This window comes from Pongo pygmaeus, chromosome 4, assembly GCF_028885625.2.
Source record: "Pongo pygmaeus isolate AG05252 chromosome 4, NHGRI_mPonPyg2-v2.0_pri, whole genome shotgun sequence".
Taxonomy (NCBI): Eukaryota; Metazoa; Chordata; class Mammalia; order Primates; family Hominidae; genus Pongo; species Pongo pygmaeus.
In genome coordinates this window covers 36,200,785-36,489,142 of record NC_072377.2, presented here as the reverse complement: position 1 = coordinate 36,489,142, position 288,358 = coordinate 36,200,785, and the positions used below count along the sequence as shown (strand labels likewise).

Genomic DNA, 288,358 nt, shown 5'->3' with positions numbered 1-288,358 from the left:
TCACTTAAACACTGTCTCCACGGCTTAGCATAACCACCCTTTGAGGAAAGCTAATTTAGATTCAGAAAGTCCCTGAACGCTTCCCACTTGTGCTCTCCATATACTGGCTGACCTTAAGGAAAGGAAAATCAAGTGGCCTGCCTGAGGTAGGTCATCTGTGATGGGAAAGCACATAAACCAGATGGTATCCAGCTGCATTTACCAATTAGTTGGGGCAGAAGTTCTGAAATCAGAAGCCAAAAATCAATGAAGAAGAAAAAAGCCCTGTGGAGTAACAATGTTTCAGAGTAAATCTGTTGGGTACTAGCACATACTAGGAATTTCCTACGGGAAGAAATGCAGGCAAAACAACTAGACACAGGGCCAATGAGTCAGAAGCACAGGATTATCTACCCAGATGCACTGAGCAATGCCCTTGCACACTGGAAGGTCATGGGGCCACCCCTGCTGACCAACTTCTTCCAGGAATTCAGGTATGAAGTTGCCTGAGCCACTTTAAGAGAAGTCTCCTAGCAGTGACGATGCCATGAAAGATTGTGCATCTGCAAATAACAGAAGAAGCTATTATCATTTACTGGGTCCCACCTGTGTGCTGGCATTATGTATAACAAACATTCTCTCACCTGAAAACAACAGGTACCTGACCTTTTGTTTTGGTCAAATTGTCCTTCTAAGAAGTAGCAGCCAGCAGTCTGAAGACAGATTTACTAATGACCACCCTAGCCCCCTCTCCCCTTTTCCAAACTCTTTCCAATCGTCTCAGCCCTTCTTTCCACTGGGAAGGTTACCAAAATCAGCAAAGCAAGGCTGAATTCAGCCAGATTAAATCAGTCCGTATAAAACCACTTGGCATAAACAAGTGTGGCAAACACTTGCCATGATTAAATATCTTCTTTGAAAGATAATGCTGGGTTTAAAAGAATCATTCTAGAACTTTCCATGCAGCGTATATGCATTGGAAAGTCACCAAGCAGTGATGTGCAAATATAAATCTCATATCTGCCTAGAGAGAGGAAAACTGAATTCAGGACAATTTAGACAGCTAAGGCCAACCCTGTCATTTTTTTTTAGCCCCTTTGAACTGAACTGTAACAGGATCTCTCTCCAGTATGCATTCAGTCAAGTACAGGCATTATTATTATTATTATTACTACCAGTTTTCATCTAGTTTAACACTCCCTCTGAGTTTCTGCTTGCCCCTTCCTCCTGTCTGACTCTTAAGCTCCCACAGGCCCTCACTCTGACCATTTCCTGGCAGCCTCAGCCTCAGAAAGAGAAGGAAGAGGCCTCAGGAACCTGGCTGAATATTGGTGATGGGGAGGTTCTGCATCTGGCTTTTGGTCCGCTTTTTGGCTGCCTCCAGCCGATCTGTCCTTGTCTGTTGCAAGCTGTAATGTGTGGTGCACTTAATGTGCCCCTCTGCATAGCTTTTAGATATGAACAGACCCACAGGAATGCACTTCCTTCCCTTGCCCCCAGGAACCCATCTCTAGTCATCCCGCAGCTATAGGCCTGGGTAGCAGCCAGATTCTAGGGCTCACCAACTTCTATAGCTCATGCTGAGCCCATGGAAAGCTCACATGCCTTTGCCACACCCCACAGTGGGGACGTGGGCTATCTCAGACATGTTTTCCCTGTCTGTCAGCTGTACTGGCTGACACCAGCCTTTCAGAGGATTCAAGATGAGAAATGCACTCCAGCTCTATCTTCCAGAATTTTTCCTTCAAAAGTCTCTGGGTGGATTCTCCTGGTGCCTCTTCCTTGAGATTGGGCAGGTCCAGTGCCTGCATCCCTCCATAAGGCTAGAAGGCTCCACAAACCCTCATCTGTCCAAAAACAGCCAGTCTCATCCCTCCCAGTCCCTTTGTGTAGATCCTAGTGGCAATGCTCACAAACCAGGTCTTCTTGTTTATGCAAATAAATTTTGTTTTACACTTGGCAGGGTCGCCACTGAACCTGGCCATTGATAACCTAGATTATTTGTTCTTGGCAGTCACGATGGAATGGTAGAGTGTGGGGAGTGATGACAAGGAAGGAAAAAGAACAGAACTGTGCTTTGGTGACTTGAGTCATTGCCATATGTAAAAACAAAATACCTAGCAGGCCCCTACCTTACACACACCTACATTCTACTCTTCCATGGGACAAGTGGCTACTCACGCTACTCATTATGATTATGAACTCAAAAACACTGCATCTGAAAAGGACTTTAGAGACAATGTAGTCCAACTTCCTGAATTTGCAGATAAGAAAATTAAAATCTATATGCATGAAAATATGAAAAATTTGTTTTCTCCTATAGCTTATTCCTTTTGCCAGAAATTCTGGAGCATTTTAAGTGGAAGAAAATAGGTGCTAGCTATTTTAGTACGATCTGCAAACTCAAGATAATTAAAATTACAGACAGAAATATTTTAGGCTGCACTTATAAACTGATTATTTCCAAGTTCCTGAACAAAACCTCTTAAATTCAAAGAATTTATCTGAGTGCTGCATTTTCCTTTGAAGAAAATCTGAATTCAGCTGACAGAGGTAGAAAAAAGTACTTGGAAAGCTAGACAGCTCCTTAGGGACACCTCTGCCCTCCTGTTTGGAGAGGCTCAGTAAAGGGGAAGTGTGATTTATTAATTAGAGGATGTGATGGTTACCATTACGTGTCAACTTGTCTTGGCTATAATACACAGATATTTGGTTGGACACTGGCCTAGATGTTGCTGTGAAGGTATTTTTAAGATATGTTAACATTCAATTCAGTAGGCTTTTTTCTTTTTTTTTCAGAGATTGGATCTTGCTATGCTGCCCAGGCTGGTCTCAAACTCCTGGCCTCAGTGATCCTCCCACCTTGGCCTCCCAATGTGCTGTGATTATAGGTGTGCATCACCGCACCTGGCATTGATTCAGTAGACTTTGAATAAAGCAGATTATTCTCCAAAATGTGAGTGGGCCTCATTCAATCGGTTGACAACATTGAGAAAAAAAAAAGGTCCCTCAAGGAAGAAGTTCTGCCTCCAGACAATCTTCAGGCTCAAGTTGCAACAGCAATTCTTCCCTGAGTCTCTAGGCTGCTGGACTTCCCTGCAGAATTCAGATTTCCCAGGCCCAATACTTTCATGATCCAATTCCTTAAAATAAGTCTATCTATTGATTGATCGATTGATTCATATCTATCTATCTATCTATCTATCATTATCTATCTATCATCTATATTATAGATCTATCAATATTATACATATATATAAAGACAAATATCTATCTATTATCTACATATCTTTCTATCTACACATCCTATTAGTTTTGTTTCTCTGGGGAAGTCTGACTAATACAGGGGGTGTCATAGTAACTTGATCAATTTGCAGTGAGTGACTCACACTAAGCCCAAAGAATGGTTCAGTCCTGTCTGTTCTTATCACCTGGAGAGACTCTAACCTTCCCCCAAGGTCAGCAACAGGAAGTGCAAATTAATAAGACTGAGACTCACCACCTGGCCAGAATTCCCAGGGAAACCTGAACATCATAACTCATTTGCCACCCTTTGTGCCAATGATGGTTTTTCTGAAAAGCTACTAATTGTGAGAAGGAAAAGCCAGGGAAGCTGTAAAGCTCAGGGCTAGGGTCTTTTATGCTTACGGTCAATTTATCCTCTCAAGGCTCAAAATAAACTAGCCCACTGTAGTGAAGATCCTCCATTTTTATAGAAACTAATATGAAATTTTATAGAGACTAATATGAAACAAGCTCCATTTGTTGCTTTCTCTGTTTTTTGCGGTGCAATGGTGAAGCCCTGCTCTTCTCTGTTTCACACAAGGCTCATCCATACCTGGCTGGGACCTCCAAATTTAATGAAGAGAAGGCAAATGTGTGAACTGAAGGACCAGACATAGAATTGTTCTGTGCTTTGGACACAAAGACCATTTTCTCCTGAAGTTTAGTGATGTAGAAAATGTCACAAAGTGAAGTTGGCCTCATTTCAGAGGTTCAACATTGTCAGGACCAATACCCCTGGGATTCTTTTGACTTTTCATCCATGGTCACAATGTGGCTGCTTCTACTTCAGGCATGACTTTCACTTTTAAGGCAGGAAGGAAAGGCACAGAACAGCAACAGCAGGAAAACAAATGCTTTCCAATAATCCCAGCAGATAGTTGCTTAGGTCTCATTGGTCAGAACTTGGACACCTGGCCCCCCAGCTGAATAGCTGTAAGGGAGTCTGGCGAAATATTTAGGTCTTCTAACCTTGTTAGTAGAAGGAAGAAGATTATAGTGTATTGGCATTTGATATGATCAGAATTATATATATTTTAAGAGCTATGATAAAATATTTTTGCATATAGTGGAGAAATATTTATGTAATACAACTCTCCCAAAATAAATGTTGCTTTTAAGGCCACCCTGTAGGTCAGAGTTTTCCAAATTGTGGGTTATGAAATGTATTTAGTGGGACTCCACTAGAAGGAAGAGCAGGAGGAGGAGTAGGAAGAGGAGGAGTAAAGAAGAGGAAGGGAGAGATGGAGGACGAGGAAGAGGAAGATGATGAACAAATGGAAAATAACAATAGAAAATATCAGAGTGAAAGTTTTGTTTCAGATAATGTTTTTCTTACTCTTGGTTATTGTCAACAGAGTTTGAAAGCTACTGTTATAGAGCATGTGATTAGCAGGTTTTAAGAGATTTTTGCATACACAGCTTTGCTCTTACCACAGAGAGTTTATGCATATTGAACACGCCCTGCACTTGTTTAGAAGCTTTATTCTTAGCGTCTTTCCTGGTCCCTTCTTCAAATATGTATTTCCTGCTTAAACATCTGCTTGATCCCGCTACTTTCTCTCCACTTCATTCTTTCCTGGAGTAGTCGATCACCTATAACTGAGTAGTCTATGTTCACAACATCTGTTTCTTCTGCACTTCCTCCTTGGAAATTGGATTCTGTTCCCCACAACTCCCACCTCCATTCTCCTATACATATTCTCCAAAGATCCTTAATGCTAAGTTCAGCCTTTCCTGGCCAGCCAAAGTTTTTCATCACTTTGTTGAAGGGTGTGTTTTTTGGCCATGTCCTCCTTCAAACTCTCTCCTCTCTCTACCTTCTCCTGATTGCCTTTCTCCCTCCCTTTCCATCATTGACTCTGTTTCCTCCTGTCCTCTGAACCTGGGAAAATATCCACAGAACACAGCCTTCTGCCCTCTGCTCTCTTTTCTTGCAATCTCTCTCTGTCTCTTCCTCTCTCTCATGTAAGTGTCTCTCAAAGATACAATTATCATCACCTTTAGCTAATGATTCTACTCCTGCATTTGCAGTTTTGATCTCTCACTCTTACAACCTGTACTCCACTCTTGCAAGACTTGAACTCAGAATATCTGAAAGGAGATGAATCACTTCCCAACGCAAAGCTGCTTTTTTCTACAAATTTTTCTGTCTCTGTAAACAGGACAACAATTCTTCAGTGATCTAGGTGGACATTATGAAAACCGTCTTCACCTCTTTGCTCTCTTATCCTTTATTTTTTATTTTTATTTTTATTTTTATTTTTGAGACTGAGTCTTACTCTGTCATCCAGGCTGGAGTGCAGTGGCACGATCTTGGCTCACCGCAACCTCCACCTCCTGGGTTCAAGCAATTATCCTGCCTCAGCCTCCCAAGTAGCTCGGATTACAGGCATGATTTTTGTATTTTTAGTAGAGATGGGGTTCCGCCATGTTGGCCAGGCTGGTCTCAAACTCCTGACCTCAAGTGATCTGCCCGTCTTGGTCTCCCAAACTGTTGGGATTACAGGCGTGAGCCACCGTGCTCAGCTTCTTTTATCCTTTACATCCTTCCCCAAAAGCAGTCGATGCTGTGGGGAACAGAATGCCTTCCACTTGCCCCCTGTCCTGGGCTCTGGTAAGAGTGAAATATCTGAGGGAGCAGGAGCTACCACCCTGCCTTTTTCTCAGCTAGGCTAACACTTAATTCCTGGAATTTCTTCTTTGAACAGAATCATTTTTTAAAATTTCTGTATGTTGAATCCATTATTTTTAAATGAGAACATTATTTTTTATTCCATTAAGCATTTATTTTCAAAATTTAAATCAGTGCTGAGAGGCATTAAACATGTAAATTATTTCTCTCCATTTAAGAAATGATTTGGCAATGCATCTAAAGAACCATGAAAACACTTATACCACTTGATGTAATAATCAAAATTCTAAGGAAAGAAAAGGCTAGAATGCAAAGGTGTTCATTATATATCTATGGAAAAATCAAAAGCAGCCTAACAGTTAAACAACTAAAGAATGGCTTGGCAAATTATTCTTAAGAAATTATCACTTTCATTAGCTATGATGCAGCCACTAAAAATGATCATTTACAGAAATTATGTAGCAATTTGGAAACATAGGAAAAAGCAGAATATAAATTGCATTTCTGCTATGATTATAGCTGTGTTAAAATTAGGCATGTCTTTTGGCAAGAACTAGAAAGAAATGTGAGTAACTAGGAAGAGCCATTAAAACCTAAGCTTAATCCTCAGCTTGCAGGTACAAAGCTGATTTTTTTCCAGAGTTTTCTGAAGTAGTTAGGATTAGATGGACTTAGTCAGCTGATCAAGCGCAGAAGAGACTCATGCCAGAAAGCTAAGTTAATTACTTGCAAAAGGACACAGGAATAGCATTATTGCTTTTTCTCCCTATGAATAAAGTTATATGAAAAGCCAAATTGTAGTCAAAACGCTGTTTTCTGAGAATGGAATCAGAGGAGCAAGTGAATGATCTCAATGGCTATTGTCAATAAAGGCCTGGCTTGTCATCTCCACCTGGGTGCATGCCTACAAACCAAACCAAATACCCATGGTCATCAGTCAGCTTCTTCTCCACCTGGTGCTAAAGAGCGATGACGCTTTGTTAATTTGGGGGTTTTTCCTTTTTTTTTTTTTTTTTTGATTCTGTACCAACCTCTCTCATCTCTCTATTCATACTTGTTTGCTCATGTTTTCTTCAGATGCTAAAACCAGTCGTGTTATGCAAAGTACATCCCATAGAATAACATGTAAGCTTGGAAAATTTGGGGTTAAGCAATGTTAAGTGCTTATTCCTGCAAGACTTCTGCAGAGTCTTTATATATTGATGTGAATTATGAACCTACTTCATGGCATGTTTCAAGCTAATCTGAGCACCTTTTATTTCTCAAGTAATTCCCTCAGCATGAACAGCCGTAGAAATGCTGGGGTCCAGTTTTCTGGCCTTCACATTTGTTTAAGTCTTGATTACATTATAGGTCCTATTCCTACATTCAGCCTGAGGAAATCCTACTTTGTTGGAATCACTTCTGTATAAAGGTAATCTTACCTGTTTTATATTGATTCCATTGTTTAAATTGCTTAATTGTGGTGGGGTCACCTAGCTAACGTATTCACATACAAGCTATTTATTATATAATTTATATATGTATTTTTTTTTTACTAAAAAGGGATTAGTGACATTTGAAAAAAATTAGCAGAAAAAAAAAAAGCATTATCCATATCCCCACTATCCCAATGTGCCTATGTGCAAAAAATGCAAGGACTTATTTTGTATATTCTTATAGTTTCTCCACAATTAATAAGTTTTTAAAAAAAATACCTTCCCTCAGCCGGGTGCAGTGGCTTACGTCCATAATCCCAACACTTTGGGAGGCCAAGGCAGGCGGATCACCTGAGGTCAGGAGTTCAAGACCAGCCTGACCAACATGGAGAAACTCCGTCTCTACTAAAAATACAAAATTAGCTGGACGTGGTGATGCATGCCTGTAATCCCAGTTACTCAGGAGGCTGAGGCAGGAGAATCGCTTGAACCTGGGAGGCGGAGCTTGCAGTGAGCCGAGATCGCGCCATTGCACTCTAGCCTGGGCAACAAGAGCAAAACTCTGTCTCAAAAAAAAAAACAACAACAACAAAAAAACACCCTTATCTCAATCATTCATTTAAAAATATAATTAAAATGAAAAGTACTGAGTGTTCATTGTTTCAGCATTCATGTCTTCCTTTAAAATTACCAATTTAAAAATAAGTTCCAGGAGGTTGTCTAATCCTTTCCCATACATACAGAAAATAGGGTGCCTAATCCATTTGAAATATGATAACCTGCTATTATATTTAAAAACTTTTCCAGGAAAGAGAAAGATACAATAAGAGAATGTATCTCCTCTCCCACAGTGGTTACCTTCCTGCAGTATTTGGGGAAAAGACTGCATGTCTCACGTCCTCATCTAAGTAAGTCAGTGTGGCTTCTCCATTGTTCTCTGGCTCCTACCCACAATTTCCAGGGTCATCTTGCTTATTTCACTCTTGGTCGCTAGAATTCTGGTCACTGCAGTGCTAACTGGCTTCACCCGCGGGGTCAAGTTGAGGAGGCTACATTTCCCTTATTGCTATGCAATAGAATTTTACTGGATGTTTGCAGGTTAAAAAAAAAAAAAAAAAAAAAAGAGGGAGAGAGAGAGAGAAGAGAAATTTCAGTTGAGCACAAAACAGAAAACAATTTTAAATTTACAATTTTATTAGACATTACTCTTCTTATAAAACCAACAACTTCCCTATCACTGGGATTTTCTCAAACTAGGCTTGGTATGTTGCTGGAAGCTACCTCTTCCTTACGTTTCTCCCCAGATGCCAGGTTAACCTCCCCAAATTGCTGTTACTTTCTAGTACTTTCTAACTACAGTTAGGTAGTTAACCCATGTAACCCAGTGGTTCTTGTCTGGGGGTAATTTTGCTCCCTTGCTCCCAGGGCACATTGGCAATATCTGGAGACCTTTTTGATTGTCATTACTGGGCAGGGAGGTTCTATTGGCATCTAGTGGGTAGAGGACAGGGATGCTGCAAAACTCCTACAATGCATAGGACAGCCTCTCATAGCCAAGAATTATCCAGCCCCAAATGTCAATAATGTGCAGTCGAGAAGCTGACCTAACTACAATCCATTGGAACCAAACTAGGATCAGGTCACATGTCTCCAAATCCGGAGATTGATTAAGGTGTTTTGCTAAACAATTTACTCCAAGACCATCTCTAGCAATCTAAAGAATCAGTGAACATTTTGAAATTACTTCTCTTTCTTTAGAAACTCCTGATTCCATTCTTGAGCAGGATTATTATACCTACCTATTTCTGGAAAGTAAGAGGGGCAATAGAAATATTTATACTTCCCTATTCAGAAAAAGTCCCTCAGAATTGGGGATATTTTATTCCAGTTACAATTACATCTAAACTACTTTTTACATTCCTTTTTCTAAAGCCTTACTGATATAGAGCATTTTGCTGGTGGCAGAAAAACGAAGACAAGTCTCATTGTTGGGTGGCTCTGCAGCTGTAGAAGTCAGAGGATTGGCGTTGTGGTTAGAAAATGAGTCATTTGGCCAGGCACGGTGGCTCACACCTGTAATCCCAGCACTTTGAGAGGCCGAGGTGGGCAGATCACGAGGTCAGGAGTTCAAGACCAGCCTGGCCAACATAGTAAAATCCCGTCTCTACTAAAAATATAAAAATTAGCTGGGCATGGTGGCATGTGCCTGTAATCCCAGCTACTCAGGAGGCTGAGGCAGGAGAATTGCTTGAACTGGGACCCGGGAGGCAGATGTTGCAGTGAGCCGAGATAGCCCCAACTGCACTCCAGCCTGGTGACAGAGTGAGAATCCATCTCAAAAAAAAAAAAGGAATAATAATAAGAAGAAAATGGCTCATCTTTGTGTTAATAGTTTATTTCGCATGAGTATTGTGCACCTCTCACCATGATGCTTGTCCTGTTGTATTATAATTTCCTACTTACCTAGATGACTTCAATACCCCCTTGAGCACATCTCCCCTTAATTTTTAAGGTCCTTAAAAGTATCCCCAATCCTAGCATAGAGCCTGGACCATAGTGACCCTAAACAGTTGTTTGGTAAATAAATACATAAACAATTACTCAATGGAATCAGGTAGAATAAAATAACATAATTCAAGTTGAGGTTGAAATATAAAGAAGGACTTGAATTAATATGCAAATATGGGGAAAAAATCCTAAAAGTTCCAATCATATGATCATGAAGTTTCATAATACTAATTTCTTTAAAGAGTCATTTTTAAAAAGTAATTTCTAAAGGTAATTTTTTAAAAAGTATTTTTTAAGTGTAATTTCTCCGGTCCTATATACTCAGATAAACAAAATGACTTATGTGTAGATACAAATACATTTTCCCTGTGTTTGGGACTATGTTTGGGAGACTTAAGGATCTCAAAACTTGAGTGTGTATCAGAAATGCATAGGATGCTATTAAAATACAGATTTCCAGGTCTCAACCCCAGCAATTTTGAACCATATGATGTGAGGCCCAGACATAGGCATTTTAAAGGAACTCAGCAAATGATCCTAAGTTTGGTTAGAGTCTTATTTTAAGAAACTTTCTTTATTATAGCATACTTCTAAAAATAACAACAACAATAATAATATACACCCCAGACCTTAGCCTAATGATATTTATTTTCATTCATCAGTAAAATATGACTTCATGCTGAGTCCCGGGTGGAGAGAGGTGGCTAGAATTTCTTAAATCCTTAAATACTGTCTGAATTGGTCATGTTCTGGAATGAAAACTGGGTAAGTCTGCAGGTTGATTTAAGTGGTCAACTTGGGGAAGAGGGGAGCCAATGAAAGTATGATGAGGAGTCAGATGGAGACTTCCTTAAGGAGAATTCTACATGCCTGTCAGGGCTTTTTGGTGAGGTTGCTGTCACTGTTTATTAATTTTAGCTAATTTTATTTCAAAATACAGATTTTATTTGAGCTTTAAAATGTTTTATTCATACTACTCTAATGTTTAAAAGCCATCAATAGGTGAAATGAAATGAAATCAAGAGGGGAGTGAAGAATAAAAGAGAAAGGAAAGAAGTTTTTCTCCAGTAAACAGGTAAGGGCTGGTTTAAAGAAAGAAAGGTAAAACATGCTTAAAGAGAATCTGCCTGGAATCAGTTTATGAGTGCTGCAGCCCAGCTTGTCTCTGTTGTGGTCCCTACCCTGTGAGATGAAAACAATGTTACAACAGTGAGACACCAGCTGAAGTCCCAACAAGAGCTTGTCTGCCAGAGTCCTAAGGAACCTGGATCCTTCCACTCCACAAGGCTCCCTGCTACGGACTGAATGCTGTGTCACCCCCACCCTAACTTCATATGTTGAGGCCCAATCCTCAGGGCGGATGGCGTTTGGAGGTGGGGCTTTGGGGAGATATTACTTTAAAAAAAAAAAAAAAAATTGCTAAAACCGCAATTACTTTTGCACCAACCTAATAATTACATCATGGCAGTGAGAAGACTGCCATCTGCAAGCCAGGAAGCAGGCCCTCGTCAGACATTAAATCTGCCAGCACCTTGATCTTGGATTTCCCAGTCTGCAGAACTGTGATAAATAAGTGTTTGTTGTTTAAGCCACCCAGTTTATGGTGTGTGTGTTACAGCAGCTCAAATGGACTAATACAGTCCCTAGGACAGAACTGAGTACATATGAACCCCTTCCTAACGTATGGTTGATTATTTACACTATCACTTCACATTCATCATCTAAAGAAAGCTCCAAAGAGCAGGGACTTTGTCTGCTTACTGCTGTATCCTTAATTTTTAAAAATTGCCCAAAGATGTAGTTCTTGATGTTTTGAATAAAAGATTATATAAACAGCAAATCCAACATCTCAGGAGCTCACAGCCAGGAAGAAAGATGTTGTTCCAAGCAACGGGCAGTGAGTTCTGACAGAGACAGCTGGAAAAATATTAAAAAGACCATGCTTTTCTGGTAAGCTTTATTTTTCTTATCTCTAGTATAAACATACTTAATTTGGTAAAGAAAAACTGAATTCTAGCAACTTATAAATTATATGCTGGCATGTACAAGTCTAAAGAGCCAAAGTCATTGTAATATATGCTAAGGGCAAAGGGAAATAGTCAACAGCTTTACTAGAATGCCTTCAGGTCTTTGAATTTGGACAAGGTAAATCTCAATATAATAATATTTTCTGAAAAGTGAACTTCACAAAACAAATGACAAAATGATGATGCATTCAAATACTTCACATTCAGAGTTTATTTACAATTGAGTATGTTGACATTACCTCTGCTAGAATGGCTTTTAAGACTTCTTTGAGAGGTGTGTGAGAAACCTGTTTAGATGAAATGAGAATTTATGTGGTCAAAAATATTTTTAAGGCCTGAAGACACCCTTGATGCAGCCCCTTTCCTTCATCACTAAAATGTGTCTCTGTACTTCCTGCTTCTGGTCAACAGCCAGAGAAAGATGGGGCAAAAGGTGTGGCCCCAGCACAAGCAGAAGGCAGTCAGTAATTGAAGCTGTGTAAAATGCATGTTCTGCCTTACAGTCTTTCTTAGTTTAATATTTAGAATCCAGGGCATTGCATTTTCCTGATAACAACAGCAAAATGGGCATTTTATACAGGCTTGCAGCTAATCTTATTAAAATGAAACAAAGGTAAAATTTCTACCTACTTTTCCTGGAAAAGAAAATACCTGGAGAAACTGTACTTAAAGATGTAATGCAAAAGCATTAAATAAAACCATTTGGTCAATAAAATTTAGCAGCTAAAATTAAGGTGTGAAGACACATTTGGTGTTTTTTTTTTAAGTGCAGAAAAGATTTAAATATTTTGCAAAGTGTTCTTTCCAGTAGAATTGACAATATAGACTCCCTACAAATCATAGGGCTGTTACTGTTTTGTCATACAAACTAGACATCTAAACATTGTCCTAGACTTTGTTTCTGGAATTTCTAAATTTTCATCCCTTCTATCGGGAGAATTTAGCCCTGGTTCAGCCAATAATGCTTTAAACCCGAGTCCAATAGCTAGCCAGACTGGTGTCGTCCCTGCTAAGATCCACAACCATGGTGTGTACAAAGCCCCAGAAGCTCTGCCAATGATACATGGACAGACGACCTAAAAGTCTCTTGTGTCATTGAAGAACATAGGAAGAACAGGACTTCCAGACCACTTAGTCCATTAATTGAAGATTACAACTCTTGTAGAATCCCTAAGCAATGGGAGAATTTGATCTAGGCTTCTTGGTTCACAGTAATTTTTTTCTGCATTGCCTTATGGTTTTCCTTCCTAATATCTGTGATTGTCATAAAGTAATATAGCACTATAATACAAGGTATGGGTAATGAGGCCAAATGTATCCTCAGTATAGATCAACCATTCAACCCATTGATTTTTGACTTTTCAGTTATACTTTACTATCTTGAGGATTTCTTACTTTATTTTATTTTAGATTCAGAGGGTACCCATGCAGGTTTGTTTCTTAGCTGTGGTGAACACATCCTCTCCTTACCTACAGAGAGAGAGACAGCACAACGGTGAGGGTAAAGTAGCAAATACTAGTTCAATAGGGATTTTTACCTTATTTTTGAGCTCAGGAGGCCATTTGGAAGACATAATTTACATGTTAAGAAAGTGCAATTTTAAGAATATTCTCAGCTGCTCTGCCTATGGAGTAGCCATTCTTTCATTCCTTTACTTTCTTAAAAAAAGAGAATATTCTCATTGGCTTAAGAGGATTGGGTCAAAGTATTTTTAATTTTAATTTACTTGCATTTTCTGGATGTATTTTATATGGCATGTTATGCATATGATGACTCCAGGCTTCTCTACATCTTCCACATTCCTGTAGATGAATGATGCCCTCCCCATTCCCAACTCTCAGGGATGTCCTTGATGTCTTCATGAGTGGTACACAGAAGTGCTGAGCACGTGTTGTTTATCGGTATTTCTCTACTCTTCAAAAAAGTTTTTTTTTTTTGCATCAGGTTATTAAGTAGCCAGTAGAATATAAGATATCAAATACATGTTAAGATCCAACTTATTCTATAAACATTCTGCATATCCCTTTGCAGTTGACTTGGCTAAAACTATTATTTTAGTGAGTAACTATATATTTGTTTATTCAGTTTTAACCCCAATTCTAATTGTTATTCTTCTATTTTCTTGTAGCCACAATAGTTTGAAAATTGAGGTAGAGTTTATTTGCCAAAAATTCTAGGTCTAGATTATGTCTTTTCCTAGTGATTTGTTTTTTTTAAAGACTTGTTTTGCAAAATTAAAATTAATCCTAAAACAAAAACTGGTTGTTTTCTTGTTATTAAATTTTGAGAGTTTCTTATTACATTCTTATACATTTTTTATCAAATACATGATTTGTAAATATTTTCTTCCAGTATGTAGTTTGTCTTTTTATTCTCTTAACAAAATCTTTTGAGGAGCAAAAGTTTTTAATTTCGAAGTTCAATGTTTCAAATTTTTCTTTTATGGTTCATGCTACCTATCATATCTGTGAAATCTTTGCCTAACACCAGGTCACAAAGGTATTTTTCTATGTTTTCGTCTAGAAGTTTTATAGTTTGGAGTTTAGCTTGCCAGTCTATGACCATTGATGTTAATTTTTTTATGTAGTGGAAGATATTGATCTAAGTTCATTTATTTTTGCCTGTGGATATTCAAATGTCTCAGTACCATTGTTGAAAAGCCTGTCTGCAATGGATTGAATGTTTGTGTCCCTCCAAAATTCATATGTTGAACTCTTCATCCACAGTGTGATGGTATTAAAAGGTGGTGCCTTTGGGAGGTAATTTGATCTTGAGGATGGAGCCCTTATAAATGGGATTAGCACTCTTGTAAATGGAACCTCAGAGAGCTCTCCTGTCCTCTTCTACCATGTAAGGATACATCAAGAAGACAGCAATCGGAAGCCTGGAAGAGGGCACTCAGCAGAATCCAACCATGCTGGTATCCTGATCTCAGACCTCCAGCCTCTGTAACTATAAGAAATAACTTTTCATTCTTTATAAACCACCCAGCTTGTGGTAATTTGTTAGAGCAGACTTAACTATTCTTTCCCCCACTGAATTGCCTTTGTACCTCTATCAGCAATTAGTTGTGTATATATGTGTTGGTCTATTTCTGGGCACTTTATTCTATTCCATTGATCTGTTTGTCTGTATTAATGACAATATCTCACTGTCCTGTTTTTTGTAACTTTATAATAAGTCTTGACACCAAGTAGTGTTAGTCCTCTATATTGTTTTTTTCTCAAAATTATTTTGGCTATTCTAAGTCCTTTGCATTTCCATATGATTATTTATTTATTTATTTGCTTTCCACCTTGGTTGAATGCCATCCATATGACTTTAGAATCAATTTGCCAATTTTTATTAAAATGTCTGCTGAAATTTTGATTGGGATTGTGTTGAATCTACAGATCAATTTAGAAAGAATTGCAATTGTAAAAATATTGAGTCTTTCAACTCATGAACAGATAATGTCTCTATTAATGTAGGTCTTTAATTGTTTTTAGGCAATGTTTTGCAGTTTTCAATGTATAGGTCTTTCACATATTTTGTCAGATTTATATAAGAAACGTATTTCCTATTTCTTGATACTATTGTAAGTGGTATTGTCTTATTTCAATTTCTAATTGTTTGTTGATATGATATAGAAATACAATTTAATTTGTGCATCAATCTTATATCATGCCACCTTGCTAAACTCATTTATTCATTCAAGTAGTTTTTTTTTGTAGATGCCATTATGTTTTCTACATAAAGGGCCATATCATTTGAAAAAAAAAATCTACTTCAATCTTTTCAATCTGGATAACTTTTATTCCTTTTTCTTGCCTTATTGCATTGACTAGAACATCCAGTACAATGTTGACTTGAACTGGTGAGAACAGACATCCTTTTCTTTTTTCTTATCTTGGGGAGAAATTATTTGGTCTTTCATCATCATGTGTGAGGTTAGATGTAGGTTGTTCATTGATGCTCTTTATAAGATTGAGGAATTTCCTTCTATTTCTAATTTGTTGAGTGTTCTAAAATCACCATAAATAAAAATTGCCTTCTCTCTTGCATTGTTCCTGATATGGAAGCTATTGTTATCTTTATTTTTGCTCTTCTATGTATAGCATGTGTTTTCTATCAGAGTGCTTTTAAGACTTTCCCTTTATCACAAGTTTTGAATAATTTGATTGTGCTGTGTGGGTTTGAAACTTTCATCAAACTTGAAATAATTTTAGTCATCATTTTTTCAAATATTTTCTCTGCCCCTTCCCACTCTCATCCTTCTGAGTGATTCTGATTAAACATATATAAATCCACTTGAAGCTGTCCAATAGTACACTGATGTTTTGTTAATTTTTATAAACATCTTTTTCTCTATATATTACATTTTGGATACTGCCTATTACTCTGTCTGAAAATTCACTACTTTTTTTCTTTTCTTATGTTCAATCTTCTGTGAATCTCATCCAGTGAATTTTTCATCTCAGAAACTGTAGTTCTCATCTCTTGATGTTCTATTTGTTTTTTAAAAATATCTTTTGTGTCTCTGTTTAACTTTTTTGCCTGTAAGCAATACAGTTGTAATCACTGTTTTGTCTGTTATTTCTTCCATGTATCTAGATCTGTGTTTATTTTGGTTGATTGCTTTTTTCCTATTATAGGTTAAGTTTTTCTTTATCCCTAGTGATAATTGGCATGCCTGGTAATTTTTAATTGGATGTAAGCAATTGGGAATTTTTATTTGTTTGTTTTTGTTTTTTTCTTTTAATTTTTCTTTTTAGTTCTGGAGTACATGTGCAGGATATGCAGGTTTGTTACGTAAGTAAACGTGTGCCATGGTGGTTTGCTGCACCTATAAATCCATCACCTAAGTATCAAGACCAGCATGCATTAACTGTTTTTCATAATGTTCTCTCCTCTCACTCCAACCCCCAACAGGCGCCAGTGTGTATTGTTCCCCTCCCTGTGTCCATGTGTTCTCATTGGTCAGCTCCCACTTATAAGTGAGAATACGCAGTGTTTGGTTTTCTGTTCCTGCATTAGTTTGCTGGGGATAATGGCTTCCATCTGCATCCATGTCCCTGCAAAGGACATGATCTCATTCCTTTTTATGGCTGCATAGCATTCCATGGTGTATATGTACCACATTTTCCTTATCTAGTCTATTGTTGATGGGCAAAGACATAAACAGACACTTCTCAAAAGAAGACATTCATGTAGCCAATAAACATATGAAAAAAGCTCAACATCACTGATTATTAGAGAAATGCAAATAAAAACCACAATGAGTTACCATCTCATCCCAGTCAGAATGGTGACTGGCAGATGCTGGCAAGGTTGCAGAGAAATAGGAATGCTTTTACATTGTTGGTGGGAATGGAAATTAGTTCAACCATTGTGAAAGATGGTGTGGTAATTCCTCAAAGATCTAGCACCAGAAATACCATTTGACCCAGCAATCCCATTACTCAGTATAAACCCAAAGCGATTGGGAATTTTACCTTGTTGCAAGCTTTATATCTCTGTAAATATTCTTGTGTTTTTGTATTAGTTCATTTTCACGCTGCTAATAAAGACATATCCAAGACTGAGTAATTTACAAAGGAAAGAGGTTTAATTGAGTCACAGTTCTGCAGTGATGGGGATGCCTCAGGAAACTTACATTCATGGTGGAAGGAGAAGCAAACATATCCTTTTTCACATGGCAGCAGCAAGGAAAAGTGCCAAGCAAAAGGGGGAAAAGCCCCTCATAAACCATCAGATCTCATAGAACTCACTCACAATCATGAGAAAAGCATGGGAGTAACGGCCCCCATGATTAAATTACTTCCCACTGGGTCCCTCCCATGACATGTGGGGATTATGGGAACTACAGTTCAAGATGAGATTTGGGTGGAGATACAGCCAAACCAAATCAGCTTTGTTCTGGGACACAGTTTATGTATGTGAAAATAGTTCAATCCTTTCAGGTTTTGGTTTCATGATTTATTAAATGGGACGAAAGCAGTCCTCGTGTTACAGGGCTAATTATCCCCACTACCAAGACAAGACCTTTCTGAGTATTCTACCAAATGCCTTATGAATCATGAGGTTTTCCAGTGTGATTTCTGGGTACAAGCACGATGCTGACTCTGTGTGAATGCCAGACACTGTTACCTCTGTCCTTCCAGGTGATTCTGTTCCTGGCCTCAGGTAGTTTCCTTCCATGCGTGGGCTAATTATTGCTCAGCTGAAAACTCAAAGCAAGTTACAGATCTTCAGGTATCTTGCCTGGTAGACATTCCAGTGACTCTTGTCACTTTATTCACTCCCAACTTTTAGCTCTATTTCTAGTCAGGGAGTCTTCCAGGCTCCACTTGGGTTCTTTCTCCCTGCACTACAGACTGGACTCTCTCTCAAAACATAAACTGGGGTAATCACAGGACTCACCTCATTCATCTCCTGTCTTTCAGGAATCACTGTTTTTGTCTGATATCCAGTGTCTTGAAAACCATTGTTTCATATACTTTTAAAATTTATTGGTTAAGGTGAGAGGGTAAATCTGGTCTTTTTTTCTATCTTGGCTGGAAGTGTAATTTGATCACAGAATATTTATTTGGAGAATGAGAACAGGTATTGTTCATTAGAAAGAAAAAGAAAGGGAAAAAAGAGAAAAAAGAAAAAAGGAAGAAAGAAAAGAAAGAAAGAAACAAAGAAAGAAACAAACAAACAAAGAAAGAAAGCTTTAAACAAGAAAGGAAAAAGGAAGTAAGGAAGGTTTTAAACAACTGCTTGTTAGGAAGCAGTAAAAGGAGAAAAAAATTGTATAGTTTTTCATGAAGCTAAATTTATTTAATTTAAATTGTAATTCTTTATACTGAGATGATCTATTTGCTACTTTTTGTGTATCAAAAAGTCTTTCATTTTGTTTTTTACCTTGCACAATTAAAACTGGTAACTCTTCTAACTAAAAAGATTACTGACCTTTCAAATTCCAAAGTCTAGAAAAGAGTGGTTGAAATTCAGGGGCTTTTAAAGTCTTAAAAGCAGTCTGAGAGAAAACACATGCTATATACAGAAGAGTAAAGATAAAGATAACAAGATCCCATATCAGAAACAATGCAAGAGAGAAGGCAATTTTTTAAAAAACAGGTAGGTGAGAAATTGATTTCCGAGGTGATAAAAAACTGAGAGCTCTTTGAAAGTTGTTGTTGTTGTATCTCTATTTATCATTTTATTTCCAGTGTCCAGCACATAGCTGGCACTAAATATATGGTTGCTGAGTGAATGAATGAATTTGGTGCCTAACAACATAACACCCTAGGTCTGGCAGGCCCGGGAATTTTCCAGTGCAGCTCTCCTCTTAATTGATCTCCTTTATTAAAGTGGAAACAGTGTGACTAATTGGCTTTGACACAGGCTAATTTCCCCAGATCACTGATGTGCCCGTCACATACCCCTCAGTAAACAAGCTCTTGTGCAAGGCGCCAGAGGCAGGGTCTTGGACCATGACAACACAGCTAGGGAAAGAGGAAAGAGTACAGCATTAACTGGTGAATCTGTGAATATCTGACAGCACAGACACAAAAGTGGCAAACAATTGACCAAGCAGGTATCTCCTGTGGGTTACAACACCATTTGCTCATTAGAATCACTTGGGTTGCTTTTAAGACATATAGAATCTGTATACAGAGAGATTCACACTCAATTATTCTGGGATGGGGCCAAATTGGAAATCGAAACATTTTTAAAGCTCTCAGTTATTCTATCGTGCAGCTAGAATTACAAATCACTGCATCAAGCCAACAAATGAATAATCCCAATCCTTCTATCTTTGATGATTTCGCCAATTAAAAAAGTGTCCTATTTTCTGGCATGGTGCTACCAGTAGAAGGTAGGCATTAGAAGAACTCAAATATCAGCAAATATGAAACACTTCATTTTGGTGCCCATTTTTCTTTTATAAGTTCCCATTCATGTTCTATAGCAGGAAAATACTGCAATCTGTTAAGCACTGGTCTAATGTAATATATCTGTAGTCAAATTCAAGTATTATCATTTCAATTACTATCCAGTTCAAAATTCTCTCTTCACACTGCCTTCACTCCCTGCATTCAACTGCAATTCAAACTGCATTCAACTCTTGGTGAATTTCCAGGGAGGGAATCTTATGTTTGACTTCTTGTGAAGGCAGCAGGGAGAGGGGAAGATGAGGAAGAATGAGCGGACTGGTGCAGGCAGTGGGGCAGGTGGAAGTGGAATAGCTGATTCCACCTGCCAGTGTCATCACCCATTCTGGTCGATGAGGACAACTTGCTGGCTCAGTGATCCTTGGATGCCTATGGCATTCCGACATTCACTTCAGCTTCATCCAGTCTCAGGATAGTGGTCTACCGTGAGCCTCTACAGATGGGATTCCTTCGTGTCCACCCAAACTTTACAAGGCATGGGCAAATGGAGGCCCCATACCATACGTATATATTTTTAAGAATTATAAATCAAACTAACAAATTGCTAAATGAAGTATGTCCTGTCATCCTCACTTGACAAACATACCTTTATGAGGACAAATTAGAAAAATATATATAAAACCCAGAATTAGCAAAATATCAAGACTATTGAATTTAATTTGTATTGCATGTACCTGGGCGTTCTCTTCACGGGCTGGCAATGTTTGGATGAGTAATAATTCAGAAATTAGTATGTACTCACTTGCTAGAATCAAAATTTTTTGGTCATCATTTCTAGCAAAGTCACTAATTACGTTGATAAAATTAATATTTTCATATATAACTTGTGTTCTTGTGTCAGCAGTGATCAAATGGATTAAAAATCAAATGTAATTATATTAAAATATATGCAATTTGAATGCATTAAGAAAATTTAAATTGGAGTAAACATAAACAAATATAAATAAATTTACTTTTCCTACATTTCTGAATAATTAAGATTTCATCTAAAATATTCAAGATTTATTAAAATTAAAAAGCCTATTTTATAAAAAAAGCTATTTGCAATTCTAGGATTTAATGTCCATCAAATTGCCATAGTAAAGAATAGGAATTATGCTTCATGCATATAACTAGACCTACATATATACATATTTAAGCATAATATGAACAATACTGCTATCCTCTTCACACTCCAAAGCAGCCTCTGTAGCAGCACAGCCCACAAACCTTCAGAGTTTTGCATATACCATCTTTTATTTACAGGATCTAATGCAAGTGGAGATTTCCCTGGGGTCTGCATAATGTCAGCTGGGAGAGCAAATATTTAGAGTTTTAGGTTGGTCTGTGCCAGCTCTGAGCTCTGATCTCAGACCCAGAATGGCAGCAATATGTGTTCTTTAGTAAATATATTTGTTGGCAAATGCAGGACCCTGTAAAGCATGGGGTCCAGGACAGGGGACCCTTTAGCCTGAGACTAATATTGCTACTGAGTCCCTTTGCTTCCTGTGTGTCCAGGGAACGGAAGTTTGCTTAGCAATTCAACCAGGCAGTCAGCCATCTTATGGGGCCTCTGGGATCCCAAGAATCTTAGACTCCCTATTACAACCACCTTGGGTCCTTGAAGAACTGGGAGGTGATTTGTGCCCTCTCCTGACTTGTTCTGCCCCCCTTTCTGAGGCCCTCTGCCTATGTCCAAAGCTCTCTGGTGGCCTTTCCCTGGGGCTTGGCATGTGCCAATAGGTTCTGCCACTTGGCACACTCCAAACGAGAAACTGGGGCCAGTCCCTATGTTCAGATGTACCCTTGAGCTTTGCGGGATTTTCTCTGGGGATCCTCTCTATGAGGAATCATGGCAAATGATCCCCTTTCTCAAGGAGCGAGGGTGTGAATAGAATGACTCTAATATCCCAAGATGTCTTCAAGAAGTCTCCCCAGTCTTACTCCTAAATCACTTCTAAATCACCACCTTTGGCAGGTAGGAGGAGGGCAAATCACTTCTCCTGATACACTCCAGTGTTTTTGTATCCTGCCTGGCATGGTCCTCATGGAGCCTACACATTCATATCTGTGTCTATTCTGGTGACCCAGGAATGAGTTTGTAGCAAGGAGAAAAATGTAAATTGAGGTCTCAGTTATTGTCATAGTTAATAGCTTATGAACTTCTCCAGAACTTATCTTTGGTGGGAAGATGACAAGAAGCAAAAATGTCTTCCTAAAATAGCTTTGACAAGTTGCTATAACTGGCTAGATGACTGGCCTGAATCAACAAGTAATATCTGTGATATTAGAAAATAAAATCCCACCTTTCCACAAAACCTCTGGAAGGATACTTAAATGTTTTTTTAATTTTTGTGGGTACACAGTAGGTGTATATATTTATGGAGTACATTAGAAGGATACTTTAAAATGTGATTCTTCTTTACTGCTATTTGTTTAGCTGACAGGGTCCCTAAAAATCCCTGGGAAAAATGTTGCAATCTTGCCACTCAGAGTAATCTTCCCCAGATTTACCACTTTCATTAGTGGTGATATCTTCATTGATATCTAGAAACTAAAAGAATTGGAAGAGAAGTCTTCATAATGTAACATTCTTCATTCAAGTACGAATTCTGTTCAGGCAAGCCAGATGTTAAAAATCTTTGTATTTACCAAGCATCTCTTTGACAGGATTGAAGAAAAAATAACTGAATATAATTTTTATCACTGTGCCATTAAGATAGTGTCTGCTTTTAAAATAGGAGTTTGGGAAAATGTGCTTTTCAAATTCAACTTGGGCTTCAATATCCCGAGCTGGGGGGCCAAGAGGATGGTAGGAATTGCTGTGTGTCAAATCCTCTCTACTTTGTATTCTGTTTTGATGTAAGGAATCATTAGGTATGGTCCTGCATGTTGAGGGGAAAATTAACCTACTGTGTCCGATCGCGGCAAGGCTCCAAGCATCAGCTCACTGCTCTCCCAACTCCCAAACTCTCATCAATTACCCTGCTTACTCATTTCAGCAGCACCCAGAAGCCGGAAGGTGTTAGGACAAATGGCAGAAAGAACAAAAGCACTTTAAGTGGAAAGTGTGACAGATATTTTACTTCTGATAAACATTTTACGTTAGACATTAAAATTAAAAAAATATATATCCCTGAGGACTTGTCTGGATTGTGACGCACCTAGATTTATCAATCCATCCCTGCAGACTTCCTTCTTGTATCAATATAAAAAAATCTCTGCATCTCACAAGCTTCTGACTAAAAATCAAGGTCACGTGTGCATTGAATGCCTAAATTACTATGGCTTAAGTTCCCAGCAGGTTGATTTTGAAACATTATACCCCCTCAATTGAAGTTCGGTCCAGAGTTTTGTGCCATGTCCTAGAAAGTAGCTCCAATCAAGTCTATGGGGATTAGATTTAAGAATGAGGAGCTCACACTTTGGCCCAAGGGTGAGTCAGTGAGTGCACATCTCAGGTTGGGTGTACTTCATCTTTTTTGTGTGTATGAAGCACTCAGATCATCCTCCTGTCATCTTTGGATGCACCAATTTCTGAGTCCTGTCCCAAAGCCTCCCCTTTCAGGTAGGTAAGCACTTTTCTAATCCTTGTGATTTCTCCTTTCACCTCCATTCTCTTCCACTAGATTTCCAGCCCATGGCTGTCCTCTTCGGTTTGGCTGAATTAAAATGTCTAGCCAATTTTAAGGAAGCTTCCATGTCTATGTTCATAGTTCATGAAATTTTAACAACTCACAGTGCTGTCCAAAAGAAATAGAATGTAAACCACAAATATATATCACCTATGTAATTTTACATTTTCATAGAGTCACATTAAAAAACTAAGATGAAGGCTGGGCAGGGTGGTGCATGCCTGTAATCCCAGCACTTTGGGAGGCCGAGACAGGTGGATCATCTGAGGCAGGAGTTCGAGACCAGCCTGGCCAACATGGTGAAACCCCGTCTCTACTAAAAATACAAAACTTAGCTGGGCGTGATGGTGCGTGCTTGTAATCCCAGCTACTTAGGAGGCCGAGGCAGGAGAATTGCTTGAACCCGGGAGGTGGAGGTTGCAGTGAGCCAAGATTGCACCATTGCACACTCCAGCCTGGGCAACAGTGCAAGACTCCATCTTAAAAAAAAAAAAGTAAGATGAAACAGGTACAATTAATTCTGATAATATATTTTTGTTTAATCCAAATACATCCAAAATCTTATTTCAGCACTTAGCCCAATATAAACATTATTAACAAGGATAAGTTTCCCAGGAAGATTAACCAGATAGCTGGTAGTCTGAGTTTCAGAAGGTCATGATTTTCTCTCTCAGTGCTTTAAAATATTTTTAAACATTTATTAGGTTTGCTTTGAGAAGACAGAGAGAGAAAAAGAGTGGCAAAGAGCTCTTTCAATCTCTATTCTTTTTTTTTTAGTCTTTTTAAGGCATTTGGAAATTTTCTCATGATGCATTTACAGAAATTCTGGCATAAATGCCTGTCTAAATAAAAAATGTCCCTCTAGAAAATGTGGTCAACTGCTTTTACTGACTTGTCTCCATAAATCCTCTTGGATTCTTTCCCAAGAAACAAGGTTTACTACTGTGGTAATCTTTTCAGTGTAAGACAGCCCACAGTTTCATCTCTGAGAAACTTAAGAATGAATATTCTAGAGGCAGAGCTACTCTAAGGGTATGCAAGGCCCAGGCAAATATTTGTTGTGTGGACCCTGTTTATCTAAATAATTTGAGTCACTCAAAATGAGCACGTCAGCACCATTCCGTAGGCGTACTCTCCCATGATCTCAGGAGAGAAACACTTTTGCCAGGGGTGGGTGCAGTCTACTGGCCAGGCTTCTGGAACCAGTCTACCCTCCTGGAACCAAGGCCCGCAGATGACCCTGTACATTTGAGTCCTTGAGCTCCTGGAGGCATCTGGTTGTGCCCCATGCAGGGTAAAGTGTTGAGGAAGGAAGAAATAGAGGTTCTACCCTGGGCTCCAGTGCCACACCCAGAAGGTCCTGCCATCCCCAGTTGGTCACAGGCACTGGAAAAGATGGGAAATTTTGAGAAAGGCACTCCCAAGTACAGGGTCCTACTTGTCTAGGTCTAAGTGACTAGTATGCTAAGTGCCATGGGACCTAGTTAAATAAGTGCACATGCATGTGGACAAAATTTAAAAAGAAAAAAAGGTACTTAGAGAAACAAAAGGAGGACTTGCAGGAGCAACATTGCAGATCCCACTTTAAAGGGAAATCTTTGGTTTTTACTATGCTTTGTTCAACCCAATACCATTTCTCACATGCCATGAGCTGGGTATTATATAGTACATGCTTGATGAGCAGTGGTGAATAAGCGTGCCGCCAAGATACTCTAGTGCTGTGTTTCTCAAGTCCAGGTGTCCATTAGAATCACTTTGGAGAGCTTTTAAAACACTGTTGTTCTCAAGCTCCACCCCAAACCAATTTATTCAAATTTCCTGGGGTTGGGGCCCAGGCATCAGAATGTTTTAAAATTCTCCAGGTTATTTTAATGTTCAGCCAGGCTTGAGAAGTCCTGGTCTAGTGGATGACTAGTCCTGGTCTCTCTCCTGCCTCTGTTTTCCGTGGCCTCTGATCTAACCCAGCAGATGCTGAATCCCTTTGAGAATTTAGACTCGCTTGGGCTACCCTCTTTGGGTCCCCCCACTTTGTATGGGAGCTCTGTTTTCACTCTATTAAACCTTGAAACTGCAAACTCTTCTGGTCTGTGTTTGTTACGGCTTGAGCTGAGATTTCACTCACCGTCCACCACTGCTGTTGGCTGCCGTCGCAGACCCGCTGCTGACTTCCATCCCTTTGGATCTGGCAGGGTGTCCGCTGTGCTCCTGATCCAGTGAAGCACCCATTGCCACTCCCAATCAGGCTAAAGGCTTGTCATTGTTCCTGCATGGCTAAGTGCCCGGGTTCATCTTAATCGAGCTGAACACTAGTCACTGGGTTCCATGGTTCTCTTCCGTGACCCACGGTTTCTAATAGAGCTATAACACTCACCACATGGCCCAAGATTCCATTCCATGGAATCCGTGAGGCCAAGAACCCCAGGTCAGAGAACACGAGGCTTTCCACCATCTTGGCAGTGGCCCACCGCCATCTTGGAAGAGGCCCGCCATCATCTTGGGAGCTCTGGGAGCAAGGACCACCCGGTAACATTTGGTGACCCAGATGGGACTTCCAAAGCGATGGGAAATGTTCCCCTCAAGGCAAAAACGCCCCTAAGATGTATTCTGGAGAATGGGGACCAATTTGAACCTCAGATGCTAAGAAAGAAATGACTTATATTCTTCTGCAGTACCACCAGGCCATGATATCCTCTTCAAGGGGGAGAAACCTGGCCTCCTGAGGGAAGAATAAATTATAACACCATCTTACAGCTAGACCTCTTTTGTAGAAAAGAAGGCAAATGGAGTGAAGTGCCATATGTACAAACTTTCTTTTCATTAAGAGACAACTCACAATTATGTAAAAAGTATGATTTATGCCCTACAGGAAGCCCTCACAGTGTACCTCCCTACCGCGGTATCCCCCTGACTCCTTCCCCAACTAATAAGGACCCCCCTTCAACCCAAACAATCCAAAAGGAGTTAGAGATAGACAAAGGGGTAAAAAATGAACCAAAGAGTGCCAATATTCCCTGATTATGCCCCTTGCAAGCAGTGGGAGGAGGAGAATTCAGCCCAGCCAGAGTGCATGTACCTTTTTCTCTCTCAGACTTGAAGCAAATTAAAATAGACCTAGGTAAATTCTCAGATAACCCTGATGGCTATATTGATGTTTTACAAGGGTTAGAACAATCCTTTGATCTGACATGGAGAGATATAATGTTACTGCTAGATCAGACACTAACCCCAAATGAGAGAAGTGCTGCCATAACTGTAGCCTGAGAGTTTGGCGATCTCTGGTATCTCAGTCAGGTCAATGATAGGATAACAACAGAGGAAAGAAAATGATTCTTCACAGGCCAGCAGGCAGTTCCCAGTGTAGACCTTCATTGGGACACAGAATCAGAACATGGAGGTTGGTGCCGCAGACATTTGCTAAATTGCATGCTAGAAGGACTAAGGAAAACTAGGAAGAAGCCTGTGAATTATTCAGTGATGGCCACTATAACACAGGGAAAGGAAGAAAATCCTACTGCCTTTCTGGAGAGACTAAGGGAGGCATTGAGAAAGCATACCTCTCTGTCAACTGACTCTATTGAAGGCCAACTAATCTTAAAGGATAAGTTTATCACTCAGTCAGCTGCAGACATTAGAAAAAAACTTCAAAAGTCTGACTTAGGCCCAGAGAAAAACTTAGAAACCCTACTGAACTTGGCAACCTCGGTTTTTTATAATAGAGATCAGGAGGAGCAGGTGGAACAGGACAAACGGGATTGAAAAAAGGCCACTGCTTTAGTCATGGCCCTCAGACAAGCGGACTTTGGAGGCTCTGGAAAATGGAAAAGCTGAGCAAATCAAATGCCTAATAGGGCTTGCTTCCAGTGCAGTCTACAAGGACACTTTTACAAAGATTGTCCAAATAGAAATAAGCCGCCCCCTCATCCATGCCCCTTATGTCAAGGGAATCACTGGAAGGCCCACTGCCCCAGGGGATGTGGGTCCTCTGAGTCAGAAGCCACTAATCAGATGATCCAGCAGCAGGACCGAGGGTGCCCGGGGCAAGTGCCAGCCCATGCCATCACCCTCACAGAGCCCCGGGTATGCTTGAACATTGAGGGCCAGGAGGTTAACCATTTCCTGGACACTGGCACGGCCTTCTCAGTCTTACTTTTCTGTCCCAGACAACTGTCCTCCAGATTTGTCACTATCCGAGGGGTCCTAGGAGAGCCAGCCACTAGATACTTCTCCCAGCCACTAAGTTGTGACTGGGGAACTTTACTCTTCTCACATGCTTTTCTAATTATGAAAGCCCCACTCCTTTGTTAGGGAGAGACATTCTAGCAAAAGCAGGGGCCATTATACACCTGAACATAGGAGAAGGAACACCCGTTTATTGTCCCCTGCTTGAGGAAGGAGTTAATCCTGAAGTCAGGGCAACAGAAGGACAATATGGATGAGCAAAGAATGCCCGTCCTGTTCAAGTTAAACTAAAGGATTCCGCCTCCTTTCCCTACCAAAGGCAGTACCCCCTTAGACCTGAGGCCCAACAAGGACTCCAAAAGATTGTTAAGGACCTAAAAGCCCAAGGCCTAGTCTTTATATGTCACAGAAAAAACAGGAAGAGCTCTAGAAGTGCTTACACAGGTCCAAGGGATGAGCTTGCAACCCGTGGCATACCTGAGTAAGGAAATTGATGTAGTGGCAAAGGGTTAGCCTCATTGTTTACGGGTAGTGGCAGCAGTAGCAGTCTTAGTATCTGAAGCAGTTAAAATAATGCAGGGAAGAGATCTTACTGTGTGGACATCTCATGATGTGAATGGCATACTCACTGTTAAAGGAGACTTGTGGCTGTCAGACAACCGTTTACTTAAATATCAGGCTCTATTACTTGAAGGGCCAGTGCTGCGACTGTGCATTTGTGCAACTCTTAACCCAGCCACATTTCTTCCAGACAATGAAGAAAAGATAGAACATAACTGTCAACAAGTAATCGCTCAAACCTACGCTTCTTGAGGAGACCTTCCAACCTCAACTTGTATGCTGATGGAAGTTCCTTTGTAGAAAAAAGACTTTGAATAGTGGGGTATGCAGTGGTCAGTGATAATGAAATACTTGAAAGTAATCCCCTCACTCTAGGAACTAGTGCTCAGCTGGCAGAACTAATAGCCCTCACTCGGGCACTAGAATTAGGAGAAGGAAAAAGGGTAAATATATATACAGACTCTAAGTATGCTTACCTAGTCCTCCATGCCCACGCAGCAATATGGAGAGAAAGCGAATTCCTAACTTCCGAAGGAACACCTACCAGACATGAGGAAGCCATTAGGAGATTATTATTGGCTGTACAGAAACCTAAAGAGGTGGCAGTCTTACACTACCAGGGTCATCAGAAAGGAAAGGAAAGGGAAATAGAAGGGAACTGCCAAGCAGATATTGAAGCCAAAAGAGCCTCAAGACAAGACCCTCCATTAGAAATGCTTATAGAAGGACCCCTAGTATGGGGTAACCCCCTCCAGGAAACCAAGCCCCAGTACTCAGCAGGAGAAATAGAATGGAGAACCTCACGAGGACATAGTTTCCTCCCCTCAGGATGGCTAGCCACCGAAGGAGGAAAAATACTTTTGCCTGCAACTAAGCAATGGAAATTACTTAAAACCCTTCACCAAACATTTCACTTAGACATTGATAGCACCCATCAGATGGCCAAATTATTATTTACTGGACCGGGCCTTTTCAAAACTATCAAGCAGATAGTCAGGGCCTGTGAAGTGTGCCAAAGAAATAATCCCCTGCACTGCAGGCCATACATTTCAATCCCTGTATCTCTAACCTCCTTGTTAAGTTTGTCTCTTCCAGAATCAAAGCTGTAAAACTACAAATTGTTCTTCAAATGGAGCCCCAGATACAGCCCATGACTAAGATCTACCATGGACCCCTGGACCGGCCTGCTAGCTCATGCTCTGATGTTAATGACATTGAAGGCACCCCTCCTGAGGAAATCTCAACTGCACGACCCCTACTATGCCCCAATTCAGCAGGAAGCAGAGCAGTCGTCGGCCAACCTCCCCAACAGCACTTGGGTTTTCCTGTTGAGAGAGGGGACTGAGAGACAGGACTAGCTGGATTTCCTAGGCTGACTAAGAATCCCTAAGCCTAGCTGGGAAGGTGACCGCACCCACCTTTAAACACAGGGCTTGCAACTTAGCTCACACCCAACCAATCAGATAGTAAAGAGAGCTCGCTAAATGCTAATTAGGCAAAAACAGGAGGTAAAGAAATAGCCAATCATCTATCACCTGAGAGCACAGTGGGAGAGACAATGAGCGGGATATAAACCCAGGCATTCGAGCTGGCAATGGCTACCCTCTTTGGGTGCCCTCCCTTTGTGTGGGAGCTCTGTTTTCACTCTATTAAATCTTGCAACTACCAAAAAAAAAAAAAAAAAAAAGAATTTAGGCTGGCTTTGTTACTGGGCTGTTTGCTTGGTCACTTCTTTCTGCTGTGCTACCGGAGGTGGACAAGGTCTCTCCTGCGCCATTAATGAAACTGTCCAAGGACTGTTCACCAGCTGACTGTGGCAGACTAAGCCTGACATCACATCAGGTCACTGAGGAAATCACTTCTTTCATGATTCTTTTTGGCGCAGAGGCTAGAACCAGGTTGACTCCAGTCTCCATGAATCAGCTTCCTAAACCACACACAGAATTTTTGGAATGTGATAGCTCACCTGAAACAAATATGAAACCAAATTTTTGCCATGTTCTACTAAACAATATGGGTGCCTTAATTTTCTGTCAGCCTTGGGAATTTAAGTGAATAGGACTCTTTAAAATATAAAATACCTGCCTAATTCCAAACTCAAAATGACGTTTACAAAGTTTGTTTCAAGTGGGTTTCAAAAGAGGAAAAATATATTTTTACTTAATAGTTTTTAGACAGTTCCCACTTATGTACACAACTCTATTTCATAATTTTAATTCCTTTTCCTAAAAAGGTTTTTTTCTCATATCAAGCATGACTGATGCTCTGCAATGCAATGCACATAAGATTGTTTGTTATCTTCCAGGTTTGTAATTTTCTGGGGCTGCCAAATGCTGACTAAATTATTTGTAGTAGTCAGTTCCCAGTGGGGTTTCTCCTTTTGAGTTCAGATGGGACAGCTATCTCTATATTTTCATTGTATTTGTGTACCATCTTTTATGCTTTGTGTGATTTTAAACAGTATTTTATCTAGAACTTCATAAATCATAAAAATGATAAAATTTTAAACATGCAGTTAGTAACCCACAAAATGTCAGCATAAGAGAAAGCAAAAATACCTGTTTTTTTGGAGGAGAAGCAATTCTTTTTATATTCTTCTCTTTTTTCTATTTTTTTGGATGGGAAGAGTGTAGATGCTTTCTTATGAAGCTCTTTCTCATGCAACTGGAAAGCTCACCCAGCTAAAAGGCTGGCTGTCTCTCAGTCACAAAGCTGAAAAAGTTTCCTAAGATTGAGAGAAAATGGGAATGCGACGAAAGTCAAGAAAAATAAAGTCCACTTGTTTCTTGCTTGATGTTTATGCAGGTTTTAAAAGATGACATTAGAGCAAAATTCTACAAGGAGTTCTGGGCTTTGCTGTTGATGTAAATTTCAGCAGTTTGGCTCAGACAGGGTCTTCAGTGTGTTTTCATGAATTTGTTCTTCCAATGAAACTCACTGACCACCTCTGTGCCAGTCTCTGCTACACACTTAGGACTTAATGTTAAATTGGACAAGGTCCTTGCCCTCAGCGAGTCTTCCTGTCATCTTGCAGAGGTGCCTATAATGTACAGGCCTCAAATTATATGGATGAGAAACTGTATTTTACCAGTTTTCCCTGGAATCTTCACTGTTTGGAGAGTTGACTTATCGCAAACAAAATCCCAACAGACTAATTATAAATCAGAATATGTGAGAGCTGGTACAAACCCCTTCACAACTCATTTCCTACTTACCTCCCAGGCCAATTCCACTTACCCTGATCTAGTGTCCCACTTCCATCATGGTTCCTCCCCAGATCCCTGGGGAGAATATATATATATATATATATATATATATATACACATATACACACACACACACACACACACACATATGTTCTAAAATATAGACAGATAGATAGATAGATATTTAAGTCAGTACTTGCTATGCATGGAAAAAGAAGCTAATATCTAAACATCCAAATGACCTGTGCCTAGCATTGAGCTAGGTGTGGTTATCTCATCGAATGTAGACTATATAACAACTATAAGGTAAGTATTTTTATGCTCATTTCATGTAATGCGGAAACAGAAGCTGTAGATGGTAAGTTGCCCAAAGTCATACAGCTAGCAAAGGGTGAAGCTCAGATTCCAGTAGGCTTGTCTGATTTCAGAGGCCTTCCAATTTCATGATCATAATCTCATTATTAAGATCATCTTTCCCTCTTAGGTCAGTAGCCATTAATTCTTTCTACTTATTCCAGGTTCAACTACTTACTTAAGGTCATCTAATTTACCTGTCTCAAACAATTTTTCAAAAAAAAGTCAAATGCATTTCTTCCATTTTGTTTCTTAACCATGGAAACAGCAGACCTTTTCCCAACTTGGGGCATAATTTCCAGGATCCAAACATACCACAAGTTGGTTATTTTGTCATGGTCCCATTGAGCAAAAAAAGGAAAAAGAAACCATAAGATTTTTTCTTTTTTCCCTTCCTCCTTCCTTGCTTCCTTTCTTCTATTCTTTCTTGTTTCATTTCCTTTCTCCCTTCTATTCCTGGTTTACTAAGCACCATGTACTAGGCAAAGTGTACTCATATCTTAGTGTAAAAAAACAAATGCATACATATATTTATCAGGAAATAGGATATGTATAATAATAGAAATACCCTCAAAATATAGTTCCAGCCTAGATGACGATGTGATTAACTCCATTCTGGAGAACATGGAGCCAGAAAAATTTTCACAGAGAAGATGCTTGATCTAAACATTGAAGGATGAGTAAGCAAGAGAAAGGGTGGTTTAGGAAAAGAGGACAGAGTATAAAAAGCTCGGGGACATCTCTGGTGGCTACAGATTCCTATATTAGTGACCACTATTACAATATCAGAAGAAGAAAGAGGATATAGAAAGGTTAGAGCTGAGCAAATACTGTATTGCTGTTGTCAAACACTGTATTGCTAATGGCAAAGTATCCAAAACCAAGTATTCTGCTGCTCTCAGCACTGTCATAGTGAAAGGTGAGGCAGCTGCAGGAATGGCAGCAAGCCAGTCCATGTTGCTGGAATGGCTTTTCTTTCCTGGAAATTATGATATGAAGTGCTTAATTTTTATCAGAATAATTTCTGTTTGTTATGAAAAAGTCAGTTGACATGGTGCAAATTAGAGCAAGGCTGTATTTCAGAGCACTTCTTTTCTGGCAAATATTAGTTTATATAGCTGACATTTCAAAATAAAATCTAAAAGTTACTTTTATGTCAGCATTATCACTCTTGTCATAACTTTATATTTTATGGCCAAAAAAAGTAGGTCTCTATTTGCTGTGAATCAACTTAAGTAGGCAAGCTATGAAAATTATAGTAAATGACTATACATCCAGAACATAATATATTGTATTTTCTTTAAGCCATAGTAATTTAAATTTTCTGGTAATGGTAGACTAACTTGTTCCAGACCAGTTTTTTCACTGAGAGTAATTACGAAGTTCAACAAAATATAAGACATCTCTTGGAAGGGAATAGAGAGCTACCAAAGTAACAAGGACTTGGGAGGACAAAAATCTCAGAGAGAAGGCAAGGCCAAAGGAATGACCCCAATATTCAGTGTAGCTAAGAGGCTGAGAGCTGAGCAAATGCTAGGGACAGGGTCTGTAGGGATCACCTAAGAGGATCCCTTGATTTTGGCTGATACCACCAAAAGTCTTAACTCTAAAAGTAGAGTTGAACTGGAAATAGACTAACACTCACAAAGATAGTTCTCAGATCATTTCAATTCTTAGTATAAATAAATAATCTGCATACCAAGAAACAAGATGATCTGGCCAAAAAATAAAAAATAAAAAAATCCCAGGAAGAAATGGACAACGGAAACAGCCCCACATGAATCAATATATTGCTGCTGGGAGGCAGAGCTAGATGGTGGAAGAGAAGACTCCACCAATTGTGCCTCCCTGCAACACCAATTTAACAACTATCTACACACGAAAAAGCACCTTTATAAGAACCAAAAATCAGGTGAGCACTCACAATACCTGGTCTGGTTTTGGCTTCGTATCACTGAAGGAGGCACTGAAGAAGTAGGACAGTCTTGAATCACCAATGCAACCCCTCCTCCATCCCCTGGCAGTGATGGCATGGTGTAAAGAGCATTTTTGTGCTTTGGGGAGAGGGAGAGCCAGCAATTGTGAGGCATTGAACTCAGTGTGCTTTCCTGTTATAGCAGAAAGGAAAACTGGACCACACTCAGCTGACACCTGCCTACAGAGAGAATATTTAAACCAGCCCTAGGCAGAGGGGAACCACTGATCCCAATGGTCAGAACTTGAGTTCCCGAGAGGCTTGCCACTGCAGGTTGAAGTGCTATGGGGCTCTAAATAATCTCAAAAGGCAGTCTAGGACACAAGCACTGTAACTCCTAGGCAAGTCCCAGTGCTGAACTGGGCCCAAAGCCAGAGGACTTGGTTGGGTGCGGAGGACGTGATCTATTGAGACACCAGCTGGGGTAGCTAAGGGAGTGCTGGCATCACCCCTTCCCTAACCTAACCCCAGGCTTCACAATTCATGGTCCAAAAGAGATCTCTCCCTCCCCTTTAGGAGTGGAGAGAGCGCATAGTCTTGCCTCCTGGATCCCACCTCAGCCACAGCAGTACAGGGACAGGACAGCCCTCAGAGTTGTGAGGCCCCCATTCCAAGCCCTAGTTCCTGGATGACATTCCTAGACACACCGCTGGGCCAGAAGGGAAACTGCTGCCTTTAAGGGAAGGACCCAGTCCTGGTAACATTCATCACCTGCTAACTAAAGAGCCTTTGGGCCCTGAATAACCAGCAGCGATACCCAGATACTACATCAAGGGACTTGGGTGAGACTCAGACTTATTGGCTTCAGGTGAGACTCAGCACATTCCCGCCTGTGGTGGTCACAGGGCAAGACTCCTGCTTGAGAAAAGCAGAGGGAAAAGTAAAGAGGACTCTGTCATGCACCTTAGAGACCAGCTTGGTACCTAACATGACAGACAAGTGGGCTTTTGGGGACCCTGATTTCAGGATTTGGCCCTTGGACAGCATTTATGGACCAAGCCCCAGGGCCTTGAGGGGACACAGGCAGTAGCCAGGAAGTGGTTAAAACAGGCCTTGGGTGAGACCCAGTACTGTGCTGGCTTCAGGTCTCGCCCTGTGATGGTGGCCATAGGGGTGCTTGTGTCACTCTGCCCCCAGCTCCAGGTGGCTCAGAACAGAGAAAGACTCTGTTTGTTTGGGAGAAAGTACGGGAAGAGAATGAGAGTCTCTGCCTGGTAATCCAGACAATTCTCCCAGATCTTGTCCAAAATCATCAAGACAATAGCTGTATGAGTCTGCAGGACCACAGCATTACTAGGTTTGGAGTGCCCTCTAAAACAGATACAGTTTAGATCACAACACTCAAGTACTTTCAAATATCTAGAAAGCCCTTCCAAGAAGGATGGGTACACACAAGCCCAGACTGAGAAGACTACAATAAATACCTAACCCTTCAATGCCCAGACACAGATTAACATCTACAAGTATCAAGACAATCCCAGAAATCATGACTTCATCAAGTAAACTAAATAAAGCACCAAGAACCAATCCTGGAGAAAAAGAGATATCTGAACTTTCAGACAGAGAATTCAAAATAGCTGTCTTGAAGAAACTCAAAGAAATTCAAGATAACACAGGGAAGGAATTCCAAATTATATCAAAGAAATTTAACAAAGAGATTGAAATAATTAAAAAAGAATGAAGCAGAAGTCCTGGAGCTGAAAAATGAAACTGGCGTACTGAAGAATGTATCAGAGCCTTTTAATGGCAGAATTGATCAAGAAGAAAGAATTAGTGAACTTGAAGACAGGCAATTTGAAAATACACAGTCAGAGAAAACAAAAGAAAAAAGAATTTTAAAAAAATGAAGCACACCTATAGGATCTAGAAAATAGCCTCGAAAGGGCAAATCTAAGACTTATTGCCCTTAAAGCAGAGGTAGAGAAAGAGATGGGGGTAGGAAGTTTATTCAAAGGTATAATATCAGAGAACTTCCCAAACCTAGAGAAAGATATCAATATCTGAGTACAAGAAGGCTATAGAACACCAACTCCGTCATGCACCTTAGAGACCAAGCAATTTAACCCAAAGAAGATTACCTCAAGGCTTTTAATAATCAAACTTCCAAAGATCAAGAATAAAGAAAGGATCCTAAAAGTAGCAAGAAGAAAGAAACAAATAACATACAATAGAGCTCCAATACGTCTGGCTTTTCAGCAGAAACCCTTTAGGCCAGGAAAGAGCGGGAAGAAATATTTAAAGTGCTGAAGGAAAAAAACTTTTACCCTAGAATAGTATATCTGGTGAAAATATCCTTCAAACATGAAGGAGAAATAAAATCTTTCCCAGACAAACAAAAGCTGAGGGTTTTTATCATTACCAGACCTATCCTATAAGAAATGCTAAAAGGAGTATTTCAGTCAGAAAGAAAAGGACATTAATGAGCAACAAGTAATCACCTGAAAGTACAAAACTCACTTGGTGATAGTAAGTACACCGACAAACACAGAATACTATAACACTGTAACTGTGGCATGTAAACTACTCTTATCCTAAGTAGAAACACTAAATGATGAACTGGCAAATCAATAACTACAACAACTTTTAAGACACAGTACAATAAGATAGCAATAGAAACAACAAAAAGTTAAAAAACAGGGAGATAGAGTTAAAGCATAGAGTTTGGTTTTCTTTTTGCTTATTTATTTGTTACACAAACAGTGTTAAGTTGTTATGAGCTTAAAATAATGGGTTATAATATATTATTTGCAAGCCTCAAGATAACCTCAAACCAAAAAACATACAATACATACACAAAAAATAAAAAGTAAGAAACTAAATCATTTCACCAGAGAAAAATCACCTTCACTAAAAGGAAGACACTAAGCAAAGAAAAAAGGCAGGTAAGACCAAAAAAGAACCAGAAAACAAATAACAAAATGGCAAGAGTAAGTTCTTATGTCTGAATAATAACATTGAAAGTAAATGGACTAACCTCTCCAATCAAAAGACATAGGGTGGCTGAATGGATGCAAAAACAAGACCCAATGATCTGTTGCTACAAGAAACACATTTCCTCTATAAAGCCACACACAGAATGAAAATAAAAGGGATGGAAAAAGATATTCATGTCCATGGAAACTAAAAAAGGGCAGGAGTCACTATACTTACCTCAGACAAAATAGATTTCAGAGAAAAACTTTAAGAAAAGACAAAGACAGTCACTATATAACGATAAAGGGGTCAATTCAGCAAGAGGATATAACAATTTTAAATATATATGTACCCAACACTGGAGCACCCAGGTATATCAAGCAAATATTATTAGAGCTAAAGAGAGAGAGAGAGACTATAATACAATAATAGCTGGAGACTTCAACACCCCACTTTCAGCATTAGACAGATCTTCAGCCAGAAAATCAACAAAGAAACATTGGATTTACTCTGCACTATAGACCAAATGGATCTAACAAGTATTTAGAGAGCATTTCATCCAAGAACTACAAAATACAAATTCTTTTCCTCAGCACATGGATCATTCTCAAGGACAGACCATATGTTAGGTCACAGAACAAGTCTTAAAACATTCCAGAAAATTGAAATTATATCAAACATCTTCTCTGACTACAATGAAATAAAACTAGAAATCAATAACAAGAGGAATTTTGGAAACTATACAGATGAATGGAAATTGAACAGTATGCTCCTGAATAACCAGTGGGTTCACGAAGAAATTAAAAAGAAATTGAAAATTTTCATGAAACAAATGATAATGGAAACACAACATACCAAAACATACGGGATACAGCAAAAGCAGTACTAAGAGGGAAGTTTATAGCTGTAAGTGCCAACATCAAAAGAGAAGAAAAATTTCAAATAAACAATCTAATGGTGCATTTTGAAGAACTAGAAAAGCAGGAGCAATCAAACTCAAAATTAGTAAAAGAAAAGAAATAAAGTTCAGAGCAGAAACAAATGAAATATTGAAAACAATATAAAAGATCAATGAAACAAAAAGTCATTCTTTTGAAAAGTCAAAGAAAATTGACAAACATTTAGCCAGACTAAGAGAAAAAGTGAGAAGATTCAAATAAATAAAATCAGGGATGAGAAAGGAGACATTACAGCTGATACTGCAGAAATTCAAAGGCTCATTAGTGGCTTCTAAGAGCAACTATATGCCAATAAATTGGAAAATTGACAAATTCCTAGATACATACAACATACCAAGAATGAACCAAGAATCAACCCAAAACGTGAACAGACCAATAATAAGTAATAAGATAGAAGCTGTAATAAAGTCTCCTAGTAAAGAAAAGCCTGGGACCTGATGGTGTTACTGCTGAATTCTACCAAACATTTAACCCCTTTAACGTTTAGAAAAAAAAAAAAAAAAACACAGCTCGCTGCAAACACTAATTTAATTTTACATAAATACACTCTTTGAGGCTGAAGCAAATCTGACTGATTTTCAATATGAAAGCTTTTGTTTGTCTGGGAAAGACTTTACTTCTCCATGTTTGAAGGATATTTTCACCAGACATACTATTCTAGGGTAAAAGTTTTTTTCCTTCAGCACTTTAAATATTTCTTCCCGCTCTTTCCTGGCCTAAAGGGTTTCTGCTGAAAAGCCAGACGTATTGGAGCTCTATTGTATGTTATTTGTTTCTTTCTTCTTGCTACTTTTAGGATCCTTTCTTTATTCTTGATCTTTGGAAGTTTGATTATTAAATGACCTGAGGTAGTCTTCTTTGGGTTAAATTGCTTGGTTCCTAAGGTGCATGACAGAGTTGGTGTTCTATAGCCTTCTTGTACTCAGATATTGATATCTTTCTCTAGGTTTGGGAAGTTCTCTGATATTATACCTTTGAATAAACTTTCTACCCCCATCTCTTTCTCTACCTCTGCTTTAAGGGCAATAAGTCTTAGATTTGCCCTTTCGAGGCTATTTTCTAGATCCTATAGGTGTGCTTCATTTTTATTTTCAATATGAAAATAAAATATGAAAACTGTTCTTGGAGTTATTTCTAAAGAGAAATAACATCAGAATCATCAGAATAATCTATTTAGGAAAAATTGGATTCATCAAATCAATCTTTAGCCAAGTATTTGAAAACAATGTTAATGTCACACAGAGGAATGCTACATTTTCTAGGATATGACATTTCAGTGATTGAGAATTACTATATTTTGTGAATAAAAAATATCATTACTAAAAACAGAATGGTATAAATAGGGTGATGTCTTTTGTTTCCAAAGTAGATATACTAAAGCAATACAAAAATCATAGTAAAAGTGAGATATTTCATGGCAAAGTTATCTCGGGGTAAATGCTGCAGCCACAAGTGCTGCTGGCAAGTATTCTCAGGGAAAATGGGGAAAGGGTTAAAGAAGAACTAATAACAATCCTACTCAAACTATTCCGAAAAATAGAGAAGGAGGGAATATTTTCAAACTCATTCTGGGAGGCGAGTATTACACTGATACCAAAACAAGACAAAGACACAACAACAACAAAAGGAGATCTATAGGCCAATATTTCCGATGCACACAAAAATCCTCAACAAAATGCTAGCAAACTGTATTTGACAATACATTAAAAAGGTCATTCATCATGACCAAGTTGGATTTATCCCTGGAACACAAGGATGGTTCAACATACATAAATCAATCAATGGGATTCATCTTATCAATAGAATGAAGGACAAGAACCATATGATCATTTCAGTTGGTGCTGAAAAAGCATTTGATAAAATTTAACATCCCTTCATGATAAAACCTTCAAAAAACTGGATACGGGAGAAACATACCTTAACATAATAAAAGCCATATACGACAGACCTACAGCTAGTATCATACTTAATGGGGAAAAACTGAAAGCCTTTCCTCTAACATCTGGAACATGACAAGGATGCCCACTTTCACCACTGTTATTCAACACAGTACTGGAAGTCCTAGCTAGCACAATCAGATGAGAGAAAGAAATAAAGGGCATCCAAACTGGAAAAAAAGAAGTCAAAATATCTTTGTTTGCAGGTGATATGATCTTACATTTAGAAAAACATAATGATGCCACCAAAAAACTATTAGAACTGATAGACAAATTTAGTAAAGTTGCAGGATACAAAAGCAACTATAAAAGTCAGTAGCATTTTTATATGCCAACAGTTAACAAACAGAAAAAGAAATCAAGCAAGTAGTCCCATGTACAATAGCTACAATAAAATACCTAGGAATATACTTAACCAAAGAAGTGAAAGATTTCTATAATCTAAACTATAAAACATTGCTGAAGAAATTGAAGAGGACACCAAAAAATGGAAAGATATTCCATGTTCATGAACTGGAAGAATCAATACTGTTAAAATGCCTGCACTACCCAAAGCAATTTACAGATTCAATGCAATCTCTATCAAAATACCAATAACATTCATCACAGAAATAGAACAAATAATCTTAAAATTTATATGGAACCCAAAAGACCCAAAGTTGCCAAAGCTATCCTAAGCAAAAAGAACAAAACTGGAGAGGAATCATATTACCTGACTTCAAATTATACTATACAGTTATAGTAACCAGAAGAGCACGGTACTAGCATAAAAACAGACACATAGATGAATGGAACAGAACAGAGAACCCAAAAAACAAAACCATCTACAGTGAACTCATTTTCAACAAAGGTGCCAAAAACATACACTGTGAAAAAGAACAGTCTCTTCAATAAACACTGTTGGGAAAACTGGATATCCATATGCAGAAGAATGAAACTAGACCCCTATCCCTCACCATATACAAGAATCAAATCAAAGTAGATGAAAAACTTAAGTCTAAGCCTTCAAACTATGAAACTACTACAAGAAAATTTTGAGATAAATCAACAGGGCACTGGCCTGGGCAAAAATTTCTTGAGTAATACCCCAAAAACACAGGCAGCCACAGCAAAAAAATAGACTAATGGGATCACATTGAGTTAAAAGCCTTCTGCACAGCAAAGGATACAGTCAACAAAGGGAAGAGACAACCCATAGAATGGGAGAAAATATTGGCAAACTACCCATCTGACAAGGGATTAATAACCAGAATATATAAGGAACTCAAACAACTCTATAGCAAATAAATAAATAAATAAATAAATAAATAATCCAATAAAAAAATGGGCAAAAGATTTGAATAGACATTTCTGAAGACATGCAAATGGAAAACAGGCACATGAAAAGGAGCTAAACATCATTGATTATCAGAGAAATGCAAATCAAAACTACAATAGGATATCTTCCCACCCTAGTTAAAATGGCTTATATCCAAAAGACAGGCAATAACAAATGCTGGTGAGGATGTGGAGAAAAGGGAACCCTCGTACACTGTCAGTGAGAATGTAAATTAGTATAACAACTATGGAGAGCAGTTTGGAGTTCTTCAAAAAGCTAAAAAATAGAGCTACTATATGATCTAGCAATCCCACTGCTGGATATACACCCAAAAGAAAGGAAATCAGTATATTGAAGAGATATCTGCACTCCCATGTTTGTTGCAGCACTGTTCACAGTAGCAAGATTTGGAAGCAACCTAAGTGTCCATCAACAGATGAATGGCTAAAGAAAATGTGGTACAGATACACAATAGAGTACTATTCAGCCACAGAAAAGAGTGAGGTCCTGTCATTTGAAACAACATGGACAGAACTGGAGATCATCATATCAAATGCAATAAGCCAGGCACAGAAAGAAAACATTGAATGCTCTCACTTATTTGTGGGGTCTAAAAATCAAAGCAATTGAACTCATGGACATAGAGTTCATAGAGAAGAATGGTTACCAGAGGCTGGGAAGGGTAGTGGGAGAAGGTGTGGGAAGGAGAGTAAATGGTTAATGGCTACAAAAAAATTAGAAAAAATAAATAAGACCTACTATTTGATAGCACGACAGGGTGTCTATAGTCAATAATTTAATTGTACATTTTTAAACAACTAAAAGAGACCAATTGGATCATTTGTAACACAAAGGATAAATGCTTCAGAGGATGAATACCCCATTCTCCATGGTGTAATTGTTATGCACTGCATGCCTGTATCAAGACATCTCATGTACCCCATAAATATATACACCTACTATGTACCTATAAAAATTAAGAGTTAAAAGACATTGCTTGCTGGTACAAGAAACAGAAGTTAAAATAACCATGATTCATATATTCAATAATTAGAAAATATGATGGAAAACTCCAGCAGATAAATTGTTTTATGGGAAACTGTAATAATAAAAAATCTGAAAATCTTCAAACTAAAATACAATAACTGAAACTCTGAGCTTAAAGTGAGGTTTAACAACAGGTTGCACAGAGTTGAATAGAGGTTTAGGGAATTGGAAGATGAGTCAGAAGAAAATATCTAGGCTGAAGGACAGAGAGAAGACAGAATGGAAATACAGAAACAAGTATAAGAGACATATAAGACATGATGTTAAAAAATCCCACAAATGTAAAATAATTATTTGTTAGAAAAGAGAGAGAATAAGTTTAAGAAAATATTTGAAGTAAAAATTTTCCAGAATTAATAGAAGACATCATACCATTGGTTCAAGAAGTGCTATGAACCTCACACAGGAGAAATATGAAAAATAAACCGCACACACTTATTTACATTTTGGTAAAACTGCTGTAAACTAAAGAAAATGAGAACATCTGAAAAAGCAGCCAGAGAAAAATCACAGATTACTTTCAAAGGTGCAACAATATGACAGATGACTTCTTAGAAATAGCAGAAACCAAAAGCAATATAATGACATCTTCAAAGCTGTAAGAGAAAATAAGTACAATCAAGAATTCCATACCCAGCAAAAATTCTTCAAAAGTAAAAGTAAATAATTACATTTTCATGAGAAAAAAAAATGTAGAATCTGTCATGGTCTGACCCCTTCTACAGGAAGTATTAAGGAAAGTTCTTCAGGGAGAGAGAAAATTTTTCCAGTTGGAAGCATGAAGATAACAGGAGGAAATAAAGAGCAGCAGAAAGGGTAAATATGTAGACAAATCTAAATATACTGATACATAAAATCAATGTATTATAAAATAACAAATCACACATTGTAGGATTTAAACTATATCTGGTATTAAAACACATGGAAACACTAGCACAAAAGGCAGAAGGTGCCTACATGAAGTTAAAGTATTCCACGGTTCTCATATTGTACAGGAAGTGATAAAGGATTAATTTATATCAGGCTTTAATAAGTCAAGGGTGTATGTTATAATCTTTAGAGTAATGACTGAAAGAATCATTTCTGAAAGCTAACTAACAAGGTAATAGGAAAAAGTGAATAATAAGCAATCATTAATCCAAAAGGGCAAGAAAGAAAAGAAAAAGGAACACAGAACATGTTGGAGAAATAGAAAACAAATATTAAAATCGTAGTTTTAAAAAATATATATACATGAATGACATGAAAATCTAGGACTAAATGCTCAAATGAAAAAGATTCTCAAACTAGGTTTTAAAAATAATTTGTACATTGCTTATAAGGAATATACCTGAAATATAATGATATTGATAAATTGAAAACAAAAGTTTGTGGATAAAAGATATACCATGCACACCCTAACACATACAAAATGGAGCTACATTGAAAGCAAATGAAGTAGAATCTTCTAAAACATTTCTAGGGGTTAAAAAAAGGACATTTCATTGTTAAAAGGGTTACTCCATGAGAAAACAATTGTAAGTGCAAAAGCAATTAACAGAGCCTCAAAATATAGAAAGTAAAAATTAGGAGAAATGAAAAGAGAAAGAATAAAAAGGGTAATCATAAAGGAAATTTTAATATTTAATTTAAAGGGAACTCAAGAGGATATTTTAATATACTTATCTCAACAAATCATCTATGATTTGGTCTAGCTGACCAAAAATGTCAGTAAAGATATAGAAGATTTAAAAAATATGATTAACTGACTTGACCTAATTGACACATATAGAATGTATATAGAGCTAAACAACTCTAGGATACATTCTTTTCAAGTATACAGAGAACATTTGTCAAAACTGACCGTATGTTGAACTTAAAATACATAAAAATTTCAAACGATTAAAATAATACAAAGGATATTCTCTGACCACAGAATCAATAGCACAAAGATAACTTGAAATTCTTTGCATATTTGAAAATTAAGCAATACATTTCTCATAAGCTATAAATCAAAGAAGATATCAGAATACTTTAAATCCTATAACGATGTGAAAGAAAACGAAGCTCTCAAATATTTTTATCATTAACAGTTTACCAAAATCCTGGGTATTCTTTCTTTAAGATGACTTTTGTGCCATCCTTCTCTTTCTATTCCTATTTCTACTACAAGCACATCTCACATTTATTAGTTATTGAGATACTGCTGTGTGCTAAACACTGTGTTATTTCATTTCATATTCACTACAGATCTATGAGGGAATAGATCTGAATATTCAGGGAATATTCATCCCTGTTTTGAAAATGATGAAACAGGCTCAGAGAGATTAAATAACTTCCCAAAGGTCTTAAGTCCAAAAGCATCAAAGCTTGAATTTGAACCTACTGTCAGACCCAAAGACTACAGCTACATGCAGGTAGGATCTATGTCTGTATTGCTTACTACTGAATCTCCAGTACTTAGTTCAATGTCTTAAATACAGCAAATGCTTGCCTCAGAATGATTTTGACTGCAAGTAACAGGATATCTTACAATAAGTGTTTATGATCTCACATTACATTTCCAGAGGTAAGTGACTTCAAGATGGTTTTAGTGGTTTAACATTCTCACGAAGAACTAGAAAGAAACTACCCATCGTTCTGCCTCAGTGTCCTCAGCACATATCTCTCATAAGGTTCAGATGGCTACACCATCTGAAGCATCACATTCTCACACAACCTCATTTGAAGACTAGACAAATTTTGGGTGAAATCCTTTCCATATGTTTTCCTTCTTCTTTTTCTTTTTCTTTATATCATGGAAAAAATATTTCTCCCAATCTCCCCAGCAGTCTTCCCTTGTATTTCATTGACAAATTCAATCTTATGGCCTCCCCTAAACCAAACACTGGCAAAAGCAAATGGAATTATAATTATTGGCTTTGGCTAAGGTACCTTCCTTGGCGGCTATTTCCACTCAACATCGGAACAAAACAGGGGTTCTCTTAGCAAGGAGGAAGAGGACATGGCTGTTGGATAGCCATCTATAGTGTTTAACATGGTGCTCATTAAATTCTTACTGAACAAGCATAGAAGTCTTCACCACTGAGCTACACTGCATTCTGGAATAACAGAAAGGATATCTGGCCTGATCTCCCTGACACACCAGAGCTTATACAGCAATAGGCCAGCTCAGGCCAGAAAGAATTCCAATAGAAAGTTCAGCTTAGCAGAACTGCACCTGGCAGATGTCTTAATTCAGTGGTCAAATCCAGACAAGGGTAGGAGGGTGCATGCTGTGCTCCATTCTCAGAAAACTGCTTGTCATCTGTAGACTGCCTCATTCTCTTTCACGGCTTTGCCCAGAATGTCTCTATCCCTTCCCCTCATATTGTCCATTTGACAAATTCTTGTTTTTTTTTTGTTTTTGTTTTTTGTTTTTAAAGATACAGTTCAAAAGTCACCTTCCCTGAGAAGCTTTTCTTGATAGTGGAAATCCTCTCTGTTCTCTATGGCACTCTGTAGTTCAGCACTTATCACATTATAGTGTACACATTCCTTTTGCCTTGAGTTCACAGTAAAAAAAATATTGAGCCCTATAATTAGAGTAGGAAAGAGTATGAAAATATGAACCTATTATCTTTGACTCAATTTTTAAATTACAATAGAAATAGTGAGTTTACTGTAAATAAAATTAAATAACGGTAAGTATAATAGGAAATTCATCCTCTCCAGTTTCATTCCCCAGCGGTAATTGCTAATAATAATTTGGAGCATATTCTACTGAAGAAAAAGATACAAATAAGCATGTCATTTTTGGAAAAAAAAAAGATTCCACCCTAGGTTTTTATCCCAAATGGGGAAAAATACTCATTAAGAAATAAATACCTTGCAAACACACACACACACACACACACACACACACACAAACACACATACTTGTTTATGTTGGTGTTCCTCTTGGAATTAGTCCTACATATTTTTCTCCCCCTCGATATAAAGAGATTTATAATTCCCTCACATTTGGCTACCATGCATAGGAAAGCCTATGGTTAAGCTAGGAAGTATTGTTGGTAACTGACTTCCTACTGAGTCCTCTCCAGTGCTACTTTTATATATTAGTTTCCTGTGGCTGCTGTAAAAAATTACCACAAGCCTGGTGGCTTAAAACAACAGAAATTTATTGTCTCACAATTCTCAGGAGCCCAGAAGATCAAAATTGGGGTGTTGGCAGGGCTGTGCTCCCTCCATAGGCTCTAGGGGAGATTCTGTTTGTGCCTCTTTCAGCTTCGGGGAGTGGTTGGTATGACTTGGTGTTTCTTGGCTTGTGGCTGCATCCTTCCAGTCTCTGTCTCTCTAGTCACAATGCCTCCTCCTCTTCTGTCTGTTAGATCTCTGGGGTGTGTCTCTTACAAGGATACTTATCATTGAATTTAGCACCCTTGCCCTGCCATAATCCAGGATGATTTTATCTCAAGATTATTAACTTAATTACATCTGCAAAGACCCTTTTCCAAATACGATAACAGTCACAAGTTCCAGGAATTAGGACTTGTGGACATGTGGACATGTCTTTTTGGGGAACACCATTAAACACACTACATTTTAGTAATCAGGTAAGGAAAATGCAACAGAATTTTTAATAAACTGACAAAGAAATATGCATTGGTTAGGATGCTTTTAGTGACAAGCAAACTTAAAGTTGAAGCTTCCACTTAAGTACATAAGCAATAAACCAATTTACCATCTCACATTAAAAGAATTCCAGAGGTGGGGCGGCGCTTAGGTTGGTTAATTTGGTGGCTCAACGATGTCATGAGAAGACCCAGGAATGTCCCACCTTTTCTTCAGACTAGGTCCCTCTAAGCCATTTTAGAATTTCATATCCTAATGACAATATCCAGAAGCAGAAAAATGAACCCATTTCTTCTCATTGCCTCCTTTTTAACAGTGAGAAAACCTTTCCCAGAGCTCCACCACTTAGTCCAGTAGATTCCCTTCTCATATCATTGGCCTGAGAGCATCCTATGTCCTGCCTAAACCAGTGACTGGCAAGGAGGATGGGGTCTTCATCATGAGTCAGACCAATCCGTATTGAGGGGGTGAGGACCATCTCTCCTGAAGCAGATGGCTGCACAAGATCAGAGTTCTATCCGAAAAAAGGAAGGAGGAAATGGCTGTTGGGCAGGCACTCAACAATGCCTGCTTCAGGATGAATAAGATTGTGAAAGGAATATTGAATAGACATTTGCTATTAGTACAAACAAGGCATCTATGTACATATGAATAGGTGCACCTTATATTTCTCTCTCTTCTTTAGCACCATCCATGTCATTATAGGTTATATATAATGTTTTGGTGAAAACTTTTTGTTTGTGTCTGTTTTGTCTTACCATATCTCTATCTATAATTTTTAAAACAGTGCATGATAAATTTTAAGATTCCCTGTAATCCTAGCATTTTGTGGGGTCGAGGCGGGTGGATTGCTTGAGCCCCAGAGTTCGAGTCCAGCAACTGGTGAAACCTGGTCTCTACAAAATATACAAAAATTCAGCTGGGCATGGTGGTGTGCCTGTATTCTACTCAGGAGGCTGCAGTGGGAGAATTGCATGAGCCTGGGAGGGAGGCTGCAGTGAGCCCAGATTGCGCCCCTGTACTCCAGCCTGTCTCGAAAAAAAAAAGTCATATTTTGTTGATTTAAAGGAGTACAGATTTAGTGGTTTTATATTTCTATTTATCATCTACTAGATGAAGGAGATTTAAATTTGCTCTTATTTATTTAATATATCAGTGCCCACAAAAGGAAAGGAATTTGTTTTCTGGCAAAGACAGTAATTTTTTAAAATCCAAAATATTAGCAATAAGTAAATTTTTTTGGAGCAAGAAAATGGAAGCAACCAAGCTTCCTGGATAACCTTAGATACAGCCACCTATCCACTCTGGACCGCTTGAACATCTCTGGACTATTTTGTAAGGAAGAAAGAAAAGTTTATCTTGTTTGAGCTACTGTGTTTTAGAGCCTATTACAATGGCTTTTTGGGAAGGAGGTACAAGTAGGGGGTCTGATTTTGTGATGACAACCTGAAATTTAGAATTTTATATAAAATCCATAGGTTTTTAAAAATATTCATTGTTAATTGAATATTATTTGAAGCTCTGTTTAGGCTAAAACAATATGTCAGTGGATTAGCACTGTCCCTGTGGCATTGTCTCTTGTCTCTAACATTTCTTGGCTGTGTGATTAGATGATTCTATGTTTGTGCCTTTTGTTTCCCTCTACTACAGGTGCAGCAATATTTTTAGGGAGGGAGAGAAAGAATCCCTGGCTAACAATTGAAAGGAGGGATGGAGGGTAAGATGCACACTCTATGTCACTTATTTAGTACCTTGTAGAGAAACTAATTTATCGGATGAAACCACTGCAAAGCACTTAGCTCCTGAAGCCAGGGTTATGGTAGATCATGGCATCTAGAAATATATCCATCAGAGGTCTTACGGCACTTCTGGCTCTGTTTCTCTTTATGGTTCCTGTTTAAATCCTTTCCCAGGCAGGTAACTCACATTCTTAATAAATAATTGTCAGTTATCCTACAGATAAACATGACTGTTTCACAGGCATTTCTTTCATTAATATGCAATGATATGCATACCTATTGGCTCTGAGCCTTTTCTTTTACTAGTTTATTCCACTCTTATTGTTCAGGTCCTATCTCTTTTTTACTTTGGTAAGTCCTTTTAATGATCCAATGATGGCAGATACTTAAAGATAATTTTCTAATGTATGTTTATCTATGTTTTTTATCTCTCTGTATAACTTTTTATATCATTTAAATGTATTTAGAAGTGTATGCTCAGCCTGCTATTTTGATTAGTTTTTCCAGTGAGTAATTTTAAAACACCTTTTCTCTATTGCCTTATTAAAATTTCTATTTAAGATTCAATTTCTCTTTTTAGTTTTATTTTAAGTGACACAGGATATTGTATACATTGTGTAATGATCTCCAGGGTCATCTGTTTTGTTTGCTTATCCTGATCCTAAAAACATTTTTTACTTTGAAAAGCTGACAATGAAGAAGTATATGTTTGCTGATGTAGCTGATATCTGTAATACACAGAAAAGGGGAGCAGAAAAACATTCAGTAGTTTTGTCTTATTGTGCCAATAACACTTAATTCTAGGTTTCAGAGGTCCTGGGAGAGCTTCAAGCTCTATTTGAGGAGCAATTTAAAGGATTATGAGTGGAAGGTTGATTCTTCCTTGATTTATTCACCACCACTTTCATTTGGTTACCCAAACTGGACCACTAAGGCCATGAAAATGATCCTATATTCTGACCCTTCCAGTTTCTCCAAGCCCAGTCTCTCTGGGTCCTCATTGAGCAATGAGGGAGGAATTTGATGGCCATGCTACTGATACTTGTGTTCCTCGGATTTCCCACCTGCAGCTCATTAGGTACTGTTGTTGTTTGAAGCCAAAGATCAATATCTAAGCTACAACACCTGATCCTCACATGCCAGTTGCAAATGCCAGGAAGAGAAAAGGTGTGTGTGTGTGTGTGTGTGTGTGTGTGTGTGTGTGTGTGTGTGTGCGCACTCATGTACAGTATCTATGGGCTAGGATGCAAGTAGTTTTAGTTCAACAGTAAGAAGCTAGGGAATGTAAAGAGCTCATAGACATTTTTTTCTTCAATGGCCCATTATGGAGCTGAATTTGGAGTAAAAACTCTCCACCACCCTTGAAAAGGCAACTTGTTAAATACTAACTCTTTTGTGCCCTCTCTCTCAAATTATTACATTGAAATCCTAATCTCCAATGTGATAGTATTAGGAGGTAAGCCTTTGAGAGGTAATTAGGCCATGTGGGTGGATCCCTCATAAATGGGGTTTGCGCCTTTATAAAAGGGACTTCAGAGAGTTCTCTGACCCTCTCCCCATGTAAGAATATTAGAAGACAGCAGTCTGCAGTCTGGAAGAAGGTCTTCACCAGAACCTGACCATGTCTGTGCCTTGATTTTGCACTTTCCAGCCTCCATAGCTGTGAGAAATAAATTTCTGTTGTTTATAAGCCACCTTGTCTATTATAATCTTCTATAGCAGCCTAAACTTGGTAAGACACAACCCAATTTTATTTTAGAAGTAGAACTGATAAAGTACTAATAAAATTAGAAGAAATATGTAGAAAAGAATAGCCATACAGTTGAGAAGGAAGAAGTAAAATGACTGGTTTTCTTTAAATGAGTGCATCATCTTCCCATAAGGCCCAGCCTTCTTCCTCTCTCATGGAGGTCTCTGAACTTGATGGTCATGCACCCCTGTCAACAACAAATGCTTGAGAATATACCCCGATGTGGGTTTGTTTGTATGTTTATAAATCATATTCATGTAGTACTGCCACACTAATACATTATGAATGTTAACATTTCAAAATATTTTTGTGTGTGCATTGTATAATGTAAAAAGTAAAAAATTAGGAAAAAAATAGAGTTTCTGTACACACTCTGATAAATCTAGCACATTGCCTGTTCCTTGTACCCTTTCAATCAGATTCACTAAGAGTGATTATATTTTAAAGTGCTTTATCACAAAAATTGTAAAAATATGCAAAAGTAGACATGAAAGCATTATAAATCCCCATGCACTCATGACTCAGTTTTAATAATTATCTGTTTATGGCCAAACTTATTTCATCTCTACCTCCCCAAATCTCACTCTCCTAGGCTATTTTGAAGCAAATCTCAGATATAGAATAATTTTATTTTTAATACATCAAAATTACATTATAGTCCACCTAATTAACATAAAAGAAAATCAGTGAAAGAAGAAATGCAAAGAAAAAAGGAAAGAAGGAAGGAAGAAAAGAAAGAAGCAAATAACCAATAAACCAACTAAAAAGGAAAGAAGAAATTATGAGGAAGGCAGTGAGAAACATGGTTTGCTATTATTTTATTCCTGTAAATGCCAATTCAAATGAAGTAGCAAAATTTTTATTTGGTGCAAGTTGCTTTATTTTCAAACTGATCCCAGTTAGTGCATATTTACCTCCAAAGAGTTAAGTTGTGCTGTAAACCCATTGATTCCAATTCCCAGGTGCTTCAAACACTTCTAGATGGAATTCAGACTCTGTGGGATCATCTGGTCCTACCCAGAGGGTGGTCATTATAGAACCAGAACCACCTTACTCTAGGTTTCCTTGTCACTAAAACAAACAAATAAAATAAAATCTGGCATTTTTCTGACCTATGGTTTTATTTTGTTTTGTTTTCACTGTAGCTAAAAGACTTCAATAAAGATAGAAAAATGTACAACTTCAGAAGGTTAAATACCAGCACATAGCAGTAATCACATTTCACTTATAGGAGGATAATCAGGTAACTTTCCTCCAACCTCAGATACAGACAATCATCTTCTAAGCTCACAAATACAGGACCCCATTCTTGTGGGCGCTGGATGAAAAGACATGGGTTTATCTTGTGCCAAGGCCAAGGCTATTTTAATATTAACTGACCTTGGACTCTGCCGACCTCCAGAGGGAGCCCTGAGGCAGCCAAATCTAAGGCTCAGCAGCAAAAGGGCCCAAATTAGTTTGAACTGCCAACGCAATGTTTATGTAGTGAGGCAATATTTATGATAAACACGACCCAAATGTTGGTGTTCAATGGGTTAAAGATCAATTGTAGCAATTTCAGGATAGAGAGCACCTTTGATAAGTAAGCAGTTTGGTGCTATACCAGTGTAGTCTCTTGAATCCAAGGACAGGAGCAAGTATTCAAGTGAAACGATCTCTACCATTATTTGTGTTTCGTATGTTTTTACAGATGGCAGTTACGGGAATCCAGCCAACAGTGCCACCTGGGAAACTCTATGAGCTAAACACTATAGTACATTGGGGTAATAACATGGCTCTGAATAGCCACAAAAGCCTACCTTTGTGGAGGCTTTACAATATACACCATACGTAAGCCACTGTGAGATCCTGAAACTCAACATTCTCATCTATAATATCTCTGATTGTGTATTAAGGAAGAGTAATCTGGAAACAAATCAACCACTGCTTGATATAAAGGATCAGGGGATCTGTTTTTTAAAATCAACAGAAAATCTAAAATCTTAACACTAATTCATCAGCCTTCAACTATAATGATCATTTAATAATTCCTGTAGTACTTTGGGGATCATAATGAGGCTAATCCCAGCCACAGTTTTCATGTTTGCATTCTGTTAGGGGTCTTTAAACTTATTCTCTAAGAATGACAGTGATAAATTCAATAATATTGCTTTTTATTTATATAACCCCTATCATTCCAAGCAGTCCAAAGACCTTCAAAGAATAGATATACTTGCAGGCTAGACATCACAAATGCTTTTGAAACATGGCAGGTTATTAACTGAACAAGTAACTCACTTGCGGACTAATTTTAAATGCATATGTCCTTGCTTTTTGAATATGGTAACTGAGAAAAGAAAACCCTCCTGTAAACTTAATACCATTTAGCTTGTTCAGCCACACACTATGTTTTTGAGGTATAAATTCTAGCAATAAAATATCAATTTTTTGAAGTATCCACCCCCATAGTGCCAGCTGGTATAATTGATTATCTGTGATGCGCCATTTCACTCTACTCTTCCGGAAGTGCAAAGACATAGGTTAAGCAGAGAAGATATGGCAGATAAGGAAAAACCCAGGAAAAGGAAACCAGTGGTATCCTTTTGTGGGGATCACAGAGACTTGATGAGGGAAGAAGTTTGGCCTTTATAGGATTCAAACTCATTTTTAATCAATTATAAGTAAAAATGCCAAAGATGACTCACCTGTTTCTTGACCCAGGCAGACTTCTGCAATCTGATTTCTTGTTTTCATTTATGCAAAAAAAAAAAAGGAACAATATGCCCACTGTGAACTAATTTGGTGATGTTTCTGGAAAGTAAGTGGGGAAAGGGGGAAGCAAAGTAGTCCCCCATCCCACTGTAGCTGATATATCTGAGGTTATCTTATGTACTCCTGTAACATGCTGCTTTCTGCCATGCTGGATGATTTCCAGTGGAAACGGGTAAATCAAACCAGAGACTCCTTCGAGAACAGCAGTGGAACTTAACAGGCAGTGTAAGAACCCAGGATTCCCTTGACTCAGCTAATCCCTCACAAGGCCACTGCCCGGGACTGCCTCACTGATGCACAAAAGAGGAACCAGTAGCATTCCTTTGTATCCTCCCTGTCCCCTTATGTTGTGGCACTTGAAATTACTGTTTAAGGAGTGTTTGTTTGATTTCTTCGGCCCTCAAGAAAGATGTAATGAATGAAATAGTGGAACAAACCAGCTCTGTTTAAGCAGATAATGCTTGTTTATTTAGACTAGAGGACTTATAGAAATATATAGATTCCAGATTGCACCTTAGGCATCAGACTGTGCAGTTGGGGCTCAGGAATCTACATCTTTACAACATTGCCCAGGTAATTATGATATTTAGCTAAGTTTGAAAACTGAGGGACTGGATTTTCAAATATATCCCTAAATCCTACCCAGATTTTAGTTTTAAATCTATTTCTTTCTCCTTAGGCTCTAGTCAGAGACAAAGTAGGATACTCCTCCCTTTCCCAGGCCTTTATATCCACAGAATGAGTGTTGAATAATTTATCCCATTGCTTACCAAACATTTGTTTCATATGCCAAATGAAGACACAAACCCAGAGATGTTAAGTGGCTCGGTCAAGGTTGCACCGTATATGAATGAGAACACCGTGGCAAGAAAGCTGGATGTCTTAGCCTCCATGGCCAGATGACCACTCCTTTTTTTCTCTTTTTTTCCCTAGTAAGAAAAATGGAGGCATCTAGAGGGCTTCCTTGAAAAAATCAGACATAAATTACGGTAAGTGTAGATGTTCATCTCCAAGCAACATTTCTCTCTGAGATGAACCTATAGATTAAAAAAGAATTAAGAAACATATCAACCAAATACAATGTGTGGACCTTTGGGTCCCAATTTGCAAAAAATGTAAAGATAAAAAAGTTTATGAGACAATCAGGAAAATAAGAACACTGCGTGGATACTTAATTACATCAAATAATCATATTTAATTGTTATGTGCGTGACTATCTTATAATGGTTATCTATTTTTAAATCCTCACATTTTAGAAATATATACTGAAATATTTATTAATGCAATGATGTCTGGATGCTTCAACTCAGTGGTGTAATAAGGGGGAGAACAGCTATGATGAAACACATAGTTTTAAGACACGATTGTCTGTGAGTTGATAATATCGAAGCCAAGTGATGAGTATGCAGTGCTTATTGTGCTATTCTCTCCTATTCATGTATTTTTAAATTTTTTCATCATAAAACATTTTAAATGTATTTCTCAAAAGGGCTGGCTTACAGTTTTGTAGGTTATTTAACTTGTCTGTATAATAATATGCTTATTAGTGAGGTACATAACTTGATAAAATAATAATAACTTTACATATTCAGGAAAAATCACCTTGTCTTTCCACCATGGCTTTTGTGGAAGATGAGATGAATAGCAGACATTTAAAGTAGAAACTATGACTCTCCAATAACAAGACTCTCTTTCAAAGTAGCACAACACTTCTGTCATCTGTTACACTGTGATGAGCCTAAAACTGCAGTAGATAGACTACTGAAACAAAGCATTCAAGAATTATAAAAGATCAATCACCTATTTCATAAAAATTTTCATAAACCAGACTATACTTGGGGAATTGTTAATCGCCTCAAAGCAAAATGAGGGCAGCCACCCAGATCTGGTTAGGAGGTAAATTCATTACAGTGTCAAGTTTAACACCAATTTCCAAATGCACATAAGAAACTGCAGAGTCCAGACTTTGAGGCTAAACAGCTCTGCCTTTCTCCTTAGTCCTGCCCACTACCTTCTTTCTGAATCTGCGAAGAGCTGTGACTCTTGAAGGGCAGGTTCTACCAGCATTCATTATGACTTCAGTCATGGCAAGCTCTCAAGTCAAATTAATGGTGTTTGGGGTTTATGGTTTTAAACGGTAAGGAAATAGCCAATGAGTAAAACTGGAAATTACTTTCTCCTATGACCTAGAAGTAGCAATAGGAACTCTAAGTGGGAAACAGAAATAGGACTCTGGAAAGATAATGTTTTTTGTGTTTATTTTTCTTCCAGAACTCCAAATAGTTGCCTTGGCAGGAAGGCTGCCCTCTAACTGCTCCCTTTGGAAGACTAGGAGGTGTTTACAGAAATTGAAAGTTCCAGCAGTACATTTCCATGAGCTCATTACCAGTTCCATTTATACCTTTTAGATTTCACATGTACAAATGAATGTCCTTGCAGTATAAACTCCTGCTTTCAGCTTGCATTTTAATTACAAACAAAGTAGCAGAAATCAGGTACTCAGTTACTGTAACATAATGGCAGGGCATCTTTAGAATCTGTGCTTTGGTCACTATTATTCAAAGCAGCTCCAATGCCCGTCTTGCCTGCCTCTTTATGCTAATCATCCTAGCCCACTTTGCTCCTCCTCCTTCCAGCGTCCCTTAAGAACTGTACACTTTCAGCTGTCACAGAGGGTAACTCAGATCAGGCTTAGAAATCACTTGACTTAACTCAGCAGCACTTTTTCTTTTCTTTGTGTCTGTATTACTTTAGCAGTCTTCTCTAAATACTGGAGGCATCGGATTTCATGTCGGCAAAAGGAATTTAAAAATGACAAAACTGTAATCTGTTAGAAATAGTTGATTTGTAGAATTTTACTCTATAAGGGGGTTTAGTTTCAATTTGTTTTGAAATGAAGGAATTAAGTTGTGTTTTCAGCCAAATGAATTGGCATCTTTATATTTAGGAGAAGTAACATTGGTGATTATTTATTTCAAGAATCATGACTGGAAAAAGCTTGGAAGTTTAGTAGAGGAGTATATGTTGTACATGCAAAGAGAAGATCTGCACGAATCTGTGTATTTCTGGGTGTCTGGTGAAGGCCATTTTAGGTGACTGTCCAAGAGAAGGAGGTGCCCTAGTGATCCTTGAGTCACAGCCATACTGCTAAGACCATGACTACCATACCAAGAAAAGGCAGCAGCCACCTGCTTGGCAGTTTGCACACCTGTAAACTGAAGCTGCAGGAGGACCAGCGACAGCAAGGTGAGTCAGTCTAGCTCATGAGTTGCATGTTCTGTGACCTTCTGTGCATTTGCATTCCCAGAAGAATGGTGGGCTGGTGAAGGACCCAGGGAAGCTCTGACATAATAGTAATGCATAAGGGTGGGTTAACTTGGATTCACTATTGATTTTTAAAGGACTATGGAAGACTGTCAAGAATGCATATTCCTTGGAGCTGTCATTATGAAACTTAAATGCTTAAACTTCTAGCCACTGTCAGTTTTTTAGAGTATGCTAGATTTGGTCTAATTCAAAACACCCATCTGAGCAAGGCTGAGTCAGCTACAAGGGGGATTTCAGCTGAGAGTAGCTTTAAGTTAGCCTGGAGCTTTCTCTACCATCCTACCACTGGTGGGACACTTTTTTCACTTTGTTTAAGCCTAATTTTGTCTGGATCTCTGGCTCATTCATTGTGGGAAAAATAAATATATTCTTGACTCTTTCCTTTTTATGGTCCAGGGACAGCTGGAGACAGTCAGGGAAAAGTGTCACATTTCACTTGCTGGGCACTCATTCAAACTAAACTATCTACCTCCCAGCCATTTTCACCATCAGTCTTTTTAAATTTTCAAATCCACTCTCAAGCCAGCTGAGTTAGTGTCAGATGGTTGACATGAATAGACAAGATGATCCCTCCAATCCACCCTGTCAGGGACAGCAAATGACACTTGTGGGAAAGGCTGGGTCTCTCATGGATGACGTCATCACTCCACAGAGGTCAAGGATTCACCAGACACTTCTAACTTCTCCTCAATAACCTAGGATAGATCTTTTTATGTGTAGGTCTAGGCAGTGAGCTCTTTATTTTTCTGTAGACGCAGTTTTAGATTTCAGTGGTGTGGAGAGTGTTGGCTAAAGGGCCAAAACCTCCCATTTCCAAGATGGAATCTGTGTGCTAACAGTCACATGAATGTGTCCGGCCACCTCTCTGCATCAGTTCCTGAAGCTGTATAACGTGACTTCATGCTCTACAAGGCTTAGCATAGTGTTGGCAGAAAATACTTCATGGTAAATGAAAACAATGTGAACGTTTTAGACCATGCTTTACTACTAGGGCTCAAATAAATTTTGAACCAAGTACCCTAGAATGTAAAGTCCTGGAATGTGTCAGGGTTAAGGCATAGCACTGTAAAATGCTCTTGCTTCTCTGTTAGTAAACAATTCTAGTTTATCAGAGGTTTTTGTTTTCTGTTGACTTTGTTTGAAATGTTAAAGTGACTTCCCCCCACTTCAATTGCTAATATGATATTTTTAACAGAAAATTTGGTGGGGGTGAGCCTAAAGAAGATGATAGAAGTCACCTGTAACCCCACCACCCAAAGATAATTGCTATTAACATTTTAATGTATAAACTTCTAGACTTTTCTTCTATGCACATGTATGGATTATTCCTTTGCTTGATTTTTAAACAACATAGACTTGTTCTGGATACTTTTGTAAATGGTGTTTTGTAAACTGCTTTTTAATTTAACGACAGAGGATGAACAAATTTCCAGGTCATTAAATATTCTTCTACAACCTTATTTTTAACAGTTGCACACTGTTCCTTTATATGAATGTAGCAAAATTCCCTTAGGCAATTCTCTACTGTTAGACATATTATTTATTTCTAATATTTTAACTATTATAATTAACACTGGGCTGCACCTAAACTAATGAATAGATCTTTGCACTGATATGGGATTATTTTCTTCGCATAAATTCTTAGAGGTGAAATTGTGGAGTCAAAGGATTATACATTCTTAAAAATTGTTTTTGGCCAAGTGACCCTCCTATCAGCAGTGTTGGGGTATGTTCTCAGTAATACTATTATTTTTTAAATTCCTTCTCAATTTTATAGGTGAAAAATAATACCCCACTATTGTTTTAAGGCAGGCTATCCTGAAGATCTCTCCTTTACTGGCTGTATTAATCAAAGTTCTCTAGAGGGACAGAACTAATAGGATATATATATATCCTATTATATGTATGTGTATATATATACAGATACACGTATGTGTATATATGTGTGTGTATATAGATGTATGTGTGTGTATATATATATATAAAGATGAGTTTATTAAGTATTAACTTACACAATCACCAGGTCCCACAATAGGCTGTCTGCAAACTGAGGAGCAAGGAGAGCCAGTCTGACTCCCAAAACGGAAGAACTTGGAATCCAATGTTCAAGGACAAATAGCATGGGAGAAAGATGTAGGCTGGGAGGCTAGGCCAGTCACCCTTTCACGTTTTTTTGCCTGCTTTGTATTTGCTGGCAGCTGATTAGATTGTGCCCACTAGATTAAGGGTGGATCTGCCTTCCCTAGCCTACTGACTTAAATGTTAATCTCTTTTGGCAACACCCTCACAGACACACCCAGGATCAATACTTTGTATCCTTCAATCCAATCAAGTTGACACTCAGCATTAACCATCACACTGGCAATATCCAGAGAAGCCTGGAAATAATCACTATGATGACACACTTCCCAAAATACCCACAAGACTGGTCTTCTTTCTCAGACTTAGCTTTTTGCCTAGAATGTTTTGAAAGCAAGCATATTCTTCCACACCCAAGTCTCAAAATATCTGCCCACATAAGCCACAATCCAGAAAGTTGTGAAGCATGCTAATGCAGTTCAGACTGGCCATTGATTGCTACAAGAAATGTCATCTAGTGATTTGAGCTGGGTAGTATTTGCTGTGTTGCTAAATTGCATTCCAGTTACTGTCCTGGAGTTTTAAAGTATTCATTCAGAGCAGTGGCCCTGATTTTTCCTCCAAGCTATTTTTGCACCTTGCTATTATGTGAAGTTCAGCAAATGTCCCAGGAAGCAAAGCCATTTGTTTTAGAGAGTGAGGTCTGGCTTTATTCATGGAATTATCCTGGGTTCACGGCTTTGGCCTTTCCCCAGCCAGCCTAAAGTTCTGCCTCTATTATTTAGCATACAGACTATGATTAATTGACATTCGACATTTCTGTAGGCATGACTAGCTTCAACACATACATGTTTTCTTTTCCTTTTTTTTTTTTTAAGATGGAGTCTCACTCTGTCACCCAGGCTGGAGTGCAGTGGCATGATCTCGGCTCACTGCAACCTCTGCCTGCCAGGTTCAAGTGATTCTTCTGCCTCCGTCTCCTGAGTAGCTGGGACTACAGGTGCAGTCCACTATGCCCGGCTAATTTTTGTATTTTTAGTAGAGATGGGGGTTTCACCATATTGGCGAGGCCGGTCTCGAACTCCTGACCTCATGATCTTCCCACCTCGGCCTCCCAAAGTGCTGGGATTACAAGCATAAGCCACCACGCTGACCTCAACACATATATATTTTCTAACCCCCCATGCCATATGCTAAAATGCTTTGTGTCCTTCCACCTAGTCACTCACAAAAGTGTAATTTTGAAGTGATTACATAGATAAAAGTCACTTACTCTTCCGCAGTTATCTGGGCAACAACAATGTGCAAAGTGTTGTGCTAGATGCTGAATATGCAAATTGAACTAAGACAACTAAGCCATGGTTTTCTGTCCACATGGAGTTTACTATGACAACAAATGCTCTATCAGTCCAGAACACAAGTCCAGGAGGCTCATCTCCCAACTTGTTACTATCTTCTAGCTTCTTCTGTGATATTTTGAATCCATTTATCTCTAACATTGACTCTATGAACACATTTGTAAATGTTAATTTACATGTCTATACAGCCTCAGCAAAGCTCATTACACATTACATGTACTAGGCAGACAACCATCGTTATGTATCATGGTGCTTTAAAATTTACAAATGGTCTCATATACATTATTTCATTAATTTTCACAACAACCAGATGAAATAGTGTAGTCAAGCTTCTTCAGGGAAACAGAACCAATAGTATGTGTGTGTGTGTGTGTGTGTGTGTATACAGGTGACTCTTGAACAACACAAGTCTGAACTGTTCAGATCCACTTATATGTGGATTTTCTTCCTTTGCCACCCTTGAGACAGCAAGATCAACCCTTCCTCTTCCTCCCCCTCCTCAGCCTACTCAAAATGAAGACAATGATGAAGACCTTAATGACAATCCACTTCCACTTAATAAACAGTAAATATATTTTCTCTTCCTTATGGTTTTCTTAATAACATTTTTCTCTAGCTTATTTTATTGTAAGAATACAGTATATAACATATATAATATATAAAATATGTATTAATCGACTGTCTTATGTTATTGATAAGGATTCTGGTCACCACTAGGCTATTAATAATTAAGTTTTGGGAGCATCAAAAATTATATGCAAAATTTTAACGAGAGAGAATAGAGAGAGAGAAGAGAGAGAGAGAGGGGGATTTATTTTAAGAAATTCACTCCCACAATTACGGAGGCTGGCAAGTCCAAACTGAAGTGTAGACTGACAGGCTGCAGACCCAAGTGAAGAGCTAATTCTGCAGTTGAGTCCATTCTTGGTTGCTCTGGGGAAGTCAGTCTTTTGTTCTATTCAGGCCTTTGACTGATTAGATGAGACTCACCCACTAATGAAGGGCAATCTGCTTGAGTCAAAGTCTACTAGTTTAAGTATAAACCTCATCCAAAAACATCCTCACAGAAACATCCAGAATGTTGACAGAATATCTGGGTATCATGGAACAGCCAAGCTGACACATAAAACTAATAATCACAAGCAGGTATTGTTATCCTCATTTATAAAGATGTGGAAACTGTGAATCTTCAAGGTCAAGATGACTTTTCCAAGATTACACGGTTAATAAGAGCTGCTTTCAATGTACTTTCTGCCACATACAGCTGTCTCATAAAATCTATGATTTCTAGTATTACCATGTTTAATTTTTTTAAATTGATCTATACTAGAGAAACTTCTCCATGGATAACCAAGACATGTTGGAATTCCTCATGATTTTCTTTGTGTCTTCTGACACTGATTCTCTGAGTGTCGTACAATTCAATTCAATTCTGACACTACCCAGAATTAGTGAAGACCCACAAATGAAGGACTTAATCCCAGAAGACTGCCCCGTTTCAGATTCCAACAACGAATTTCAGGTGTCCCCAAGCAACCTGCACTTCTGCCAGGACAATTACAAATTAAAGACTTCCCACAACCCCTCAGATTTGATAATTCACTAGAACAACTCACAGAATTGAGGAAAGCTCTGTACTTTCAATTTCCATTTCATTATAAGGGATACAAATGGTCAGCCAGATGAAGAGGTACATGGGAGGAGGACTGGAAGGGTCATGAGCACAGGAGCTTCTGCTTCCACAGAGTCAGGGTGTGCTGCCCTCTTAGTAACAGGAAGCTCCCCTGAGCATGGTGTCCAGGGTTTTTAATGAGGTTTCATTATGTAGGCAAGATTGATTAAGTAATTGGCCATATGACTGAACTTAATCTCCAGTTCTTCTCTCCTCCTAGGAGGTTAGGGGAATGGGGTGGGTTTGAAATTTCCAATCTCTAATCACATGTTTGGGCTTTTTGATGTGACAGCCCCTTCCTTGGAACTATGTAAGGACCCCTTAGAGAGTTCCATAATAAGCCTTCCTAATAGAGTCTACTAGGAAACAATAAATAAATAAGTTTAATGGCTGAAACTTCATTTTCCCACTTCACACCTATTATGATGGCTACTATTTGGAAAAAAAAAAGGATATAACAAATGTTGGTGAGAATGTGGAGAAATTGGAACCTCGTGCACTGTTGGAGGAGATAAAATGGTGGAGCTGCTGTGAAAAGTACTATGGCAATGTATTAGTCCGTTCTCATGCTGCTATAAAGAACTCCCTGAGGCTGGGTAATTTATAAAGGAAAGAGGTTTAATTGACACACAGTTCCACAGGGCTGGGGAGGCCTTAGGAAACTTACGATCATGGCAGAAGTGGGGAAGCAAACGTATCTTTCTTCACATGGTGGCAGGAAGGAGAAGTGACGAGCAAAGAGGGAAAAGCCCCTTATAAAACCATCAGATCTCATGAGAACTCACTCACTATCACGAGAACAGCATGGGGGTAATGGCCCCCATGATTCAGTTACCTCCCACTGGGTCCCTCCCATGACATGTGGGGATTATGGGAACTATAATTCAAGATGAGATATGGGTGGGAACTCAGCCAAACCATATCAGGCAGTTCCTCAAAAAATTAACAAATAGAATTACTATGTTACCCTGCAATTTTACTTCTGGATAAAATCGTAAGAGAAGTAAAAGCAGGGATTCAAACAGATACTTGTGCACCTATGCTCATGGTAGTATTATTCACAATAGCCAAAAGATGGAAACAAACAAATCTCCACTGACAAATGAATGGATCAACAAAATATGGCGTGTATATATATAAGTGTGTATATATACGTATACATACAAATATAATATGTAGTGTATATATGTATATATGCATATATTATATATGTATATATGTGTATATTATATATGTATATATACACTATATATGTATATATAGACTATATATGTATATATACACTATATATGTATATATAGTGTATATATACACTATATATGTATGTGTATGTATATGTTTATATGTCATATATGTGTATATATAAACATATATACATAGATACACTATATATATACACTATACATATATATACATTTTATATATATATACACACTATACATATATATATATAACACCAAATAATTTTCAGCCTTAAAAACGAAGGAAATTCTGACACATGCTAAAACATGGATGAACCTGAGGACATTAAATTAAATGAAATAAGCCAGTCACAAAAAGATAAACACTGTCTGATTCCACTTACATGAGGAATTTAGAGAGATAGAAAGTAGAACGGCGCTTCTAGGGTTTTGGGGTAGAAAGGATTGAGGATATGTTGTTTAATGGTACAGAGTTTCAGTTTTGCAAGATGAAAAGAGTTCTGGAGATTGGTTATACAAACATGTGAATACAGTTCACACTACTGAACTGTACATTTACAAATGGTTAAAATGATACATTTTATGGTAAGTATATTTTACCACTAAAAAAAAGCCAGGCCAGGCACGGTGGCTCACGCCTGTAATCCCAGCACTTTGGGAGGCCGAGGCAGGTGGATCATGAGGTCAGGAGATCGAGGCCAACATGGTGAAACCCTGTCTCTACTAAAAATACAAAAAAAAAAAAAAAAAATTAGCCAGGCGTGGTGGCATGTGCCTGTAGTCCCAGCTACTCAGGAGGCTGAGGCAGGAGAATCGCTTGAATCTGGGAGGCAGAGGTTGCAGTGAGCCGAGATCGCGCCACTGCACTCCAGTCTGGGCAACAGAGTGAGACTCCATCTCAAAAAAAAAAAAAAAAAAGCCATGGTTGTCCAAGGCCATCCCTAATTACACTTTTGAAGTTGGACTTAACACACACAAAATAAAAAAAAAAAAATCCTTTATTTTTCCATTCCTAAAAACAAAGTCATGAGAAAGTAGTCTGCTCCTCCATGATTCCCCAAAGCTACTTCTTTCAAAATATTAATAAAATTAATAAATCCCTACCTAGATTAATCAATAAAAAGAGATATGGCCGGGTGCGGTGGCTCACACCTGTAATCTCAACATTTTGGGAGACCAAGGTGGGCGGATCACTTGAGGCCAGGAGTTCAAGACCAGCCTGGCCAAGGTGGTGAAACCCCATCTCTACTAAAAATACAAAAATTAGCCAGGTGTAGTGGCATGTGCCTGTGATCCCAGCTATTCAGGAGGCTGAGGCACGAGAATTGTTTGAACCGGGAGGTAAATGTTGTAGTGAGTCAAGATTGTGTCACTGCACTCTAGCCTGTGCAATGGAGTGAGGCTCTGTCTAAGAAAAAAAAAAAAGGGGAGACAGAGAGAGAGAAACCGCCAGTATCAGGAATGATGTAAATGGTGTCATTACAGATATTAAAAGGATTATAAGGGAGTGTTATGAATACCTTTGTGCCAGAAAGATGCAGAGGAACATAAAATTCAACACCAACTGATATAAAAACTCAAGGATTTGGAATAGAGCAACTTCCTCAACCCGATGAAAAACATTTACAAGAACCCAGCAGCTAACACTACTCAATGTAGAAGATTGCACATTTTCCTCCTAAGATTAGGAAAAATAAACGGAGATGTCCATTATCATCACTTCTATTCAACAGTGTACTGGAGATCCTAGCCAGTGCATTACATTAAGAAAAAGAAATAAAAGGCTTACATATTGGAAATAAAGAAGTAAAACTATCTTTTTTTTTTGCAGATGATTGATGGTGTTTGTAGAAAAATCCTGAGAAATCTATCAAAAAATGCTAGAACTAATAAATGCATTTACTAAGGTATCAGGCTACAAAGTCAACATACAAAAAAATCCTATTTCTATATATTAGCTGAGAACAAGTGGAAATTAAAAATATTAGAGTACTCATTTAATAGCATAAAAAGGAAATACTTATGGATTAATTTAACAAAATATGTGCAAGACTTGTACACTTAAACATTGCAGTGTGAAGCTGAAGAAGACTGAATTATAAGAAGAGATACATCCCAAATTCATGAATTGGAATGCTCAATATTGTTAAGATGTCAATTTTCCTCAACTTGACCTATAGAGTCAAGGCCATCTCAATAAAAATTACAGCAGATTTTTTGTTTTGAAATTGACAAACTGATTTTAAAAGTATAAGGAAATGTTAAGGACCTAGAATAACTAAATCAATCTTGAAAAAGAGAACAAAGTTGACAACCTACACTTTTGGCTTTCAGGCTATAATAAATCAAGAGGATATAATATCAGTGTAAGGATAGAAAAATCTATTATTGGAACAGAATATAAAGTCCAGAAATTGATCTGTTAGTACATTGTCAGTTGGTTTTTGACAAAGGTATCAAGATAACTCAAAGGGAGAAGGGATAGTCTTTTCTGTAAGAATCCTGGAACAAATGGGGAAAAATATTTCTGAAAATGAACCACAATACCTACCTCACACAAAAATTAGTTTGAGATAGAATATGACTGAAACACAAAAGCTAAATATATAAAGCTTCTAGAAGAAATGTAGGAAAATATCTTCACCATCAAAAAGGCAGCTTTTTAGACAGACAAAAAAGCACTGACCATAAAAAATAGATAAGTTAGACTATCAATATTAAACATATCTGTTCTTCAAAAGATACCACTAAGAAAAGACTGGGAGAAAAATGTCAAATATATATTTGAAAAAGAACTTTCAATCAGAATATGTTAAAAACTCTTACAGCTCATGATAAACAATTTGATTTAAAAATGGGCAAAAGATCTGGCAAACACTTCAAAAAGAAAGTATATAAATGGCCAAAAGCACATCAAAAGATGTTCAACGTTATCAGTTATCAGGGAAATCCAAAATAAAACCACCATGAAATGTCACTTTACATCCACTAGAATGGCTAAAATTTTAAATGCTGATAACATGATGCTTGGAGAAGATGTGAAACAACCAGAACTCACTCACTGCTGGAAAGTGGTAAAAACCACTTTGGAAAACATTTTGGCAGTTTCTTATATAATTAAACCCAAAAGTACCCTGTGATCCAACAGTTCCATATTTAGGTATTTTTCCAAGAGAAATAAAAATATATCCACAAAAGCTTTGCACAAGAATGTTCGTAGCAGATTTTATTCATATGAGCCCCAACATGTGAACAACCCAAAACTGTTCATAAGCAAGTAAATTGGTAAGCAAATTGTGGTATATTAACACACTGGAATACTACTCAGTAGTAAAAAGAAATGAATTACTGATACATGTAACCATGTAGGTGAATCTCAGAAATGTTTTATTGAGTGAAAATAAGCCAGACACAAAAGAGTACATATTCCTACAGGCAAAACTAGGCCATGGTGATAGACATCAGAACAGCTGTTGCCCAGGGAGGAGAACTGGAACAGGACACAAGGAACACACTGGGGCAATAAAAATGTTTTATATCTTGATAGGGTTTTGGTTATCTGTGCACATCCATTTGTCAAAAATTCATCTGTGCATTTTATTCTATGTAATTTAGGCCTCATTTTCTAAAATGTGAGACTGCCTAGGAGGCCTCAGACTCCAAAGTTTCCTCTAGGCCTCTACTAGTAATTTCACAGAATAGTGAAGAGACTGAAATATCTCAATGAATTAGAATAACTTGCCCAAGAACATAACGTATCCTACTGGAAGAGTACCCACAGCTCAGGAAATATCACACCTTCAAGAGAAAATGTTAGTATAACCTTAGTCAGCTTTAATAATAGTGGTATTTTATTGTTGCTTTTATTCCTAAAGCTTAGAACTTCTCTATTAATAACATAGTCACCAAAAATTAGCTAATCAATCAGATTAGCACAGGATAAATTGAGGTATAATAAAAAGAACTATCTAACACCTAGGGCGAGACACTAACTCTTTTTGTCAAGCATCTGTCTTTTCATTATTGAATATCCTTTAGAATCAATGATTTATCTTAATTTTCTTTAGAATTCAGTGTTGTATTGTTTTAAAGCCATAACTGACTCATGAGTTATCCTTTAATAAACACCTAAAATAGACTACTTCATGAATATTTTTTCACCCCATCTCTACTTCATCTTGTTTGCATTTACATAGCACTTCATTTATTTTATTTAACACATACTTTAACACATACTGCCATTTATCAGGCACTGTTCTCAACTCTAGTGAACAAAGCAAACAAAAAATCCTGCCCACAAGGAGCTTATTTTCTCAGAGGCAGAAAGGCAAACAATAAAGAAGATAAATGAGCAAAATATATAGTGCAAACAGGGGTCCATGGCCTGTTAGGAACTGGGTCACACAGCAGGGGGTGAGCAGGGCGTGAGCGAGCATTACCACCTGAGCTCCGCCTCCTGTCAGATCAATGCACATTAGAGTCTCACTGGAGCACGAACCCTATTGTGAACTGTGCATGTGAAGGATCTAGGTTGCGTGCTCTTTATGAGAATCTAATGTCTGGTGATCTGAGGCAGGGCAGTTTCATCCCCAAAACATCCCCGCCCACCTTCCCACCATCTGTGGAAAAATTGTCTTCCAGTCCCTTGGGCCAAAAAGGTTGGGGATCAATGATGTAAATGATGATAATGAAGATAGGGATTATGGAAAAAAAATTAAGCAGGCAGAATAGAGTGTGATAATGGAGATCTGATTTAAGCAGGGTGCTCAGGGAAGACCTCATTAAGAAGGTGAATTTGAGTAAAGACCTGTAAGAGGTGAGGGAGTGGGTCATGCAACATCTAGGGGAAGAGCAGTCCAGGTAGAATAAAGAGTAAGTACAAAGACTGAGTTTTAGAAATCACACTTGGTCTACATTTGTTCTGACGTGGTTATTGATTCATTTCAGTTAGAGCAATATTTCTATCACAGTTAGCTAGGTTAGTGATTCTCAAACTTTAGCATCACCTGCAGAATCACCTGGATAGCTTATTAAAACACAATTGCTGGGTCCCATTCTGACTTTCTGATTCAGAAGTTCTGAGGGGAGTGGAGGGAAGGAGTCAAGAGTTTTCATTTCTAACAAGTTCTCCGAGAAATGCCATCATTGCTGCAGTTGCAGAGATCACACTTTAAGAATGACTGTGTTGGAGGGACAAAAGGAGGCCAGTATAATCAAGTTAGCTTAAGTGAGTGTTAGGAAGTGATTGAGAGATAAGGGAGAGGGGAGAGGAAAGAGAAGTTACATAGTCATGTCTGCCCTGGTAAGTCCTTTGGCTTTGACTGTGAGAGATGGGAAATACTACATGCCAACTTGAGTTAATTTGAACATTTACATCTTTCAGGTTCCTTTGGGGAGCTAGAAATAACCAACAAAAAGTTAGGGATGCAGTAAAAGTAAGCTACTCCTCCCAACCTCAATACCATGTTAAAATAAAGCAAATCTTAGGGTAAATTCTTTCAAATGGACAGATATTTACTAAACAAACATTAATTAGCAAACAAGCATAAAAGACTGCATATGATGTCCCAAACTCTTTGTTCCTTAATGTTTGCTCAGACAAAACGACATTCCCCATGCAGTATTCTGTGTAGTCAGCCAGTAACCAAGAATTATCCTGCTCATTAATGGACACTGGGACCTTTCAGTATAAAGCTTTGGGCACTGTACTTAAAAGTACAGGGTACAGGTCTTGCCAGATTCTTCTGTCCAGGTTGTGTAAGACTAGCAAGTGTCCTTAAAATATTTCAGGCAATCCAAAGTCTTGAATGCTATTAATTTCACCAATGAAAATTCATTTCTGATGTGGATAATGCTAAATCTCAAAGGCTTGGATATTGATTGAGATGGAAAGATGACAACCTTGTAATAAGAAGCCTCTGAATGTGGGTTTCCTGGTGCTGGTAACCACACCTGAGGTACAAATTCCCCACTAGGTCAATAGATACAACTTTAGATGGTATAATTTAATCTAACATTCACATTCAAATTACGCTGTCTTTGCTGGTGTCTTCTAAAGTCAATTACAACTGTGATAACAAAAAGCAGCACTTCTCTACAATTTTTAACAATAAGGCATCTGTTAAAAATGATACAGCACTTTGAGGTAAATTCAGGAGGCTGACCCTGTGGGATGAAGGGCCAAGATCATGGCACACATGTAGCCTGTACACTAGTGTGCTCCACACATGAAGTAAGATCTGACAAGAGCAAACATTTGAACCCTTATTGATATTCTTTGTTATGGAAGGCCATCTATTGAGGATGCTCTAGACACCTTAGATGATAAGTTCCACTAGGGAACCTATAAAATCACTTCCAAAACTGAGATTCTGAGATTTGCCAAGAATTATTCTTTTGTGGTAATGCTGCCTCAGTTGTGTTGTACAAGTTATTTGAGACAGAAAAATGGATTCATACCCTAGACCATACCACAATGCTAACATATCACTTACAAACAAATCACATTTATGAAGTGTTTGTTACATGCCAGACACAGTTTTTCAGTACTTTTGATGTATTAGCTCATTTCTTTGTGAAAGCCCCAGGAGGTCTCACAGCTGGGGTCTTCAGCCAAGCTTGTAATCCAAGATCCGGACTCCAGAGACTGCTTTCACTCATGTTCACTGCCTCTTAAGCTGGTACAAAATAGATGTTCAGCTAAGTACCTGAGAAGGGCTTGGATGATGGCTGGCCCTTAAACTCAATTTGTGGTTCAGTTGTTTAGAATAGGTTGCTATTAAATCACTGGTTAATTTCTATATGAATTACCAACTACATCCAACTGTCTCCCAGAAGGGTATATTTGACTGGAAAAGAAACAGTTGCAAAAATGCAGATGTATCAGTGCACACCTAGCAGTTGAGAGAAAGTGGCTTACTGATTAGGCTAGCAGTTTTTGCTTAACTTTAAATAACTGCCTAGCCCCTATGTCCCACACTGCATGAAATGAGAAAGATAGCAATGTACCATTTTTGGAACAGGATTGATACAGCCTCGGAGAGCAGTTTGGGTTTTTGACAAAATAAAGAGGCAGTATGCAAAACCTCAAATTAAAAAGGGGCTAAATAATAGTCATTATTATAATTCACTTTTTATTTAAACTAGGACTTTATTTCAAGTGGTGGCTCAACTATTACACTAAATCATTAAGTTGACTTAAAATTTTAATCAACATTTAGGGAAGGTAAGTTTCACACCTGAGTTGCTTTTTAATGAAGTCTGTTGGCAAATCTAGCAAAATATTCAAAAGTCAGGATTTAAAATGCAGTAAATACCTGTATTCATTAAAAAGCTACATTCCTTCTACCCAATGATCACATACCTCACACCCTGTGGATGGCAATAAACAAACAAAAGGTCATAGGAATAAGATCTAGACTTTTAACAAGGGATGCTGATGTGAAGGTATCTTTTAATACTAACTAAAGCCACAACAAAAGAACATAAAATATATGTCTGTGAGTTGATTCAGAAGGAGAACAGGGGTTAAAATGGGAAGTGAGCTACTTGGGAGGCTGATGCAGGAGAATCACTTGAATCCGGGAGGCAGAGGTTGTGATGAGCCGAGATCATGCCATTGCACTCCAGCCTGGGCAACGAGTGAAACTCCATCTCAAAAAAAAAAAAAAAAAAAAAAAAGGAAGTGAGGAGAGGGAATCCAACCTATATACTCAAACAGGAGAGATAAAGAAGAGATTTTTTAAGTATGACCTGTATCATGGCAGGATGGGCTTCAGGTCCTGAAATAACTCAATGCTAATGAGATTCAAATTTCTTTCCCTCATCAGATTCAGAGAAACTTTCAGACCTGCAGCAACTACAGCTCAATAACATGGTCATCTCTCTGGAGTGGGGCTCCATCTAGATGTAAAAACCATATTTCAGATTTTTATAATGACCTGTTTAAGGAATTGTTCTAATAAAAGGAAGGATATTGCTATTGAAAGAGTAAGAGTAAAGTAAGAAGAAAGTCTGTGAATGCTGAAAATGGATTATTTTGGTCTATGATTGGCTGTATTCAACTTTACTTGTCTGCAGAGACATAAAGTGGCAGATAAAGATGTGTGTGTGCGTGTGTATTTTTATATACAGAGCATAGGCAAGACACATACCAGTACTACAGATTATGAGGTTCTGTTTATTTAACAAGACAAACTTTTGTTATAAGAAGCTTCATTCTCAAATATGGATTAAAGTTTTTTTTTTTTTTTTTTAACATTTTTCATTTTGAAAACTGAGTAAGGTTAAATTAACGTGCTGGGTGTGGTGGCTCATGCCTGTAATCCCAGCACTTTGGGAGGCTGAGGTGGGTGGATCGCCTGAGGTCAAGAGTTCAAGACCAGCCTAGACAACATGTTAAAACCCTATCTCTACCAAAAATACAAAAATTAGCTGGGCATGGTGGCACATGCCTGTAATCCCAGCTACTCAGGAGGCTGAGGCACGAGAATTACTCGAACTCAGGAGGCATAGGTTGTAGTGAGCCAACTGAGCTAGCCAGGCATCCTCAGGAATAGATAAATTTAAAGGACTGTTTTCAGTTTTCCTGGGAATTTTTCAAGTCATATAAATTTTAAAAGTAAAAATTTTCTCTACTGATTTTTATTAGCTTGGTGAACAAAATGTTTCTGGTAAGTGTACAAATTACTACCTGGCCTTTACTTCCTCCAAACTAGTTCTGATATGGTGTAATAATATATATCCCTGCAGAACCATCTGCCACAGGCATCATGTTATTCCTGCTACATTTCTATGCCTGAGGGCCAGGGGGCAGTTCAGCCCTCAAACGCAAGGAGAAGAGGAATGACGGGTCTCCTAGGGGTTCTCTAGAGGAGAATGGGGACCAGGCCCCTCCAGGGCTAGTCGGGCTTTGGATGGCAGCTCATCTCCTTCTTTCTGAACAGACTGCCAAAGACTTGTTCTCCGTAGAATAACATCCACTTACTCCTGTGGAAATGGAGAAACAAGGAGCTTTTTCTTCTATGTGCTCAAAGGCTCAAGACAAAGAGGAATTAGTTTAAAGAAAAGAGTTTTAGAATTAGAAGAAGTTGGAATCAAGCTTCTCCATCCGGCCTGTGTCCTTGGAATCCATGAAGAAATTTAAAAATAGTATGTTTCTTCACCAAAGGGGAAGGGTTTAAATTTATCTGGACTCAATATATGAAGCTATATTTCAGCTGTATTAACTTATTAGCAGTCTTTCTGAAGAGTGTTTTAGTTCTTACTGATATATTTTGTGTCAAAAGTACCTCTTTAATGTTAGCAGTAATGAAAAATCTACTAATTATTATTTAAAATTAACTTAAAGAAGATACCATTTTAGACTTGCGTATGTGCCTGCTCAATGCATATTTCCAACATCCCATGAAACCTAGACTTTGTTCCCCACTCCCTTAGCGAAGCAGAGACCCATTTTTAACATATGGGAGCATTTTCACACTGCGAGTTATTCTGAGTGAAAAATATGTGATTTACAAATGCTGTCAAATTAAATATGTATTTCCAAATGGTATCAGGTTGACCAAGCACATCCTAGGACACATTCTGCAACTTTCTGAGCCCTTGGGCCTAAATAAGGGAGTAGTGTAGAGAAAGAGCAAACAGTTCTTTCTGTCATTATCAATCCAGAAGTCCCACATTTACTCCTAATAAGCATATTCAAGTAAACATTGCAAGTAACTTTGTCACAAAAGAACACAATAGTCTTATTTATAGACAAAGTAACACCTTCAAATTATGCAGAAATGGGTGTGCCCTGTCAAAAGTAACACATTCTTCTTAGTTATTGCTGCCAGTGTCTGAAAAGAAATATTTACATGGAGATTTTACATTGCTAGGATCACTATGCCATTTGCCTGCAGACATTCTTGATCAAACCTCTTTAGAGTCAGAATATGTACAAATAATGGCAAGAATAACAGAAGCATCTTGCAGCGTTTTATAGACAGCAAAACTGAAGTGCAGGAAGACTCACACAGTATAGGATCATGTCCTAACCAGGTTTATACAGAACCATGGAAGGCAGGAAAGAGCCATCATAGCCCAGGCATGTCACCTTTCAGAAAATAAGAAGCAGTAAAATAGTCATTTAACTCACAATGGAAGCCAGGAAGAAAGCTAACTTAGAGAAAAAAGATTTGGAGTCAGCTCTCATGGGTTATAGTCTCAGATATCTAAGAATTATCTGTGTGACCTGAGACAGGTCCTATAATTTTAGAGCCTTAGTTCTCTCATGAGCAAAAGGGTTCAATAACTAACTTCTTGAGGATCATATCATGTAATAAGAGCTGCAGCTTACCGAGCATTTCTTATGAGGCAGGCACTGTGCTGAGTGTTTTACATACATGACCTTGCTGAATCGTTACAACTCTATAAGGTAGGTCTAATGATCCCCATTTCACAGGTGAGAAAACCTGGACTCTAGGGTTCAAATGACATGCCCCAGCTCACACAGTAAATTGAGGAGATAAAATTTTAATCCAGTCTGTTTTTCTCCAAAGCTCAGGTTTTTAAAACCATACCTCTAGTTCCTAGCAGTCATTCTTTTATTTACCAAATATTAATATATGTAAACATGTCTTATAAAGTATGGCACAAATGTAAATTTTTATATTATGCCAGGGCATAAAAGAAGCAGCCTTGGTGATCAGCCAGATCTAACTTTTCATAGTACTTCTTTAAGTCATATTAAGTTAAACATTTCAAAAGGCAAAAGAGTAAAGACTAGTCATGACGGGTATATGCATTTCATATGGTAGCTATTATCTTTAAGAAGAAAGAAAAAATAATAATTCAAAGAGTAATGTCCTGACACTAAAACAATAGTAAAATATAATGGAGCATGCTGTGATAGCCACTGAAAAAGATCTATTAAAAAACAAAGTCCTTATAAAACCATTCTAGTCCCTGATCACCCCCAAATAAGAAGCTAGCACTGCACGTGATGATCATATCTTTGGGGATCAACTACAAAACATTTTCAAAATATATATATAAATTCAGTTTCTTCAGTCATCACTGTATTTGATTGATAGGGTGATCTGCCTGATGTTCTATATGAAACGATTTAACAAAAATTCTGTTTTTAGGACTCTGTGAAGTTCTCCATAAAGATGTTAGTGAAGTAAACAACTTTAAAAAATGAGAAGAATTTTTCTTCAATTGAATTATTGCTGCTGCAGATCCCCAGTTTCTTAAATGCAAATGAAATTAAGTCACTGGCTATGGCCCACTATCACATGTGGCTGGATTATAAATGAAGCAGCACAGTTTGGAGTTATGTTTGGGGTGAGAAGTGCCTTCAACCCTAGAGTTTTCAAGGGTTTGGTCCTACTTTCAGAAGGGTAGCAGGTCTGTGTTTGATACAACCTATGAGTCTTCTTGCCTCTTGTTCACATTAGATATTTTCTTATTTCTATGTCTTGGTTGTTCAAAATTTTTCAGTGTCTAGATCTAGACCAGTGTACAAATCAGTGGAGGAGAGAGTTGAGAGTCTTTAAAACTTAAAATGAATGGTTCCCTTGAAGATTATCAGCATGAGAATCAGATGCGTTCAGAAAATGAGAAGGATTAGACAAAGCTCTGGATGATAATGGTTGTAATCAGTCATACTGACAGAGAGTTTTCTCATCTTGTCCAATTTCTTCTTGTGAAATGATTTCCATTCTGAAAATAACTGCTTTCTTTATCAGCTTGGTATTGATGAGAAAAGAGGAATAACTTTCCTTATTTTTTTTTACATGTTGATTCTTTTTTCTCTAGTGTGTGTTTGTCATAAATGAATATAAGCTAAGAAATGCTAGATTTCCTAGAGTTGGCAGTTTATAACTTCATTCTGATAAAAACTTTAAAGCGGTTAAGAACAAGTACAGTTAAAACTGCAGTTAGATCAAAAGGGATAAGGGTTCCTACCCTTTCACTTCATATACATCTGGTATAAAGATCTGAACACAAAATTGGTTACATCTTCAACATGTATGATCAGGGCTGCAATCATTTCAGCAGGATCCATTCATCTTGCATCTCCAGTTGAGCTAGTGCTTTGTGAGTCAGCCTGGAAACTTTCTGTATAAATTGCCTCTCTTTTCCCCAGAAGCCTGGTTATCTCACCTTCAAATTGGTACAAAGTATCTCAGGAAATAGAACCAGAGCGTCCCATCACAGTTAGTAATGTCACGCTGTGGCACTACCACCTCCTTCTGTAAAACACACTTTTTAATCTTTTAGTAGATAGTTTGTTGTTTATTTCATTAAAAAAAATTTTTTAGAGTTCCCCCACATATGGCTAGAAATAAGTAGAAACAAGTACAGAATGTCTCATGCTTGTGGTTCCTTTGTGAATTGGCACAGATTCCTTCTTCCTCTGGGGATACAATTTGCCCCTTCTCTAAACTATCTTAAAATACTTCAATATAGGTTTGGTTTTTTGTTTGTTCTTTTTTAAAAAATCAAGATCGTGATTCTGACTTTCTGTATCTCCTCTTCCTTGGGCTCCATGCAGAGATTGAGATCACCTGCTATGATTTGTCTATTTTTTTTCTGCAGATAATTTCAGTTTTTACATTTGAAACTTCAGATGTTTCAAATTTTTGTTGAGGAATTTTAGAGCTATGGCCAATGTTTTTGATGTAGTTTATGCTTCCAGCTTAAATTTTTGCTTTGCAGCAATGAACATTTTAATCAACATTCAATAATCTCAACCGGTAACCTTTTCCAAAAAAATCTGTTCATGTAAATAAGTTAGATTTTAGATATATCATTAAAACATAAAGCGAACTTTTGCATGTGAGAAGAAATCATTAATTGCTTCAAGCAGAATATCCAAATGACTAATTTTAATATCAATATCAATATTGATATTTCAATATCCTTACCACAGAGATTTCTTTGCAAGTATTTAGGGTAGCCCTTGACTTCACCTTACATTGAATGTAGTAATTATAGTATATGGTTTGAATAGTAATTATTTTCACATTAATTGTGAGCTTACTCAGAACATCCCACAGGTTTAGTCTCTACTAGTTTAGTCTCTACTAGTCACTACTCTAACTAGTAACTACGAGAGTAGTCCAGGAAGCTTTACGCCATTTTCCTAAATTTGATCTCAGTTGACAGAAATCTGAATGTGCTCTAGAGGACTGCTTATCAAGTATTAGCATGTCTACAAATCACCCGGGAATCTTATAAAATGTAGCTTCTGACTTAGTAGGTCGGGGGTGGAGACTGAGATTCTGCATTTCTAATGAGTTCCCTGTCAATGCTGCTGGTCCATCTGGACCACACTTTGAGGAGCAAGGATCTCTAAGACTATTTATGGGCCACATCTGAATTTGGAAACTTCCTGATATCGAAAAATAAAAAGAATAAAAAAGATGGGAGAGAAATGAGAAGCAAGCTAGGGGTAAGCATAAGGTAATGAGTGAAAAGAAAAAGAAAGACTTTTGGAGAAGAATGAGGCACTTCCCCCAGAGCTAACATAGAGTAGGTAAGTGATATTGTTTGGCTGTGTCCCCACCCAAATCTCCCCTTGAATTGTAGCTTCCATAAATCCCATGTGTTGTGGGAGGGACCCAGTGGGAAATTATTGAATCATGAGGACGGTTTCCTTCATGAGCTGTTCTCGTGGTAGCGAATAAGTCTCACGAGATCTGGTGGTTTTATAAAAGGAAACCCCTTTTGCTTGGCTCTCAATTCTCTCTTGTCTGCCTGCATGTAAGATGTGCTTCTCACCTTCCACCATGATTGTGAGGCCTCCTCAGCCACGTGGAACTGTGAGTCCATTAAACCTCTTTTTCTTTACAAATTTTCCAGTCTTGGGTGTGTCTTTATCAGCAGCGTGAGAACAGACTAATATAATGAGTGCGTATCACACAGGACAGCAGAGCAGGAGGGAAGTGAATCTAACTTCTATTCAGTGTCTCCTATGCCGACTGCAGCCTGACATATTGCTACATGTTTATGTTTATGTATGTGTGGATAGATGTCTACATCTGGATATATGGAGAGATGTGTGCATATATGGAGGACAGATGAATAGACAGATACAGATAGCGATTCTGCTTTGTTTCAAAAGGTTAGAAGAAGAAGCTGTAGGTGTTCTCGCATGCATATACTGCTTAAATCCTCATAATAGTTCATATATATATATATATATATATATATATAGAGAGAGAGAGAGAGAGAGAGAGAGATGAAAAAGCTGAGGCTCGAGTCCATTATTTAAAATACAGCTCTAGGATCATCTAACTTCCAAGCTCTAAAATCCATGCTTTGACAAGCCAAAGAACCAGACACGGTGAAGAAGGATGAGAAGACAGGGACATAAAGGAAAGTACTGGAGACTGGGGTGAGACAGTGCACAAGGAGCAGAAATTAGAGAAGAGGATGTGGAAGAGACATGTGGAAAGGGCCAGGAAGAAAGGGAGAAGAAAATGCAGGGACTGCCAGGGCTACAGTTCAAGTGGATAATTCCAGTCCTGGTAGCAATTAGAGCTGACCCATTTGGCAGTGCCTACCCCTCTGCAGGGGTTTGTTGCCACCCTCTTTCCTGCCAAGACTGTTTACACAACCTTTTTTAGCCCTGGCTAGAGTAGCCTGGTTCTACCCAGCATGGAGAATTTGGTTTCCACCTCTACTACACTACCAAGTGGAAAGAAGAGGTGTACTGAAATCTAGGTGGGGGAAGCTGTGTAGCAGAATCTTGGGGAACCTCTAGAAGCTGCCTGTCCCCCATGCCCCCTGGAGTACAATGGAGCCAAAGGTACTCCATTCTCAGCATCTTACTCTATCTTAGACATCTTCTTTTGACTCAGTAGATCCTTTCAAATCCCCATCTCTGAGAGGATCCAGCAAAAAAATCCTCCAGTTACTTTCCCAGTTGAAATAGGTTCATTTGTCAGAGACCAGGTGTCAATTAAAGATATGGAAATAAAAGGTAGCGACACCTTATAACCCACCCAAAATTGGGGGGGGGGAGTATATAGTACATAAAATAGAAAAAAAAAGTTTATTATAAACATTGACTGTGATAGTATAATACTTTAAAATCCTGGAGGACAAAGCAATTAAATATATGCATAGTATTCAGCTGAATTCTTTTTTCCCCTATACATACCTATGATAAAATTTAATTTTCAAATTAAGCACAGCAAGAGATTAAGAATAATAGTCTAGGACAATTTTAACAATATACTGTAATTTTATGTGAATGTTCTCTCAAAATATCTGAACCGCAGTTGACCATGTGTAGCTGAAGTCACAGATAACGGACAACTGTACTGGGTTTTCTTCCTAGTGAATTCCTGTCTACAGACTCAGATGAGTGTTTTGAGTAAAGGTGAAGGCCAAGAACTAAAGCAAATGTCTTTCAAAGGTTTAGATGGCATCATAAAAAGCAGATCTTCAGTTATTCTGGGGAAGTTTTGATTGCTTTCTGAACTCAGTGACTCCATCTTACTTATACCTTTGTTTCCACTTATTTTAATGTGAAGAACAGTTAAGCCCAAGAAGCAAGGTACTGTATGCTTGCTGGGCAGGATAATTCAATAAGAAATCTATTTTTGGCAAGCAGCATGGGGTTTGTCCTCTAATTCTGGGAGTCTGACTATGGTAGAAAGGAGATTATTTTTTAATTTAGTTTTTATATTTTCAAAGTTATACATATTCATGGGATTTAAAGAATCAAATGGTTTTATCAGGCTTTTCTGGAAAAACAGGAGACTCATCCTTGTCCCCTCCTTTGCTCTCCCTTTTCTTGATCCCCAGAGACAACGGTATCCAACTCTCACCACTGTTTCTTTCGGCATTAACCTCCGTATCTCCACACACCACAGTATTTCTTTATTTTTATGTTTAGGCTCTATTAGGCTGCAAAGTCAGTTACCACTTATCTTTCTGCCTCCCAGCTTCCAAAATTTTGTTGCTATTATTTCTCTTCATTTTTCCTTGTATTTGTGGTGGCTTCCTTTTCCTCCCCCACACCAAGAAAACCTTATTATTTTGTGATTTCTGATTTAAGGAGGGAGTCGAAGTTCATGTGTATGGTCAATCAACTTTGACAAAGCTGAAAGTCCTGCTATTTTATACTGATTTTTCCTTAGCATAGTGCTGGATTATGTCACATGTCATACATTTGGGACTAATTTGTGCCAGTAGAGCCATATAGGATAATACGTCAGTATGATGCATTGAAGTTAAATCAATGGTTTTGGAGGCAGGAGGCCTAGATTTAATTAAAGGCGTTGCCACTTACTAATGGTATGCATTTAGTGAGGCACTAAACCAAGCCTTAGTTTCCTCATCTGTAAGTGGCAGAAACCATATTTAATCCACAGAATGATTAAAATAATTAATTTAGACAGATGATGGATAAAAGCACTTGACCCACAGTGTACCTCCCTTGTGGAGCAGAATTACAAGTAAACTGAGATGGAATTAAATAGATAGTACTTCGTGTTCTTTCTTGTAATAGGTACTCAATACAATATTTGTGAGGTGAATGTCTTCTCTTAATGAAGTATTTCAGAAAAAAACATTGAATATTGAGATTCATGAAATGCTACATGAATCTCAAAACAAGCAAAATAGCAAAATTAACCTTTAAGTTTTAAAGTGTTTCTTTCTAATCCCCTCATTTTCTTTCACTGCCACAGAAGACTGTATTTTAAACTTTTAATTATTCAATTTTTCTAAAAAAAAGTCATGGATGCATGATTTTAAGCAAAGAAAAAAAGAGCAGCCTCATCAGCTCTTTTCGAGAACTTAGACTAACCTCTTAATTAGATTCTTATTTCCTCTCCCTTAGCCCCTTCCCCCCTAATACCCTTTCATCACCGTGGGAGGGGTGATCTTTAAAAGAAAAAATGCATATCAGAGCAAATCACTCCCCTGCTTAAAAATCCCTCTTTGACATCTCATTTTTCTTGGAATAAAAACAGAACTCCCTGGTAGAACCTACAAGGCCTTGTAAAGCTCCAGCCTCATCTCCAGCCCTGTTTTGTAACCCTTGTCCACTGTTTTCTTAGGGTATCAGCTACACTGGTTCCTTTCATTATTAAATGTGCCAAGCTCCAGCCTTCCTCAGACTTTACTTTTGCTTTTCCCTCTGCTTGGAATGTCCTTCTTCTATGTTTGCCTGGCTAACTTCTACTCATCTTACAAGTCTGCCTAAATATCACCTCTCCTGGAAACCTTACCCTGACCCCAAAAACTAAGATTCTCTTGTTGGTTACCTGTTGAGAGCCTGGTACTTCCCTTTGATAATGCTTACCCCAGTTGAACTTCAATAATTGTGTAATTAATTACTTAGTTCTGTTTCTCCTCCTCAGTGTAAGCTCTATAAAAGGCAGGGACTACATGTGTTTTCTTTTCTGCTTTATCCATGTTAAAGGAAAAAGTTTAGAAAAATTAAATTTATTAGAGCTTAATTGAGCAAAGAACAATTTGCGAATCGGGCAGCCCCCAAACCGTAACGGGTTGAGAGAGACTCCGGTGCTGCCATGTGGTCAGAAAAAGGAAAGAGAAAAAGGAAAGTGACCTGCAGAAAATGGAAGTGAGGTACAGAAACACCTGGATTGGTTACAGCTGGCTTTTGCTTTATTTGAAGAGTTGGCCTCCTGTGATTGGCCAAAACTCAGCGATTGGTAGAGGAGTAGTTTCCAGTCTGTTTACACATCCAGTTTACTATGAACAGGGAAATCTTTAGGCAGAATTTATAAGGAGGTAGCTATAGGCCAAACTTAATTTTAACATCCACAATACCATGCAAAATGTCTTGTACATAGTCATTTCTCAATACATATTTGTTGAATAAATGGATTAATGACTACAGTAGAAAGGAAAAAAGGTTACATTTTAAAAATATAATTTTAAGGACTGTTTTTATTTTCAGATTCTCCTACTGGGCCAGGTAAAAAAATCTGCTGTAGACCCAATGGCTTGAAAAATGCTTACTTTTGACTCAGTCTTTGGAGCTAAGAGAATTGTTTGGGAGAAGGGGAGAGAATCTAGGTGGAAGAAGTATGAAGGTTATCTCTTTGCTAACCAAGTTCTGGGCAGTGTCAAGGAGGGAAGGTGGCTGCGCTGCCACTAATGCACCTTCAGTTAGACCGTGTGTCCCTAGTTCCCAGCATAGTGCTTGCATAAAAAAGATGCTCAATAAATATGTGTTGAATTAATGGATAAAGGTGGCCTTTTTACTTTGCTATATGCCCTCCAAGCTGCAAGTACTCTTTGTGACTTCCTCTTTAATGCTGCCATTGAAGATCACTTTTGCACATTTTTAGCTATATGTTTGGATAGAGGGAAGGTCAACATATTATTTGTGTAGGCTTAAGTCAAGCCATGCTGTTTAGGGATGACTGTCCTAAGCCCAGTTTAGAAGAGTCACATTTATTATTCTAATTCATAAATATTCCACTGCACATTCACGAAAACTATTTCTTTTCAAAGTCTCTGCAAATCTCACTGCTTAAATCTAACATAATTTCCGGAAAAGGAGCTTGTTTTGAGAAACAACAAAGAATTGAGCTATAGTTTCATATGAATGGTAATGCCAATATATTAGTGAAGATTTTCTGCTGGGGATCACTTGGCTCCAAGGGGAGACAGCATGGTAAGTGCTTGCATAAAAAAATTAAACAAGGCCGGGCATGGTGGCTCACACCTGTAATCCCAGCACTTTGGGAGGCCAAGGCAGGTGGATCACCTGAGGTCAGGAGGTCAAGACCAGCGTGGCCAACATGGTGAAACCCCATCTCTACTAAAAATACAAATAAGCTGGGTGTAGTGACACATGCCTGTAATCTCAGCTACTTGGGAGGCTGAGGCAGGAGAATCGCTTCAATCCGGGAGGTGGAGGTTGTAGTGAGCCAAGATTGAGCCATTGGCCATTACACTCCAGCCTCGGCAACAAGAGCAAGACTCTGTCTCACAAAAAAACAAAAAACAAAAACAAACAAACAAACAAAAAACCACTAAACACTAAACAGTGTATTTCTCTGGACTGGAAAAAGGTATCCAAGTTCACATGGCTCTAGGAAATTCACAAAGGGTGTTTGCAGACATTATGAAACTCTTATGAGATAAGATTATGGAGAAATGGGGAATCCCTTTCTGGCATTTAAAAGTTGTATATGTCTGGTAGTTTCTTGAAATTTGTCAGCTAGAGCTTTATTTATTCAGCTCAGGGATGGCAAATTACCTCAGTGCATGCCAAGACAATATGTTGGTAATGGTTGCTATACTGAGAAAAGCTCTGAGGTCTTACTTGGTCTCATCCAGAATGTGTTGTCATCATTTAGCAATAATAGCTATGAGTTTTAGAATGGGGATTGGTGGAATGACAGGTATCCTTTCTTTAAGGCTTTTTTGTTTTTGTTAAAATTTAAGAAATTATATCTAAAAGTCTCATTTAATCTTCACATAAACTCTATGAGGTAAGTACTGCTTTAATCTCGATTTTTTTTTTCAGATGAGGAAACTAAGGTAGAGATACATTGTTTCCCAAAGTAGTTAGTCAATTAGTGACATAACTTATATTTGAACACATGCCTATCTAAACTAACTCCAGAGCCCAAGCTCTTAACTACCACATAGTATTTCTTAAGAATTCTGGAGCGTTGATATTTAAAGCTGTTATCACTTATGTATACCCTAGAATGAATGAGTTTCTCTCTATTGCCTTATCTAAGATAAGAAAATACAAAATATTAATAAGGCTGGCAAGGTTGAAGACAAACTTTGCCTACTTTATAACACTGTGTAAGACTAATTTTTTATCTAAATATTAAAAATAAAGTTTGGTGTATGACTAGTGAAGGAAATATGAATTATTTCTGGATATTTTAAGGTTGTAATGCAATGCATACATATCATTTATACCTCCACATCTAACCTAAGTGGAAGTACTACTCCTAGATTAGATTTTTCACTCATTGAAACTTTTTATTCTTAAAGCAATGGTGTTAATCACTATGCTCTGATGAGATTCTAAAGGTACATGATTATATTTTGTTTTCCTTAAACACTTAAAGCATGTTCTTTTAATGGGATTATCTATTTATGGAAACATACTGCTATCATTTCCCCCAAGTATTTATTTCTGTAATTAACTGTTAAATTATTTATAAACATGCAATTTATAGTATCCACGTAAAATAGCTTAGCTTTTACCCAAATGCAGAGAAAACAAAAAACAAAAAAAAAGTCTTCAAATATTTTTAGATGATGTAAGAAATGTCAGAGTATGCTTTGATTTCTTGCCTGTTTTCTTTTTTTTTTTAACAGAAAAATCTGTCATTGCTCAACCAATATTTGTTTTTGAAAAGGGAGAACAAACTTTTAAGGTAAGATTGACTACTTCTTTGTTTAATTTTACTTTGACAAAGATAATTATATTTCAGGAAGCTAGTTATCCTGAAAGATATCACTGCTGCATAGGTTTATCCTGTTCTTTACTAGCAGAGTAGTGCCTCCAGATTATTTACATAGTCAGGATTTACAAACTTCAGTTTGGCTGGAATGGGAAGCCAGAGGCCTTGTCTTGCAGCTATGGATAACATACTGTTTCACTATAGTAATATCTTTATTTGGAGTAACTTGAAAAGGGGAGGAGCTGAAAGAGATTAGGAGGACTATAGCTCCTCATATGAGTCCTCACCACTGACCTAGCCAAAAACTGGATAAAAAAACAAATTCTAAATTACAATATTTGATTTAAAAGGGATCTTCTGAACTCTGTCTGCTTTTTTTGGCATCGTAATAAAATCATTCGTTCTGAAAGACCAACAGTAAGATTAGTTGCTGGGCGTGATGTCTTGTGCCTGTAATCCCCGCACGTTTTGAGGCCACGGTAGGAGGACTTTTGAAGCCTGGGGTTTGAGGCCAGCCTGATCAATAAAGCAAGACCCCATCTCTACAAAAAAATACAAAGAAATTAGTCAGGCATGGTGGCATGTGCCTGTAGTCAGTCCCAGCTACTTGGGAGCCTGAGACAAGAGGATTGCTTGAGCCTAGGTGTTAGAGGTTGCAGTGAGCTATGATTGCACTGCTGGTACTGCAGCCTGGGTGACAGAAAAAGACCTCATCTCTAAACAAACAAAAAACCCCACTAGATTCTCATTTTACCTTATTTCTTGGTATTCATTCTTACCCATGCAGGTAATTTAACCTACTACCCACAAAAACACTAAACTAAAGAAACAGTCAACCTCCAAGCCCTTGTTAAAAAAGCAGATTCCTGGACCTCATCCCAGAACAACCACTTCAGAATCTTGAGAATAGGTGCCTCAAAATCCACATTTTAAACTAAGTTCCACAAGCGAATCTGCAGTCATATAAAACCACTGGACTAGACTGTTGTTTTTTTCTTGACTATGTGCCTAACGAAGGAAGGTGAACTGCTTTGTCCTGGCCGGGCTTATTAGCCCTGGCTTCTGAGAATTCTGTAAAGTGGCAGGGTGGAAATCTGATGTACTAGGTTGGTGCAAAAGTAATTGCAATTTTTGCCATTACTTTTAATTGCCAAAACTGCAATAACTTTTGCACCAACATAATACAAAGGCAAATACTCAGCTCTCCTCAGTGGTTTTGTTTCCTTTCAGAGACCTGCAGAAGACACCCTGTATGAAGCAGCAGAACCAGGTAATGATTTTCATCATGTATTCCAAAATTAATCTGTATACAAACAAAATTAGCAGATGCAAGTATTTTGGCATGTGGCACAGACTATGTGAAAGTTAATGTTTTTTCTTTTTTTAAATATGCCAGTAGATTCACTTTTGTTTTGAAAGATGATATATAGGTCCCTGAGAACACTGATATTAGTGACTAAAATTCATTGTGGTCCACTCCCTGCCCCTTAGCCTATCAAAAGCATTCTCTGTAGACCTCAGAATGCATATACAAATTATTGCTGACACCACTCATTTCTAATTGTTTCATACTAGTATGATATGCCTATAGGTTTATAATCAATCAGCAAACTATTAACCCCAATATTTAAAATGTGCTATCAAATGATGATCTGTGTAGACAAAAGAAAATTCTGTTTATCCTACCCTATCATGAGTTGAGGATAATTTGTTATCACAAGTAATTTTAGCCTTTCCATTGCTTTTCTTGCAGAATGTAACGGTTTTCCAAGAAAGCGTGTACGGTCTTCATCTTTTACTTTTCATATTACAGATTCTCAGTCCCAGGGAGGTATGTATAGCCTTGACTGTTGACTATTCACTGTTATGTTTATTCTGAATGCAAAATTACTGAGAAACTTTTCAAAAGGGTAATGTTAAAAGCTTGCCAGCTGAATAGTGTTTATAATATATTGTTATATGAAAACAACAAACTATACAATGGTACAGTGAATCAGTATTTAAACATCCCATTTATCAGCATTGGAAAAAATACCAAAAGGACATAAGCCACAATGATAGCAGTGGTTATCTTAAGTAGAGGAGTTGCAAGTGGTTTGGTCTCCTCCCTGTCCCCCATGCCTTTGTATTTTGCTATGTTTTCAAAGTTCCTGCATTGCGCATGTATTAGCTTTGTAAGTAGGGGGAAAGGCCATTTTTAAAGTAACCACCGGCTGGGCGCGGTGGCTCACACCTGCAATTCCAGCACTTTTGGAGGCCAAGGTGGGCAGACCGTAAGGTCAGGAGTTTGAGACCAGCCTGGCCAACATAGTGAAACCCCGTCTCTACTAAAAATACAAAAAAAATTAGCTGGGCATGGTGGCAGTTGCCTCTAGTCCCAGCTACTTGGGAGGTTGGGGCAGGAGAATCTCTTGAACCCGGGAGGTGGAGGCTGCAGTGAGCCGAGATTGTGCCACGGCACTCCAGGTGGGGTGACAGTGTGAGACTCCTAAGAAGAAAAAAAAAAAAGTAACCACCTATCTAAATAAATGGATGCCTACCCCTTGAAAATAATTTTATCATACACTGTATTCTGAGTAAATCAGTAATTTAGTTTGCTTGTCTTCTATGCTGAAAGCACTCCAGGGATTCCTTTTATAACGAGCTCTATGCCTTCACCTTGTAATACAGCATCTATGTATATATTTTTCCTCCACTGTGAGTTCCTTGAGGTCATCTTCATGGTTGATAGTGTCTTACATATGGTGACCACAAAATAAATATTCACTGTTGAATGGAATTGAATGGAAATTAATTTATCATCTTCATCAGATGTACTCATTTTTATTAATAGAAATAAAAAGATTTTTCTAAATTAGTGATACAGAAATTTGTCCAAAACAGCAAAACTCCAAATGAAAACAAAACAAAAAACCCACTTTCTTGCTGACTTTAGTTTGCAATCTGCTTTTAGTGTCAACCTTGTCTCAGAAGCAAATGAGATGTTCATCCGTCACTAACCTCCCAACCTTCCCCCATTCTGGGCCAGGTAATAAAGAGTTTCTAGAACCTCAAGCCTGACACTGACTTTTCAAAATCATTCTTATTAATGATGACTTTTCTTTCTTAGCGATCATAAAATGCTGACACTTTAGAAATAAACAGAGGCCTTGGCAAAGTATGCATCGAAGAATACCTTATGAATTCTAACTTCACAAATTCTGAGTATATGTTTTTACCTTTGGTGGAAAGTTTGAACTTAATGTTTTTTTAGGATTTCACATTTATAACAGTATTATTTTATTTAAGGCAGCCCTATAAAAGTAAAAACAATTTGCATTATTTTACTTACTATTGTCTATCTACATAGTTTATAATGTATAGCATTTAAAACACGCAATTATGCTTTAGATTCATATTTTAAGTTTAGCAGAGAAATCCATTAAAATTTCCACTAATTAAAACATTACTCCTCTTTACTTGAAATTTATAATGTTTTGCTTAGTAAAACTATTTTATCATAATAAAATATTTGAAATGGTTGGCATTCTCTCCACATTAAAATGATCTCTATTCTCATGTTTTTATTTCTACTAAACAATCAATACTTTTTCCAAGTTAAGTTTGCCACTAAGAAAGAAAAATTACAAACTACTTACTTCATTTGAATTGATCCCCCTCTACCCAGGAACTTCAGAGTTTTTTCTTTCTTTTTTTTTTTTTTTTTTTTTGAGACAGAGTCTGGCTCTGTTGCCCAGGCTAGAGTGCAATGGCGTGATCTCAGCTCACTGCAACCTCTGCCTCCCGGGTATAAGCGATTCTCCTGCCTCAGCCTCCTGAGTAGCTGGGACTACAGTCGCACACCACCCATGCCCAGCTAATTTTTGTATTTTTAGTAGAGATGGGGTTTCACCATTTTGGCCAGGATGGTTTTGATCTCTTGACCTCATGATCCGCCTACCTCGGCCTCCCAAAGTGCTGGGATTACAGGCGTGAGCCACTGTGCCTCACCTGAACAACAGAGTTTTTCAATGAATAAATCGTATTCTTATTAATAATTGCAGGCATGACTGAGCAACAGTATATCAAGTAACTTTCAGATGCAGAAGAGACACTTTTTATTGTCTCTAATCCTTCTAACCTGACTGACAAACTCAGACATTAAGAGAAATAGAGATCCTGGCTGGGCGTGTTGGCTCATGCCTGTAATATCAGCACTTTGAGAGGCCAAGGCAGGCAGATCTCTGCAGGCCAGGAGTTCGAAACCAGCCTGGCAACATGGTGAAACCTGGTCTCTACTAAAAATACGAAAATTAGCCGGGCATGGTGTTGCACGCCTGTAGTTCCAGCTACTTGGGGGGCTGAGGCAAGAGAATCGCTTGAACCCAGGAGGCATAGGTTGCAGTGAGCCAAGGTCATGCCACCGCACTCCAGCTTGGATGACAGAGAGAGACTCTATCTCAAAGAAAAAAAAAAAGTGAGAGAGACAGAGAAATAGAGATCCTAATCCCAGAGGCAAAGGTGTTCTGTTTTATTGTATTTATACATAAAACAAAGGAATGACTTTAAGTTATCTACGCACCTGCTTTAATTCATTTTTTACTGGACACTCACACAAAAAGAAAGAGCATCATTCTGTTTTATGTTGTGCAGAATGTTAGTGGTGTTCAGCAGGAGAAAAATATGGCTCATTTTTTTGTTGATGTTCAATAACAAAGATCATAAAAAACATTAAATTGAACTCTGAAGTAGAGAAGGGATTCTACCCCAACATTTATGTTACAACATCTTAAAGAATACTTTGAAGAAGCAATCATTCTTTTCTCATTTTCATTAAATGCCAAAGGTTGCTGTTTCTGCAATTTGCAATCAAGAGGAGATCCCTTTGAAATGTATAGAAATTCTATACTCGGAGCCACCACCACAGTCTTACCCCACCAACATGCTTGTAGAAAAATAACCTAGCAGATTTGTCAGCTTTACTTCTTCAGGTATACTCATTAAAAAGTCAGGGAGTATGGGCAGACTTTGCTAACAGTTTTATAATATTCTATAAGAGCTATATATTAATGCCGGAGGGTTCATTACCAATTCAGATTTTGTAGTCTGCAGAATTTCTGACAGTACACTATTTAAAGATTCTAAAAAAGACTGCCTTTTCTGCTAGTCACCTAATTTTCACTTAGATTTCTGAAAGTAAACAGAACTATGTAGCAGGACGCATCTGGCAATACCTTTTTTTTGTTGTTTTTTGAGATGGAGTCTCGCTCCTGTCACACAGGCTGGAGTGCAGTGGTGTGATTTCAGCTCACTGCAACCTCCACCTCCTGGGTTCAAACGATTCTCCTTCCTCAGCCTCCCGAGTAGCTGGGATTACAGGCACCTGCCACCACGCCTGGCTCATTATTTTTTGTATTTTTAGTAGAGACGGGGTTTCGCCATGTTGGCCAGGCTGGTCTCGAACTCCTGACCTCAGGTGATCCACCCACCTTGGCCTCCCAAAGTGCTAGGATTACAGGCGTAAGCCACCGCGCCTGGCCAGCAATCCCATTTTTAGCAGAGCCAGTGCAGCAGAGGGCACTACCTACTACTCTGTTAGTGCCAATTGCGACATCTGCTGGTGAGCTCAGAACGGGATTGTAAAGCCCCAAATAGTGTAGAATCTGACACTCTTCTGTATTTAAAAAATTTTAAATATTTTTTCTTACAGTGAGGAAAAACAGTGTTTTTATGACATCAACTCTTGTGCAAAGTAATGTTGATATAAAGAGTGCTGAACAAGGTATGTAGTTTCTATTTCAAGAACCTCAGAAATTGTATATTTTACCACCTATATTTTCATCTTCCTATATGTGTGCGTGTGTTGGGGGCATGGAGGTAGGTCACAGTGACAAAACATGAAGAAATAATGCAAGTAAGCCAGGTTTCATGATCAAAATGAATAGTTATTTGGCAAAAGCTAGGCAGGGTGTGAATGTTGGGGAACTCAATGGTTATTTTGACTTGGATTAATTAACGCTAGTCCCTCATTTAAACATGACCTTAGAAAATAAGAATTATATTAGTTAAAAATAGGGAGTAAAGAAATATTTCACTAAAAATATATTTATCCTTTAATTCTATTCTTTCAAGGTCCTGTGAAACATTCTAAACATGTTATTAGACCTGCTATTTTGCAGCTACCTCAAGCTCGAAGTTGTGCAAAAGTAAGAAAAACATTTGGACACAAGGCACTGGAATCCTGCAAGACTAAAGAAAAAACAAATAATAAGGTGAGAAAGCCCAGGATAACGGAACTGACCTAAATACCTCATCCTTCTTTTTGTAGGTTGTTTGGGGCCCCCATATCCAGAAATAGGAGTTGTCTGAGCTTTGTTTTGTTGCTGGGCTAGATAGCATAAAGCCCTTGGTAAACTTTTAAAAGCTGTACTCTTACATTGGAGAGTTGTAGTCTCACAAATCTGTGGTCTCTCTAAAGTTGTAAAGTTGAGTACTGGGTAGTGGAAATCTGGGGGTCTTGTGCCAGAGCAATGACCCTGTGTGAGAATGGGGACAGCAATGAGGGAGCCAGGGGCCAGAGTCAGTAGTCAAAAAAGAGACAGGGATTTTCTCTACATTGCCAACTGGTCAACATCACAGTGTATCTTTGCCAGTTTAGGTCATACCAGGGGTTCATTTCAGACCCATATTCCAGTATAACAGGAGCAGAGAACTCCCTATACAGTGGAATTGGGAGGGTTTGGGAAGCCTCCAGAGACAGATAAGAATTCTAACTTCCAACTATGTAGTGTCTGAATCACTCTTTGTAGGCCTTTCTAAAGAGACAGTAACTTACACAAGCCGTGCAGATAAGGGTTTGGGGATATATTCAATTTCTGTAGTGCTACCTGTCTTCCAGTAGAAGCAGACACAGGAGGAATAGGACTCAAGATAGGTAGGTTGGAATTTGAGAGTTATTCCATCTTAGCCATTTGTTTCCAGCTGAACTACTGAGGATTGGTCGCATAGTTTCGCTTTGTTTTGTTTTCGCTTAGTGAACATAAGGACAGAAACACAGAAGTGTAAAAAAATACCAGATTGGTACTAATCTTGCCTCTGCCACTATCTTTGTTTATCTAAACAAAGCACCCATTCAACATCTTTTTATATCAGCAAAGTAAGGGACTTGAACTTGGTCAGCACTTACCAATATTTTTATATTCCTAAACCCTTTACTTTGTAAGATATGATTTGGAGAGATCCATTATGAATTTAAAAAATCATTTCATCATTTATGCATGCTATATAAGTAATTTTTAAGTAAAACATGTCTTCAATTTTAGATAAGTCTATTGTTGTTTTCACTTAAATATAATGTAATAATTATCACCATGTTACATAATTCCTTACTTTTATTTAAGAAGTGATGTGGCCGAGCGTGGTGGCTCACGCTTTTAATCCTAGCACTTCGGGAGGCCGAGATGAGTGGATCTCTTGAGCTAAAACGTTCCAGACAAGCCTAGGCAACATAGTAAAACACTGTCTTTACAAAAAATACAAAAATTAGCTGGGCATGGTGGCATGCGCCTGTAGTCCTAGCTTGAGCCCAGGAAGTGGAGGTTGCAGTGAACCGAGATGGTACCAGCCTGGGTGACAGAGCCAGACTGTCTCAAAAAAGAAAAGAAAAAAAAGAAGTGATGCATGGTGTTTAACTTGTTTTAAATTATGTAATAGAAAGTATAATATGTTGACTAATTTCTAAAAAGTTATATTGCATTTGATTTTAAAATGGCATGCACTATAAATATAGTGCAAGATTTTAATTACATGTTATGACATAAAAAATACATCAATATTTCTTTCTTGGCAGAATTTTTGTAAATATTGCACTGCATATTTTTAAAATAAAATTTATTAATATATTTCTTCCATTTTCTTCCTAAATGATCCAAGCTTAAGAGAAAATTTCAAGCTATTGTTTATATTTATTTTTGAATAAATTACAAGGTCTAGGGAATAAACCTTATTTCCAGTTATTGAAAAGCCCTACTGTATATGCCCATCATTAAATTTTCCATTTATTGATCTTTGAAGATCCAGAGACACACTGTATATAAGATCCTACGTAAGAATTTTGACCAAATGAATGTAATTTAAAGATTTGGTGAAAACTATCTCTAGGTGGATTTTGTAGAACCATTATCTTTATATTTCTTATTATCTTGTATATCAAAATCAGATAAATTATTTTCGTCCTATCATTAATCAATGGTTACTTACTATGTATAGATTAAACAATATGTGCCTAAATAACTATTTTAACCAACATAGGAGTGAAAACTACCATTTTGGCTGAGAGATACATTATCTGAGTGACTAGGTAATGAGCATGTACTTCGATCTTTGCCAACCATGGCACATGCTCTCTTGATACATATTTGTCAGTTGTCAAACTCTTGTTAAAAAAGAAAAAGTACTCAAAATTATTTTTATTGATTGAAATAAAAATTTAAGTGGAAACATACCCCATCTGGCTTTAAAAGACACGAACGCCCTGAAACATCTTTGCAAATCCCTAGTCGAGGAAGGAAGGTGTCCACAATACATTGTAAATACTAGACCAGATAATTTATAGAGTTCCTTCCAATTCTAAATTTCCTCACTCTTACATTTATATATTAATTCAGGTATTGTAAATACACATATGTACATAAGGCAAAGTAACTGGATAAGTTACTAGTTGAAAATTTCAAGATAAATAGATAAGTGGGGTTTTCTCTCATGTTGGGTGACTAGGATGGTGACATTCTTAGGGTGTTTCCCAGGATTAAATAGTCCTGAAAGAGAGCTTTACAAATCCAGAAATGAGAATTAACCCAATTTGACTAAAATGGCAAAAATAAACAAAACATAGTGGGATTTCTGAATATTATGATATTCTGGTATTAGACAGATCTCCATTGTATGTGACCTGGGCAAGTTATTTAAGTTCTTTGTGTCAGTTTACTCACCTGTAAAATGTGGACAATAGAAGTACAAAGTGTATAGAGTTGTAAGGAGTAAATGAGATTGTACATAAAATGCTTAGGGCAGTACTTAAACATAGTAAGCTTTCAATATATTTAACTATAACTATTGTTTCCTCGTCTGATGGTCCTATAGTAAGGTAGTCTTTATAAACTTTTTGATGGATTTCTTTACTTTCAGATTTCTGAGAGAAATTCCTATTTGTTAAGTGAAAATTTATCAAGTGCTAGAATTTCAGTCCAGCTGTCTACTAACCAGCACTTTTTAGGTGCAACATCAGTAGGGTAAGTTAATAAGAAAACAGAAGCGTTGTCCTTTCATTCTTGCATTCTTGCATTATTATAACCATTCACGGAAAATAATTTTCTGAGCTTGTATGGATAAATTGCCAAGATTCCCATTTGAAAGGAGATTTTATAGGAACACAAGTTTAAAATGTTTTTAAAAATATTTCTGATACTTAAATATTATCATATTAATACTGGATTGTCTTCATTGTTTCATTGACTTGGGTGAGAACTTTTTGAAAATGTATGGCTAAACTTTTATTTAGTTGGGCATAAATTATCTGGTTAGTAGATTAGGCTCTCTTCCTCTCTTTCTAGCATTTTTTTCTTTTATTTTGGCATTATACATTATTTATTAGCATAGGTTAGATAAGCAACAAGGAAAGCAGTATAAATCTGCAATATTTATTAGTATTTATTAGTATTACTAGTGATGGATAAATGTTTGATCTGAGAGATTAAAACTAGCTGTGGATATAAACTGACTCACATGACTGGGCTCTGTCCAGGTGCGGTAGCAGGTGCCTTCTATGTGCATTGGGGATGCAATGCCGAACCCTGAGCACATCTGTCTACAAAGAGTGGGCTTCCGGTCTTCGAGTTTCTCATCATGAAAAACACTTTTAACATTAAAAAAAAGTTTCTGGGAGGCAAAAAATTTAAGCCAACGTACACTCAATTATAACAGACAGGGTTTCGCTTTTGCCTGGGAGATCTCTGGTTGCCAAAACATCAGTCACTTGAGGAAGAGAAGAGGGAAATTAGTTATTAGACAGGGTGTGTTGGAAAAGCAAAAGGGGTTGGGCAGCCCTCCTGGCTGACCACACAGCCAGTGCAGTGATGGGCATGAGGCAGTCAGGACTGGTCTCTGCCAGTGCTGTAATAGCTGGAAACTATTTTGACAATCACCTCTGGATGCCACTATCTGAATTTTTCCTTCATTTTTCATTAAATTCACACTAACAAAAGTGAGCAGTAAATCTGATTTACATAAATCCATTAAATTATCTGATTATTTCAAGGTTTAAAATAGCTTTATCTATGTATTTAAAATAGTAAATGCTTATTTCTTTTTCTTAGATGTCAACCAAATGAAGATAAATGTTCTTTTAAAAGCTGCAGTTCCAATTTTGTTTTTGGAGAAAACATGGTAGAAAGAGTTTTGGTAAGATTTTGGTGTATGTTGCTATTACTATATACAGAGCTGTCACTTTAAATTTCTAAAGGTAAATTAATTAAAAGTAATATTAAATTGAATTATACTTTTTAACTCCTGAGTTCAAAGGCACATTTTCTTTCTTTAACTGGAAAGATTCTCCTGGGAAGCATGTCCTAGTTGTTAAAATAATAGAAACCCACAGAGGAAGGGAACTGTATAATTATAACATTATTACTGATGTGAAATATTAAATAGTTCTTTGACTTGTGTTAAACCAAAAGTACCCAAGGAAATCCCAGAATCATCTGCAATAGTTAGATAAGCTCAGTTGGTAATGATAGTTTAATAGTTTGTTGATTTCATCATTTTGTAACAAGATGCATTTAAAATTATTTGCCAATTTGTTTTTATTTGTTTTTTTGAGACAGTCTTGCTCTGTCACCCAGGCTGGAGTGCAGTGATCCAATCTCCGCTCACTGCAACCTCCGCCTCCTGGGTTCAAGTGATTCTCCTGCCTCAGCCTCCTGAGTAGCTGGGACTACAGGCGCGTGCCACCACACCCAGCTAATTTTTTTTTTTTTGTATTTTTAGTAGAGATGGGGTTTCACCATCTTAGCCAGGATGGTCTCGATCTCCTGAGCTCGTCATCTGCCCACCTTGGCTTCCCAAAGTGCTGGGATTATAGGCGTGAGACAATTTGTTCTTATTAGTTAACCACAACCCTACCTTCAAGCTCTTACATCAAAAAGCATTATTATCACTTTCTTTTGCTAGCTTTCAGAGAAAATTCATAGTGCTTTACTTGCCTAGGAGAATATACTTGCCTAGTGAAAACCCCTAACTGTTATTACCATCATCCTTATTTAATGTTCAGCATCCTCTTGCAATGAGGTAACTGCTTCTCTGATCCCCACAGAACTCTGATCTACAGTGGAAAATTTTACAGAAAAGTGAAAGCTGTGGAAAACCATGCCTATGGTTTTATCTGGTCCATCACATCTTCATACCTTTTCCAGCTTTCACTCAAGTCAGGAAAGTGGCTGAGATAGCTCAAACGTGCTTAGCTTGTCTCAGGGATACCAGTTACATGAAGAATCCCAAAGAAGCTGCAGAGATTTAAAAACGCATGTACGGATTTAGATTAATGAAAGAACCAACTCATTAAGCCAGTTCATTCCAATTTTTTTTTTTTTTTTTTAAGATGGGGTCTTGCTTTTTCACCTAGGCTGGATTGCAGTGGCACGATCTCGGCTCACTGCAACCTTTGTCTCCCTGGCTCAAGGGATCCTCCCACTTCAGCCTCCCAAGTAGCTGGGACCACAGGCACGTACCACCTCACCTGGCTAACTTTTTCTATTTTTGGTAGAGATGGGGTTTCACCATGTTGCCAGGCTGGCCTCAAATTCCTGAGCTCAAGCGATCCACCTGCTTCAGCCTCCCAAAGTGCTGGGATTATAGGCATGAGCCACTGCGCCCAAACTCATTACAAAATTTTTAGGGCTTTCATATGTTAGTCATTTTAAAGGCTTAGTTTATTTAGGAACCCTTCTGTCATTCCCAAAATGAAGGTCAACTCACCAATCCTAGAGCTGTGACCTATGCCTTTGGATGTGAACCAAAATGGACCAGCCTCCATGGTGAATTTACAGGCAGTATATTTAGGCACATTTATTCCATATCATTTATTTCTAAGTTTGACACCAGATTAGCCACAGCGTCTGTAAAATGTCAGACAATGCTTTCCAAACCTCACAGGATCAACTTTACATTCAACTCTATTTACCAAACATGTACTGAGTTCTTATGGTATATAAAGCATTGATCTCAAATTTGGCTGCCTGTTAGAATCATCCTTTTAAGGATCTCCTATGCCTGGCCTCATCCCAGACCAATTAGCTCAGAATACCTGTGGGTGAGGCCATGTGTCAAGTGATTCCAATGTACAGGCAGGTTTGAAAACCACCTAAGTGGTTATGCAAGCTAAAGGAGACACTGTGCCCTAAAGGTGCTTATAATCTAATAAGAGCAGACAGAGAGATACCTATACAAATAAACTATAGTCAGGACTACAGGTTTTGTTTGAGAAGGCACTTGTGCACATTTCCTGTGGGCATTTTAAATGCTTAAAGGAACCTCAACTTATAAAGGCTTATAAAGGAACCTGAACTCTCTATCTCTTTAAGTTGGTAATATCTTAAGGATAACAGGAATTATAGAGATAACTTGTGTTTGTCCTCTAATCCTGTAAATTTTTGGCCTTGTGATTTGGGGGCCAGGATGCACTCTTGGCTTATTGGCTAACTATGTGTTTTTAGAGTGAGTCATTTAAACTTTCTGTGCCTCAGTTTCTATTTTCTTAAAATGGAAATAATTATACCCATCTCTACCAATTTTAAGGGAATATCTTGATGTCTAGTTAAGTAATGTGAAAGAATTTTCAGTTCATAAGGGAAAAAATATAAGCATAAGTTCTTAAGTATCATTGTTCCAGTTCCCTGTGTTTTGCAGAGGGCTACACATTATCACAAATGTCATGTCAATTAGTCTTTTTTTGTGCAGGCCTTGATTACAACAGACACACAGAGCCCCAAGTAGCCTTAAAAGCGACTGTTGGCAAAAATTGCCTGGGAGGAAATGTTAGGATTTTTTCTACAAAGATGTTCTCTGAGACATCTTGTGGGGGTCTCTGGATAACTTTTTTGATTTTTTCCATAAAGTGGATAGCAAGAGTAAATTTCTGGGGATACTGAAATACCTTGGTATATGTTTCTATTACTATATACAGAGCTGTCACTTTAAATTTCTAAAGGTAAATTAATTAAAAGTAATATTAAATTGAATTATACTTTTTAACTCCCAAGTTCAAAGGCACATTTTCTTTCTTTTCTTTCTTTTGTACCTCCTGGGCATCAGTTTAGTCTAGTGAGAGTGTGGAACATGTTACCTTCTTTTGTGCCCTTAGACCTTTCCCATTGCCTCCGGGACTAGATCCCACTTGAAGTAGGCTGGTGGTAACTAGATTATGTTTTCTGAGGATTAGAACTAAGGCTTTCTAACAATAGAGACGAGTTCTCTGTTCAGCACACAGAAAGTCCAAAACAAAAACATACCAGCTAGGTTTGCTTGCTGTGTTGAAACAGAAAAACGGAAGTGTCTTACTGCAAACATAGTAGGGATAAAATTAAAACTTTTATTAAATAAAATAATGCATCTTTTTCCGCACTCAGGGTACTCAAAAACTCGCCCAGCCTCAACTTGAAAATGATTCATATGCCAAGGAAAAACCATTCAAATCCATTCCGAAATTTCCTGTCAACTTTTTAAGTTCAAGTAAGAATTCTTTCATTTGTAAAACATTAGATTCACCTAGTTTGTCTCCTGTTTTTTATGTTATTTATTAACATTAATATTTAATATAAGTAAAATTAATATTTAATATAAGATTTAAAAAACCAATAATCCAGTGTTTCAAATATTTTGGTAAAGATTAAAGCATATAAATATGATTATCTGATATATAAGCTTTAAAAATTTTTTGAGTTAATGCTATGGGGGAATTGATAAGGAGATTTTACACGAACTCAAGCAGTTTGAATTTTTGGAATCACTTACTATTAGAAGAAGCCAAGTAGATATATGTGGTAATAGGGGCAACAAAGAACTTTCACAGTAAAGAAAATGGGGACTTTTAAGTGTGTTTTCCCCATTTTCTCTTAGGAACAGACTCTATTAAAAATACTTCCCTAATTGAATCAGCTGCTGCATTCTCTTCCCAACCATCACGAAAATGCTTGCTGGAGAAAATTGATGTTATAACAGGGGAGGAAACAGAACATAATGTGTTAAAGGTCTGTATATCATGTTTTACTCTTTCTGGTAGCATTTACATACTTGGAATAAAGTTAACATGAGAAGAGACATCTTTAAAAATACAGACAGAAGTATAGTTTTCATGGAGACTAAGTTGCTTAAATAAAAATGTTGGATGCTCTCAAAAATTGAACCAATAATTTATTTTCTTCTTGTGTTTGTATGTGTACCTTGCAGGAAAATGGGTTGTTAGGTTTACAACTATTCACATTAGTCCCTTAGAAATAAGACAGCCAAGTATCCTGCTTTAATACTTGCTTTTATAATTAGTGCTATTACTGTGAGTAAATAATTCTACTTACACAGGTTTAACAATGTTGATAACTTGATTTCAGTCCAATAAGAATTTAGCTTCCTTTAAAAAAGTTTAGAATTTCATGTAATTCAAGAATTTCACAGATACACACTACAGTATCACAGGATTTTAATGCTGAGTAGTATCACCATCGGCACAAGCACATGAAATGTAATTACTACAACTTTACCCTTTCCCAACAAGGCAGAAATTTCCATTTGCCTTTCTCCATCTGCTTTTCTCTAAACTCTCTCCATTCCTCTCCACTTCCTCTATGATCTACAGACACTTTTATTTTAAGTGTGTCTCAAAGCATAACCCTTGGATTAGATTAATTCTAGTCTTATTGAAGTAATTGTTAGGGGTGAGGCTCCAGCATGCTATATTTTTAACAGGCCATCTAGGTGATTCTTGTACACAGTAGTAATGATTGCAGTAGGGTAACCTGTGGTATCATATCCTACTTCTCCACGTTATCATGCTGTCTTTAAAAATTTTGAAGCATGCAAATGGTTCAATGATTCTTTTACTTTCAAATAACATTATATAGCTCAAATAATTAATATAAAAGTTGATTATATATAGACATAGTGTTAAAAAATCAGAAAGTATGTATGGCATTCTACCATTGACAGAAAAAAGAGGGGGAATATTTATATGTATTGGCATGTATGTATGTACAAATATCTCTTGAAGGATAAACAAAATATTTACACCAGTGGTTACTTGTTGCAGGGGTGGAAATTGGTAGATGGGAAATAAAAGCTGGGGGCCCTTTTCACTTTGTATGTCTTTTTACTTTTTGATGTTTGAACTATCCAAAAGTTATATGTTTCTAAATGTTAAATATATTTTAAAAGCTGGTTTATAAATCATTGACAAAGATTATTTTGGTAAAAGACCAGACACATATAAATGTGTCATAACATAGGAAATAACTTACTTTGAAAAAATTTTCTATATATTTGACATTTTAAAAAATTGTCATTTAGATAAACTGCAAGCTTTTCATATTCAACAAAACAACACAATCCTGGATTGAAAAGGGCAGAGGAACGTTGAGACTGAATGACACAGCAAGCACTGACTGTGGAACATTACAGTCAAGACTAAGTAAGGAATCCTTTTGTAAAGCAAGCCATAATTTGTCAGGATTTCTCCTGTGTACCTATAATAATATAGGTACACATCATTTTCTGGAGATGTGCTATAAAATACACCAAAAAATCAGACTGTTGAAAATATTTCTATAGGAGCTTCCCATTTCAAGTAGGCTCTCCTGTTAGACTGCATGGGCTCCAGTTCTGGCTCCAGCAGTGACTAACTAGTGACCTTGATAAGTTTTTTAATCTCTTTCTCTACTCTATCAATTTAAAATGGGAATAACTGTAGTTCATGACTTATTGAGTGACTGAGAGATTTCAATGAGATAAAGCATGTAAAGTACTTATATCAGAGCCCAGCACACACCTAAATAGTAATCTTATTATTATTTAAAAGAATATGATGCAAATTATTTTGTGAAGTGAAAAGTTCTTCTAAAAGAAAATACTTGTCCCATAATTTATCCTTGGCATCCCAGACATGGGATGGGGGTCGGGATGAAGGATTAGTCTCTAAGGAAAGAGATTAGTTTCCAAGGTGTGCAGTTATTGAATCCTGCAGGCACAGTGATGTTCAGAAGCTGGAGCCAGTCAAACCTAAAAATACAAGAGAGCTAGCATTCAAAATAATGCAATGGGCATTGTTCAGAGGTCCAAACTGAAAGAGAGCACAGGGAGAGATCTGGGCAGGATGAATGGATTTATTGGTCAATTTTGAGAGGTCAAGACTTTAGAGGAGACCACAAGTAGACACTGGATCCAAGAATGAGGTTATTTGTTGAGTTTTGGATATCAAACTCAAGAAATGGGTAAGAGATATAATTCAGATTAAAAGGATAGAAACAGTGTCTTCAGTTCTGTAACTGGCACACAGATTTCTAAATTACCCAACCAAGTAATAGTCCCAAGGCAGGTGCAAGTTATTTACTACTCTGGTTTGATTCCACTGCCTGCCAAAGAAAAAAAAATACCCCCAAAGAAAAATAAAAAACAAAAAACAAACCCCAAAAGAAGCTTTCTTTTTATTATGCAGGTAATATACATTCATTGTAAAAAAACAGAAAGCATGGATTGAAAAAAATTTTTTTTAAATCACTTAAAGGCTTATCTTCCTAACATCTATTAACAGAATATATTTTTCTGGCCTTTGTTTTCTGTATATATAGATGTATACATAGATTGTAAAAGTTCTGATTCATGGTGTTTTTTTTGCTTTGTAGCCTAATTTTTTCTTTTACATATTACACCATGATTTTTCCACATCAATAAATTTATTTTTGCAGTATTCTTAATGGGGTCATAATATTCTCTTGAATGACTACACCACAATTTATTTAACTAATTCCATTTTTTTGACACTTAAGGTTTTTGTTTTGGTTTTCTTCATTGTAAACATTTCGCGGACAAATATTCTTCAGACCATCAGTTCTTAAAAGGAGTTCTAAAATTTTAACCACTTTTAAATATTACAGTAAAAAAGTGTAATTTCAGCATTTAAGATAAAAAAGTTCTCCCAACATAATAAAGTACAATTTGAAAATCAAGTTATAATCTAGTCAAATCACAAGTTATACTGAATCTACAGTCTGAAAAACAACTACAAGATTTATTTTGCTTTTGAAAATGGTAAATTCCTATGTGTCAACTGTTCTGTGGCCTGATGTAGTCACCTTTCTATTTTAGTTATGCGCAATCAAGGCAGTCTAAGGCTGATCCTCAATAGCAAACTCTGGGCCCAAATGAAGATTCAAAGAGCAAACCACAAAAATGTACGAATAACAGCTACTGATTTAGAAGACTATAGCATCAAAATATTTTTAATTCAGGTAAGTGAGAAATTTCAGTGATAGAAGATTATCCTACTAAATTAATAGACATCTGCAATTACTAATTTGTTTATTCATTAGGTATAATAATCTTTACCATTGGCAAAAACTCAGCCATTCATTATGTCTGTTTATAGCATAAGACATAAATTTTATGTGAAATTCAGAAATTAACACCAAAGTCTATGTAATCAATTGGTACTCATTCCAAGACATTTGTGTGGTATCTGCCATCAAATCTCTACCCTTTACTTTACTATTGAAATTTTGTGAACAATCTTACTGTTACCAAGGTGACTATTGTCAAGAATGGTTCCCAGGAAGAGGCTAGCAGACTTTGAAGCCTAATGCTTATCCTGCAAGCTGAGATTGAAAAAAGCCTTTAGGTCACTGGAAAAGAACCAGTGGGAAATGGAAAAACATAGAGCTAGCAAGTTAAAACAACCAGACCAACAGCAAATTCCAATTCTGGACATGAGTAAATCTCCAAGGTAACAGGATGGGAGCACAGCTTTAGCTGTTCCTGGCAGAGGAATACTTGACCTCAAATACAAGATCCAGACTCAAGAGAGCTGGCAAGAATAAAGCTTAAAAAAACAAAACAAAACGAAACCCAAAAACAAAACCACAACCTCCCCCGCAAAAAAAAATGGATTTCCCCATGGACTGACTGGAGAAGACTGATTACCCAAGTTCAGGCAGAAGGTGACAATACAAATAAATTGGCTTCCATGTAGTAATGTGGAAAAAACCTGGCAGGTGCCTGTGATGAAAAACCAAAGTTTATTAGCACCAGTAAGTGTACTGTTAGGTGTAAGTGATATTGAGCATTAAAATGTTCTGGTAAGATGAGGTACAAACCCCATTTACCACTTAAGGTATTAATACTCTTGCCAGTCTTCTGGGCCAGATTCCCCCTTGGTTTTAGGTGGGTAAAGTGGCATGCCAGAGACTGAGCCTGTTAAACATGACTAGATTCCATCTTCAGAGATGGTCACTATTAACATTTTGGTCTTATATTTTAGTATATACATGCAACTGTGTGTAAGTATATACATACATACCTATATGTAGCATAGTGTACATACTGTATAACCTTCGGGAAAGCTACTTAGCCTTCTTTAAACTGATTTTATTCATCTGCAAAATGATGGTAACAATAGTACATTTTATTTATACATTTTATTATTGGCTTTAGAAAAGCTGCTGAGATTAAATAGCTAATATGACTGTGAAATACACGTTATTTTACTTATCAATGTTAATGAGTGTCTTCATGACATTAGTTTATTCTTCAAAAATTGTTTTAGTAGGTGAAATAATTCTATTCTATTATGGACCATAATGTATTCCATTAATCCCACTAATGCAAATGATAAAACCTGGGATTCAACTTTCAGCCAATTTGCTGACTAGCAACTCGGATAAGTCATTTTACCCTTCTGAGCCATAATTTCCTCATTCATAAAGGGAAGAGGGAAACAAGCATATATTTAATACCTGTGCTAATTGCTATATTTTGCTAATACAAACGAAATTAACAATGAACCCACAGTTTTACTGAAGGAATTGAAAAAATGAATATTTTAACAGTAAATGTTATGCCAACTTTATTGTTACCATCACTTTTATATTTTCATATGAATAACAACCATTAAAATAGCATAGAAAAATACTGAAAAGCAAGAACTGCTGTGTTTATGGTACAATACCATAGACTACTCTAATGAGCTCAACATATCCACAAAGCTATGTAGTTTGGAGGAATGTCCAAGCAAAGTGATGGACAGGAAATGGAAGTCTTTTTTCTCTGCAATCCTACAATTTTCTATAGTGTAAAATAGTGAAAGAGGGATGGTCTTAACTAATTTAAATTCAAATAGAAATTTTATATAACAAAATTTTACTTTCTAAATTTAAAATGTATGCATTGGGATTGCTTATAAAAGTATACATTTTAGGATGCAATTTGGTTCAAGATTGTCTTTTTACTGCTTAATTTTTAGGGTTGTTAGCACCTATGTATACTGTAGATTTATGCCATGTAATTCCTTCCTTATTAGTAGTGAAAGATTAAACATCTGTAAAATGTAGCTAACATATTAATGATTTTCTTAACAATTTAATGTTCCTCATGCAGGCCAGCGCCCAAGATACAGCATATTTGTATGCAGCAATACATCATCGTCTTGTTGCACTTCAAAGCTTCAATAAGCAGAGAGATGTGAATCAAGCTGAAAGCCTGTCAGAAACAGCCCAACAATCGAACTGCGAAAGCTGTGATGAGAATGAGGATGATTTCATCCAAGTCACTAAAAATGGATCAGGTAAATAGCTTTTGTTTTGTTAGTTCAGAGGTTTAAAAAAGAATTCTTAAGCACGATCCTAATATATTAGGTAGATTTTTTAACAAGTGGAACTGCTCTGTTTAAAGTTAGTGGTGGCTAGAGCCTTAGTTGTTTGGATCTGAGGAGTGGGTTTGAAAATCACTGTCTTCTATAAGTGGTCTTCATTTTATCAAGTCAGCTTCATGGTGATGCCTATGTCATTTGCTTATAAACTGCATAAAAAACTATTACATTGCTACCCTGAAATTAACCCTTCATTTTTATTTCTCTTCACTTATTCTCATTTTATTATTGGCTATACTAGGAAGAATTATAAATACATATAATGAGCCCACTTGGTAAACTTGGCTTGATACCCTGAAAATTCTGTTTATTCCCTTTTTAGAATTTGACTGCTTGTAAGAATAACTAGATTGTAGAAATACTATTTTCAAGGACCTATTTTGTTTAGGGGAAAAAGTACTATTTCTTTTATTGTATCAGGATTCACAAAGTAAGATTGAAGTGGAACCAGTGATAAACAGATTGTTAGGTTTTAGTGCTTATCTTGATATGTGGATTTAAAACTAATATTCATACTTCTCTTTGGAGAAAAACAATGTCAAACATAGTAAGCTCAACTTTGTTATATAGATGTAATTATTCCAATAAAGTCATCCAAGCCTTTTCACTAACAGTTTCACTTAGTCCTGAATTCTGTTTTACAGAGGACTGAGTAATACAATTACAATGATAGTGTGGTAACAAGCATTTTTTTCAAGTCTTAATCATTTTGAAACATTAAAGCTGCTTTAATCATACGTAATTTAAGAATCTATCAAAGAACGTGCATAACTGGATGAAATATCTTCCTTTGCTTAATATTAAAGCTATAATCAAAAGGAAAAATACACAAAACATGCAGATCAGTATTATAACCTGCTTGACCCAGTGATTCAGAGAACTAAGTGAATATGATTTTTCTTGCTACTTTAAGCAAATCTATTAAACAAATGGTTTATTAGTCTTTAAAACATATAAAATAAAAAAACCTTTTATTTTATAATAATGTTTACACTGCCAACAATAAAATGGGGTCTATCAGAGAACTAGTTGGTACACATTAACAATGTCAATTTGAAATAAGGATTAAATAGCAAATTCTCTCACTAACTAATGACACATGTTTATGATATCTATATTCTGTTATATTCCATTTTAGGAAAGGGGAGCTATGTAACCATCTTAATAAAAAACAATGAAAATAAGGCAAAGCAAATGTCAATCATATGAACCCCCTTTTTCCTGCCATTTTTTCCCATTTTCACTTAGTATCTTCTCCAGGAGGCAGTAAAAACAAATGCTAAAATGTTATGGAAGCAATGAAAGGTCTAATTTTTTGCACTTTGTTGCTTATAAATTATCTAAAAGAGGCATGATTAAAATTTTAGCAACAAGCAACATCTCTAAATGTTGCTTGCAAAAATGTATATTCTGTAGCTTTTATTTCATCACCAATGAGTACATTTATTAATATTCATGTTTAGTTGCATTCAATATTAAAAATCTACCCTAAATATAATATCGTGTAATAAAACATTTTAAATTTATATCACAGATCCTTCTAGGTGGACTCACAGACAGTCGGTTGCCTGTTCATGAATACTACCTACTATAAACATGACATCTACAAAAAGAGGGGTCACCCTACTGAAAATACTAAACCACTCTAACTAATGAGAAGATTCTATTCATTCCTTGAAGAGTTTTTATAGAAAAGTTTAAGAAATGTAATTTGTTGCAATTAACATTTTTATGTTTTACATTTTACATTGATTATTGTGCAGAAACTGACAGAATTAAAAAAAAATGGACTTCAGAAGCTCAAAATTTATCATTTTTGAAGAATTTTATTTAGAATAGGATTTTATAACTAATTTGGACTCTTCATCACATTGATGGATATAATACTTAGAATTATAAATTGCTAGATTTGATAAATACGTAACAAAATGTTTATTTTTTTCAGTCATACATGACCATAAAACAAATATTTTACTAAATTTCCAGAGTCATTTCTTTGAAAAATAGTATAATTGCATGATAACATTTCACTAAATCCTATTTATCTTCTGGGAAATGTATATTTTAATTTAGCTTTTGAATTTCCTAATATGATAAGCTTATATATTCATGGTATGAATTCCTTTAAAAAGAACATCTGCTCTTGGACTTGTATCTGTTGCATCTTGTCAATGTTTGACTCATGGTCAGCATCCAATAGTTGTTAAATGAATAAATAAAATATAATACATTACCTATGTATCAAAAAGCATGTATAAGAAAGCCAAATATGTTAACTTGTTCTACTTTATTTGTGTAATTATATTTTCATTAATATTTTAGTAGGTGGGGCTGTATAGAAAAACAAATGTATCATATATAGCCAAATGAATCTTTTTCTTAAATGCTATTATTATAGTAGGCTACAGTAATTTCAACAATTTTGCAATAGAGTTTTGATCCTCTTCTTTGAGATTTGTTTCAGAGACACCTCATGAATCACACAAGAAAATTAGTCTCAGTACTTATAGCCCTATTTCATTTTTCAATTCAGTTTTATCACACCATGGCTTCGAAGTGACTTTTGATTGTGACCCCTAAACAATTCTCTGATTAGGGGATAAAAATTCATAATTCCAAGATGTTTCTGAAAATGTTCTGAACAATGACAACATATTTGGAATGAGGGCATAATTTCACTAAGTGATACTTCGAAGAACAATATTCATTTGGATATGCAAACACACATTTTCAAAAGTTATATTACTGTTACCGTACCTGTTATAAAATAATAAAAATATATAAGTATTTATTAAGTCAAACTTCAGCTAGTGCCTGAAAGTTTAGCATATGAAAGTTAAATTAAGTCTTTCAGATTATGATTATGACAATTGTTCAACATTTTGTCCTTCCTTATAACTGAGAAAGCATAACTTAATATAAGTTAACTACTAACAGAGGCCCATTCATTCTTCCAGTGATTCTAGAAGAAATATGGCACATAATATCCTTTACTTTTAAATAAAGGAGTCAATAACTCAGAAAATAAAGAGGAGAAATAAAGTTAATGTGAGAGAGATGAAGAAAAGAAGGGAAAAAAGAGATTTAGTACGAAAGAAAGGACAAAAAGAATGGACAACAGAAATACTCTTTTTTAAAATCAAGAAGAGTGACTCTGATGCGGAACACACTCAGCAGAAAATTTTCATTAGAAACATAACACAGAGAGATATTTGGAGAAGATAATAAAGCACTGGTTCTCTTTTATTGTTAAGATCTCAGCTGATGTGGGAACATTGTGATTGCACTATAAATTGCTAAAGAAGAGAACAAATAACTTTATTTATTTATTTTGTTTGTGTTTTAGACAGAGTCTCACTCTGTCCACCCAGGTTGGAGTGCAGTGGCACAATTTCGGCTCACTTCAACCTCCCCCTTCCGGGTTCAAGGGAATCTCGTGCTTCACTCAGCCTCCTAAGTAGCTGGGATTACAGGCGCCTGCCATCATACCTGGCTAATTTTTGTATTTTTAGTAGAGACGGGGTTTCACCATGTTGGCCAGGCTGGTCTTGAACTCCTGATCTCAAGTGATACACTTTGCCTCAGCCTCCCAAAGTGTTGGGATTACAGGTGTGAGCCACCACACCTGGTCATCTTTATCTTTTTGACATGTTCATCCTTGTCCCCACACTAAGGTAGAGATAAAGCAATTATCTTCTCAATGCTTGAAACATTTTAAGTTGAATTCATTCTATGATTTTCTTTAGATTTCTCCGCATATATCAATGGAAAAAATTAACTACCTTAATTTCTGGTCTATACAGAAATGCCAGTGCAACAAAACCAAATGTAGGGTTAGAATATCAGGAAAGCAAAGAGAGAAGTGAAAATTCCCAGATTATGAAATGGAGAAGAACAGAAACATGATATTTAGCTCACAACTCTTTCAACCCACTTTCTATACACTCCATTATTCTTTCTTAGAATTCCTACACAAATATTTAGTACAATTTTGGAGGAATAGTAGAAACATTTTATAGTTTTTCCTTGTCCTGTATCTTCATCTAGCCTTCTTCTTTTTAGCTTTCCTATGTCCTTTGTTACCCTTTTATAAGGAGAGATCAGTTGTACAATAACACCCATTTTCATAAGTTATTTAGGTAAATTATTTTGAAGTATACATGTTGGATTTCCAAAGCAGCTGTTTTTAATTAAAATTTAATTAACTATCTAATTTATGTCATTATATATCTTGTGTTAAGACAACGTTAACTTTCTTCTCTTTTAGTAAGATTTTACCCAACTGTTTACCCTAATTATAGACAATTAAAATGTTCTCTCTTAAAAAAATATTATTTTCCATCCATTACTGCCAAAACAAGGAACCCTTTTTCGCCAAGAGAATACATCCTATACAGCAGTGGTAACCAACCTTTTTGGCACCAGGGACTGGTTTTGCGGAAGATAATTTTTCCACAGGCTAGAGGTGGGTAGGGTGGGGGTGGTTTTGGGATGAAGCTGTTCCACCTCAGATCATCAGGCATTAGAGTCTCATATGTAGCGTGCAACCTAGGTGCCTTGCATGAGCAGTTTACAGTAGGGTTTGCATCCTATGAGAATCTAATGCTGCCGCTGATCTGACAGCAGGCAGAGCTCAGGCAGTAACACAAATTATGGGAAGCAACTGTAAATACAGATGAAGCTTCACCCCCTTGCCTGCCACTCTCCTCCTGCTGTGTGGCCCAGTTCCTAATAGGCCAGGGACCGATACTGGTCCACAGCTCGGGGGTTGTGGACCCCTGCTATACAGGTCTTAGAGTATTTGAGTGTCATAAAAAGAGGTATATATGTCTTTCATAGAGTCAGAATGAACATGAAGTGGGGGTGGGAAGGGTTCTGGGGGTTGGGAAGGATATATTTTAAAATCTCTGTAAATCTTCAAGTTGTGAATATCACAGTGATATATAATTTTCCCCATAAAATGTTGAGAACAGTTAAGCTTGCTTGAGATATGGCTATCACATGGTTGGCTAGACTCACTTACTAGAAAAGCACACCAGCCTCACCATAGATGGAGTTTGAGTTTAAAACTCAAAAATTCACGAATGCCAGCAGTTTTGTTTGGGAGGGTGAGGTCGGTGGATTGCCTGAGCCCAGGAGTTCAGGACCAGCCTGGGGAACATTGCATAACACCCCATTTCTACAAAAATTTCAAAAAATTAGCAGGGTGGCTGGGCGCGGTGGCTCACGCCTCTAATCCCAGCACTTTGGGAGGCCGAGGTGGGTGGATCATGAGGTCAGGAGTTCTCAGGACCAGCCTGGCCAGGATGGTGAAACCCTATCTCTACTAAAAATACAAAAATTAGCCGGGCGTGGTGGGATGCACCTGTAATCCCAGCTACTAGGGAGGCTGAGGCAGAGAATTGCTTAAACCGGGAGGCGGAGGTTGCAATAAGTTGAGATCGTGCCACTGCACTCCAGCCGGGGTGACAGAGCGAGACTCCATCTCAAAAAAAAAAAAAAAAAAAAAAAAAAAAAATTAGCAGGGCATGGTGACACGCATTTGTAGTCCCAACTACCTGGGAGGCTGAGATAGGAGGATCGCCTGAGCCTGGGAGGTTGTGGCTGTGTGAGCCATGCAGTGCAGTGCCACTGCACTCCAGCCTAGGGGATAGAGTAAGACTCTGTCTCAGAAAAAAAAAAAAAAAAAAAAAGATATTTGTAAACTGTGGCACTGGAAGGAAGAATTATTGAAATGATTAGCTAATGTTTAGCCTAATCAAGACTTGATATGGATAAGTTTTCTAACAGAGTATTACCAAGATTTCTTAATTTCTACCAATCTAGTGGATATAAAATATTATTTCACAATGACATTATTTGTATTTTTCTAATTTCTAATAAGGTTATCTTTTCAGGTATTTATTCACTGTTTGTGTTTCTTCTAAAAAATTCCTGCTCATGCCTGGCACAGTGGCTCACACCTGTAATCCCAGCACTTTGAGAGGCTGTGGTGGGTGGATCATGAGGTCAGGAGATCGAGACCATTCTGGCTAAGATGGTGAAACCCTGTCTCTACTAAAAATCCAAAAAATTAGCCGGGCATGGTGGCATGTGCCTGTAGTCCCAGCTACTCTGGAGGCTGAGGCAGGAGAATCCCTTGAACTCGGGAGGCGGAGGTTGCAGTGAGCTGAGATTGCGCCACTGCACTCCAGTATGGATGACAGAGCAAGACTCCATCTCAAAAAAAAAAAAAAAAAAAAAAAAATTCACAATTTTTGCAAAGCTAATCATGTCATTTTCTCCTTTTGGTTGCCTCCTAATATATGCAGGATAAAAGGCAAGTTCCTAAGCATGGATTTAACATTTTCCATTGTCTTTACCCTTGTCTACCTCTCTAGCCTCACTTCCTCGTGTTGCCTGCCTCTCTCTAAATTCTCTAAAATTTCAAAATTGCTAGTTCATTGCTTCTATGCATTTGTTCATGCTGTTTCTTCTGTGGAATTTCCTTCTCATTCTTGCTGATAATGGCTAATATTGAATTCATTACTTAAGGCTTAGCTCTTCACATTCCCAGAAAGCCTTCTCTAACTCTTCTTAGGCTGACTTAAGACTTGCTCCTCCACATTTCTATAGCATTCTGTGTATAACTCTATCACTGCATAGACTTTAGGCTCCTCAAGGGCATGGATGCTTTTTATCATTTCGTCTCTAGCACCTAGCAGGATGCCTGGCCTACAGTGACACTCAAATTTAATTTAATCTCCATGAATGTGTGTTACATGTCTAAGATTTAAGAGACATTATCTAAAAGGAAACTAGATAAGGATTGGAAATTCAGGAGAAAGATCTGGGCTAAAGATGCCAGTAATAGCTGAGGTCATGAAAGGGGCTAATATTTGCCAAGTGTCTACTGTGTAATGGGCACAGTGCTAGGCATCTGTGCATATAGTCACAATTTTACAAGGTAGCAATTATATTTTATAAATGCAGAAGTAGGCTCAGGAAGGTTAAACAACCAGTTCAAGTTTCACAAAGCTAATAAACAATAAAACTGAGATTTGAACTAAGATCCTTCCATTACACAACACTGAATGAACTCAGGAGTGTGTGTGTGTGACAGACAGAGAGAGAGAAGGAAAAAGAAGAGGGAGAAGAAGAGACAAGGAGACGAGGACAGAAGACATCTTGGAGATGGGTTTAGGAAAAAGTCAAAAAGGGACATAGAGATGGGAGAAACACTGTTAGGGACTGGTATGTTGGGAGACAGTAAAAGATTTCAAGAAGAAATGATAACCATTTCAAATTCTTTAGAAAGATCAAGCAATTAAAGGACTGAAAAAAGTCTTTTGAGTTCCAACAAGATCTTTTGGTCACCTTGGAAACAGCAATAGTTAGCAGAGTAGTGGGGAGAAGCTAGTGTACAACAGGTTGAGGAATGACTAGGAGGCAGGGATGTGGCAATTATGAACAGACTACTCTTTCGAGAATCAGCTGTAAAGGTAAGGCAAGCAATATGTAAACACCAAGGCTTAGAGGTTGTTTTGTTTTTTTAGAAAAACTTTAAAGATGTCATAGACGTGAGCATATTTAAATACTGAAGAGGCAAACTGATTTGGGAGGGAAAATTCAAGATACCTGTGAGAGGATGCCTTCAGAAAGCACTATTTTTGAGGAGGTGGAAGATGAGATGCAAAATAACTATGGACAAAGGGCTATTCCAACTGAGATGTCAATGCATATGTTTGCAGCTGAAATGAGAATCAAAAATCTGGGTTTTTATCTGTGAAATGGGAAGAAATGAGGTCCCAGATTTCAAATACGAGCAACAAAACTCAGACCTTGATCTCAAAGTTTCTCTCTACTCATTTTTTTTTTCTGTCGAATGGATCAATTAACATTTCCCTGTCCACCCTGGCCTCAAACCTAAGCGTCATCTGTGATTTCTCCCTTTTTTTTTTCCTTCCTAATAGCTAATGAAGTTTAAAGTAGTAAGACTACAAAGGAGTCTGAAGATAGTTATAGATGTTACCTCTAGAAGCTCAGGTTATTAAGGTTGTTACACTACACGTCACTATTAGCAGCTGCTGTGAGGCAAAGTTCTTGGTGAGAACGGGTCAGTGGTAGAACTTTACCAAGTAAACACCTATCGGGCTTCATTGTGTATGCTCCCAGTCCAATACACTACCTGGCACACAGCAGACACACCGCGGGAACCCACGAATGAACGCTGGTGCTGGTGAGCCCGTGAGGAGAGTCATAGATTCACTGAATCGATTTGGACTTGGTAGAACCTTGGTGTCACCCCAACCCCCTTTTTACAGATGAGGAATCTGAGGCCCAGAAAGATGAGGTAACCTGCCCAAAGTCCAGAAGCGACTTAGCGCCAGGACTACAAAGGGGCAAACACAGTGCCAGGGGAAGGGGATCTAAGGAGCTGCAGGAATTGAACAGCAGGATGTGCACTGCCATGTGGTTCTCCCCTTACAATGGGACGTTTCCTTCTGTTCTCATCACACCCCAGCCCAGGTCCTGATCACTCCACGGGTCATTATCCCAACAGCATCCCTTCCTCCTCTTCTTGCCTCCCAAGCTACCCAAGATTCCAAAGCCAGATCAATAGTCATCAAACATTGCTTTAACTCACTCCTTTCCAGTTAAAAGCTTTCAAAGAACTAATTCATTTGGACTTTGTCCTATAGGTAGGGCTCTTCGGAGGGAAGGGGGCAGCGGGGCGGGCACTGGGTCCCACGCCGAGAGGATTTCGTGCCAAGCCACGCACACGGTGCAGCAGGAGCCGGGTCCGCCTCCTCAGCCCCCAGCCCGGCCCCAGACACACCAGCTACCACACTGACCCTGGTCAAATAAACCAACGGGCACGTGGTCGACCTGCAGAACAGAACCCAAGCAAGCACATGCCAGGAACCTGCCTTCCCGCCAGCCGCTCAAAACCCCACCCGCGGGCCCCGCGCTGCCTCAGACCGGATCCAGCTGGATTCCTCAGGGCGGCGCAGTAGCCTAACAGAATTCTACCTCTTTCCCAGGCCGCAGCCAATGGCGCGGCCCCTCGGATCCGGGGCCGCCGCGGGCTCTGATTGGCCGGTAGAGTTAGCCTGGGGGCGGGAGAAGAGCGACCTCGGGGAAGCGTGTGGAGTGGGGAGGTCGCCCCCGGGTGGCGAAGCGGCTATTATGCAGGCGTGAGTGAAACGAATAAACAAACAAACAAAACCCACTAGCCCGAGGCCTCCATTTCTTCCCCGCCCACCTTTCTCCCGCGTGGGGTCTCCCGTTTCCCAATCGCCACGCTTTCCCCGCCTTCGTCAACGTCTGGGTACGTCCCCCTAGCCGCGCGGGCCACGCACGCCCTGGCACTTAACCTCTGCCCGTCCGGCGCGAAGTTAGAGGCCGGGGCGGCGCGGACGGCGCGCACTCCCGGTGGCGGGGAGCGGAGGCAAGGAGCCCGAGCCCGAGCCCGCGGCCGCGGCCCGGCCAACGATGACTTGCTACCGAGGCTTCCTGCTGGGCAGCTGTTGTCGCGTGGCGGGCGGCCGGGCGGCGGCGCTGCGGGGACCGGGTGCGGGAGGCCCCGCCGCGCGGCCCCGGCTGGGTGGTGATTGTGGCGGCCGGCGGCGCCTGGGGCAGGGGCAGCCGCGCGAGCTGGCGGGCTGTGGCAGCCGCGCGGACGGCGGCTTCCGCCCCTCCCGGGTGGTGGTGGTGGCCAAAACCACGCGGTACGAGTTCGAGCAGCAGCGGTACCGTTACGCGGAGCTCTCGGAGGAGGACCTGAAGCAGCTGGTGGGTCCTGGCTCGGCCCCGCTTCGCTCCCGGGCTCAGCCGGGGCTCTGGTGGCGGCTGCGCCTCCTCGGGCGAGACCTCTCGGGACGACTCTTCCCAGGGCACCGCAGATGCCGGTCCTGCCTCTCTCGCGGCCCCCAGGTCCTCTGGCTTCTCCCTGGGCCTCCTTTGCCTTTGGGCGTGTGTGCGAGGGAGAGGCAGGGCCGGGGGGAGGGGGAGAGAGAGGGGCAGTGTTCATGCAGGGACTTCCGAGGCAGGGGCGCCGCGGGGAGGGCGAAGAGGGGCTGCCGAGTGGCCTCAGAGTGAGGGGTTTGGGGATTCGTTGGTGCCCTCGCCGCCCCCGCCCTCATTCCCAGGTTGGGACCCACTCCAAGAAAGTGAGCCAGTGGCCTGAGGTCTGGACGCCCTGCGAACAGCTCCCCTGGCCGTCCCCAGAAAGGGGGCCCAGGGCGCCGCTGAGGGCTGCAGGGGGAAAAGGGCCGAAACTACCGCGGACACACCCCCTTTTACTCTGCAGGACTGCGAGGCCTAGGGCACTCCGGGAAGTCCTTCCGCGTGAGCCTTTTGCTTGCTGGAACGTGGTCGTTGGACACTACAAGCTTGTTTTAAAAGCACAGGTCTTTGGTGCTAAGAAGGAAAAGGGAGAAAATTTGACTTGTATATGTACGTTATTAAGGAGAAATATCAGGACAAGGAGCTGGTATACTGGGTAGTGTGTAAAATAAAAAAGCCTGCGACTCTTGTGCAGCAGTATCTCCACAATAGACCATATTTGATATGTTTATTAATATATCTGCAAAGATACAAATCCAAGAGAAAAACCAGAGTTTGAATCTTCCTGTTGTCACCCCCTCCCCAACTTTAAAAACAATTTCTGATCCCATACCACCATCCACCAACTTCAGGAAAAGAAGAGTGCCCGGTGCTACCATGAGCACTATGTCCAGAAAAATATATTGGAAATCTCTTAATTGTTGGCAGTGTGCAGTAAAAGGTTTTGGAATTAATTGCACATAACTGATTTAGTTTAATTCTGTGCAAGACTAGACAACCTGTTGGAAACTTCTGGTATCGTGTGATCTTAGCGAAGTTATTTTGTAGAGGCATCAAAATGAAATTGTAAATCATCTATGCTTAAGTGCTGAATCTGATGTCAACATTAAACATCCTGCTTCTTTGTTGGGTTTATTAAAGAGGGCTCCTGCATTCACCTGATGGGAGTCTAGATTTGTAGATTCGTTTTCCTTTTCCTAAGTGTTTGAAAATGACTGTTTATAGAATACACTTGGCATCATTTAAAGAATAAAGGGTTTGAACAGGAGGTTAGAGTAGTTGAGTTTGTATTAGGGAGTGAAACTGGAGGTGAGGTAGGGACTAGTAATGTTCTAAGAAAGCACAGTGTTACTATTTGGGGAGAGTGGTGTGCCCTTTGGGTTGTACTAATTTTGCAAAGTCTAGCTTGTAGAATCTGTCAGATGCCATGTATGCATAAATATGTGCATACAGTTTTATCGAAGCTTCCCACAACAATTTAAAATAGCTCACTTGGCGTGTTCAGAGTGTGGGATTAAGAGTGAAGAGCTCAGTTCTAGGCCCTGGTTCTGTGTGGTTAACTTCCTATGTGTGTTCTTCTCTGGGCGTCATAGGTGGAAATGATACTTTTTGTATAATAGTGTCAGTTTTCGAAGTGCTTCACCTAATTCAGTATGTGAATTGCCGAGGTTGTACAAGATAGCCTCCAAGGTCCTTTACAGTGCTGGCATTTTGAAACTGTGGATAACGTTTTCAAGGCCTCAAGAAAATGGGTGGCATCTCAGTTAGCATTAACTCTTGGACCTCTGAACTAGATTGCCACTTAATAAAAAAACTTTCAAAATGAAGGGAAAATCAATAAGTCTTAAAAAGTCAAACTACCTAAGTGTACCCGTTCTGAGTGGAGAAATCTCTAATAGGTAAATATTTGTCTATTGCTAGGTAATGCTGTTTGGGATAAGCCAGCTTTGAAGTAAAACTCGTGGACTGTAGAATACACAGTTTTGTAATTGCCAGGCAGTGGAATAGTTTTTGTTGGTGGTGTTGTCATTACAGTTTTATTGGATAAGTTCCTTACCGATTTGAATTTGTGTTATAGTTTATATAAAGGCCCATACTCAGAATGCAATAGCATTAGTTGTAGACCAGATGAGAGATTATTAACAGGCCAAAGAATACTGGGCTGTGTGAAGTTGTCCTAAAATGGGATTCTGTAATAGGAGTGATAAGATGATAAGTATTATTTTTGTTATATTGCTGGGGTAAAAAATACTAAGTTATGTGAATCATGTGAATTGGAAATAAAAGAAAGTGGCCAAGTGCTTGAGTCTCACCATGGCTGCTGTGTCTATAGTGTCATGGTAACTTGGTTTTTTGTCAAAGCATTCTCTTTTGTTGTCGTGGTGGTGGTTTTTTGATGTAAAACAGGTCTGTTTTAGGCTATTTGTTAAAATGCAAATGGAAGATGAAGGATAGAGTGCCAGTATAATTTTATACCCTGAAGGCTGATGATTTTCTAACTTTGTAGAAATGTAAACAATTACAGGAAATATTTTTTAGTCGATAAGGCTTGCACAGAATAGGTTTACAACATTCAAGCTAGTCAAAGTTTTGACTTTGATTTACCCTTTCATATTGGTTACATTGCTTTCTTTTAAAATCTTGTCTTTTTCCCCATTGATTGACCGTGACTTATTTTGTGATATCAGATTTCTGGTCAAACATTTTACCTCTACTGTCTCATGACCTTTCAAAGGCCAGTAAAACTATTATTACAATTTACTTGCATCATTAAGAGATGTAGCTGTTGGCAAATGTGGAATTGCTATTAACAGCGTCCTTGACACAAATTAGAACTCCAGATGAAACAAAACTGACTTGGAAAGGATTTTGACACCAGAAACATACCACATTGGTCAAAAAAAAGGTTTTATTTAAAGCCCTGTCTCACCTGTCGCCAGGGATGGGGAACTGAATAAGGAAAAAAAAATTTTAATATGGAACAAATAAGAAGTCACAGTTTCTACCCTCCTCTCCATCATTCCAGGTCTCACAACTCGGCAACCCTTTTACTGGTTCCTATTTTTAGTTTTGTTTTTTAAAATTCATAATGGGATAGAATAATTTCATTTAACAGTCTGCCATGTTATTGGATTAAACTAGATGACTTGGAAGGTGTAGCACCTTGGATTTCTCTTTTGTTTTCTGAAGATTTTGTGGCTTAGGTTGTAGCACTTGGGCAGATAATACTTTTGCCACTGGGTATGCAATAAGTGTACCATGGATAGTTTTGTCAGGTGGTATACTTTTGCTACATTTTATGCAATAAGTATATTACATACAATATGATTGTTAATCAAATTAAAGAGCATGATTTGGAGTACTGCCAGAGCTTTCTAACTGAATCCTTGCTCCTCTCAAATCTTCTAGACACAGTCACCAGAGTGTCTATCTAAAGTGAACATCTGGCCCTTTCTCTCTTTTGCTTGGAACTCCACAGAAGCTCCCTGTACCCTTTAGTCACCAAGAGTACTTGTTAAAATGCAGACACCTGAACCTTAGCCCCCCAAGACTCTGACTCAGTTTGTGGAGAATTCCCAGACTTTGGTTTTATGAAGCACACACCTGAAATTAATGACTCTGGCTGAATTCCAGGGATGTGTTTTATCCCTGGTTTGCATGTGGTCCCCAGTTAAACTGAGAAACACAGTTGTGGGCTCAAGTTCATGATCTTTAGAATGCAGATAAGTCCCTTCATGAACTGGCTACCTCTTGAGCTTCACTTCTGATCACTTCTTGTCTTAAATTTCATATTCTAGCAATTTCAAACTGTGTTAATTTCCATTAGATGTTGTACTGATTTAGTTTAATTTATGGATCAGTAGCGCATAAAATGATTCAAAATACGAAAGATACAAAATATTATACAAAGAAAAGTCTTTCTGTTACTTGTCATTTGTCATTCAGTTTTGTCCCTGGAAGTAACTGTTACCAATTTCTTGTGTTTTCTTCCAGAAGCAACCTATATCTACAAATCAGCACAGTGAAATATTCTTTTTTTCTTTGCCTCATCTCTTTTTATTCAATGATAATATACTATTTAAGCTATTATGTGCCTTTTTTATTTAGCCTAACAGCATTTGTGGAGATTGTCATAAAGAACATTCTCATTCTTTTTAAAAATAGTATGTATATTACTTTATTGTGTGTCCTAATTTATCTTCTGCTATTAAACACATTCTGAAATGAATAACGTTTGTGTTTATATGCATGTAAATCAAGCTCTAGGACAAATACCTAAAGTTGAAATTGTTGAGTCAAAAGGCTTGTGCATATAAAATTTTAACAGATCTGGCCAAATTGCTTCCCTTAGAGATTATACAGATTTTTACTTTCACCAGCCCTGTATAAGGGGACTTGTTTTTCCATACATAGTTTATTAAATTGTTGGGTCTTTGCCAACCTTGTGGGTGAAAGATGGTATTTCAGGGTGGTTGAATTTGCATCTCTCAGTGTCTACGTGTCTATGTGTCTACGTTTGTAGCCTCCTGTCATTCGAATGCTCTTCTTCCTCTATCTAATTCCTGTTTTTTTTTTTTGAGGTTAAGCTCAGACATTACTCTCTCAGGATGCCATTCTTGGTAACCTTGCTGTGCCTCTGCCTTTCTCTGGCTACCAAGATTGTGTTAGGCATTCTTCACTTCATAATACTTATCTGTGATTATTTTCTTTTCTAAACTGTAAACTCTTTGAGGGCAAGAATTGCATCTCATTCATCCTCTCCACCCCCACACTTCCAGTAAAAAAAGTAGTAAAATGTTTCTGATGTTCTGTAAGATCATTTTTAGGTCTTTTCTCCTTGAGCCTGGGGACCAGCTTCCTTCTAGTCCAGGGCCTTATTACCAGCTGTCTGTCTTTCCAGATGTTAGCTGCTGAAAGCTTAAGTCAGAGTTTAAGCCTTAAGCTTTGGATTCTTTGATAGAGGTTTCAGATTAAATGTCTTTGAAAAACATGAGCCCAAGCAAAAGATGATTTTTATTTGACCATGGGATTCTTTTTGGTGGGAGGGAGCAGAAAATGTTTTAAATTCTGTGGTACACAACTTGGAAAACAGAGGTTTAAGGTATACTCCCTTTCTATAAATACTTGCAGTTAAATAGGAAACTCACAAAGATGTAAAAGAATTAAATATCATGGTAGCTGAAGTGTCACCATTAGAGAATCATTGACCAATATGCTTTACAGCCCTGATGTTCAGCCTTCATTGTATATAAGCATTATCTAGGGGGAGGTTTTAAAAACTACAAATATGTGACCAGCCATGAGATTGCAAATAACAAAATTTTTCACTGTTATCATTTTCCTATATTTTTAATTATATAAATTAAGTTCTAATAGTTAAGTGTTTGATGCACATTAATCTCTTCTCAACTAGTAAAGTGTGAATTGACTTTGTCACTATCAGTGAACTTTGTAATATACAATGGAAATATATAATTTCAAAATATCAGCAAGTGTGCCAGTTATTTCATGCTTTAGGAAAATTTATTTTATATAGATATATATTTTTCTTCATAATAAACCACTAGATGTGGATTATGCAGGAAAATAGACCAATCTTTGTAAAACATTTGCATTCAAGGAGGGTTCATCCAATTGGCTCTCCTCTTCCTAAATGAAAGGTGGTAGAATTAGGTCCTGATAAAGAACAGAATAGTTCTTGAGTTATTTAACTTAGTCATCACAATTGAGGCTTAGTGGCCTAATGAGTATTCACAGTTCTCAAGCAGGAGTAAGATATATGGCTAATGTAGGAATGTTAGTAGTATGTGGCTGCATGGATATAACAGAGTAGACAAATCCTGCTTTAACAGCAGAAAGAACAATTTGATGTCTTTGTAATCTTGAGCAAGTAACCTAACCTCTCTGTATCAGTCTCTTTGGCTTTGAAATATTTATAATAATACCTGCTTTTCCTTTCTCACATAATTTTTAGAAAGGTGAAATAATTTACAATTTACATAATTTAACTTAAAGCTACATAATCTAATTCCAGTTTAGCCACAATAATTATCATTATGTAAATGTTACATATATTTAAATTATGTGCCTGAAATGGCACTGATTTGGTTAACTCGAAAGTGGATTCCTTTACTAAGATAGATCACTTAAGTGAACTAAAAATATGTTGATTTTAACTCTGCTTGCGTAGTGTTTTTTTAACCAAAATTTTAAAGAAGTTATCATTTCAAACAGAGAAAATAATTACAAAAATTATGATCTGCATTAAAAATACTTGCTACAGTGTCACTATTGGCAATATCCAGGAAGTCTGTTAGTTAATTTGTTTAAAGTGTCACTTTTAAATTATTTGTTCACAAAACCATTTTTTGAGCACCTGCTAACTGCTAGGCATCCTGCTGGATCCTGGAGAATCAAAGATTAATAAACAGTTTCCAAATACATGGGAAACATGTATTACATTATATGATAAATATTTATAAGTGATCCATGGGAGTATAGGGAAGGGAGAGAACAATTTGGGAAGGGTAGGGATGAAGGGGAGAAAAGACTCCCCCGCCCCCAACTTTTAAGTAGATTTTTAGTGATCTTTTTAAAGTTTAGATTTTCAGTTATGAGATATTTCAAACATATAGAAGCATTTCAGAAGGTAACAAGACACCTGTGTATTCAGCTACCTAGGTTTAACAGCTATTAATATTCTGCCATATGTGCTTCAGAATTTTAAAAATGGAAATATTACAACTAAAGCCTTATGCATCCAACTTTTCCCACCCCCTACCTCACCAGAGGTAACCACTGCCTTGAAGTTAAGTGTATTGTTCTCATACATATGTTTTTACATTTATTAATATGACAGTATCCATAAACAAGTGTAACATCATGTTGTGTGTCTTTTAAAAGTTAGTCAATGATAATTCTATTCTTTACAATATGTGCCTATTCTTTAGAAATTTGCTTCTCTTATTTACTATTGGTTTCAAAACTTATCTGTGTAGATACATGTTAATTCATTTTTTTTGAGACGGAGTTTCCCTCTTGTTGCCCAGGCTGGAGTGCAGTGGTGCGATCTTGGCTCACTTCATCCTCCGCCTCCGAGGTTCAAGCGATTCTCCTGCCTCAGCCTCCCTAGTAGGTGGGATGACAGGTGCCTGCCACCACGCCCAGCTAATTTTTTGTGTTTTTAGTAGAGATGGGGTTTCACCATGTTGGCCACACTGGTCTTGAACTCCTGACCTCAGGTGATCAGCCTGCCTCAGCCTCCCAAAGTGTGGGGATTACAGGCTTGAGCCACCGTGCCCGGCCCATTAATACATTTTAACTGCTGTACAATATTTCATTGTTTGGATAATTAGGTTAGTCACAGTTTTTCCATTATTAAAAAAATACTGTAATTAGAAGTACAAATAATTTTTCCATAAGCATTTAGTGGGTTCCTGAACAGCACTTAGTAGACTTTAACATTTTTGCTAATATGAAGGTGAAATGGTATCTTTTAATTTCAGGATGTTTGAATTAAATATTGAAAAATACAGAAGAATTTTTATGTGTGAAGGAGAGAACAGCAAAACTTCCGTGAAGTTCATCTTATAGCCAACCAAAAGAACTCAAAACTGACTGTGATCCATAATCAGAGATCTCTTACATTGTGACTCAGTACATAAATTTGAAATAAAAGATAACAGGGAAAAATTTAGCCTTGTATGTTTTATAAAAACATCTTTTAAAAGATAACAGGGAAGAATTAAAAATATATTTTAAATAAAAGATAATAGGGAAGAATTTAGCCTAGTATGTTTTATTTTCTAGTTAATGATAATGCTGGCTGTGATCATTAAATTGTGACCAGCTTATAATGCACTTTAAGACAATTTGAAAATCATAGTATATTGAGGCCAAACAGGTAGCGTGGACCTTATAAAGTGGTAAGTCTCTTGCCAAGGAGTTAGCTTTGTCTCCTAGTGGTTTTCAAACTCTTTATGGTAGCACAACCCTTGCTCAGCCTGTCTTTCTCCATAGGAATTGGGTGATGAGGGTCACTTTTTCTGAGATTTCAGTATTTTGGACGTTGTATGAAAACTGGCTTTTGTTTTCATATGACGCCCAAAATGTGGTGGTGTTAAGGTTAGTTAGGGGATGGGAATTAGTCAAAGACTTTTGAAGAAGGAACTAGTTTAGAAAATCTGGAGGCAAGCTTTTGCATTAGACCAGATAAGAGTTGGTGTGGTCCAGAACTCAAGCAGTGGCAGCATGAACTTAAAATACATGGATTGTCAAAACACTTCACACATGTAATTATTTGACTTCACTACTGACTGGCTGTGGACATCGAGTGTGAGGAAGAATTAGAGGTCACATGGATTTATTAAGTTGCTCATGTAAATGATGCTATTGTTAACTGATAAATTGGACTCAGAAGAGCAGATTTGAGGGGGAGTATATAATCAAGTTTTGATATTTTTGGAGAGAGGTACCTGAACTATTTGTGGATGGATGTAAAGGTAGCATTTGAAAATTTGAGGCTTTAGATCAAGAGACGTGGACTAACAGTATAGATTTCAAGGTTACTGGGATATGCTTGGTAGGTCAGTTTCCTGGAGTGGGGAGATAACTCAGGGAAAATGAAGTGAAAGCAGATAAGAAAACCAAAGTTGGAACCTTGAGCAATGTCAAGGGAGGAGGTCAACAGAATTAACAGAGGAATGCAGAAATAGAGAACATTGGGGAAAATAAAGGTGAGAGCCTGGGAGAAAGTAAGTGGAATAGAGATGATCTAAGATAAATACCAAATATATCTGAAGAAGTCTTTAGGGTTCAGTGCACTAGGTCTGATCATGTTAGGTGAATGGTTGAGTATCTAGGTGTTAATTAGGTGCTGTTAACCTTTTTAAGGCAATTTTGAGTAACACTTAGAGTACCATTTAGTTAAATGTGTATGCTTTTAAGGGTGCCTAAATTATGCCTAGTGGATTGACATACTGAACTATCATTGTCTCAAAAGTTTGTGCATTTATTATGTGTTAAATTTAAAAACCTTAACTCCTTCCCTTATTAAGCTATCATAGAAATTACATAGAGTACAAAATAGCAATACTCAACTGACTAGTAAAACAAGTCTTAAAAATTTGTAATTGCAAAGAACAAAGCTGGAGGCATCACGCTACCTGACTTCAAACTATACTACAAGGCTACAAGTAACCAAAACAGCATGGTACTGGTACCAAAACAGAGATATAGATCAATGGAACAGAACAGAGCCCTCAGAAATAACGCTGCATATCTACAACTATCTGATCTTTGACAAACCTGAGAAAAACAAGCAATGGGGAAAGGATTCCCTATTTAATAAATGGTGCTGGGAAAACTGGCTAGCCATATGGAGAAAGCTGAAACTGGATCCCTTCCTTATACCTTATACAAAAATTAATTCCAGATGGATTAAAGACTTAAACGTTAGACCTAAAACCATAAAAACCCTAGAAGAAAACCTAGGCATTACCATTCAGGACATAGGCATGGGCAAGGACTTCATGTCTAAAACACCAAAAGCAATGGCAACAAAAGCCAAAATTGACAAATGGGATCTAATTAAACTAAAGAGCTTCTCCACAGCAAAAGAAACTACCATCAGAGTGAACAGGCAACCTACAAAATTGGAGAAAATTTTCGCAACCTACTCATCTGACAAATGGCTAATATCCAGAATCTACAATGAACTCCAACAAATTTACAAGAAAAAAACAAACAACCCCATCAAAAAGTGGGCAAAAGATATGAACAGACACTTCTCAAAAGAAGACATTTATGCAGCCAAAAGACACATGAAAAAATGCTCATCATCACTGGCCATCAGAGAAATGCAAATCAAAACCACAATGAGATACCATCTCACAACAGTTAGAATGGCAATCATTAAAAAGTCAGGAAACAACAGGTGCTGGAGAGGAAGTGGAGAAATAGGAACACTTTTACACTGTTGGTGGGACTGTAAACTAGTTCAACCCTTGTGGAAGTCAGTGTGGCCATTCCTCAGGGATCTAGAACTAGAAATACCATTTGACCCAGCCATCCCATTACTGGGTATATACCCAAAGGAGTATAAATCATGCTGCTATAAAGACACATGCACACGTATGTTCATTATGGCACTATTCACAATAGCAAAGACTTGGAACCAACCCAAATGTCCAACAATGATAGACTGGATTAAGAAAATGTGGCACATATACACCATGGAATACTATGCAGCCATAAAAAATGATGAGTTCATGTCCTTTGTAGGGACATGGATGAAATTGGAAATCATCATTCTCAGTAAACTATCGTAAGGACAAAAAACCAAACACTGCATGTTCTCACTCATAGATGGGAATTGAACAATGAGAACACATGGACACAGGAAGGGGAACATCACACTCTGGGGACTGTTGTGGGGTGTGGGGAGCGGGGAGGGATAGCATTAGGAGATATACCTAATGCTAAATGACGAGTTAATGGGTGCAGTACACCAGCATGGCACATGTATGCATATGTAACTAACCTGCACATTGTGCACATGTACCCTAAAACTTAAAGTATAATAATAATTAAAAAAAATTTGTAATTGCAATAAATTTAGTTTTAGATAAGTAAAACTATCTGTGATAATTTAATAAAGGTGTTATAAACCATTTAGGTAATAGCGTAACTATCACATCTGGATCTTAAAGTGTGCTAAATCTATCCATTCAAAATTTTGCTTTTTTCCTTACATGTTGTGCTTTATTTCAATATCAAGGCTGTGTGGGGAGACATGATCTTGGCTTTCGGAGATTCTGTAGCAGAAACTCTTGCTTATACTGAAATGTGTCTGTCTGTCTGTAGATCTCATGGAGTCACCTGCTTTTTCCAAGTGTCCTGGTGAATATTTATTTATTTATTTATTTATTTAAATGGAGAGAAGAATTAACGGGTTTTTGGGGAAAATATTAAAGACTGTTACTAATAATGTTGTGTAACATTGCAGAGAATTAGGAATGTGTTCTAAATTTCAGTAATTTCTCTAACCTTTTAATGGTAAGACATTGTCTAAGAAATCATGTGTTCTTATTTTTGTCTGATTAAAGGAATGTTTTTAGATATTTGAAGTCATGTTATTTTCAAAGGTATAGCAAGAAATTCTTACCAGCTTTTGCATATTCCTTTTAAACAAATATAATTATTGGACTTCAGTACTCACTGGCTGTGGCGATTGAATGTGAGGGAAGAATTAAAGCCAGTTGAATAGTGATTTAAGCCTTTCTAATTGATGCTGTTTATTAAGTGATTTTCTTATTTTTTATCTGCCTTGTTTAGCCAGTTCATGTTAATAAAGCTTAATAGCCCAACCAGTGAGGCCTTTAAAGAAAATAAGAACTTAGATTCTCTAAATGAATGTTGAGGATGACTTATTAGAAAATTAGTTCACAAGAAGAAATTTGAGTGGGAATAAGAATTTATGAACTGACATTTCTGCTTCAATGTTAAGTATTCTGATGCTGCCTGAACTTTGTATTTAGATTTGGAATTTTAATATTGTTAGCAATCATAGAAAACTTGAAGTTTTTTGTTAGTTCTCCAAAACTTTTTCTCCCACAAATTCAGACCCTTTCGTCATCTCAAGCCAAAGTTCCCTAACCGTCAACTGCCGTGTGTCTTATTTTCCTGGGGCTTGCTGAGAGCCAGGAAGTAAGCATAAAAGTTTCTGAACTACCAGACTAGCATTTACAGGGCTTACACAGTAAGGTTTATGTGCTTTTTTCCTGGGTACATGTTCCATATTGTCCAAACCAAAATTTGGAACATAAGGTAAAAAGCCTGGATAGGGAATTGAAGTATGAGGGCCAGTACCCTTGAAGTTTTATTTAAAGTAGAAGTGGTAAATTAGATGTAACTGTTGGAATAGGCTTATTGTGCATTTGAATTAGTTATCATTGTCTTTGGCAGTTTTCAGTGCCTTGTTTAATACATTTGATTAAGTTCAACTAGTAGTTAAATGAACACAGTAGTAGGCAGTCAAATATTTAGATGAATACTTTTTTAGAGCTTAATTTCTAGCTGTGTAAAGTGTTCATGCCTAAAGTGGAATTGTGAGAGATAATTATAACAAAACAATATACTATAGTAACTAATCTAACTCTCCTCAATTCTGAGGGTTGGTTTGCACACTGTTGTCACTTTCTGGGTTATCTTCTGTAGCATCTGCTTCTGCACTATTCTTGCTTTTCTGGAAAATGCATGCATGAGTTCATTCAACAAATACTTATCTAGTACTTAGGCCCTGAGGAACAATGGCAAAAAAGATAAGTAAGATCACTGTTCTCCCAGCACTTATATTCTAGTAAGGAGATTCAAATAGATTTTTAAAAAATACCAGGATAATTTTAGGTGTGGTAAATGCAAAAAAGGGAATTAACAGGCTTTGGGATGGAGTAATTGGCAGTGGTGGCTGTTGCAGCTGCAAGGGCAGCACCAGCAGCAGCTGTTTCAGCAGTCCTGGCACCCCAGGGTTAAAAAGAGTCAGGGTTAGGTGGAGGGATGGAAAGCATTCCAGCAAGTACAAAGGAAAAGCTTGGTGAAAATAGACCAAAGAGATTAGAGTGTAGGGAATGGGGAGGAAAAATGAGGTAGGAGAAAGGAGCAGAAGTCAGGTGGCATAAGCCTGAGAGTTGGTAGGAAGAAAGTGCCATTTGTAGAAGGGCATTAAGCTGAGGAAGAGACATGCTGTGGTCTCTCTGGTTTCTGTGTGGGGAATAATCTATAGGGCGCCAAGAGTGGAAGTAGGGAACCCCTGTCAGAGGCTTGTGCAGTGGTTCACATGTGAGATCATGAGTGGTAGAGGTGAAGATGAGAAAAGTGCTTGGATCAAACATAAGATTTAGTAATTGGATGTGGAAATAAGCAAAAAAGGAGGCATCGGCTGTGACTCTAGACTGTTGGCTTAAGCCATAGGTGGGGAATTCTTGGGCCAGAAAATCAAGGGCTAGATATTGAACATGCTAGATACTGAATGAATAATAATAGTATTTCAGGTATTCAGTATCTAGCATGTTCAATATCTAGCCCTCTAAATTTGAGGTGCCTGTTAGATAGCCAAAGAAAGATGTCAAATAAGCAGTTGAATAAATGTATTTGAAGCTCTAAAGATAGGCCGGGTTGGGAGATAGCAGTTGGGAATCATCAGCATATAGATTTTTAAAGCTGTGAAACTAGAGATTACCAAGGGAGAGGGTAGTGGTCCATACTCACTGAGAGGTGGTTAGTGCCGTTTTAGTCAATCCGTAGCTGGGTAATGATAGTGGTAATCTGAATATTCATGCTATATTGGTCCATATTAAGAAATTCTACTCTAAAATAGTTTTTCAAACCTTACTGACTCGTGTTGATTTGTTGATTAAATTAAACGAAGGATTTTTCTAGTTATTATCATAGTCAGTGCTTTCCTTTAAAAAATTATTGACATTGGTTGCTTAGTCTAAGTTTAATGAGGCTTTTGGCTAGGCATTAAATTTTGGCACAGGCTGTCTAATCTGTTATAGTATATCTTGGTGAGTTAACATCTATTAATTAATTTTCACAATAGCCAAATGCTTCCTCAGCTTCTCCTTTGTGAGAACATACGAAGATTACAAAGCAAGGACAAAACTATTTAAAAACTCTTAACCCAGTATTCGTAGGCAAAAGATGGGGAAAGTAGGTATCAAAATATTAACACTAATGATTTTGAGCCATAAGATTATATTTGATTTCAATTTTCTTTAAATATGCATCTTCCATATTGTTAGTGTTTTCTTTATAACCTTTAAAAAGTAAAATATGTATTAAAATGCTGTCTAAAAATTAGTTTTACTTTATAGCTCAGTAAGTAATGATTTAAAACAAAATATTTGAGATTGTATATTAGGCTGGGTGTGATGGCTCACACCTGTAACCCCAGCTTTTTTGGAAGCCGAGGTGTGTGGATTGCTTAAGCCCAGGAGTTCGAGACCAGCCTGGGCAACATGGTAAAACCCCATTTCTACCAAAAAAAAAAAAATACAAAAATTAGCTGGTTGTGGTGGTGTGCACTTGTAGTCCCAGCTGCGTGGGAGGCTGAGGTGGGAGGGTGGCTTGAGTCCAGGAGGCGGAGGTGGCAGTGAGCTGAGATCACACTACTACACCCCGGCCTGGGCAACAGAGCCAGACCCCGTCTCAAAAAAAAAAAAATCATGTATTGGACAGGTATTTGAAAGACTGATTTTGTTACATAAAGAGGAAAGGTATAAGCTGGGCACAGTGACACGTGCCTATAATCTCATATACTTGGGAAACGGAGGCAGAAGAATCATTAGAGCCTAGGAGTCCAAGACCAGCCTGAGCAACATAGCAAGACAGCCTCTCAAGAACAAAAAAAAGAAAAAAAAAAAGGGGAAAGGAAAGGTATAAAGGAATTCGGAGGAGCAAAGAAAGTACAAATAACACACTTTTGAATTCTAGCATTCACTCTAGTGGACAAATTTCCTACTTGGTGATTAAATGGATGTTCACTGAGGATATTTCTGAACTTTTTTCTCTACATTTTACTTTATGGATTATTCCTAAGAAATATACTTTAAAAAATTTTAATGGTAAGATAGTTATAAAATGTTACTCCAACTAGGAAAAATAATTCTTGAAGGATATATATATATAAGTTATCCTTTCTAAGGGAGCTAGTCAGCCCTTTGTTTAGATTGCATAAGGTAAATTCCAAATAGAGTTTATAAATCTGAGAACAAGAGAGAAGCAAATCTAAGTGGAACAAAGGTCATCTAACCGCCTCTACAAGTATTAGTTTATCTTTGGTCATCAAGTAGCCATATGCAGTGTGTTAAAAAGTCATCAAGGCTGAGGCAGGAGAATGGCATGAACCCGGGAGGCGGAGCTTGCAGTGAGCTGAGATCGCACCACTGCACTCCAGCCTGGGCGACAGAGCAAGACTCCATCTCAAAAAAAAAAAAAAAAAAAGTCATCAAATAAAAAACTTAAGCTGTAAAACATAAGATTTTGAGATCCTGGTGACTATATGATTCTGAAAACATAATGCTGTATTTGGTATTAAAGCCAAATTATAATTTTCTGATACCAGGCTTTCTAGTTCAATTTGTACTTGTAGGTTTCACAGGTAGTTATTGAAATATATTTTCAAAAAATTATATTTTATATGGGGCTTTTAAAAATCATAATATTAGAACATCATGTGTAATATATATTAGTAAAACAACATTTCTTTTGTTTTGATATAGCTTGCATTGAAAGGCTCTAGTTACAGTGGACTTCTTGAACGACATCATATTCACACCAAAAATGTAGAACATATTATAGATAGTTTACGGTAAGTCTATGGGATTGGGTCTTGGGTTGGATTTTATATTCAGGATTTCCAGTTTTTATTTTGTACTAGCAGCCCATTCTTAGATTTTTAGTGATGATTGTTATTATAAAATCATTTTCAGAAAATTATATCAAGGTTAATGGATCTGATTTTATAGCATCTTTAAAGAAATATTTATTGTTCTCTGAAAATGTCACAGGTGTTTTCAATTATTTGGTCTTCCAGAGAAATGCATCTTCTGCAGAGTTAATTCAGTTACACAGCTGGCTTCAACTGTATAATGTTTTATTTATTAAAACAGACTAGTGGATTATATGAGTGTTCATTGTAATAATATTTTTGAGTGTTTGAAAATTATAGAAACTTCTGTCCAAAAATTACAGAAACTTCAGTTAATTCAGAACTAAACACAATTATGTGTGTACAAGAGAGTCAGTGTGAGAAACATGCGAATTACAAAGTATTTAGTCACTATTCCGGTGTCTGGTACTCAATGAATATTTGTTGGATTTAAAATAATGGCCATTCAGTTTTATAGTTTAAAAAATTGTCACTCTAAGGTGTTAGTCTTCTGGACCATTTTTGTATTACGAATTTAAGCATTAGAAGGAGTAGAGAAGATGAAATTCTAACCAATATTGCTATTCACTAGTGGTTATAAAAGCTTTTAAAGCACATGGAGATTTGGGATATAACTTTCGATTTATTCATATGCTTCCTTAATTATCATAGTTAATTGGCTGTTGTAATTAAATGAAAACAAAGATAATGTCGTTCAAGATAAAGCTCCATGTAAATTTGTTTATAAGACACAAATTTATTTTACATCTCTATTGTAATCATCTGCCTCTCAGAAAACATACCCCTGTTATATATATTATTAGTGGAAATTTCATATAACCTTTCCTTTTTTATCCTAGGAATGAAGGAATTGAGGTTCGTCTAGTAAAGAGGAGAGAATATGATGAAGAGACTGTTCGATGGGCAGATGCTGTCATAGCTGCAGGAGGTAATAATTTTACAGAAGTAAAGATGTTGGCATATACAAATGTTTAATACACATTATTTCCAGATACCCTAGGGTCTAGCTATATTGAAGCCTTCAGAGTCTTACCATTAAATACATTTTTGGATTGTTATGATCAGGTTTAAAACTTCTGTTTTATACAAGGCTACTTTTTAAATGAATGATGTTACTATGAGGTTCCTTGTGTATATTTAAGGTATGCATTTAACTTCAAATATGATTCAAAGGATTAGTTATTGTATTTTGGTATAATTATGGCAGTTTTAAGAAAAAAATGAAGTTGATAAAGAGTTTAATGAGATGAGGTAAATTCTATTCCTCTTTGGTCCCAAAATACTTGTACTTACTTTTTTCTGAACTTTAAGTTAATGGCTACTGTTTCTAAAGCTTTAAGTTGACAGCAGGTGTTGAAGAGAAGAATTTGAAGTTGGACACATTGGATATGCTTTTATTAAAATAATTTGTGAATTTGGACTGGTGTTATGGGAGAAGGAAAGAAGATTGGCTAACAGAAATTTTTGGATTAGATTAGTGGTTACCAACTGTGGGGTGCTACTGGTATGTAAAGGGACTACCTCTAAAACATTCTACAGTGTCCCCACAACAAATAATTATTCTGCCTAAATGTAATCTTGCCACTTATGAAATCCTGGATTAGAGTGGGAGAGAGAATCCAAAGGTATAATAGGTAGAAAGGGAGTGGGATAGGCTATAGCAGTTAGCAGGGTGGGGTATGATTGTTAAAACTACTAATTTTCAAAATGGCCAAAAACTAGATTTATAACAGAAATCTAATTATGTCTTGTATTTTGTCTTATGTTCCTTAGGTGATGGCACAATGCTGCTGGCAGCAAGTAAAGTCTTGGACAGACTTAAACCAGTTATAGGGGTAAACACTGATCCAGAACGGTAAGAAAGAACATATACTTTTTGTTTGATTTGTGTGGTGTGCTTTTAAATTTTTTTTTAGGTTATACATACATGCATTTCTGCTTTGCTTGCATAGTATCTTTTTATGTTCTGTCTTAAAATTTGGAAGCTATTTTTTATTTTCTTGACCATGTTCACATTCTTGGGCTCTGTTGCTACAGATATTTTACTAGGTATATGGTGTCTAAGTGGAAGCATCATTGTTCCTGGCCACCATGAACATTAGAACCATGTTCCAGAAGCATTCTAGTAATGAAATTTAGGTATGTAGAATTGAGTAGGATTGTCTTTTATGTAGTTGTTTTCAAGGATATAGCTCTAGTTTTAAGCTCAGGCATGAAAAATATATATACATCTAGCTGGCATTGGTGGTAGGAAATTATGTTATGGGATGGACCAGTTCTTACATTTTAGCTTCCCAGGTAGTTTGGGAGTAGGATCTGTGGCATAATAGACCTGAGTTCTTGACCCAGGTGAGTGTTGGGGACCTTTGGTATTGCTGAGGAGGGACAAGTTAATAATGATCCATTTTCTGCCCTTCCTTATGGCTTGTATTTATATTCCTCATTATGCTACCACTGATTTTTTTGGGGGATGGTGACTTTACTGACTTAATAAAAAGACCTATTCAGACACTATTGGCACTTTTTTTTTTAACTTCCTTAGCTTCGTGATATTTATCCTCATTCTGTTTTAGCCACCCACAGTCATGACTATACCTGGACTTTATGGTGATCTGGAATTCCCTATCTCTACAATCCTAATTAATTCCACTCTGACTTTAGCCTCCTACCTTAACAGCAGTCTTACTACTTTATCCCACTAAATCTGCCCTTTGACTTTCATTATCTTGATCCCCTCCATTTTCTCCACTTATTTCTTCCTCACTTCATTCACTTTCTTAAATATTTCTTTCTTTCTTTCTTTTTTTTTTTTTTTCTGAGACAGAGTCTTGCTCTGTTGCCCAGGCTGGAGTGCAGTGGCCCACTCTCAGTGCACTGCAACCTCTGCCTCCTGGGTTCAAGCAATTCTTCTGCCTCAGCCTCCTGAGTGGCTGGGACTACAGGCATGCACCACCACACCTGGCTAATTTTTGTACTTTTAGTAGAGATGGGGTTTCACCATGTTGGCCAGGCTGGTCTCAAACTCCTGATCTCAAGTGATCCACCCACCTTGGCCTCCCAAAATGCAAATGTTTCTTCATCATTATCTTTCTGCACAATTCTAGATCAATCTGACCATCATCCTTTCTACTTCTTCATCAGTACTGCTATGGTCATCTGGGGAAAAAAAGATCATTGGGTTTGGTGGCACTTCCAGTTTGTAGTCTTCAGCACTTAGCGGTGGACTTAGAGTTGTACACAAACTTCCTATGTAGCCCTACTCATCTCTCTTCCCCATTCTCTGTGGTGGCTGCTTCAGTAGTTCAACTTTTGCATTCACTTTGCTTCCCTTATCCTTCTTTTTTCAATAAACCCACCTTTTTTTCACAGAGGAATTGAAAGTCACTGGATTAGAACTACTTCACCTTTTCTCCTGCTTAAAAAAATCTTGTCCTGTCTTGTCTTTTTTTTCTCTCCTGTCACACTTGACTCCTTTTAGCCTAAAAAGACTTGTTCAAGACTCCTGTTTTTCAAGAAAATTTTAAAAATCCTTTATCCTGTGTCACTCTCTTGGTTATTATCTCTTTTCCTTCCACTTATCCCCAAGCTTGGTATCTCCACTTCTTCAGTTCTCAGTTATTTTCTAAAACTTTGCAGTTTTTTTGTGGATTTGCCCCCAACCAGTTCATTGACATTGCTTTTGCCTTAGAGATCAGTGATATCCTACTTACCAAATCTACTGGATATTTTAGTCCTTGTCTTACCTGATTTCTGGGAAGTTTTGGTGCTGTTCCCTTATTTCAACTGTACTTTGTTGGCATTTATGATACCTCTTTCTTCCTATCTCTGTGACTACTTCTTTGTATCTCTTTTGAAGGATCTTACTATTTGGTTACTGGCTAAATACTGGTGTTTTTACATATTGTGCTCTGGGCCATCTTTTTTCTTCTTCAATTCCTATATTGTCTCTAGGGAGGCTGATTAATACTGTGGTATTATTGGAGTACCCTGGGACTCCAGAATCTTTATTCCAACACTGATCTTCTTGCTTCCATTCTTACCCTTAGAGTTTTCTTAGTTCTTCTCCCCACTGCAGCCAGCGTGATTATTTTATGGAAGTTTGATAATATTATGTGACTTTTCTGCCTAGATTTTTTTTTGTCGTGGCTCCCCATCTAACTTAGGGTAAAATCTACTTTTTTACTATGAATAGGGTGACAAACTTCTCCTGGTTTTCTTGGAACTTTCCTGGTTTTAGCACTGAAAGTCCTGTGTCCCTGGAGAATGTCAGTCCCCGGCAAACCAGGGGACAGTTGGTCACCTTAAATGTGACGTACAGGCTGTACATTATCTGGCCCTTTACCATTCTCTGTCCTTATTGCCTATTATTTTTCCCTTCATTCTATTCTAGCCACACTGGCCTCTACTTTGGATATATCCAGTGGTATTAAAAATGTAACATGTACAAATAAACTCTCCTCTCTCCCATCATTCTTAATGAATGAAATCATCTGTGCTGAAGCTGTAACTACCTCTCCCTCACTCTATCATCAAATTGGTCCTAAGTTCTAGGGAACTTAATTTTGAGTCCATCTCTTGCCATCCTCACTGCCACTAAAAATAGCTCAGCCCTTTATAGTTTGTTTAAATTACTGAACTAGCTTACAGTCTGTCTCCTTCTAACTCATCCTTTACACATTGCCTTAGTCTTCTTTCTAAAGTGCAGATCTAATTGATTATATCCACTTCTTATTAAATCTTTTAGAGTTTCCCATGACCTTCAGGATACATAATACATATTATCTTTCACTGTCTCTTACCTGTTTGCTTTTCTAGTTTCACCTGTCCTCATATGTCCACAGGCATGACACATTCTTTAGCTTAAAAAATATATTTTTGGAAACTAGAATCAGCCTGGGATCCTTTCTAAAAGGCTGTTCTTAACTGCAAAATGTAACTATATGAGTGTCCACCAACATGCTGGTTAGAGGCTCACACAGGGATGCTTTTACTCTGGTGGGGAGCTTTGTTGATATGTAAGACCCAAGGCACGATTTGAGAGTAGGTGAAAGAGTTCTCTAGAAGGCCTATGTCCCCCTAACCCACCCACCCATGCCTTTGTATGTGCTTTTGTCAAAAGTTCCCTTATACCACTTACTCACTTCTGTGTTTCTTGTTTGTTCAAGACTGGTGTTTCTCCTGGGTTGTAATTCCCTCCACAGAAAGCACTTATCCCTATATATTTATTTTCTGTCTCTTTTTCTCTTCCATTAGACTATAAGTTCCTTGAGTATAGGACCTTGTATTTTAATTTCTCTGTCACTAGCATAGTTTTATACATAGCTGGTAGGTAATAAACCCTTGAAAAATGAATGATTAATTAAGTGATTTTAGGGAATAGGGATAGAACCCCAGTCTAGCTGAGTAAATATTCCCTGAATGTAAATAATAGAGATCATTGGTTCAGTAATTAATTTTTAATTGCCATCAGTGTTGATGCATGTGGGTTTTAGAACTTCTTAATGGCTTATTTTTATATCATTAAGGTAAAAGATCACTTTAGTTATCATATGTTACACAGTTTATTGAACTATATTTTCTTTTGAAAACTGGCTTCATATTCACAAATTTGTGGGAATTTGAAGCTGGCAAGCAATTGTTAATATTGTCATCTCTTCTCTATTTTCTAGCTAGAATAACAGGTGTTAGAAGTTCTTTGGTTTCTCTTCTTGCCTCCAGGCAGATATATTAAATTGCCTTCTGGTTTTGTGTATGCTTCAAGTTGTCTGATTTCTTTATCTTAAATATAGTGGTGTCTCAGTCCTTAAAAAAAGCCCAGAAGTTAATATTCAACTTAAGTTTTTTCTCCTATTTATTAGTTGTCAAATGTTGCATAACAAATCACCCCAAAACTTAGAGGCTTATGACAGTAACAGTGTATTATTTCTTATGGGTTGCACATGTCAGGAGTTCAGGAGCAGTTTGGTTGGGTGGTTTTGGCTTGAGATCTCTCCTGAGGATAAGCAGATGTCAGCTTGGTCTGTAGGCATCTGAAGGCTTGACTTGGGCTGGAGGATCCACTTTCAAGATGGCCCACTCACATGGACTCATCTAAATCAAATGTGTAATTTCTATCCATCTCTTCTGTATTCTACAGCCACTCTGCTGAGCCTGGTAAATAATTACAACATTTGAAAGCTTAATATTCAAAACGGGATAGAGGGCATGTGGTAGTCAGCCTCCAAGGTAGCTTCCTAGTATTTAGGTACCCTTTAATGTACTCCTCCCTGCCCCCAATATTCAATCAAGGATGGCCTGCGTGACCAGTAGAATATGGTGTGAGAATGTGTAGGTTCCAAGGCCAGGTCATAAATAGTATTGCAGCATCTGTATTGGTCTTTAGGATTGTTCATTGTGGGGTAGGACAGCCACCATGATGTGAGGATACTCACAGGCAGCTCTGTGGAGAGGCTCACGTGGAGGGTGATTGAGGCCTCCTGCCAACAGCCAGCACCAATTTGCCAGCCATGTGAGTGAGCAACCCTGGAAGTGGTCGTGCTAGCCCAAGTCAAGCCTTCAGATGCCTGCCGCCCTAGCTGATATCTGACTGTAACCTCATGAGAAAGTCTTCTCTCTACAAGGGTTTTAGACTTGCAGTTGACCTCAGTAGGTATTATTCTATCAAATGACTGTTGATACCTTTTATATACTTAACATTGTGTGAACTATTACAATGAATATAAAAATTTAAAAACCTAGGCCTTACGCTTTCTTAACCTCAGTGTTGACCCGCTTAGATAAAGAAGTTGACTATTGACAACTTTGTAAAAACACTTTTCTGTGCTCTTCACGCTTACAAGTTGATTTACATTTATTATCAGGAGTTTGTTTTGCTAAGCCTACCCTCAGCCTTTTCTTCAAGATTGGAGTATCATTAAATGATGATGACTGAGCCTTTTGGACATCTTTAGGTGCCACATACTCTCATTTACACCAACCAATAGGCAATCTTACCACCTTATAATTTGCAATGATTTGTTTTAATTTGTCTTCCATATCAAGCTATGAACTCCTTAAAGGAGTTTCATTATTTATGTATTTTTGAATAAATGAAGGATTACATTGGATTAAGCTTTCTCAGTTCTTTTTTAGTGACTTAGGATATCTTAAATGACATTTCAAAAAGGATTATGGTTCAAAACATTTCACATAAATATTTTGATTCCTTTTGAGATTGCTGGTTTATCCTGATTTTGGAGATGAGAAAGCTGATGCTAAAGTGACTTGCCCAAAGTTAATAGTTAAATAATTTAAAAGTTAGAATAAAAATTTGAAGGTTAGTAGTTAAATAATGTAATGATTTGAACAACACTGTACCATTAAATAACTTTACAGGGTAATTAGTAGCAGATTTGCTGCTATTTTTAGTTTCATTGTAATGTAGAAACTCACATATTATTATGTATTATGGCATTAAAGCTGGATGTAGACTACTAATTCTATCTGGTCTTTTTTGTTTTTGTTGAAAGAACACAATTTTGTGGCAAAAAAATGGAATATAGAGTAGAAATTTTTAGAATTTCATTTTTTATTTTTATAGCTTAATGATACCTTTTGATTAAATGTTTTTGCTTCACCTTTTTTCTATTCCTCTTTATATCACCAAAAAATTCCTGTTAAAATATAGGTCTGAGGGTCATTTATGCCTGCCCGTTCGATATACACATTCCTTTCCAGAAGCCTTACAGAAGTTCTATCGTGGTGAGTTCAGGTAGGAATTTCTTACGGTTGTTCTTATGTAAGTATCTTAATAAGTATGTGCCATTAATAATGCTGTTAAAAAACAGAACAAGTCAGGCAGGGCACTGTGTCTCATGCCTGTAATCCCAGTACTTTGGGAGGCCGATGTGGGTGGATTACTTGAGCTCAGGAGTTTGAGACCAGCCTGGGCAACATGGTGAAACCTTGTTTCTACAAAAAATACAGAAATTAGCTGGGCATGGTGGCAAGCACCTGTAGTCCCAGCTACTTGAGGGGCTGAGGTGAGAGGATCACTTGAGCCCAGGAGGTAGAGGTTCCAGTGAGCCGAGATCATGCCACTGCACTCCAGTCTGGGCAACAGAGTGAGACTGTGTCTCAAAACAAACAAACACACAAAAAACCAGAACAAATCAGATAATGTTTGGATTACTCCATAGATATAACAGTAGCCATTAAAAGTAATGTATTAGCTGAGTCACAAATAGATCTAATTTACCTTCTCCTAGTCCAGTTGGAATTGTGGAGAGAAACCCTGACAAATATTGGTTGGCCTATAATATAACTGCATATAGAAATTTTTTTTCTCCTTCAGTGAGATAGCAGCCATGTCTCTACTTTCTTAACCTTGTTACATGTCCATATCAGTTTAGTGCAAAGGTTAATTAAAACTTTGGCTAAAATTGTTTGAATTTTCGGATTTTATATTTTTTATCTTTATCTCCCATCTAGTAATGATTGAGAGCTGGATTTAATCCAACCATGCTGAGATTCCTGGTATCTGTCTCACATAAAAGTATTTCTTAAGCAGTGGGGATGGGATTTTTAAAAGTTTCTTTTACTTAATGTGTTCAGTGGTCAGACCATCAGGAAAAGAGGAAGGTGGAGGAAGGAGCATGAGGTTGGCCAATTATATTTGAGAGAGCCAAGTTGGACTACTTTTTATTTCCTGACTTGGACTAGATTTTATAGTTGGGGAAAGCTTTTCCCACAGATGTTTGTGAAGTTGTATTAGATCTTCTTTTCAAGAGTCATTTCATTACCAATAATTCTAGTTTCTAGTCATTTCAGAAGTTTGACAACTTTAGAAATGGCTAATTTATAACTACCAAGTGGAAGTATATTTTTGTATACTTACCTAGCAGAATCTGTCCCACTGACTTTCGATACATTGATTATCGGTTTTGAAATCAATTAAACCTGATTTTTTTTCCTTTTACCAGAGATGTTATTTAAATTTTTAGGTGTAATCAAAACTGTTTTATTTATTGTTTCTTAATCCTTTTTTCCTTTTATTGTTTTAAAAAAACCTCCATTACAAAATTTGTGGAGAGGGATTTTTATCTAATCCAGCCATCTGAACACAATATTATTTTAATTTATGAATGCTTTCCTTTTTGTATAATATTTTTTGCTGAGCAAAGTACAAGCTGTATCTAGCTCAGTATCTTGGACTTTATGGGTTCTTGATAGAGTTTGACTTAAGTTACTTGGGAGATTTTGTACAAGCACATTAGGTGTTTCTGTTATAATTGAAAAGAGAATAAATATTCAAATCTGTCATTGATAAGGAAGCTATAGGCTTTAGGTGTTTCTGATATAATTTATTCATGGAATAACTAGTAACTAGTTTTTATTAACTATTTAATTTGGTTAAATTATTATAATGTCTACTCTTTAATTTATTCTATTTTAACATAATTTGCCTTTTCTTCACTTTTCTAAGGTGGTTGTGGAGGCAGAGAATCAGGTTATACCTTGAAGGGACTGGCATAAACCCTGTTCCTGTGGACCTTCACGAGCAGCAGCTAAGCTTGAATCAGCACAATAGAGCCCTTAACATTGAAAGAGCTCATGATGAAAGTAGGTGGATTGGGCATCAGATGTGTTTGGGGAAATATTTAACTCATAGTTCCTTTGACCTCAAATTTTTTCATGTAATAATTTATGATTAACTTGTTTTTAGTGTCATTAATAGCACTTAACAAAGTACAGTGAATTACTTCAGTTGTAAAGTTTATTAGAATCTGAAGTAAGAAATAATAGCATATTTCTAGAAGAAATGTTTTCTAGGACAGATTTGAAAACTAGCTGATTAGGGAAGGATTGTAAAGTATCTGATAAGATAGTTGATGTTTGAGAAAAGATTCTTGGCCTTAATCTTTGAAATGTCAAAAAAAAAAAGCAGTAGAGATGAAATGAGCTAATCTGTGGAAGATTATGATGGTTATACATGTTATATAGTTATACTTAAATATATTAAATATATTTATTGGGAAATTTTTCATTCCAGCCTTAGCATTTGTGCCTGAAGTATTTGTGTAGCTTAGAGAATATTAGCATAAGGTGATTTGGCAGCTTTTTTTCTTAGGAGGGTTAAAGCGAATTCTCCATTTTGAGCCATATTTTCCCACTTTTTCTAGCAAATGTAGGACTTTAATTGATGCAAGAATATCCCAAGAGAAATCTTAAATATTTGTAGACTGTATAAAAAGATACAGTTTTCTCCTGTGTTTTATTTTCTGGATAAATTTATCAGGAAAAGCTACTTTTACATTTTTGCTTTCTGCCTCTGCTCTCTCATGGTACCTGATGTTTATATCCCCTTATTCCAGAGTTTTTCATGGTGACTTACAGCTTAATAGGTTAGCATGTTTCTAAAATATGTGTCTATGTTGTGTTTTAAAGGTTCTTCTCCAAAAAAAATTCTATTTAAAAAAATCTTAAGAAATTATACGCACATGAACTTCTGTTACTGTTTTTGAAAGTCTGCAATAACTATTAAGTACAATTTAAAAATAATAGTTAAAAATTTTAATCCCTCACTGAAAGAAGTTACTGCTACCACTAATAGATGGTAGATTTGACTGTCTTCACCAGCAGTCTTATAAAAAGATATAGATTGGTATATAAAGAGTCACTGCTCAGATTCCTCAGATTCACTGTGTTTAGTTTATAAATGAAGTTAATGTTTCATATATAGAAACATACAAACTTAGTGAATCATAGCTCAGCATCTAGGATGTTCACATCTGATTAATGGTAGTTCCAGAAAAGGAACAGAAAAATGTTCAAAATAAAAAAATTATACATGATGATTTCTCAAAACAGGCAGGGGAAATTATTCAGCACGTTGGTCTAGGCAAAGATTTTATGGCTAAGACTTCAAAAGCACAGGCAACAAAAACAAAATAGACAAATGGAACTATATTAAACAAAAGCTTCTGTATAACAAAGGAAACAAGAGTGAAGAGACAGCCTACAGAATTGGAGAAAATACTTGCAAACTATTCATCTAACAAGGGACTAATATCCACAATATACAAGAAATTCAAACAACAAACAAACAAATAATCTCATTAAAAAGTGGCAAAGTCTCTGAATAGAAGTTTCTCAAAAGACATACAGATGACCAACAGCTATATGAAAAAATGCTCAACGTTACTAATCATCAGGGAAATGCAAATCAAAACCACAATGAGATATCATCTCTCCCCAGTTAGAATGGCCATTATCAAAAAGACAAAAATAAGAAATACTGGCAAGGATGTAGAGAAAAGGGAACTCTTGTACACTGTTGGTAGTAATATAAATAAGTAAAGCCATTATGGAAAACAGCATGAAGGTTTCTCAAAAATCTAAAATAGAACTCCCATACAATCTAGCAATCCCACTACTGGCTGTTTATCCAAAGGAAAGGAAATCAGTATAGCAAAGGGATACTGGCACCACATGTTTGTTGCCACCCTATTCACAATAGCCAAGTATGGAGTCAAAGTGTCCATCAGTAGATAAATGAATATGGAAAATGTGTATATATACACAATGGAGTACTATTCACCCATAAAAAGAATGAAATCCTGAGATTTGCAGCAACTTGAATGGAACTGGAGGTCACTGTGTGAAGCGAAAAAGTCAAGCATAGAAAGACAAATATCATATGCTTTCATTCATATGTGAGAACTGAAAAAGTTGATCTCATGAAGAGAGAGAGTACAGTGATAGTTACCAAAGCCTGGGAAGGGTGAAAGGTGGGATAAACAGAGGTTGGTTAATGGGTACAAATATGCACTTAGATGGAAGGAATAAGTTCTAGCGTTCAATAGCATAGTAGGGTGATTATAATTAACAATTTATTGTATATTTCAAAATACCTCATTTCAAAATAGCTGGAAGAGAAGATTTGAAATATTCTCAACACAAATGACAAATATTTGAGGTGATGGATATCCTAAATACCCTGATTTGATCATTATACATTGTATGCATGTATCAAAATATTACCTGTTCTCCATAAATATACACAGTTAGTATGAATCAGTTAATACTTTTTAAAAATTTCAATTAGGAAACTTAGGCAAGAGTCTTTGAATTGAAGGGACCCACAAAGTGTTTCACATAATTAATGGTAAAATGTTCTACACCAAGGTTTGTCAGAATACAAACAGCTACTGCAAACTTCCAGAGAGGAGGAGGAGATGGAGGGGGTGGTGACTGGAGCAGATTATTTCATATACACTTATCCCTTGGTGTCTGAGGGGGATTGGGTCTAGGACCCTCTGCAGATACCAAAATTCGAGGATGTTCACATCCCTCATATAAAATGGCACAGTATTGGCATATAACCTATGCACATCCTTCCCTATACTTTAATAATCTCTGGATGATGTATAATACCTAACACAATGTAAATGCTATATAAATAAAGACTGGTTGTATTAATATAGAGAGATGAATTGGTTTAATAAACAATCCCAGAACTCAGTGACTGAATGCAAAAGCTTATTTTTAACTCATCTCACTGTCCAAGGAGTTTTCAGGCAACCAAGCCTGCTGCCAAATAGGGGCTGCTACCGTATTTTAAGGTCTCTGAGTCTTCTATTGGATCCTCTGCATCTTGTGGGGAGAAAACAGAGAACATAGAAGATCGCATGGGAAGTTTTAGGAACTAGGCCTTTTCATTACTTTTGTCCACATTCTGTTGGCCGTTACTAGTCACATGGCTCCATCTAGTGCAAGTAGACCTGGAAATAAAGTTTAGCAATATGACAGTGTGAGAGAATTACACAGTGTAGTAGTTTGTGTCACTAGTATTACAATTCTATGTTTAAAAATACAAATTATAATTTTGTAATCTATTCTCTTGGATAAAAAAGTAATCAGTGGCTGGGCACAGTGGCTCACGCCTGTAATTCCAGCACTTTGAGAGGCTGAGGTGGGCAGATCACCTGAGGTCAGGAGTTTGAAACTAGCCTGACCAACATGGTAAAACCTCGTCTCTACTAAAAATACAAAATTAGCCAGGCGTGGTGGCGCATGCCTGTAATCCCAGCTCCTCAGGAGGCTGAGGCAGGAGAATCTCTTGAACCTGGGAGGTGGAGGTTGCAGTGAGCCGAGATTGTGCCATCGCACTCCAGCCTGGGCAACAAGAGCTAAACTCCATCTCAAAAAAAAAAGTAATTGGTATGGAGTCTTATCTTTTCATGTCCCATTGAGGCAAGTTTTAAATGAACACAGTTCTGTGATTAGATAAGGTTTAGTAGTCAATTAGTATGAAAAAATAAGCAGAATTAAGATGATTAATGAGATTTGAAACAATTTTATTTATTGTCAAACTCATTTGACAAAAGTTTTGAATTGAAATTGAACAAGCACATGTAATAAAAATGTAATATGGAGAGATAAATTAGGATGAGGGAAAATGGGAATAGAGGTGGAAAGTCAAGACCACATAAAAGGGAAACATGGTTACAGTTTGATGGTGAGAGCTCAAATTTACTGGTAATATTTCATGAGTACCTATTGTTGAGCATTTGTAGGAAATCTGTGGGGATAGTAATCTAAAACAAATTTCATTAGTAATTAAGGAAAAGTAATTTAAACAATAAATTTTAGCCATTTATGTTTGTAAAACTGTCAAGAATGAAAATGTGAATATATGTAGTACCTAAGACAGTTTAAAGCCAGTTTTAGTCTTATGTGCAATCAAATTTGATTAAACATATCAAATCCTTATATATATATATATGCATATATAGCTTTTTGTATCAAGGTCTTTCTCTGTATTATGAAGTTGAGCTGATAATTTAGGTAAACAACAAGTGCTCCAAGGGTACTTGGTATTGTAATATAATATCAACTTGTTATATTTGAAAGAATAATTGGGTTCCCTTTAGGCAGTTATAGTCCAACAGAAATGAGAAAAATATAATGTTCAATTTAATAAACATAATAAACAGAAGAATATAATAATTAGGCTACGAAGTCAAAGGAGAAGAATAGATCAATGTCGTCTTGGTGACCGTGGTGGTTTTATTAGTGTATTTGGTAACTATAGTGTATTAGGTAACTATTGTTGTATAACAAATCACTCAGTTTAGCATCTTAAATGTAAACATTTATGACCTCACACAGATTATAAAGGTCAAGATTCTAAGAGTAGCTTAGCTAGTTACTTCTGGTTTAGGCAGGAGGTGACAATCAAGCTGTTGGCCAGGACAGCAGTATATGAAGACATGACTGGAACTGGAGAACACACTTTCCAGCTCATCACATGGCTTTTAGCAGAAGGCTTCAGTTCCTCACCATGTTGGTCTCTCCAAAGGCTTGTTCATGTTATCTCTTCCTCTAGAGCAGGTGATCTGAGAGAAAGAGAACAGCCAAGGTGGAAGCAATAGTGTCTTTTCTAACCTGATCTCAGAAGTGATATGCCATCACTGCTGCCATATTCTGTTGGTCACACAGAGCAACCCTAGTATGATGTGGGAAAGAGAGTGTGAGTATATGTATTCACAAAATTGTGAATACCAGGGAGGCAGGAATCACTGGGGACCAGCTTGGAGCCTGCCTACCACAATTGGGATGGATTTTTAAATATTAACTTAGTAGGAATTGTGGAGGAGACAGAAAAGTGAACTTGTCTGACAGCAAACTTGTCACAAGATGTTTGCCTAGTGGGAGATACTTGAGTCCAATAAATCTGATAGTTGTGACATTGAGGATACAGAGTTGCCATTTCCAGTTGGAAACTAATAAAAGAAGTAAAGGGAACCATTTGAAGGGGACAATCACAAATTTGAACCAGAAAGCACTGGGAATCCTTTGGAGGATTTTATATGATGGTGTAATGTTTAAGTAATTATGAAGGAAGATTACTTTAACTGTGCACACAACCTTATAGATTTAAAAAAAGAAAACATTTTTTAGGAGTTATGAAGGGGGATGTGGAAATATTCCACCAATGCTGCTGTTGCTAAAAACACTCTTGAGGTTTCCTTATTTGGAAAAAAAAGTCTGATTTCTTAACATACCTGATTTGGTTTCCATCATCCAAGCCATGCATGTCATTTGCTGCTTAAATCCAAAATAGTTCTCTTTTTAATTGGTAAGTTATATCTCTGAAGCTTCCAAGATAAAATTAAGTGTAACAACAAGAATCTTTTGAGATGGATAAATATAGTTCATCACTCTTGAGAAATTGCTTCAAGAAGAATTAAGGTTTATTTTGCAGAGAGAGGGCCTTCATTACAGGTATAAGTTTAGGTTCCTTTAAGGTTTATATTGTGGATGCTTTAAGTAAAAGATAATTTAAATGTTAACTATATTAAAGTATGTGATTCTTTCAAAAACAAAAATATAAAAGTTGTAATGTTTTATAAAATTTTTATAACATTTCTAGAAATCAAGGAGCTATCTTGGATTTTCTTTGTCTTAAATTACATGCAGGGTCTGAGGCTTCAGGACCCCAACTTCTGCCAGTGAGAGCACTAAATGAAGTCTTCATTGGGGAGAGTCTGTCATCCAGGTACTTTTAAACCTGTGATCTTGAGCATGGAATTTAATGTTTTAGTGCCTTTGGATATTTATTCAGTTTCTACAACCTGGCTAAGATTTGTGAATAATATTTTGCAAGTAATGGCAGTTCATTATTTAATGAAATATTTCCAACACCTTCATAGATGTTAATATGTATTAAGGGGAAAGAATATTCTATGACAAAAAAGTTTGTGAAACCCTAGATTAAATAAAGTTATTGTACTGCGTCCCAGAGCCTTTAATCTGTTTATATAGATGCTTTATTATTATTTTTTTTTGAGACTGAGTCTCACTCTGTCGCCCAGGCTGGATTGCAGTGGTGTGATCTTGGCTTACTTCAACCTCTGCCTCCCAGGTTCAAGTGATTAGCCTGCCTCAGCCTCCCGAGTAGCTGGGACTACAGGTGCATGCCACCACCCTAGCTAATTTTTTATTTTTAGTAGAGATGGGATTTCACCATTGTTGCGGGAAGTCAGGGACCCCGAACGGAGAGACCAGCTGAAGCCACGGCAGAAGAACATAAATTGTGAAGATTCAATGGACATTTATCAGTTCCCAAAATTAATACTTTTATAATTTCTTATGCCTGTCTTTACTGCAGTCTCTGAACATAAATTGTGAAGATTTCATGGACATTTATCACTTCCCCAATCAATACTCTTATAATTTCTTAAATACTGGGGGCTGGTTCCCCCAATACACCATGTTGGCCAGGCTGGTCTCAAACTCCTGACCTCAGGTGATCTGCCCGCCTCGGCCTCCCAAAGTGCTGGGATTACAGGTGTGAGCCACTGCGCTTGGCCAGGTGCTTTATTAATGTTTTATTTTTATTCTTTAGAGATGGCATCATACCATGTCTAAATGTTGCCCAGGTTGGCCTTTAAATCTGGATTCAAGCTATGCTCCTGCCTCAGCTTCCTGAGTAGCAGGGACTAGATGTGCATGACACTGTTCCCAGCTTATAAATATTTAAGAGAGTAATATAGTAAGTATAAATTTGCAATTGATAGAAAACTTTTATAGGCAGTTCATATTAAAATTTCCTATTAGTGCTTCTTAAAGCTGATTTGTTTGCTTGCTTGTTTTTATAATTTGTTTGCTTGTTTTTATTCAGGATCCAATTAAGGATCACACATTGCATTTGGCCATCATGGCCTTTTAAATTTAAGAACACTTCCTTAGCTCCATCCTGTTTTGTCATTCATGATATTAATATTTTTGAATGGTCTAAGCCAGTTGGATTGCAGAATATCCCTTATTTTAAATTTGTATGATTTTTTTTCATGTTAGATTCGGACTAGGCATTTTTGACAGAAATGCTCCATAGGTGATGTATCCTTTTTAGTGTAACACATCGTAAGGCAAGTGCATTGACAGTTCAAGATTGTAACTATTATTGCAAAAATTACGGTAAATGTAATTCCTCATTAGGAGTGTAAAAATGTGTGTGTTTCATTACTGGCAGAATCTGTTTTGTGGGACTTGAATATAACTTAGGCTTACATTATCAACATAATTTTTTTGCAAAACATTTTTGTGGAACACAGTGACGAGCTATAAAATGACTACTGTGATATAAAGTTAACTCTTGGTAGTACTTTAGAACCTGGCTTCTCATCCTTGTAGATGTAAGTAAATTAAGGGTAGAAGATTAGAGATGAGTTTTATTTGCTACTTTCCTGCTACTAGAACCATGTGAGTGGCCCTTTGAAGATTATGTTGTTGGATCCCTAGTTTACTAAGAGTTAAATAAATTCTGAAATTTTGTTTGCTGGAAGTCATATCCTTTCATGAGAACTTTAATTATAGTGAGAAAAATTTGTCTTAACTAAAAAAGATATTCACATTGTAGCCAATGACTCAACTTGGGTTGTGCTGAAAAAGAGTTGAAGTTTGATTCAGCGGAAGGGTTTGAACAGTTTTTTTGATTTGTAATTAGTTTGTTTATGTAATATTTAACAAAAATACATCATGCATGTGCTATGTGTAATATGTGAGTCACTAGGGATGTAAAGATGAATAACAAAGATAGTGGTATCTTAATTTTTTGGAGAGTAATACATAATTTAAAAAAGAGTTAAAAGTATAGTAAAGTATAAAAATATACTTTAACACAGCAAGACTTATGCTATATATAAAGTTTTCTCTTTTGCTACATATAAAGTTTGAAGCAATACGGACATGAATTATAGATACTATGTGGTAGTTGAGAGAAGAAAGAAAATTTAACTCTACTGATACAATCTAGTCATTATTCTAAAGACATAAGATAGAAAAGAGAGGAAGAACTTTAAATGAGATTGGAGAAAGTCTACCTTAAATAAATGCAATGATAAAAATGTTTTGTGAGTTTATGCTTACTTTAGGGAAGCCATTTAATGGCTTATTTTATTCTGTTTGTGTATTTTAAAGGTAACTGCTGAGAGCTAGCTTTGCTTTATAATTTTGTACTTACTAAAAAATTAAATAACTTATAAATGGAGGAAAACTTGGATCAGTTGATAGATTTTGGGGGAGTTAGTGAAGTTTCTTGAGGGGATTTTCAATCGAATGCTTTTATTTTCTGTGGCAGTCATGATCTGGTTGGTTTATCTCATAAATAACGGATGCTGCTGCTTTTTGTGTTCTTTGATGTCTCACCTTATGTTTTTACTAAGTAAGGACAGCAATGGATTGGCTTCTGATGCTGTTGAAAACAGTTTAACTACTGCAGGTATTAGAACTCACTTTTAAAGATTTTATGACATAGACCGTTAGGCAGAAAGGAAATGAACGTTTATTGGATGCCTGCTATGTGTCAGGCACTGCGTATATTGTGTATGGTATCTCATTTAATGCTCATAGCAACCCTGTGAGAAAGGTGGTTGTATTTATTAGTGACAAAATTGAGATTTGGAGAGTTCAAATAACTAGCCCAAGGTCATATAATTAGCTAGCATCAGAACTGTAACATAAACCCGGTGTTTCTGATTCTAGATCCTGTATTGAGGCTTCACTATGCTCTGAAAACTTAAGTGCCTTGCTTGGAAAATATGAAGTGCAGCAATATTATTCCTGCCTCATTTATAATGTTCTTAGATTTAAGAACATTTTAAAGGCCCAATTTTGTTTTCTTTTCTCCTATTTGTTCTAACCTAGAATGTCTTATTCTTGGGCTGTAGCAGTGGACAATTTAAGAAGAAGTATACCCACTCTAAAGGGACTGTGAGTTTTATTGCTGCCTTAAAAAAATAATTTCCCTGAAACAAAAATTCTATGAATTGACTAATCTCGATAAATCTTGCATGTGAGAATGACACTAAATTTGCTCATTATTTTGGGCTGAGCATCTCTCACCTGACTGTACTTGTCTTTCTCTCTGCCTCTGCTTCTTTTCTACCCATGCCCCCTTACCTCTAATCTCTTTTGTTTCTACTTGATTCTGGCATAGTAGCAGCCACTTCTATGGATTTGGCTGGCTTGTCTGTACATAATAGGCTCCTAATGTGTGTTTTTTAGGAAGACATAACAAAGCTATGAAATAGATTTAACGTGAATATTAGGCCTGCTATCTTTTATTTTTAATAAGAAATTCTGACTATAGAGAAAAAAGTGAAAAGGAGTTGTATTATGCAAAACCCTCACAAATTAAGAGCTTACAAGATAAACTGTAAAGGTTAGAATAAGAGATAAATTATCCATAGTGTTAGTGTTTGCAAGCATGTCCAGTAATTACTTTGAAAAGTTGTATTTTATTACAGTTTTATTGTAACTTTTTTATTTGCTGGAGAAAAAAATTCAGTGTTGATCAGTGACACCATTATTTTAAGATAGAGTTTACAAAATAGGCTTTTAGACATTTCAAAAGTTCTTTGAATAGTTACAAATCATTTATGTATTCATAGAGTTAAAGAATAGTGCCATTTTTGCTGGTGCCAGAAAACCCATTTGATTTCATATTAATGAAATATTTTAAGAAATGTAAATCCCAAGAAATTTATAGTTCTTGTTTATTTCTAGTTTTGTCCACTAATCCAGTATTGGTTGAGAATTTTCTTTACAGCTTTATTATCTAATCTCTGTTGGCTTACTACCAATTCAAAAGGTACATTAGCATGTAACTTAAGAAACAAGAGTTTAGTAGAAACTATTAATAACTTTAAGAATTAGAATAAGCTTTAAAATATATCAAGGACTAGCTACCAAGAATGAAACTCACTTAAGAATAGTATTTTCTTTTTTTGGGTTCTGAAATGAGGCTCTGTATATGTTAGATTCCATAAGCGCAAAAGCACAATGCTAGCTAAAAATTTGCAAGAAGCTCCTATTTGAAATATTAAAGTATTGACAGAAAGGAATATATAAATCAGACAGGCATGCAGACATGTAGTGTTTTTTTTTTTTAATTTCTTCTAACTTTTTCACTTAATCAGTATTGGAATTAGCATCATGATGTGTGTGCCTACTAAGTCAAGTATTTCTTGGGTAAGCTGACTTACTTAAGATTTCCTTAGTTCTGAAGAAGGCTATCTTATTTACCTTGAACCGTAAGCTCAGCAAACAGTTTTATATTCTCAATTCACAGGGCTTCCTACTATGAGATTTCAGTTGATGATGGTCCATGGGAAAAACAGAAGAGTTCAGGGCTGAATTTGTCTACTGGTACAGGATCAAAGGCCTGGTGAGTAACTTGGGATATTGCTTATCAAGTTTTGTGAAATACTTTTAGTAATGTAATATATTGGCACATCTAAGGCCTGTAATATGCAAGAGGTGTCCTGGTGGTGTTATGTAGGTAGGCTAAGTTTCTGTTTCATTCATCATTTGGGTCTAGTAGTCCTGCCTTGACTTCTTGGATTACAGTTACAGCCTGGATTTGGTCATTGTTGAGCACTAGGTTTGTAAAGGAAAGGAAATGAGAAGTGGTTTTGGGACTATCTTTTCTTAAAAATGAAAAAGATTTTAAATAACTGTAAGGAAATGAATACAAAGTACAATAAAAAAAAAGTAGGCTGGAGGTTTGTATATTAAAAGCCTAACTGGAGATAACCTGGTGCATCCTATGTCCTGTTTACTCTATAACCTCCCTCTGGGTAATCTCGTCTACTTCTTAGTACATTCCACACAGATGCCTCCCAAACATACCTTTTCTCCTGAGTACAAACTCATATTCTAAAATTACATGCCAGATAGGATGTTAGTAGCACTTCAGATTCAACAAATTCAGAACTGAATTTATTGTCTTCAGTTTTTCTTTTTGTGTTCTTTATATTGATGAATACCATCAGCATTTACCCTGACTCCATGCTCTAGAGAAAAAAAGCAAAACATGATTTCTCAAAATCTTGTTATTACCTTTAGAGTCTTCCATTCTTCATTCTCTGCTCTATATATCCCAGTCTCTAAATCCTGTTAATTGTACTTCTGAAGTCCACTTTTTTGGGTTTCTACTGCTGCTGCTTTGGTCCAAGCCTGCACCTTTTTAGTGAATATTCTTTGTGCCTCACCTTTTATTCTTCAGGCTGTCATCTGCACTACAACAGAGTAATATTCCTTTTTTTTTTACTTTTTAAAAAAATTATTATTATACTTTAAGTTCTAGGGTACATGTGCACAACATGCAGGTTTGTTACATAGGTATACATGTGCCATGTTGGTTTGCTGCACCCATCAACTCCTCATTTACATTAGGTATTTCTCCTAATGCTATCCCTCCCCCAGTCTCCCACCCCACAAAAGGCCCCAGTGTGTGATGTTCCCCTCCCTGTGTCCATGTGTTCTGATTGTTCAGCTCCTACTTACGAGTGAGAACATGCGGTGTTCGGTTTTCTGTCCTTGAGATATTTTGCTGAGAATGATGATTTCCAGCTTCATCCATGTCCCTACAAAGGACATGAACTCATTCTTTTTTATGGCTGCATAGTATTCCATGGTATATATGTGCCACATTTTCTTTATTCAGTCTGTTATTGGTGGACATTTGGGTTGGTTCCAAGTCTTTGCTATTGTGAATAGTGCCACAATAAATATACATGTGCATGTGTCTTTATAGTAGCATGATTTATAATCCTTTGGGTATATACCCAGTAATGGGATGGCTGGGTCAAATGGTATTTCTAGTTCTAGATCCTTGAGGAATCGCCACACTGTCTTCCACAATGGTTGAACTAATTTACGCTCCCACCAACAGTGTAAAAGTGTTCCTATTTCTCCACATCCTTTCCAGCATACAACAGAGTACTATTTCTAAAATGTAGATAAATCTGTCTCTCTTCTCTGCCTTATAACTTTCATTGACCTCTGTTCAGATTGCTTAATCTGTCATTTGAGACCCTTTAACATATGACCTTAGTGATCTTAATTGGCCTTATTCCTGCCCTACCCTTACCCCCACCTATGGCACACTAGAATTGGCACAGCTACTTGCAATTCTCCGCACACTTTTTGTTCTCGCTTGGCTTTTTATTTTTGCTCAATGCAACTTCTTCCTGCCTTGAATGCCTGAACACTCCACTTTCTATCCACTAGCTGAAAGGCCAGTCTTGAAATGTCATTCTCTTTAGCAAATCTTTAACACTCACCTGTTTCATAAAGACAGTGAATTAATCATTTTTATCCTTCCCTAACACTTTTTCTCATAGCACTATTATAGCTGCTATTGTATTATTAGTTATCTAATATGCTAGTACCCAGCTAGTTAAAGCAACTTTATGGATTTGGGATGGCGACTAGAGGGTTTTTTTTTTTCCTGCTTAATCTTCTGTATGCACAGTACCTTAAATATATTCACTCAAAAAATATTTTTTGAGTAAATGACTATATGCTCACAATTGTATATAGCTAAAACAATGCTTGTCAAACTTTTAAATTTGGATAGTTTAATTTAGAGTTTTATTTCCTACTTGTTTAACGTGACTTCTTAAACTATTTTATTATGAAAAATTTTTAATATGTATAAGAGTGACAAAATAGTGTAATGAATCCCCACATACCATTGGCTAGTTTCAGTAATTATCAACACATGCCCAATCTTGTTACCTCTGTACCCCATCTATCTACTTTTGTCCTATTTATTTTGAAGTTATTTTCAGATATCATATCATTTAATTGGTAAGTATTCAATAAAAAAACTTAGCCAAATAGTCTTTTGGAAAAAATAAGAAGTATCATTTAAAAAGATAGGTTAATAACTTATTTTCCTGAGGGCCAGTGAAAGGAACATTTCTAAAATGAATTTTCCAATAATTTTGTGAAAAAAACTTAATCCTTTAATATGTTATAAAATTATTTTGTAACCATCTTATAGATTAAATTGAAAACATTACAGTTAACAGCTTTTATTTATGATGATAGTATTTTTCCTGTTGAACATGCTATGCTACTTGTTGAAAACTAGAGTGAAATTAGAAATAGAAATGGAAATTTCTGTTAGAAATAGAGATTGTCTTTACCCAGTATTCTTACCATAAAAAATGGGCAAAGTGGTATAATCGAAAAGAGTACTGACCTGCAAGCTAAGAGACCTGATTAAACCACGGACTAGCTTTACAACTATGTACAAATTTCCTTGTCTGCAAAATGCAGGAATTGGAACTGATAAAATAGTAAGATTACTTTGCCTTCTGAACTTCTGTGATTCTGTATGTTTATTTTTTATGCATTGTAATACAAGCTGTCAGTTATATAGCCCTGCTACTTTGTACTGTGCTAGGTACATTTATATATTAATTAATCCTTTTAGAAATCCTGGAAGAAAGTAGTATTCCCATTTTATAAAGGAGTAAGTTAAGGGTTAGCAAGGATAAATATTTAGGCTAAAGTTATACAAGAAGTAAGAGTCAGAACCTGGATATAAGCACAGGTGTGCTGGACTGCAAAATCAGTGCCCTTTTCACTGTCGTTACTACTTGTGCTGCTTCACAAGGGAAGGTCGATTTTTAAATGGAGAGAGAGGGGTTCTGAGCTGTCTATAGAGGTCACATAGTTGAAAGAAAAGTCACTACGTTGTATTGAAGAATTATCAAGATAAATTTGCTAATTAATCTCAGTGAAGTAGTGCTTCTGCTAGAGGCAGTGGGGCTTCTGTCTGGGGAGGGGTGTAATTTTGATAGATTTTGATAGTTCAAGTTCTCAACCTTTCAGAGCATAAGGAATGACAGCCACTATAATGCTTTTAAAGCATTCCTCACCTCCCACATGCACCCAGTAGTTGAGTCCTGTGTTGATGTTGCATTTCGATAAGTATGGGTTAGATTAAAATCTCAGCCTTCTCTATGTTTTTGTTAAAGTCTTCTATTATTTCCTGTGCTCTAGTATAAAAGTCTTTTTCACAAGCTATATCCTATCCCTGACACCTTCGTTGCTCAGTCTCTTCTCTACCAAGCCCCATGCAGCTTGCTTGCATCTAACATGTTCTCCCCTCTTCCATTACTGTTGATTCTTTTGCTATGATTGCAGCTCCCATTCATCTTTTGTCCTTTTTGCTTCAAAAAATGTAGGAAGAGAAGAGAAGCCTAGGAGCCAGAGGGGCTGGGGAAAAGCTGTATATTTCTATACATTAATAATTTTTGTTTTTATCATACTACCATCTCTGAGCACATTTTTTGTTCCAAGCTAATTAGATGATCTTGTTTAAATCCTCACAAATACTCTGGAAGTAGGTGATTTTATTTTCGTAAGTAGAATCCAAAAAGTTTCATAAGTTAACTGACTTTCCCAAAGCTATGTGGCTAATAAATGGTGAAGTCGTGATTTAAATTTTAAACCTATCTGTAAACCATAGACCTCTGAAGAATCACTGGAAAGAAAAGATTAGGATAGTCTATTTTTCTCTCTTTTAATTCTTGATAGAGAGGGCTTGTTTTCATTTATGAAATTCTTTAATTACTCTTTGCTTTCAGTATGAAATGTGGAAATGTATGACTCATGGTAAGCTATTTGTTATAAAAGATAAACCACCAATCTCAGTGGCTTAACACAGTATAAGTCTATTTCTTGTTCTTGTAAAGTCTGCAGTGAGTATTCCTGATTGGCAAGTGGCTCCCTGTAAGTGGTTATTCAAGGAGCCAGAGTTCTTCCATCACGTGGCTCTACCACCTTCTAAACATAGCTCCTCCAGTTGCTCTGCTACAGAAGGTGGAAGAGCATGGAGGGTCCCCATGGGAGGCTCTGAGCCAGGCTTTGAAGTATTGTTTATCATGTCCACTCTGATTCCATTAGCTACAACTCAGTCACATGACTATATGGCATGAAGAGCTAGAAAATATAACCTATGCATTCAGGAAGAAAAACAGGTTTGGGGAATAGTTATTCTGTCTCTGCATCTCCAAAAATTCTTCCACAGGAGACAGGATATAGGGCTGGTATTACACAGCAAATGTCTCTGAATTGTCCCATTATCCTGTCAGTTCTCTGTTCAGTGGGGAATAAGGTTTACTCTATACACCGGGAGAAATACTACAGAGCCAGATCACCATATGTTTCAATTAGTTTCTTCTTAAGATTATTCTCAGTCCTTTTTCTCCATACATGCTTCCCTACCAGACTTAATTAAGGATGAAGATGTGTGTTTAGGAGATGGAGCTTTAGTAGTTGATGAAGATGTGATACTCAGTTTGTCTTCCAGTTTGGTAGTAGATGTTATGTCTGATTTTAAATGAGAACTCTTAGAATGGTGAAGGTTGTAGACCTAAGAAAAAAATACTCATGTTTTTGCGTTTCTCCAAACATGAAGGGTACAGGGTTAGCAGGTATAAGAGTATCTCTTTCTCTCACTCCCCCAAAAAGTTAAGAGCCAGTAATTTAGATTTAGAGTTGTGTTGACTCATATGTTATTCCTGTTCCTTGGGATTATATATTGAGATCATGTATGAAGAGTTATGAGGCAGTAGAAGAATTCAAAATTACCGGGAATATTTTTTTTTTTTTAAAAAACAACCTTTTCTTAGTGATCTTTATAGACCCCAGGACAGAACTATTTTGAAAAGTTATCCATGTTTGTATTAATGCTTGTTTTTTAGTGGTTAAGCAAGGCATTGCACATGTAAAAGATTTCTTACCTTCAAGGAAACTATTTTATAATTTAAAGAATACTTGCCTAGGTTAAAAAGTACCAAAGGGTATACAGCAAAAAGCTAGTCTCCCTTTCATTTCATATCTCTAGTACTTATCTCTAGATTCATACTATATATATATTTTTTGTTTTTAAAATGAAACAACATATACACTATATGATGCCTTTTATTTTTTAACTTAATATTTTGGTTATCCTTACATATCAGCACATATATTTGTATTATTTTTAATATCAATGAGTAGCTATAATTTATTTAATCAGCTTTCTATGGGTACATATTTGAGTTGTTTTGCTGTTATAAACAGCATTTCAGCTAATATTTTTGTACCTATCTTTGTGTATTATAGATGGAGGTATATTTTAGGTTAAATTACTAGATTGAAGAATATGTTCATTTTCATTTTGATAGTGCATAATTGCTCTTCAACTGCAATATCTGTTCCCATCAATGTATGAAAATACTTGTCTCATCATACCCTTACTAGTACATTATTTACCAGTTTTTAACTTTGTTCATTTAGAACTTTCTCCAATTTCTAAGAATTTTCTATATTTTAAGTAGGTTATTCCTTTTTGATTTTTAGCATGTTTTCAGAATTAAAACTAAGAATTATGTGATTTTTGTTTCTAGGTCATTCAATATTAACAGGGTTGCAACTCAGGCTGTAGAAGATGTTTTAAATATTGGTGAGTACCAAAACAGCTATTAGAGGTCCCCTCTTATCCGCAGGGGACATGTTCTGGAACCCCCAGTGAATGCTGAAAACTTGGATACTACCAAACCCTTATACTATGCATTAATTTCTTTTTCCTTCTTCACAGTATCACTGATAGAAGATTCATATATCTGATTGTAAATCTTAGCAACTTCAGCATATGACCTTTTTCTTTGAGAACTTTCATCTGTTCTTGTAAAGGAAGCATTTTATGGCTTCTCTTTGGCATATCTGATTTGCCGACATCACTACTTGTACCTTGGGGCCATTATTAAGTTAAATAAGGGTGACTTGAACACAAGCACTATGATACCATGACAGTCGATCTAATAACCAAGTCAGCTACTAAGTGACTAATGGGCCAGTAGTATGTACAGCATGGATAAGCTGGACAAAAGGATGACTCATATCCCAGTTGGGTTAGAGCAGGACTGTGTGAGATTTTGCTACTCAGAATGATGTGCAGTTTGAAACATGAATTGTTGATTTCTATAATTTTCCATGTAATATTTTTGTATAATGGTTGTCTGCCGCTAACTGAAACTGGAAGAAAGCAAAATCCTTGAAAGCAAAAGTGCTAATAAGGGCGAGGGGGGGCTACTGTTTATTTATGATAATATGCTATATAATGTATACGTGTTGTTTTATACTAGCTATTATGTTACATAATAACATATATATATTTATAACACATATACACTTTAAGCATTTTTCCCCTTTCCTTTTTCAAGGAAAATATATATATAACATATATATTTATAACACATATACATTTTCCCCCTTTCCTTTTTCAACAGCAAAACGACAAGGAAATTTGAGTCTTCCATTGAACAGAGAATTGGTAGAGAAAGGTCAGTGACAAATGATAATAATCACTAACAGTTTAGTTCTGTTTCAGTTTTAAGGATGATAGTGTGAAGTGTTGTTTAATTAGCAAAGTACTTTTTTTTTTTACTCAAACATGCTTTTAATACAATATCCCCTTAAATGTCTTTAAGCAACATAAAGATTAAAGTTGGACTTTTGTTGTGATTTTTAGTCAACCCTGAAATATAACTCTTAAGTCAAAGCAGTATAACTGCAAACATGTCCTGGGGGATAGGGAATTACAGAAAAATCCTTATCTCACAAATAGGAAATGCATAGCTAAATTCAGTAAGCCATTAATATCCTCTGAATGAGATGGAATTCACTGAGCTATGAGTGCTTATCTTATTCACTCAAATATTCTTTTTAACATTCTTCTCCCTAGTTTTGCCTGATTACCTCACGATTCCTGTAAGAGAATTAGTGCTGTTAGAGAAAGAATACTTATGAAGAAATCTGAAATTGTAGGTTCCATTTCCAGATCTACTACATCAGCTGTGAAACTTGGGCAAGGCTATGATCCTCTACAGTTGTAAAAAGAGGGGATTAAAGTAGATCATCTAGCTGGTGTTTTTAGAAGTTCTTCAAATGTATTCTTTAAATTCTGTTCAAAACAATTTAAATTTTTAAACTGAAAAACACATTCATTTGATTTGCATATCAGATTGTAACTACTGAAGTCTACTATCTACCAGGATCATTCTTGTACACACCTCAAATTAAAGCTTTTTTTGCTGTCTCCATTGAAGGATATCCTAAAATTTCAAGCTAGATTGTTTTTTATAAAACCCCAAACCCAAATGTGTTTAAAGTTACATCTACCAACCTATGTATTTTCTCAACATATATGACAAAAAATATATAGACACAAAGTGAATATTGACACATGTAAGACTGCAACTGTCATCCATAAACACAAATGCTTGGATTTGAGTTATCAGAACAGCCTCATTCTCATTGGTTACCTTAACATGAGTTAGCAATATCTTTTTTTTTAAATTTTATTATTATTATACTTTAAGTTTTAGGGTACATGTGAACAACGTGCAGGTTTGTTACATATGTATACATGTGCCATGTTGGTGTGCTGCACCCATTAACTCGTCATTTAGCATTAGGTATATCTCCTAATGCTATCCCTCCCCTCTCCCCGCACCCCGCAACAGTCCCCAGAGTGTGATGTTCCCCTTCCTGTGTCCATGTGTTCTCATTGTTCAATTCCCACCTATGAGTGAGAACATAACCTGATACAATATTTGAACAGTGTCAGTTTATCTTTATTGTTAGGTTTCCACATAAGACCTCCTTTGTTGGGGGGACAGTTTGCCTCTCAAATAGTTTGAAAAAAGAAGCAAATCTCTCAAGCCCCGTTCAGCCTTCTAAAATGGATTCTGGTCTCCTTCACTCAATTTGAGACCTACAAGATTATTTTAATCATGGTTCATGAATTAGCACCAGCAGTAAATCTGTATCAAAGGAAAGTTAGGTATATATAGTAATTGCTTCTTCATTATATAATTCAACTTAAAAAATAATATATATAAAATAACTGAAATTTATATCAGGTATATAAATTAAGGATGTATATATATATTAATTTATATTATATATATATATATAAAAATCTGTGACTTTCTTCTTTTAATAAACATACCAAAGCTTTACTTTAATGAATGGCATTCCTTTCAAGATTTGACTATCTTCAGAAGCAACAGTGAATGCCAGCGATGCAATCACGGTTACATTTATGAAATTACTCTTGAAATTTCCTTCAGAGCTAGCATGCTTTTTAATGTGTGTTCTCATGAAACCAAATTTTATTTTTGTGGGTGAATTAGATTTTTTTTAAAGCCAGTAATTCAAATGAAACTTTCATAAATAAGGTAGATTATCTGACAGTCTTTTAATTTTTTTAATGTAGTACTCAACTAAACTTTCAAGCCTGATATCTTTGTAGTTTTCTCAACCAATTTGTGCTTTGTATTCCAGCCCTCATGTACCTCTTGATTAGAGAGAAAGCAGGTCCCAAAGATTTCTAGAAAATATGTTGAGTAATGGGGGTGTATTGGAGAAAGGATATTGCCTGTCATTGTTTGAGATTGCATTTTATATCAAGCTGTTTGCTTATTATCATCGTTATGAGCTCTTTGACATGGTATTTTGGAAAGAACTTGGTAGGGCAATATGGCAACTCAAGTTCCTTTTTTGAGTGCATCTATCTAATTCCTCTATTGTTTAATCACAAGCTTTGAAGCTAGTGTTTTTTTTTTTTCTTTTTCCCCAGTTGTACCTACTTCTGCTGTATTGTGGGTGACGTATGTTTCTGTGGGCAAATCATGGTACCTAATTCTTATTTATAAGGTTTTTTGTTACTGTTTTAATGGAATATGTGTTACGAGTTTCAAGAAACTTGTTCCCAAATATACTTTTGGAACAGAATTTTAAATGGGGGATGGCATCTATTTTTTGTTTTACCCTTCTCAGAAGTGACCATCTTTTATTGAGTGTGCTAATTTTTTTTTCTTTGTAGTAACAAATGAATATAATGAATCACTGCTCTACAGTCCAGAAGAACCAAAAATACTTTTCAGTATTCGAGAACCAATAGCAAATAGAGTTTTCTCAAGCAGTCGTCAGCGTTGTTTCTCCTCAAAGTAAGCATCCTCGATCTGACTTCTGACTGTTTTCATCCCTTTCATTGTTACAAAGCCCACTTGGTTTGAAAACTATTTAATTTCATTAAATTTGTTCATTCAAACTTAATCTAGCAGGAAAAGTAGAACCTGTGAAAGTAACAAGGTATCATGCTAACCTGGCTAAAACCATATTTTCTTTTACACTTACTGTGCCATTTTAGAGAAGCTAAAACTTAAGTGACTAGAAAGGGTACAGTTATTTATTTCAGTGATTTGTTGGTTTTTAAAAAATGAACGAAGACACAATAATTGTAAAAGAAGCTGAATAGAAAGCCCCTTCTTTTTCATAAGCTGTAGAATAAAAACACAATAAACACTGATAGAAAACTTAGAGTGCATAGCAATAAACCTTTAGAATAGTATTCATTTCTTTTAGGTTTTCGCTAAAAGTCACCTCCCACCTATTGAATTTGCTTCATTTTATTTTTGGGGAGAGAGGATATAAAAAAGTGGATGTAATTTCTTATTCTGTAAAGGTTCCCCAATTTTCCAAATTAACAAGAAAATCTAAAATTTGGAGAAAATGTCATCTATCTCATGGCAAGCAGAAAACAGCTTAAGCAATTACAAATTGCTGACCTTAGTGTACATATTTTCTTTTTATAGACATACAATTAATTTTTTCCCCAGGTTAGACACAAATAAGGAAATTTATCTTAACATTCATGTTGTCATTTGAGAGTTAATTTGATTAATCCACAGATGTGTACTCAGTTTGGGTGAGATGACAAAGACTCCTTCAAAGATATATACTACTTATATTTAAGTTTTTGCTAATAGGAGAATAGCTTTGTGATTTTGACAGTTGGAAAAGATTTCTTAAACATGTCATAAAAAGCACTATAACAACAAAAGATTGACAAATTGAACTACACTGGAAGTAAGAACTGCCAGTAATCAAAAGATACCATTAAGAAAACAAAAAGGCAGAGCGAGAAAGATATTTTCAGGACCTATATCCAGCAATGGGCTCATAGCCAGAATATTTAGTATATAAAAATTCCCACTGACAGTAAGAAAAAGGCAGGCAACGTGATAGAAAAAATGGCCAAAGTCAGGCATTTCACAAAAGGTGATATTCACATGGCTAATAAACACAAAAAACATGATTGACCGTATTATTCATCTGGGAAATGCTAATTAAAACTACGTAATACGCTACCATATACACCCACCAGAATGGTAAAAGTACCAATTGTTGGCAAGGAGGAGCAACTACAACTTTCTATATATTCCTAAATTTCTGTTAGGAATATATAGCTTGGAAAATTGTTTGGCAATTACCTAGCAAACCTGCACATAGCATACACGGTGATCCAATAATTCCCCTTTGTAAATCATGCTGCTATAAAGACACATGCACACATATGTTTATTGTGGCACTATTCACAATAGCAAAGACTTGGAACCAACCCAAATGTCCAACAATGATAGACTGGATTAAGAAAATGTGGCACATATACACCATGGAATACTATGCAGCCATAAAAAATGATGAGTTCATGTCCTTTGTAGGGACATGGATGAAATTGGAAATCATCATTCTCAGTAAACTATCGTAAGGACAAAAAACCAAACACTGCATGTTCTCACTCATAGATGGGAATTGAACAATGAGAACACATGGACACAGGAAGGGGAACATCACACTCTGGGGACTGTTGTGGGGTGTGGGGAGGGGGGAGGGATAGCATTAGGAGATATACCTAATGCTAAATGACGAGTTAATGGGTGCAGCACACCAGCATGGCACATGTATACATATGTAACTAACCTGCACATTGTGCACATGTACCCTAAAACTTAAAGTATAATAATAAAATATATATATATATATATACACGATAGCTATTTTAAGCTCTAAAACGAAAACAAAAAGAAATGTATGCACCAACAGAAATATGTGCGCAAAGACATTCAAGAATATTCATAGCAGCTCTACTCCCAATAGCCAAAAACCCAAATGTCCATGAATAGTAGAAGAGAGAGAGAAATTTTGGTGTTTTCATATAACAGAAGTGATTTCATACAGCATTAAAAATGAACACACTACTATTACTATTACACGTAATAATATGGCTGAATTTCACAAACATACTGTTGAGGAAAAGACAGGCACCACTGTGCATATTATATTCTTCCATTTATATAAAGCTCAAGAACAGACAAAGCTATTACTACTGCAGTGATAGAAATTAGGAAGGTGGGTATACTTGAGGAGGGAGCAGGGATAGTGACTGGGAGAAGGCAGTGAGGGAGCTTCCAGCAAGCTGGGTAACAGTTGATTCCTGAGTTGGGTGATCATAAGTGTGTTCACTGAACTGTACATTAATAATTTGGGTGTATACCTGTATACATAATTACATGTACCCAACTCTTCTGTATATGTGTTATACTTAAGTAAAAATTTTAAGTACAAATTTTACATGAAAATAGTTAACACTCTTATTCAATACTTAATATTTGTAATGTTAGTAATTCAGCATTTAATCATATGAAAACAGCATGTGAGTTCTGTCAGGTCTGCACTTCTTTACTGCTAAATGCTTGAGTGAATGGTGCCATCCTGAATGTTTTGAGACCTTCATAATATACCCATATATTTACATAGTCACTAATTTTCTCATACCAGAGAACAACTTGATTTTTAAAATGGAGGCCAAATGATCTGCTAGGTTAAAATTGAGGATTAAAATAACCTATTAAGAAAACTATTACTATTTAATGAGATATTTCCTTCTGCCTAGGGTTTGTGTTCGTTCTCGTTGTTGGGATGCCTGTATGGTTGTGGATGGAGGAACTTCTTTTGAGTTTAATGATGGTGCAATTGCTTCGATGATGATCAATAAAGAAGATGAACTTCGAACTGTGCTTCTAGAACAGTGAAGGATTTCCTCATGACAAATTTTGATTACTGGCGAGAATATTTTTACTTCAGAAACAGACTACCAGTCGTAAAGTGGCATTTTTTGGTTATTGTTGAGACTGCTTGCCCGTGGGCTCAGAAGTGAGATTTGCATTATTCTTCTATTGGATTCTGATAGAAAAAAAGACATTCACTGTATAAGAAAATGGATGGACTGAACTAATTAGAATTGATAACAGTGAAATTTTTATATTGCTTACAATTGGTAACCAAGAGTGCTGATATCTTTTTAAATTTAGAGGGGCAGGCTTAAATAAAGGACTAAATATTTAGGATTTGAAACTTAACTGTATAAGTGTGTTTTCCTTCCCTTTCCTCCTAATTGTGGGATTGTCAGAACTGAACACATATCATTTGATTAGTGCATATTTTTTATAGTACCTGAAAATCAAGATTTTGAAAAAATTTTCAAGACAGAGAATTTTGATAAATCCTGACATTGACCTAATTGACATAGGTAAATATGTTTGTATATGTGCTAAGAATTTTCTAATTTCAGAACACAATGATGATGTTATGACTATTGATTTAAAAATTTCAAATAATTTTTGAAATTATAGATGAATGCTTTCATTTGAGTTTCATTCTGTAATTTCAGTAGTTCTGGGTGAAATACAGATAGCAGAACAAATCATGATGCTGTTACAAATGTATTAGTTATCCAATAAGTGTTTTAAGTCAATTTTTTAAAAATGATATGAGTCTTACAGGTTTCTTCCATCTTTAAAATGCTCAAACATGGATTCAGGGACTAAAAGGATGAACTGATTAGACTTTTTTTTCTATTAGGAGTTTGGTAAAATATTGTAAAAATATCTTCACCTGTGTGAGAAGTATTATCAGAAAGAATGGATTCTTTAATAAATATATAAAACACAGTAGTTTTGGAATTGCCTTCCTTAGTATTGTGGTTTTCACCTAGCTTATATTCCAAGATTTACAGAATAGCTTTTAGGATAAGATGTTAGGACTTTTCTTTTTTTTTTTTTCCCATAAGAATTCCTTTATTTTTGGAGGAAATTATTATCTAATTCTTGATCTACTTATAAGTAATCCTAGAATTTTTGCCAGAAGATCCCGTCGTTGCATAATGAAACAGTTGGTATTCTCGTGCCATTGTTCAAAATCATGTGTTTCTTTCATTTGGTGCTGAAAATTTCTGTTCAATCATTGACAAATATTTATTAAACACCCACTCTGTGCCATGTACTACTATGTCAGGTGCTGGATATGTTGATGAATGAAACAGACTCTATCCTTATACAATTTGAGTCTTGTGGGCTCAGAAGTAAATTCTGTGAAAGCTGGACGGATAGTCAAATTGAGTGCTCTTAGTTTTGCCAATATTTAACATGTTGTTCTTATCAATTTTTTAAAATAATGCACAAAGTTAATCTAGGTTTTGATGTATATCCAGAGAATCAATTTTTCTTAAAGTATCTGCATAGACATTCATAGCAAAGAATTTATGACATATCAGATAGAAATACATTAAAATGTAGTGTTTTCCCAGAGCTTGATCTGGCTTTTTTTTTGATATACATAAGATACCACTTTATAAAGAAGCTCCATACTATAGAACCTCCCCTAACAGGCTTAAAATACCTTCTTTTTTTTTTTTTTTTTTGAGAATGGAGTCTTGCTTTGTCGCCCAGGCTGGAATGCAGTGGCATGATCTTGGCTCTGCAACCTCCATCTCCCAGGTTCAAGAGGTTCTCCTGCCTCAGCCTCCCAAGTAGCTGGGATTACAGGCACGCACCACTACGCCTGGCTAATTTTTTGTATTTTTAGTAGACAGGGGGTTTCACCATGTTGGTCAGGCTGGTCTCGAACTCCTGACCTTGTGATCTGCCTGCCCTGGCCTCCCAGTGCTGGGATTACAGGCATGAGCCACCATGCCCGGCCTTAAAATGCCTTCTTAAAGGAAAAATGCCAACTCCATCCTTAATCTCAAGGAAATCTGATTGTCCAAATAGATCTGTTAATATGTAACATATTAATAGGTAACTTGCTGTGTAAAATTATAAGCCATATTTTAAAAGGTTTTAAAAATACTTATTCTGCTCCATTTGTGATATAATTTCTAACATTTCTGCTCTGTGTTGGGGATTTATTTGTAAGAATAAGAGGCAAAGGAATGTTAGCATAGCAAAAATGTGTTTGAATGAGTTAACCTTTTAATTGCAACCCTATGTGAATAAAATTACACCACTGTTACATCTTCTTTTTAACATTTCTTATTTCCCTCTCAAGGGGTCACTATTTGAAAACTAGTTTTCACAAAATGTTATGTTTCAGAAGTGTTTCCCCACTGCTGTGTATTATTGTTCTGTGCCCTGTTGACTTCATTCACTGTTAACATTTGACATAGAATGATTAGTTATTAAATCAGGGTGAAGTGCTTACCTGGTCAGTGTAAGGCTCTTCAGATAATTTTGACTTAATATTTTTGATACTCCTTGTGTATTTACGTTCATGGCCCCTGTACGTTAAATCATATTACATGTTTTACTATATTGATTTCACTTTTTAATAAGCAGAAAGAGCCAGGTAACACATTTTTATTGTAAAATATCCACTTGAATTGAAAAAGTTGTCAAATACAAGTTTAAGGATACGTTATATATTTTGCTCAGTTGTGAAAATAATGTACATTTAGAATTTAAATCACTTAAATTCATTCCATTGTACCAATATTATTTATGCCTCCTTATACTTAAGAATAGCATCTACTAAGACAATTATGCAGAAAAGATCCCAGGGATAATGCAACACCTAAATATAATGGTGGGGGAGATAAGAGTAAATGTACTAATGAATTGCCTAACTAAAGAATAGTTCAATTTTATTTTTTCAAAGGCATTTTATTCTTGACTTACTTTAACATTAAAAGTACTCAAGGGATTGGGGCATAAGTCAGTGAGAAGGCTTATTAAGTTTTCTACATTAAGGTATGAAGAGTTTTTAAGTCTTATGGACTTTAAGACTTTTTTTTTAAAGAAAATCACTGACTAAACAAGCTAAAAGTAGAAAAGCATATTTTAAGTGTTAATCTGAATACCTTAAATATAGTGATTTTAATGCTCAAAATTACAATTTAGATATTCTGGTATTTAGAAAAATGTAAAAATACCAGCATTTTAGTATTTAGATTTGCTAAAACATAATAAAGCAGTTATGTTTTGAGTTATCCATAATATTAGTATAGGCTTTTAGGGCTTTGACTTGTATCTTGAAGGGTTAGTCTCTTGGTGAAGAAAACTTTGACTTTCTGGGATATTTGGCTAGGTGGGGAGGAATAGTAAAGAAAGAGGAGGTTGTCATCTTGTTTGTTCCATGGTTAGGGTATGCAGTGACAAGAGGTTTCTTTCTAGTTTGCCCAGTCTCTAGACTACTTGCCTTTGTTTCCTCATAGGCTCTGCATCTTCTCCTGGGCTGTTGTATCCTGCACATTGTAGATGGTCAATAAGTGTTGAAGTGTAATTGGGTTCACCAGGATAGGACACAAGTGTTTTATCCAGAAAATAAAGTTTTGCACTTGGCCAGTGTCCCTCATGTCTCTGGAGCTTGTGGATAGGGTCTATTAGGAATCAAGAGCCCAAGAGCAGGTAAAGTGACAGCAGTGAAAATGAAACAGCCAGGTATGTATCTGAATAGAAGAACAGGATATTACTTATCAAGTGTCTTCTGGCTAAAAAAAAAAAAAAAAGAACTTGATGATACAAACCTCTGGAGCACTGACACTATTGACATTTTGTCCAGACAATTCTTTCTTGTAGGGGGCTTTCCTGTTTTAGGATGGTTAGCAGCATCCTTAGCCTCTATTGCCTACATGCCAATAGCACTTCTCTTGTGACCATCAAAAATGTCTTCAGATGTTACCAAGTATCTCCTGGGTGGGGGAAAATCACCCCTGGTCTAGAGCTTTTTGTTGTTAGATCTAACCACCAGTTTATGGGAATAGGGGAAAGATTAATCTATCACTCCAGGGATAGACATGCAAAATCCAGAATGTAGAACACAGGACAGATAACATAGTTTCTTCAATAAATAAGTTACAAGGAAAGAAAGGAAGAAACCCTAAGTTTTTAAGATTTAGAGAATTTAAATCAAATGCAGTATGTACACCACGTTTGGATCCTGAGCAAAATAAACCCATTGAAGAAAACACGAGACAACTGAGGAATTGTCAACACCATCTTGATATATAATGCTTCAGGATTCATGCAGGAGAATCCCTATCTTTTAGAGGTATATACCAAAATAGTTGTTATGATATTATGGGTCTGGGTTTTGCTTCAAAATTATCTGTATTGGAGGGGAATGGCTGAGATCATGGATTAAGTGAGATTGGCCAGGAATCAATGACTGTTGAAACTGGGAGATGGGGTCCATCATATTCTTTTTTTTTTTTTTTTTTTTTTTTGCGTATGTTTGACGTTTTTCATCATTAAAAAAAGGCATAGTGGTGATAGGACCAACACAATTGGGTGATATTCCAGAATCACCATTCTACCACTCGAATGGAAGGGCCCAAAAGGAACAGAATTCCTGGAAGGCCTCTGGGCATACAGTGAACATTCAAAGAGTTTCTGAATGACAGTAAAACACATAGTATAACCTGATCAAATATATTTTAAAAATGCTGCTAGCTGACTTTTATTGATAATACTCCTTTGTCACTTGAATTCAAATGTTTTGTAAATATATTACTACTGGAAGCACTTTAAAGATAACAAGCCTGGCGAGGTGGATCTAAGATGGCCGAATAGGAACAGCTCCAGTCTACAGCTCCCAGCGTGAGCGACGTAGAATACGGGTGATTTCTGCATTTCCAACTGGGGTACCGGGTTCATCTCACTGGGGGTGTCGGACAGTGGGTGCAGGACAGTGGGTGCAGCACACCGAGCATGAGCTGAAGCAGGGTGAGGCACCGCCTCACCTGGAAAGTGCAAGGGGTCAGGGAATTCCCTTTCCTAGCCAAGGGAAGCTGTGACAGATGGCACCTGGAAAATCGGGTCACTCCCACCCTAATACTGCGCTTTTCCAACAGTCTTAACAAACGGCACACCAGGAGATTATATCCCGCGCCTGGCTCAGAGGGTCCCATGCCCACAGAGCCTCGCTCATTGCAAGCACAGCAGTCTGAGATCAAACTGCAAGGTGGCAGCGAGGCTGGGGGAGGGGTGCCCGCCATTGCTGAGGCTTCAGTAGGTAAACAAAGCAGCCAGGAAGCTCAAATTGGGTGGAGCCCACTGCAGCTCAAGGAGGCATGCCTGCCTCTGTAGACTCCACCTCTGGGGACAGGGCACAGCCAAACAAAAGGCAGCAGAAACATCTGCAGACTTAAATGTCCCTGTCCGACAGCTTTAAAGAGAGTAGTGGTTCTCCCAGCATGGAGTTTGAGATCTGAGAATGGACAGAATGCCTCCTAAAGTGGGTCCCTGACCCCCGAGCAGCCTAACTGGGAGGCACATCCCAGTAGGGGCAGACTGACACCTCACACGGCCAGGAACCCCTGTGAGATGAAACTTCCAGAGGAACGGTCGGCAGCAACATTTGCTGTTCAGCAATATTCGCTGTTCTGCAGCCTCCGCTGCGGATACCCAGGCAAACAGCATCTGGAGTGGACCTCCAGCAAACTCCAACAGACGTGCAGCTGAGGGTCCTGACTGTTAGAAGGAAAACTAACAAACAGAAAGCACATCCACACCAAAAACCCATCTGTACGTCACCATCATCAAAGATCAAAGGTAGATAAAACCACAAAGATGGGGAAAAAACAGAGCAGAAAAGCTGAAAATTCTAAAAATCAGAGCACCTCTCCCCCTCCAAAGGAACAAAGCTCCTCGCCAGCAATGGAACAAAGCTGGACGGAGAAAGACTTTGACGAGTTGAGAGAAGAAGGCTTCAGACAATCAAACTTCTCCGAGCTAAAGGAGGAAGTTTGAACCCATGGCAAAGAAGCTAAAAACCTTGAAAAAAGATGAGACAAATGGCTAACTAGAATAACCAGTGTAGAGAAGTCCTTAAATGACCTGATGGAGCTGAAAACCATGGCACGAGAACTGCATGACGCATGAACAAGCTTCAGTAGCCAATTTGATCAAGTGGAAGAAAGGGTATCAGTGATTGAAGATCAAATGAATGAAATGAAGTGAGAAGAGAAGTTTAGAGAAAAGAGTAAAAAGAAACGAACAAAGCCTCCAAGAAATATGGGACTATGTGAAAAGACCAAATCTATGTAAGATTGGTGTACCTAAAAGTGACGGGGAGAATGGAACCAAGCTGGAAAACACTCTGCAGGATATTATCCAGGAGAACGTCCCCAACTTAGAAAGGCAGGCCAACATTCAAATTCAGGAAATACAGAGAACACCACAAAGAAACTCCTCGAGAAGAGCAACCCGAAGGCACATAATTGTCAGATTCACCAAGGTTGAAATGAAGGAAAAAATGTTAAGGGCAGCCAGAGAGAAAGGTCGGGTTACCCACAAAGGGAAGCCCATCAGACTAACAGCGGATCTCTCGGCAGAAACTACAAGCCAGAAGAGAGTGGGGGCCAATATTCAACATCCTTAAAGAAAAGAATTTTCAACCCAGAATTTCATATCCAGCCAAACTAAGCTTCATAAGTGAAGGAGAAATAAAATCCTTTACAGACAAGCAAATGCTGAGAGATTTTCTCACCACCAGGCCTAGCCTAAAAGAGCTCCTGAAGGAGGCACTAAATATGGAAAGGAACAACCGGTACCAGCCACTGCAAAAACATGCCAAATTGTAAAGACCATCAATGCTAGAAAGAAACTGCATCAACTAACGAGCAAAATAACCAGCTAACATCATAATGACAGGATCAAATTCACACATAACAATATTAACCTTACATGTAAATGGACTAAATGCTCCAATTAAAAGACACGGACTGGCAAATTGGATAGAGTCAAGACCCATCAATGTGCTCTATTCAGGAGACCCATCTCACGTGCAGAGACACACATAGGCTCAAAATAAAGGGATGCAGGAAGAGCCACCAAGCAAATGGAAAACAAAAAAAGGCAGGGGTTGCAATCCTAGTCTCTGATAAAACAGACTTTAAGCCAACAAAGATCAAAAGAGACAAGGCCATTACATAATGGTAAACGGATCAATTCAACAAGAAGAGCTAACTATCCTAAATATATATGCACCCAATACAGGAGCACCCAGATTCATAAAGCAAGTCCTTAGAGACCTACAAAGAGACTTAGACTCCCACACAATAATAATGTGAGACTTTAACACCCCACTGTCAACATTAGACAGATCAACAAGACAAAAAGTTAAAAAGGATATCCAGGAATTGAACTCAGCTCTGCACCAAGTGGACCTAATAAACATCTACAGAACTCTCCACCCCAAATCAACAGAATATACATTCTTCTCTGCACCACATAGCACTTATTCCAAAATTGACCACATAGTTGGAAGTAAAGCACTCCTCAGCAAATGTAAAAGAACAGAAATTATAACAAACTGTCTCTCAGACCACACTACGATCAAACTAGAACTCAGGATTAAGAAACTCACTCAAAACCGCTCAACTACATGGAAACTGAACAACCTGCTCCTGAATGACTACTGGGTACATAACGAAATGAAGGCAGAAATAAAGATGTTCTTTGAAACGAATGAGAACAAAGACACAACATATCAGAATCTCTGCTACGTTTAAAGCAGCGTGTAGAGGGAAATTTATAGCACTAAATGCCCACAAGAAAAAGCAGGAAAGATCTAAAATTGATACCCTAACATCACAATTGAAAGAACTAGAGAAGCAAGAGCAAACACATTCAAAAGCTACCAGAAAGCAAGAAATCACTAAGATCAGAGCAGAACTGAAGGAGATAGAGACACAAAAAAGCCTTCAAAAAATCAATGAATCTAGGAGTTGGTTTTTTTGAAAAGATCAACAAAATTGATACACCGCTAGCAAGACTAATAAAGAAGAAAAGAGAGAAGAATCAAATGCAATAAAAAATGATAAAAGGGATATCACCACCGATCCCACAGAAATACAAACTACCATCAGAGAATACTATAAACACCTCTATGCAAATAAACTAGAAAATCTAGAAGAAATGGATAAATTCCTCCCAATACTAAACCAGCAAGAACTTGAATCCCTGAATAGACCAATAACAGGCTCTGAAATTGAGGCAATAATTAATAGCCTACCAACCAAAAAACGTCCAGGACCAGACAGATTCACAGCCAAATTCTACCAGAGGTACAAGGAGGAGCTGGTACCATTCCTTCTGAAACTATTCCAATCAATAGAAAAAGAGGGAATCCTCCCTAACTAATTTTATGAGGCCAGCATCATCCTGATACCAAAGCCTGGCAGAGACACAACCAAAAAAGAGAATTTTAGACCAATATCCCTGATGAATACTGATGCAAACATCCTCAATAAAATACTGGCAAACCGAATCCAGCAGCACATCAAAAAGCTTATCCACCATGATCAAGTGTGTTTCATCCCTGGGATGCAAGGCTGGTTCAACATATGCAAATCAATAAATGTAATCCAGCATATAAACAGAACCAATGACAAAAACCACTTGATTATCTAAATAGATGGAGAAAAGGCCTTTGACAAAATTCAACAGCCCTTCATGCTAAAAACTCAATAAGGTATTGATGGGGTGTATCTCAAAATAATAAGAGCTATTTATGGCAAACCCACAGCCAATATCATACTGAATGGGCAAAAACTGGAAGCATTCCCTTTGAAAACTGGCACAAGACAGGGATGCCCTCTCTCACCACTCCTATTCAACATAGTGTTGGAAGTTCTGGCCAGGGCAATCAGGAAGGAGAAAGAAATAAAGCATATTCAATTAGGAAAAGAGGAAGTCAAATTGTCCCTGTTTGCAGAAGACATGATTGTATATTTAGAAAACCCCATTGTCTCAGCCCAAAAATCTCCTTAAGCTGATAAGCAACTTCAGCAAAGTCTCAGGATACAAAATCAATGTGCAAAAATCACAAGAATTCTTATACACCAATAACAGACAAACAGCCAAATCATGAGTGAACTCCCATTCACAATTGCTTCAAAGAGAATAAAATACCTAGAAATCCAACTCACAAGGGATGTGAAGGACCTCTTCAAGGAGAACTACAAACTACTGCTCAACGAAATAAAAAGAGGACACGAACAAATGGAAGAACATTCCATGCTCATGGGTAGGAAGAATCAATATTGTGAAAATGGCCATACTGCCCAAGGTAATTTATAGATTTAATGCCATCTACATCAAGCTACCAATGACTTTCTTCACAGAATTGGAAAAAACTACTTTAAAGTTCATATGGAACCAAAAAAGAGCCTGTATTGCCAAGACAATCCTAAGCAAAAAGAACAAAGCTGGAGGCATCATTCTACCTGACTTCAAACTATACTACAAGGCTACAGTAACCAAAACAGCATGGTACTGGTACCAAAACAGAGATATAGATCAATGGAACAGAACAGAGCCCTCAGAAATAATACCACACATGTACAACCATCTGATCTTTGACAAACCTGAGAAAAACAAGCAATGGGGAAAGGATTCCCTATTTAATAAATGGTGCTGGGAAAACTGGCTAGCCATATGGAGAAAGCTGAAACTGGATTCCTTCCTTACACCTTATACAAATATTAATTCAAGATGGATTAAAGACTTAGACCTAAAACCATAAAACCCTAGAAGAAAACCTAGGCAATACCATTCAGGACATAGGCATGGGCAAGGACTTCATGTCTAAAACACCAAAAGCAATGGCAACAAAAGTCAAAATTGACAAATGGGATCTTATTAAACTAAAGAGCTTCTGCACAGCAAAAGAAACTACCATCAGAGTGAACAGGCAACCTACACTATGGGAGAAAATTTTTGCAACCTACTCATCTGACAAATGGCTAATATCCAGAATCTACAAAGAACTCAAACAAATTTACAAGAAAAAAAACAACCCCATCAAAAAGTGGGCGAAGGATATGAACAGACACCTCCCAAAGGAAGACATTTATGCAGCCAAGAGACACATGAAAAAATGGTCATCATCACTGGCCATCAGAGAAATGCAAATCAAAACCATAATGAGATACCATCTCACACCAGTTAGAATGGCAATCATTAAAAAGTCAGGAAACAACAGGTACTGGAGAGGATGTGGAGAAATAGGATCACTTTTATACTGTTGGTGGGACTGTAAACTGGTTCAACCATTGTGGAAGACAGTGTGGCGATTCCTCAAGGATCTAGAACTAGAAATACCATTTGACCCAGCCATCCCATTACTGGGTATATACCCAAAGGATTATAAATCATGTTGCTATAAAGACACATGCACACATATGTTTATTGCAACACTATTCACAATAGCAAAGACTTGGAACCAACCCAAATGTCCATCAATGATAGACTGGATTAAGAAAATGTGGCACATATACACCATGGAATACTATGCAGCCATAAAAAATGATGAGTTCATGTCCTTTGTAGGGACATGGATGAAGCTGGAAACCATCATTCTCAGCAAACTATCGTAAGGACAAAAAACCAAACACTGCATGTTCTCACTCATAGGTGGGAATTGAACAATGAGAACATGTGGACACAGGAAGGGGAACATCACACACCAGGACCTGTTGTGGGTTGGGGGGAGGGGGGAGGGATAGCATTAGGAGATATACCTAACGTAAATGACGAGTTAATGGGTGCAGCACACTAACATGGCACATGTATACATATGTAACAAACCTGCACGTTGTGCACATGTACCCTAGAACTTAAAGTATAATTTTTAAAAAAAGATAACAAGACTGTATTAGCCCCTTTTAAAAAGGCATTATAAACTCTTTTTTTTTTTTAATGTGACAAGCATATGAAGTAGATGGGTCAAAAAGGACCATCTCAGGGCTCTGTTTTGAAGTCTTATTTAGAGGTATCTAAGCCAAATGGCATACCACACTAAATGCTTTCAAATTTTAACCACAGCACTTAAAAAAAGAGAAAGAAAAAAGGAATACAACTTAGCTTAAGTACTCATTTTTATAAAAATGTGTTTTATTGTTTTAAAACAAGTCTATAAAAGTAGAAATCACATACAAAAATACAGATTACTCTGACATGTTGGCAAAATAGCTTATGGCTAGACTTGAGTTTGGAAGTTCTGTATGTTTGAGGGCATCCGGATGTCAGAGTCCAACCGGATCCTAACCCCAGCTCTTGTCACTAATCTGTAAACAATAATTTCAAGTAGTATTTAGCACTTTTTAACTATTAAGATATTGAAGCATCATCATTTCCTGTGCAACCCAACTTTAAAATCTTCCTTAGGTCTAAGCATATAAAGGCACTTCATACTATGTTTGTAACATTAACAATTTTTGATTTAAAAAAAAAACAGTTAATACAAATGACTGGTGTTGGCTTTTTTTTGTCGTTACATTCTGAACATACGAACAAGTCATCAATTTAAACTAGTTTTTGTGATTTTTAAGAAGTAGAATTTGGCTGGGCGCAGTGGCTTCACGCCTGTAATCCCAGCACTTTGGGAGGCCGAGACGGGCGGATCATGAGGTCAGGAAATCGAGACCATCCTGGCTAACACGGTGAAACCCCGTCTCTACTAAAAATACAAAAAAATTAGCCGGGCATGATGCAGGTGCTTGTAGTCCCAGCTAGTCGGGAGGCTGAGGCAGAAGAATGACGTGAACCTAGGAGGCGGAGCTTGCAGTGAGCCGAGATCGCGCCACTGCACTCCAGCCTGGGTGACAGAGCGAGATGCCGTCTCAAAAAAAAAAGAAATAGAATTTAATCTTTTCACTTCTCTGTACCAGTTTAAAAAAATATATATCACTGATGGTATCAAAAGGTCCCACATCTGGATTTTAACTCTTATGTAGGTATAAGTAGTGCTTACTACTGAAACTGCATGGAAGATATACCTGCTTCTATTGTATATTTCTGATTGAAGAGAACATGCAGTTCCTCTTAGGAACTGCAGGTCTGATAACCTTATATATGGATAGTTTCAAACAATTATTGCTGAGAGATCATTTAAAAAAAAGACAATTTAAAATACTTGATTCCAGAGTAATATAAAAGTAACCTTAAGAACCTCAGCGCTAAAGGAAAACAGCAGGCAACTTCAGAATTCTTCCAACCAAATTTTCAAGAATAGAGTGGATTAGTACCACCTTTCTAAAACAAAGCAAGTCATTTTAAAAGCTAAAGGACCCATGTTAACATAATTTGATTATCAAGTTAGAAAACCACAATTATATTTCTCATCTAATTTAGATTCTGGAAACACAGTAACTTAATGAACATTACAGGATACTTCAAATTAACCTGTCATAGAAAACTGTCTGCTGGGCCTTCAAATCCTATACTGATTCTATACCTCTGGGTTTTGTAATGTTTGGTCTTTTGTAAGTTTTAAGGTGAATTACATGGGGTTACTTATTTCTATTAACCTAATTTCAAATCTAAAGGCAAAATTAAAACACATTTTTCTCTCTCCTATTCCTAGAAAAGACGGCCTCAGACGCTACTATCCTATGATTCTCTTTTTGTTCAGCTCATAATACAAATAGCTTATTGTTCTTCTAAGCTGTCTTATAAAGCAATACTATAAAATTAAATAGATAAAAGTTATATGGGCTATGAAGACTGTTTGCTGGTGGTAATTTTTAAGCTTGATTCTGAATAGACTTAGTAAGGGCACTTGGAAGAGGTGGCTCAAATTTTGCTCTTTAAGGTATCTTGAAATTATAGGCTCACTCTCCCAAAATTTCAAAAGGCCTACAACTTTGGCTCTTAAGAGCAAAGCAGTGATAAAAGCTTTTAGAATCATTTCAAAAAGCAAGATTTCATAGTTTTCCCTCTCAAATGGCTCCCTAGTATACTTGCAGAATGAAGGCAAAGGGAAAACCAAGAATAAAACTAGCTAAGTACTCCAGCAATTGGGCTTCCTGCCTATTTTCCCTGTTCTAAAGAAGAGACACCATCCTGCAATAAATACTTCATAGACAACTCGGCTTTTGCAGTGTCAGTCGGCATTTGATGCCCCATATCTCCTGGTTCTTTTTGTTGCCAATAGTTGGCCTGGCAATGGCGGTGAAATGGGAGCAATTAATCTGTAGATGAGGAAGGGCTTCCTTTAACAGTTGAAGGGTACCATCTGGCACAATTCCAAAAACTTGTAGTGTTTTTAGTGTGGGAATTTCTCCAAGTTCACTGGAAAGGAAGAAAAAGACTTTCAGAATAGCAGTATCTATGGAAACTGTTTGACTAGAGTTATATGACCCAAATTTTACAATTTGTGTCATCTACAAAATGCAGTCTGAAAATATAATTTACAATAAATGATTTGAGAAAATAGCAAATGAAACTGGAAAGCACAGACCACATAGTTTGAGCAACATGTCATTAGGAAACGCACTGCTGCATTTTATTGAATGAGGTTCCTAATAACCTTAGAAACTCAGGTTTACTTAAGAATCCAACCATATTTGCTTCCTTTCTCCAGTTGTGATTTATACAGTGATCTGAATGGGTTTACTGTGTTGTGAGAAGAAACTAGCAAGTGAGTGATGGTAAAAGCAAATGTTTTACTGCAGCACCAGTTGGAACCACCACAGGTTACATGCAAATTAAGGATATGAACTTGACCTTTATTTGAACTAGGCTCATCTCTTAAAGGGAGATGTTGTCAGGATTGATGAACTTCTTAATAATGGTTCATAGTCAACAAGTCCATTATATGTGATGAAAACTACCACTGACTTCCCAAAGATATTTTAGATAGGGTTATATAGTTGGGTACAGGTGGAGAAATGGGTGAAAAATCACACCCTTTATAGGAGGCAATAGCCATTTTACCTCCCTACGTATTACCATTTTTTTTCTGCTTAGATAAGCCAGTCCCTCTAGGTATTTCATATTAGATGAAATTCAACTCTGTTAACAGTGAAATTCTGCTTCACAAATTCTGTTTCTCAAATTCTGTTTCACAAATTCTGTTTTTCCAAAGTAAATACTGTTTGGTGTTGGTAATGATTTTTTTCTTCTTAACTCAGATCTATGTGCCTAGAAATTCATCTCTCTGATCTGTATTTGCTCAAGGTTGGGACACACAGTACAAAGTCTCAGGAAAGGGAACATTTATTTTGGAATTTCAACAAAATCCTACTACAGATCAACGAGCACATCAATGACCTAAAGTCAGAAACATCCTTTATATTTTCACATTGTCAATAATTACTTTTAAAAAGCCCCAAACTTTCCTTATAACTGTCTTTCTTCCTTCTAGCCTATTCTATATACCAATTTCCAAGGCATCCTCCTAAAGCCTAGCTCATGTTAGTCATTCATCTGCTCAAAAACCTTTGGTGCTTCCCTTGTGTTTACAGAACCCAGGCTGTTCAGCTAGTCTGAAGACCTTCTGTCTTTAACCTGCTCTTCCAGTCTTCCCACTACTCCCCTAAATGTATTTATTCTACATTCCACAAGGTGTCTTAAACCCCACAAATGTTTAATATACATTAGCTGAGTACAAGATGAAGGCTAATTTATAAAATAAAAGCACTATCCAAGTGAAATAAATATGCTTGTTCACAAGGGGACAATAAGATCTAAAGTGAAATAAATATGCTTGTTCACAAGGGGACAATAAGATCTACAGGTATATAACCAAAGAAAATCAGAAAGAACAAATTGCTGTCATTAAGTAAACTGCTTTCTGGAATGTAGAAACACTGTCAAAGTAAGATCACAATACACAGATACTTATACTTAATCACTTACGATGAAGCAATCCAGCTCCAACTTTGAATCCCTCATGTGAAACTTGAGAAACGTTGTAATTACTATGAGAATTCTGGTTCTGGTATATCCAAATTAGCCAAATTGTGAGCCATTCTGCACTGGAGAATATTTAAGGGAAGAAACTGTAGGTGGAGTAAGAAAAGGAGGAATGGCAGATGGCGGAGGAGGACATGTTCTTGCAACAGCATCGGGAAAGAGATTTGGTGAGGAAAGAAATTAAGACCAGACTCTCAGAACACACTCGGGTGTTATATATAAGGGGGTTATATAAGATAAGATGATGGATGAAGAACCAGTTCCAAGTCAAAAATCCAGAAAGTCTCTAAAATTTTGAGGAGACAAAAAAAAAAAATGCCCCCGGTATATGCATTACCTACAACTCAGAATAAAAAATTTGCAAGCATCTTTTAAAAACTACAATGGAAGAGACTGAAGAGCAAACTAAGGGATAGCAAATAGAAATAAGTAGTTCAAGAGCCATTATTTCTAATGTAAGAAGTGTAAAATCACACCAATGTCTTATGTATACTGAATTTTAGAAAATAAAAGATATTTATGAACTCTTTCACAGGATTGCTCTTTACCTTATCTGTACAATAATCCTGTTTTCCTTATAAAATCTTAAATGCCTCAACTACAAATGCTCCTACCACAGAAGTCTTTTAGTCTTACCTTAGATTAGTTTACTATCTCCAGCTTGGGTTTCTTACTTGAATGAGAAATAGGGAAGAATTAGAAGGAAGTTTAGACATAGAGAAGAAGATCAATTAAGAAGTAAGGGAAAAAATATAATGGGAATAGGTCCTGGGGAAGAAAACTTTATAGTTTCCCAAGTATTTTAAAATATTACAGAAGAAAGACATTCAAATTGTATTTTCCCACTTCTGAGAAATAAATAGCCTTAAGTTCTTTAGCATAGATGGCTCTCTGGAAATTATTATGGAAATATCCTGGAATTTTTATTATAAACCTCAAATATATCAGCTGCCAAAATGATTGAAATTAGAGTCATTCTAATTCTCATTTTATCTTGAGAAACTTTTAAGCATAAGGTACCAACAAACTCATCCTAAAGGATTCACAATGCAAATCAGTGTACTATTTACACAATACCTAAAGAAATATATTCTTTTACCTTAATGTTCAAGGACAGGATCTTTCTTCTTCTCTATTCTAGTGGTCTGACTTGTAACTAAACTCCTAATGCCCCTGTTTGTCTTATTTCATAAGATTTGTACAAATAAGAAATAATAATACAGTGAAGGTTCACAATAGGTCTGTGACTTCAGGCCCATGTTTGTAAACATCAGTTCACACTGCCTCCAGGTATTACGATGCGATTATTATGCAGGTATCGCAATTACTATTACTATTATCCCACTGGATAAAAATATTAAAATGAAAAGCTCACAGCCTTCCCCTCACCTCTGCTTGAGAAAAAGCATTTGGGTCATTACCTGCTTAGCTTCTTTCTTTCTGCAGAGAAGGAACAAAAGCAAGACACATGGATAGATTCTCTTGAGAAAAGCAACCCGAAAAGAATGATCACCACACTCCCCAGGGGGCTGCACAGGCAAAGAAGCAGGAGGCCAGATGGCAAGGACAGGAAAGAATGGATGACAGAGAAGCCTTTTTGGGTAGACGCTAGAAGCTCCTAGGAGTTCTGGATGCTAGAAAATAGAGAGGGCAGGGATTTTAATAAGAGTTTCATGCACATGAATTTAAACCCCAACATTTGAGAGCCGGAAAAGTAAATCCTGCTATCCTATTTTAGGCAGTCCTTTCCCAAATGAGATACCAGCTCAGACCCTGAACCCCAAGATTAATTAAAAAATGATTAATTAAAATGAGTAACTGCCAGATTTCCTAATTCTACTAGTTAACTCTGTGTAGCTGAAGTATCTGATTTATTCATTAATTCTTGAAACTAACTTAAAAGATTCAAACTATGATTCTGAGGACTAAAGATCTTTGTTCAAATTCACCATGCTTCCTACCTAGGAGCTGGAAGCTAAATTAACCTTTAGTTCATGAGCTACATAAATGAGTCCAGCAACCGCATTCAAGACATGTTGGGCACCTGATCAACTCTAAGATACTGACCTCTTGTGGTTTTTAATAAAATTGCTACACATGTACATTTGCCATTAGGGAGACTTTTCCAGTCCTTTGGAATGAAATACAGAAAACCTTTTAAAACAAGATATGATTCCCAGGATGAGTTGGGTATGGTGTTTCCCAAAGGAAAGATGGACCAGGCTGCTTCTTTCTTGCACTTCCTTGATTCTGTGGAAGTTGCAGAGCAGGTAAAACTAAACCTTGCATAAACTATTAGATTAGATAGTGACTATTTTGCCTCTGTCCAGGAGACCTAGGATTTAGATCCAGGTCAGCCACCAACTCACCATCAGGTTTGAATAAGTCACTTCACTTCACTTTTTAGACGTTAACACGCCCCTGTTCAAAAACAGTATCAGACTTACAATACATACCATCTACAGGCTTATATCTTTCCAATTTCTTCACTATCCAGGACTTACATCACTAGAAGATACAGAACTTTAAGCCCAGATGAAAGCTTTTGGAATCAACTGGAGTTAATACGAAAAATTTGGAAAGAAAAAAAAAAAAAAGACACAAACCCACATTGGGTCTGCCTTCCCAATTACACTTCAAGTTTCCTGGAGGAAAAGGTTATCTTCCGCTTCTCTGCTAAGTCTTCTCATAGATACTAAGACAGCAAGCTAGTAATTAAAACTGCTTACAGCTAAACAATAAATGTTTAGTGAACAATCTGGATCAACTCATTTTCAGCAGTTTAAGGAATACTCTGCTGGTCTTTCATAGCCAGTCTGTGGTATACTCATTACTAATGTTTCGGTTTCATATATCTATTAATAAAAATGGATTTTCACACCAAGGGGCATCTCTGTTGTTTCCTGCCTTCTATTAAGCATTAAAAAACAAAACATACTTACAGTAAAGTTTCAGGTATTATATCATAGCACCGACTGAGTGATAGGTGTTGGAGGTAGTTGAGCTGGAAAAATTCCTGAAAGCAGTCATTCTTTAGCATGACACTATCACTGTAAGAAGGCAGAAAAAAAAGATATTGAAAATCACACACTGATCCTAGATAAAGACAGAAATAACCTACTGTTTAGTTGCTTCAATTCAACATTATGATCCTTTCCCAATTTAATGAGAAATCAAGATTTTTCAACTTTTGATCTAAAATAAACAAATAAAAAATACCTTAAGTCTAGATGGACAAGATTGGGGCATCTTCTAACTAAAGTAGAGAGATCTAGGAAAAGCAAAAAAAATAATGGTCACTATTAAATGAGGAACAAGACAAGGATATTTGTTATCACTACTATCATTGAACATCATGCTGGAAGTTCAGGGCAATGGAATTAGAATCACACACTATTAGAAAGAAAAAATTATCATCTTGGAACATAAAATTTTCTACCCAAAAAGCCCAAGAGAATCATCCGAAAAAGAAAACTGTGTAAAATGACAATCTTTAGCTTATCTATGTATCAGCAATAGCAGGCTGGAAAAATAATAGGGAAAAAAATCCCATTCACAATAGCAAAAAGTAAAATTAAACACCAGTATATATAAGCAAGCAATATATTACAAAGGTAGCAACTCAGATCAACAAAAGAAATAATGGATCAGTAAAAAGAAATATTGCCACTACAACTGGAAAAAAATATTTCTCCAACTCAAATAACATATTTAAATATATTCCACATAATAAGTTCTAAATACAAAAATATTATTTTTGTATTTAGGGTAATAATATATTAAATATTAAAAATTACTAAATAAATAATTCAGGGTAATTATTTAATTGAATCTTGGGATAAGGTATTTCTAAACATAAAAGAAAACATAGGGAACACATAAATTTACTACATAAAATTTTAAAACTACCATATTAAAACAAAACAATTTAAAAAGTATCAGAAAACTGGGAATGTATTCAACATATATTAAACAGCGAGTTAATCTTATATAAAGAGAAAAAAAGATAAATCAAAAATAGGCAATGAACATGAACAAATCTACATTGCAAAATACCAAGATAATAAAAAGCAAGAAATACCAAATAAAATTAGAAATATTTCTTCTCAGCCATCAAGTGAAAAAAAATTCTATTATAAAGCAGGTCTATCATAAAGTAGGTCTTCCATGTACCACAGGTAGATATTTAATTTTATTTGCAGGCTTTCAGGAGCCTGAACCCTGCTTTTTTTGGATAGTGAACTGATTCCTGCTTTTTTTGGACAGTGAACTGATTTTTTTTTTTTTAAAGAATTCAGAGAATTATACACTTTACTTTTGGTCCAGTAATTCCACTTTTAGAAAAATATAGATGTGTATGAATATATTCAATGTGGCAACAGTTATATTAGCCCCTCCTCCAGTTAGTTTAATATGTTAACCTCATCCATTCCATGAAATACACTGCTAATCATTATGAAAAAGCTTTCTGATAACATTTCATACATAAAAAAAATATACTAGGATAGCTTGTAAACAAAATATATACAATGCGTTATAATTTCAACTTGGCCAAAACACACTCAAACTCACATTTACACACAAACACATACACAGAAAGAAAGAGAGAAAAGAAAAAAAAAGGCTGGAAGGAAATACATCCAAAATGTTAACTGCAGTATTCAAAGGTGTTGGGATTACAGGCAACTTTTCAGAATTTGGAAGAGAGTCATGTAAGATACTTGGCAATCGGAAAATGAATCAATAAATGTTACTTATTTAGAGCAACAGGCAAACTTCATTAACATTTGAGGGTTTTTTGGTCTCACAAGTATATCCCCTCCCCTAAATTCTGGGCTTGCATTTTCAACTGCCTCCTCAACATACCGTTTGGATATGAGATAGGCCTCTAAATTTATGTCTAAAATCAAATACTCAATTTCTCCCCCAAATTTCCTCCTTCCCTAAACTCTTTCCCATTTCAGCAAGTGATAATTTCACGAATCCAGTGGCTTCAGCCAAAACCCTTGAAATCACAGTGGACTATTTTTCTCACATCCCACGTTCATTCTGTCACCAAATCTCATGATGTTGGTTTTTAAAATGTGCCCAAATCTGATCATTTCTTACCACCTTAAGTGTCACCAGCCTAGCCTCCTAACTGGTCTCCCTGCTTCATACTTCCCCACTACAGCCTTTTCTCAACACAGCACTAGCGTGAGTCTTTTAAAATGAAGTCAGTCATATCATTGCTCTGCTCGAAATACTCCAATGGCTTCCCATATCCCATGTCACTTAGAAAAAATTCAAAGCTTTTGCCTTGGCTTAGACAGCCCTTGGCCATCTTTCTCCTCTCACTGTTCTCCCTGCTCCCTCTCACACACTGGTTCCATATCAAGGTATTTGCACTCGCTAATCCTTTGCTCTTGAATGTTCTTCTCTCACATATGCATATGGATTCCTTCTTCAGTCAGTCAGTTCTCTGGGTCCAGTACAGCCTCTTCAGAGAGGCCCTGTCTTTAACCATTCCATCTAAAAGTGTCCTCTTTCTGCCACACTCTATCTGGTTACCCTGCTTTGCTTTTTGTCCTTGCATTTTTACCTCCTTTCATAACATTTATGAAATATGTTCACTTTCTGGCTCCCCCACTAGAAAGTAATCTTCATAAGGGTGACTTTCTCTGTTTTGTTCAAGGCTACATCTCCTGAGTCTGGAACAGAGCTTCAATCACTGTAGGTGCTCAATAAATATTTAATAAATGACCAAAAAATGAAAAAAGTACACAATAAAATTTTGAGGGACCAATCATCTAGCCAGCCAACTAGCCATCGGCAAAATCAGACGCAATCATACTTTGACACCACTGGAGAAAGAACCAAACATTGGGGGATAAAGTGGGTTAGTTTCCTCTGGCCCACACTTAAGCTCTGTCCTCCCTGGGCAGGAAGTAGTTAGTAAACAGTAGTCACTGCCAAGGTTTCCTTTTCACTGTCCCCTTCATTTCACCATAAACAGTAGACCCAACCTGAGCTAGAAGGGATCTTAGAAACCACGTAATCCAACCTGTTACTTCAAAGGAGAGATGATTTCAGCTACAGAAGTCAAGGTGAAATCCAAGACCGAACGTTTCTGTGCTTCATCCATTGCTCCATGGAAAGGTAGTGATGGGGGTAGTGGGGGAAGGAACAGTAATAACAGCCAACACTAATTGAACTCTTACCATGTGGCAAGAAATGTTCCACATGCTGTACATGTCTTAACTCATTTATTCTTTCCTGTAACTCTAAGAGATGGGTTCTACTTATCTCCATTTTACTGCTGAGAAAACTAAGGAACAGGCAAGTTTAGCAACTTGCTCAAGTCTACCCAGTAAATGGCAGAGTGGATATTTGAACCCAGGCCATCTGGTACCAGTCTATGAGCTAAAACCAAATCCATATTATCTCATATATAATGAAATGGTGTGTGCTACTGTTAATGACATTAAAAACTTTTTATCCCCATGGTATAATTAAAAAACCAACACTTCAATTTATATTCTGTCTCTTTGTCCTGAATGTGTCTAGCAAGCAGAATTTTAATACCTACTATTTCTGCCAAAACTCGGTAAACAGGCTTTCTGTTCTTTCTTGGAGGAACAAAAGGAAAGATTTTAAGCCAAACTTGGACAAAACCAACAGCACTTTGCCTACAGCAGTTTCTCAACCTTGCACCCAGAGCCTCGATTCACGTCAGAAAATCTTTAAGTAGTGAAAGATCCAGATGTGGGAAAGAAATATAAACAAGGCACTGCCTTCCCTTCACCTGCAGACAGAGAAGAACCAACAGTGATGGGATTTCACACCAAGAGGATGCTCGTGGGTGAGAGTTTAAAATTCTTGGAGGAAAATTTGGCAGAAACTATCCAAAACTTGAGAATAGTACCTAATGCTGGACCCAGCAATTCCACTTTTAAGAATCCATCCTTAGAAATGCATCCAAAGATTTGTCTCTGTCACTCATAAAATTGTTTATAGGAGAGAAAAACTGGGAAGATTCTGAATGTCCATTAGAATTCTGATCAACTGTATATATTGCTATTGACTTAATATAAATTATTGCGTATCTATTTGATGGACTATCATAGCCACTGATGATGACATCATGTAGTCACTGAAAATGGGGTTAAAAAGCATATTACAAAGTATTTAATATACTATGTCCCATTTAAAAAAAAAAAACAGTTTTTGTACAGGAAAAAGCCTAGCAAGATGTTAAGATTATTGATAATTTGCTCCCCTTTGTGTTTTTCTATATTTCACATTTTTTTAAATGACTGTATAACGCTATGATTAGTTTTAAAATAGTAATGATAAATACTGGGTGGGGAGAGTGGTATGAAATGAAGGCATGATTGCTGCTTTTATTGCTTGCTAAAGAAGGTGTTCACTTTGTCTGCAAATGCAAGTGTTTGGAATGGCAGTAGTCCAAATTTGAGTCTTTGCACAGGTGAAAGACTCGAATCTCTACCCACTCATGAGAATCTAGCAATTATTTTCTATAGCTTTATACATCTTACTAGAGGACGTCTGTCCTGGAGAAGTAGTTTTATACTACTTAAATTTTAAGATCTATTCTGCAGATGTTTGATTCAAATCTTTTTCAGAATAATAAACACTATAATAAACAAAACACACTCAAATAAGCTAGTACTAACATCAAGATATGGTTGATGTGCGTTGCTGGTTTAACTAGGTTTTGTAGACCCCACAAACTGAATGTTGGCCTGAGATGGTGAAGCCATTTAAAAAGCTTGCCATTTGTAATAACTTATCTTTGCAAATCAAGATTTTCTCATTAACATACAAGTAAAATAAAGTGTAACTGAATATTAAGGTTTTTAAAGACTGTTCCCTGCTACCCTTGATTTCTAATGCCTGTTTTCATCTAAAAATCCTCATTGCCCTCTTGGACTGAATAAAAAGTAAAAGTCATAAATATGAACTTATTAACAGAGTTTATAACAGAGTTTTTGAACCTTGGAACTGATGTTTGGACCAGATTATTGTGCGTGCTATTCTCCATCCTATACACCATCCACCAGCATCCTGGCTTCCACCCATGAGAGACCAGCAGCACTCCTACAGCTGTGACAATAAAAAATGTCTCCAGACATTGACAAATGTCCCTATACAGACAAAATAGCCCCTAATGAAGAACCACTACTTAATACTAATCAAATGCTACATTTATGTATTTTTATGTTGGGGTTTACCTAGTCATTTAGTTGATTAAAAGTTTTTCTCCTTAAAAATAAATTGTTTTCAAGTGTAAAGGTTTCTATTGTTAGATCCTGAATTCAAACCTTGGCTCTAGCTCACTAGCTGTTTACCTTTACCTAACCATTCTGATTAGCAGCTACCTCATCTGAAAAAGGGGACTAACACATGCACTGGATTAAATGAGAAAACTTATGTGGAGGAACGATTAGGAGAAGCTCAATGAATCTCATCTATTATGTTGTGAAGGCCTCAGTGGTCCAGGCTTGGAAGCTCTAACCTGATTTCTGGAGATTCTTTCTGTAGCCGCTAAGATTCAGCTGGGTGATGGTCTCTGACACATGCGCAACAGCCACCTGTACATGCTTTTCAGTGAAATCAAAACACCAGGAGAGGTTCAGCTCATCCAGTCTGTACAAAAGAGGGGTAATAAAGAAAATATGAAACCATCACACAGGAATGAGTTTGCCTCAAACTGCAAACAAAGAAAATGTAAAGCCATTGATTCCTTATCATTTCATGCACAGAATACGTGCTTCTCTAACAGTAGCTACCTTTAGTCACCTAAGTATACCCTGTTTGCCCCTGAAAGTTGCCAGGGGATCAGAAGGGCCTTGGTGAATGTGCCTCTTCCTGGAAATGGAGAGAAGTACCTGATGGCTCAAACCTTATTCCAGTACTGCAGGTAGAAATGCTAGTCTTTTATGTTTGCTTTCTCAAACTACCATCCACCCAACACAGACTGAACAATCACTCAGGATGTTTTACGCAATTGATTGACTACACTGAGGATTCCTAATGAAGAGATGCTGACATTGCAAAAAGCCACATCATCTTACTGTGCTTCTGCTAACTGAGCAAAAACGAGGGTTTCAGAGACAAAACACAACCATTAATCCCCACTCCCCACTTCTGGCACTGCTGAATAAATATAGGGCTATACATTTGATCTCACTGATAACATGCATTTCCAGAGGCAATCTATTTTAAATGGACCATTAACAAGACACAGATTCAAATGCTGTACCATGGAGACCAAGGGATATTTTTAAAAAACACACATATGCATAGTACTGTGTATTCCAAAAAGCATGCATTCCCCTCACTTAGCAATATCTGTAACTGTACCCTTTATGTGCTGACATTATTATGAAAGATATTGTTAATAGAATTGCCCAAATTTATGGTCTATATTTATAAAACACCAAATTTGATAAAAAACTGTAAGTTAGGTCTACAGATACCATAGGGGAAAAAACCTGAATGTACAGTTAAGTGTGAGCAGATTTCTTACAACCATACTGCTGATAGACACTACTACACTTCCCTTATTTTAACAGTTCCAAATAAACAAAAAAGAGATCACTATACAAGTATCACTTGCCAACTCAATTGACTTGGCTCCTGAGCTTGGACAGAAAGTTTGGAGGGCAAAAGATTTTGCATTCACCAAATCAAGAGCCTGGAAAGTTACAAAAAGCTCAAAAAGTTCATCCCATTTTATACAGATGTGAGGGATAATTTTACATTTGACATAAGAGTCTATAATCAAGTCTCACATCTTTCATACCTGGAACAGCTGCTTAGCAAAGTCTGCAGGGCAAATTCAGAGAATCCAGAACACCCAGAAAGGTTAAGTCGCACCAAATTTGAGTTTTGTGCGAGATTACTGGAAAAAGAGAAAAACGTCAGAAGAAAAAGACCAGTAAGACACTCTATCCATCAACAACATTTAGATGAAAGCAGGCAAGTGTAGTTAAGCTCACAGATCTTTGAGTCAGTGAGTTTAAAATGTATATCACTATCTCTCAGACATCAAACAGGATAATTTGCCTCAGTTTACTCATTTGTGAAATGGTATTATCAAACTTCTTGGCAGGGTTATTAAGAAGATTAAATGATATAACGTAATAAAAGACTTACTACAAAGCAAATACACAAGATATCAATCAATGTACTTTTTGAATTAAAAAGACAATGGAATAAACATATATCCATTTCACCCATAATTAGAATTAGCTTGCAAACTTCTACTTGTAAAATCACCAGGTTCTTTTGATTATACATCTCTCAAATTTGCCATCTTGTCTAATACATCCCCAAATGCCCTGTGTTAGTAAAACTTAGTGATTAAGAATTCTGGAATATTGTATCACTAGGTTCACATCTTGGTTCAGCCACCTACTAACAATGTGACCCTGGAAAAGTCTTATTCAGTCTCCCTGTGTCTCAGTTTCCACATCTATAAAAAGGAAACAAGTAAGATCACACTTCATGGGGTTGCTGTCAGAATTAAATGAAAACGCATTTACAGAATTCACTATCTGGCACATGACACATACCCCAAAACATTAGCTGCTATTACTGCTATCTGTTTTATATCAGACTTCATCTTTTCTCACTTGAATGAACACAGCAGTATCCTTAACTACTCTAGCTTCTTCTATCCTCGATGGACCCTCCATAGTACCTGGCAAGTTAATTTCCTAAATTTCAACTCTTGACATGTTCCTTCCATTCTCAGAACAACTCTCTCCACCATCATTCCCTTTTTTTTTTTTTTTCAGATGGAGTTTTTTGCTCTTGTCACCTAGGCTGGAGTGCAATGTCGTGGTCTCAGCTCACGGCAACCTCCGCCTCCCGGGTTCAAGCGATTCTCCTGCCTCAGCCTCCTCAGTAGCTTGGATTACAGGTGCCTGCCACCACACCCAGCTAATTTTTGTATTTTTAGTAGAGACAGGATTTCACCATGTTGGCCAGGCTGGTCTCAAACTCCCGACCTCAGGTGATCTGCCCACCTCAGCCTCACAAAGTGCTGGGATTACAGGTGTGAGCCACCGCACCTGGCCCATGCTTCCCTCTTGATGGAAGAGTCCATTCTTCTTACAGCAAGGCGTAGGGGCCCATTACAATTTGGTCCCTGACTCTCCTCACCTCGTCACTCTCCTCCCTTAGTCCTGTGCTCCAGCAACTTCCAACTACGTAAGAGTTTAGAACCACACAGGAAGCTTTACCTAGACTGGTTGCTTTGTCTTATTACCTAGAGATCTCCTACCTAGATATCTTCAATACTCAAGAGTCACTTCCTCTAAGAAGGTGGCTCCTCATGTGTTGCCACATATTCACCGAAACATTTAATAAACACACTGCATGGTAATTATCTGTCTTGCTCATAAATAGTTTACCTTCTCGCAAGAGGAAACAGACATGTCTTGCTCAATGTTTCCTCTCGCAAGAAGGTAAACTATAGCTTAACCAGCATTCACTAACAAGGTGGGAAAAGTTTTAGAGCATTCATTTTCTTCCCAAATAATACACATGCATTGTTCATCCTTGTATCTCTAGAACCTAGCACAGGGCCTGGCATATAGTTAGCATTCAAGCTTTTGTTGCTTCAATGAGTCCTGAAAAGTTTTGCAGAAGCTAGAGCACTGCACTAGATATTTTCCGTATCCACCTGGATATGGCTAGAAGGGCACCCCAGTTATATACAGGGAAAAAAATTCATACACATAAAATCAACTGCCTTTGTGACACTCTGCCTGCCACTCACTTGACAATGGGATCCGAAAGCCGCAGGCCTTCCAGGCTTAGATTCTGCAACTTGGAACACTGAGACAGTATGCCGTGGAGGGTGGACACTTCTATAACTGAGTTCGACAGGTCCATGTGCTGTACGCGAAAAGGGCTAAACACGGAGAGAAAAAAGGGGCTCCATAGGTGGCTCTCACAGGTACATCCAATTTCAAATCAGACCCCTCTTCTCACCAAATGGGCAGCCAATCACAAACAAGACTCTAAATACATACTTCAAGCATTAACTATAGGGTCATAAAACATATTGCTACTAGTGTATTCCCATCTTCATTCATTTTAAAATTCAAGAGGATTTTTGCCAAGTACAGATGTTGCTGCCAATACAGTCCCACTTAGAAAATAATGAGTGGGCATCACAACAATGAGCTGGATGTGGGTGACAAGGAGATTAAGACTATAACGGCTCCCGGTTTCTGGCAGGGGTGAGTGGGTGAGCAGCAATAGAACAGGGAAGATAGGGGAAGAGCAAGTTTTAAAGGGAGACCAGGCCGGCGCGGTGGCTCACGCCTGTAATCCCAACACTTTGAGAGGCTGAGTTGGGTGGATCACGAGGTCAGGAGTTCAAGACCAGCCTGGCCAGCATCGTGAAACCCAGTCTCTACTAAAAATACAAAAAATTAGTTGGGTGTGGTGGCGCGCCAGGTACTCGAGAGGCTGAGGCAGGAGAATTGCTTGAACCTGGCAGGTGGAGGTTGCAATGAGCCGAGATCACGCCACTGCACTCCAGCCTGAGTGACAGAGCAAGACTCCGTCTCAAAAAACAAAAACAAAAAAAAAAAGGGAGGCCAAATTTGAGTTATGCTAATACTGAAGTCCTTGTAAGAAATTCAGGTACAGACGTTTTTAGGTAATTAGAAATTTGGGAATTTGAAAGGGAGGGCCAAGCTATAGATGAGGAACTGAGAGTCCTGGGCATAAATGTGGGTGTATAGGACACAGCTTGTCCAAGGACAGCATTTGGATTTGAAAAAGGTGGCAGCCAGGAACCAACCCTGGAGTGAGTGAACAAAGGAAATCACATGTGTGAAGGAGACTGAGAAGGAACAGCCACAGGAGGAACAGGATAAAAAGCAGCGGGAGAGGTGGTTCTGACTACAGAAAGAAGGGAAAAAGTACTGGAGTCAGGAGACATGTTTTATCTTTAGCTCTGTTGTCTTCAGCTTGTTTTTCTGTTCAGTACCTAGTTATTCTACTCAAATATGTGATAGCAGTAACCTTAGTATTGCAAAATTATCAGAACAGAAAATTCTTTTTCAAAATACTCTACAAAACAAACAAAAAGAGGGCATTTTTTTCAGGTTTCAAATTTCTCCACGACAAAAACCATAAACCCCAAGCTACAAACATGAAAAGACTCCTCACTTTTGTTATTTATCAGAAATGGGCAGTGGGGAAGTAACTGGGCACCCTTGCATCTGCCAGTGAGTGCTTTACTTGTGCCTGCCTTATGGGACTCACAGTCCCCCCATCAGCTGAGGACTTGAGAAGACAAATGTGCCTCTTTCACCCTGGGAAGAGACTAACAGTAACCCTGAGTGAAATGGGAACAGTGTCATTGAAATCTATGCTAGGTTCCAGCACAAAGGCCCCATAGCAAAGTATGGAATTAACATCCCACACTGCACAGATGACCTACCATAGGCTTTAAGGCTGAAGAAAGAAAAAAAAAAAAAAAGCTTTGATCTGTTTCTACCATGAAATTTAGAAATAGTCTTTCCCAGGGATTTTTCATCTTTACCTGAAATGTTCAGCCAATGGTTGGTCCATAAATGATCGTGGGCAGCGGAAGGCGATCACCCCTTGAGACAGCAACCGACCAGTCACATCCGGGTGCAGATTTTTACCTGTGAGGTCTAAGGTCTGCCATAGAGACTCATCAGACCTATAAAAGAGGAGATGCTTAATTTGGCCAGTCGGTCACACTAAATGCTGGAAGCCCTCAACAACATTACTAACAAGGAGGACACTGCTGCTAAATCCCCTTGAAGCACATTCTAAAAGAACTTTTGTTTTTAAGTTGGCTATACAATTAGCTATGATATTTTTAAGGCACTAGAGAATTTTTCTTGATCTCACCAGGGATAAGCTTCCATCTTTCTCTTTCTATATACTTCCAATTTAGATGGTTCAAGGTGAACATTAGCACTGCCGTGATCTAGAACCAGAGAATCATATTCCAGCATTCAAGTTGACAAATTTAAAAAATGATTGCTCAAATCAATTAATTATTATATTACTAGGCAAATAGGATCCTCTAAGAAGTTTTAAATCTATTTGCCACTTTAGTTAAGCAATTATGATTACTGTAGCAACATGGAAAATTACTAAAGGAATGAAAGTTAGCATTATTTTATTATGAAATAAGGCTGTCATAGGTATTCAATAGGAACAGTCATGGTTCAGCTGTGCCTTATAATATATTTGAAGCTTAAAACATACACATGTGTATAAGTATGTGTACATAGGTGTGTGCATGAACTAATGTGAAATAAGAGAAGGGAAAAATACAACAGATTATAGATGGTGTTTCTAAAACAAAAGGGACATTCTAAAAACGTACTGAATAGCACAATAAGAGGGGTTTAATATCCATAGTTTAATTCAATTTAAAAAAAGAAAATGTGAAATACAAGCACATGAAGGAACATTTTAAATGCTTAGGTGTACTAGAATTTTCTTTTTAAATAGTGCTTGAAATAAGTGGACCACTGGCCAGAGTTATGAAATAATTTCATCATAAAAAAATTGTCAGTGTGTGATTTGTGTGACAAATCTATCATTAAAAAGGTGGACTGTAGATAAGATATCCTTAAGAGAGTGGCACACTTTTGTAACTTTCTTGCCCAGACAGAAGTCCATTTTGGCCTCCAAGGTATTGGTATTGACACCAGATCAGCACTGCTCTGGTTGTCTTGAATCTCATCTTGATGTTTCCTCTTGCAAGAAGGCAAACTATAGCTTAACCAGCATTCAATAACAACAACCTGGGAGAAGTTTTGGAACAATTTGTTTTCTTTCCAAATAATATACATTTTTTAGGAAGATGAACACCTCACAGAAAAATGAATTTGGGAGCTACCTGAACCCTAAGCCAAGCTTAACTAGATATGGTATGATGGTTAAGACTGTGGAGTTAGCCAGACTTCAGATTCCTGCCTTTCCACTTATCTCTCAACCTACTATTCCTGACCCTGCAGTTTCCTCATCTCTGAAGCTGAGATGACACAAACACCATTACTTAAAATCATATGGAGGATTAAATTGCAAACACTGCACCTGTCACATAGCAAGTGCTTAATAAATGTCAGTAATTACTTTTATGACAACTGAGATGAAGTTTAACAGACTCTAGGGGAGATGTAGGTCAAAGAATACACAGCCACAGATATGCAGGATGAACACATCCCAAGATATAGTATACAACAGGAGAACTAGAGTCAATAACACTGTATTGTAGTCAGAATGTTTGCTAAAAGAGTAAATTTTAGGTGCTTTTGCCACAAAAAATGGGTAACTATGTGAGATAATGAATATGTTAATATAGTAGCCATTTCACATACATATAACAAAATATCATGCTGTATACCTTAAATATATACAATAAAATTTTAAAATGGGATTAATAGACTCTGCAAGAAGAGGACAAATACATAGCTGGCACAAAAATAAAACCAAAGTGGGGTTGAGTGCGATGAGGGTAAGTGAAACTTGCCTGCCACTTGCACCAGCATTCCAGGTGTGCAACCCTCTCTGCGGCTCTTCTAAGCAAACAACCCACACCTGTAAATAGCAGCACACCCTTGAAGGCAAGAGGCTCCTGCTATCTCATACAGGGAGTTCTAAGTATGTGGAAGGAGAAGCCAGACGGATGGCCTTTGAACACAAAGCAAAGAATGACCAGGAGGTAGGATAGGGATGAGAAGGCATGAAGATAGTAAAAAGTTCCAGTTGATAAACATAGCCTTTTTCTTGCTCCAGGCCTGTTATTGCCTTTCCAGCTCACCAAGTCTTTCCACATGCAACTCACCTTCCACACTTAAAAAGTGTTGCCAAAAAAAGAGCACAACCCCACCAATGGCTACTCAGTGCGGAACATGTCTGGGAGTCAGGCATTACACCAGCATCTTCATATTTCATCCTCATAACCAGTGGTTTCCTCCTCATAACCATTATCCCCATTTACATATGGGGAGATGAGGCTCAGCAGTGTCAACTAACTCGCTCAGGTCATGCAGAGCATAAGCAGCAGAGGCTGGGTGTGCACTCGGGTCTAACACCAAACCTGTGTTCCCTCTCCCCATTGTGCTCACTGCTCAGCCCAACGGCGTGAGGAACCGCTGTCTGCATGCACCTCTGTAACTCTCTCTGCACTTAAAGCACACCGCCTGGCCTACATCCCATAAACGCATCCCATAAACACATGCTGCACTGAATACAGGGCAAAGAGGTTTCCAGACATTGGTAAGTTTACCCCTCCCAGGAAATTCCTCTTCCACTGTGAAATGAGGACACTTATTAATAAAAATATGAAGATACCTAATTTGCTTTGTGCTGCTCTATTTTTCTTGGTTTTTAGTTTCATCAGACCAAAACGAATAAATAACTTCCTCTCCTCTTCCTCCCCTACGTTTGCCAAAGGGGTGAAAAATACTTACGCTAGGCGATACCACCTCTTACAAACACCAGAGACCTTTAGCAGCTCAGGGAGGCACAGACAGGAAAAGATTCCCAAGAGCAGCTCATCCGGAAGGGAGTCCCATGAAACACCTTTGGAGGGAAAACAAGTGTTTGCCATCACCATTCTTTCACCCTATCAAGTCTACTGAGTCTTTTCAAACACACAAAGAATATACAACATTTAGCTTAAATGGGGAATTTAGCACAAATTAAATTACTCATCCTCACAATGATTTTTGTTTGAAAAATCACTTCTGTTGAGCAGAAAAATAATTGTGATGAGTAATTTAATTCGTGCTAAATTCCCCATTCCATCGTCTATGTACCCTGAAGTGACCACCACACTCTCTCAGCAAATGAAAAAGAGAAAACCAAGAACACTTTTCCTGTTCTTCCCTTCAGCTCTAGCCAGCCAATAGGAGGCTGGGGCATGAACAGTGGTGCAAAGCGCCAGCCAATCGGAGGCTGTGACATGAACAGTGGTGCAGAGCAAGTCCCACCCTCTCAAATGTCATTCAATGACATTGTCAATTCATTGACATCAGTAAGATATTGTGGTGCTTCTGGGTGCAAAGGAAGGCCTTGTTTCTCTCTGATGTGGACTCAATGGTGACCTTATTTAAAAGGCAAATAAATCTTCTTCCCTTTCTGATATGGTTGGCTGTGTTCCCACCCAAATCTCATCTTGAATTGTAGTTCCCATAATCCCCATGTGTTGCAGAAGGGACCCAGTGGGAGGTAATCAAATCATGGGGACGATTACCTGGTGATAACCGCCCCTGTAATTTGATGCTGTTCTGGTGATAAGTGAGTTCCCACAAGATCTTATGGTTTTATAAGGGGCTTCTCTGACCCCTTCGCTCTGCACTTGATGCCGCCATGTGGAGAAGGACGTTTGCTTCCCCTTCCACCATGCTTGTAAGTTTCCTGGGGCCTCCCCAACCAGGCTGAACTGTGAGTCAATTAAACCTCTTTCCTTTATGAATTACCCAGTCTTGGGTATGTCTTTATTAGCAGCATAAGAACAGACTAATACGTTTTCTTTAAGGTTTACAAAAGGCACAGTTTACCTAAAAGAGCAATACAAAAGGGTGTTGTCATTTCTTAATTCAACAAATATTTACTGAGCTCCTACTATGGTGCCAGGTTATCATTTTAGGTGTTGGGAAGGAGTAGTAAATCAGACCCAAAACACTACCTTCGTGGGACTTCATTCCAGTAATGGGGAATAGATAATCACACATCAAAAAATAAGTACATTATATGATATAGTAAAATTGATCTGTGCTGTGCAGAAAAATTAAACAGGGCAAGGGAGAGAACAGAGAGTTCAGGGCAGATGTTATTAAGTTTGAACACGGTGGTCAGGGAAGGCCATACTGAGATGATGATCACTAAGCAAATGCTTGAACAAAGTGAGGGAGTGAGCCCTGTGAGTATCTGGGGTGTGTTCTAGATGCAAGGAACAGCATGTGTGTTTGAGGCATAGCAAGGAGGCCAGTGTAGAGCAGCAGAGTGAGCAAGGTGGGTGGGTAGAAAAGAAATCAGAGAGCAGCCAGGTCATGCAGGCTTCCTAGGTCATGATAAAGCCTTTGGCTTTGACGCTGAATTCTATGAGGCACCACTAGAAGATTCTGAGCAGAGGAATGACGGGCTCTCACGTAAGTTCAAAAAGGATCACTCTGGCTGCTGTGTTTAGAACAGAAAGGTGGATGCAGGAAGAGCAGTTTTCTTTCATAGAAGCAATCTCTAACTATTCAACAAGTATGAAACTCTTAACATATGAATATATAGAATAATCCCACAAGGTCAGGATAATATAACAATTGCCAAGAAGGAAATAAATGCACAATGAAGGAATCCTAAAAAAGGGTCAGATGAGTTCAATGACTGCCTTCCTAGGCTTTCCACCTCTGATGGATCTTCTACACCAATTCTGGTGATATTTTCTCCTCCCACTCCCATTTAAAGGTGCCAGTCTTTACTGAGCATGTCCTTTGTACCAGGCCCTGTATAAGTTGGTTTGAGGACACAAGGGAGAAAAACACCGAGGAGTGTGACAAACACCTGCTGCCCTGGGCAGTCTTTCTAAACCAGCATGTCTTTCCCCCAGTTAGAATCCTTCAGTGGTACACCCCAGGTATTTAGGCTAAAGTCCACAATGCTTAGTACAAAGTTAAAGGCTTTCAGCCAAGTCCCAACTAGTTTTTCTAGGTTCGTTATCTAGAAATGTGTTCCAGCCATTTGGAGCTACCTGTAATTCTTAGAATGAGTCATTCTGTGTCATATCTCAATGCCTCTGCACATCCTGTGCGCGCCTCCAACTACTATTCAGTTAAAATCACATGGAAGCCCCAGTTCCTACAGAAGGCCTCCCATGACATCAACAAGGAAAGGCCACTTATGTACCATAATTTCATTATTTACTTACTCATCTCTCTAGACCCCCAGGAGCTCTTGAGAACAAAAACTCTTTTTTTTTTTTAGCAATTTTTGTATTTTCAGGAACTAGCATAAAGTTGATACATTCATTCACTCCCATATTTATAAAATATGTACTATACACTGAGGTCTATTCTAGGTTTTAAGGATATAGTGATAAACAAGGCACAATCCTGACCCTTATTCTGCTCAGCGTTTGAGAGATATAGACAAACAGGAAACTTCAATAAACTATCCTGATGGGCTACAGTAGGATTCGGGATGCTGTGCAGCTTATGGGAATGGCGCAGGGGTTAGGGAAGCCTTTCCGGAGGAAGTGGCCTCTCTTGAAATGAGTAGGAGATACACAGTTGTTCAATGAATGCCTGTTCCCCTAGCCCCACGCCCTTCAGGGGACAAAATTAAAGGATTGACTGAGGCCCTGAAAGCTAGGGGTAGAAAGCTGAAGGCAGATCACCCCTGCTGATCTGGGGAGGCAGCTGGAGGTTGTGAGGAGGCTCCTCCACGTGGCAGCTGTTCCGTCACCGCCACAAAGTTCCTCCAAAGTCAACATGGGCAGGGGACAAAGGTTCTCAAACCAGGCTCTTGCCCTGCTCCCCAAATTGAAAACAAAGTTGAATGACAGGCTTTTCTCAAGTTTTTCTCCCATTAATCCAACTCTCTCAGACCTCTGCTTCCTCTTACATATCTAGATCAGAATCTAGTAATTGATTGGGCATAACTATATTTAGCTGTAAGTATAGTCATCCACTCACATATTTATTAACCATGTACTATACACACTGAGTTCTGTTCTAGGTTTTGGGCCACAATGATAAGTAAGGTACAATCCTGACCCTTATTCTACTTTGAGTTTGAGAGATACAGACAAACAATTAAACAGGAAATTTCAATAAACTATCCTGATGGGCTACAGCAGGATTCAGGGTGCTGTGCAGCACATGGGAATGGTGCAGAGGTTAGGGAAGCCTTCCTGGAGGAAGTGGCCTCTATGGAAGAGTGAGCTTAACTATACTTCAATAACATACTTAGCTATTTTGAATCTAGTATGTTGATATTTTACTATAATCTGTAAAAATCATACTGACACCATGCGCTTGGCCTCCTCAACACATTTGAGGACTACTGGACTGAGAAAGCAGCACAGTTTCTATCAGAATCCTGGCTGTGTTGCCCCAAGTCTGTGAACTTGGGCAAGTTACTTAATCTTTCTGGCCTCAGTTTCTTTACCTGCAGGAAAGGAAATTGACAGATTTATCTTGCAAAATTGTTCAGTGAAGAGTAAATGAGGTACAAGAAAAGATTAAATAATGCAGCAGGGAGTAAAACTTTCTTTTCTATATTCCTCTCCTTTCCCAATTAAGTCTGCGTATTTTCTTCATGCAATGACCTTTTCAGTGCTGCTCTGAATTTTCACCCATGGGCCGACACTGGACAAGGTCTGCACGGTATGACTTACCAAAACCCCGTATCTGCCCTCTATTTAAGTTTGGGTCCCCCAGAAGCAGATTCTGAAGCTCTGACTTCAAGTAGTTTATTTGGGAAGTGATGCCAGGAAGCACTAGAAAGAGTGGAGAAGACAGAGGTGGAAGGGAAGAAAGCCAACCTGGAGTAGGCTAATAAGCAGGTTATCCCTATGGGCAATTGGGGTTCAAATCTTCTGGGGACTCCAGTAAACCATCTAGAAACTACCCCAGAGCTGTCTCATCCAAGGGCATGAGTGCTGGGGTATTAATCCATCAATTGTTGTTGGTCACCATTTGGGGACTCTCCAGTATTCCTGCCCAGAGAAAGCCCTCAGGCATGGAATCTCATCTACATGTAGGCAAGAGCTTTGGCATGTAAGGTAATGGTGGGCTTCAAGGGGCTATAGATAGGGCACCAACAGAAATTATGGCTGGGGAAATGAAATTAGAAAAGCTTGCTATGAAGTACAGGGCAGGAGAAATAAATTAACAAACTTGGTGCTTTCTATTAGGAAGACATAAGAAATCAGGACCAATTAAAAGAGCAATAGCAGCCAGGTAATTAAAGTGCTAGAGGAAAATCTGGCATAGTGATGAACGCAGAGGTCAGTAGACCTAACCAATGAAGACTGCATGTGAGACTCCAAAGTTTGAAGGACTTTGTGTTGCATCTTCCATCTTTGCCTTCCCAGCTCCTCCAGATTTCAGCTTAAATGGCACCTGCTCAAAGAAGCATTCCCACCCAGGATACCACCACAGGCCCCATGCCCAGATTTGCACATCCATTACCTAACAATGCCTGGCACATAACAGGACTCTATAAATATTTGCCAAATGTATTTATTACCCCTCTTCATGCAAATGGTGAATGTGCTAATTCTCTATTAGTGTGATTGGTTAACCCTTATGAACCAATTAATGACTATGTGCACAGCACTGTTGGCATATGGAGGGGATGAAGCTGAAGACAAAAACCCAGAGCAGAAGGGAATGTCCTCTATAAGTATAGCTGTAGTCTCTGGGAGATGGGGGCTGGGGCTTCAAGGAACATGCAACTATGATAAAAGAGACAAGGTCACACAATCAGTAAGTGGCAGAGGGGAATTCAAACTCAGGTCTGACTTCAAATCATGCCCTTTCCATCCTAGTGGGTTCTAATATTCTATGCTCTTCTCTGTTGTAAGTACAAATTTTGAAAAGGTGAGAATTAAACCCGACTTGCTATGGAAACAGAAATCAATCAGGGCTAGGGAGTGAGTGGAAGAGGAGAGAGAAAATAAAACAAAGATGCTATCAATGGGTTCACCACCAAATGGAAGGAGCAAGGGCCTAGAAAACGCACATACTCAGCTAGCAGCCAAGTACCCAGTGCTCTTACTCAGCTAACCACAGAATGACACTAATCCTAGGGGCCCCGGGTGGGGGTGCCACAGCCTGATATGGGCTGCTGTCCCAGCAGATGGGGCAGAAGTTTGTCTTTAACAGCTGCTCTAGCAACAGGCATTCAGGCTGTGATATGCTTAATCTAATTTTCCTTGCCATATTTAATTCTCAAAACATTAGCCATCTGTTTCCTGAATTCATGATGAAACTGCTGCCTGGTCTGTTTGCAGAGAGCGGAAGGAAAAATCCAGAGGTCTTTTCTCCACTTGTCTCCGCTAAATCCAGCAAGGCTGCAGCTGCATACCAGCCCCACATTAAAAGATATAATTACTGAGCCCAAGGTCTCCAGTCTTCAATGACATGGATGACAGTTAAATATACTTCAGGGCCAGGAAAGGGCAAAAACTGGGCCAAACCAGCAAACCTACTACAATCACCCTCACCTACCACTGTTTCCAATTATTTCTCAGGTGCAAACCCAGTTTCACACTTCTGTAACCTTATCACCTCTCATGCTTCCTGAAATTCTCTGGGAAGAGGGCCTTGTTGGAGAGTTTTCTATGCATTCCATCTTTGCAGTGTAGGTAACTCATCTTACTTGACATATTTATTTCTCAGAACATCACTCCACTCCACTCAGATTCAAGCTGAAAATCCAAAGTAATGCTAATCATAATCAAACTTTTGACTTAAAAAATTGCTGCTCTTTAAGCATAATCAAATTATACTTGCAGAAATGTGTACTGAGGACCTGGTACTCATACTTGTTTTTGTGTGTGTGTGCATTTCTTTCAGGGAGTTGGGGGGTGCTCACCTCATAATTGCTTTTGCTGGCTTGTTTTAAGTAGCAATACCCCATGCTTTCTTTCTGGGGAACTACAAACAGATTGTGCCATCCCAGATGAGTTCTCCTTCCTCTTCCCACAAACCATAAATAATACATTTGAGGCCATGCTAGCTTTGGGTGTTTTTGTTTTTTTGGCTAAGGTGGACAAAACTGAAAAAAACAAAACACAGCCAAACTTAACAAGGATTCCCCCATGTACCCCTTCAGTCCCACAACCCTTTATTTCTATGAAAGACTTGCTCAACCCTGAGGTGTAGGGGGTGTAATGAAGAAACAACAGAAGCTGGGATTTGGAAAAAATATGGAACAGTGTATAAGCACTATGAGGGCAGGGTCTCTTGCCTGTTATGTTCAGTGTTGTAGTCCCAATCTCTAGAATGGTGCTTGAGAAATATTTGCTTAATGGATGAATGAAAGGAAGCTATGGAACAAAGAAAGATGACTGGTGAAGATCCCATAAAGGCTCTTCCAGTGCTGAGTTTAGTAACTATAGACTGAGACTCACATAGGGCATGAAATCAATTTAGTGAGTTTGACTAGCATATATGTACATATAAAGAATGAAGTAGAACAGAATAGAAAATATCTTAGTAAGGGGAAATACAGTTTTGTAAAACTGCTGTTTCAGATACATACCCAGGATTGCAATGTAAAATATGTTTCTTACTGGTTAAAAAAAAAAGTTGGAGAAAATGCTTGCCTAAGGGTATTAAGACACAGATTCCCAGGCTCACTCAGGCCAGGACTCCCCGGATCAGAATCTCAGGAATTTTACACTTTGAACAAGTTCCCGTGGGGATTCTGATATACAGTAAATTTAGTAAAGTGGTCTGACAACCACTTTAGGGTCTGGAATTTCAAGCATTTAAGAGTCTTGGAAGAGCTGATCAACAAATTAGTTCAACTCCATTTTCATGGCTATCACCTGTTTAAAGAGTGGGGTGGGGGACAAGCATTTCATGACCATAAATAAAATGCAATTGTCCCCTTTCCGCCTGTTACTGATCTCATTGTTGGGCCATTTCCTCCCCAACTCTTTCCATACACTCACTCCAAGGGCCAATCAGACCTGTTCTAGTACAGGTTGGCCACAAAGCTTTCATCTTCCAAGATAAACAGACGAAGAGGATTTAGTTGCCAGATGTACGGTTGGACTGGGGCCTGCAGGGAGAAACTGCTTAGCAAAGAACCAACAAAAACTCGCAGCCCAGAACCAGTCATCAGATATCTATGTACAGCAGGTGTGGCCTGTTCTACCCTAATCCTGGCAAAGCTAGTAGCCACCTGTCCTGACAACTGTAGACAAAACTCCTTGGAATGACAATCCAGCTCCACTGGAGGCCCAGGCTTCCAAAGGCCCATTGGGAATCCTCTATACCAGCTGTCCCTCATCCTGCATCACTGAGTTCACCCTTCCCCACTCCATACCAATTAAGCAACCTCTGTTGTGTGTAAGTCCACGTACATTGGTTTCCCTCTGTGCCTCTCCTTAGGTAATAAACATAAAAGTCACCATTCTTTCTCTCTCACTTCAGATATATACTTTTGAAGTCAGCTTTAACCATCAAGACACTGATTACACCATTTTCAGAGCCCTCCCTTTCCTCAGAATCTCCTTTTTTGCTGAGTGGAAGGAGGAAGATCTTCCACATCCACCTGAATGGGAATCACAGCTCTTATTTTTTATTGTATTTTCTCCTCAACTTGAGTTGCAAATTCCTGGGAAATAGCAAAGACTCCGGAAACTTCTGTCTTGTTCCCACAGCGCCTTGCTTAAAAAAATTTTTTTTCACTTGTGGAAGGGCATATAGCAATCACACTCTATGTCAAAAGCTATCGGCACTGGACAAGTTAATAAAAATCTGTTCATCTTAGCATGAAGTATCTTTCACCACATTTGGTTGGTCAAGCACCAGATTGTTAGGGCTACATTCCAGACACAAAGAAGAGCGGTGAACATTAAATTTTGAAGAAAAAAAAATTTTACACTAACAGGGTCAGAGTAACAATATTAAAAACAAAAGATAAAAGTCCACTAGCCTCCAAAATTGGGGTTAGGAATTTTGTTGGCTTATTTATTGTTACGTGTCAGTGGCATGCTAAGGGTTTTACGTCACTCTCATTTAATCTTCACGACGACCTGTGAAGTGGGTATTATTACAGCACTCCATTTCACAGATAAAGGAACTGAGGCAAAGAAAGCTTGAATAACTTTCCAAGGCTGATAAACGCAAGAATGAGGATTCAAACCCAGATGTGACTTCACTACAACCCCCTACTGCTTCTCTAATTAATCCAATTCCTGATGTATATTCCCAGACCATAAATTGGGCAAAGTTCTCTTTTCCTAAAGAAAACGCTGAAAACAAACGTATTTATTTTCTGAATTAAAAAAGTGGAATGCATCTCGAATCTGCATGTCATCCTGCGCAGGGGCCATGCTAATCTTCTCTGTATTTCCGGTTTCAGTATATGTGCTGCCAAAGCGAGCAACCAACCAATCAACTAAACAACCAATCTATCAACCCTTCTGCAAAGGAAATCAGATGGGAGAATTTATGAATATACTTAAATTACCTTGGGTCTGCAAGACTTCATCTTTAAACGTTTAATCTGTTTCTTCTTCTCCATCATCCCCCACCTGATTTCAATTTAGACTCTGATCACCTCTTCCACAGATGATTTCAACAGCCTCCTAAATTCTGTTGACTTTAATGTCGGAATATATCTGGAACCTGACCACCCTCACCCCCAACAAGACTTCAAGCTTTGGCCAGGTGTGGTGGCTCATGCCTGTAATCCCAGCACTTTGGGAGGCCAAGGCTGGAGGATCGCCTGAGTCCAGGAGTTTGAGACCAGCCTGGGCAAGATGGTGAGAACCCCCCCCCCCGGCAATCTCCATCTCTACAAAAAATTAAAAAATTGCTGGGCATGGTGGTGCATGCCTGTAGTCTCAGTTACTTAGGAGGCTGAGGCAGGAGAATCGTTCGAATCCAGGTGAAGACAGTGAGCCAAGAGCACATCACTGCACTCCAGCCTGGGCGACAGAGCAAGACTCCATCTTGAAAATATAAAATTTAAAAAAGACCCTAAGTTTCTACCCTTGACGCCCCTGCAGTTGAGTCTCAACACATCAGTGTGTCCTTTTTAGAAGGTTAAATCAGGTCCCATCACAACTCTGCTCAACATTACCTCCAGCCTAATCTCCCCCGACTCTCCCTTTCGCTCATTCCACTCTTAGAATATGGCTTCCCTGTTCCTGGAACAAATATGTCACATTTATGCACCAGGGTCTTTGCAGTGGCTGTTCCTTCTGCTTGGAGCTCTTTTCTCCAAGATATTTGCATGGCACACTCCTTGCCTCCTTTATGTCTTTGCTTAAAGGTCACTGTCCAATTGAGGCTTTCTCTCAATACCTGGTTTAAAAGTGCACTCTATCTTCCCACCCCAGGACCTGCATTCCCTCTTGGCTTGTTCTATTTTTGTTTTTAGCCATAGCTCTTATCACCTTCTAACATACTATACAAAAATAGTTATTGTGTTTATTGTATCCTCTCACTAGAATGGATGCTCCCTGAGAGCAGAAATGTTTATGTTGTGCCCACTCTATCTCCAGCACCTGGAACATGGCCTAGCACATGGTATGTGCTCAGCAAATATTTGCTGTATTACTGTTTAAATAGCTTACTAGTAAGAAAAACTGATAACCCCAGGTCAATGCCCTATTTATCCTATGGCTTTTGCATGCTCCAGGGTTCTGGTTCACTCTGGGAGGCACTCGTTCACCTGCTTGAGGAACTAGGGGATGGGGAGCTATTAAGGAGGGAAGATACAGTAAGTTCTACATTTCAGTCAATCCATTCTAGTTCGGGGGATAGATCTGGGGAGAAGAAGGTTAGAATTATGAATCCACTCCAATAGTTCAGGCAAGAGACGACGAGAACTTGAGAAATAGTTACCAGAGAAGAGGGAAAGATGCGATGAATGACTGGATGTTGGGGGGTGGTGGGAATCTGACTGACTCTCAGGTTTTCGGGTTGGGTGATTAAACAGATAGTGTCAGCAGTAATGGAGACAGAACATACCAGGAGAAGCCAATATGGGGGTGGGAGTGGGCCTGGGGAGATGTCTCCTCCACTTAGGTGAACGTTCACTTCCGCAGTCCACTGATAAATAACTAAAGTCATTAAGGCAAAAAGCTCACTCAGGGGTACAAAGCAAAAGGAATCCTACAAGAAGACCACTGTTTATGTTTCTGTTAATCGGTGAAACTGAGCTGGCCTTGAGGCAGGCAGATTCCCTTCTAAGGAAAAAGGCAGGAATGTCTTCTCATGGGTTAAAATTTTCAAGGTGATTATGCACCAGAACATATATATACATATATATACCAAGATTCCTGCATACTTGACGACTTGCCCTGTTTCGTTGAAAAAATAGCTTCAGAATTAGGCAATCTTAAAAGGAACCCATGCTAAAGATCCCTAAACAAAGGTTTCCCAACAACATAGCTAAATCCACCCTTTGCATAACTGACATTTTTACCCTCATATCCTTACCTGGAAAGTTCTCTCGATTTAGCTTAGGCCTGCGGACAATCACAAAGTCTTTGTCACTCCCTTTGCTCTTCAGCCGTTTCCGTGGGGGGCTCTCCGGGTGGCCCAGGTTTGAGAGCAGTTCCTGGGGGATGTTCTCACTGTCGGGCTCCTCTTTCTCCAGGGCGGAGACCCCCATGCCTGACAGCAGTTCAGAAGTCTTGCTGGAATCCCATCCCCACGTGAAGCTGGTGGCAACGTTGCTACTCAGGTCTGGAATCTCCTGGAGGTGCTTCCTGCAGAAGTGCACAATACCCCCGGTTCCTTTCGAAAACACACCCATAAATAATTTCAAGGTAATTAAAGAAGCTGCAGTTTATGCATTGTAGGAAACCTTCACAGCAGCTAACAGAATCACATTTTTTACGTGCCCGCGGCGAGTTACCAAGAAAATGAAGAAATGAAAAGAACAAATCGAGAAGGCTTTTTGACTTACGATCCTGCAGAAGGCCTCAAGAATTTCTCCCAGTGGAGGGAACAGACAAGGAGAGAGACAGGGCAATCATACACTGATTGAAAACGGTGGCAGAAAAGCCCAATTAGGGAAGCCAAATAAAACCGCACGCTGATCCCCGCACTAAGGCATCCATCCATTCACACCTTCCCCAAGAAGGGGCTAAGCAACCATTCACTTAACAGCATTACTAACAATATTAGCCAGTAGCGATATTCGCGGCCTAAAAGAATTATTAAGAGGGTCCATTTCATGCTCTTCCCCTTTTTGCATCCGTTTACCTGTGCATAGCGTCCGTAGGCTCGGGAGTTTAAAATACGTGCATTAATTGCAGAGCTGCTCGCCTCCCGGATTCCCGCTTTGGCGCGCGGCGGCTCCGAGCGTGCTGCTCCGGCCCCCAGCAGCTAGACCCGCTAAGTCTAGCAACGTTCCATCCCCACCGCGCGCGCAAGGCTCTACAGCCCGCTCTGCTTCGCGGCCGCACTGAGGCCCAAGGCCTGCTGGGAATTGTGGTTTCCGTCCCGCTTCGTAGTCCGACGGGCTCGCCCTTACGTCCTTCCCTTGCAGCTTTACCCGCCTTCGAGATACCCACAACCCCCCGCGGGAGCGGGACTGGTCGGCCCACGGGGTAGGAGGGGAGGCGGAAGCGGGCGGCGCTACGGCTGACTGGGAAATGTCAGCCGCTGGACCGTAGACGGATTTTCCTTTCTCGGGAGCCCGCAGGCCTTCTGGTGATCGCCAGCGCTGTCGTCTCTGAGCGTGCATCCCAGAACCTGGACAGCTGTGGCGGCCGCCGTTTCCCGGTTCCATCCAGACGTCTGGCGAGATCGGACGGTGAGCCTAAGGCGGAACGCGTAAGGCGCTTTTGAGTCTGGGGTCCGGGGCCGAGCGCAGGAGGAAAGAGAGGGGACCTGGCAGACCCCGAGTGGCCGCCGCTGCGGGGCCCAAGTCCTTGGCTGCTGAGTGGTGACAGTAGCCCAGCCCGCCGGCCAGGTGAGAGGCTGCGAACTGCGGGCGTCGCACCTGTTCGTCCTTTTGCCAGGAAGCTTCTTCCTCCGTCGGGGAGAAGGCGGCCCTTAGAATTGGGTCTGTGGACAGGATCCTTCCTTTATCTGTAAAATACGCACAACAGCTAAACACGCAGTTGGAACGAGAGACAATGGTTTAATTTTAGGGGAGCCGGAGACCCCAGCGGGTCCTGTGTGGTGGGAAGGCTGTGCATGCCCTTGCAGCCTTGACAGGTCTCATAAATAGCAGCATGGGAATAAATGAAAGGACTGTATTTTGCAACGGGCTTTACCCGTGCACGCAGGGGGCCTCCAGCAAAGCCATTTGGTTGCTTGCTGTCGCTCAACTGGCTACGTGTGTTTGCGTCGCCGCCTAAAAGCAAGCTGCTTTCAGCCTATCTCTGCTGAGAAGAGTTTGGGGGCGGTTAGAGTAGGGAGCGTGACATATTCCAGGTACAATGACCATGCGAAATCCATTGGGCAAACTATACTACAACTGTGACCCCGGGAAAACAGTGGAAGAGGGAAGGGGGATGAATTCTAAGCCTCATAAAAATGAAGATTTATCAAGTTCATGAGGAAGCATAACAGCTTCATCGCATATTAGAATATTCAGTGATGCTGTATGACACACCCTCTGGTTTCCTTGAAAAAATGATTCGCTCTATAGTGAAATTAAACCTCCCTTGTGCAGGTATATGCTTGTTTCAAGCTTGGTCCTTAGCTTGAAAAGTAACTGCCTCTTGAGGAAGGGATTCATGAACCTTTAGCTCGTTCTTGAAAGATGAGATTGGTGTAAAGAAGGGATCTGTTCACAACTTGGTTTTGATTGGAACTAGGTGCAGAATACTAGGCTAAGCCGTTCATTAAACTAATGTTATATGGAAAGCATTTTAAAATGCAATATCCTGATGTTTTACAAAAAGTGACTTTTATGTTACTTTGGCTACGGAGAAAGCATTTGCCTTCGTTTGAAGCTACATCATTTCCCTTAAGGTTGCAACTCATAGGAGAAAATATTTTTGACACAAAAAATTATAGTTTCCTTCAGGAAAGGGAACAAAACAGAGAGAGCCTGTAAGCTAATGGAGGAGAAAGAATAAACAAAAATATTTAAGATGCCATGATGAGAATAAACAGTTTTGAGATGTAAAATAATTGGGAGAGCCCACTTCAGTTATAGATCTCATAGATAGGAAGGTTTAATCGATGAGATGATTCTAAATTTAAAGATGAGAAATATCTTTGTTCAGTCTTGGCTTTACTAGGAGTTACCTGGGAACTAGAATACTTGCAACATCTGAATTAGTGAACACAAGATCCTCTCTAGGACTTCAGGGAGAGCCTGTCAGTTTTGAAAATCAGTTTAATAGTTTGCCCCGGTAACAGAAATACTTCATCTTCCTAATATGGGAATAATTTTTTTTTGCATTCCTTCTAATCATGACTATTGCCTTAATATAATAAATGCAAGTTTAAATTGGTACATTAGATTATTTTTAACATAAGGAATTGTGTCCATTGAAGACGAGATTAGTAGGTACATAGAGGTTGCTATCTGGTCATAAAGAACTGCATTGTGATTGCTACTGATATATCTTATTTTTTCTGATTAATTTTATTTTTATTTTTTGAGATGGAATTTCAGTCTTGTTGCCCAGGCTGGAGTGCAATGGCGCGATCTTGGCTCACCATAACCTCCACCTCCCGTGTTCAAGCAATTCCCCTGCCTCAGCCTTCCTGAGTAGCTGGGATTACAGGCATGCGCCACCATGCCTGGCTAATTTTGTATTTTTAGTGGAGACGGGGTTTCTCTATGTTGGTCAGGCTGGTCTCGAATTCCTGACCTCAGATGATCCGCCGACCTCAGCCTCCCAAAGTGCTGGGATTACAGGTGTGAGCCACCGTGCCCAGCCAATTCTTACATCTCTTTAAAAGGAAGAAGGTCCACCCTTCTTTGTTTCTCCATCCTGCTGTCTAGATGATGATAGGATTCCTGGAGTTCCAGCATCTGTCCTGGAACATAAGGATTAAAGCCACCTGCTAAGGATGTGGACTAGAGAGGGGGCCTTGGCCTCTGATAATCTGATAACTTGCCATAACCACCTATCTCAAGACTTCTTTTACATGAGAAATAAATTCTGCATTGTGTAAGTCTCTACTATATTGGACTTTTCTGTTATGTGTAGCCAAACTAATCTTGAATAATGTATTTCCAGAACCGATTTATTCTCTGTGGTGGTGGCAGCTACCTGTTTACATCACCCTTATCACCCCCTAATGTATTTTTTTTTTAATTGCCTGTTTCCTCCCACTAGGCTTTTTAAGGGCAGGGACTTTGCTTGGATTTTTCTATCTCCAGCCCCTTGAACAGAGCTCACCATATAGTAGGGGTTCAGTAAATATTTGCTAAATGAATGAATGGTGCTTGGAACTAAGTAGATCTTTAATTCATTGCAATTTAATGCTCTAAGATAGGCAGATTGGGGCAAGAACAAACGGATTCTAATTTACTCTATGTTTTCCACTTTTCCCATGTAGAGTACAGTCATATATTACCCTTAAATCAAGTAGTGGTAGTATAATCTGTGAGGTAAAAAGTTTGTGTTAAATTCTTTATTAGACATGACTTAGCATTCTGTCCTGATATATCTAAAAGAAATGGGAGAATGTTTCTAATTTGATCCCTGTGAAGACTGAACAAAATAAATCATTAAGCAATTTAAATTGCATTAAGAAACTATGTCTAGATTAGAGAAGAGACATGTAATTATGATCCAGGCTCTGTAGTAAAGATGCCTCTATTAGAATCCCAGCTTTACCATTCACCAGCTCTGTTAACTTGGACAAGTTACTTTACCTCTCTGCATTGTTTTTTTCTGTTAAGCAAGGAAACGAACAGCCCTTTCTTACTAGGTTGTGAGGTCTAATTTGATAAAGCATGGTAGGTACTAGTATTAATATGATGCTTAAAATTATAGTGAACACATTCTAAATGTTAGCTATTCATTTTTTGAAATTATTTTATTATTAGGAAGGACTTTACAGATTATTCTCTATCAAAATGTCTTGCAATTTCTATATATGAAATCTTTAAGAATTCAGTAAAATTTTAGTTCTTTTTTCTTATATGCTTACATGATTGCTACCTCTTCTCTTCATGCCTTGCAAAAGGTAAAGCAGGACAGTATGCCACTGTCCTCAGGGGCTTGTCACATTTTGGAATTCAGGTTACCTGGTTGGTTCGCCAGCTCAGCTCTTAGGTACCTTTAAAAATATTATGATGGTTTTTTTTTTTTTTCATTTTTCAAGTGGGAATAATACTCTCTTGCAGTAGTCTGTGTCCTAAACTGAACTCTCTCATACCTGAAATCTTTAAATATGTGAATAACGATTATGTTCGGAAGATTTAAATTTTGATTATTGGTGGAAAATTGTTGACTTAATTGTTCACTTCTAATTCTGGTTCTTTTGATTTTTCATAATTAGGATTTTGAGTTGTCTCCTGGTTTTTATTATTTTGCACATATCTGAGTAAAAGTACAGATATATGAAGTTAGATAAAATTTCCAATTGGAACCTAATGATTCATCAGACTCAGATATTTAAGTTAACAGTATTTGAGTCTGATGAATCATTAGGTTCCAGTTAGAAATTTTCATTCAGTTTCAGAATCTTTGGTTTTGACAAAATTGTTGTCAGTGTTTTGTTTGTGTTCTGATCACTTGGTACCCATTCTCTCTCTCTCTCTCTCAAAACATTTGGAAATCTTCAAACTACAAAATTATCTTAACCTCTGAAGTTCCATCAAAGGGTATTTGGCCTGAAAAACTATTATCAGCCATAAAGTACTCAGGAAGCAGTACTTTAGTCAGTAACATTAGTCAGTAACATTAACATGCTAATTGTGAAATCATTATAAAGGCATTTGAAAGTAATATTGAATAATACTTTGATGATTGGAAAAAGATTGAATTGGATTTTAAATGTTTAAGACTTTCAGAACTGGTATTTTGAAGGGTACAGTATGCCACATCGGGCACTAAAATCTGGTAGTTTTAATGAATTGGCATTTTGATTTCGAGTATAATCAAGTTTTGCTACTGTGGTGCTTAATCACATGGAAGTGAATTTTTATTTACCTCCCCATTTTAGTATCACCATCATCATCATTATCATCCCCTTTCTTCTCCTTCTTCCCTAAACCTTGCAACTCATCACTTGAATGTTGGCACAAGGTTAAAGATATGGACTTTAAAACTATTATTTTCTAAAGTTAGGAAAACCCCAATTTTTTTCTCCAATTTCATGGGATCACTGGTCCTAACCTGTGTCATAAGAAGGCAATATGGTTCAGCCTCAACAGAAATAGATGGTATGGTAAACAGAATAATAAACCCCTAAGAATGTCTATGCTCTTATCTCTGGAACCAGTAAAAATGATGAAATTATTCAGGCAGGCCCAGTGTAATCAGATGAGCCCTGAAAAACAAATTTCAAGCGTGAGAAGAATTTGACAAGCCATTGCTGCTTCTAAAATATTCAGGGCCACAGACACACACACACATACATACACACACACTTAGAGAGAGAAGTGTGTGAGGAGATAGATATGTTAATTTGTTTGACTATGGTGATTATTTCACTGTATATGTACAGTATATCAAAACATCACTGTTGTGCACTTTAAATATATACAATTTAAAAAGATATACAGAGCCACATGCAAAGACTGGGGAGAGGTCTCTAGAGCTAAGGCTAAATGCCAGCTGTCAGCTTGCAGGGGAACAGGGATCTCAGTCCTATAACCATAAAGAACTGAGTTTTGGCTTGGCTAGTTGGATCATGCCTGAAATCTCAGTGCTTTGGGAGGCCAAGGTGAGAGGATCACTTGAGGCCAGGCATTTGAGTCCAGCCTGGGCAACATAGCAAGACCCTGTCTCTACAAAAAAAAATTTTTTTTTAAATTAGCCATGCATGGTGGTGTGCACCTATAGTCCTAGCTATCTGGAAGCTGAGGTGGGAGGATCATTTGAGCCCAGGAGCTCAAGGTTATGTTGAGCCATGATCATGCCACTGCCCTCTGGCCTGGGCAACAGTGTGAGACCCTGCCAGTAGCCTGAATGAGATTAGAAATGGATTCTTCTTCAGAGAAAGATGCAAACCTGCTGACACCTTGATTTTAAACTTGTGTGACCCTAAGCAGAGAACTAAGTTGAACTATGCTGTGTTTGAACTTCTGACCTACAGAAGCTATAAGATATTAATAATAAATGGATGTTGTTTAAAGTCACTAAGTTTGTAGTAATTTGTTACAGCAGTGGTAAGATACTAACACATGAAGTGTGGGAAGGTATGTAACCAAATCATTTATTACTAGAATAAAGGATCCATAATTCTATTTCTTCATCTACAACCCTTTAAAGTGCTGACTATGAATCAGACTGAAAAATTGAGTGCCATAGTAAAAAAATTAATAGCTAGTGTCAGGTTTATAACTGATTTTGTTGTTTTCTTATTATGCCCATAATCTTACCACCTAAAGACTATTGATGTTTTAATACATTTCATTGTTACCTTACTCTTTTTTATGCTTATGTAAAAATATGTGCCAAATTTTCAATTGCTGTTAGGGTAATTTTCTGATGTTATTAAATAATCTTAACAAACATTATTTCTTATACTACAATAATATTTCATCATTTGGCTCTGCCATGCTTTATTTAGCATTTCTTTGGTAATCTCTAATATTTAGTCTTTTTTTCCTATGATTGTCATATTCCTTGCACTAGACAATTTCAGGTCTAGTTCAAGTCATAAAAGGATTTTCAGTTAATTATGTTACATTTAAACTCACATCGATGGGGTTTTTTTAAAGAAAAAAAAACCCTAGATCTCGAAGATGGTTTTGTTATCAGCACATTCTGCGTTGAGCTTTCACCAACTACTTAATCTACACTTAGCTTAAAAATAAGATTTGGCTGGGTGCTGTGGCGCATGCCACTTTGGGAGCTGAGGCAGGCAGATCACTTGAGCTCAGGAGTTCGAGACCAGCCTGGGCAACATGGCAAAACCTTGTCTATTTTTTAAAACATAAGATTTGACTTTGTTGTGGTATAAGTTGTTTCATAGAATATGAAATTTGAAAATTTGAGTAGTATTTGGTAATGTTCAGAGTTTTAAGCCTTTTGAGTCGTAATAAGTATTTGTTAAATCAGTTTACCATTACAAGAGTTTTACATTGCCTTTGAAGTCGTCAGTAATAGAAAAATAGTGTATGTACTAAACTACACAGTATTTTTTTTATTATTTCAACAAATATTTCTTGATATTACTGTATGCCAGGTACTAACTACATCAGACAACTGGAATATAGTATGGAATAAAATAGTCAAGTCTCTGCTCTCATAGTCTCTGGGGTAAGGGGAGAGGTTTGGAGAGATAATAAATATAAAGAATATGTATTATATCAGATGAATAAATGCATTGAAGGAAAATATAGCAGGATAAGAGGGTAGAGAGTGATGAAAGAAGTTCAATTTTAGATATTTAAGAAAAATGAAAATATTGACAGTTGAAATGGAAACTGTTTATCAATATAAAGAAATAGTGAAGAAAATTGTTCATTAAATGTGATTTTTCTATGTGATAGTTCATGTAGGAGTATTTTGTATGTAAATTTAAATTTAACCCTTTAAAGTACTCAAACTATCTTTTCTATTATTCTAAATAGTTTTAGTTAAAGATGTTTGTTGATTTGAAGTATCTCATTGGTTCTCCCTTATTTTGTTTTTATTTATTTATTTATTTATTTTGAGACAGAGTTTTGCTCTTGTTGCCCAGGCTTGAGTGCAATGGCACGATATCGGCTTACTGCAACCTCCGCCTTCCAGGTTCAAGTGATTCTCCTGCCTCAGCCTCCCGAGTAGCTGTGATTACAGGCACCCGCTACCACGCCTGGCTAATTTTTGTAGTACAGATGGGGTTTCACCATGTTGGCCCAGGCTGGTCTCGAACTCCTGACCTCAGGTGATCCGCCTGCCTTAGCCTCCCAAAGTGCTAGGATTACAGGTGTGAGCCACTGCCGCTTATTTTATTTTGTTGGGTTGCATCACACTCTTGATTCTCTGTTAGGATATTAATGCATTCCTTGAAATATTGTAGTATGTAGATAAACAAAAGTCTAACATTGATTTTACAAAGGAGAAAAGTTCATATTGCCTTTGATTAGTAAATTTTTTTAAGTATAGAGATCAAATTTTTAAATTTTAAAATAGAGACTTTAAATCTCTATACTCTAATTTTTTTGAGTAGAGAGATATCAGGTAAACTATTCGCTGATGACTGTATCATAAAATTAAGAATGTTTTGAAATGTATGACTTCAATAGTCATTGATAAATTTTCTGCATATAAAATAGTAGAAAAATTAAAAATGAGAATTTATTAAAGTAAGTTTAAAGATTTATGTAGATAAATGGAAGTGATAAATATATTTTGTGAAGCAGTAAGAATTTCATGAAAGTTGAGTTGTTAGGCAAAATTAACACAAAAGAAAAATACTATTTCAAAAAACAAAAGGTTACTTTTAAATGGTCTCTTTCCATTTTTTCCTTCCTCTCTTTTAGAAAATCTTAAACTATAGAGGATGAATAATCTTAGAAAAATGTATTTTACTAAGTATCTAATTTCCTAGGATTTAGTTAACAGCTTATTTGCATAAACTATTCTGTTAGGACTTATAATATTAAGAAACAAACTCCAAATGACACTGTATTAAAACTGTTGACATCTAAAATAAGAACTTCTTAATTTGTAGTATTGTAAGAACTAATAATTTTTGTTAAGTTTTTGAAAATACAAGGTACATGAAATTTTTAAGGGTGTTTTAAAAATAAAATATAAGTGCTTGAGGATAGGAATTACCCTTTTAATCTTATTCATAGTCCAATGTGAAGCATGACATTAATCCAGAGAGTTGATTAATGTATTAATGTACTAATAAATATTCAAATGAAATTTCCAAACGTCATTTCCTGTGTTAATGATGCATTTTAACCTTCTTTTCACTTTATAGATATGGTCCAGACCTGTACATGAATAACTTTGGTTAGTCAGAGTGAAATATTCAATAATGAGTGGTGCAGCTTTGGGACTTGAGATTGTTTTTGTCTTTTTTCTGGCATTATTTCTACTTCATCGATATGGAGACTTTAAGAAACAGCATAGACTTGTAATTATTGGAACACTGCTTGCTTGGTATCTCTGCTTTCTTATTGTCTTCATACTGCCTCTGGATGTTAGTACGGTAAGGAGTGAAATTTATTTTCACAATTTAAAAGAGAAATTTTAATCATACAGCATGTTGGAAATAATGTTATTTCTTAAGACAGCTAAGTTATGTCAGTTTTGAATTAGAAGATTATATGGCCATTTGATCATTAAAAAGCATAGCCAAGGGCCAGGCGCGGTGGCTCACGCCTGTAATTCTAGCACTTTGGGAGGCCGAGGCAGGCGGATCACAAGGTCAGGAGATTGAGACCATCCTGGCTAACACGGTGAAACCCCATCTCTATTGAAAATACAAAAAAAATAGCCGGGCATGGTGGCGGACGCCTGTAGTCCCAGCTACTCGGGAGGCTGAGGCAGGAGAATGGCGTGAACCCGGGAGGTGGAGCTTGTAGTGAGCCGAGATCGCACCACTGTACTCCAGCCTGGGCGACAGAGCGAGACTCCGCCTCAAAAAAAAAAAAAAAAAAAAAAAGAAAAGAAAAAGAAAAAAGAAAAGCATAGCCAGGAAGGTAAGTTTAGATAGGTAGATTTATAAACTCTGATGTCCTTTAAGTACTTGGTAACCTTTTGATTCTCATTTTTAAACCATACATTCGTTGCTTTAGACAATATACAACCGGTGCAAGCATGCTGCTGCAAATTCAAGCCCTCCTGAGAACAGCAACATTACAGGATTGTACGCAACTGCTAACCCTGTTCCAAGGTATTTCCTTTTTTTAAAAAAAAGATAAATATTTTAGGGGACACATTGTTTAAAAATTGAAAGTTTTTACCATCCAGATTTTATATTTATGTAAGTTATCCTCATTCTCTACTAATTCCCCCCACCTCTATTCTTTCCTAGTAGACTTTTCATTACATCATATTCTAATTAAATCTAATTTTTAATATTTATTGGTCCACAAAGCCCTTCAGTAGATGGTAGTGAGAAACTTGAAGAAGTCCTGATTTTTTAGTCCTGGTTCTTCTTTACCAAGTATGTAATTTCTAAAACCTGTTTTTCCTCTCAGCCTATCTCAGATGTAAAAACATGGGATGTATTTTCACTTTTGCCTTATTTACAAGGTTATAATAAAGGACAAGTATTTCTGAACTTATGGTATTCCTTTCATATTGCACATCCTTCAAAAGCATTATAGATTTACATAAAAAATTAATAAAGTTCAAGTTGTCCAAAGATTATATTGAATTCATATCAAACTTTTAAGTAAAAAGCTTATATATGTTGACTATAGCCTTTATGAATGCTTTCAGTAGTATTTGCATGCTGCTTTATGCATATTTTAAAAAAATCTAACTTGAGAAAAGGTAAATTTAAAATGCAGGTGTTACTTCCATTTGAAGCACTATTGAAAAAAACTGGATAAAGATCAGCAGTAGCTACAGATTGTTGCAAGTTCTTGGGATATCCTTCTAGCTTAGGAATATGGCTACATGGCAGAATTTATGATCAGAGACTCATCATATCTTCAGAAATTTAAACAGAATTATGTATAGTTGCTAGCATGCATCTCCATAGAAGCTATGTTATAGTGAGTGATTTAATTAGCATTACAATTTTCAGGAATTAATTACCTAATGTTTTCCCCTCCCAACCCCTATAACCTGAAAAAAAAAAACAAAAAAAAAACCCAACCTATAAATGGATTGTGTATTTGAAAGGTAATCATTAGAAATTTTATTTCATAATACATTTGCTTTTAATGATTGTTGCACTTTTAGTCTATTAGTTAAACATTAAGTTTTCTTTTTACCCAATGACTAAAAATACACTGAAAGTTGAAAACTTAAATGACATTTTCAGAACAATCTATTTTGTTGCTTTTGTGTGTTTTTTTAGTTTGGCAGTCAGCTTTGAATTTGAAAATTTCTGTGAAATTTTATGGGTTATTGATTATTAGAGTCAGTAATTTAAAATCTGAATGTAAATTAACTTGGCCACATGCAAATTAATTGTATAATTCATTTAAGTAGTCATTTATGATTAATTGGCTTTAACTTTTTATTCAACAGCCAGCATCCTTGTTTCAAGCCGTGGAGTTATATTCCTGATGGAATCATGCCAATTTTCTGGAGGGTAGTGTATTGGACGTCACAATTTTTAACGTGGTAAGTTACAGTAAAGGATAAAATTTTTTAAATTTTGGCTAAAGGAATAAAATGTTGTTTTTCAATCAATATAGTTTGGAATTTATTTATGTGTCATTTTTTTCCTTAAATCTCTATCCTCTCCCTTTCTGCTCTCTCAAGTGTGTCCCATCTTACAGAAAAAAGAAAAAGAAAAAAAACCACAAATAGAAAATAGAAAACAGAAACAAAGTTTCTGTTGTTACTGTTTCCTTTCAGTTATTGCCTTCTCTTTTGCCCTTCAGTCCAATCCTTCTTCCAGCCGCATTATTACATGAAACTGCCCTTGCTAAGGTCATATACTCTGGTTTTCTTTCTGTCTGCTTTCCCTAACCTTCTGAATTTCCTTTATGGGTGCCATTTCTGTTGCCCATTTTCTAAATGTTGGTCTTCCCTAGCGTCCTATCTTGGTCATCTTGTCAGACTCTTCCTGCGTAGCTGTAATTATAGCCGTGATTTCATTGACCAATAATGCATTCTGAATCTTTCTACCCATTATTTTTATCTTTCTGCTATGCTCCAAACTCATACTTATCTGCTGTCTACTAAGCATCTCTTAGATCTGCAAACAACTGCACTCTAAAACTGGAGGCACTGAACATTGCAAGAGAAAAATTACATAGCAGAGTAGTGCTTTTGTAAAATCTTGTCTATTAAATTCAACTGGGCTCTCAACATTGCTAGACTTTCCTTCTTTGTTTTTTTAGTTTGCTTTCTTTCCATTTTCTACAAGGAATATTTCCACTCACTTCAAACTTGTGTCCTCTTTATGGCTTTCTCTCTTGTACTCCCTAACAACAACAACAAAATCATCTTTACTCTTAGCCTCTTAGCAGATGACTACTTTCCATCCAGCAGTTAAAACAGGAGTCATCAGATGGCAGCTCTTTCAGCTTCTCACCAACAAATCTACATACCTACCCATCTTTTTTTCTTTCCCCTCCAAAGATGGAAGAGTCATGCTTGTTAAAGCCAATACTTCTGTCACAGGATCCTTAGGGATGTTGTTTTGCCAGCTGGAAACCTCTATGGCCAGTAGCACCTTTGCCTGAATTTTACTCAGGCCCATTGGGCTTATTCCGCTTACTCAGCCTGGCAGGTTGCACTTAGCTCATGCTCCTGGCTCTGATCTCATGCCTCCCAAGGGCAAGCCAGGCATGGAGTGGCGAGGGGTGTGTGAGTGAGTGAGCGTGGGATCCAGCCATTGAGCACAGCCAGACACGCTGGCTGCTGTGGCAGGGTGGGCAGCTCCAGGCACTGGCACAGGTGTCAGCTCTGTGCAAGCCTGTGGCTGGGTCAGATGCACTGCAAGCAGCTTCTGCTGTGGACACCTGCATCTGGATGAGAGGAATGTGGTGGTACCCAGAAGCTTGGAGATGCCAGAAACCTCAGAGCTCCAAAGAGGGTGTCACAGCCCTGGCTTGGGGAGCCCCTAGATCTGGGCTCCTGGAAGGGCCACAGCTCTTCTCTTCTTGTCACCTGCAACATGGCAAGTGGCAGAGGCATGTTTCAGCCCTGTTTGTGTTTCAGCTCCTTCAGTTCTGCCATTCAGCAGGTCCTGAGTTCTTGTCCTACGTCCAGGAAGAATGAGGTATGCGGACAACTGGAGGGTGAGCACGGTGAAGAGGTGCTTTATTGAGTGATAGTACAACTCTCAGGAGACCCAAAGTGGATAGCTCCTTTCTGCAGGCAGGTTGTCCTGACAAGTACAGCTCTCAGTGGAGAGGAGCCCCAGAGTGGGTAGCTCCTATCTGCAGGCAGGTTATCCCAATCGTCTGTGCAGCCCCCAGTCGAGGAGACCTGGAGTAGATAGCTCCTATCTGTAGTCAGGTTGTCCTGTCATCTACCTAAGTGGGGCTGAGTCTGGGGTTTTTATGGGCTTCAGAGAGGAGGAAGTGTGCACCAATTGGGCCATAGGCAGACCTGAAAAAAGCATCCTAAGTTCTCACTCTGGTCCACAGAACTGGTGGCCCGGCCCCCATGCTTCAGGCTGTCCCTGGCTTGAAGGTGGGGCTTCACTGGGGACCTGCCCGCTTCTGCCCAGGAGCCTATCTGCCTCCTGCCACCATCAATCATGTCATTTATGGCACCCAGGCTGTTCATGCCAACCAGTGCCTGCAGGCCCATGCTGAGCTGCCCTCAGCCCCACTATCAGTCTCCCTTCTGTGCTTGTTGGTGTCCAAAGTCCAGAGTGGGCTGAGGCAGCAGGGGGCTGGTGTCAGTGCTGCCCTGAGCGTGTGTGCACACCCAGCTAGGTTGCAACAGTGCCTGGATTCAGTCACAACTTTTCTCCAAAATCAGAGCAGGTGTCAGGAGCAGGTACTTCTAAGCCTGTAGGGGTATGGGGGCTTTCATCCCCCGAAAGTGCAGGGATGCCTGGATCCACAGCCACAGCTGGGCAGCTGCAGCTATGCCCAAGAGGGCAGGGCTCCTGCCCCACCAACTCTGAAGAGGGTGGGGCTCCCACCTCTTCCCAGCTCCTGCTAGCTCCATGGAGTGCACAGCCCCCTCCAATCCTCCCCCACTGTGGCCAGCATCTTTGCTGAGGCCACTCCAGACAAGCTGCTGCTGTCATCACTTCTTCCTAAAATATGGATCCATCCCCTTCAGCTCTTGTTACATACTTGTAGCTTTCAATTTCAACGAAGCATGCACATTTCTCTCATCTTTTGAAAAGAAAACAGAAACAAAAATGAAAGTCTCTCAATTCAGATTCCTTTCCAGCTCTGCCTTGTTGATCTGATCACAACTAAATTTTTTTAGAAACTTTTTAAAATTGAAGCATAAATTCATACCGAAAAATGCATAGATTGTGTTTAGTTTGACTTTTTTCAAAGTGAATACACCCATACACCAGCACGCAGATGATGTTATAGAACATTAGCAATGCCCCCAGAAGCCTCACTCACGCTTCCCTGTGTAGTCATCCCGCGGCACTCCCTGGAAGTAACCATGATTCTGACTTCCATCACCATAGATCAGTTTTTGCCTGTTTATGAACTTTATAAGCATAGAATTATACATTGTGAACTTTTTTGCATCTCTCTTTGCTCACGTATTTGGGAAATTCATCTATGCTGTGCTGTATGTATCAGTATTCTGTTCTTTTCCATTTCTGTAACATACCCCATTATATGTATATGCCATAGTTTATCCTACCCAGCCAAACTTCTTAAATAAATTCTCGATATTTGATATCTCCACTTGCTTATTGTTTACTTATTTCTTAACCATAGTACTCTGCTTTCTATTCTCAATCCTCCACTTATACATACAGGTTCTTAATTTACTTCACCTCTTGGCGGCATTTGATTCTCTCTCTCCACTTTAACTTTCCTCTCCTAGTTCCTAATCCATATGCTCCTTGGTTTTCTTCCTTGCCCCACTATTATTCTGTCTCAGTCTCTTGCTGGTCTACCCTCCTTCTGTTCTCTACCTCTCTTAAAAGTTGATATTTCTCAGAGATCTGTCTCAGTTCTTTCCTTCACATTCTCCATACTCATTCTTCCAGTTGAGTATCTACTGATGTTATTTCACTGCCATTGATACAGTGATGACTTCGGAAGCTATCCATATTTTTAGTCCTCTCTCCTGAACCCTGAAGCTGGGTTTGTGTGCAGCTCCTCTTGGATGTCTCCTAGGTACTACTTCAAAGTCAGTATGCTGTCAACTGACCTTCTCCCTTTTTGCTGCTTACCACCATCATCACCCTTCCCCCTCCCAACTAGTTCCAATTTTGTTCCTCTTTTATCCATTCTCCATGCTGAAGCCTTAGAAAACTAAAATTTGATCAAAAATGTTTTCTTTGAATGTAGTCCAGACTCTTCATAAAGGCTTTAAAGACCTATTTGCTTTCCCTAAAATTTTATATTACAAAAATACTCAGTCATCTATTATAGTTATTAAGTATTCATGATTATTTATAAACATTTATTAGTGAGAAGAACTATTCATTAAAATTGAGATTCACATATTTCTGGCACTTTGAGGTTATACAGACATATCAATTATTTGGATTTTTAATCATATTTTTTCTATCCATCTAGGATTCTCTTACCTTTTATGCAGTCATATGCAAGATCAGGAGGGTTTTCCATCACTGGAAAGATCAAAACTGCACTAATTGAGAATGCAATCTACTATGGCACCTATTTGCTGATTTTTGGAGCATTTTTAATTTATGTAGCTGTAAACCCACATTTACATTTAGAATGGTAAGAAAAGTAGTCTTCTTAACATTGCTTTAATGTATGTTTGCATTTTTAAAAAATCATTTTTAACTTCATATGTCAGGTAAAAAGACATTTCATTGAGAAATATATTGTTACATATTTTATGGATTTCCCCAAAAGAATATGTAAATAATCCATATTACTAAGAAAGGAAATACGGAATGACATCTTTAAATATAGATTTTAGGCAAAAGATTAATGGTTAGTCTAATGGCTATATATTAAAAGTAATAACCCTTATGATTTTTGGATAGAATTTCAAAATTTTTATGATAAAATTACTGGCTTTATTTTTCATTGGAACTTGTGATTTTTTTTTTGTTTTGATTATAATTTGAAGGCATATTTGTTCTTAATGTTACCTTAGATTTAGATATTTCAATAAAATTGAAATCTGTTTTATACTTATGATTTGTAATATATGTGAAGGTCTACATCTGAAAATTTAGGAATAGATCAGCAGTGCTAGGTCTCACTATTGTATTCCTGAGATTTGCTAGGTCAGCAACACAGGTTAATTTGAAACATTTTCAAACTTCTTTTGTTTAATATAGAATAAGAAATCACCTAATGGAAAATGTTTCCTTTGGGAAAATATATACATATTATTGCCATGAATTATTCTAGATGCTAATTTTAACTGCAATAGAAACAGTGTCTCCTGTGTTAAAGTCTATTTATGCAGTCACATTTTATCTTTCCATTAAAATATACATATTATCTGTTGTTTCCCTTTCTTAGGAACCAGCTGCAGACAATTGGGATAGCTGCTGCAAATACATGGGGTCTGTTTCTTCTTGTGTTGTTGTTGGGGTATGGCTTAGTGGAAATTCCTCGATCATACTGGAATGGAGCAAAAAGGGGTTATCTACTTATGAAAACATATTTTAAGGCAGCCAAACTGATGACAGAGAAAGCAGATGCAGAAGAGAATTTGGAAGATGCCATGGAGGTAAGCAAGTTTGAACCTTATAAGCAATAGTCACTAAGTCATGTGTATCCCCTTTTAGTCACTTTTGGTTTGTTGTTGTTAGTGCATTGATGGGCTTCAGATTGCAAAACTGGTGTTGTGCAGTCCTTCAGGATGTCTCATCCAGGATGACTTTTTAGCAGTTCAGCCTCATGATGTGTCTTGTCCATCTTCTGTCTGACAGAGATTCACGGAAAATATATTCAATAGTGCAGGGCTATGCCTATTATTTTGAGGTAACTTTTAATAGTACCCTCTTTTATTTTCAAAAGTCTCCCAGATTAAATGATAAATTGTATGGTTACCCTAACGTAGTAGAACTGAGAATAATGACCAGAGGACACTTATTTCCGAAAGGTTAACCTAAGTTAATCTCACCAATTCTGGAAACCTCTTTAAAGAACAATTTGCATGGGAGTTTGTATTGGTAAGTTTTGTTTCCTATCTGTAATCTTAATAAGACACTTCATTCTACTTGATGACTTAACCCAGTTTCACAAAGTTGTTGAAAGTATAACTTTCAATACTGTACATAAAAATATACAACAAATTATAAAATTTTTCTGTGTTAAATAAAAATTTTGTTATGGATTTAAAGAGAATGTGTTATGGATTCACATTTTTGCTCCCCAGGGAAAATATGCTACTCAGCTGATGATACTCTTCAAATTAAAACTCCTGTTGAAGGCTTTTCATTCATGTTAGAATAAACTCCAAAATATTTTAATGCAGCCTACAGAAAAATAATTTGGCCTATGTTTAGCTCTCCAGCTGTATCCCAAGCCTCTATCTTCTCGCACTGGTCATCTTTGGTTTCTCAAACTTGCTAATGGTGATGAAATAATAAACAATTCTATAGACTTAATATTTACCTAACACTCAACTTTCATTCCTCAAACTTAGTAATGGTGATAATTATAGTAAACAATTATATAGACTTACTATTTGCCTAAGAGGGACTTTCTAAGCACTATATGTATATTTAATTCTCATGACTTTATGATAGAGATTTTTGTAAATCCCCATTCTATAAATGAAGAATATGAGGCACAGAGAGATTAAGTAACTTTCTCATGTCTACATGGCTAGGAAGTGATAAGAGCCAGACAGTCTTGCCTTTAACAGGGACTGACAAACTTTTCTGTAAAGGGCCAGATAGTAAATATTTTAGGCTTTGTGTGCAATATCATTTCTATTGCAACTACTCTGTCATTGTAGGATGAAAGCAGCCATAGCCGTAAATAAATGAATGAGAGTGGGTGTGTTCTAGTATGAGAACAAATAGTGAACTGAATTGATCTGGCTTGATGACCGTATGCTTAATCATTACACACATTGTCTTTCTTTTCTATCTTTGAGCATGCTATTCCCAAACTATTAGAATGCTCTTTTCAGCACTCTCTTCAGCTAATTCCTATTTCATTTTCAAGTCTTAACATAAATGAGAATTCTTCAGGGAAGCTTTATTAGCTTCCTAGGACTGCTGTAACAAAACTACCACAAACTGGGTGGCTTAAACAATAGAAAATATTGGCTCACAGTTCTGGAGACTAACGTTCAAGATTAAGGTGTCTTCAGGGTTGGTTCCTTCTGAGGGCTCTAGGGAAAATCTGTTCCATGTTTGTCTTCTAGCTTCTGGTGGTTTGCGATCTTTGGCATTCCTTGACTTGTAGACCCCTGCCTTCATCTTCACATGGTGTTCTCCCTGTGTGCCTGTGTCCAAACTTCATTGTTTTGTAAGGACACCAGTCATATTGGATTAGAGTTCATCCCACTCCAGTATAACCTCATCTTAACTTAGCTAATTAAATCTGCAACAACCCTATTCCAAATAAGATCACATGTTAAGATACTGGAGGTTAGGTTTCAGGGGACACAATTCAACCCATAACATCTTCCCTGATTGTCCAGACTGTTAAACACTCAGCAACCATTTTTTAAATGAATGAATAAATGAACAAATGAATGTATACTGTGATTAGAAAATTTTATGTTGGCTTTGCAGCATTTATTCTCTACAAAATGTAAGAACTACAGCAGAAAATATTGATTTAAATGTAGGAGTGAGTCTGTAAATAGTATTATTTAAATTGAAATGATTAAATTTCCTGTTATATTCAACATTCCTATGATGAATGTTGTTACATCTTTTGAAAGAAGATAATTTATATTTGATAAATTTTACATTTATATTTGAAATTTTGAATTTTGGAAAAAATTGAAATAATTGAAAACTGATATTTCAATAAGATACTTATATTTGATAAAAGAAATTAATTTAAGTTTGATAGCGTTCCATCCAAAAGTTGGTATTAAATTCAGTTGTTTCAGATTTGAGGAATTTGGATTTCACTAATTTATTCAACATTCCTACAAAAAAAATAAACCCAGGTATTATTTGAGTTATGGATTTTCCCTAGAGGAAGCTTTGCTGTCTGAATAAAATAGATTTTGTTGTTGTTATTTTAAAATAGGAGTCCTCTACTTAGAAATAAGATGTGGAAAATTAAGGACCAGCATTGGTGACTTCTCTGCTATTTTAGTATAGTATTCTTAGGTTTTAAGCTGTGTAAAAAAGTTTAGATAAGAAACTGCTCTTTAAAAATGGTTGTTTTGAAAATAGCAGTAAGTACACATAGATAGCAGGAGAACTCTGAACCTCTTTCCATCAAAAACAATGCATGATTTCTCAGGTATGAATTTCTTTTTTGTTTGTTTTTCTGGGGTTTTAAAAAATTTTTGTACATGCTCTTCACCTCAAGCATTTATTTTTCTGTATGTTACAAACAATCCAATTATATTCATTTAGTTATTTTAAAATGTACAATTACATTATTGACTGTAGTCACCCTGCTCTATCAAATACTGGATATTATTCACTCTAACTATATTTTTGTACCCATTAACCATTCCCACTTCCCACCCTCCCCTCTACCCATAACCCCTCCCAGCCCCATAAATAAGTGGGAACAGGTGAAGTTTGTCTTTCTGTGCCTGGCTTATTTCACTTAACATAGTGACCTCTAACTCCACCCATATTATTGCAAATGACTGGATCTCATTCTTTTTGATGGCTGAATAGTACTCTGTTGTGTATATGTATCACGTTTTCTTTATCCATTCATACGTTGATGGACACTTAGGTTGCTTCCAAATCTTAGCTATTGTGAGTACTGCTGCAATAAACTTGGGAGTGCAGACGTTTCTTTGATATAGTGATTTCCTTGTTTTGGTTATATACCTAGCAGTGGAATTGCTGAAACACATGGTAGCTTTTTTTTTTTTTTTTTTTAATTTTTTTGAGGAGCCTCCAAACTGTTCTCCATAGTAGTTGTACTAATTTACATTACGTTATTGTCTGTCTTTTGGATAAAACCCATTTTAACTGGGGTGAGATGATATCTCATTGTAGCTTTGATTTACATCTTTTTGATGATTAGTGATTCAAAAATCAGTAGCATTTCTATATGTCAACAGCAAACAATCTGAAAAAGAAACCCCATTTACAATTGCTATAACACAAATAAAATATCAAGGAATTAGCCAAATAAGTGAAAGATCTCTATAATGAAAACTATAAAATGCCTGTTTTTGCCTGTTTGCCATTTGTATGTCTTTTTTTTTTTGAGAAATTCAAATTTTTTGCCCATTTTTAAATGGATTATTACATTTTTTTTTCTCATGGAGTTGTTTGAATTCCTTATATATTCTGGTTATTAACCTCTTGTCAGAAGGATAGTTTACAAATATTTTCTCCTATTCTGTGGGTTATGTCTTCATTTTGTTGATAGTTTCCTTTGCTGTGCAGAAGCTTTTTAACTTGATGTGATCCCATTTGTTCACTTTTGCTTAGATTTCCTGTGCTTGTAGGTTATTACTTAATAAATCTTTGCCCAGTCCAATATCCCGGAGAGTTTCTCCAATGTTTTCTTGTATTAGTTTCATAGTTTGAGTTCTTAGATTTAAGTCTTTAAATCATTTTGATTTGATTTTTATATATGGGGAGATACCTGGTCTAGTTTCATTCTTCTGCATATATCCAGTTTTCCAGTTTTCCTGGGACCATTTATTGAAGAGACTATCCTTTCCTCATTGTATGTTCTAGGAGCCCTTGTCAAAAATGAGTTCACTGTAGATATATGGATTTATTTTGGGGTTCTGTATTCTGTACCATTGGTCTGTTTTTATCCTAACACCATGCTGTTTTGGTTATCATTTTATTATGTAGTTTAAAGTCAGATAATGTGATTCCTCAAGTTTTGCACTTTTTACTCAAGATAGCTTTGGCAGTTGAGGCTCTTTTGTGGTTCCATATAAATTTTAGGATTGCTTTTTCTATTTCTGTTAAGAATGTTGTTGGTATTTTGATAGAGATTGCATCAAAATTGTAGATTGCTTTGGGTAGTATGGACATTTTAACAATATTGATTCTTCCAGTGCATGAAAATGGAATACCTTTTTTTGTGTGTGTCCTCTTCAATTCCTTGCATCAGTGTTTTATAGTTTTCATTGTAGAGATCTTTCACTTATTTGGCTAATTCCTTGGTATTTTATTTGTGTTATAGCAATTGTAAATGGGATTTCTTTTTCAAATTGTTCACGGTTGACATATAGAAATGCCACCGATTTTTGAATGTTGATTTTGTGTACTGCAGCTTTACGGAATTTGTGTATCACTTCTAATAGTTTCTTGGTGGAGTTTTTAGGTTTTTCCAAATGTAAGATTTATCACCTGAAAACAGGATAATTTGACTTCTTTCTTTCTAATTTTGATGCCCTTTATATCTTTCTCTTCTCTGATTGCTTTACCTAGGACTTCCAGTACTATATTGAATAACAGTGGTGAAAGTGGGCATCCTTGTCTTGTTCTGGATCTTAAAGGAAAGGCTTTCAATTTTTCCCCATTCAGTATGATACTAGCTGTGGGTCTGTCATATATGACTTTTATAGTGTTGAGGTATGTTCCCTGTATATTCAGGGTTTTTTAGGGTTTTTATCATAAAGGGATGCCGAATTTTATCAATGCTTTCTCAGCATCAATAGAAATGATCATATGGTTTTTTCCTTCATTCTATTAATATGATATATCACATTGATTGATTTGCATATGTCAAACCATTCTTGCATTCCTGGTATAAATCTGAATTGATCAGATGGATAACCTTTTCAACGTGTTCTTGAATTCATTTTGCTAGTGTTTTCTTGAGGAGTTTTGCATGAGTGTCTATCAGGGATATTGGCCTGCAGTTTTCTTTTTTTGATGTGTCTGTTTCTGGTTTTGGAATCAGGGCAATACTGGCCTCATAGATTGAGTTTGGAAGTATCCCTCCTCCTCTGTTTTTCAGAATAGTTTGGGTAGGATTTGTGTTAGTTCTTTAAATGTTTGGTAAAATTCAGCAGTGAAGCCATTGGGTCCTGGGCTTTTCTTTGCTGGGAGACTTTTTATTACGACTTTGATTTTATTACTTGTTGTCAATCTGTTCAGGTTTTGGATTTCTTCATGGTTTGATCTTGGTAGGTTGTATGTGTCTAGGAATTTGTCCATTTCTTCTAGGTTTTCCAATTCATTGGCATATAGTTGCTCATTAGAAGTCTCTGATAATCCTTTGAATTTCTGCAGCATCAGTTGTAATGTCTTTTTTATCAATTCAGCCACTCTGTGTCTTTTGATTGAAGAGTTTAGTTCATTTACATTCAGTGTTAGTATTGATAAGTGAGGACTTACTCCTGCCATTCTGTTGTTTTCTGGTTATTTTGTGATATTCTTTTCTTTCCTTCCTTCCTGTCTTCCTTTTTGTGAAAGTGATTTTCTCTGGTGGTATGTTTTAACTTCTTGCTTCTTATTTTTTGTGTATCTGTTGTATGCTTTTTGGTTTGAGGTTACTTGAGGCTTGTGAGTAATATCTTATAGCCTGTTATTTTAAACTGATGACAACTTGACATTGACTGCAAAAATAAACAGAGAAAACTAATAAAAACTCTAGATTTCACTTCATCCCTCCACTTTTTAACTTTTTATTTCTATTTATGTATTATTATACTATCTGTGTCTTAAAAAGTTGTTATTTTTCTTTCTTTATTTTATTATTATTATACTTTAAGTTTTAGGGTACATATGCACAATGTGCAGGTTTGTTACATAAGTATACATGTGCCATGTTGGTGTACTGCACCCATTAACTCGTCATTTACATTAGGTATATCTCCCAATGCTATCCCTCCCCCCTCCCCCCACCCCACAACAGACCCCGGTGTGTGATGTTCCCCTTCCTGTGTCCATGTGTTCTCATTGTTCAATTCCCACCTATGAGTGAGAACATGTGGTGTTTGGTTTTTTTCCTTGTGGTAGTTTGCTGAGAATGATGGTTTCCAGCTTCATCCATGTCCCTACAAAGGACATGAACTCATCCTTTTTTTGACTGCATAGTATTCCATGGTGTATATGTGCCACATTTTCTTAATCCAGTCTATCATTGTTGGACATTTGGGTTGGTTATTTTTCATTGGTTTGTCTCAAGATATGAGTAGTTTTCACACCGTAATCATAGTGTTAATAATATTCTTTATTTTTCTGTGTACTTGCTATTACCAATGAGTTTTGTACCTTCAGATGATTTTTATTGCTCATCAATGTCCTTTTCTTTCAGAATGAAGAACTCCCTTTAGCATATCTTATAGAACAGGACTGGTATGGACGAAATCTCTCAGCTTTTGTTTGTCTGGAAATGTTTATTTCTCTTTCATGTTTGAAGAATATTTTCACTGGATGTGTTATTCTAGGATAAGTTTTTTTTTTTTTTTTTTTTTTTCTGTCAGCATTTTAAATATATCCTGTCACTCTCCTGGCCTGTAAGGTTTCCACTGAGAAGCCTGTTGCCAGATGTATTGGAGCTCCATTGTGTGTTATTTGTTTCTCTTCTCCTGCTGCTTTTAGGATCCTTGCTTTATCCTTGACCTCAGGGAGTTTGATTATTAAATGTCTTGAGATAGTCTTATTTGAGATAAATCTGCTTGGTGTTCTATAATCTTCTTGTGCTTGAATATTGATATCTTTCTCTAGGTTTGGGAAGTTCTCTATTATTATCACTTTGAATATACTTTCTACCCTTATCTCTCACTGTACCTCCTCTTTAAGGCCAATAACTCTTAGATTTGCCCTTTTGAGGCTATTTTCTAGATTTTGTAGACATTTGTCATTCTTTTTTATTATTTTTTGTCTCCTCTAACCGTATTTTCAAATAGCCAAATTTTCAAGTGTCTTCTAGCTCACTGATTCTTTCTTCTGCATGATCAATTCTGCTGTTAAGATACTCTCATGCATTCTTCAATATGTCAATGCATTTTTCAACTCCAGAATTTCTACTTGATTATTTTTAATTCTTTCAACAGCTTTGTTAAATTTACCTGATAGGATTCTGAATTCCTTCTCTGTGTTACCTTGAATTTTGTTGAGTTTCCTTGAAACAGCTATTTTGAATTCTCCGTCTGAAAGGGCACATATCTCTGTGTCTTCAGGATTGGTCCCTGGTGCCTTGTTATTTATTTTATTTAATTTTTTTGAGGCAGGGTCTCACTGTGTTGCCCAGGCTGGAGTTCAGTGGCATGATTTTGGCTCACTGCAGTCTTCACCTCCTGGACTCAAGTCATCCTCTCACGTCAGCCTCCCAAGTAGCTGGTAGCTGGTACTACAGGCACATACCACCACCCAGCTAATTTTTGTGTTCTTGTAGTGACAGGGTTTCACCATGTTGCCCAGGCTGTTCTCAAACTCCTGAGTTCAAGTGACTTCCAGCCTCAGCCTCCCAAAGTGCTGGAATTACAGGAGTGAGCCACTGTACTTGGCCCTGGTGCCTTATTTAGTTCGTTTGGTGAGGTCATGTTTTTCTGGATGGGCCTGATTCTTGTGGATGTTCGACGGTGTCTGGACATTGAAAAGTTAGGTGTTCTTTATAGTTTTTGCAGTGTGGGCTTATTTGTAGCCATCCTTCTTGGAAAGGCTTTCCAGGTATTTGAAGGGACTTGGGTATTGTAATCTAAGTTTTTGGTCACTACAGCTGTATCTATATTAGGGGACACCCCAAGTCCTGTAATGCTGTGGTTCTTGCAGACTTGGAGATGTGTGCCACCTTGGTGGTCTTGGTTAAGATCGGGAAGAATTCTGTGGAGCACCAGGCAGAGACTCTTGTTCTCTTCCCTTACTTTATCCCGAACAACTGGAGTCTCTGTCTTTGTCCTGAGCTGCCTGGAGGTGGGGGAGGGGTGTCTCAAGCACCCCTGTGGTCACCATCACTGGGACTGCACTGGGTTAGACCTGAAGTTATCATGGCACTGCGTCTCGCCCAAGGCCCACGGTAACCACTGCCTGGCTACCGTCTATGTTTACTCAAGGCCCTGGTCCTCTATAGTCAGCAGGTGGCAAAGCCACCCGAGCTTTTGTTCTTCCCTTCAGAGTGGCAAGTTCTCCCTGAGTTGGGGTGTGTCCAGAGGTGCCATCTGGGAGCCAGGTCCTGGAGCCAAAAACTATAGGAATCTACCTGTGGCTAAACTGGCACGCAAGCCACAGAACAAAGTCCTTCTCACGCTTTCCTCCCCTTTCTACAAGCAGAGGAGTCTCTCCCCATGGCCACTACTGCCCCAGGGCCACAATGAGTACATCCTCATTACCTCCAGTGTTCATTCAAGGCCCAGGATCTCTTCAGTCAGCTTTTGGTGAATGCTGCCATGCCTGGGACTTTCCCTTCAGGGCACTGGACTCCCATCTGACCCAGAGAAGGTTCAACAATGCTGTCTAAGAGCCAAGTCCTGCAATCTGGGGCCCCAAGAGCCCACTTAGTACTATAGCGAACAGTGGCTGAGGTTGTACCTTGTTTTTTGGTTTTTATGAAGGCACTTTTTTGTGTGGATAGTTGCTTAATTTGGTGTTCCTATGAGGAGGACAATCAGTGGAGACTTCTGTTCAGCCATCTTGCTCCACCTCCTGTGTATGAATTTCTCTGGCCATATACTTCAAGGTATTTTGGGATTCTTTCCGCTTTTCTGAATATCTGGAAACTTATAAACTTGAGGAGAAATGTATTTATCATTTAAAAAATACTTACTTCTTCCTGCCATGTTAAGTGCTATGCAGAACTGGCCAGAATAGAAATTCTTATTCTACTGACTTTCTAGAGTAGAAAATTGGACAGAGTCCCTTACAGTATATGGTAAATGTGACATGAACGATGAAAATGCTCTAGTATGGAGAGGTATCACTACTGAATAACAGTCAGAGGACATGAAGTATGGCCTGGGCCTTGCGGGATGGGTAGAATTTTGATAGCTGTTAACATTCTGGGCAGATATCAGGAAGTTTTAAAACCAAATTAATTTGAGCATAAAGTTTACGTTGGAAAGATAAAGCTATATCTTGGCTTTGAATGCCATACTGAGAAGTCCAGTCATTTGACAGATAACAAAATTCAATCACTTTATTAGTAATTATTTTTTCAGCTATCCATTTAATCTCCCAAATGTAGTTTTATAAAAACTGTTTGGTATTTTTATGATATGTTTCTCTCTGAAATTGATATATGCATTTGTGTGTCTGTTACCTTTCTTTGAAGCATTAATAAAACTTATAAACTATGTCAAATCATTCAAAAGGTATTTGCTAGATGGCCGAAAAGGTCACCTCTACCTTTTATCATTTTTCTAGATAGAGAATTTTAGGGAGGGAGGAACAGCTACTTATTTCCACTGAAAACTGCCTGTTAGCCTCCCTTCATGAATGCTGTCTGACCTGCTTAGAAAAGAATTTGACAAGACACAGTAATGAAAGAGTTCAAAGTTACATTATTTTGTATGAAGAAGGCAAACAGTATATTTCAAATACTTTCCATGCTTTATTAAAATTATGAACTTTTGAAGGAACCCTAAATTTATAACAGATATAGCAAATGTTAATTGTTTCAGTACTTGTTTTTTAATATGGCTAAATAATTTAAAGAAAAAAACGTGATATTTCACATATAATATATAAACAAATTGTATAGTTCGTATTCAAAGTATGATAAATTTGTGCTAACAAGTCAAGAAACTTTAAGGCAGCTTAGTAATGGAAAATAGATGTAATGATGCTTCCAGGTAACCTCTTAAAAACCCAAGTCTTATCTTGTCACTGTCATGTGTAGGCCTCACACATTAACCTCAAAATAAACCATGATTAAGGGCTTCTAGGATCACTTTGATCTTGCTCTTTCAGCCTGATCCAGTGCTATGCAGACCCTTAATCTCCCTTTCCCTATAATCACACTGGACTTTTTCAGTCCCTTCAAGTAATGTGCTCACTTAGGCCTGGAGGCCTTTATGTGTCCTGTCCCTGTCTCTCTGCCTGGAATATTCTAGTCTCTCCTTTTGGTTGACTGACTTCTATATATTTTGTTTCATCTCATTTTAAATAATCAGTTAATCAGAATCTACGTTCTCCCCTCTCAGAGCACCTCATACTTTGACAGTAGTTTCCACATCATTTTTATTTATGTTTGTTTTCCTCATTAAGCTAAATTCCTTTACAGGAATAGTGTCTACTGGTACAGATTATTTATAAAGTATGCATATTCTAAATTTCAATAGGTGTTGTGAAATTACCTTTAAATAGATTATATCACTTTTTGCTGTGTATTGGAGGGCCTGTTTTCCCACAGTCTTAACCTCTTTACATGATATCAATTTTGAAAAAAGCTTCTTATTTTTAAAATCTGTAACTTTTTAGTGAGCTCAAATATCTTTTTAGACATTTATTGGCCAATTGTATTTTTTTCTATATTCCCATTTTTCTGTTGATTTGTAAGAGCTCATCACACATTAAGGATAATGAGTCTGTCATATAAATTACAAATATTTTTTCGCAATTTTGTCTATGTGCTAGATGGCTTCTCCGCCTTGAGTTTTGTATCCCTTAAAAAGCTGCTCTACTCTATGCCCCAGAATGTTCTTCTAAATATCCTGCTCACTTCTCTTATGCTTTCCAGGCTGTGAACATGCTATTTCACCTGACTAAAACAGTGGTTTCAACTTCTTAAAAATTTCATGAATATTATAGAATATTGTGATTCCTTAGGAACTACTGGTTCTAAAGAGTCTTCTCTTTAACCCTTTTGTGCCTTTTATACTCAGAATTGCTTATTTAATTATCCATTATTGGACTGAAATTTTAAGACTGACAATTCCTTGTCTTCTCTCCCCACCCTCCAGTATGGATTACGGGGGCCTTACACCTAGCACAGTACTGGCAAATAGTATGCTGTTTTGTTTGTCTGTTTTTAAGTTATTCTATTTTTAAATTTTAATCTATTTATTTATTTATTTATTTATTTATAGACCAGGTTATGAGACTGGCTAATGTTTGTAATTTTGGTAGAGACAGGGTTTCACCATATTGTCAAAACTGGTCTTAAACTCTGGGACTCAAGTGATCCACCTGCCTCAGCCTCCCAAAGTGCTGGGATTACAGGCCTGAGCCACTGTGCCCGCCAGTAGATAGTGTGCTCCTTATAAGCAAGTATGGAGTTAATCAATCATGACTGCTCTAGAATACTCTTCTATTGGAAAGGAGCTGGTACTTTGTGACATTTGTGGCCTTTTCTGGTTGCTCTGGTTTTTCACTGTATTTTACATAATGAGATAATTGATCTTGGTGAGTAAGGCAGAGGAACATAGCCCTATTCTTTTAGGACCATAAAGTTTGTCTGATCTTTTGTGGACTTTTAAATAGTGCTTATTCTTTTTTGTGTACCAAGTAATGAAGTGATGAGAGAGTGAATCTAGAAAGTAAGGAAAAGTTCAGGGTATAGAAATAGCTATTCAGTGACTTTGTATTTTTACTTGTGTTCTTAAGAACCTTTATTCATGTAATGCAAAGTAATTTGTGTTGAAGTTGAACTTGTGAGAAAATATATAGTACCTAATGCATTCTCATTTGGAATATGTGATCTGTAGAAATGGAAATATTTTTATTTATTTTACTGTTTTTATAGGAGGTTCGTAAAGTGAATGAAAGCATCAAGTATAATCACCCATTGAGAAAATGTGTTGATACAATACTTAAAAAGGTAATGAAATCATCTTGTCTGTTTCCTTTTGAAATATACACTTATATAATATTATACCAAAAGTACCAGAAAAGTATGAAAACAGCCTATAGCTGAGGTCTTCTAAATTCATTTTCATAGAAATATCAACCAAACACCATTTGTACTTTGAATTTTTTTAATTACTGCAAGTTTAACACTAATTATTGGCAGTATTTTCTATTGAAATATGGAGATAGAGGTTGACTAATATATAAGGATTGTTATGACAATGATGGAAGTAAACCTTTAAAATGTCATTGTATATGTTCACTAAAGGCATATCTCCTATAAGAAAACAAACTAAGGCCTCAATAATATCTTACAATCAGCTGCCTACACGTTATTTTACAAATATATTTCATTAATATATTCATGACATATCATAAAATGAGCGATGTTAACATAGATATTTAATAAACTATACAGTTAAGGTTTTGATGCATTGGTATTGAATTAGGGGTATTCATATACTTCCAAAAATGGTTATTTGCAGTTCCCCAGTTGTCTTTTAAACCCACAGAACCATGGAAATATTTATTTTCCTAGATTTTAAATCTCTTATACTGATTCTTGTGTAGTGTTCTGTTTGGCTAAGATAATACTCATGGAATCACTTTTCTAACTATTTATCTCACATTTGCTACTTTTTGAGAACTACTAAGAGAGGTTAAGTTGCCCAAGTTCATATAGGTAATAAGTGAGTAGTAGTATGGAAGATGACTTTAAATGCATGTATTTATTTCTCTGTGCTATGCCTTTCAAATATTCAGCACCTTGGATTTGTCATGATTTTGCTTCATTCTTTAGCTAGAAAAATAATTTATCCTACTTAGAATAATCTTCTCAAATACTAGTTGCTTCCTGTAGGTAAGCTCCCCTTCCTATAGCCATCTATATCTCTCTGGTATATATGAACACAAAGATTAATATTATAAAGGTGAGAAGAAATTCAGTACATCTTTTAAGACATTTTCAAGAAAATATCAGCAATTGAAGTCTAACTAGAGATGACAATAAAGTAGGAAGATGTTTTTGAGAAAAGTAGAACTGCTCAACAATGAAAGATTTTTAATAAAAATAAATTTTTATCTTTTTACAATTAAGATTTTTAAAAATCTACTTTTTTTTTTTTTAGTGCCCTACAGAGTATCAGGAAAAAATGGGTAGGAACATGGATGATTATGAAGATTTTGATGAAAAGCATAATATCTATCCAAGTGAAAAAAGTCTGGTAAAACTGCATAAACAGGTAACTTTGTTAATTAAAAGTATTTTACTTAATGATAATTTTAATTAGACTTATAATCATTGCTCATAAAAAAAGGAATTTTTAGTGAGTGTGTATTTAAAACTTCCTTTAATCCTGTCCTTATTATTCTTTGAAATATTTTATCTCTGTGTATACCAGCAGAGGTACTATTGGCATTTGGGGAGGGAGAATTCTTCACTGAGCATAACTGTTACATTATATAAAACTGTTACATCATTTTAGGACATTAATATTCTCAGCCTGACCCAGTAAATGCCCTAGCACTTTCCCATTGTTGTGACAATCAAAACATGCTCCCTAGTGGAGAGTTGAACCACTGTTGGATCAGAACACTGCCAGGTCTACCCCCATTCTCTTTTTTAGGTGATTTATTCAGTTCAGAGACACCGTCGAACTCAAGTACAATGGCAGATTCTTTTGGAACAAGCATTTTATCTAGAAGATGTAGCAAAAAATGAAACTAGTGCTACTCATCAGTTTGTTCACACCTTTCAATCGCCGGAGCCGGAAAATCGATTTATCCAATATTTTTATAATCCTACATTTGGTATGTAATTTGATATAAATTTCAAACTTTAATGATGAAAAGTTTTCTGTAGAAAAAAGTTAAGTATTTTCACCAATGCAAAGTTGAATTTTATTTGTATTATTTGATTTATACCATGTGATATTAAGTATCCGGTAACATTTCCCCAAAATAACTATTTTACTTATCATATAACATATAATCCATCAGTTTCCACTGTTACTTCACAAATAATAAAAATTCTATTAAAAAAACATGTATACATCAAGCATATTTTGTATAATGCATAATATATATAATTATGCATTGCTTAATGACTGGGATTACTCTGAAAAATGTATTGTTAGACAATTTTATCACTGCATGAGCATCATAGGGTATGTACTAAACCTAGATGGTATAGCCCACTACACAGGTAGGCAATATGGTATGGCTTATTACTCCTAGGCTACAAACCTGTACAGCATGTTACTGTACTGAATAGTGTAGGCAGTTGTAACACAGTGGTTTTTGTGTATATAAACATAGAAAAGATAATAGTAAAAATGCAGTATTGTAATTTTATGGGATCACCATTGTATATGCAGTCCCTCATTGACTGGAATGTTGTTATGTGACACATGACTGTACTTAAAATAGTTAGAATTTTAAGTAATTTTACATCACAAGCTTGGGTCTCTTCTTCAGTCTTGACATACTACTGAAATATTTCCTTAAGTAGTCCTCTTTGATTATTAACATTTATTAGTCTTATTATAAAACCTATATTCTGTAGTTATCATTTTTCTCCTTTTTGCTAATTTATGGCAGTCCCTTCAAGTATTGTCAAATTTAGTGTGAAGAAACTTAAAGCAAGTACCAAAGTGTCATAGTATTAAAACTTCTATTTACCTTATTTATTTAAAAAAATGGTTATATTCACTTGATTCTCCTTTGCATGTTTGATTTTGAGTATGAAGACTTAATGGCTATAACAAATACCTCAGAAAACTCCTTTAACAAAAATCCTTCCTAATTAAATGAAGGAATGATGTGTCTGTTTTCATTCATTCAACAAATATTTGGGTACATTAGTGCTATGTATTATTGGGTGCTGGGTAGCTTGGTATATATCAATTTAAAAAGACAGAAATTCCTGCCCTTGTGAAGTGAGAAAAACAGACAATAAACATATAAAGGCATAAAGATACTGAATAGGCAGTTGATTACAGAAATTTAAATTCAAGGGAGAAGTCTGAACTGCAGATATGAATTAGGGTACCATCGATGTGTAGGGAACCATGGGGTCAGAATAAAATCAATAAAGAAGTAATTGAGATAGAGAAAAGAGAAAAGTCTGAGGACCAAGCCTGAGGCACTCCAGAATTTAGAGATTAGGTGGATGAGAAGTAACCAGCAGAAAAGACTAGAAAAGGAGGGGCCAGTGAAATAGGAAAATTAGGACAATGAAGTGTTTTGAGGAAAAGAGTATATAAAGTACCTTTTCAAATGTTGCACATAGATTAAGGATCGTAAATATTAAGATCTGACCATTGGATTTTAGAGAAATGAGGGGAGAGGATAAAAAAGCCTGACTGAAATTTAAAAGAAATAAGAAGAGGAACAATTGGAGACAGACTAGAAAACTCTAAAAATGTTTTCCTTATAAAAGGGAACAGAGAAAAGGGGTAGTAGCTGAAAGAGGATTGGGGGCATAGTCAAGAGAAATTATCACATGTAATTAGTAAATGATATAATAGAATTTGAGGCCAGGCGCGGTGGCTCATGCCTGTAATCCCAGCACTTTGGGAGGCCGAGGTGGGCAGATGACGAGGTCAAGAGATTGAGACCATCCTGGCCAACGTGGTGAAACCACGTCTCTACTAAAAATACAAAAATTAGTTGGGCTTGGTGGCGCGTGCCTGTAGTCCCAGCTACTTGGGAGGCTGAGGCAGGAGAATCACTTGAACCCAGGAGGCGGAGGTTGCAGTGAGCCGAGATTGCACCACTGCACTCCAGCCTACCTGTAGTCCCAGCTACTTGGGAGACTAAGGCAGGAGAATCGCTTGAACCCGGGAGGCAGAGGTTGCAGTGAGCCAAGATTGCACCACTATACTCCGGCCTGGGGATAGAATGAGACTCTGTCAAAAAAAAAGGAATAGAGAGAGAGACGAAAGAAAAGAAAAGAAAGAGAAAAAGAAAGAAAAAGAAAGAAAGAAAGAAAAGAAAAAAATAATAGAATTTTATAAGACAATGGAGAATTTCTAGGACAATGTTCATGACTAGTAGAGATGAGATGGTGGGAAATAGTGAACAATGAAGAGAATGGTGGAGGTAAGGCACAGATGTAACTAGCTGAGAAGATGTAATGGTAGAAACTTGGGAAAATTCTCCTCTGATCACTTCTGTTTTCTCAATGAAATGTGGAGAGTAAGTATAGGAGAGGAGATTTTAGAGATTTGAGGAGGGAAGAGAAGGTGCAAAATAGTTGCCTAGGAGAGTGGGCATGGGAGAAGATTGGGGAATTATAGTAGGCTAGTGAGGCAGTACTGAGGACCCACTTGAAGCTAGTGATTAAGAATTTAAAGTGAGGCCAGTCAACAAGGTGGGGTGTCTTTCTCCTGCAATGTGCAGCGATGTGGATGCAGGTTCAGAGTAGCCAGGGAGTTGGATTTAACCAGGTGTGATTTAGCTTAGCAGGTACAGTGGAGCAAAATGGGCCAAAGTAAGTGGGATACTGTCCTCAAAGACTGGAATCTGAGCTGCATAAGGAAGGAAGGGTATCAAAGTGTTAAATAACAGTAAAAATGTGATAGAATAAATTGATTTTTCGTCCAGGTATGGTCAGTTAGTGGAGTTGAAATACTGTACTAGATGAAGGTATTGTTTGAAGACAAGGATGCTGGAATGTGATTATATGGAAGGGCTGGAGATACTGATAATAAAAGGTTTAGGCATCACTATAGCAACAAGTAATTGAGGTAGGGTGGAGGGAAAGTTCATTAGAGGAGAGGAAGTCAAAGAAATGAGAGATACGTGTATTAAAAGGGGAATCATTTATGTGGATATTGAAATCACTAGGAATTATGAGAGGAAAGTTGTAAAGAATTACAGTGAACCAGAAGCTCAACTGTTCAATAAATGAACTAAAAATATAGCTTTTTAATTTATTGAGCTTTCTTTTTTAAATTTTTATTTATACCTAAATTCAGACTTAAAACCAAAATAGTGCTGGGCGTGGTGGCTCACACCTGTAATCCCAACATTTTGTGAGGCCAAGGTGGGTGGATCATGAGGTCAGGAGATCGAGACCATCCTGGCTAACACGGTGAAACCCTGTCTCTACTAAAAATACAAAAAATTAGCTGGGCGTGGTGGCACGCGTCTAATAAAAATACAAAAAATTAGCTGGGAGTGGTGGCACGCACCTGTAGTTCCAGTTACTCGGGAGGCTGAGGCAGGAGAATTGCTTAAATGCCGGAGGCAGAGGTTGCAGTGAGCCGAGATCATGCCACTACACTCCAGCCTGGGCGACAGAGCGAGACTACGTCTCAAGAAAAAAAAAAAAACCAAAACAGTACAAAATATTCCCATATACCCTTTAACCAGGCTCTCCAATGTTAACATTTTGCCATATTGATTTGCTTTATCTGTATGTATTTTTTTCTTACCATTTTAGAGTTGTATCCAGACATGATGCCTCCTTGTTCCTAAATGTTTCCGTGTATATTTTCGAAAAATAAAGATATTTTCTTACATAGCCAAATACAGCCATCAAAATAAAAAAAAAAATATTTATACTCTACCATTATTTACAGACCTTATTCAGATTTTGCTATAATTGTCCCAATAATATTTTTTGTAAAAAATCCCAGATCGTGCATCACATTCAGTTGTTATGTCTCCTTAGTTTTCTCTAATCTGACACAGTTTCTCAGTCTTTGTGTTTTATGATATATCAGAAATGTTTTGGGGAGTATAGGCCAGTTTTTTGTTGAATGTCCCTGAATTTGACTTTGATGTTTCTTTAAAATTAGACGCAAGTTCTGCATTTTTCGTAGGAATACTACAGCAGCAATGTCATGTTCCTATCAGTACATCATAGCAGGAGGCACACGATGTCAGTTTGTCCCATCATGGGTGTCATTTGGTTAGGGTGGTATCTGCCTGGTTTCTCCACTGTAAAATTGTTGTTTTTCTCTTTGTAATTAAGTATCTTATTGGGAGCTATTTTGAAACAATGTAAATATCCCATTACTCTTTTATAGTTTTCATAATCATTTTTTTCTTTTATCTTCTAGAATGGTACTGGGAATGTCTTTTGCGACCATGGTTTTACAAGATACTTGCTGTGGTTCTGTCCATCTTCTCTGTGATTGTTGTGTGGTCAGAGTGCACATTCTTTAGCACTACTCCTGTCTTATCCCTCTTTGCGGTCTTCATACAGCTGGCAGAAAAAACATATAATTATATTTATATCGAGGTCAGTTTATGTTATGTCTGTCATAAAGAGATGTCACTTCATAGTATAATCCTTAACTGTTTTCTCCATGTATTTCTTCTAGTAAAAATGAAAGCAGTGAAGTTTTCTGCAGTGTTGTTACTCAGACTTCCAGAAATGTGCTTCATTATTTTACCCACACTATAGAAACTAATAACTGTATTTGAGGAGAGATGAAAAGTTGCAAGATAGTGCAAAAATCTGAGATTTTTTTTCTTTCTTTCTTTTTTTTTTTTTGGAGGCAGAATCTTGCTCTGTCACCCAGGCTGGAGTGTAGTGGCATGAACATGGCTCACTGCAGCCTCGACTTCCCGGGCTCAAGAAATCCTCTCACCTTCACCTTAGCCTCCCAAGTAGCTGGGCCTACAGCCATGCACCACCATCCCCTGCTAATTTTTGTATTTTTTTGTAGAGTCAGGGTTTTGCCATGTTGCCCAGGCTGGTCTGGAACTCTTGCACTCAAGTGATCCTCCTGCTTCAGGAGGCTCCATCACACTTGGCCCTGGGAATACTTTGATTATATTTATGCCAGTAAAGCTGCATAACTTATAGGCCTCATGTGACTAGTTGCCAAGGGAATGGGAAAACAGGCTAGTGGGAAACATTAGAAGGTAGATTCGAAACTTTTGGATCTAGGATATTAAACAGTTTGAAGTGTTGGTTTTTTTCATAATCTTAGTGGGTGATTAAAAAATTCTCTATTACTTTATTTCAATTTTAGAGCATCAATAAATGTTAGCTAGAAATGAAGGCCAGGCTGGGCATGGTGGCTCACACCTGTAATCCCAGCTCTTCGGGAGGCGAAGGTGAGTGGATCATCAGGTCAGGAGTTTGAGACCAGCCTGGCAAACATGGTGAAAAGTCCGTCTTACTAAAAATACAAAAATTAGCCGGGCATGGTGGCACATGCCTGTAATCCCAGCTACTCAGTTGGCTGAGGCAGGAGAATCACTTGAAGCCAGGAGGTGGAGGTTGCAGTGAGCCAAGATCGCACCACTGCACTCTAGCCTGGGCGACAGGGCGAGACTCCGTCTCAAAAAAAGAAAAGAAAAAGAAATGAAGGATAATACTTGTAATTGTTAAGTGCTAAAGTCTGTTTGTTTTAAACAAACTGCTTTGTTTTTGTTTTTTTTCCAGATTGCCTGCTTCCTTTCCATCTTCTTCTTAAGTATCTGTGTTTATTCTACTGTGTTCAGGATTCGTGTATTTAACTATTATTATTTGGCTTCACATCACCAGACTGATGCTTATAGCCTTCTTTTCAGTGGCATGTAAGTAGGATTATGTTTAGAAGCAAGAGAAATCTCATCACTGAGTGTATTCTTATGGATCTTTTATTTTTTGTTGTTTACAGGTGTTCCACTAACATCTGTATTTCTATCAGCTAATTGATTAGGTTTAAATATTAAATTGATGTTTGTTGATTGCCAGCTACCTCCTGCTTGAGGTTTAAGGTTAAAATATGTGTGCTAGGTTAGGCTAGAAGGCAGAAGAAGCATACTTAGTGAGCCTGGATTTACCAACCAGAGATTAGCAAGCAGTAGAAACAATGGACAGTTTAGAGACTAAGTCAGACCTAGATGGTGTTCTAAGATTCAGTGGTCTCTCACTGAGTGGAGGAGGACTGAGAAAACCAACAAGAACATTTTTTCCTGAGGAATTTAGAGAGGATTTAGAGAGATGTCTTCAAGTTGGGCAATCTATTACTTGTACAATCTATTACCTGTTCTTATTGTTAAATGAGTCCTATTAGGTATTTATAAAGGATGAACTTAGATAATTTTATAGAGGAGTTGACATCTAAAGTACTTTTAAGCATCTTTTTTGTTGTTTTCCAAATAATTATGGACTCACAGGAAGTTGCAAATGTAGTACAAAAAGTCCTATGTAAACTTCACGCTACCCCCAGTGACATCAAAACCAGGAAATGAGAGTAAAACATTACTATTAACTACAAACTACAGACTTTAGTTGTCACCATTTTTTATCCTTCATTCATTTGTGTGTGTGTGTGTGTAGATTCCTGTAGCCACCAACACAATCAGGATTTAGAAAAGTTCTATCACCACAAAAGAATTCTCTCATGTTTTTTTTAATTCATACCCACACTTTATTCTCCCCAGCCCCAATTATCCAAGAGTGTGGGTATGTAAGGCGTTCTTTTTATTTGGACAGAATTGAACAACTTTATATCTGTGCTTGTCAGAATGACATATGTTGATACAACTTCAGTTCTTTTAGGTACTGAATACAATTCACCTTGAGGATGTTACTCTCCTTGTCATGCTGTGAGATGGATTTTATGGATGGCTTAGTTGTAGGAGATGATGCAAAGGCACTCCACAACTTGTGGGGATAAAGCAATGGCAGAAACCATAAAAGCAAGGAGCTTGAGGCTGTAGTCATGTAGGCATTGATGTGGCAATTTTCAGAATATCTCTGAAGTAAGTGAGGGCAGGTCACATTAAGAATTCAATATATATGTAAAGCAAATAGATGAAAATTTTAGCTATAATTATCTGAAATGTTTTAATACATCTCAGTATAATATAAAATGTATTTTGCTGCTTTACTTTTTATATACATATTTTTAAATGTTTGTTGCAGGCTATTTTGCCGTTTGACACCTCCTTTGTGTCTTAATTTCTTGGGTTTGACCCATATGGATTCATCTATCTCTCACAAGAATACTCAACCCACTGCTTATACATCTGTAAGTATGGTCAGAAAATAGAATTCCTTAGGTTCACTATCTGTATGAGGTGTTGTTATTGTGAAATTTCTTTTAATGCCAGCAGAAAAGTTCTATAGTGTTATTGGTAAAATTTTCTCTTAAAGATTGTATATGTATTACTATTGACTAGATAAAAGTGATTTTGCTTCTTTTATGATAAAAATGTTTTTTTTGGTTCATATATGTTGTCTAGCTGACCAGTATCAAAAGAACTGACCTATACTAATATTAACTTTATAGTCAATGTATGTGATAATTTTGAGTAATAGAGAAAACCTCAATAAAAAGCAGATTTTAAAAAATAAGTCCATTTATTGCTTTTTTTCTATTTTTTAAAAAGTTCAAATGGATTGATATAACTGGTTATAGGCAAATTTTCTAATGATGGAAAGGAATGGAAATTATAGAGCTATTCCAATTTAACTTACTTTTTTCTTGCTCTTCAGATTATGGGTTCCATGAAAGTTTTATCCTTTATTGCAGATGGATTCTATATATATTATCCTATGTTGGTGGTAATTCTCTGCATTGCTACTTATTTTAGGTAAGAAACTTAACATTATTTTTTCTTTTGCTCTTAAATCTGGATATCCTTTCTCTTTAAAGCTCTCTTAAATACTTACTGATTGAGTTTCAGTTTGTTTTATTGTAGCTTTGGAGAAGCTGGGGATAGTTTGAAGGGACTAGTTGAGTGATCAGGTGCGAGTCTCCCTCTAAAAAATTTAAAGAAAAAAGAGGTAGAGTTATTATTCTATTATAATAAATAATATTATTTTAACTTATTCTATTTAGGCTAAAAAATGATAGGATTAATTACAGAATGTTAACTCTAAGTCCTGGCCTTTGACACTGACAGCTAGCATAGCCTGCAAAACACCCTTATGTCCAGCTTTTTTCTAATGACGTAAATTAGCCTTAGAGCTTTCCAATAATTATTGCTGGGTGTCTAGATGCTTCAGACCATGGCCAGCACAAAGGGTCAGGTGAGGACCGATTGTAATCAAGCTGTACATTAAGACTAGAGGAGAAATTTTATCCTGTGTCATAAAGTACATGGCATGCTGTTTTCATGGAATTAGAATGAATGGTAGAATCTAGGCAGGAGTGAGATTCAAAAGGGGTTAAAGGATAGGTGTACTTGGCTTCTCCCATCTGTCTTTCCTTCTTTTTACATGTCAGGCCTCCTCATCCTGTACTCTGCCCTCTTTCATTGCCGAAGTGCTCCATAACATACCCAAAATACCACTTTTTCAAAAACACTTAAAAATGTTCATTGCTTACTCTTCCGAGAAAAATATATTTTATCTACCCACTTTATTTAAATCTTCCAATACCATTTTATAGTTGTTACAGATAATATCTACTAACATTACAGTAATGAGTAAACAGATATTGTTTAAAATACATTCTCTATTGAATTTTTGAAAATATATTTTACTTTCTTATAAGTAAAATAACTAAAAGATTATAACTTCAAATTGTAGCAGGATGAGCCGCAGACAAGAACCCCTCAGACACCGAGTTGTAGAAGGAAAGGGCTTTATTCAGCTGGGAGCATCGGCGGACTCACATCTTCAAAAACCGAGCTCCCCGAGTGAGCAATTCCTGTCCCTTTTAAGGGCTTACAACTCTAAGGGGGTCCTTGTGAGAGGGTCTTGATAGATTGAGCAAGCAGGGGGTACGTGACTGGGGGCTGTATGCACCGGTAATTCGAACAGAACAGAACAGAACAGAACAGGGATTTTCACGATGCTTTTCCATACAATGTCTGAAATTTATAGGTAACACAAGCAGTTAGGTCAGGGGTTGATTTTCAACTACCAGGCCCAGGGCGCGGTGCTGGGTTATCTGCCTGTGGATTCCATTTCTGCCTTTTAGTTTTTACTTCTTTCTTTGGAGGCAGAAATAGGGCACAAGACAATATGAGGGGTGTTCTCCTCCCTTAAAATAATACTTTTAATATGAACTGATAGCAAATTTGATATTTTTAGTGTTTTCTTTAGGTGGAGGAGACAGTAACAGATCTACAGTGTGAAAATGATGTATTAAAAGAAGAGACTAGTCATACTTTGTGTGCCTAAAACTATGTTTTTATTATGTGCTTAATCATTTGAAAAGTTAATAAAGTGGAACATTAAGAACTTGTAATGTATAAATGATTTTTTTAATGTTACAGTTATGCTGGCAAGATTAGCATTTCTTCTTACGTTATTAGATGGTTATATAGATCAAGTGATATGGGGCAGAATAGTGATCTGTCAACTATAAAATCTTAGCTATAAGGAATCACTATGTCCGAAAGCAAAATTGTTAAACTTAAATATAATCATTAAAAGTGTCTTTCTAGAGTTAATCAGGATAAACTTTGAGTGCCATTTTATCTTTAAGGGAAAAAAAAAGTTGTATTCCTTAATTTTCAGATTAACTCACAAAATAGATTTTCTGTTATAGAAACACCTGAAGCAATTGGCCTTACTGACATTTCAATGATAGGTTAACTTGATAAGTTCATTTTCATTTGAAATGCTGCCATAATTAGTCTAATTCCCACACTATTAGCAACACAGCCACACCCAGAGTGAATATTCAGACTTACCTGCCTAGAGAGCATAATGTTGTTTCCTGATACTTCAGACAAAGAGAAAACTTTCCCAGAGACGGTGATCTAATTCTGAGCTTCTCATCCCAGAGTATAGTACTCCCATAAGGATGTGAAGATGGTAAGGAAATGTTTGAAGTCAGAGAATTAACATGATCATCTACAAAACCCCAATTTTACCCAATGGTAATGCATAAAAAACATTTGTATATGAATGAAACAAGTAGATATATTATGGATTAGCTAGATATTTACACATTTTTACTGCAAAATGGAATGGAGATCTTCACTTTTTCTAAATTGCTTTCCTGTTTTCCCTTCGTCTCTCTCTCTCTCCTTCACCACTTTCTCCTCCTCTTCCTCCCTCTCTGTGTAGAAGTACATCATTGAAAAAGTTTGAGAACTAATATAATAAAAAGAGCTGCTTGGTTTTTATTTTCTCTGGGATTTAAATTCTAGGTCTGTCATTTATTAAGGGATCTTTAGCAAAGTATTTAACCCCTTAGACCTGTTTTCTTATCTGTAAAGTGATATTTATCTCTTAGAGTGATAGTAAAAATTAAATAAGAAGGCATCTGTAAATTATCTCGTGTATAGTTGGATCTTAAGAAATATTAATCCTTCTTATTCACCTATCATTTCCTTCCTTGTGTTCCATATTTTCAGTATTCTTGTCTTGTACAACAATCAAATTTAAAGTAAATAGCAAGTAAGATATAAGGTAGTCTTCAGATAAGATACAGTAATCAATTTGTAGTGTATAAAAGCTATTTAAATAGTTAACTAGATCAGAGGAAAAAAATTGCTCTTACATTATTATAGTTATCATTTTAGCATCTTGGTATAATTGTTTTCTGAAGGTATGCTGATAACTTGACTTAATTGACATCTATAAGAAGCCTGAATATAGTGCATACCCTAATCAGTGAAGTACAGGGCATACACTTCTTAGAAAGGGAGTGTACTTCCTGAAGCATGTCAGATATGACAGTAGATAACTATATGATAACAGATAATGAAGCATAGTCTTCTTTTGGAGTGACAATGCTAAAGAACAATTCATCTAAATATTTACAATGTGAAATAATGTTTGTCTTTTTAAAAAATCTGCTTTTATTAGTTTGGGAACCCGTTGTTTGAATCTGCTTGGTTTCCAGCAGTTTATGGGAGATGATGATATGACATCAGACTTAGTTAATGAAGGAAAAGAATTAATCAGAAAAGGTAAGATTTGTCTTTTAAAATAAATGAAGGGAAAATACTAAGTGCTAAGACTCAAAATACAAAATTAATATTTGTGTAGTTTGTGAATAATTTTTAATTTATCCTAAGAAATTATAAAATAATGCACATTTTTAGCTAAAAATGTACATATAGCCTTTCTAGCAAAAATAATTTGAAAACATGAATAATTGTTTTATCTGTCTTTAAGAAATTCTGAAGCTTAAATTATTAGTATGTCTGCAGCGAGATAACACCCTTGTATGGTCTTGGAATCATTTTCATGTTTACCTTGAAACATATTTGCCAAGTTCTGCACAACTATAAAACTCATTAATTTAAAGAATCATCAGTTTGAAATTGCATGGGAAATCATTCAAACAAAGGCTACTTTTTTAGAATGTGATGATCATTAACAGCCTGTTAGAATACATGGCACTCTAGTAGAATCATATCACAAAACTGAGTGTATTAAATTTACTGATGTTCAAAGTGGTGATAGCATGGAGAGAAAAAAACTTGACTTTTGGGACATTGGTCTTAGACATTCTCCCTACTTGAGTCTGGGGCTTTTGTGTGATTTTGAGTTGAATGTAAGACAAAATGTATTGCAGCTCCAAAATAAGCTAGTGTAGCCTTCACGTGCACTCCTATTAGACCTCATATGGCATAGCACATCCAGTCCTGGGTAAGATTTTTAAGAATAAGACTAATAAATTAGAAGGTATTTAGAGAAGGACAGCTAGAATTATGAGTCTGTAGGGCGTATTCTGTGGGAAAAAAAGTGAAAACATCTTGTCTGTAACCTAAAGAGAGTAACAAGGAAAGCGACTCATACAGAAAGAAAAGAAGTATGAACTTAACTTAGAAGACAGGAATAAAAGAGAATAGAATTTACAGAGAAACAAATTTCAGGTCATTGTGAGAAAGAAGTCTTTCTTCCCTAAAGTTATTTAAACGGAGACTACAGGGCCATCTGCAACAAAAATAGAGAAGGCATTCACTACTAAGTAAGGTAACCTCTCAAATTCTTTCCAGCAATAACCTGTAACATTTGATTTTGTGACAAGTTAAAAGAAATATCGGTCATTGCCCGATATCTTTACTTCAGTTGCACTATGTCTGATTTAACCATGTTATGCCATATTTGAGATCATTTTTCTGTCTTTAGAGAAGAGAAAAAGGCAAAGGCAAGAAGAAGGTGAAAATCGAAGAAGAGTAAGTACAGTATTAATTTCTGTAATCTGAAGATTAATTTGAAATTTGATTTCTTAAGAATTTTATTAATTTGGAATAATTAGCTAAAGACAGAAAAAGAAAAACAGTGGGAAAATGTTATAAGGTATATTTTTAAAGAAAGGGAATTTTAATACTTTCAGGTATATACGCTAAATATCCTGACAGACCTGTTCTAAAAGTCATTAGTAATAAATTACTTTGTGTTTAGCATCGAGCAGCTTCTTGCCTAAAGTAGGTGCTCCATGAATATTTGTTGAATGAATAAATACATAAATTGGTGTATTCTTGCTATTAAAGTGGTTTTGATTGCTTTAAAATTGTTTCTCTTTTTTTGGTGCTGTGACATTAATTTTATTCCTCCTTAATTTTTCTTTAAGCCTCCATTTTCTGAGGCAAACTAGCCTCCTAGAAAATGAAAAGGCAAGAAATGAGTAAAATTTAATGATAATTACCACACTTTTTTTTAACAAATGGGTGTATATACTGGCAAAGTAAAAACTAACAGGAGAGTTGATAGTTGTCTTTGTGTATCTTCATATATGGGTATCTTCTTTATTTTAGAAGGCAGAACTAGAACCAAAGAGTAGAAGTTACTAGAGATAGATTTCTCTTCTCTATGAGAATTTCTAAATTACACAATTTACCAGAATTGTAATAGGCTTCTCGGACATAGAAAATTACATGCTATCTAGTCAGAGAGCCAAAAAGCATCTGGCACTGCTTGGAAAGTTGCATTAGGTGACTTCTAATGTCCCTTTCAATTCTAAGAATTTGATGAGTAGAATCCAGTTAATATGGTTTTACTTCATTTAAGATAACACACAATGCCGTGTGAGTCATAGGCTAATTATGTTTGTATACAACTTTAGCTGTTGACTTTTTAGCTCTCTAATATTTGTAGTTTACTTGAGTGAAAGAAAATTTTGTTAATGTCTATTAGTCATTATGGGTTCTCATAACTTTTACGTGGTCAAAGTAAGCTTGTTGTAGTAATATTGTTTTACATTTTAGATAGATGAATAACAACCAAAGTTAGCAAAAATCTCTCTATGTCATTTGTAAAAGTTGAAGTTTATAGAGACTGTGACTTCAATAAATCATGTAAAAATAAAAACATTGACCTATGATTTTTAAAGATACTAGGATAATTATATTGATTACTAATGAATCTCTGATGAAAATAAATTATATTATATTGCATATGTAATCTCTTGACATTAATGAATTATTTTCTGTTCTATTATATGATTATTTGTGCTTCTTTTCTAGGAATGGAAAGAACGTTATGGACATAATAGAGAAGATTCCACTAGGAACAGAAATATTCATACTGACCCCAAAGAGTCAAACTTCTCAGATGTTAATACCAACCGTTGTAAGTAGTTTATCTTCTAGTTCACTTGGAAATTGTTTTCTGATGCTTGCTTGCGTAGAGATTGAGTGTTAGAATACTCATCCAGAAATGCCTTTGTAGAATTATAAATGGTATATTTGCAGTGACTTCTTTTTTTTCTGCATTCCTCAGTATATAGAAGGAAGGGGAAGCTCAAATATGTACTGTGGTAGGGAAAGGAGAAACTGGGGCATCAAATGAATAGTTGTAAGTATACTAACCCTAAATAATATAAGCACTTATCCCAGGTATGTTCTAGGCAGGTGTTTATTTCTATAACTTACTTGATGTTTTTCTTTCCTATTAGTAGGTGTAGGTTATTCAGTCATTTTTATAATAATTTATTGACTGACCCATATAAGTTAGGCATATTCCCAGGTATACAGCAATACAAAGAAGGTATATTTCTTGTCCTCAGGATGCTCATAATTCAGTGAGGGACTGATACCAGACAGAAGCCATCTGCTACCAGGGTGGGTTAGGAAACCTTGTATCACTGACCCCACACTGACATGATGCAGAAGCTATTTAGGAGGTGCCAAGAAACCAGTTTTTACCTAGGACCTTGAACTGAGTAGAAGGAAGAGGCTGTTTTTGGGAGAGATGTAAGATTGCTGAAAGAGCCCCACCACTGAGGCTTCAGTGCACAGGGTTTAAGACTGAGGATGGAGGAGAAAAACTGAGCACTCTCACCCACTCAGCTACAAGTTTCGCACTGAGTACCAAGCAATAGTAGTCAATTGTTGGAGGAGGAATAGAAACATGGAGAAGACTCGCTCTGTGGTATATCCATATCCATGCAGGGACTACTGAAATCTGAGAGTGGAAAAAGAATACTGAGAGAAACCATCTGACACTTGAGGCCCTACTAAGTACAAGGTCATAGGATTTCATTACTAGAGAAATGGGAAGTCTGTGGGGACTTAAGGAAACTAAAGCAACAACCAAATCCAAACTCAGATCAACTATAGGTTGAGTGATTCCAGCCCTCAACAGTGATGATCTAATAGAAGAGGTGTGCCCATTCTGGGCATAAAACTATGATTTCTCTCCATCTTTTCCTTCTTTTACACATAATGTCTGGCTTTTAACCCAAAATTATGAGATATGCAAGAAAGTAAGATAATATGAGCCATTTTCAAAACATAAAATAGTGAACATACCAGACCCAGAGGTGGCTCAAATGTTGAAATTAGCAGACAGTGCAGTGACTTTAAAATAACCAACTGGTATGTTAAATGATCTGATGGAAAGGTTGGACAATGTGCATGAACAGATGGGGGGTATTTCACCAGAGAGATGGAAACTATACAGAACAGCTAAATAGAAATGTTAAAAATATTTTAATTACAGACTATGTATGATATTGTAGATTCCTCATGACAGCTCTGATGGAAGGATGCACACCAGATGCAGAAGGAATTCAGTTTGGGGATTGAAAAAGAGGGCTTATCTTAGGAAAGAGTTTTTATAATGAAGAAATATTTCTGTAATAAGGACATGTTTAGCTGAGTATTTAAAAATGGATAGTACTTAGCCAGGTGAAGGGTATTTTAATTAGAAGGGAGACTAAGTGCAGGACGTTGTGGCATGAGGGAACCTTTGGGAAAATGCATGTTTTTCTCTGTAACTAAAGCCTAAGCATGGGGAGGCTAATAAGAGAGGAGGCCACAGAGTAGCTGGGGAACAGATATTGTCATTCTCCAATGTTTGGATTTGGGGCCGGGCGCGGTGGCTCATGCCTGTGAGGCTGAGGTGGGTGGATCACCTAAGGTTAGGAGTTCGAGAGCAGCCTGGCCAACATGGTGAAACGCCGTCTCTACTAAAAATACAAAAAGTAGCTGGGCATGGTGGTATGCTCCTGTAATCCCAGCTACTCAGGAGGCTGAAACGGGAGAATCACTTGAACTCAGGAGGTGGAGGTTGTAGTGAGCCAAGATCATGTCACTGCACTCCAGCCTGGGCAACAGAGCAAGACTCTATCAAAAAAAAAAAAAAAAAAAAAGAAAGAAAAAAAAGTTCGGATTTTGACCTAAAAGTCAGATTTCAATCTGGGAAGAAGCATGATAAGATTTTTGGTTTAGAAAGATGAATTTGATGGCAGTATAAAGCATAATTCTTGGGGAAGTGAGATGTAGAAACCATTTCAGAGACTGTTTGGTAATACAGTCAAGAAATGATTAGGGTCTAAAATAAGGCAGTTGTCCTGGAGATGAAAAGAAAAGGATTTATTTGAAGGACTTTAGGGTAGAATAAATAGGAAAGGGCTAAAGCTTTAGTTAAAACTAGGAAATAGGATTCTGTAAAGGGATTTGGACGCTTGCTTACCATAGAGTGGAAGGAAGTTTACAGAATAGAAAGACCTGGCAAGACGGGAGAATGCTTAAGAGGTGTCACAAAGTCATAGGATGATGAATTAGAGAGAATCTAGCATGTATTGGGCAATTGCGATTTGCTGAATGAGTGAGAGAAAAGATGAAGAGATTTGCATTTAGGACAGAGTCCAAGCTTACAAAAATGTAAATATGATAGAATTGGCTTGCATTAAGTTTTCAGAAAGAACTATATCATAAAGCTGTTGTAAATCTACTTGGACTCCTCTGAACAACATTGTGAAAATTTGGTTTGTTTATAAAGAAATCCCTATCCACACAGAGAAGGGAGAGTTAGTTTTCTTTATCTGCTGTCAGGTATGATAATCATTAGCCACATGTGGCTATTGAGCACTTGCAACATGTTGAAATGGTAATATTTTGGATATACTGTGTTTAAATATATTAAAATTAATTTCACTTGTTTCTTTTTACTTTTTAATATAGCTACTAGAAATTTTCTAATTAAATATCGGCTTGCATTCTATTTCTGTTTGCTAGTGCTACCCATACTCTTGCCTTATGGTAAAAAGACACACCTTTTTTTAAGAGTTTGAGCTGATTACACATTAAAGTCCTAGCCAAGAAATGAGGCTTACTGTAACACCAACTCAAACTACTTTTGTTAATGAACAGTTTCACCATTGTGATAACATAGTTAAATGTTAATTCTGAGTTACACTAATGAAATGTTTGCGCTGTATCTGCTTCTGAGCTTAGAGAGCTTCTTAGCTAACTACCAGCCCAGAGAACTTTTCCTTGCTATATTCTGTTACACTGCTTATAATTTTAATCTGATTTTAAGGAACCATGTAGTTATCTTTTCTTATGTTCTTTGTCTTCAGAATGAAAATTCAGATTCCTTGGAATTTTGATTTTTCTTTCTGTACCTCCATAGACTGTGATCCATAAGTTAAAAGACAGTAGGGAAGTAGACATTTTTCCCCCTTCCTTTGCAGCTGCATTCAAATATACCAGGGCTAATAACAGGACTGAAAGGGACCGGATAGAACTTCTCCAAGATGCAGAACCTTTGGATTTTAATGCAGAAACATTCACTGATGATCCTCTTGAATCTGAATCAGGAAGGTAAGTTCTGGCTGTGACATTTTAGCTCTAGCATTCCTCTACAATTTTAATAACACATTGACTTGACAAGATTGAAAATAAGTAAGTAAAGGTAAAAGTAAACAAGTGATAAGTAAAGGAAAATGTTCATTTTCACTAATAATAAAAAATATATTAAGTAACTTGATACCTTTTTAGACTTTCTAATGCTCTTATATTTTAAAAATTATATCATCCAGTAATGGTAACTAAAATTGTTATCTTCATACAATACTAGTGGTGTTATAAATAAGAAAGAATAATTGAAATATATAGCAAAGGATCAAAACAATGTTTATATGCCTATTTCTGATTGTCCCATTTGTGAAATTTATTATATTTAGTAACTGCTGCATAGCAGTGTCTAGATACTAGACACTATTCTAAGCCCTTTAACAAAAATATTGTAATTGTATGGTTGCAAATTCAGTTGGATTTAAATCCAGAGAGGCTCAGTAAAGTGCCTAGAGTCACACAACTTGTAAATGGTAAGTCAGGCATTCAAACTGCAGTATTCTGGCTACAGAGTCTGTACTTTTAGCCATTATGCTATAAGCACATAATTAAATAAAAGCAAAATATCATGTGCACGAAAATGTTTACTATAGTATTGCCTATATGCAGTAAAAACCTAGGTTATATTTATATGCAACAATTGAGAGTGGTTATTGAATTGATTAATCTCCCAGATGTGTCTTACATCCCCTGCCCCTTCTTTTTACATCTCTCACTCTGTCATGCATATATTCTAGGGTCTAAAACAGTTGCTGGTTGATTTATAATTAAGTCCTTTTGGATAATATACTTGGAGGGTAAGTTTCTGCTGTCAGCTACTGACTAGATTTTACAGTACTTACAAATTATATGGCCACTCCCTTTTAATGTATTCTTGTTTTCCTCTCTTCCTTTATTATTTTTGATGCCTCAGATCATTTCTTTATGTTCCCTTTTTAGGTATCAGCCTGGTGGACGATATCTCTCGATGTCTCGCAGTGACATATTTAATGATGTTTAAAGTCTGAAAAAGTTTGTGGGACCACTAACCAAGGTCAACACATCAGTTCAGTCTTGATGAACATCTGTGTACCCTAGAATTTCCTCTATAGTCAGTGAAAAGTGTCAAGATAACAAAAAAGGCACTGAGAATTAATTATATCTTAGGAATAGTTTAATTTGCATTGAATAGAGTATCACCTTTTCCAACAAGATTTATTACATATCATTTCCTAAGCATCTGCCTCAGAAATACAGTTACAGTGGAAGGATTTTTAAAAAGATCAACATATGTTAAGAACACGCAGTTTGTTTCAGATTTTTTTCAAGAGAGTTATTTTAAAGATTCAAGGAAGCCATAAGTCATACTAAATATTATATACAGTTTTGTTATTGTGACTTACATTTTTGTTACTTCTAAAAAGTATATTCAGCCTGTATTTCCCAAAGAAATGTAAGTGAATGGAGACCTCAAATAATAACTGTATTCATAAAACTCGTGTCTTAAAACAAGGCTTACTTACTAGACATAACTGAATGTAAAAAGTACTTTTTCAAATCTGTTTGCAAACTAGTGGGGGATTTTTGCATGTATAAGATTAAGACTATACTTCAATTGATGCGTGTCTGTGTATTTAGCATGTGTACTATAATCAGGTGATATAGTATTCCTTCAGTCTTTGTAGTAACTGGATTTTTTTATGCTTCTGGTATTGCTTTATAAAAGATTTTCATTTCAGAAAGCTATGTTCACATTTATCATTTAACATATTGATTTAAATGTTGATTATGCCATTCAAGGATAAATCCTAGGCATTAATGGAAAATAGTTTTTTTTTTTAGTAGTCAAAGAGTCCAACAAAATCCTTCAATATTTAAAGGTACCTGTTTATACTTTTTGAGAAAAAAGCTGGTTATTCAAAGGTAAAAAGTGAATCCATTTACTGTTATGACTAATACTTAAATTGTGGTTTATAGAAAACAAAACTATATTAGAATGGAAATGTGTAATAACTTGTTGGTTAAACATTCTTACTAAATAGATTGTTTTAACGTTTGTGTTTAAGCTAAATTTATGTATTATATTTTAAAGTACTAGTGTTTTATTGAAAAGTGAACATGTTTGATCGCAGCATGCTTGCAAAGAGTTTTCTTATGTCCCTAGAATATTTGTAACTCTTACTGAATCCATGCTACATTGGGTGACCATACTTCAGCTTGCCTAATACAGTCTCAGTGTAACACCTAGTATCCTGTTTATTACTAGTGACTACTTTCACCCTCAAGTATCCCAGTTTGAAGATGAATTATATGGTTCCCCTAACTTGAAGTTAATCTTTCCCTAAGACATAAATTTGAAATTTTTATTTTTCTTTTTAATAAATATTATCATGTAAGTTTTTTTAAAACACAGCTCTATGCAGATATTGAAAGGAATAGAGCATCATCCTCATTATCTGAAAATTTTGATCTTTGAGTTTTTATGATCTTTGAGATTAGATCCCTTTTAAAATAATTATCAGTGGATAGACTTACTCTGAATTGAAGGTCATGTAGACTACACTTAAGAACACATACATACAGTCTTTTCATGTGAAGTGTGGCCAGAAAGCAATAAGCCAGGAGCAGAGATAATTTGATGCTCTTTGTAATTTAATGATTGACTAATTGAATACCTTGGGCAAATCACATAGCTCTTCAGTGCCTCAAGTGCTTCATTCTGCACTTTCATTTGCAGAATGAAGATGATACTTGCTATTTACCTGCTGATCTACCTTACAAAGCCATTGTGAGGAAGTTGAGTTGGTGTATATGTACTGGAGTTTATAACTGTGCTATTTTTCCTAGTGATACTTGAAGGTATTGGATGGGGGAAATGATCACCCCAGAAAGGGGTCCAGTTTCTTGTTATTACAGAAAAGTTTACAAGTCCCTAAAGCAAAAATGCTTTTGGACTAATTCATCAAAAGTCCTGTGAAAGTAGTGTTGTTTTGTTTAGTCTTTGGGTTTACTTTGGAATAATTTCTTAAGTACAATGTTTCTCATCAGGTTTTGTCATGAAATTAAGATGCTGTTGTTGAAACAGAAGCAGAAAAGGAAAAGAAATTAGCCAATTGCTTTTATAACTAACTTTCATAATGCCCTAAGATAAATTGGTAGGAATGTATAAGGTAATGTTACCACTTTCCTTTAGTATTAAATTTTTTATGGTTATAATAATTGAAGTATGTACGTGCATACACTTCACAACCAGTATAGATTCCTTTATGACTTTCAAGTTATATTTAAAATAATATTTGGTTGTTTCAGTGATTCAGAATATTCAACTTTTTAAGCAGAATTTGTCTTACGGAATGTTATATACAATCATATAAAAATGTTATTTTATTGGATAAATTTGAGTTCAGAAGGCAATGACTTGACTCTGGAAGACTCAGTTTATTGCTGGGGAACCAAGTTAGTATTTGTCAAGCCACCTTGTGTAAAAAACTGTAATGGGTAGAAGTTTTCTCTTTTGAGAAGCTTATTGAAATATAATGACATCTACTGCAAAATAGGACTACTAAATACATGTACTTTACATGCAAAGTACATTTCTTAAAGAATTATTTCTGGTAATTTTTGATGACTTTATTACTTGATAATAAGTATTTGTTTAAAATTTTCCAAATTATTCTTTAAATAGTTGTTAGGTAAGAATATTTAGTAAGCCAGTAATTCAGAATAATATTGCAGAAAATAATAATAATCTATTAATTTAATGAATTGCCCCTAAATTACTAATTAACTTCTTTTACAACATAAATAACTTGTTATCAATAGATTATTTTTGTCAAAAACAAAAGAAAGTATAAGTTTAATTATTAAAATTTGCTGTCTTACCAAATGAATACAAGGGCTTTTGAATAATCTCATTGCATAAGAGGCCCTCATTTCACAAAAATGGTAAGAACTAAATCAAAAGATTCAAGCGTTTTCCCTTTATAAAGAATAGATCAGAAAATTTGACAATCCAGACATTCAAAAAAACATTCTGCCAGCTGATTTTTTTGAACTACTATTTGATTAGATGATCAGTTCTGAAATTTAAGCTGGATGTATGCCCAAATTAAATTAGCATAGGAAAGTCAGTGTGGTTTTTTAAAAGTATATTTTAGCATATTAATGTAGAAATTTAATTTACATTCAGTTACAAACCTCATTCTTTATAGCATTAATAGGTTTAGGGAATGTTCTTGATGGTGTGCTGATTACCATATTAGAGAAAAAATAAACTCTCCATATTATAATTCACCTGTTTAGTAAGGTGAGTTTCTTACATGTGATTTGAGTGGATCATGCCTAAAAATTACAAGTATATTTGCACTAAGCGACAAAATATGTCCCTGAATAATCTTAGCATACTTGAATCATCAAATGTAATGGATTGTATTAAATTCTAAATGTTAAGAAGTAAGTGGATTTAGGGTTTTGTCTTTCTTTTCTTATGTCCTCTCTCATTCCTTTATACCTTTCTTCCTTTCTGAGGCCTATGTTTATAGTATGACTTTTAATGTGCTGAAAGATTTTCCTTCTGTTTTGTGTACAGAGTTGTTTTTGATGAGTGGTACACTCAGAAGGAACTAGTTCTGACTACAAATCCCACTACTTGAAATAACAATATTATACCTAAAGTAGTCAAACAGATTTTGCTAGACAGCTAAGCAACATCTGAATACAAATGTAAAGTATGCTGGCTCAGTGTATCTTTTAGATCACTAAAGAGGACACATCGGTAAATAGTTTTCAGTGTAATATTTTTACATAAAAATAGATTTCCCCCCAAAATTTAAGATTTATTTAGATTCTTGAGACATCTTTTTATGAAAAGGAATTAATAACATACATCATCAAAACTTTCCTTAGGAGCATTGAAGCAATATAAGAAGGTTACAGAAGGCCTTCTAAAATATGAATTCCCATCTGTATGAGGTACTTCTTTCCAACTCAGTGACTTTTTGCCCAGAGACTTGGAAGACCGGGCTATGTTTTATTTCCCCTTTCCCAACTCCTGGAGACAAGGCCCTAGGAGCAATTTCCTCCAGTAGGGCAGGCCGTAGTCCTGCTCTGTCTTACTTCCCACTGCAGCAGGAACATGTCCTCGCCTCTGATTCCTTCTGTACCCAGCCATTGGTCCATTGAGGTCAACTGAGGACTCACTGTAATTTTTAAATCTGTTAATAAAGCAAGAATATTGGCATGTTCCTCTTCTCATCAATATCCTAAAAGACATTTGTTTTTTACACACTCCTTGGGAAAAATTAACTTTTTTTCACTGAAAATATTTCCTTTTGTGGTTATCTTGATCTCAGATTATTTTGTGAAAGAATTTTACTGTACTTAGTTCAAAAGAGTAGAAAGAATGATTTACTATTGCAGACATATGTAGGGTAAAATCATAATTTATTTAAACTGACTGTACAACACCATTTGGAGTTGATATTGACATAAATGTTATTAGCCTACTAATTTGGAACTGTATTTCTCAATGCTGGCAAGAATCTTCCCTACTTAGCATACCAAGTTGTAGGGGAGAGACTGTGTATTTATTTTTTGAAAGCAATCCAATGGATTTGTTTTTGTTCATATTTTGAAAACAACTTGAAGGATTTTTCTTATTTTAGAAGGTAGAAAATATGTGGACCTGTGTTTTAAATTACTATAATATGTATTTATAAATTGTGACATTGAATGATACAACAGAGCTCTAATATTGATGTTCTCACTTTCTGGTATTTAATTTTTATAAATGTTTTTGTAAGTAACTAATTGTAGTATTGCTTTTAAATAGTTTTAAAATCTATCTCAAATAAGTTCTGCCCAGACCTATTTCCTTAGGACAGTATTCTGAAGTTCAGTAGTCCAGTGTGAGCTTGAAATACTCCTAGATCCCTTCAGTGATTTTTATATATGCCAATACACAAGCAAATTATTAATATACCAAAAACCTAATTTCTGCATTGCATTAATAAAATACTTGTTATTTTGCCTTTATCCAATTCAGTTGATTTGGTGAAATAGAAAATTAATCTTTTCAAATGTGCATGTGATCATAATTTTTCAAAATGTTACTGTGGTCATTTTTGGTGCGTGATGCCAAATTTGTCTTTAGTTAGCCATTGCTACCTGATATGTAATGACAAATGTTTGATTATCTGATCATTGGGTTGTAGATTAAACTATTTTTTTCTCTGTAGATTCTCACTACGTTTTCAAATATGTATTTGGAAAAAGCTGCAAAGTGCTACCTATAAGCAAATTAGTAACTTTGGCCTTATCTATGCATAGTGTTCTCTCAGTTTGGTTTTGATAAATTCAGTGACTTGCAGTTCCTTTGCAGTATTTTAATTTGTTGTGATGTAATGAATTTTTTGAAATGTTTATTTGATTAGCTGTTAAAATATAGGAAAGAATGTAGGTTTGCATGAAATAAACTACATTTCTACAAGTTAATAAGAATTTTGCTGATTATTTATATATTTTACTTCATTTGAGATTAAGGTTCTTTTAAGTAGATTCAGGCATTCTTTGTTCCTTATAAATTTATTAGCAAATATGACAAATGTTTTAAAATAAATATGTGTACTTTAGTCTTCACATTACTTTTTCTTATGTTTGAAAGTAATTATATTTGTATTGAAACATACTGTACCCCATAAATATGGACACTTATGTATCAATTTAAAACTTATTTTAAAAATTTTTAAAAAGAGAAGTAACCCCCTCACTACAAAATGTTTAAAGAAAATTAGATCAGAAACCAGTGAAATTGAAAATGGGAGAACAGTGGAGAAAATCAACACAACCAAAAGCTTGGACTTTAAAAAAAAAAAAAAAAAGGTCAATAAATTTGATGAAATTTTAACCAGGCTAACCAAGAAGACAGAGTAGGCTGCTTTGCTGTGTACCAAAAATGAACAATTGGAATTTGAAATTTAAAACACAATATCTATATTGGCACTCCCAAAAATGAAATACTTAGGTATAAATCTAATGAAATTTGTATGAGATCTGTATGATGGAAACTACAACTGATGAAAGAAATAAAAAAACTAAATGAATGGAGAAATAGCCCATGTTCATGGATAGGAAAACTCAATATTATCAATATGTCCACTCTTCCCAAATTGATCTATAGATTCAATGTAATTCCATTTAAAATCTCAGCAAGTTATTTTGTGGATACTGACAAGCTGATTCTAAAATTTATATAGACAGGCAAAAGACCAGAAGAGCCAACACAACATTGAAGAACAAAGTCAGGACTAACACTACTCACTTTCAAGTCTTACTATAAAGCTCCACTCCAGTAGTTAAGGTATTGTGGTATTGGTGAAAGAGTAAACAGATCAGTGGACCAGAATAGAGAGCCGAGAAATAGACCCATATGCAGTCCATTGATCTTCGACAAAGATACAAAGACAATTCAATGGAGATAGTCTTTTTAACAAATGGTCCTGGAACATCCACATTCAAAGAGATAAGTGTAGATATTGACCTTTCACAAAACTTAATTCAAAGCTGATCATAGACATAAAAATAAAACACAAAACTATAAGACTTCTAGAAAATAACAAGAGAAAATCTAAGTGATCGTGGGTTTGGCAGTGAGTTTTTAGATACAGCATCAAAATCACAATTAGTGGAAGAAAAATTGGAAGTTGGACGTCATTAAAGTTAAAACTTATGCTCCACAAAAGACACTGTTAAGAGAATAAAAAGCTAAAAAGCCAAGCCACAGACTGAGAAAAATATTTGCAAAATATATATATCTTATACAAGATTCATATCCCAAATATACAAAAGAACTCTTTAAACTCAAAAATAAACCCAATTAAAAAGTGGGCAAAGGATCTGAACAGACACCTTACAAGATATACAGATGGCAAATAAGCATATGTAAAGATGCTTAAGGGACTATGTCATAAGGGCATTGTAAATTAAAACAACAATAAAATACCACTTACTAGAATGGCTAAAATCCAAAACACTAAATAACACCAAATGCTGGCAAGGGTGTGGAGCAACAGATACTGTCATTCATTGCCAGCCACTTGGAAGACAGTTTAACAGTTTCTTACAAAGCCAACATGCTCTTTCCATATGATTCAGTGATCAAGTTCGTAGGAATTTACCCGAATGAATGGAAAACTTATGTCCACACAAAAACCTGCATACAAATGTTTATAACAGTTATATTCATAATTGCCCCAAACTGGAAACAACCAAGATGTCCTTCAATGGGTGAATAAATAAGCAAACTGTTGTACATCCATAAAATGGAATATTATTCAACCTCAAAAAATGAACTATCAAACTATAAGAAGACAAGGAGGAATATTGAATGCGTATTACTAAGTGAAAAAAGCCAGTCTATACACTGTGAGTCCAACTATATGACATTCTGGAAAAGGCAAAACAATGGAAGCAATAAAAGGATCAGAGTTCCAGTGATGGGGGTGGGTGGGAGAGAAGCGATAAATAGGTGGAGTTTGAGATATTTAGGGCAGTGAAATTATTCTCTATTGATAGTGTAATGGTAGATGTGTGATGTTACACATTTGTTACAACCCATAAAATTTTACAAAGCATGAACCCTAATGTAGATTGTGTGCTTTGGTTAATGTATCAATATTGGCTTATCAATAGTAATAAATATACTAATGCAAGATGTTAATTAACAGGGAAACAGGTGGGGGTTCTCTGAACTTTCTGCTCAATTTTTTTGTAAACCTAAAACTGGTCTAAAAAATAGTCTCGGCCAGGTATAGTGGCTAATGCTTGTAATCTCAGCACTTTGGGAGGGTGGGGTGGGTGGACTGCTTGAGCTCAGGAGTTCAAGACCAGCCTGGGCAACATAGTAAGACCCCATCTCTCAAAAAAAAAAAAAAAGTTACCTGGGCATGGTGGTGCCCGCCTGTAGTCCCAGCTACTTGGGAGGCTGAGGTGGGAGGATGGCTTGAGTCTGGGAGGCAGAGGTTACAGTGAGCAAAGATCGCATCTCTGCACTTCAGCTTGGGTGACAGAGTGGGACCCTGTCTCAAAATTAAAAGGAATAACAATTAAAAAATCTCTTAACTTTTTAAAAAGTAATTTTAGTGATACCAAAATCCAATTTAGGCAAACCAGACTATTAACTTCCATATACATCCTTTTACATCTGTTTGAGAATTGTATAAGAAATATATAAAGTTAGTCAAAATTGCTAGATTTTCAAGCCACAAAATGCTTAGAAAAAACAATTTTTTAAATTTTTTTGAAACAGTTTCACTCTTGTTGCCCAGGCTGGGGTGCAATTGTTTGGTCTAGGCTCACTGCAACCTCTGCCTCCCAGGTTCAAGAGATTATCCTGCCTCAGCCTACCAAGTAGCTGGGATTACAGGTGCCTGCTACCATGCCTGGCTAATTTTTCTATTTTTAGTAGAGATGGGGTTTCACCATGTTGGCCAGGCTGGTTTCAAACTCCTGACTTCAGATGATCCACCTGCCTTGGCCTCCCAAAGTTCTGGGATTACAGTTGTGAGCCACTGCGCCCAGCCTAGAAAACAGTTTTTAAGGGGAGGTTAGTGTCATTGTTCAGAAAGTCCTGTGGCTAAAGTGGCAAAAATGAGGAGAAAATATGACTACTATTTGACCTTTACCCAACTTTCAAAAGAACATTGCTTTTCTGTCTAAAAGAGGTAAGAATAAAGTTATTTTCACAATGAAGATAGCCAACAAAAATTCCTGAAAAATGGATGTATCTTTAACACACACTTAAATAGCTAAAGATATTATGTGACCTAATTAACCAAAAAGAATTCTAAGAAATTTGAAAAACTATATTCTTCATTCACACTTATGGTTTTCTGACCAGGACAAAAGAAATTTTTGGTTCTGTCAACCTGTTTCACATATCATCTCTTGCTAAAGAAAAACACAACTCTTTTGGCTGGTGATAGCTCAGCCAATGCCCAATAGATGTTTGTCAACATCTAATAAATTAAAATAACTTAGTACTTTGAATTTTAAGGATTTTGGAGACAATAAATGTGAATAGGCTAGATTTGCTAGAGCACAAACAAGGGCTCAGTCATCTCTACATCCCTAGAAACTAACAGTGCCTTTCATGAAGTATATGCTGACCGAAGGATGGTTAAGAGGTTAAAAGTGAATACAGAAGTTACAATAGTGAATATTATGGGAAAAATCATGTTTAGTCATATACATATATCTTGCCCCATCCTTTTATAAAAGCCATGCATTTTATATCCTGAAAGGACGCAATGTTTTATCTTATATTGAATTTACAGGGGAACATGATCTTTAACGTTAATTTTGATGAAGGTGTTTACTGAAACATTTAATTTTAAGAATGAATTTGAAGACTGTAGATAAATGTCACAGGTGTGTAGCCTAAAGTAGCATGGACCATAGACATAGTTTTAACCTGTTTGAAACTGTCCATAATTGATTATGGAAGTGTTTTTGCTTATTTTAATTCAGTGTATTTTCAGCTACCAAATAATTTTAGTGTTTCATTCTGGGTGAGGGTTTTATAAGAATTGTGGGAATTAAAACTTTCTTTTTACAAATAAATAGTTTATGTCAGTGAAATATGAGATCTATCAAAACAGGCATTTTCAGAGATCTTAACTCTGGCCAATTTCACTCAGTACCTTGTTAATAAAAATAACTGAATAAAGCACAAGTCTGTAGACATATCTTAAAGCTCCACTGTTCTACCTCACCTACACCCAGGTGGAGATGACTACAGTAAGTCTTAAATCAACTTGGTAGAAGACCAAGGGGTTCTTGGACTTTAATAGGGCCTTTCCTAAACTACATCTGAACAGTCAATTTTGTAGAATAATAAGCTACAAGGAAGCATAGATATTACCCATGCTTTGTGTGTGTATGCATGTATGTATAAGTATACATAATAAATAAACATGCACGTACATAATCCTCTACATGTGGAGTGTTAACAATGAGATAGAACTATACTTCCACATCTTCTGGCTGGCTAGTCTACTGACTGAGCCTGGACAGAGTTTTACTTCTGAGAAACAAAGTAAGAGTTGTCTCTAACACTGGGATGAGACAAAACCATTCTTTCTCCCTCAGTCTTGTTATTTTAGGGATAATGAACCTAAGGACATTTGCCTTTGTACACTTTCTCACCAGATTTAGGAGGTGTAACTCAAGTGATCACACCTTGCTCACTGGAAGCAGGAGGGAGAAAGGATTAATGTCCTAACAATCAGCCTAATTAGGGAATTGTCTCCCTACCACAGCAGAAGGGTCCTGCAGGTAACTGACTGTGACTTCTGGCCAGCCTGTTTCATTCTTACAGCGTAAAGACTTGTGGGAACTAAGCACCTAGCTTCAAAGACTTTCACAAAGTCCTGGGTTGGTTGGTTACTTCTTGACGATATGGAAATCGTCACAACTGATGCTTGGCTTTCCCTTGATGATGTCTTAACTGGTTTCCTTTTCTCTCCATGAAGTATTGAAACTGACTTGGTAATTTCTTGGCTTTTTCTGTTTTCTTCCTCTGCCCACCCATCTCTCCATCCCTGAGATAGGGAAATTCATGTTTCCATTAATTATTTATCTTTTGAACTTCAAAAATGTTCTTAGCCACCAAAAGACTCAACAGTTATGGCTTGCATTAAGCTTCTGTGGTCTCTGGACACCTAGGTTATAGAATTCATAAAGTGAGGAGAGAGGAGCCTTTATTATTTACTTCTGATTTGGACACTCGATTCTCTCTCTATATAAAACATCTCCCCATGGCCCTGGAATACAGAGATATTTCAGTTAAATTTTTGACTTATATATTGAGGATTTGTTCACATCAATACCTTAAGCTTAGAGTTTTTCAAGGGTAATATACCTGGATATGATCAAGAAAACAGAAATGATGCCAGGTTTAACAGAAGTGATTGGTTACATACATGTTAGAATGCTGAAAGAGCAGCAATGGAGCTATATAGAAACCTAGAAAGAAAATCTGCAGAAAGCAGTCACCCCTATGGTTGGGAAAATACAAGTGAAGAGGTTGGAGTTACCAGATTGTAGAGCTTCAGGAAGAAATATTATGGAATTGGTGCTCCAACCTCTGAGGAGGGAGCATTGCCAGGCTGCTGCTGGTACCTAAGCAATGCTGTACAACCACAAAAACATCTATTTGTTCTGCTTTCTGTTGTTCAGGGCCCAGGAAATATCTACTTTTTATTCTGCAGAAGAAAGTGAACATTCAGTGTGGATTGGGGATTGTATTAGGCCATTCTTGGATTGCTACAAAGAAATACCTGAGACTGGGTAATTTATAGAGAAAAGAGGTTTAATTGGCTCACAGTTCTGCAGGCTTTACAGAAAGCATAATGCTGGCATCTGCTTGGTTTCTGGGAAGGCCTTGGGAAGCTTACAGTCATGACAGAAATCACGTCACACAGTGAGAGCTGGAGAAAGAAGTGGGAGGGCTGCCACACACTTTTAACCCTTTTCCCATTTGCACTGAGAATACTCACCTGCAGCACTTGCAGCTGCAGCATGTATGCCAAGATAACTTTGCCACGAAATGTCTCACTTTTATTATTATTTTCTCATCACTCTAGTATATCGACTTTGGAAATAAAAGACATAATTCTATAATTTTGTTTTTAGTAGTGGTATTTCCACGTATAAAATATAGTAATTAATAGTGGTATTTCCATTTATAAAATATAGTAATTCTTGATTGCTGAAAATGTCAAATTTGAGAAAATGTAATGTTTCTATGCATGATGTTAACATCATTCTCACACAATTGTTGGGCGAAGATTCATTTGATGAATCCAATTTTTCTGAAATAGACAATTCTGATGATTCTGACAATTCTGATGATTCTGACAATTCTGATGTTAGTTTGTTTAGAAAGAACTCCAAGAACAGTTTTTATATTTTATTTTTACATTGAAAGTCAATCATATTTGCTTTAGCCTCAAAGAACATGTTTATGTAGAAACTAAATGAGTGCTGGCAGCAAGCTGCACTTTTTTTTTCCTAAATGGTTAAAGGCTCAAACAGCCACATCTCTCAAGATCTCACTCACTACTGAGAGGGCAGCACCAAGAGGATAGTGCTAAACCATTCATGATAAACCCACCCCCATGATACAATCACCTCCCACCTCCAGCATTGGGGATTATATTTCAGTATAAGATTTGAGTGGGGACAAGTATCTAACCTATGTCAAGGATGATCCTATGCAGGTCAGGAGGCCAAAGCCAAGTCAGCCGTGTAAGCAGTGATTATCATGGTAGCAAGGCTTCATTACATATGACCAGAAATAGAATTACATGACAATCTCAGTAAATAAAATCATTGAAATATTTTAATGAAATTCTTTGTGAAATTAAAAACTTGCAAATTTGGAATATAGGGAAATATTTTGTATTTGTTAGATGATATTATTATAGTGACTAGTAAATACTCAGAAAACTCATTTTTTCTTCTTCCTGTGTACCACAGCTAGCTTACATTCCCAGGATCCTTTGTATCTGGTGAAATCATGTGACTAGTTGTTACCAACCTTATGTAAAGAAAAAGTGATACGTGTCTCACATCCTACAATATATGAAGAACTCTTAAAAGTCAATATGATAAAAACAAACCAATAGAAAAACAGGCAAGACACTTGAATAGGCCCTACGTGAAAGGGGATTCCTAAATATATATGTGCTTGCTTTTCTTAGAATTTTTTTTATTTCTATTTTTTAGAGACAGGGTCCCACTCTGTTGCCCAAGCTGGAGTGTAGTGATGCAATCATAGCTCACTGCAACCTCAAACTCCTGGGCCCAAGGGATCCTCCCACCTCAGCCTCCCAAGTAGCTAGGACTACAGGTGCACACCACCACATCCAGCTAATTTTTATTTTATTTATTATAGAAACACTCTCACTATGTTGCCCGGGACTGGTCTTGAACTCCTGGCCTCAAGTGATCTCATCTTGTCCCCCAGAGCTCTGGGATTACAGATGTGAGCCACCGCACCTTGGTTAGAATTATTGAGAAGCAAATTAAAGAACAAAATACCTCAGCCACACCCATCAGAATAGCTAATTTAAAAATAATAATAATGACTTAAAAGGAAGAGGCTGAGACACAAAATATAATTTAAAGAGTTTACTTGAGCCAAAATGAGGACAGCTGCCTGGAAGACTGAGACCCAAGTAAGCTTGAAAATGAACTCCTTTTGGGCTTTGTTACAAGCAGGTTCATAAAGGCAAAAAAAAGGGGACAGGGAGTGGGCTGATACAAAGTCATTCATCAGGAATTCTCAGTGGCTTACAGAAATAATATTGATTAGTGATTGGCTATACATTGTAAAACTATAGGTGAGGTAGGAGACTGGCAGGACTTGTTTTCTTGTCACAACACTGCTGACCAAAACAGGATCTGGTTCAGACAGGATCAAGTGGAGAAACCAGCAAGAACCAGCAGATGGCGATGAAAGTGATCCCCAGCTGTCCTCTTTGCTCATTAGCAGAAAACACTCCCACCAGCACCATGAGTTTACAAATGCCATGACAATGACCCAGAAGTTACCACCCCTTTCCATGGCAATGACCTGGAAGTTACTGCCTCCTTCCAAGAAGGTTCTAAATATACCTGTCCCTTAATTTGCATTGGGCCACCCCTTAATTTGCATGTAACTAAAAGTGGGTATGAGCGAATACAAATACAGTTGCCAAGAGCCCATGCATTGCTGACTCTGGGTGTGCTGCCTATGAGTTTGTCCTTCTCCTGAAGGAGCAGTACCGCTCAATAAAAGATTGCTGTCTAACCCCACTGGCTTGCCCTTGAATTCATTCCTAGGCAAAGCTAAGAACTCTCCTGGGCTAAGCCCTAAGTTTGGGGCTTACCTGTCCTGCATCATAGGGTTTGGGTTATAGTATCTGGTGGGGCATTTTTAGGTTAACTTGTGGCCATTTGTGGCAATAGCAAGCAGTTTCTATGAGATGAGTACATAGCTCAAGGGGAGGATAGAATGTGATTACTGTCCCATTTTAATGTTTCTCTGAGGGCCTAATAATTTAAAAAGACTCATATTCCTCAGATAGGCACTCTTTTCTTTTCTTATAAGTATTGGCAAGAATGTGAAGCAACTGAACACTGGGAGTATAAATTGGTACAACCACATTAAAACGATTTTGGTAATATCTACTAAAGTTGAAGTACTCATACTCAGGAATTTTACTGTATATGTACATATATATATATCCACATGTGTATATGTGCACCCAGAGATATGTAAAATAATCTTCATAGTAGCATTATTCATAATAGCCCAATCACAAACAACTCATTCAACAGAATGAATTTTCCTAAAAGGATGGATAAATGCACTGAATAAATGGAAATGAATTTGTTACAGCTATACAACATGGATAAAACTCACCAACATAATATGGATCAAAAGAGGCAAAACAGGAAAAAATAATTGAATATAATTTTATCTACATACAATTCAAAAGGAGGCAAAATAAAATTGTAGAGTTAAAAGAGGAATGCCTAGTGGTAAAAACATTTAAAACATCAAGGAAGAGATTACCATACATGTCAGGCTATTGCTTACCTTTGAGGGGGACCAAGGGATTAGTGATTGCAATGATGCACAAAAGAGGCTTCTGGATTGCTGGCTATGTTCTATTTTTTTACTTCGGTGGTGGTTTTACAGGTGTTCACTTTGTAGTGAATTATTAAGTAGTACATTCTTTTGTATGTGCTTTGCTGTATGTACATTTTATTTCATCATAAAAAGGCAAAACCTATATATAGAAAGAATTAAATTACACAACTCACCCTATAGATTGGGAGTGGAGCAAATGGTGTTGTAGTGTTTTTAGGTTGTGGTAATATTCAGAAAGAAGGTAAAGATATTGCTTAACTTAGATTTTGAGAAGTTAAGGACACTTGTTAGAACCTCCACAATCATTAAAAGAATAGAAATTGGATATAGCTTTAAATGGAAGAAAGATAGAACGGTTTAAAATATATATCCAATATAGCCAAAACAGAAAAACTACCAAAATCTAAACTTTATTGTCTAGAAATACATACACAGTTGGGCAAATTATAAAGAAAGTCAAGTGAGGGGATTGACTATAAAAGTCAGTGCTTCTGATTCAGAGGTATCACTCAAGGGGCAATGTTTTGTTTCTTCACTTGAATATTTTTTACAAGTATGTTTCTATTCATACTTATTCACTATACTGTATATTTATATTTTAGGCACTTTTTTGAATATGTGTTATATTTCAAAATTTGAAAGGTTTGTTTGTTTGTTTGTTTTGAGACAGAGCCTTGTTCTGTTGCCCAGGCTGGAGTGCAGTGGTGTAATCTCGGCTCACTGCAATCTCCGTCTCCTGGGTTCAAGCAATTCTCCCATCTCAGCCTCCTGAGTAGTTGGGACTACATGTGTGCACCACCACATCCAGCTAATTTTTGTAATTTTAGTAGAGATGAGTTTCGCCCTGCTGCCCAGGCTGGTCTCAAACTCCTGAGCTCAAGTGATCCCCCCACCTCAGCTTCCCAAAGTGCTGGGATTACAGGCATGATCCACCGTGACTGGCCGCAAAATTTAAAAGGTTTTTAAAAAGGAAAATAAATTATTATAAATCACATTAATGGTTGAAAAGAGTAAAGTCACATGACCATCACAAATGGACGCAGGAAACATTTAAAGAAAATTCAATATTTATTTATGTGTTTTAAAAGTCCTAGGAAACAAGGAATAAAAGTAAACATTCATTTTCTAATAAATGTTTATCTATTTATCTATCTACCTATAAGTAAATATGTATTTGTAAACAGAACACAAAACTACTGCAAGTATCCTTAATGCTACACTCTTTCCCTCTGAGATCCAGAACAAGCCAAGGATGCCTGTCTTCACTACTTCTGTTCAACATTGTATGTCCCAAAATAATAAGACAAGAAAAGAGAACTGAAAGACCTAAGGATGAGGAAAAAAAGAAACAAGCCTTTATTTCTTATGACCTGGTTATGTATGTGAAAAATTTAAAAACTACTAATTATTAAAATTGATAAGAGAGCAGTGTCTCTTAATATAGTGTTTGGGAACTTTGGTTAAGTCAGCAAACCTGAACCTCAAACTCATTATTTGTTTAAAAAAAGAGAAAAGGGTGTCATAATACAATACTCCTCACGGTTGCTGTGAGGATTATAATCAGATAATGCCCTTGCAAATGCCAACCACAATGCTGCCCCATAGCAGGGACTCATTTGTTAAGAAACACCAAACATCTGCATGGTTAGCTCACCCTCTTCCTTCAGGTCTTTATTGGGAAGTCAGTTCTCAGAGGGGACTTTCCTGCTTTATTTTTTTCTCCTTATCACTGCCTAAGATACTATACACTAATGCTCATCTCTCTACTCAAATACAAGCTCCACAGGGGATGGTTTTTGTTTGTCTTATTTGAAGAATCACCCCTGCCTGGCTCACAGTAGATGCTCAACAAATTTGTGTTGACTCAACAGATAAATGGGTGCATTTTTTTAACTGGCAGGATCAACCAGGTATAAATGAGTGAATTTAGTCAGTCACCATCCTGCCCTGATCTGGGCTACTGCATTATAATAGGTACAGGTGTATTCATTAGTATACTAGACAGGGAGAACCTCATGCTGCTTTTTAAACCTCACCATTTCTCTGTCTCTTCCCTGTGAGTTGGGGTGGGGTGGGAAGTACAGAATTAGTTAGAATTAGTAAGAAGAGTGATGGGGCACCCAAAAATCGAGAGAAGGTCCAGAAAGGGAGACATGTGAACATCGAAGGTGGACTCCGTGTACCTCAAGTTGGTGTACTGTGTCAGTGCTGGTCAGGGCATCACTTGCCTCCTTCAACAAAGGGCCTGTCACCTATGTGATTTCCATGGAGACCTGCCAGTCCTGGACTTCTAGGCAGGGGCAAGACGAGAGGTCAGCAGAGCAGAGCAGGAATCAAAAGGTAGAGAAAGGGCATAGAATGATTTATATTCCTCTGTGTATAGACCCAGTAATGGGATTGCTGGGTGAAATGGTAGTTCTGCTTTTAGCTCTTTGAGGGACCACCATATTGCTTTCCACAATGGTTGAACTAATTCACACTTCCACCAACAGTGTATAAGTGTTCCCTTTTCTCTGCAACCTCACCAGCATCAGTTATTTTTTTTTCTTTTTAATGGTAGCCATTCTGACTGGTGTGAAATGGTATCTCATTGTGGCTTTGATTTTCACTTCTCTATCAGTGATATTGAGCTTTCATTTCATATGCCTGTTGGCCGCATGTATGTCTTCTTTTGAAAAATATCTGTTTATGTCATTTGCCCACTTTTTAATGGGGTTGTTTTTCTCTTGTAAATTTGTTTACCTTCCTTATAGATGCTCGATATTAGACCTTTGTCAGATGCATAGTTTGCAAATATTTTCTCCCATTATACAGTTTGTCTGTTTACTCTGTTGATAGCTTCTTTTGCTGTACAGTAGCTCTTTAGTTTAATTAGATCCCACTTGTCAATTTTTGCTTTTGTCATGATTGCTTTTGGTGTCTTTGTTATGAAATCTTTGCCCATTCCCATATTCAGAAGGGTATTGCCTAGGTTGTCTTCCAGGGTTTTTATAGTTTGGGGTTTTATACTTAAACCTTTAATCCATGAGTTTATATGATTTTGGTTCTTTTGCATTTGCTGAGGATTATTTTGTATCCAATTGTGTGATTAATTTTAGAGTATGTGCCATGTGGCAATGAGAAGAATGTATATTCTGTTGCTTTTGGGTAGAGAGTTCTGTAGAGGTCTATCCGATCCATTTGGTGCAATGTTGAGTTTAGTTCCTGAATATCTTTGTTAATTTTCTGCCTCAATGATCTGCCTAATACTGTCAGTGGAGTGTTAAAGTCTCCCACTATTATTGTGTGTGAGCCTATGTCTCTTTGTAGGTCTCTAAGAACTTGCTTTAAGAATCTAGGTGCTCCTGTGTTGTGTGCATATATCTTTAGGATAGTTAGGTCTTCTTGTTGAATTGAACTCTTGACCATTATTATAAAATGCTTTGTCTTTTTTGATCTTTGTTGGTTTGAAGCCTGTTTTATCTGAAATTAGGAATGCAGCCTGTTTTTTTTGTTTGTTTGTTTTCCATTTGCTTGTTAGATTTTCCTCCATCCCTTTATTTTGAGCCTATGGCTGTCATTTCATGTAAGATGGGTCTCTTAGAGACAGCATACCATTGGGTCTTGCTTTTTTTAATTCCAGCTTGCCACTCTGTACCTTTTAAGTGGGGGCATTTAGCCTGTTCACATTCAATTTTAGTATTGATATGTGTGTATTTGATCTTATCATTGTGGTGTCAGCTGGCTATTATGTTGGCTTGGATGGTGTGGTTGTTCTACAGTGTCACTGGTCTGTGTACTTCATGTGTGTTTGTAGTGGTTGGTAACAGTATTTTCTTCTCATATTTAGTGCTTTTTGCAAGATCTCTTATAAGACTCCCTCAACATTTGCTTATCTGAAAAGGATCTAATTTCTCCTTCATTTAGGAAGCTTAGTTTGGCTGGATATGAAATTCTTGGTCAAAGATTTTTTTTTGTTTAAGAATGTTAACTATAGGCCCCCAATCTCTTCTGGTTTGTAGGTTTCAGCTGAGAGATTTGCTGTTAGCTTGATGGTGTTCCCATTGTAGGTGACCTGCCCTTTCTCTCTAGCTGCCTTTAACATTCTTTCTTTCATTTTGACCTTGGAAAATCTGACCATTATATGTCTTGGGAATGATCTTCTTGTAGACCCTTTAGGAGTTCTCTGTATTTCCTGAACTTGGCTGTTGGCTTGTCTAGCAAGGGTAGGGAAGTTTTCACGGATGATATCCTGAAATATGTTTTCCAAGTTGTTTGCTTCCTGCCCTCCCTCCCCTGCCCATTCAGGGATGCCAGTGATTCATAGATTTGGCCTCTTTACATAATCCCACACTTTTTGGGGTTTTGTTCATTCCTTTTTATTCTTCTTTCTTTATTTTTGTCTGGTTGTCTTATTTCAAAGAACCAGTCTTTAAGTTCTGAGATTCTTTCCTCAGCTTGGTTTATTCTGCTAATTCTTGTGATTGCATTGTGAAATTCTTGTATTGCATTATTCAGCTCTGTCAGACCCATTAAGTTCTTTTTTATACCAGCTATTTTGTCCTTCAGCTCCTGTATCACTTTATCTTGATTTTTATTTTTATTTTTTGGATTAGGTTTTTCCATCCTCCTGAATCTCAATCATATCTGTTCCTATCCATATTCTGAATTCTATTTCTGTAATTCCAGCCAGTTCATCCTGGATAAGAACTCTTGTTGGTGAACTGGTGCAGTTGTTTGGAGGACAAGGTTGACTCCTCAATCTTGTTTCAATCACAATGTCTAGAATTACTAAACTCATACAACACTCTGGTCATTTGAGTAACTGGAGTTGTTGCATTGGTTCTTTCTCATCTCTGCATGTGGGTGTTCCTTTAACTGCAGTATACATTAAGTACAGCCAATAGACTTCTTTTCTGGATGTTTTCATTGGGCCATGGCTTTGTGCAGGGTCTTTATTTGTAGCTGACTTCTTGTCTCTGGTTTCAGGGGGGTACGTTAGTGAGGTATTTTTGTTGTTGAAGCTTTAGGGTGTGCTCCAGTAGGTGGCACTTAGGCTTATTGGTCAGTTGGTAGACTCTTACTTGGTTATGTGTCTCCCCTATGTTTCCTCACAATTACAACTGTGTTCATTCTCAATGTTCTGAGGGTGAGAGTTTCTCTCCCCATTGAGTGCTGGCTGTAGATCATGGTTTGGCATTCTTGGGCTTTCCACTACAGCTCTGGGGTGATCTCAGTGTTTATGTTCCTTCCCCAACTTGAAAGGAGCAGAAGAAGGGATCTTAGTAGTGGTTGTGGCCAAGGGTATTTTGCTTGTCTCCTAGGGGTTCCACCCCAGAGAGATGCAGGTCAGTAAATGCTGAGTGCAATCAGCTCAGGATGAAGGGTCTGTATTGTGGACCCAAGCCAGGGGTTCCCTGTCTTAAGATGAGCAGTGAGGGGTGTGTGGGACCCATGGGAGATGGACTGGCCTCCTCTCCTTAGGTCAAGTGCAGCTTATTGGAGGTGTGAATAAAGCACTTAGGGTCTTTGCTTGTTTGTTAGTTGAAGGGTAGCAAAGGCAGTTCTACTGCAGAGGCAGTGGCAGAGAGGCTTTCAATTGCCCCTGGAGGCTCTGTCCAGAGAGTTGCCAGGTTGCTACTGGCTTGATAGCTCTGGGGTTGGGGGCAGTTGCGGGAGGCCAAGGGCTGGAGGACATGCCTGATGAGGAGATATCGGAAAGGGCACCCATGTTATTGTCTGGCCACTTTTCCATCGGGCTGTTGCAGTATGCTGGGGGTGCACTCCAGTCTGTAGTCACCTCAGATTTTCCAGTACCTGGAGGTATCACCATTGAAGGCTGTAAAACAGCAAAGATTGAGCTCTGTCCCAGGGAGGTATGGACCTGTTGCTGGTCCATACACATCTATAGGAGGTGGCTGGAGATCCTGGTTGGGAGGCCCTGTCTGGTGAGGAGGAACAGGATGAGGGACCTGGTTAAAAAAACAGTCTGGCCACATTTTCGTAGGGCAGCTGTGCTGTGCTGGGGGTCCACTTCAGCCCCTGATCACCTTGGACTCTCCAAAATCTGAAGGCCAGAACAGCTAAGTCACCCAAACAACAAAGATGGCAGCCCCACTGTCCCTCTGGGAGCTCTGTCCTAGGGAGGTTTCAAAACTCTGTTGGCCGGAGAGCACTGGCAGGGGTGGCTGGAGAACCTGGTTGGGAGGTCCTGCCCATTGAGTAGGAATGGGATTAGGGACCCATTTTGAAAAGCAGTCTGTACAGGTCTTCACAGAGCAGCTGTCAAATTATTTTTTTTCTACTTGATAGAGTCAGCTGTTGAGCACTTCTATTGAGTTTTTCAGCCAGATATTATATAGAATTTCTGTTGGCTTATTTTTATGGTTTCTGTCTCTTTGTTGCACTTTCCATTTTGTTCCTGTAGTGTTTTTCTGATATCACTTAGTTGTCTATCTGTTCTCTTGTAACTCACTAAGCTTCTTTAAAATGATTATTTTCTGTTTTTTTGGTTTTTTTTTTTTGGTCAGGCAGTATGTAGATTTCTATTTCTTTTGGGTCAGCCACCAGAGCTTTATAGTGTTCCTTTTGTAATACCATAATTCATTGATTCTTTGTGTTCTTTGAGGGTTTTGTTTCTTTGTTTGCATTTGCAAAAGCAGTCACCTATGTCAGTCTATTTTCTAGCATTGCGAGAGATAGACCTTCCTCAGTAAGTCCCACTAGAGATTCTGGGGTCTCTCAGACCTTTTCCATGGATGCATCTGCTTCACTCCTCTTGTTCCCTCTAAGGGAGGAAGTCTTATGATTATGTTCTGTCTCTCAATCCTGTAAAACCAGACCTGGTACTGAGAGTTTATCTGTTTTACACAACAATGCCCCAAAGTTTTCAAGGTTGTGTGCTTCTTTTCACATTCCAATGGAGTTGAACCTGCTGCTAAAATCTGCATCTGCTATTCAGATCCATGTGCCATTTGCAGGAGTACATAGGCCTTGTGCACAGGGATGCACAGGGCAACATCCATGGATGGACACACAGTATGTTTAAGGCATGCATTAGTTTGTTAATGGGGGAGTCTGCCAGCAAGTTGTCCTTGTGTGGGGTTTATGGGTGGGCCTTTTGCTAGAATCCTCAAGCCACTTAGCAGAATCCATGTCCAGCTATTGAGAATCACACACCAGTTGCTGTGTACTTCTTCCCCTTCTCAATGCTTCTAGCTGTCCCAGACATTTCAGTTTTCCTGATCCCTTTAATGTTCTGGGTGGGCAGTGTACCAAAGGCTGAGAAACTTGTAATTCACTTTTCATTTTCTCCTTTGGGAGAAACTGTGGGCTAAGAAGGACTCCCTGGGCACTGAGCTGTGCCACTTGCTACTTAATTTCTATTCTTGTGCCTTCTTTGGGTGAATTAGAGGTATATTGTTATTACACCGCTTTATTTCCCCTATTGACTTTTTAGTTTGTGTGTGTGTGTGTGTGCATGTGTGTGGGTGGGTGTGTATGTTCATGTGTATTTGTATGTGTATGCGTACGTGTATCTAGTGGTTCCCTTAGGGATTATAACATGCATTTTAATTTATTGATCTATATTCAAAAATTTGTCTATTTCATAACTAGATATAAAGAAATTTTCCTCATCTAATAAAAAGTATTTACAAATTCTAAACTGACATAGCATTCAATGGTGAAAAAATAACTCTATTTCTTTTCCCTAAAGTCAGGAACATGACAGGCAGGTCCACTCTCGCCATTTCCTTTCAACATTATATGGAAGTCCATGGAATGCAATTAGGCCAAAAAAATAAAATAAGAAAGAAAGAATAAAACTCTTTGCAGATTATGCATTTAGGTACATGGAAAATCCAAGGGAATCACAAATGGTTCAGTAAACTCAGTACCAGGTCTGGTTTTACAGCTATTACTAAATGAACCCAACCTTGTCATAGGATAAAAGGTCAGTTTACAAATAACAATTGTATTTCTATATACCAGAAATAAACAATTGAAAATTGACATAAAATGTCATAGTACATTTTATAATAATCATAAAACAAAATCTTTTGAATAAATTAAATGATCTGTACACTGAAAACTATAAAACCTTGGAAAAAATTGAAGAGGATGTAATTAATTGCAGATGGATTGGAAGAATTAACATTGTGAAGAAATCAATTTACCCAAATTGATCTCTAGATTCAATTAAATCTTAAGAAAACTATAAAATTACTATATAATTATACTATAAATGTCTTTGTTAAAATTAACAAGTTGTTTGCAATGTGGAATAGGAGAACTTCAGAAAAATTAGAATTCCAGATTTCAAGATTTACTTTAAAGCTACTGTGATTAAGGCAGTATGATATTAGAATAAGGCTATCAAGGTCGATCAATGAAACAGAATAGTAGTATTCAGAAATAACCCCACAAAAAATGATCTTTTGTTTTATGACCAAAACCCCAATACAACGTGGAAATAAAAGTTAAAAAATTTTTCCCAATAAATGTTGCTGAAGCAATTATATACCCACATGGAAAAAATGCCCAGCACTGTACATAGAAAATTTGAAATGAATCATAGACTGAAGTATAATAGGTAAATCAATAAAGATTCCGGAAAAAAACAAGTGATGTATTTTTGAACTCAGAATATGCAAGGTATTTTTTATTGGACAGTATGAAAAGCACTAATCTAAAAATAAAAAAATAAATACCTTAGAATTATGAATAGGAAATTCCATTAATCAAAAGATACCATTAGGCAAATAAAGGACCAGTCATATATTGGGAGAAGACAGCACCCAAAGTATATTGAACAAAGGACTCTGATCGAGAATATATATAAATTCCTACAAAAAATAAGACAAAACAAAAAAAATCCCACATAATTTGAAAAAAGATGAAATACTTGATTAGGCATTTCATAAACAAGGCTACCCAAATTGCCAATAATATATTTCAAAAGTATGCAACATCATTGGTAATCAGGAAAATGCAAATTAAAACAAGGAGGTATTAATAATTAACACTAAAAAGACTGACTGACAATTCCAGATTTGGGAAGGCTGTGGGGCAAGTTGAACTCTCATACATTGCTGATGGTAGTGGAAACTGGTACAATCCTTAGAAGAACTCTTTAGTAATATCTAAGGAAGCTTAACCTACCTTACCTTGTGATCAAGGAATTCCACTCCTAGATTCATACCAAGATAAATGAATGCACATTTCCAACAAAAGGCATGCATAAGAATGCTCATTGTAGCTTAATTTATGATGGTAAGAGCTGGTAACAATCAGATTCTCATTAACAATAGAACAATAGAATGGGATGAAGGGTGGGGTCCAACTTCCTCTCCCTATATAGAGCAGCCGTGCCCTGGCAACTGAGGACAGACCATGAAGTTTCCTGCTCTGGACTGGGGGAAGAAGTTCTGCCCTGACCCCCATACTAGTGGTAGCCATCAGAGGGGTCAATCTGTGGTGTATAGCCACACTGTGGCCAGGAACCAAAGAACAAAGCCTTTGTAAACAGGTCATGAGCCCCGTGAGGGGGCATGATATGGAAGCAGATCGTGTTCCTGCCAGCTCAGGACAAGGAGCTGGTGCACTTTCTGCTCCACCTTTCCCTGAGACTTCAGCATACTCCAACAGGATCTCTTTCTGCCACCCCCATCAGGGAGGGCACGTACACTGGGCATCAGCCTACCTGGTAGCTCTTACTTTTTATCGCCATCTACCGGGCTGCATCTGAACTCCACCACTAAACAAAAAATACATTGCTACAGCAAACAGCATCTGAGATAGCTTGTGGATAGGTTCCACCGCCTAGAACCCATCCACAACCAAGGAACCCGTACAGAATACTTGTCTCCTGAAAGCACCTAGAAACTAAGCTAAATGATCATACACAATATACACCACAGTCATACATCCCCAAGGGAAAAAATTAAAAAATGAAAAAGCCTCACCCAAATGATAGCAAATTCAAAAAAAGAAGTTACAGCATCTTTGGATGAGAAGGCATCAGCACAGGAACTCCAGTAGTACAAAAAGCAACAGTGTTTTACACTTCCAAAGGATCACACCAGCTACCTAGTAATGGATCCTAACTAGATGGAAATGTCTGAAATGAAAGGTAACTCAAAATATGAATTGCAAGGAAACACAATGAGATCCAAGAGCAAGTTGAAATCTAATACAAAGAAACCAGAAAAATGATCCAGGATATGTAAGTTGACATAGCTGTATTAAGGAAGAACCAAACAGAATTTCTGGAATAGAAAAATTCACTACAGAGATTTCAAAATACAGCTGGAAGACATAACAATAGAAAAAACTAAGCAGAAGTGATGGCAGCAGTAGCTCCAGATGACCTGCTGCTGCCATCACGCAGGCTGCAGTAGAGGGTTGTCGACCACGTTGCACGACTGAGGAGCAGGCAGGAGCTGCAGCCCCACGGAGCAGGCAGATCTAAGCCTCCCTGTGCTCTTGAGGTCCAGGAGCAGGCAGGAACCCTGGGTGTCACTGCAGCTGCCCAAACCACAGCTGCAGATCCAGGCTAAAAGGAGTTCTGAACATTGAACAATACCTGCTACAACAAAAGCACATGTAAGTAAAGCCCATAGACTCTACATAAAGCAACTACATAATAGAAACTACAAAGCAACTAGCTAACAACTAGCAACTGGCTAATAATATCACAATAGAAACAAAACCTCACATACCAATATTAACCTTGAATGTAAATGGCCTAAATGCGCTCCTTAAATGACATATAATGGCAATATGGATAAAAAACAGATTTAACCCTCTGCTGCCTTCATGACATTCATCTCACATGTTCAAAATAAAAGGATAGGGAAAGATCAATCACTGAAATGGAAAACGAAAAGAAACAGGGGTAGCAATTCTTGTATCAGATAAAACGGACTTTAAACCAACAATAGTAAAAGAGAACAAAGAAGGGCATTATATAATGATAAATGGTTCCATTCAACAAGATGATTTAACTATCCTAAATATATAGGCATTCAATATTGGAGCACCCAGATTTATAAGACAATTACTATTACTTCCAGAAGTAAGAAAGCAGATAAACAGCCATATAATAACATAATAACAGCATTAGACAGATCACAGAGACAGAAAACTAACAAAGAAATTCTGGACTTAAATTTGATACTTGACCATACAGATCTAATAGACATCTAGTGAATACTCCAGCTAACAACCACAGAATATATATTATTCTCATCTGTGCACAGAACTTTCTCAAAGATTGACCACATGCTCAGTCATAAAGCAAATCCTAACAAATTAAAAAAATGAAATTATACCAAGCATCATCATGCACCGCAGTGGAATAAAATTAGAAATCAATACCAAGAGGAGCTCTGAAAACCATACAATTACATGGAAACTAAACAACTTGTTCCTGAAAGACTTTAGGGTACATAATAAAATTAAGAGAGAAATAAAAAATTATTTGAAATAAATGAAAATAGAGGTATAATATATCAAAATCTCTGGAATACACCAAAAGCAGTGGTAAGAGGAAAGTTTATAGTGCTAAATGCCTACATCAAAAAGATAGAAAAATCTCAAATTAACAATTTAATGTTGCACCTGAAAGAACAAGAACAAACAAAAGAACAAGAACAAACATACAAGAACTAAATTCAAAGCTAGCAGAAGAAAAGAAATAACTAAAATCAGTGCAGAAACAAATGAAATTGAGACCCCCAAAGCCGTATAAAGGATCAATGAAATAAAAAGTTAGTTGTTTGAAATGATAAACAAGATTGATAGACCACTAGCTAGATGCAGAGAAAAAAGAGAGAAGATACAAATAACTACAATCAGAAATGGCAAAGATGACATTACAACTGATTCCACAGAAATATAAAAGATCCTCAGAGACTACTATGAACATCTCTATGTGCACAAACTAGAAAATTTAGAGTAAATGCGTAAATTCCTGGAAATACCCAGCCTCCCAAAGTTGAACCAGGAAGAAATGGACCATGAATAGACCAATAATGAGTTTTGGAGTTGTATAAGTAATAAAAATCAACCCACTATAAAAAATTGGGCCAGGTGCAGTGGCTCATGTCTGTAATCCCAACACTTTGGGAGGCTGAGATGGGTGGAATGCTTGAACCCTGGAATTTGAGACCAGCCTGGGCACCAATGTGAAATCTCATCTCTACAAAAAATACAAAAATTAGCCATGCACGGTGGTGTGTGCCAGTAGTCCCAGCTACTTGGGAGGCTGAGGTGGGAAGATTTCTTGAGCCCACGGAGTCAAGGCTGCAAGAAGCTGTGTTCACTCCGCTTCACTGCAGCCTGGGTGACAGAGTGAGACAGCTTTTTTGTTGTTTTTGTTTTTGTTAAAAAACAAAACATCCTGCTCCATCCTGGAGCAGATGGATTTATAGCTGAATTCTAACAGACATACAAAGAAGAGCTGGTGCCAATCTTACTGAAATTATTCCAAAAAGTAGAGGAGGAGGGATTCCTCCATAACTCATTCTAAGAAACAAGTGTCATCCTGATACAAAATCTTTCAAGGACACAACAAAAAAAGGAAACTATAGGCCAATATCGCTGGTGAACATAGATGCAAAAATCCTAAACAAAATACCTGCAAACCAAATCCAGCAGCACATCAAAAAGATGATTCACCATGATCAAGTGGCATGTATTCCTGAGAAGCAATGATGCTTCAAGATGTGCAAATCAATAAATGAGATTCACCACATAAACAGAATTAAAAACAAATACCATTTGGTTATTTCAATATATACAAGAAAGCTTTTGATAAATCCAACAACCCTTCATGATAAAAACACTCAACAAACTAGGCATTAAAGAAGAATACATGAGAACCATCTATGATAAACCCACACCCAACATCATACAGAATAAACAAAAGTTGGAAACATTCCCCCTAAGAACCGGGAAAAGGAAAGGATATCCACTCTTACCATTTCTATTCAACATAGCCCTGGAAGTCCCAGCCCGAGCCATCAGGCAAGGGAAAAAAAAAAAAAAGACATCCAAATTTAAAAAAAGGAAGTAAAATTATCTCTCTTCAATGATGATATGATTCTATACCTAGAAAACCCTAAAGCTTATTCCAATAGGCTCCTAGACTAGATAAATGACCAATAAAGTTTCAGGATAAAAAATCAATGTACAAAAATCATTAACACTTTTACACATCAACAGTGTTCAAGCTGAGAACCAAATCAAAAATGCAATCCTGATTATTATGCATATTATGCATTGCATGCCTGTACCAAAGTACCTCATGTATCCCATAAATATATACACCTACTATGTGCCCACAAAAGTTAAAATTTAAAAATAAAAAAATGCAATCCTAGGCTGGGCATGGTGGCTCACGCCTGTAATCCCAGCACTTTGAGAGGCCGAGTGGGGCAGATCACTTGAGGCCAGGAGACCGAGACCAGCCTGGCCAACATGGTGAAACCCTGTCTCTACTAAAATACAAAAATTAGCTGGGCATGGTGGTGGGTGCCTGTAATCCCAGCTACTCAGGAGGCTGACGCACAAGAATCGCTTGAACCTGGGAGGAGGAGTTTGCAGTGAGCTGAGATCGTGCCACTGCACTCCAGCCTGAGTCTCAAAAAAAAAAAAAAAAGGCAATTCTATTCACAATCACCAGTAGAACCCCACAAAATACCTAGGCATATATCTAAACAAGGAGATGAAAGATCTCTGCAAGGAGAACTACAAAACACTTCTGAAAAAAAAATCGTAGGCAACACGAAACAAATGGAAAAACATTCCATGCTCACAGATTAGAAGAATCAATATTGTTAAAATGTCCATACTTCCCAAAGCAGTCCAGAGATTCAAAACTATTCCTATCAAATTACCAACATCATTCTTCATAGCATTAGAAAAAAACTGTTCTAAAATTCATATGGAACCAAAAAAAGAACCAAAACAGCCAAAGCAATCATAAGCAAAACAACAACAAAGCCAGGCATCACATTACCTAACTTCAAACTATCCTGAAAGTCGATAGAAACCAAAACAGCATGGGACTGGTACAAAAATAGCCACATAGATAAATGAAACAGAACAGCGAATCTAGAAATAAAGCCACACACCTACAGCCAACTGATCTTTGACAAGTGGACAAAAATGAACAATGGAGAAAGAACACCCTATTCAATAAATGGTGCTGGAAAATTGGCTAGCTGTATGCAGAAGAATGAAACTGGACACCTACTTCTCACTATGTATAAAAATTAACCAAAGATGGATAAAATGCTCAATATAAGATCTATGACTATGAAAATCCTAGATAAAAACCTAAATAAAACTTCTGGATATTGGCCTAGGCAAAGAATTTATGACCATGTCCTCAAAATCAAATGCAATAAAAACAGAAATTGACAAATGAGATCTAATTAAACTAAAGCGCTTCTGCACAGCAAAAAAACCCAAAACAAAACAACAACAACAAAAAACTATCAACAGAGTAAACAAACAACCTACAGAATGGAAGAAAACATTTGTAAATGATTTATCTGACCAAGGGCTAATGTTCACAATCTATAAGGAATTTAAACAAATCAACAAGAAAAAGACAATAACCTCATTAAAAATTGGGCAAATGACATGAACAGACCTTCTCAAAAGAAAACATACAAACAGTCAACAAACATATGAAAAATTGCTCATCATTAATTATCAGAGAAATGCAAACGAAAACTACAATGAGATACTATCTTATACCAGTCAGAATGGCTATTACTAAAAAGTCTAAAAATAACAGATGTTGATCAGGCTATGGAGAAATGGGAAGATTATACACTGTTGGTGGGGATGTAAATTACTTCAGTCCCTGTGGAAAGCAGTTTGTCCTGCCTAGGGACCTAGACTCCACACACTTGACCCACTGCATCACCAGCCAAACACATTCCACAACCCACTCTGACTCTTACAAGCACAGGGGATTGGTATATCACCGGGGTGTTGTTGGTCTCCTGGTGATTTAACCCTCAGCTGGGACTGGCCCTAAGGTATAAGGTATGAGGGAATTCCAAAGTCCCCCTTGACGCAAAGGAAATGTGGGTGCAGTGCCTGTAGTTGAAGGATATGTCACCAAGGCCTGGGAGCAGACTCCGAAAAGATATCAATTCTCGCCTCTGCCTCTCTTCTCCAGGGCACTGTTGCATACATACTGTAAAACAAAAGGGGCACCTGGCTGAGGAAGAGCCTATCTGTGGGCCTTACATTAAGTGCCATCTACTGGATTGCAGCTTGAGTTACACCACCAAACAATGCAATGCCTCTGAAACCCATGGCAGGAATCTATCTACAACCTGGGAACCCATTCAGAGCCTCGGCCCTCTGAGAGCACCCAGCAAAGAAGTCAACCAACTAAGCACAACATTAACCGCAGTCAAACCCTCAAGGGAAAACAGAATAGGAAAACAAAAAGGCCCATCCAAATTCAAAAAGAAAATGAAATCCCAGGTCCCTCAGATGATAAGGAACCAGTGCAAGAACTCTGGCAATTCAAAAAGTCAGAATGTTTCATTATCTCCAAAGAATTGCACTAGCTCCCTAGCAATGAATCCTAACCAGATTGAAATGTCTGAAAAGATAGACACAGAATTCAGAATCTGGATAAGAAAGTTCAACGAGATCCAAAAGAAGGTTGAAATTCAATCCATGGAAGCCAGAAAACTGACCCAATATATGAAAGACATCATAGCTAGAAGAAAGAACCAAACTGAACTTCTGGAATAGAGAAAACCACTACAGGAATTTCAAAACATATTTGGAAGCCTTAACAACAGACTATTCTGAACAGAGGAACTAATTTAAGAGCTCAAAGATGGATCCTTTGAATTAATCCAGTCAGACAAAAATAAAGAAAACAATTTTTCTAATGAACAAAGCAAAAGAATTTATGACTAAGTCCTCAAAAGCAATTGGTAACAATAACAAAAATTGACAAGTGGGACCTAATTAAACCAAAGAGTTTCTGCACGGCGAAAGAAACTATCAACACAGTAAACAGACAACCTATGGATTGGGAGAAAATATTTGCTAACTATGCCTTTGACAAAGGACTAATATTCAGAAGCTATAAGGAACTCAACAAGATCAAAACAACCCAGTTAAAAAGTGGGAAAGGACATGAACAGACCCTTCTCATAAGAAGACATACAAGCAGCCAGCAAACATGACAAAATGCTCAACATCACTAATCATCAGGGAAATGTGAATCAAAACTACAATGAAATACCATTTCATACCAGTCAGAATGGCTATTATTAAAAGCTCTAAAATAGTAGATGTTGGCAAGGCTGTGGAGAAACGGGAACGCTTATATACTGTTAGTGGGAATGTAAATTACTTCAGCTTCTGTGGAAAGCAGTTTCTCTTTGGGAAAGAGCTTTCTTGAAGAACTAAAAATAGAACTACTGTTCAACACAGCCATCTCATTACTGGTTATATACCCAAAATAAAATGAATCATTCTACCAGAAAGACACTAGTTCTTGCATGTTCATTTTACCACTATTCACAATAGTAAAGACATGGAGATAGAGACGTAGAGATTTATGTATGGAATATCTATATGCACATCTGCTTGTATATATGTCCTAGCTCTATCCACTGAGAGAACTACAAACAGCAGTGCTTCCTTAGCGAGAGCACACATAGCAACTCTATAGGTATCTCTTGGTCTAGTAGATCATAAGCTCCATGAAGGCAGGAACTGACTCATGCACATCCTTACTTTTCAGCATTAAGTTCAATTTCATGAACATAGGAATATTTAGAAAATTGAACAGTTTGTAGGCACCCAGCTAGTAAATTTCAGGGCCAGGATACAACTGTCTGAAAACCAGCCTTCTGTGTCAAGCCTAAGCTGCTGAGAGCTGTCATTGAATGCTGCTTCCACCCTTCTGTTTCTGCAAACAGGTACAAGTCTGCAGCCCTGGCCACCAGCATCACCAGGTGCTCCCAAACCCTGAGCCCACCAGTGGCCGGTGGGCTGAATCGACTACATCCTCCAGATGGGGCGGGGACAGGGGGCAGCACACCTCAAGCCTTATGCCTTCCTGCAGCCCTGGAATGAGCAGAACCTGCTCGATGTCTTTGTGTTCCTCCTGGGGCTCACTCTGGGCACTATGTAGCTTTGTGGGAAGCTGCTGGGCATGGCATGGCAGCTGGGTGGCTGCCTGGGGCCAGAAATGTGGAGGAGATGTGAGACCATGTACAGCCTTGGTGGGGTGCGTTTGTTGGGCAGTGTCACCATTTCTTGGGGGCTCCCCACCAGTTCTGGCAACCCTGTTCTCTACATCATCTCTGCTTGCTAATTTTGCTACAAATTCATCCTTACTAGCTCCTGCCTGTTAGCAGAATTCTTTCCAGTCCTCTTGTCCTCCTTTATTTGCCATCAGCAAGGGCTGTGCTGTGATTCTGTCTCTGAGTGACTTGGACCACTGACCGTTAGATTTCCAGCCTTAAAATCCTCCTTCCTTCTCATGCGCCTCTCTAAATCATAGCCTGACCATTCCAGACTCCCTGTCTAGATCTTCTCAGCCTCTTTCACTCACTCATGCCCCTACCATCTATCACGGAATAACATCTGAGAAAGATACCTTGCATATTCTTTCAGTTCCTGTTTTGTTCTCCTGCATATTCTCTTCAATGCTCAGGAAGCCTGCCCTGTGCTTGAGAGTACAGGGCCGGACACAGGCTCGCAGGTCTCCACATTGGGTCCCTGTCTCTGGTGCCCACAGTGAGCTCCTTCTTTGCTGATCGGGCATGGAGACTGTAGGTTTCCAGATTTCCTGAAAAATAAAAGTTTACAGCATTATCTCTCCACAACCTCACTAAACGATTGGCCAAGAGATTTCTGTCCTAGTTGCCCAGAATTCTGTCATCTGGCTACTCAAGGCTATCGGGGAATGGGGCAAGTCTGCACTGGCAGCTGGCCAGGGTGAAGGCAGCGGGAAGTGGGTGGAAGGTTAGCCAACCTGTAGGGTCTGAAGAAAGGGAAAAGTGGCCAAAAATCCTCCAGAGTGCTTGACCTGTTGAACCAGAATGTTTTGCTATTTAGTCTTGACCTATATTCATGCACTTAAGCAGCAAGCAATCATGGGCATGCTGATAAAGAAACACTTCTGTTTCCTGGTTACAGTCTCTGGCTGGATCTGAGGAAGCACTGAGTTTGCTTTAATGACTTTCCTTTTTTTTTTTTTTTTTTTTAAATTGAGATGGAGTCTCGCTCTGTCGCTCAGGCTAGAGTGAAAGTGGCAGGACCTCGGCTCACTGTAACCTCCACCTCCCAGGTTCAAGCGATTCTCCTGCCTCAGCCTCCTGAGTAGCTGGGATTACAGGCATCTACCACCACACCCGGCTAATTTTTTTGTATTTTTAGTAGAGATGTGGTTTCATCATGTTGGCCACGCTGGTCTTGAACTCCTGAACTCAGGTGATCTGCCCACCTCGGCCTCCCAAAGTGTTGGGATTACAGGTGTGAGCCACTGCACCCAGCCTTCAATGACTTTCCAAGTGTGATGGGGACCACAAGGTAGGCAGCCAGAACAGATGACTTCAATCATGGAGCCCCATATCAATGTAGATGAGAAGGTGGAATGCAATTGTAGCTGTGGTTCCAAGGACAGCACAGACAGGACTGTGTGTTATCCCTTGAGGGACCATTGCTACAAACCATTTGGCACTAAACCTTAAGTCGTATAAGGAGGGTAAAACCCACTTTATCTGGGTTCTGTAGAAAATTTGCAAATGGACTCTTTTTTCAGTCTGTATGGTTCTGAAGTTCTCTGTGCAAAGGATTTTGTATTAATGAGTAGGAGGTATGTATCCACATCAAAATGTCTCCACATGTACAGGAGAATGGAGACTTTAGGCTTTACTAATAGGTGCTAGAATTAATCTGGGTATTCATGTGTACTGTTCCTTTGTGATACCTATGCCACTGTTTGCTTTTGACTGGCATTAAGGTTTAGAAAATGCATAGGTTGGTATCGGGATTGAGTAAAGACAGTACACCATAGGGAGTTTCCCCTTCTGGGGCCTCCACAATCTGCATGTAATTAAATGCTGCATGTAAGATAAACATAAACAAGAAGATCACATAACACCAACAGAACCCATAGCTTCCCATAAGTAGAAAAGAAGACACCAGATTGTAGCAAAGCTATCTCCTCAACTCCTGCTGCAAGCCTTTATGGAGACCTAATGAGTCTGGAAATATTGTACATAGGAAGCAGGTTCACTGGGAATGGGTTATCAGTTTGTCTAAGTCCAGTGAGATGGAGCACCACCCCCACTCCGAGTTATATGAAGGGAATTAGTGGCCTAAAATAATAAAGTCTTCAAAGAAAGCTGAAAAGTAGAGGAAATGTAACAGAATACGTGGGAGAAATAGCAACCTGGTAGATTTAAACACGTGCATTCGGACTGAAATATAAGATTGACAGACTTGAATAAAAATTTCAAGCTGATTGCTGTTTCAAGAAACACACCTAAAATATGAGGATACAGGAGGGTTGAACATGATAGGATAGGAAAAGATAGATCTTTTTCCACAATGGAAAATAAAATCTGAATGGTTAGTAGTAATGGCAAACAAAATAGAGTTTGGGTGAAAAGTATTACCAGAGACAAAATAGGTCCTCATTATAAAATGAGGACTGTTTCCCGGGAAGGTATAATACCTGAAACTATAATTGTTCATATATATGCATTTAATGAGTAGCCTTATGTGTATAGAGGAAAAATTGCTATAACACCAAGGAAAAATAAAATTATAGTGGAAGAGCTATAAAAACATCCTAATGAAAAATTTCAAACATTCACAAAAGTAGAGCTTCTTTATGCCCAGGATTTAGCTTCAGTGATTACTAACTCCTGGAAAATTCTCTTTTCTTATCCTGCCACCCACATTTAACCTTGTTTACCCCCATAACTTACTATTTTGAAGCAAATCTAAGAAATCATAAGACTGAATCTGTAAATGTTTCAGAATGTACCTTAAGAGCCAATTTCCTTCCTTCCTTCCCTCCCTCCCTCCCTTCCTTCCTCCCTTCCTCCCTCCCTCCCTCCCTCCCTCCCTTCCTTCCTTCCTTCCTTCCTTCCTTCCCTCCCTCCCTCCCTCCCTCCCTCCCTCCCTCCCTTCCTTCTTTTTTGACGAAGTCTCACTATGTTTCCTAAGCTGGAGTGCAGTGCTGCGATCTCGGCTCACTGCAACCTCCACTTCCCGGGTTCAAGCGATTCTCCCACCTCAGCCTCCTGGGTAGCTGGGACCACAGACACGCGCCACCATCCCCGGCTAATTTTTGCATTTTTAGTAGAGACGGGGTTTCACTATGTTGGCCAGGATGGCCTTGAACTCCTGACCTCGTGTTCCCCCCACCTCACCTACCAAAGTGCTGGGGTTACAGGCATGAACCACTACACCCAGCCAGAATTTCTTTATAAGATGTTTATAACCACAATTACATAGAACTCTTCTCCAAAGCAACAATAACTACTTAATATTTTCAAAATTTGGGTTCAAATATCTCTGATACTTCTATAATATTTTAGAGTCCATTGGAATCATGCTATTTAAAACGTTAACGAATCTGATACCTGATTCTTCATATCTCTTTCCATTTGAATTTTCTTAGTAATATTTGCCATTAATGTACTATGTATTTTATTTCTTAGTGTGTTTAGTATCAGTTTGCCTGGCAGAACAATGCCTGGCATAATAAATAGCTATCAGCCGGGCATGGTGGCTCATGCCTATAATTCCAGCACTTTGGGAGGCCAAGGCGAGTGGATCATGTGAGGTCAGGAGTTCAAGGCCAGCCTGGCCAACATGGTGAAATCCTGTCTCTACTAAAAAATACAAAAATCAGCCGGGTGTGGTGGCAGGCACCTGTAATCCCAGCTACTCGGGAGGCTGAGACAGGAGAATTTCTTGAACTTGGGAGGCAGAGGTTGCAGTAAGCTGAGATTGCACCACTGCACTCTAGCCTGGCCTGGGTGACAGAGTGAGACTCTGTCTCAAAAAAAAAAAAAAAAAGCTATCAACATAATTGTTGAATAAATAAAAATCTTGGAGTTTGATAACAAATCCTTTGTTTTGCTAATGCATTATGAGAAGTACAAGAATAAGATGAACTGGAGCCTTGTGATGTCTGGTAAACCTCGCCCTTCCCACACTTGTCTCTCTCTCTCTCTCTCTCTCCTCTTTCTCCACAATAGGCACGGCTAGGTGAGGGATGCACAAATGCATAAGAATGTAATGCTTTAAATTCCAATGAGAAAAAATAACACCTGTAGACTGAAGAAGGCAGGAATAGAACAAGCAGAATTCAAGGACCCACTGCAACCAAGGATTTCTCTGCTTGTTTAGAGTTGCACTGAAAGCCCTTCCTAAAGGAAGTCTTAGTTTGAGGATAGAGAGTGTAAAGGGGACCACCGGACCTAGTGATCCCTGCCCTCACTGGGGCTGACATTGCACGGGGGCAGAATTACAAGCTGTCGTCAGCATGTGCTCTTGGAAATTATGGAAAGAGTCACCGGTCCTATTTCAGAATACTCATTCAGAATGATAGTCTCAGCTTTTGAATTTCAGTCCTCCAGGGACAGACC

At 37.4% G+C, this 288,358-nt stretch overlaps 4 protein-coding genes and 1 non-coding gene across 20 annotated transcripts; 3 read left to right on the top strand and 2 right to left on the bottom strand.

Annotated features, from left to right (window-relative positions):
- The first annotated feature begins 55,336 nt into the window (after positions 1–55,336).
- On the top strand, positions 55,337–107,673 carry RANBP3L (RAN binding protein 3 like). Of its 3 annotated transcripts, XM_054487056.2 has the most exons (15): positions 55,337–55,914; positions 82,632–82,690; positions 83,948–83,987; positions 84,471–84,548; positions 85,671–85,745; positions 88,407–88,478; positions 88,829–88,968; positions 91,883–91,986; positions 93,070–93,154; positions 96,376–96,478; positions 96,866–96,996; positions 98,306–98,426; positions 100,100–100,242; positions 102,383–102,569; positions 104,188–107,673. In XM_054487056.2, the coding sequence occupies exons 1-15, from the start codon at positions 55,824–55,826 to the stop codon at positions 104,229–104,231; spliced, it is 1,473 nt and encodes a 490-aa protein (XP_054343031.1). In that variant the 5' UTR covers positions 55,337–55,823; the 3' UTR covers positions 104,232–107,673. The 3 variants fall into 3 exon arrangements, with proteins under 3 accessions (XP_054343031.1, XP_054343032.1, XP_054343033.1); XM_054487057.2 differs by lacking the exon at positions 85,671–85,745; XM_054487058.2 differs by lacking the exons at positions 85,671–85,745; positions 104,188–107,673 and having other exon boundaries at positions 55,354–55,914; positions 102,383–102,577.
- SKP2 (S-phase kinase associated protein 2) lies at positions 69,819–203,923 on the bottom strand. 6 transcript variants are annotated; one of them, XM_063664723.1, is made up of 11 exons: positions 203,624–203,923; positions 202,853–203,124; positions 192,137–192,248; positions 189,220–189,363; positions 187,438–187,572; positions 185,455–185,553; positions 184,165–184,295; positions 178,866–178,917; positions 178,589–178,696; positions 163,150–163,225; positions 69,819–69,959 (listed from the first exon to the last, which is right to left on the bottom strand). In XM_063664723.1, exons 1-11 carry the CDS (start codon positions 203,629–203,631, stop codon positions 69,834–69,836), a joined length of 1,263 nt encoding a protein of 420 aa, XP_063520793.1. In that variant the 5' UTR covers positions 203,632–203,923; the 3' UTR covers positions 69,819–69,833. The 6 variants fall into 6 exon arrangements, with proteins under 6 accessions (XP_063520793.1, XP_063520794.1, XP_054343039.1 ...); XM_063664724.1 differs by lacking the exon at positions 69,819–69,959 and adding an exon at positions 134,008–134,082; XM_054487064.2 differs by lacking the exons at positions 69,819–69,959; positions 163,150–163,225 and adding exons at positions 171,822–174,020; positions 175,590–175,708 and having other exon boundaries at positions 203,624–203,881.
- NADK2 (NAD kinase 2, mitochondrial) lies at positions 111,761–162,960 on the top strand. Of its 6 annotated transcripts, none has more exons than XM_063664721.1 (13): positions 111,761–111,829; positions 123,345–123,380; positions 127,763–127,851; positions 128,772–128,860; positions 129,706–129,787; positions 135,599–135,682; positions 137,396–137,532; positions 143,395–143,473; positions 148,049–148,144; positions 154,170–154,225; positions 155,052–155,105; positions 157,652–157,775; positions 160,565–162,960. In XM_063664721.1, exons 5-13 carry the CDS (start codon positions 129,717–129,719, stop codon positions 160,701–160,703), a joined length of 840 nt encoding a protein of 279 aa, XP_063520791.1. In that variant the 5' UTR covers positions 111,761–111,829; positions 123,345–123,380; positions 127,763–127,851; positions 128,772–128,860; positions 129,706–129,716; the 3' UTR covers positions 160,704–162,960. The 6 variants fall into 6 exon arrangements, with proteins under 6 accessions (XP_063520791.1, XP_063520790.1, XP_054343034.1 ...); XM_063664720.1 differs by lacking the exons at positions 111,761–111,829; positions 123,345–123,380 and adding exons at positions 111,872–112,568; positions 146,623–146,688; XM_054487060.2 differs by lacking the exons at positions 111,761–111,829; positions 123,345–123,380 and adding exons at positions 111,882–112,427; positions 146,623–146,688.
- Positions 200,686–200,789, bottom strand: LOC129037645 (U6 spliceosomal RNA). Its single transcript, XR_008502885.1, has one exon. It is a non-coding gene; the product is annotated as a U6 spliceosomal RNA (small nuclear RNA).
- Positions 203,924–203,960: 37 nt separating the features above from the next.
- On the top strand, positions 203,961–257,512 carry LMBRD2 (LMBR1 domain containing 2). 4 transcript variants are annotated; one of them, XM_063664717.1, is made up of 19 exons: positions 203,989–204,176; positions 206,331–206,499; positions 212,426–212,656; positions 213,246–213,343; positions 214,654–214,749; positions 218,814–218,981; positions 219,741–219,951; positions 231,984–232,058; positions 233,215–233,328; positions 233,713–233,896; positions 238,156–238,337; positions 239,493–239,626; positions 240,963–241,068; positions 241,536–241,633; positions 244,809–244,912; positions 246,081–246,127; positions 247,418–247,523; positions 250,873–251,002; positions 251,975–257,512. In XM_063664717.1, exons 3-19 carry the CDS (start codon positions 212,483–212,485, stop codon positions 252,033–252,035), a joined length of 2,088 nt encoding a protein of 695 aa, XP_063520787.1. In that variant the 5' UTR covers positions 203,989–204,176; positions 206,331–206,499; positions 212,426–212,482; the 3' UTR covers positions 252,036–257,512. The 4 variants fall into 4 exon arrangements, with proteins under 4 accessions (XP_054343021.1, XP_054343022.1, XP_063520787.1 ...); XM_054487046.2 differs by lacking the exon at positions 206,331–206,499 and having other exon boundaries at positions 203,961–204,335; XM_054487047.2 differs by lacking the exon at positions 206,331–206,499 and having other exon boundaries at positions 203,973–204,176.
- Positions 257,513–288,358: the final 30,846 nt, after the last annotated feature.

Excerpts from the sequence above, each read along its gene's own strand:
- NADK2 (XM_063664720.1), top strand. The coding sequence starts at position 112,128 with ATGACTTGCTACCGAGGCTTCCTGCTGGGCAGCTGTTGTCGCGTGGCG. Across the intron at positions 112,569-127,762 it reads GCCTCTCTCGCGGCCCCCAG|CTTGCATTGAAAGGCTCTAG; the intron begins GTCCTCTGGCTT and ends GTTTTGATATAG. Across the intron at positions 155,106-157,651 it reads CAGAGAATTGGTAGAGAAAG|TAACAAATGAATATAATGAA; the intron begins GTCAGTGACAAA and ends TTTTCTTTGTAG.
- RANBP3L (XM_054487056.2), top strand. The coding sequence starts at position 55,824 with ATGACTACCATACCAAGAAAAGGCAGCAGCCACCTGCTTGGCAGTTTG. Across the intron at positions 55,915-82,631 it reads GGAGGACCAGCGACAGCAAG|AAAAATCTGTCATTGCTCAA; the intron begins GTGAGTCAGTCT and ends TTTTTTTAACAG. Across the intron at positions 88,479-88,828 it reads TATAAAGAGTGCTGAACAAG|GTCCTGTGAAACATTCTAAA; the intron begins GTATGTAGTTTC and ends TATTCTTTCAAG.
- LMBRD2 (XM_054487046.2), top strand. The coding sequence starts at position 212,483 with ATGAGTGGTGCAGCTTTGGGACTTGAGATTGTTTTTGTCTTTTTTCTG. Across the intron at positions 232,059-233,214 it reads TTGATACAATACTTAAAAAG|TGCCCTACAGAGTATCAGGA; the intron begins GTAATGAAATCA and ends TTTTTTTTTTAG. Across the intron at positions 244,913-246,080 it reads AAAAGAATTAATCAGAAAAG|AGAAGAGAAAAAGGCAAAGG; the intron begins GTAAGATTTGTC and ends TTCTGTCTTTAG.
- SKP2 (XM_054487063.2), bottom strand. Across the intron at positions 187,573-189,219 it reads CCATTGGCTGAACATTTCAG|CCCTTTTCGCGTACAGCACA; the intron begins GTAAAGATGAAA and ends CTCCGTGTTTAG. Across the intron at positions 178,697-178,865 it reads CTTGTCCATCTAGACTTAAG|TGATAGTGTCATGCTAAAGA; the intron begins GTATTTTTTATT and ends GCCTTCTTACAG.